Raw genomic sequence first — 284,331 nt, 5'->3', positions numbered from 1 at the left:
GAAATGTTACAGGGCTTGTGACAAAACAAGAAGTTAAACCTCAAACAAAAGAAACAGGCAACTCGCAGTGCTCTGACCGCTGAGGGAAGAATGTTCCAATGTTTTGGCCGTGATTGTAACACACACACACACACACAGGCACGCACACACATTCAGACAGACAGACACACACACACACAGGCCAGAGGCTTTAAGCAGCCTCCTGCTGCGCTGCAACAAGAGATGTATTGTAGACAACACAGCTGCAATAACAAGGCTGGCCCAGTGCTAGAAGGGGCTGTACTGCATGACTCTCAGTCTAGACCAGCAACAACAGCCGCGATACTGTAACATGGTTATGGTCAGGGCGTCTGCACGGTTCAGAAAGCCACATTTCTTAGCCTGTCTGAACCTATTTCAATACTGCAATAGATTTAAAGATGATTTAAAAAACCAAAATAAAGAACAAAGCTTGCAAAACCAGCCTATGTCCCACTGAACATGGTTAATGAATGTTCTGAAACTGTGAGTAAGTGGTGGGCCTGTGCTGAAAAAAGATTTAAAAAAAAAGGCATTAATTATTAATGAAATTTAAGTCCAACTGTGTTTAGTAAGGCAGAAACAATGGGGAAAAAATAAGCATACTGCACTGCTAACTGTGCTCTGCGTTGGAATGCAGAAACCATTACATAATGAAAAAATAAGACCTCATATAGCATTGAATAACATTTAACACTGCTAACATATTTTTATGGCCTTAATTTTAGCTCATTTAACACTTACTGCAGACTTTTTAAGGACATACGGATACTGTGTATGGTGTGGTGTGTATTTGCATGTGAAGGACCAACACGTAGGAGGGAGGCAATATGGTGGAGAGAGAGAGAAAAAAAGAGGTAATTTATTTAAGAATTACAATTGCGCCTTTTGAAAATCTTCAGTGAGTTTTTTCTTATACGTTTAAAGGGTAAATATACCTAGAAAATACTAAATGGACCCAGTGTGTTATCACCAAGACTACAGTATTATAATAAAAAATGTCACATCTAGCATTGTAGTACAGGGGGCATCATTTTTTATTCTGTGTGCTGTAACCCCTGTGAGTCAACACTGCCTCTAATTGCAAGGTTCCTGCTGATTCTCAACAGTGTAACGCAGTAAAATACATATGGTTAAAGGAACAATTGCTCACTAATGCAGAACATGGGAAAAACATGGGAGTCATGATGAGCATACTGTGTCAAACAGATTGGTTATCATTCACACTCACCCACGCACAAAAGCACACACACACACAGAGCACCCACCAAGAGAGAGAGTGAGACAAAGAGGCTGAACAACATACACCAACATCTCTCCTCTCTGCAACCCAGGCACATCAAAGCCTTCTCCTCCCATTTATCTGTGTGTGTGCCTGTAAATCAAAAGGCGTACTTTGCACGCACACACACACACACACACACACAAGCGTGCGCGAGCTCAGACTGCATTTGCTTTGTGAAGCAGCGTCCAGAGCTGGGTAGGGGAGGTAAAGGATTTTGCTGTAGACAGGGGAATTACTCGCTTCAGCTCACTCTGTCAGGGAGGAGAGGGGGATGACTGTTTACCAGCAGTGCTGTGTGTGAGTGAGAGTGAGAGAGAGAGAGAGAGAGAGAGAGAGAGAGAGAGAGAGGGGTGAGAGGTCAGGGCTGTGTCTGAGGCACTGCTTTCTTCTCCGTGTGTCGCCTATCAGTTCACTTTCACCCCTCACTTGCCCCTGTCACCGTCCTCACAAGGTGATACACGCGCGCACAACCATGCGCATGCACACAACACACACACACGCACCTCTGTGTTTAAACGTGGCTGTGCAGCCATTTGGATAAGAACCCACGTCAGTGTAATTAGTTGTAATGGCGTGCTCAGAGCAAAAAAAAAAACACAAACATTCAGAGACCCAGGGAGAGGAAAAAACCTGAGGAATGCACATGCATGTTCGCACACAAACACACACATCCAAGCGTGACCTGTGCATCCCAGTGTGACCATATGGTTTGGCGGGGACTTCCTACCCACCGCAGAGGAAGTGTCTGTGTACAGTGTACAGTTCAGTTGTCCACCATCACATCCTGCCTCCTAGCTCTCAACAGCCATGTGAAGCCTGCTCAGCTCGGCCCAGTCGCTGCTTTGAAGTCCAACCGAGCAGAAAGGCAACACGGAGCACTATAACATTCAATCAGCATCAACATGAGATCTGGTTAGGGCACGCACAACGCGGTGAAACAAAGCAACGAGCGACGGAAAAGAGAGCAACGAGCTCACTGTGAGGAGCTAGTCACATTTGCGCCTGTACTGTTGATAGATTCTTGTTTTCGCCTATTGTGCTGATGTGATTGACAACCACCTGTCCTTGGGTTGGGGCTGATTAGGTTTTCTTCCAGCTGGTCTTTGTAACAGAGTGGATGTGTGTAATAGATTGTGTAGGCTGAGTGATATGATGATGATGGAATGATCCAGCAGACACTGACTAACAGTCTGTGCAACACAACAGGGCGGGGTTATTGATGACTGTCGCCTAAACAACAGGTATCATTGCCATGGCAGCCCATACATTATCATTGCAGGGCCACTCCCCCTCACCGGCACGGACCAATGAGCAAGAGGCTGCCAAGCAAACAATCCCCAGTGGCGGTGGAGGGGTGAGAGAGAGAGGAGAATGCTAAATGTGCCACTTCATCTGGTGATTGACACAAAGCCTCTTGTTTACTGACGCCGTGGAGATTTGCATCTTTTTACCGTTGCCCCTCCCTTTCCCCCTTCTCTCATTCCTCTGTTGTGTTCTGCCCCCCCCCAGCAGCTCTGCATGAAGAGGATATTACCCCACCCTGCTGCTATGATATTGATCAGCCTCCTCCCTCCCTCTCTCCTTCTTTCTCTCTCTTCTCTTCATAGTCCACTGCATTGATTCTACCTCTCCCTCTGAGCCTGCCAGCTAGGAGTGATTACACACACTGCTCACACACAGGGATGCAAGCACACATGTGCGCACGTACACACACAGAGCCTTTTGGTAGAGATGAGGGGATGTGTAGCCTTGCTTTAAAGCCTATGAAGCTCAGCGGCTGCTGCTCCAGCCCTGTGCAAACACTGCTTCTTTTCATTCGGGGCAACCGGTGACTAACCCTGTAAGCTTAGCATGACATATTACCATAATAAACATCATTGCTGTAACATGTTATCATAGCACATCAACAGGCTGACGCCGGGCTGGGTGTGCTCTGGTGGTTTTTCTCAGGCTGGTGCTAAAGATGGCTGTGGCAGGACTTGACAGGTGGGTTGCAGACACCTTGTGATTCTGTGCAGACGCCCAGCGCTGATACACGCTCCATATTTGGGCCTGCGGCGCTGCGCTCTCCGGCAAAGCCTAGTAGCTAGCCGGCTAAAGCCAAACCAGTTAAAATGAAAGGGCAAACAGTGGGTGTCAGAGCTACATAGACAACAGCCTTGAAGACTTTATCAAAGAGCAAAAATCAGCTGTGTGTAGTGGTCGGGATTTGAGGCTGAGAATAAAACAGCTTTCATAGGTGAGCTGCCTCAGTGAATTTCCACACCAAAAACCGAGCGAGCCTCAACCATGTCAGCAACCGGGGCAGACCAGTGGCTCATCTGTATACAGTTGCACATTAATTAGTTAAATATCTACCGTCTCCCATTTGCCAGATAGCATCTCTGCTAACAATAGCTGGCGGGGAGCTAAAGGTTTTGAATGGGGAATCCTGGCTGATGAGCTAACAAGGGCAGTGTGAGCCCCTGGCGCAAGTGCAGCCACTTATCTCTCTGTAACCCCTCTCTGGCCTACTCCAGCGCCAGCAACAATCCAGCAGAGAGTCTACAGCAACAAGCCAGAGAGCCCGCATATTATACACGCCCTTGCTGCCATTTGGCATTTAAATGCCATTTTAGCGTGGCAGCAAACAGTTTGTGCCTAATTATGGCTAGCTGCTGCTGTGTCCTGAGCACTGTCAGAGTCTAAAAAAGCCATCCACACCACAGCGAGGCTGTTTTATCTACTCCCTTAAGGTTAGCCAATACCTCAGCCTTTAGATTTAATGCTGACGTTGATTGGATGTAAGTATTTTCATTCTGAGAGGAAGGGCTCTGTTTCTGTGCCGCGTAAAATGTTAACAGGTAAGGACAGTCCACACAAAGACAAAGATGAGGGGGAGAGCAAGGACAGTGTGAGCGTGATCAATAGTCGTAATCAATTTTCTCCCTCTGTACCTTTTGCTGTCTGAATTAGCTGTTGTGTTGCACTGCAATAAAACCCCCCTTTGTCTGGCTCAAAGTGACTTTATTTGAACTGTGAGATGGGAAACCTAACAAAAATATAACACTAACCGATGTACACCACTCTATCAGCAGCTTTGAAATTAATTGCATCTTTCAGCATTTCATTTAAAAAAATCAATGAAACAAAAAAGACAAAGGGAAAAAAAAAACAATGCGAACATAATGTCTCATTATCACTTGAACTATCAAAGAACCCTCTAATGATCCGGTGAAGCATCTTCAGACATGGTGTTCAGAGCCAAAAACTACTCAGAGAGACATTCAGCCATCTGTTAGCAGCAAGCTCCATCAGTCCCCTACAGGTCCTGTCACAAGACTACAGCTAGAAGTGTGTAAGCACAAGTTCCACTGCAGTGCACACGCCGAAGAAATGAGGTGTGTGTTTTTAAAGTGTGTGTGCATCTGTGTGTGTGTATCTTGGCTCAGCAGGGAGGAGAGGACGAGAAGTCACTGTCTGTACAGGGAGCGCACCTAGACAGACAGGGGTCTCAATCACCCCCCCGCAGCCCCCCTCCCTGCTTGCTGATGGAGAGAGCCTCTCGCACTCATCCGCCAACTCCATTACCTTCTCCGACAGGGCCACACATTAAATCATTCCATTTCACCTGGAGAGGAGGGTGAAGGTAGAGGAGAGGGAGGTGGGAGACAGAGTGGAGAGGCTTTTTTTTTTTTTCCTCCGTCCTCCATCTCTTGCTGGTGTATGAACCGTTTTGGACACTCGTGTCCACGTGCGGGGCCATCATCAATAATGGGCAACCTCAACCCCACCCCCAGGTCCCACAATGCCTTGAGGCACAGATTCATCACAATGACCAGACAGTAGAGGAGAAGAAGAAAGAAGGAGAGGAGAGGCAAAAAAGAAAGAAGGAATTAAGTGAGGAAAGGTGCAAGATATGGAAAGTGCAAAAGATGGGGACCTGTAAAGAGTTATTCACCCTGTGATGTATAAATGGGCTGTTAAGCTCAATAGCCCAAGGTTAGCTTGTCATGGTGCTGCAGTGCTAGTCTACATGGTGGACTGTATTAGTCCTCACAGAAAACAGCCAACAAAGTCCCCTCCGCATCAAAAACCAGTCTTCCAAATGCTCTGATTGTTTCAATTAGCTCCAGAGCAAATAAGGGAGTGGGGGATTAAAACTGCGCGTCAGATGGAGTTCTCAACACAGATTGCCATGCAGGGCAGCAGCGAGCCTTAACAACTGTATAGGGCTAGAGGAGAACGCGCTTGATCAAACACACAGGGATTTGAAACTGGAAAAAGAGGGACTTAGGGGAGTTCTGTATTTTCTTAATCATTCCATTAAGATAGTGCTTAGCATAATTTAACAGTAGGCTTAATAACGTTGAATTTCCTTCCTCTATGCGGTACACAAGTGTTAACTGCCTGCTGGAACAAAGGCAGCTCAGTTCACAAACACAACACTGCCAAACTGTTAAGTACATTCCTATAAAGAGAAGAACAAAAGCCGTTTGAGCGTGGCAGGAGCAGAAATGAATACAGCTACTGAGGGGGATGCACTCGGCCCTTTGATGCTAGGAAATGTCTTTACCATCGCGGATAGGGTTTACGCTGCTTCATGGAGCACTGTTTAAGATCGAGGCAACAATAAAATCGACTGGTAGTAGCATGAAATCTCAGCTGAAATGATGTTGGGGAAAGAAAAAGGCTGAGAGGGAAGGAGAGCAGCAGCAGATGAGCAGAGGATAAAAGAGTGGAGGAAATGCGGAGGCTGAGAATTTAGAGGTTGGGACTGGCTGGTTTATGGCAAGCACAACAGAGGTCTGAGGGTTACACAACCCAGGGATAATGAAGTGCCTGCTTTTGTGTGTGTGTGCGTCCGTGCGCGTGTGTGTGTGTGTTGCAAAATGCACACCTAGGTGCAGAATAAATGAAGTGTGTGCGTGTGTGGTGAAGCGTCTCCGAGCCCTTGCAGCTGTGGTTCCCTCAGTCCGTGTGATCCATTGGCAGTGACAGGCAGGCAAACACAATTTGGGCTTGCCCGTCAACGCACATGCAAAACACAAGTCACAGCGACTGTGAGTGGAGATACAGAAACGCTGAACACAAAACATGCACATGGACTCCTTTTTTCTGTACTCAAGGAAAGGAAAGTCTTAATTGGCGTCTAGCTAAAATCTCCTAAATCCAGAAATAAGAGCAACCGTTACAGCTGCAATAATCAAAACCGCCTAGGGGTCAATTTTAAGTGAGGACTGTTTAGACTCAATCAACAAAACATGTGGAATACGGACACAATTTGACGGCTGAGTCTACATGGTTCTCATCGTCTGCGGACAATTACATGCTCATTCTACATAATTTTCTTTGACGGGCAAGTCTAAATGGTCCTCATTTTCCCCAATTTCAATTAGCTTTAATCTGTGTTTTATTCTCATTTTAAGTTTAATTTTGTTCCGTGTGTTACACTGCAACATCAACGCAACGCCTCCACAGAGAACCAAGGATCAACTGTCAGTGCTGCAGCAGGTGAGGCGAAGCACACAGACAGGGATATGGGTACAATTTTGTGGTTCAGTTAAAACAGCACTACCCAAAATGCTCATTTGAGTGTGAAGCCTGAGCAGGCAGCTCTCCCATTTATTTGTAACGGAGCAGCTCCAGTCGGAAAATCCTGATGACATGACGGATAAGACTCGGTTCCTTTGGTTTCTAGGTTTGGCGACTTCAGAGCTCTTCTTGTTCCCACATACAGATTGGCCAGCCTTGGGCTAGGAGAACAACATATGAATTCTTAAACAGAGTGGTATTCCCCTTTCATGAGCAAGCATGAGCATATGTGTGCATTCGATCAACAAGCGATCAGAGGCCGAGCGCAGATAAGAGTTTACAGCGCGCCGATCTGCAGCACATGTACAGTACAGGATGTCAGGGGGCCTGTGTGAAAGTGCAGTGTTGCTGCAGGGGAGCCACAGGAGCTGGCAGCCCACGGTGATGTTGCTGTTGTTTTAAGGGCTGTGCAAGGCAGCGGGGTCCAAGGTACAAAGTGTAGACATTCCTCAGACCTCACAGCAATCCCTGAAATTTCCTCTTCTCGTCCCCTCTCCTCTCTCTGACCGATGCCCCTGCCCTCCTTCCCTCTTTCCTTCCTCCCTTTCCTCTCTCTGCTGGTTAGAGTTAATTTGCACCATGTGTTCTTTAATGGTGAGAGAGAGAGAGGGAGGAAAAAAAAAAGAAGAGAGGGCTCCGGTGGAAGCGTGTGAACCCGATACCACTGTAAATCTCCACTTCCACAAGCTCCCCCCCACACACCCCTGCCTCCTCTCCCTCTCTCTCCTGTTCTCTCTCATTCTTTTTTTATTGGCATGTCACACTTTGGACAAGCTGGAAATTACACTGCGCTGAGCTGAGAACCAGCGGTGAGGCACGCCAGATACTCACTTAAGCTGAGAGCGGGGAAAGAGGAGGGTGGAAAGGAGAAAAATAGGGGACAAAAGGGAAGAGGCAATGGAAAGTGGGGAATTGAGAGGGGGGAAGAGGAGCAGGAGGAGGAGGAGGGAGGGGGTAAAATTAGCCGTCCATGTCAGAGCAGGGGCCAATCCAATTAAAGCTTGACCAATCCACGCAAATGTGTTTAGTGTCAGGTTGCTCTGATCAGCACTGGGTGGCCTGGCAAAGACAAGAGATTCTCCTCTACATGCAACACTCGTAACCAGTCACAGGATCAGATTTAATTTCCTGAAATACAAATGCCTAGGAAAGAAGGAATGAAAAAAAGGTGGGAATTATCTTTAATGCTGTGGAGCAGAAACTAGCAATGGAAAGCATCTAGTTCCAGTGTTTGTTTGATGCTCTGAACACTAGCCTACTTCAAAGGATCTTTTCACCCTCTAATTTAGTGTTCAACCCCCTCTAGAGAAGTCAGCCATTTTAAGTGAGCCAGGAAGACCTGGTCATTGTAATTAAATAGGCCTTGTCATCATTTCCACATATGACGACTGGGTTGGGCGTGCTGTAAGCTGCGGGTGCGTCAATTCTACCTGCCTTCCTTTGCATCTTTGCTACATTTGTTTTCTCTCTTCCTCATCAAAGCTGATGCCAGAGTATATCACGGAGTCTGTTCGCTCCACTGCTTTAAAGACAAAATGTGGCACTCGATGCAGGAGCACAGTGAGTTTGCCTCAGATGTTAGTGAAGACATCAGAAGAGGCATTTTCACTTGTGATGTGCCAGAAAAGAAAAAGACAGTGGCTCAGGCACCACTGAATATTTCAACAACTCAGCGACACAGGGTGATAGAATTGGGGAGGACCGATGACTCAAGCCATTTAAAATGACTTGACACATTTGCATGCAAGTGTCTGTGTGTGAGATGCAGCCAAGCCAGTGAAAGTAAACTCAATTAATGGAACTCCAAGGGGGAGAACATACAAAAGGGTTCTCTGCTGAATAATTTAGCAGTAGTGGGTCAAAGAGGTGGCTATTGATTGAGCTTTTAAAAAGCCTTATGAAAATGCTATGGCTGCTGGCCTGGCCTCTTCACCCCTACCAGCCCCCTTTCCAGCTGGGAAGGTAATCACCACACACAAAAACATACACAAAACTCCATTTTGATTCTAGCCCGTCTCTATTTCCCTCCCCTTCCTCCTTGTATACTGGAGAAAGATAATCCTATTGGCTGGGCAACTGGTTTCCATAGCAGCATTTTGCTAATGCACAGGGAGGGCAGTGAGGGTGAGACAAAAAAGGTTATCTGTCCAAAAAGATGAAAAGAGAGGGATAAGAGAGAGGAGAGGTGAGGAGCTAAGGAGAGCGTTGAGTAGGTTTTATACCCCCAAGCTGAGCTGAGTACCGCCGCCTCCACTCATCAGGCCTGAACTGTGTTGTTATCTCAGGGTTGCCATTTGTATTGCTTTATTTATTTACCACCATGCTCGTGTGGACAATCAATCCAACCTGCCTCCTCAGAGAGGGACAGGGCTCTGTAATCGTCTGAGAGATGCATGCCCGTCTCCATCCGGTTTGAGAAATGCACTGAGCTGGCAAACTGACACCACAGCGGGACTAGCTCTTTTGTGAGTCTAGCAGATTGTGTCTTTTTGAGAATACGCCTGCATGGAAACAGCAGCTGCTGCAAGCTCAGGAGTAAGCGACCCAACACCTTGGCTAAATGACCTAATGTTATTACAAAGAGCAGCTTTAATACCTCCTTCAATGAAACTTCAAGTGTGCTGCGGGAAAAAGGGAATGAAGGAGGAAGGCAGGGTGGGAAGTAGGAGGGGGTGCGAGCTGCATACCTCATTGAGGAGCATTAATCAAAATGGTCATAATGGAGAGTTGCCTGATACTGCATAAGCAGCAGTAAAAAAGCCTTTGCTCACAAGGGCTAGTCACAACCAACTGCAAAGGGGAGGATTAAAGGGGAGGGGGGTTATTTGTCAAATATAAACACGATAATCTGAGCATAAATTAATTTGCTCAAATTTAAAAAAAATTATTCTACTCCATGCATTAGTCGATCACAGTTAACATGAGTATATTGCAGGCAACAGTTCCTGGCCTTGTATTTTTTAAAAAAATTGTTTGTAGGTAAGTGACAATGAATGGCCATCCAGTGTTTAGTAGGTGCTGCGCTGTGGTTCTATTGCTGGCAGTCAATGGGAACATTACAGGCAGAATGCTTCAATCAAACAGCTTTCAGCCGACTCGGCTGGCCAGCCATGTCTATAGACGCCTAGATGCCCTTGTCAAAGCTGCTTCCTCACAGAGAACACAAAGACAAGCAGACACTTAAGACAGCCACACACACAATTGTGAAAGGCTGCACCTCAACATGTCCATGCCTGTGAAATGTACCAGCTCGCTTACGGCAGCTGAGTGGACCATGGAATGAAAGGGAGAGCTGAGCACACAGCATACACACACACACACACACACACACACACACACACACACACACACTATATTGCCCCTAATGACTGCAGCCCCCCTCTCTGAAGAGATGGCAGCGGCTGCTGCTCCACTCGATAAATATTAACAAGAAGTGCGACTGATGGCGGTGCTCACTGATCCATAATTGCATTTCAAAATGTTCGATGGGGGTGGGTGCAGGTGGGGGGTGGTGGGGGGTCGCGAACGGAGAAATGGGAAGATAAAAAGAGGGAACACAGCCTTCTAAGCAGCAACGACAGACCAATACTGCCTGCCTAGTCAACGTTCTACCAACATCAATGGCTCAACACCAATGAGAGGCATTTTGGTGAAAAACACAAGCTGTAAATTACAGTGTAACACACTCACTTTCATTGACTTGCCACTGCATGCATCACAGGATAGACTGGTGCTCACCTTGGATTTACATAAATGGAGAATTTGAAGTTGGATCAGAGAAATGGCAAGGAACTCCATTTGCCAACGCTAGGCAATGCATTAATGGATGGTTCTGCAAGGTTTTGAATATGCGCAGACAAGCTAGCTGCAGCCTAATTAGCAAGTGGATCTAATTGTCAGGCTAATTCTCGGCACTTTGGATTCCATTAGGGCCATACTCAGGGTCCATAGAAAACCAAATAACTGCCCGTTTTGTGCAAGTGTATTTATGCACATATATTTGCATCTTTATCAAACATTTTTAATTAAGGGCTTTGAATTGAATAGGTGGCATTTTCCAAGGCTGTATGATAAGCACCAGCTAAGACCATTAGGAAAGAGTTCTGTGGGATGGAATTAGCATTTGGCGTGTATGTGTGGGTTTGTATGTATACCAGAGGTGTACACGCTGTTTACATGACAACTGGGGAAAATAACTTTTATGGGAACATAAATATGGAGACAAATACACATGTAACTACACATGAAAATTACATATGTACTGACTGTACACTCAGATCTATGGATGTTCATGAACAATCAATGTTCACACGTTTTTTGTCAGTAATGGCGTCAATCAATTTATCCAATTAAACTGTAATTAGCGTTTTGATGGACATTTAACATTGTAACATTTCCTCAACTAGGTAATATGTTTGTCAGTTTGTCAGTTTGTCAAATCAGAAATGATCTATTGACTATTAGAGTTCCAACAACAATCATGCCAAATGACCATGTAAGAGTAAAAATGGAAATAGAAAAAAAAAGATTTAAGTGAATCTGTAAATCACATAAAAGAAATGGAAAAAAAGAAATGTTGCTAATTGCCGTATTGATTTTTGAATTTCAAGCTGTATGTAAATTAAGAGACACTGCCCTCCCATCAATCAGTTCAAGCAGGGTGGGTCCCAGAACAGAGAGGCAGTAGCACCTTCCAAACAAAAGAGAAGGATCAAATACTTTCAGGCTGTAATGCGGTGTACAAAATCTGGTGTGGCTGGTCTTGGTAACATGTGGCAGCCGTTACCGATGCAATATTATTTGAAGAGGCTTTAGATCTTTTTTAGGGCAGTCAAAAAGACTTTTTGAAAACAGAACAGCGTCTAGTGGATTAGGTTCTAGTAAGATCATTTTAATTCTATTTCAGCTTTATTAAATAAGAGAAACAGAGTAGAGCTGGGAAGCATACCAAAAATTTGCCAAAACCAACACTGTGGCTCTTACATGTCGGTATGTACAGTCAGTGAATGAATCTAGTGCAGTCCAGTGCATGTCTTCCTTTATTTTAAAGCTGTTACTAACAGAATGTGAGTTCCTTAGTGGGAGGGGTGAAATGATAATGACACACTGTTTATTTCCCGAAAGCAGTGTGTAGTCTCTTGCAGTCTTGCTTGACAGCACTGACAACACAGTGACTAATTTGACCCTTCACATTTTTTTTTTGTCTCAAATTAACAAACATTTACAAAGGGCATTTACAAAGACATCCTGTGGTTAATCTGACCAATAAATAAATAGATGCATAGACAGATAAATGGGGCGTGATCTCACTGTTACAGGATAGACCTATAGCAACGTTTATGTAACAGGTATAATTTACATTTCCAATTCTGCAGAGCACTCATTGTCATTGTATTGAGTGATGCCCAGTTGGTCAGTGTTTGCATTACAATGTGTTTGCCATATGGGAAAAAATGTGTGTGGCAAAATGTCTTATATTTTGACAGTGCTAATGACATTAATGTAATACCTGTAAACCAAGGCAAAAAATATTAGGTTAATGTGACAAAGCCCAATCCCAGTTAGAGAGGAAAGATTGGTGAGAGAGAGGTATTTGATGAAAGCCAAAGGTCAGTGTTGCAATCACATGGTACCGTTTGTGGAGAATGAATGACCAGGATGACCTTTTGTAAATGTTTGTTAATGTGAGTGAAAATTATTTCACCATGTGCATCCCTACTGACTGATTAGGCATGCAGAGGTCATGTGAACCCCCATACACAAATCTTAAAGACTAGATGATGCAAGGCCAAACACCAATCAATACAGACTTGGGCTTATAGGCAATTCATTTTCCCCCAGCAGACACACCTATTGTTTCCACACACAACTGGAATTATGTACAACAGATCCCTCAGATAATACATGTGCAAAATGCGCATATGTGAGCGTGTTTACCAGACAGCACTGGAAGCTTGGACAAACACACTCCATCACAACATCTGTGCTTTCATTGGACACACATGCACACCTCATCACAAATTTGCTCGCACATATCTCTCAGTGCAAACAGTGCTCACTCAACCTTAAGATGGCTACAGTCTTACCATGTGTTCTTACAGTGAAGCCAAGACAAGGAGCACGTAATGAAAACCAGTGGCTACATCTTTTTTTTTCAGATACTGGTTATATGACAAAGAGCCCCCCCACCACCATCCTTTTAAGCTGATCAGGCCTGCAACATATGAGCTGGACTCCTGGCAGATAATTACATTGTACATGGCATCTAATTAAATGTCCATAAGCAGAGGGATTGAAGAGAAGAGAGAGGAAAGAGAGATGGAGGGAGAGGGGGAGAGAGAGAGAGAGAGAGAGAGAGAGAGAGAGACTGTGTGTGTTATGTGTGTGCTGGGCTCCACAGTCCCTTCCAGCAGTATGGCCTTGTTCCCGGGGGAAGGAACGCTGCAATCACTCCATTAGAGAGAGAGGGAGGGGAACAGGGATGCTGGGAGAGAGCAAGGAGGGAGGGAGGAGAGAGGAGGAAGCAGGGAGGGAGGAAGAGGGAAGGATGGAACACAGCTGACTTAGCCAATAACAGCAAATGAGGTTAGATACAAGCAGAGAGGGGGGTAGGGGGTCAATGAGCGTCGAGGACATGGACACAATGACTAGAGCACGGGGTAGGGGAGAGAGAGAGAGAAGGGCGGGACAGATGGAGGGAGGGGGAGACGGGAGTGACAGCAGATAAAGAGAAAAGTGAGGGTGAGAGGGGAATGAAGTGAAGAAGCAGATAGGTGAGAGTGGGAGGATGAGGGATAGAGACAGACTGAGGTAGGAACACATGGATTGATTGATAAAGCAAGAAGCCAGTGAGCAGGTATGGATGCAGAATATTTGATGCTCGCTCGCAGCGTCTGCCTCCCACCGACAATCAGCTCACACAGGTGTATGCAAGTGTGTTTTGTGCAGATACACACAAATTGAGCTGCTGAGAATACAAACATGCTAACATCTGTACACATGTACACACACGCACGCAAAACACACAAACATGTCTGCGGCCGGCAGGCAGGCAGGCGCGTTGCATCACTCTCATCAAATATAGATAGTAAACACATTACAAGGTCATGGCACCAGGTGTAAACTGAAACTGGCCCTTGTGGAAAACAGACTGTAAGCATTAGCTACAAGCTTAGTGACTAGAGTGGCTTTTTTCCACGCAGAGAGGGAGGAACTGTGAACAGGAGCCTGTGGCAGTGTGTGAATTGCTGAATTACAGCTAAATTCACGATACAACTCAAGACCGCTCACGTCAGAGGAACACCGCGCAATGTAATGATCGGAGAATTCATTACCTCGTCCGCACTGCACTTTTTTGTTCTGCAGCACCTCTGCCAGTTAAATTGGCGTCCCGCTGGTTACTTCTATATCTGGGCAGACATTTTGGGAGCTAGGCAGGCGACTGAAATCCACATGGCTGGATCAATAAGTCACACAGGTCACAGTGGGCACGGAGGCTGCCACTGTTGAGTAAACAAACTAGGGAAAATGACTGTCCTCCAAGTCCAGAGTGACCCCAATAATGTCGCAGAATGGATTTTCTTTGTGTGATGGCGTGCTGCGGAATGACGGTGCAGTATGTGTACACACAGGGAACGAGGAGGCACACGTGCATGCCACAACGCAACTCTCGGTGTCATTTCAAGGCAGAGCAGTTGACAGCAAAGGGGTGGGAGTGGGTGGGTGGAGGACAGAGAGGAGGGCTTCAATCCTTGTTCTTCCCCTCGCTGGGGAGATTGATGTCTGCATTCAGGATTTCTACACACCACTAATTGGATTCACAGGTCATTAGATAAAGTACACGGGTGAGACTGTTACAGCCTAAAGACTGAGGGAGGAGAAAAGGAGAGACAGTGGGAGAAGGAAAGGGTTGGGCTGGGTAGTGTGTGGTGGGGGGGGTGATATTGATGAGGTTGTTTGGTTGAGGACTGATGCAATTTCCTCTCCCCTCTGCTATGCCTCCATAGCTCTGTTCCCCCACATGCAGAAGGGGGCTGATCAATAAATTGTGCAGCAAGCAAAAGTGAGGGTTGGACACGGAGAGAGGGCGGGAGGGATGTGAAATCAAGAGAACGTTTTGACGTTTAATGATTGACTTGCCTCTATGGCTCTCAACTTGGCTGCTGTCTGTCCTTTTCAAAATGTAGTGGACAAGCGAAGGGGAGTGAGATTATACTGACGATTAGGTCTGACAAAACACTAGAATCAAGGGTGGGCACGTTTGGTTGAATGGACATTTTTCCTCTCCCAAAGGCAGAAATTTAAGCTCCAGTTATGACTGTGGACTGACGGGGGAGGGTCAAGGTTGGCCAGCTACATGGTAGTTTACTCCAGCCAGTGCAATCACAGTCCAAATCAGCTATCATCCTCAAAGAGGATTTTGTGTAGTCTAGTAAACAGAGATTATGAGTTTGCATAGCAGCTAGCTACAATTGCCAACCTTTTGCAATTTGTAGCCCCAAAACAAAGTGAGCTCATTGAAAACGATGTACTTATTTAAAGTGCCAGCAGGGTTTGTTGTTTTAACATAGAAGGACAAGGGTACAGTCTGCTCAAACACACACAGGCATGCAGATGGCTGTTCATTAATTACAGATGGATGGGGGGAGGGAGCAACAGAGAGCGAGAAAGACGAGAGAGAGAGAGAAAGGGAGAGAGAGGGGTCAGCTAATGGAGCCAGTGTTCTCTCTCTCTCTCCCTGGACAATTACCTCTGTTGGCCCCAGACCTCTGCTGGCGCTCTTAATCAAGGTGCAGGTGCATGTGTGTAAGTGTGTGTGTGGTGTGCATGTGTGTGTGTGTGTGTGTGTGTGTGTGTGTGCGCGCGCATGAGATGGGGTTCCTGCCGTCCTCAGCACTCTCTAGCAGCAATCCGATTAAAGCCCTGCTGCTGTGGGGCCTGGCTGCTCTCCCCTCTGCGAGCCAACAGCCCACCTTAAAACCACTTCTACACACAACCACTGCCCTTCCGACACACATACACAAAGATAAGTATGTACAAACACACACGGAACAAAAGTGCACACACCAAACTCAAATTCACACACACATACTTATATACGCACACGCACTATTCCACCTCCCCCCCAGAAGTAGTGCGTGTGGCCTCTGAGCTAACCTCCCATCATCACCCTGGCTGTTGGCAGCCATTACTCGGGCCCCCTGGGGCCTGGCCGGCCCTCACCAAGCCCTCTGCACTCTGCTCAGACAATGGAGCTGTTAAAAGACAGGCAAAACTCACTCCAGCAGACTGAGATGCTGCTTCATTTGACTACTCAGACCCCGAGTTTCATGGATTACTATTTCAGTAGTCCCTGCCCATTAGCCGACACAGACAAAGCTCAGTGAGGAAATGCCGTGTGTATGTGTCTGTAATTTTCTCAGCAACACATTTTTACTGTTCTGCTGTCGAGAAAACAAGTGCCACTTTATTCCTTAAACTGACCAGCCCTGATGAATCAGCCCTTCTCAGCAGCAAATTAAAAAACTGATTTCTTTGTTCGGCGAAAGAGGCAATTTGGCTAATTTAGGTTGTGAAAAATTCCATTTAAAACTGAAATGGTGAAGGCCTCCTTCATTAAATTAATTAAGTGCTTCAACAAACATCTTTATTTCCATTAACGAGCATTAATTTACTGGCACTAGATTGCAAGGTTAGTTGATATGCTAGCCGGATCCTCAAAAGTATTTTTTCCACATGTACCGTAAAAATAAAGCAACTAAATAGATATGAAATAATTTCAGTCCAAAGTGCATTCCACAATAATTTGTGCTCAGTTCTCCTTGCAAGTCAGCATCTTTCTCCGAACACTGGTGCACAGGCTTTACGGCTCTTGTTTCAAGTGGCTTTTGCATGTCACTAGAATAACAGTGGTGGGGTTCTCAGATAAAGACAGAGACGGACGGGTGGGTGGGTACTGAACCACAGGGGCATGCAGGGGACAGAGAGGTAGCAAAAGACTACTCACCAGCTTAAAGTCCTGAATGCTACAAATGAAGTAGGGAGTGTTGGGCCGCCGACTCTCAATATACACACAATCTGGAGGAGAGAGAAAAAAGGAAAACATGGGTTAGAAAGAAGATGTTCACACTTCCCAAGGCTTTCCTGTTTTCATGCAGCACTGCAACGAGATGCCAGAGTCAGTAATATATTATTTTGCGTGGTGTTACCTCTGCTGAAAAGAAAATTTTCTCCTTGAGTCAAATTCAATTGGAATGCGGGTAATAGGATTAAGGACTTTTGGAGCGCTACAAGGTTGCCTTTCCAAAGCAAACATTACGCCCAAGGGGAATTATGTTATTGTTCCACTCCATTTGTACACCAGCGAGCAATACTGACTTGAACAACCCTCCCCCCTTGCCTATCACTGTACCCTCTCGTGAAAAAGACAACTTCTGTCATCTTGCCTAAATATGTCCAGTTAGCATTGTATTGTGGCTAAAAAAACAAACACAATCTTTCCATTCACTCTTTCCTTAAATGTTGCCAAATTACATAACCCTTACAAGTGTACTCAGCGGCCTTTTCACATTGTGTGTGTGTGTGTGTGTGTGTGTGTGTGCGCGTGTGAAAGGGGGGCAGCCTTGGCCGACTGTGCTGTTAAATTGAATGTGACTGGTGGTATGGCCAGGTCGTGAACCCTCATCTCCTTAACAAAAACATTCACGCTGCACAGGACAAAAACACACAGCCACTTCTGCAGAAAAGAGAAGGAGGAGGAGGGAGAGGAGGGGGATGTTGGTGGGTGGGGGTGGGGGGGTGATGAAGTGCACAGGGCCAACGGTTACTGTTTAGCCTGGCACAGCAAAGAGCCAATCATTGGAATTATGCTAATTATACTCTTGTGAATTCAAATCTTTTTTTTTTTTTTCTTTTTAAAACAATGGCCTTAAATTCAACTTTGACTTTGAGTCAGAACACAAAACTAGAAACTAGATCAAACTGAACAAAAAAAGGATTGATCTTGGTTTCTGTAATAGCTGTGCAACATAGTGCTCTTGCTGGCTGAACAAGCAGGTCACTCAAACACACACACACACACACACTTAATTGGTAAAGAATAGATCAAACACACTGAAGGCGGCTGGTCAATTCAAATGCGAACCATGTAATGGGCTGAAACCTATTTGAGAGGTCCAAGCCCAGATGAGTGGAGGGCTGCTTTTGCCTGCCCTTTACCCACCAGCGGCTTCCATGACTGACTGGGCAGCCTCCGGAGCGTGGCGCATTTGCTAACATCAACACATGCACGCACACGGAGGAGGAAGGCTGCTCTGCTCAGACCTCTAACAGCTTCCGTGTAAGCTTCAATTCACAAAAGCCATCAGAGCTCGGATTTACATGGACAATACAGTCTGACCGGGCCAGCGCTCGATTTAGCCAAAGAGGTGTTGAGGGGGTTAGGAAGCCAAGCTCCAGGACTGAGCCGCACTTTCGCCAACAAAAGACGTGTGGCTAGCTTTTCAGATGCTGACAGTGGCATCATCTGTTATTTATTTGTTTGTGACAACAGAGTTATCGATCTGGCTGTGGTTTATCTTCCCGCTTGCAAAAGGGGATGGTGGGAGGGGCATTAAATAGCTTTGACACCCCAGATACCATTTGTAGACGAGCTGAATGTATGTGTGTGTCTGTGTGACATCACAGGCTTTGTTTTTTGAGAAGCTGTGTGTGTGTGTGTGTGTGTGTGTGTGTGTGTAACCCCAGGGTGGGCTTGTTATCTGCTCTGGGCTCAATGAGCTATTCTATGGGGAGGGGGTTTATCGCACTCGCTTGCTCTGGATGACGCATGTATCTCTCTCACTACTGCCCTCCTTCTCCCTCTTTTCTCCTCTCCCTCCCTTCCCTCCCCTCCATTTCTCCCTCCTTTACACCATCCCTGGAAGTCATTTACAAGATAACATGAATGAAAATATCCATCAGTGCTATTGTGTGGCCTGTGAGCGACACAGTGTGTGTGTGTGTGTGTGTGTGTGTGTGTGGAGAGAGAGGGAGAGCGGATGGAAGAGGAGGAGGAGGGAGCAGGAGGGAGTGGGGTGGAGGGAAGGCCGAGAACAAAAGAGACTAATCTGAATGAGATGACATGTTTCGGAGGAGTCAAATCGGGGGAATTAGGGCTTAGTGTCCCTTCACCTCGCAGGCACATTCATTTAGAGAGGCCGGATCCCCTTGTCTACACACCAGAGCACATCAACAGGCACAAAGACCAGACAGCAAGAGAGCGAGAGAAAGAGAGAGAGAGAGAGAGAGAGATAGGTGGGAAAAAAGACAGGGATCTGGTTTAATCATTCACAGACAGCGAGCAAGTCTGTTCTTCGAATGTCAAAAGCACATTCTGAATTCATCCTGGGCGCTAAAAGTGTAGTACCTCAAGGGCATTTTCTGAAACGACTACAACACAGAGCTAAATGAATGTGAAAGTTAAAACTGCACAGCGCTTCAAACTCTTCCTTTGAAACCCAAAAGGAGCATTAGAGCTCGGCAAGACGGAGGGGTGGGTGGGGGTCTCCGGGTGGGCCACACGGTTCCTCCAGGGTCTGCCAGGCTTGTTAAACATTCCAGCCATTTTGTGCATTTGGAAGTGGGTCTCCTCGCTCAAGTGGAGAAGTGGAAAGGGGAGGTGGGTGGGGGGGGGGGGGGGATTTAGCTGTGGCGGCAGTGGTGGGGGTCTGTGTGTGGGGGATGGGCTTTGTTTTTAGGGCTGAAGTGTGTGCTGGCTGGATGGATGTAGCCTGCGCTGTAAGAAGGAGAGTCTTTGTAGCAGAGTGCTCTCTCTCTCTCTCTCTCTCTCTCACTGCGCTGGCCATAAGTTTCACCTCTCTCTCTCTCTCTCAGTACATGCTGTTCTGCCTGCACCCTACGGTCCACCATCGACCACCACACCACCCAGACAGAAAGAGAGCAAGAGAAAGTTCAATACTTCAGCAGAGAAAAATAATCATATAGCCTCCTGGGCAAAGCTCCTCTGACCTTCACTGAAACCTGATCCTCTGATGGTCATTGTTTCTCCAATTACATTGTCACTGCTGAGTTCAAGAGCCTGAATATTCACTGTTACACTCTCCTACCCCCCAAACACACATACACACACACACACACACACACCGTCTCCTCCTCAGCTGTAGCTCATTGTTCAGTCAGCCATTCTCTTACGGCTGCCAAGCGTGTCTAATCTAAAACACACCTAGCCTCTGCAAAAGAACCCTGCTCTTCTCTCTCTCTATATCAAGCAAATAAGTTGCAATTTAATTTGCTGCAGCGTTACAGGGGTGGGGTGGGGAAGCTCTTAGGTAATATCGGCTTGCCTTTCTTTTCATGAGCCAGTAATGATGGAAAAAGTCGCATTCTGAGAGCAGTCATACATGCTGGTGTTTTGTAAACAGTGTGTGTTGGCATGAGCTCAGCATAGCGCAGCAGGAATATGAGCATATTTAGGATGCAGGGCAGTTTTATTAAATCGAGAGGCTCTTGCTTAAGCCATGCTCGCGGGTGTTGAGTGTTCGCAATGAGGCAGGACGCACCTGCATTGTTAAAAGGGGCCCTCAGCCCTCAGCTCACACTCACAACACACACAGGGAGCAGAGCACTGCAGGGCTTTAAGAAAGCTGTCCCCCATGACTTTACTGATCTTAAAATTAAATAGCACAAGGAATGCAATAATGGAACCAGAGGGGTGTGAGGGGACCAGAGCAGCAAGAGACCGACAGAGCTGGGGAGACAGAGGGAAAGACAGAGAGAGGCTGGTGTGTGCTCCAGCAAGGGAGCCACCTAATGACCCAGGCTACCCTCGTGTCATTTGCTACTGGGTTGCTCCTGGTGGAGTGGGGCAGGGAGGAGTGAGGGCCTGGAGGAGCAGGGGCACCTGATTCTTCCCTAACTTCCCCTTCTCCCTCTATTTCCATCACCCGGCCAGCCGTCCCTTCTTCTCACTGAAAAGCAGAGGGAAATACCTGGCAGGCGATACCATCAGCTCTCTACAATAGAGCAGGCCTACAGCTGACTGGACTCCTAGGGGAGAACAGAGGCCCTTTGACAAGTCCCCCCTCTACCACCAACCCCCCCGTCCTTCCTTCTCCACTAGCCCACACTTTCTCATTTAGCAGTCGGCAGGTGGTTGGATTTCACTAAAAAGCCCTTTTCCCAGAGTCTCTAGTGTGGAGGGAGATGGGAGAGCAGAGAGGGCTTTTTAAAAATAGATCTGTTCCGTTAGCGGCGGGCTACAGAGTTGCACCGCTATGCTTCAATATAAAATGACTCCAAAGGGTCGTCCCTCATGTTAGCTTGAGTGGAAACAGCAAACGAATCGAACAAGTATCCTTTGTGACACAGGGGATGAGCTATGTTAATCAGGCTCTAGCCTATGGGGTTTTGGCTCCATATAAAACGATTCAAAACTCATTGAAGCGCATTATACTGGCATCTCAAGATGATCCATGAAGAAAACAGAATTTATACATCAGATGGGTTGTCCATATTAAAGTTGATCAATGGAGCATTCAGCCACTTTGGTGCTAGAGAGAAAAATGGATACCCAAACAACAACAAATACTTATCACCTGGTTTTCAAACACGTAGTGCTAGTAGTCCAGGCAATCTGTATACGATTGTTTTTTCTGCTACTACTCTCTCCATAACCATGTTGACAGAAGAAAGAGACAAATAACTTTGAGAAAGCAAAAAAAAGAAAAAAAAAGAAAAAAGAAATCATTACAATTTAGACTGGAGAAAAGTTGTGGATTAAAGGAGAAATTGTATTAACACTAGACAAGCTTTTGATTGGTGGAGGGACTGAAGCAGGACAAAGCATTTTGTATTGATGCAGAGACTTTATTGACTGACATATTAGTCTCTTAGCTGCTCTAGTTACGGCGCTTGTGTTACAATTATATATTGAGCAGGAAAATGTATTAAATGTGCCAGTGGGTGCAGCAGCTTATATGGTCACTTATAATGTCAGCAACAGGCTGTCAATCAAATGAAGTGGTAATACATTTATTTAACATAGTTAATGGGGTCTAACAACATACTCCATCAGTACAAGTGAAATTATGAACGTAAGCAAATCTATATTTTCCATGGAAAATTCAGCAAATGTTCAACTTTAAGTACATTTTAGTGTCTGAATCAGATAGTCACTATTACATGTGCTTGTACAAATTGATTACCGGGTACAAAATAAAGACAGGCTGTTATACTCTGAAGGATAGTAGGTACTTTAAGTCCTTATCTGACAAAACAATGACACTTAAACAGACTACATGCTCTATAACTTATATATATTGAATGATGCACTGTCTATATCAGATTATAAACAAAAACTATCATCACAAGACTAATGGTTAGGTGTATGGGAGTACCTGGAAACAGTAGTCAGTTATAAAATAGTAAACAAAATGTGTTGTGGCAGTGCTATCTTAAATCACATGAGCAATACAAAATAACGAGGACATGGCATCTTCAATATCCAAATCCTCCAGACTTAATCTTGTTGTTGTCTTACTTTATTTTTGTCTGTTTGCCTGTGCACTAGATGCCCTTCTCTCCCAAATGCAATATATTTTTTTTTAATTTAAGACCACTGATATATAATCTTTAATTATTATAGATCAGTGTTTATAACAGTCAGGATCCTGCTGAATACTGTAAAACTTCAATTAAAAACTGAATCATTTACATCATGACAGTTATGCATCAGACTATCAGACTAACCTATTTTAATTCCTGCTTGCTGACACATTATATCACCTTTTGACTTTTTTTGCAGCACTTTTCTCCTGTAAACAGTATATATTGTTACATCCCTGACAGTCAGTAAGTCAAATACGTCTTTGCCACTTGCTGTTCCAGTACAACAGCCTTAGCTCCACGAGATTCATGTAGCTAGTTCTGGATAGCCAACATGGCTGCACACAGCCAGTGCAAGACGAAGACCAGGCCTCTTGCAAACGGCTGGCAGAGCTAACAGTACTAACAATGACCACAGGACTACTGGTTATCTGCAAGGCCAGTGAGGATTTTGATAGCGTGTGCATGTTAGCAAGAATGCCAAGTTATAATACTTTGAGTGTTACGAAGTTTTTTTTAAAGATTATTTTTTGGCATTTCTGCTTTATTTGGCAGTCACAGTAGAGAGAGAGACAGGCAAGGCAGGGGAGAGAGGGCGGATGACATGTAGCAAATGACCTGCGGTCGAATTCGAACCCAGTGCGCTGCAATCAGGACTGAGCCTTAACATGCGGTACACGCTCTTATCCGGTGAGCCACCAGGCCATCCAAAGTGTTAAGAAGTTTGAAAAAAAAAAAATGAAAGCGTTTGATTGATCGCATTTAACTTGGACAATATCCATACCACAAAAGGTAAAATATATATATATGTTTTGCCCATTTTTAATGATTAAAATGATTAAAGTTAGAGAAAATGCTACTTGTCCAATACATACTATTTTGTAATACCTACCAACACCAAGAATACGATGGCATACGTACATGGCTGTTTCATGCGACTGCCAAGTTGCTGGTTGGGAGTTTGAGGAAGGGAGAGGGGGGTGGCGAGGGAAGTCTGGTTGCCTAGTTCTACATGTGTGTGTCAGACATACTCCTGCTGCATACCTCGCTGTGTGTGTGCATGACATACACACACACACTCACATATTCCCTAGGGTTTTGTGGTGGCTGCGGCAAGAAATGCCAGCTGTCCACCTCAACACCCCCCTACCACACACACAAACATAAGTGTTTATCTGAGCTGGCAATCCCTCTGTATAATACATTGTAGTAAGCAACAGTGCCACTCACTACACAGACCTACCAAGTTAAACCAAATCTTTTCTTTACCGCTTCCACCCAAACATCAGAGTGATGTCCTTCTGTTCTATACCATTAGATCATTAGTGGGTGGGCTGGGGCGGCCATGTTGTGTGAGATAGAGAGGTAGAGGGAGAGAAGGAGGAGGAAAGGAGGGGGGGGGCAGGTGGTTCCCATTAGCTTTCTCCATTTTAAACAGACCAGCCAGCCAGCCAGTCAGTTAGCGGAGAAGCAGACATGCTATGGCAGCCAGCCACCTGCAGAGCCAAGGAGAGCCACACTGCAGTCAAGGGAAGGGATGAGCAACATAGCTGAGTGGGCTACAGCTGGAGAGCTATAGTGCTGTGTGTGTGTGTGTGTGTGTGTGTGTGTGTGTGTGTGTGTGTGTGTGTGTCTTAAACTGAATTTGTCTATTAGAGTTCATGAGTGTGTGTTAACAGGTATGCCTGTTACAAACATGTCTAATATGTTTGTATTACTGTATGCATATTAGCGCATTGTGTTTGCACTGAAACAGCTGGCTGATTAATTGATTAGTCAACTGACAGAAAATTAATCGGTTATCATTTTGATACGTCATTGTATCAGCTGTCAATCATTGTAACAATTTATCAAATAAATGTATTAAACAGTTGCTAGTTGCAGCTTCACAAATGCTGGGGTGTGCTTGCTTTTTTGCATTTGATGTTATTAAGTGAATTTTGGGGTGCTCGGCTGATGGTCAGAAGAAACACTTAAAATATCCCTTTTAGATCTGGTAACTTGTTGTGTCTTATCATTTTATGGATAAAATTGTTAACCGATTAATCACAAAAATAATAGACCTATTAATCGACAATGAAAATGATTGTTAATTGCAGGCCTAGTTTGCGTTCACAAATAGATTATGAGTATAGCATATGTGAGTGTGAGTGAGTGAGTGTGCGTGTGTGTGTGTGTGTGTGCACTGACATGTTTTTTTTGTGTCTCATTGGTTCTAGGGTGTCTCCTATTGATCCCCCCATGGCAGTATGTATAATCTCCTGAGAGAGGATCTATAATCTGGGGTGGGTTGAGGGGGGCTGAGCATGGAGAAAGGGCTGAGCTCTGGAGTTGTCTGGCCTGGGGAAGCGGGGAGAGCTCAGCCACAGGGCACTGATCGATTAGCCAGGTCTGCCTGCACTACTACAGGCTGTCCACCCCAGCAGCCGACTATACAAATGGCCTGGGCCAATCTCCCCTACCCACCCTCACAGACACATGCCCACATCCACTTTAAAACAGCATCTGAGCTAGAGGTACCTATAGGTCCCCCTATTGGCCAGCTGCGCTTCGCCTTCTCCCCTATCCAATCCAATCGATGTGTACTGAGCTGTCTGCTCCCATCTTTCAGGGAGGGAAAGGCTAAGCAGAGAGGTTGGGAGGCAGGACTTCAGAGTGAGTACAAGGGTTCGATATTATCTCTTATTTCTTTTGCATTGGTCTGGGCCTATAGGTTTGCCTGGCCCTCTGTGACAAAAGCAATTAAAAAAGGTGTTTTGGCTCACAGTATTGTTCTCTTTTTCTCTACTGCTCTACATTACCCTCTTCCTGCCGCTCCCCGCGTAGGGGTTGGAGAAAATCCCTCTCCCAGGGTGGTCAGTTTTACATATTGTGTGTCACTAGACGGGTATAAAGGGATTTAACATTTAGCAAAGCATAATCCATTGCAGGCTTTGTGCCTGCCTAAGCCGCACACATCAAATCTGATTGCAAGAAGGCTGCTATCAGTGACCAAGCAGGAGGAAAACACACTGCATGCACACACACATGCAGACACAGAGCTGATCACTTGAACAATAAGCGCAGGAGACAGCAGGAGGTCAGTGGTTGAGGTGGAGGATCTTCCATGTTGACTGTAGGAGGTAAATTACAAGGTAGCGTAGTAGTGCTGGTAGCAGCTGAGAGGTGTGTGTGTGTTTGAGTGGTGGTGGCGGTGGTGGCGGTGGTGGTAGTGGGTGGGTGGGGGGGGGGACGGGGGGGCATATCCCAATCCTAGCCCATCCCTAATCCAAACCAATCTAACAGCTCCAGTCTGCATGGGGGGAGCAGGTAGCGACACTCAGGCCTCTTCAACCCTGTCACAGTAATTGAAACAGAAGACAGGAAACATAAATATTCCCCATCAACCAGCCGCTGGCCCCCCTGTTTGCTCGGATGTGGAAATATAAATATTCGGCAGGGCTAATCCACTGAGACGGTCGACTTTGTTTATATGCCTTTTGAATGTTTCACTGAAGTGACTGACTACTTCGTTTTTTTTCCCCCTCCCCCCTCTCCGCATGGTTGACTGTGAGACAAAGCGGCGGTGCTCTCTCTATTAAACATGAAATGCAGAGCAAAAAAGGCTTCAATTGAGTCCATGTCAGAGAGTGGGAGATAGAAATAGAGAGAAGGAGAACAAGAACAAGGCTTTGGTTTAGTGCGGCTGCTTGCTTGAGGACCTCCACTGATACCGACACAGAGATAATTTAGCCAACAAGATTACACCACTGGAGGGAAAGGGGGGGGTCTGCTGTTTTGCTGCACCTTCTTGAAGGCTTCTCTTTAGCAGTAAAAGAAAAAAGAGGGAGGGGGCGAGTGTTTGTGTAGATGTGTGTAGGAGTGGGTAGTTAGAGAGTAAGATAACCTAACACACTGGCTGTAATTTCCTACATCTTCCCATTAAATACCCAAGCAATGTGGGCCGCCCCCCTACTACTTGACCTTTCACTGGCTGCTAGATAAATGAAAAGACATGGCGGCAATGATTTAGGTGCAGAGGGGATAGTAGTGAGCAGTAACAGAGCAGGAGCAGACATTATTACACACACACACACACACACACATCCCTGGCTAACCTGGCTTCCTTCCGACAGCAAGTGTTGACATTCCCCCCCTCTAGTACAACCAATTTATAAACAGCGGGTGAAAGAAAGGCCATGTTTACAGCTGCGGAAAAGGTTAGTTCTCTTTTTAGTCTCATTTATCCGACATAATAAAGACACTGTACTGCACCTCAAATCTCTCTCCAGGAAACTAGAGTACCTCCTGGCCCCAGTAGGGATAGCATACTTCCAGTGAGTCAGATAGCACTGGGATGAAATCATTATCATGGCTTTCGTCACTACCGCATCATCTAGTGAAGCACCACTTTGCTTTATCGACTTAGGCCAAGACAAAGGACGGAGTGAGTCAACTTGGAATTGATTGTATGATGCATAGGCCTGTAGCCTGAGGGAGTGATTGTGCTGCTGGAGCTCTGCTCCTTCAGAGAATGTGCAAGCCCTCGGCAGCTCTCGGAGCATACTGGATTGGAAATGACTGGTTTTGAACCAGAAAAATTACCATTAAGAGAATTAAAGGAACATTGAGCTTGTTACTTAAAATCAAGCTTGCTGAAAACAAAATTAGATAAAGCCGAATAAATTGTGGTACAGAGCTGTGCGATGTGTACAAAATTAAATATGTGACTGAATACCTCATTATCAATATAGTTATAGCATTGTAGCAATGACTGCTGGTGTTTTGATGGGATATTTAGACACAACGAATAAACTATCATTAATAATGGAGATACAATGACCAAGCAGGTAGAAGCAAGTTAGAACAGCCTAATTACATCTAAATAATTTCTGCAAGAGATATCAAAAGTTATCTCTTTACTCTAATGCAGCCATTAAAACCAGGAAAACACTTAACCCATATCACAAAATTATATCCAAAATCCTAGACAATTAAATCAGTTAATTCAAAGATGTTTTATATTGATGCAAAAACATCTTTATCATAAAACTGAGATTGACTACATGTTATAGCATTATAAAAGCAGCTGGGCACTCCACAGAGTGCATATTCCCAGAAATGCGTACACGAATCACATGATGATGCTCACTAAGATTCCCTTCAGTTAGTAGTTAGTGAAAAGCAAGAAACATATAGACTAATAGTGTAAATCATGACAAGTTAAAAAAAAAAAAAAATTGAGGTTTTATTTTTTGGCCATTATTGCACAGCTCTAGTCTCATATCATATTGTCAACTTAATATCAATATTTAACCATACCCTGATATGAAGTATGATAAAGTGAGCTTGAAATTATTTATAAACTGAATAAATGTACAAATTGCCTGGTGTTCGCTGCAGTTGGCAACCATGCTAATGAGTGTGTCCATACTGCTGATGCTGATGAGATTAGATGGTTGTGACTTACCGCCAGGTCTGTAAACAACATCGTCTTCTGTGATGAAGGAGGTTATTTCTCCGTTCTCTGTGCGCTCGTAGCGTGACTTCTTCTTGGGTGTCTTCTTCTTGCCCTTCTTACCCGCCTCCTCAGCTGTGCCGCTGCCTCCACCTGTGCTGCCATTGTCGTTGTCCTCATCCTCGCTGTGCTCACTCTCAGCGTAGTTTTTGGCCCCACCCTCCAACGTGCAACTGCGCCGAGGCCTGGAGCTTTCGCTCTCCCGGTCACCCCGGTCTCCATCCTGCCGGCGGGATTTCCCGGCTTCCCTCTTGTCCCGGTCCCTGTCTCTGTCTCTGTCTCGCTCTTTCTCCCGCTCCTTCTCTTTGTCGGCCGTCATGATCCGCCACGTGCCTTCCTCAGTCCTCTCACGGCTGGGCCTCCGTGAAAGGTAGACTGTGAGCCTGGGCTTCAGTCTTCTGAATTTACCAGTCAAATCCAGGGAAAATTCGGCCACACCAACAACCCCAGTGTTTCAGAAAAGCTGCGGACAAGAACAAACACAAAGAGGGAGAGGACAGTTAGCACTTGATTGAGTCACTAACCATTACCTTTATTGTACGCTCGGGTACATTTTGTTTGTACAAAGGGTCATTTGGTGGGAGAGGAAACTTTTCTGGATGAGAAAAGTGGAGAGATTAGCTTGTGGAGGTCAGGCAATGAGCTCCGCTTGCTCTCTTTAACATCAGAGTAATTGTTGGTGCTCCCCTCCACAGCTATGTATACTCTGGAGAGCACTGAGTAGCTCTATCAAAAGGAAACAACCTTCAAACTTCTTGCTCAAACCTATTTGCATCATTTCAGAGAGAGACAGTAAAAGGGAATTATAAAGGAGAAGAGAGCAGAAAAACAGGGAGGAAGAGAAAGCAGAAACAGATAGGCATTACATGTACTTCTCACACAATGACCTAAAGGGGATTCCCAGCTGCATAATCACTGCTCAGAAGGGCTGTGCTGCATTTTGGTTGAGGATATGAGGCTCACAGCCAGGAGAATTCCTCAGATATAGTGTGTCCAGAGGCTTGTCGGCAGAAGACACTGCTCTTTTTTGTCTGCAACACCACTAGAGACACACAGCACAAAGCCCAATGACAGTGCTAGCTAGTTTGCTTCTCTGGTGAACAGCTGCAATGACACCAGGCTCAATTTTACTCATCTGTGTGTGCGTGCGGTTGTATGTGTGTGTGTGTGTGTACTCTGGCTGGCTAGACTGCGCTCCACCCCAGCCCTCTGCCCTGGCTGACAGTCACCACTGTGTTAATGTGAAGTGACAGCTCTGGAGGGGAGAACACAGCAATCCACTGGTGGGGAGAGAGGGGAGAGAAGCAGAGCCAGTAATTTGCCATGCCCAGTCCACTGCCATTTTCATCTATAATCATTCACTCAAAAGAAGCCAGCTACCACCTTCTCAGGCCATAATGAAATCCTCCATAAACACACAGAAGTGGCTGAGTTATAGCAGTAAACTGTCTGCACTACACTGCCCCTACACAGGACGCCTACAAAGGAGGCTTCTCACTTACTTGCCAGTATTTGCTCCCCCCCCCCGCCCCACTACAGATTAACTAGAAATAGCTATTACAGCCCCCAGAGGGGCCAGACCTGGCAATCCGCACCCGTGTTACCATGATTGTGATAGCAACCCGGGCAGGGGGGAGAGAGAGGGAAAGAAAAGGAGGGATGGATAGAGATCGAGCCAGGTAAAGCAGAAACCAGCTTCATGTTAAAATTATGCAGCATGTCTGCAAGGAGACATGCATTTATTGAGACAGATAGAAAGGGCGTAAGGTAAAGAATACAGCAAGAGAGGAAGTAAGGTGGAGGAAAGGGTTTTGGCAGGCAGACACACACACACACACACACAAACACACACACGCACACACACACATACAGTGAGGTACGTTTGACAACGGCGCTCCTCAGCAGCAGGGGCTGTCATCTCATGAGCAGACACCAACTGACAGGGCAGCTGCTCTTGTCGTCGGCTTCAACACAAACACCGGGCCTGATTAAACCGCAGCCTCGTCACAGCCCCATTAATCACCTAATGATGAGTTACCACGGCGACCACTGGGCTGCCAGCACATACACACGAGAACACACATGCACGCACACAAACACGCAGGCTCAGGAGAGTTGTAGTATGGAGCACGCACACACACACACACACAAAGTCCCACCTTGTACACACACCTTCTGCAGTGTGCCAAAATACATACTATGCCCCCACCAGTATCCATATCCCGCAGCGTGTCTGGGAGGTGTGAGGGACATGAAAATATTGACGAAGGTATCATTTGATAGCACAGCTCTAATCCTGGTGGCTGCCAGAGTCTGTGTACGAGCTAAGTACCTCTTCTCTACTCTAATCAGTAACATAAGCCTCTTCCACTGAAAGCAACGAGGACTCTGAACTGTTGCAAATGGAGGGCTGGCCCATTCTGCTTTGATGTCGTGGGCTGCTACAAGCCTCTGTGTGAGCACCTTTACAATCTAGGTGCTATTAGCTTGCATCTGGACAGACTTAACACCACCGTGTTGTTCCTAATCCTGTATTTGTAATATGTAATGTTACATAATTGTGCTGTATTTTTATAAATCCTCATGCCATAAAAACTTTTTACCTGGATGTGTCTGTATCCATATTCAGTTGTGTTAAGCCTTGAATGAATTTTAGTAGTTAATTAGCAATACGTTTGAGTGTGTATAGTTAATTTGTTGCACAACAGTAACCGCAGTCTGACGTGGATAAAAGAGCAATTTGAAGTTGAACAAATCGAGGGAATAAAAAGCAGTGAGTCAGTGCGAAGTAGTAATATTGTGGCAATGAAAACTTATAATGTATTGATGGCTGAGAGGGAGAGAGAGGGCGAGAGAGGGAGACATGGAGAGAGGGAGAGAGAGGCTCTCCGCCCACTGCCAGGGAAACAAAGTGCTCTGTGGAAAGCAGTGCTGGCTGCCTAGCCGATGAATAACACTGTGAGGGGGCAGGTGAGGCTTGGAGCTATTACACATCAATCACTGGGCCAGGACCCTTTGAAAGATACCAGCTGTCTTAATGGAAAAGAGAAGGAGGGGGCAGTGGCTGGAGAGGGGGTGGGGGGTCCCAGCCAACAGCACCTAATCCACCATTTACATTACTGCAATAGAGTCAAGGGCTAGCAGCCAGCGGGGCCCCGCTCAAATACATTTCTCTTTCCGTGCCTGTTTAAATGAGACCTCTGGCCTGAAAAACCACACAGTTTGTGGCTCGATTAACACATCATCCCCCACAATGGCCACACAGCAGGTTTGTGTTACTAAACACTGTTTTTTTTTCCGCTCTCTCTCCTTTTACCCAACAGGCTTTTTAAAAGCCATGTTTTATTCATTCCAATCACTCCCACGTTTACCCAAATACATGTTCATCTCTGTAGTTTCGATCAAATCCAGTCCAAGGATAAACATCAAAATGTGTATGGTTTGCTTGATACAGCCAGACAAAGCTATATGGTTCCTTTTTTATCAGTCCAAATTTTACTAATTGATTATCCTGGGTTAAAAATTTCTAAATGCTCGACATTTATCCCTATAGCATATTACAGAACAAATAATAGGGGCCAGATATGTCTACATTTATATGCAAAACAGAACCCAACAACAATAAAACCAGCCCAGTGAGCCACTCAGTTTTGGGGGTGAGACTGAAAAGTCATTCATGGCATATTCAATTGGAGAATTATGAAGTAGCAGAATGTGATTGGCAAGGATTTAGGGCCAGCTTTGCAAAGGGATTGAATGAAATACTCGCATGAATACAGATTAGAGGAGAACAATATTAGCATGAATATACACAGGGTTATTAACAATGAGGGCGACTCAAATTGATCCGAATAAACCAGCCAGATCCTAAGCAGTGCACGGATCCTAGCTGTGGTGATGTTGAGCCGCAGCAGCTTTTCGTCAGCTCCAATCCATTACTCAGTGCGATCTAATCTAAGCTGCCATCCAAGCCCCCTAGAAACAACAGCACAATGAAAGGCTCAGCTGGAGGCAGGGGGTAGGCCACTTCATAAGGGATTCTCTGTGGTCTCTGCCCCCCGCCTGCTTTGTCTTACCTGATGAAATCATAGCATGCTTTATTCTCTGAGGCCCTCTCTGTTTTAGTTCACATTGGCAGGGCAAAGACACTTGTCTGCTCCACTTGTTTCTTCAATTCACTGATGAGTAACCACATCTTTTCCCTCTGCTAAAGCTGTACTCACAAAGGCTCTATTTTTAGCTGGCATCCGGGGTTAGTTTAGTAGGTAAAAGCCGTGCTCAAGAGACGATAGCTTGGGGCTTTCCGATGCGAACATTTAAACCTGCCTAGAGAGTCCTATAGTAAAAAGCAAAGCACAGCTGCACAACAGGAGATTCTCATGCACAATGACACTATGTGTAAAAATGAACCACCACTGTCTAAAAAGATTAGCCAAGAAAACTAAACAAATGTCTCTTGGCAAACAATAGTTTCCAGTATACATATTTTTTTTTTAACAAACTGACAGTCGCTAAGCCAAACCTATTCTCTGTCCAACAGTCACAGGTACTTTCAACCAGACATAAGGATCAGACTGTGCACTCTGCAGGGTCTAAGCTCCAACTCCATCTCGAAAAGAGGGCTAAATCCTCCTCTAGTCCCTGTTTGTGTGCTCTCTGTGAGAGCTCCACATGGCCCTGAGGGGGCTGCTCCACAGCCCAGGATGTCTATTATCTGCAGGGCCTGTGAGCAGGACTTCATTTCACAGCCTAATACCAGCTACATCAAGACACAGTACCTCTCAGTCTGCCACGTTTGTCTGGCTGGAGCAAAGCTGAAGGCCATTTCAGCTCCTCTGACTGCTTCATGAGGCATCGTGTTTTGACATGGCTCCTGAGGGAAATGGCAGGGTTGTCCATTGTCACCCTTCCCCTTTCCCCTAAATGAGGCACGCTTGAGAAATGTAATCACAGACAGTCCAGTGGAGGACTTCTCCCAATGTGTCATTGATAAGAGAAGCAGGAGAATGTGAAGTATGTGGCAGCGGACAGCACTATCATGAATCTGTCTCTTAATTGAGTTTCCCTGTAGAACTGTGATTCGTTTTTTTTTTTCCCCCAGTGTGAATGAAGTGCCTGATTTCAAGGGTTTTCTAGTATCGTTCACCTCTGGAGAGGCACTGACAATTCAATTTTTTGGTGAATTATGCTGTTGTAATGAAATTTATCCAAAGGTAAGGCTGGGGTCAGGCGAGGCATAAATACACACTGGGGACACATTGAAACCTGACTTGAACTGACAAAATCTCTAACCTATACCTCATAACATTTTTATTTCTATAAAATGAAGAATAATTCCAACAGGGAAAGGAAGTATATGTTTGTTTGTTTTTAGCCAGATGCATAAAAAGATTTGCTGTAAAATCAAAATATCAGAACAAGCTTGATTCTGCACCCAATCTTGATTTTGTCTTCTGTTACAATACAAGGAGTCTTGGGATTTAAATATTTGAGCACTCAATCATGTACCACTTCCAGTGATCTTCTGCAATCAAATATCCCCTCTCATCTTCCCCGATGTGCCTATCAGCTTAACGATCCTATCCATCAGTTAAACTCCAACTGGTAGACTAAATGAGTGTGTGAGAGGAGCAAATGTATTCATATGGCTGCCCTACATCCTCCAGCTACTCTAATCACTATGCCATACAGAATGACATGCCAACACAGAGGAAAAACTAACATAAATAGATTAGAGTGACAGATAAGACAGCTCTGAGGTTTCAGACTGACAGCACGGGCCAACAGGGGCATTGAAGGATGTCTTGAGAAGACTTCCCAGCAACAAAGCCATTAGGTCAGTGCACAAAACCATTTTGCCGCCTAAATTATTTAGCTATGTGGTGGCGCACTCCACTCCATCCGTGAGCAGATGGTCATGGTGGGTGGGGGGGTGGGGGCAATCCCTCTATTCAGCGGCATATAACGATCCAGACCAGAAACACCTCCACCTCTAGATACCACAGGATGATATTACCTCTAATTAGGGAGGGCTTTTATTTCAGAAGCAAAGGCCTCTCCTGTAATTGCTAACCACAACCTAAACAGCCACCACAACTAACTGTCCTTAAAAAATAAATAAATACATAAATACATAAGCAACTAAAGGATTGGTTCACTAAGCATAACATCCTCTTTGTTTGTTATCCTCCCTACTAATTTCAGCATTCTCTGAACCAGCGCTATAACTCACGAGTCAGTGTGTAAACAATGCAAATAGACACTGTCGGTGAACATTCTCCTGTTGGAGATTTGTTTGTCCAAGGAAGAGGAGGGTTTAGAAAGCAGTCAGCAGGGGAGGTGACTGGGAGAGTGGAATATTCAGCGTAGCGTTCAGCCTTGTCATCCACCTTCTCAGTGGTGCAGGCCAGTGATCCTAGGCAGAGGGGAAAGCACCCTCTGCAGTGTGCATGAGGAGAATAATATGAATCATGAGTCTGTGAGGCTTCTGTGCAGCTAGCCACACTATTTAAACTATAGCCACAGACAAGGCCATGTTGTAAATATTGCCTGATTCTGGATGTGTTCCCTCTCCCCTCTCCCTCATCAAAAAAAAAAAAAATTGCTGGAGGGGAAGTGGCCAGGAGTGATGAAAACGCTGCTGGAACAAGCAGGATCTGAGCTCAGAGCTCCCATATCCTCTGAGGACAGCTCATAAAACATGCAGTGACTGGGACTGGGCCTCTTACAGCAGCGGCATTTTAGTGCACCCCAGACACTGCCACAAACACACAGGCCACACACACAGGTAGACTACAAATACACATAATTAATTTTGGACAGTTTGAAAGAGGCAGACCTGTGTGGGTCATATTTACCACAAACAAATGCTTACGTCTTCACCTAAAAATACATTTTGGCTACAAAAGGCAGCTGTTTGCTGTAAACATTAGCAACAGGGGCAGGGACAATGGGCTTTTGGACAAGTAGAGAGTAGAGACTGGTTTCTAAGCAGTGTACAGTAGCGATCCACAGATTAACCCTGCCCGTTCATGTGTGAAATGGAGACTTGATCCCTAACTGATAGTGTGCTCTGCCTCCAGCAAACACAACCTGCATATTTTTCATCTTCTCACAACGCCTAACAACTGCAATATATTGGATTACATATTGCATCCTTCACTGTGCAACAACAATGGTGCAGTAAAAATACCTCCCTACTCATAACACAGCCTGGGTTAGGGACAGGCTTGTTGTCTTTTTTTAACCAAAGGTGAACAGAGCTGGCTGCTCGGCTGAGTTGCAGTGAATAAGCCTCAGATATTCCTGGAATGTTAATGTTAAGCTTTGACCATGGAAATCTCACTGAATTCCACTCCTCACTTGTTAGTGGGGTTCCATTAATGACAATGAAAATATTGCTTAGCACTGCTAGGTCATGAATATATTCTTTAAAATGAGGGAAAATTTTAACCTTTATGATTTTTCTCCTTAATATTCAGGGAAGTGATAGCAAAACGAGAAGGATTAATGACAATGAAAATACTGCTTAGCACTTCCAAGCCATGAACACGTTCTTTAAAATGAAGAAAACTTTACCTTCATTATTTTGCTCCTTAAATAGGGCAACAAAAAGCATGTATATATTGCTGGGGTGGAGTTCCCCTAACCCTTTAACACCACTCAATTACCAAAATGTTATACGAGACAATCGTTGACTAATCCCCTGCTTGCATTGTGTTTAAGCACACCATATGCTGCGCTCATGCATAGGAAATCGGTCTCCAGTGTCTCTGCCATCGCAACACAGAGTGGAAATCTAGGAGGGCAGGTTTGTGAAGCTACAGTCTTGTTAAAATAGCTTGCCACTGCATCTGCAAGCTTATAAAAAGCCACTGAGAGCATGTTCGCCACAGTGCTGCATTCATCCGAGTGTATACACATATGTCAATCTAAAATGTGTAGTCCATTGACACACACACAGACATATATATATATATATATATATATATATATATATACATATATATATATATAGAACTGCTGCTCCTGAGCAACTGTATTTGCAGTCCAAGTCAGACTATGTGCTCAGCCAATAAATGGTTGGAGTGTAATGTGCCTTGACCTTCTCCTATCTTTCTTTCAGCAGCTCCTTACATATATTGCTGTCTCTCCTCATATATCACTCGGGCAAATGGCGCCCTTCACCCTGCTCCCTCCTGTCCCCTCCTTAAAAGGCTGAGGGGACATCTTTGGCTGCTGTACTCAATTGACAGCGCTGGCCTCTTCCTCACTAAGCACAAGGGGAGGGGGAACAAGGCTCATCAAGGGGAAATGCTGCAATGAATAATTATGTTTCATAACATGCCCCATCCCCCCTCCTTTATTAGCATCAAACAATAATTAATGGAGAACAAGGGGGCACTGAAGAGTCTGCTTTTCGGTTTCCAGAACAAGAGGGTCAATATGCCCTTCAACCCTTTTCTTTCTGCTCCCCGTCAAAGCAGGAGACACCTCATCCCTCTAAAAACACGCTCTTAGCTTATTTATGATGCCAGTGCTCTGCTGGAGAAAAGGCAGCATTCCTGCTACACTCAGCAAAACAGACCGGATCACTTTACACAGTCAGGAGTTCACCCCTTCCATCTCCACACCTCTTCTCAGTGGGCCAGCCCAACAATTCAATAATGAATATGAAATCCCCCCTAATTGATGTCTATAGGAGTTGGAGTGCCTGAAAATATGGGCTATTGGACATGGGCTTGACTTGATTAAGTTTTTGTTTCACGTCAAAAAAAATAATCTCTGATCAACAGTAGCAAAGCCAGTCCTGATCGAATTAGCTTTGCTTTAAGAGCTCCATTGATCTTGGCACTCATCTGGGCAGATGAGGCCCGGAAAGGCAGCTGGTAATCCAATAGCAGGGATGGGAAGTGCTTCAAGGACTCTGCTGTGTTTACCCACCTATTTCCTACACAGAAAGCCAAGATGTTAGTGCACGCCACTCAGTGGACTGATTGGAAGCCATGGGGCCAAGGGAGCTCCAGTGAAATGAGTAAGAACCGCAGTGAGACCAAAAGCAAGGTACTTGAAAGCAGAAAGTAATTGCTTTTGCCACAGCTATCATGTAATGAGTAAACAGGATGAATCAAGCACAAGTCTAGATCAGTGTTTAAATGAGCTGTGCAATAACACTCAGGCCCTAATATAGGCTTCACTTCATAATCCTAGCCTAGAGACTAAAAGCCAGGCTGCTATTAATTTAAGGATTCTATTTGTTCAAGCGTACAAGCGCACGGTTAGGAGAATCAACCTAGCCACCTGATTAACCTATACTCATTTATATCAGCTACACTATAATAAAATGTTATTGTACAGCTCTAATATTGAGATCTGCCTTTACAGTATTTACAATATGATAACTTCATTGCAGCAGGCATTGATGCATATCTTCACAATCAATTTTGCATGACATAAATGACTAAACAAGAGCCCAGAGAGTAGTAAGCACGTGAAGTGAAATAGAGCAAAACTAAGGTAGCAGAGGGCAAACGTGCAGCTGTTTTGCTTGCAGAAATAGTTGAACTAAGCTGTGCCTGGATAGTATCTCTGTTGTGCATTTACCATAGTGCTCCCACACGGCCCGCACACTCAAGTCTCAGGCATACACATTCACTCACTCACTCACTCTCACATACACATCAAGGATTCATGAGCAAATGCTCAATAACAGACTGAGTGCATTTCTCTCCTTCATATCACTGCAGTGAGGAAGAGTGAGAACTCCTCAGCACACACATACACAAACACACTACTCTCATACCACACTAATAACCTTGGGCTGTCTACCAATGCCATGACTTTATGGAACAGTATGGGCTCTAAATAGAAGCTCCATTTCTCACCAGCAGTCTGTAACAGCTCTATTTCAGCCACCCTGTCATTAAATATTTATCTTAGCAGAGTGGCGGATCATACAGAGGTGATAAGCAGTTAAAAATCCAAATCTGGGGCTTTTTCTGCCCCACACATCCCAACCCCACCACCGCCACAACAAAGACCCATTTATTCAAAAGGATTATCTACAAGTGTTCCTTTAATCAGCGCATGGCAGAACTGTAGAAATCCCTCAACAACAGTCCCAGAGGAATACCTTTCTCTGTGAAGCCTTATCAGGCAGAGGATCTCCTCCGCCAACAGGAGAGTGAGAGAGAGAGAGAGAGAGAGTGAGTGGTGTTTTGAGGATGAAAAGATGTGCTGCTACCTTGCAAGGATGCCCTCACCAACAATCCTTGAACAAAGGCCTCCATTTTGAAGTGGAGTTATGATGGCAGGGTACCCTTAAGGTCCCTTGTTGTTGGTTGTCCTATTGGTTTCCATCCTCTTTGTTAGTCCTGTGTTTGTTATGCTAGCTAGATAAGCCACTGTTGCGGGTGGCTGGGTGTGCTATAGCAACCGGTGTACTGGTGGAGTGCCAAAGCTGACAGTCTGTGGGAGGGATTGTGGGCGTTATAGATCACTAGCAGACAGATGTCCAGTCTTGCCCTGACGCTGACTCAAACACTAACTCTGAAAACCATGTGTTCACAAACTGGACTGCTTCCTGGTGGAACTCAAGTTGGTCTTTATCAGTACAATAGAGTCAGCTCACTTTAACACTGCAATCTTCCTCTTAAGCTGGCATGGGGCTGTGCAGGTTTGTTATTTTTGAAAACGTAAGAGGTAGCAGTCTACTATGCTGCAGCCAGCCAAGCGTTCCAGCCTTCCACCGCACACAAAAGAGCAGCCTGATTCTAAATGTGTGAAAGTGTGTATAAACATTAACTGAATATCGCAAATGTGTTAAATGCCGCTGGAGAACAGATGACTGGCAGTGCATTGGCGAGAGAGGGCATCATTGTTTAGCATGAATAAACTGGGCTTCTCTGCTGCACTAAACAAGTGTCATGCTCCAATAAGCAGAATCAAACACTTTGAGCATCTGTTGTCTTTAACTCTGCCTCCCTTTGTGTTCTGGTGTGCTGCCGCAGTTAATGATTTCCTCAAGATCCCCATTTTCAACATGTGATTTGCATGTTTGAAATGCTTAGTTGAACAGACACAGGTTTGCAAAGCAAGGGTATTGCCAAGTTGAATCTGAAGAATGTTTGGGCACAGCTTTGAGATTTCATTTCAGCGGGTAGGTTGATCAAGAGGAAACAGACAAGGTATCAGCATATTGCCTTTCAGTTTCTCCTTGTTTACATATCTGGATTGTGCAGTCATCCCTTCCAGAGAGAATCACCGCCAGCAAAAACAATTACACCCCCCCCACCCATGCACAGACCCATCACTGACTGCCTCAGCTCCGCTTGACAATCAAGCCCATTAGATCTTTCTGTGAATTAACGCTAGTTAACTTAAAGCACTGACACACATCAAGCATAGTCATTAGCCTGTCTTTTTAGCATAAAAAAATGGAATGATTTGCCGGTTCAGAGAGATCATCTCCCTACATGCTGCCTGGGGCAGCCCTGACAGTCTACCTCATTATTTTTGGAAGAACAAGGCCACTGATGAATCTGGCCAGATTAAATGGAAGGTGCTTTCATTATGACCTGGCATACACATGACAGCAGACTGCTCTGAGCTGGTCTTATTGCACACAAAGGAAAAGGAGTTGCTAGAAAACATCATGGGTAAAGATACAGATAAATTTCTCTCAACAAAGCTGCTAAATCAAAGTGGAATTGTTAGGCTACATCACTCCCACACAGTTGCACCTTCTGTAAAGAGAAAAGGCTGTCAAATGTTGGTGTTTTGTGGAAACTAGCAGAGCTGACAAATGCCAATGATACACCATGAGTGATAAAGACATTCATTCCTGCTTAGAGAGAGGTTTTCCAGATGTGATAGTCTGCAGTGCTCCAGTGCTTCATTACTGGACGGAATGAGACTGTTGCTGTGTTTTCCCATTTACGTTGCCAGGGCAACAAATGAAAAGCAGAATCAGCCGCACGACTAATCAAATGAGTGAGTGACAACAAGTCAATATTTTCTCATTGTGTGGACAAGCCATATATCTGCACAGTAACGGGCTATGCTTCGAGGCTTAGGCAACACTGGACTCACAGTATTACACATATAATGTGTCAATAATCTGGCTCCGCCTGGCTGTTCAGAACAATGCCAATAAAGAAGGGTCATCACAGAAAAACCTTTATCACGTATGGGCTAAATCACTAACACCAGACACAGTCTAGACTCTGGAGTTCAGACAAACATACTCCTGTCCTGAAACGGCAACATGCCAAGAAAAAGACAAAACTGTAATTGGTCATTGATCTGTGGAGGTCTAAAGAAAAACAACTCATCCTAAAAGGCAGCCAAGAAAAGAATAGTATGTAAACACACCAGCCTTACTAAGATGTTACAAAGGGGAATGGCAGAATTTACATCTAGTACTGGTACTGAGTAGCATGTGCTCTGGGAATTCACATGGTAACCCTTTTGCTTTAATTCCTTCGGGCTAACTTGTCCATTTTAATAGACATCTTGATTTTAAAAACAGACAATTAGCTTGCTTTTGATAACAAGCTTGACTAAAAAGCTCCCTAAATGCAAAATGGGTCGAAGACTATCTCTGCACAACTAGTTAAAGACAAGCCAAGATCAATGGGTAAATTTATCAGCAAATATTACCATTCGCTGCCTGGCAAGTAATCATTAAGGAATGGCAGTGATGCATTATTCATTGACTAATGTATAATTCAGACTTAACAGCAGATTCTATGCATAAATAAAGCTGTGATACATTTATACACATTAAATGTTTACTCGCTAAAATAGGATATGAAAGCGCAGCAAGCCTGCATCCTTGCCGCTGTCACTCAATTATTTGTTTCCATTCCTGATGATGCAGAGACATAAGGTGGAATCATGAATATAGAGCCTGACAGCATACAGTTCTCATCATCTGAGCACAGAGCAGTCTAAATGTGCATAGATAACTAAAATACAGCAATACTGAAGGACAGGCGTTATCTAGTTGGGGGGCGGAGGGGGTCTCTCTTTGGGTGTGGTTTGATACTAAAATCCTATAATGCGTCGACACAAGCTAGCAAATCCAATCCCTGTTGCTTTGTTGTAGTAAGAAAATGAAAATTAAAACTGGGCAATAAAACCGCACATTACAGCGTTACAAAGCTCACTTTTATTTTCTGGCACATATTTCACCGTTTATGTACTGTCACTTTATCTCCCTCACACTTCTGGGATACAGATCAGCATCTGTGTTTAAATTTCATAGCAGGATTGTGAAGGCGCTCTTGTCGATGTCCTGCCGCTAGTGTAAAAGCCAGTGTCAGAGGGGCAGTCAAACAGCGAGGACAAGGAGGCAGTGAGGACACACAGGCTCCATCTGACCGTGTTCAGAGCAGGCAACGCAGGCGGCCCTGTGGGGACCGCCATTCCACTTTATGACCATGCACTGAATTAACGAGGCCAGATGTCCCCCACTTAACATGTGTGAAAGTGCCCTCCGATGGGCTCAGCTGCTTTAAGGATGTACAGACAGAGAAGGGGAAAGGAGATAGCGCCTATTTTCAATTATCCCAATTTCTCACTCTCCGCTGGCTCCTGAGGTTTACATTAATTAAAGATATCAGCGTCCTTCCTCTATGCACACAACAAATTAGATGGAATTTTCTATGAAAAAAAAAAAATCAAAGCACTTCTCTGCTCCTTCATCGCCCCTCACTTCAATAGACACCCACCAGAGGGAACTGCTTCCTTGACTGTACTAACACTGTTTCATAAATTCTATGTCAATCTGTGGTTAATGTTTTCTAAATTAATCACTGGTACAAGATTTCCTACAAGGGAAACAGGTCAGGAAGTGACAAGCAAGGTCCTTCCATTTAGAAATGGGAGCCATCTAAACAATCGAAAACAACTGAAGAGATTTATCATTGCTGCTCAAAACCCTGAGTCTGGCTCTGTGTAGGGGGATGAAAATGGTACCAACAATGGTGTGGAAGCCATGACTTCTCATTGATTTTCCGCCTGTCTTTATGACCAGGCAGCTCTCAGATTTCTGTATTGTGGGGGTGAGAGGTGGAAGGGTAACTATGAGCTGTACCTTTGAGGGGTTGGAAAGCTGTGCAGTAAGCCACATGCAGATGGTCAAAAAGCCAGATGGTTTGCCTAAGTTGATGTGATCAGCCACCGAGAAGCATCTTGCAAAAAGTCTTTTTTTTATTTAAAAACAAAAAACAAAAAAACAAAAACAAAAAAAAACACACCTGTTTTTATTCACATAGCTTATTACAATAACAGTTAGATAATTTCTTTGTAACTACAGTGGAATACAGTTGAGTCATTCAGGCTATTACCCACATGGAAAAGATACCTATTCCCCAACAGACTCAGTCATTTGAAAGAAAATGAGAGGCCGCCAACCTCACATCAATTATAACTTGCCTTCCTCTGATTCTTTATGCATTACATCATGCTGTTAAAAAAAACAACAACACACAGAGAACCACTGAATGTTTTTCTGCCAGCCAGGAACTGCCATCATCCCAACACAGAGAGGAAAAGAGGGCCGGGACACAGCATGGTGCAATCCCAGAGAGGGCCATCATGCGAGCAGATTAAATAACGTTTTTCCAATGCCCTGTCAAACATTCAGCTGCCTCTGAGCAGCAAGACAGCCATTACAGCCTCACACTATGAAGCATCTCTCTCTCTCTCTTGCTCTCTCTCTCTGGTCAGAAACAAGTCTCTTTGATCCGGATATCACCCCTCAGATTCCTCAGAGGTGACACTCCTACACGCGCACGCATGTGAGCTGAATGTTTACTAGCATTTTGTACCTTTGTCGGTGGTGAGACTTGTGTTTGCGACAAGAGGTGACTCACATCACTACTAGGCATCCAAGCGTTTACATGAATTGACAACACAGACTGCGGACTAAGACGCAGATCAAATTACACATCATATTTAATTTCCTACAAACATCGGTACGATGGACTGCAAATGGAGATGATGTGCAATGATACAGTGAGCATAATGGCAGCGTATACGTAATTAAGACTTAGACCTCTATATTTTTATCTGCTCGCAGCATTACTGTGAAATGCTCAGCACTCCCGTACAAATCCCTCACAGCAGAAGAAGTCTTGTGTGCAACTCCATTAAGATGACTGACCACTTCCGCTTTCATTCAAACCACAGTAGTGAAACTAAATGGATATCCTACCTCTGGAGAATGGAGAGTCTTGAAATCAAAATGTTTTCTTTCCAAGGAGACAGGCTATTTAAGTTCAGAGAGAGGACGGATTCCACCCTGTGACAGTGTATGTTATTCCTGAAACTTTGATTAGAACTAACCGCAATGATCATGATTGCAGCCACAATTCTGGTTACTGTTTGAGCTATATAGACCTATCACTCATACAGCAGAGCACTTCTCATGTTTCAGTTGCCACCCAACAGCAGTAAAAAAAAAAAAAAAAAAAAAAAAAAAAAAAAGAGCTAACCTGCAGCGAGAAGCAAGGTCAGAGTTTTAACAAACCTCCATGTCACCTGGCAAAAGCCTCAGTGTCACCCACATATGATTTGAGTGCTCAAACTGCACCCTCCCCCCTCAGAGCAGTGAGCAATGCACAAGAGAGCGGTGGGAGGTTCTCCTCAGTAACATCTTTACACTCCATTTGTTAATGTTAACTAAATCAAAGATAAGCAGCTAAGCCAAATGAAACTGGTCTGCATTAACCCCTTTAAGATTAGAGAACCTGAAAAGCATGACATTTTACAGTTCAGAGTTAATCTGGGAGTCACTGTTTTCTGTAACTTGGAACTCAGTGAAAGCACTAACAAAGACTACCATGGTTGAGCTTTCAACTGCGATTGCACTTCAGGCTTTATTTGCATTCCTGAGTAAGATCTACCGAAAGGATCGTGTAAACATTCACACAATTGTGGAGGTTTAAAATTTCCTTTTTTTTTTATTCACCCAGTCATCCATTATCTGCAGTTCTTGTCCTATGCATTGCCCAGGCAGTGTCATCCCACTCAATTGGATTAATCACATCTGAATCATTAAACTAGAGGGCAGTTCTCAGTTAGCATGGGACAGAAAATATGCCAAAGGAAGCTGGGCATGGTGGAGATTAGCTCCTAACAATTAGCGGAGCAACATCTGAGTCTGTGTAGCTCACTGAAAAAAAATAGTAGCAGCAGGGGGAGGATTTCAGGAAGAGATTGTTTTTATATAGGCAAGATTGAAGGAAATCACTGCTTCCCCCTTGCTCGTTTTGAATCTTGTTTCAGGGGCAAAGCTATCTTTGTGCCAAAATACCCTGAGGACTGAACTTCTGACTGGAGTCACATGAAGACTCACTATGACAAATTTTACAGTTATTTAAGTAAACACCACCCCCTTTCTACTGTAACTGGAAAACACTAGATAAGCTGCCTAAGAGACAAATAACTATTCTACTCTCAAAGCCTAAGCCCCCCTCATACATACATACATACATACACACACACCAGTCAGCCAGTCCCCCTCACTCCTTTACAACAGGCACACATCACTCCCCCACAGTGAGAGCTGCATGTGCTGAGGCCAGAGTTCATAGCCTCTGGGGTGCTGGAGAGGGAAGTCAAGTTAATTTGGTGGTCCTTCAACAGTTTGCAACCGGTCCAGCCAGTTTCCCACACAGCCCCCTTACACCTCTTTCAATAGAAGTCAACTACTTTCCATTATAACAGTCCAATAATCAATTTATGACACGCGCTGGGCTGTAAATCCAACAGCCAATTTTTTTATGTGAAACTTGGGGAACTCCCCCCAAAAACATTTTATATGAAACTGACTCATCAAGATCCCATTTCAACATTTTTTTCCCTCAGTCACAACTAACTTTTTCTCAAGGCTGACTGATTACATATGCAAAACAGAGTGTTTTTACAGTGTCACTACAGCGTTCCTATGTGTTTGCAAGCTGGCAGAGTTGTCATTTAAGCCTTATGTTTATTTCATTATGCTAACTTTAAACCATTAGCAGCTGAAACCCTGTTACAAGATGCCCAGGTCATGGGGGTTGCTTGAAGGTCTGCAACACACTCCATTGAGTGAGCGAGAGAGAGAGAGAGAGAGAGAGAGAGAGAGAGAGAGAGAGAGAGAGAGAGAGAGAGAGAGAGAGAGAGAGAGAGAGCTCTCAGTGAACAGCCAAGTTTTACAACAATGCAGCCAACTTTCAGCTCGCTGCAGCACTCAAAAAACATTTGACTTGAGGTCACACAAGCTTCCTATTCGGAGTATCATCAAAAGTGTAACACTTTTGGCTGAGTGTGTAAGTGCAACTCATGCTTTAATCATTACTATTACCCACATTCCGTCTCTTTATCCCCCACACATTGCTCACCCCCTCCCTCCCCTCTCCAATCTTTTTTTGTATTCCACTACTCACCCGCCAGCCTGGTGATTCTGGAGTCCCACAGACTGCTGCAAACAACTTGAAAACGCGATTCTCGCCCGAGATGACCCACGGAACTTACAGTCCTGGGCCAAATCCAAGAGCCGGGACTAAACAATATGAACACGGACACTTTATCCTTTTAAAAGCCGCTGCCCGCACGAAGGGGCTCAGACTCGCACTTGCCTCAACAAAAGACGGTTTCACTTTACTGATATATTCACGTCCGAATCACCAAGGCACTATTCCCCCCGAAAACTGCTGCTATTCCCTTTGGCTGTGTTGTTGCTTCCGATTATAGTGTCCAGATGAAAAGTATACAGTGCTGTAGTTGTTCGAGGGGAAATCAGTGAGTTCGCCGTTTACAGGCTCCGCTTCCTTTTTCCACACACGCGCTCTCTCCCCCCTTCTCTCTCTCTCTTTCCTATGCACACACTCCACGTTCTCCCCTATCACTCAGTCTCTGTAACCCCCCCCTCCCCTTCAGCTGTTCAACAGACGCATCCACATGGCTGACCTAGTCTTTCTTTATCCAGACACTAGTGAAGGAGAATTACCCCCACCACACTCAAAAAACCCCGAGCGAAACAAAAACATGGACTGGATTCAAATTATCGTCGGGACAAAGGAACGCCAATGGGACTGCTGATTGATGGCAGCCTGCAGGGAAATGCTGTGTTTGTAACTGCATCAGCAAGCAAGATGCTCAACAACCTAAAGTGTCCCGAGTATCATCAGCCGATCAGTGGTACGCTTATAGGAATGTGACTGAAACGCTAAAGCGAAGCTATGAAAGCAATTACAGTGCATTTGCAGTAAAGGCTTGACACATTTTTTTTTTTTTTTTTACAGCACATTTGTGAAACCTACAACGCGATGCAGAGATTACCCGTGGTATGAATGAAAAAAATAAAGCGATGCTCTTAAATACTGGTTAATGATTCCCAATTTAAAAGAGAAAACATTAGGAAATGCTTTCTCATGAAAAATACACAAGAGGTAGGCGATTGAATGCTGCTCAGGCTTGCAGAGCTCATTTGCATTTTTAGATAATGAATTAATTAGTCACCCCACCCATTAAAATGGCAGGAACAAGCAGGGACAATAATCTGAATAGTCCATTAGCAATATTTAGCAAGTTGATTTGGGCGGATTTAATGGTTAGCCTGCACGTCATCATCAAACGTGATCCCTGTCTGTTTTTCAAGGTCTCATTACTCTTTTTTGTACTCAGAAAGATACAGCTCCTTTCCTCTCTATCTACATCCGCCCAGTCTTAATGGGAAATCTAACAGGCTCCCCCACCCATATAAGAGGAGTAGGAAAACAAAGATGGACGGCATTAAGTTATAAATTAATAGGATGATTTTCATTTCACTGAGCAAGTAGCTTGACACATTTTCATTGTCTAAAACATGATATTGGATCACTGTCAAAATCCAATTAACTAAAGCAAATAGCCAGCACATTGGGCTCTTTTGCACTAAAGCCAAACACAGGCAGGAAAGACAGGCAGTAAGGATCAATAGAAATTGAGTTGAGGGTGGTGTGTGGGGGTCCTTCATTGTGCTACAAACCATGTTGGCTGTCTTCTTTTCAATAGGAGGGGGGTGGGTTCCCCTGTGCTACAAAGTGCTGGCAAACCTTTTCCAGCTCCTGAGGCGACTGCCCTGAGAACCGCTACTCCCCCTGCACACAGAAACCTGACACCAGAGCAGCCACAACTCCTCCCTTATCACAGTATGTATACATTTCAGAGGGTCAATGTTTATGATATTTACACCCACACACACACACAGTCTGTCCCGTTTGCTTATGCAGACACACATAAAACAGATCAATAATTGATAAGCAGGCGGAAATACAAGACTCCCCAGATCAAGATAAATCTTTGACACACAATGTGGGAGTACAATAAAAGCCTAAAAGAAGCACTGTGGGAAAAAATCCATTTCTTCAACCCCCTTTTTATCAACCATAATAGAGAACTCACACAGTTCAAAAATAAAAAAGGAAGCAGTCAAATGCCATTTCAGTAGGTTTGTGGGGCTTAAGTTGGCCCGAGACAGCAGTGAAGAGTGAGTGCAGTGAATCCTCTCTTCAGGCAGTGCACAGCAAAGCTGGATTGGCTGCCAGGGCAGGCTCCCCTCCCTGGCAGATGAGATCCCATTATCAGGCAGACGAGAACTCCACCTCCAGGATTTCACAGCTCCTCTGTTTATCACATGGCTCTGTCAAGTTGGGCACCATTAACCGATAATGAAAGGAGACAACCGGTGCAGTTACAAGCAAAGCACTCCACATTCTACAGGCCTAAGCATGTATCTGGGAAGCTGACTGTGTCTATTCAATTCTGTTCAGCATTCAAACGGCCCATCACAATACCTTTTCCCCGAGCACCCCTTCTACAGCTACAGTGCCTTCAATCCCCACAGAACAAAAACTGGTTACTTTGTGCCTCTCTCTGAATTCAGAGGAAATGAAATCTTACAGAACCGAGTGCTGTTCAAAAGAGAAAAAAAAAATGACACCTTCTGCAACATCCTATTTCCTAAAGGAAAATATTAAAAGGAGAACAATTTCTTGTAAGAGCTAACAAAACCTGAAACTGTATGGGGAGAATGGGAAAATAAACCAGCTCCAACTGTCATTTAAAAATGTGTTTTCCTCATCCATCGCCAAAGTTTACTATTACAAGTGTTACTAAACAAAAGAGCTTGCAACACTGCAACTGAATCAAAGGCCAAGCCCCCCTCCCCACCCCCCCACTCCCTCTAGCCTGACTATTCCATATAGGGTTTATAGGATTCTGTAGCCACTTACACTCATTAAAAATGAATACTTAACAAAAGCAGGGGCTGACACACACTGTTTGCTTTAGCCTGATTTCTCCTCGCTGGAGAAAAACAAGCTGCTCAGAGGCAGCGAGCACAGGGAGCAAGAGAAAGAGAGAAAGTGCTCCGCAATACAAATAAGTAAGCCAGTAGCTGAAACAACAGAAAAAGGTGACATGGATGAGTGAGCCAAGCTTCTGAGAGACTTGGCAAGCCTCAGAGGCCCTGGCCTCTTAAGCACTCATATCTAGTAACTTCATTTAATACATTCACTAGGGATGAGCAGACAAGTTGAAGGAAAAAAGGGATTGAGAGAAGAAAACAGTCTTGTAAACCAAGAGGAGGCAGGGGGAGGGAGTGTGTGTGGTTGCGGTGGTGGAGGGGGGTGGGGGGTACTTCATAAGACTTTCCTTCAACACATGACTAAATCTCAACAATGTAACAAGTTAACTTCCTTGCTGGCAAGACATTATACAGTGAGCACAAACGGATGTGTTACACTGAACTTTGAGACCATTTTGCTTTTTCTTTTTAAAACTATTCTTGGGCAGGTATTATCCAGTGGAACCGCAGTTTCTGTTCATATTAGAAACTTAAGATTTTTGAAAGAACAGTGCTTTTCCAGATATAAGCCATAGGGCTTTTAAGCAGTGACTCTCTTTACCATGGGTCCTATACCCATAAAGAACAAAGAGTCTGTGTGACTGCTGCTTGAAGTTACTGCTCCTCACACTGACAACAAGTGCTGATAGGCCTCCTTCTCTGTTGGCAGGCAGGCAAAAAGCTGACTTCAAATCATTCATTGCCCTTTTAGTTTTCATGGTATCTTAAGAGAGTGCTTTAAAAGTTGGGGGAATCCAAAGGGAAAATAAGGTCTTACACGACTAATTAAAACATAGACTTCGCCTGGAGGCAGTTGAGAGAAGGGGAAGCAATAAAACAATCCTCTCCTATCTCCCAACAAAGTGATTCAGGGAAATTACTCAACTAAATATGGTTAACTGTACGCTTGTGGATATGAAGGCTTGGATTTCCAAGGACCACCATTTCAGCTAAAAAGCATAGCACTAGACAGAGTAAATCTGCATTAACACAAGAAAGAAAATAGGCTAGCAAAGCAATAAAGGCTACACTTTTCTGTAAGCAACCAAACAGCACTATCAAGGTGACAAAAGCCTAAATGGAAATCAAGACGTCTTTTGGAGACAGCTCAGCCAGACAATAGCAGAGACTAGCCTGTTCAACAGCTACTAATTAGGGTGCTACCTACCAAGCATTTATTTGGGATCATTAACACAGTTGTAAAAAATGTGAGCGAAGCCAATGAATGGTATTTCACTTTAGGCAATCAGTGCAAGGTCTAGCCTGACATAGCTATCTTGTTTACATAGCTATTCACAGTCACATTTGGCAGCTTCACAACACTCTGAAAACCAAGACACTTGTAGGCTACATATGTCTAATCCTTTTGCCAAGCTACACAAGCTACTCAGGAGAATGAAACCTGCAGCAGCAGCCATTTGGTAAAACTATTGTATATATAAAAAATGAACACAGGTAAAGCATTTTCCAGATGGAGGTAGCAGCCACCTGGTAAACAAATTGATCAAATGTAAGTGAGAGGGGAGAGGAAACTAAAACTCTCTTGCTCATTTTCAGACTTTGATGTATATGAGCAATCAACCATAAATACCACATTTGACGGCGGCTCATTCTATTTATGTATTCATAAAAACAGGTCCACATTCTCCTTTAGATCACATTTTGCTGACACAAAGAAAGAAGCACAGCAAATGGCAAAAAGGAAATCTGGGTGTGATATGTGTATGCACACTAAATTAAACAACCAATTGTGCATGGTCTTGAACCCACAGACACGCAAGGTTAAAGGACATACGCACACATGCGTTGAATACCTCAGGTGCTACTTCACCAAGTCCCTGATTTTCCACAGACATTCTTCAAGCACTCACATGGACTGTCTGTGTCTGTCTGATTCTCCAGGCAAACAGGCCCACATTCATCTGAATAAAAGAGCAGTTCAGCCGGCCATGGCTGCACAGAACAGACTCTGAGGAATGAGACTGTACACTTTCCAATAGGGCTACAGACAAGGGGTGCAAGCTGTGGTTCAAAGGAGGAAGTTTACATTTCAGGCAAATCCTTTTGTGAGCAAAGACACAGCGAGATAAATAAACAGTGCATGTGTTTGATACACAGCTCTGGATCCAATTATAAAGACCCCATTCCAATCGGGTGAAACTGTACAGCACACACATTTAAAAGTGATCAGCAGTCAGAGAGGAACAGGCCATGTTTGCCAATGAGTTCTGTGAGCGTGAAGGCAGGACAGAAGAGAGAGTGACGGTTGGGTGTGTGATTCCTGTGTGGTTACCCTCTCCAAGTTAATCTGCTCAGATAGCCAATGTCTGCTCCATTTCACAGAGCACATGGCTGCCTCACCTCCATAGACTGCCACCCCATGGACACTGTGAGGAAGCACAGCCTGACACTGTTGCCGTGCTAAACAAATTTAAAAAACTAAAAAAACACTATATACATAACATGTAAAACACAACATTAAATCTACCAATGACATGTGCATTAAAATGCTAAATTTGGTGGAGTAGTATACAACAGCTGAATCCCCCTTTTTTTTTTTTTTACATCCACTTTCAGTGCTCATTCAGAAATCAATTATTCTCTACTGGTCACACTTGGCTGCTCTCAGTGTGTAAGCTAATGATTCAGCCATCTAGTTTACAGATAGATAGTGATAACTAGAATAAGCACATCTATTATAGGTCAGAGGAACAAGTTCTTGTCGTCATTCAAGATAATTTTGCACATGTCATGGTGTTTTCCTCCTCGTTTTCTGCATTTCTCTCTTACCCAGCTGGTATAAATAACAGGGAGGAATAAATCTCAAAGGCAAATGTACGGTCAACATGTCAGCACTGGGCGCGGTGAGAAAAGGATGTGTTATTCAAAGAGACGGCACACAGACAGGCTATTCAGGCAGTGCGATGAGATTTGACTGTTTTCATGGGAGCGAATGGGTAAAATTGTCTGTGTGCAGTCGGAGCAGACAGTTTGGAGATCAGTGCCGAGGTCAAGAGGAGCCACTTAGCTGTGCTTTGGCCTTCCAACCCCTACAGCTTTCAGAATCAAGCGTTCCACTGTGGGAGTAGATAAAAAGCTTGGCAGCAGCCTTGCATCTGAAGACGGCTACATTTGCTAATGCATGCAAGCTTTATTTATGGCTTTTTAAAGGTACAAAATGGAAATTAATGGGAATAGGTAGGAAGGTGGAAAGCTAGCTCATTAGCCAGTGTATATTAACTTAGCCTCGCTGGTGCAGATCCCCACAGGCATTACATCTAGGGGCTTGGTATAAACAAACAAAGCAATAAAGCACGTATACTCGAAAAGCATACATTTACAACAAAACCATGAAGGTTATTTTTGATTGTTTCTTTTTGTTTTTTTTTTAATATTAGCACGCTACTTTAGAATGTGAATTAATGAGACTTACAGCAGATGCGACACTGACTTTTGTTCCCATTACACATTATTACACCAGCAAGGAGCTGTCCCTTTGATGTCAGCTCTGTCTCCAGTGAAGAGATAACATGCTGAAATCTGAGAATAATATGGTTGATGTCATCTATGATTAGACTGAAGAAACTACTGCATATGCCCTTACTGTCAAGACTCATGAATCGAGTCAGCATGGCAGCGTCTCTCTCTGTCATGCTGTTGTGGATGCATAGAGCATTTCTATTCAGAGGTGGCAGATGGGAAATTCCACAAATGGTTTGTTTGGATGCATGTATACTGCATAATGCATACACCATCTATCTAATAATAGATACGTAAGTGTGGCAGGGTGGCGAGTGTGTGTGTGTGTGTGCGTGCGTGCGTGTGTGTAATGGAGAGCAACAAAGAGGAAGAAAGAAACAGAATGAGAGAGTTTGAGAGCAAGAGAGATACTGTAACGCTGCTGATATTCGATATTGAGCCGAGTGGAAACACATCATGCACTAAACTAACTGTCTTTATGAGCACAGTGGGTAATGGATTGAGGAGGTGTGGTGTAGCACTAGCTCTGAAAGTTAGCTAGTGGCAGAGGGATAGAGGGGAGGAAAGACGAATGGAGAGAAGAATAGAGTGGAGAAAGGGAAGGAAGGATGGAGTGAGGGAAGGAGCGCCAGCCGCAGCTCCTCTGTTCCTGCACACATCAGCAGCAGGAGGGCAGGGATGCGCGGAGGCCACAGCAAGCCAATTACCAAACTCATTAAATAACCTGCTAGTCGGCTTTGAACTGCAGCCCCCTTCATATCGTTACTGGATTCTCCGCCACTGTTGTGGACATTCAGATAGGCGCCGCTCTCACTCTCACACCCCTTTTTAAATGTCTGGAGAGAGGAGCGGAAATGGCAAAACCGTAATCACATTTTCACATGCGTTCATTGGAATTACAAGTGTATGTAGAAATCACAAGTGGAAATGCATTGGGAGGGGAGGGAGAAAAAAAGGTAGGAAGAATGACAGCACGGCATTGCCAAAATGGTGGCTTGACTGTGAAGGAGGGAGCAAGGCCAGTTAGCATAAATAAAATAAAACAGTAAACAATGCACCTGGCAAAATATTGGATTAGGTTAGTATGAGGAGGATGAATGAAGGCTGACAGGCTTGAGCCGTTTTCTCCAGTTTGAAGGCGAGAAGCGGGAGAGATAACCAGGAGGAGGATGACGACGACGAGGAAGACAAGGAGGAGGCATGCTGATGGGTTAGGGGAATATGGAGGAGCGAGGCTGGGAGCACCACGGGCAGGTAGGGAGAATTATCAAGCTCCATTGGGTGGGGCAGGAGCAGCAACAGACTGGGGGAGGGGAGAGGGGTTACAAGAAAGGACGGAAGAAAGTGTTCTGTTAGTCGGTGCTCCAGTGCCACGCAGCATTGTTGACTAACCTTGACTGCATTCACCTCCTAGCTCTCCGCCACACTGCCTCTCAACAAGTATTGACACAACGACACTCTGGAAGGGAAAAACTGAGGGAAACAATAAAAGAGACACACACAGAGGACAGAAAAAAAAACATGAATGATGTGTAAATGGAACAAATGAGGTGATAACAGCTTGACAGCAGAGGTGTACGCATGGTATGAAATAAAGCCAATGAAGAAAGCTGCTGCATTTGGCATCGTGGTGGTGAACACTATGAATGCAGCAGCTGAGAGACATGAACGTGTACAAAAAAAAATAATAATGCCATTCACAGTGCAGTTGACATTTTCTATGGGGAGATTGTGAGCTTTTATTCTAAGCCAGCATTCATTTCCCACTCCCCTATAACTCTCTTCACATACAAACACAGATCTAGGCACTCATACCTGATAGGCTGCACACACACTCTGAAATGCACACACACACACATTCACACAGTCCCCCACCCCAGAACCACCCCCATTATCCCATGAGCACTCTCTTCTCTGCCTCGCTCGACAAGAGCTTGGAAATAAAAACATCACAGCTCTGCCTCGCAGCACCTGTTCAATAACATTGACATTTCACATTCAGCTTCCACACACAGAGAGATTCCCTGCATTTACTCTCTTTAACACCCAGCAACACAAGACACACATGCTATCAATCTTCCAGACTTTCAACATAAGCATTTTAATAATGCACAGTAGGGCTGCACGATATTATCGTTTCAGCATTGACATCGTGATGTGCAATAATCACATCACAGGATGCGCATTGTCAGCTAAAGGCAAATTAACTCACAGTCTTGGAAACTAATGGAATATAATAGCCACTGTTACATAATCAGGATACCAAATTTAACCGTATTCCAATACAGTTATAGAAACAAGACATAATCAGATTACAATATGATTTGTTTTTCAGGATTAAACTTAAAAAATGCGTTTTTGAAATTACATTTCATTAATATTTCAAATTAAAGAACAACTTTCACTGCTTAATGCAGCATGGTGGCAGTAGCACAGAGACTTCTCAACTGCAAGACAGTGCAATGGGTTCTTGTTTTAAGCAGCAAACAGCACCGGGAGTGCACTGTTGCCTGTTTGTACTGTCGTTAAGTTAATTCCACCCCAGGGCCACTCCGACACGATTTGGCTCCCAAGAGTTTTAAAAGCTAGCAGCCTGTCTGTTTTATATTTTTTGTTCTAAACCATGTTTCTCTCGCAGTTTTTTTTTTTTTTTTTAATTATAAAAGTGTAAAAACGGCAAGATTTGAGCATAACTGGAAAGCGGTTCAGCTAGCTTTGGGTAGCTTGATGGTTGCGTTTTTAGACACTGGGTATTATGCCACTTCATCTGGACACTGCTTCCTACAATGTGGATTTCATTACATTTTTGCTGGACTGGACATGGATTCAAACTGTGACACCTGCTGGATTAAGGCATCACTGGTTAGTTGTTTAATTTCCATTATTCGTGATGACAGCCTTTTGCAGTCATATGCTGGCTAGCTGGACTATTTCAGAACATGTGTTTTTAGCAGCCTTGTTGGTTATTCATGCGTGGCATGCCAGTCTCATGGCACGGTTTGGCGTGCACACAAGTTTGTTGTCATGTGTGGGAGTTGATGTGTGGCTTGGTAGTTTTAACAGACTGTGTGACTACATGTGGCTGTATAGGCACCTGATAGGCCGCTGACTAAATATTTAACTCAATTTCTGCTCTCTAACATATCCTTAGTTGCATGCCCCGCAGGTCTAATGTACTTGCCTGATTTATCCTTTATCCGACTGAGGTCTGTGCAGTTTTTTGGCCAAATCCATGCCAACCATGCCAACCGTGTTTCTTAAATATCAGCAGCCTAGTAGGTTTGCTATGACTCTGTTTGCATTTGCATTTTTTTTTCCACCGCTTGTCACAGAAAATGTCGCCTTGATGCTAACAGCAACTGTTCAGTTACACAAGGTGGCTTTTAAATGCGTGTATTCCCCTTTATACCTCTTTATTTTTGCGGTTAAAAGTTAAAAAGTTCCTGTCATGTGGTTGGTCTGTACCATAATGTAAGAAATGCTTAACACACACAAAACTTCCAGTAGCCAGATCTATCTGTGCTTACATCTTGTCTGCATACAGATAAATCTGTGTTGCTAGAGTTAGAGAGTTTTACCATCCTCAGCTGAGGTGGAAGGCCTGTTTATCTTCCACCACGCAGTTTACGCGTACATTTAAGCATCACTAGATATGGTAGATTACATGTAAATAATACAACTGCGACACCTAAGTCCATTTGTAAAGTTTATAATGAAACATATGTTGTTTTTCCCAAATACCTCTCCACCTGTTCTCTCTCCGCTTGTCCATGCTGGTGTCAGAGTCCAAGCTGATTTTTGGATGGGTGGCAGACTGAACCAAATGTGACAGAAGGGGGGGAGGGTTGTTTTGTTAGAAGAGGATAGATTTTGAAAGTATCAAAATGATGAATATTGTGACTGTTAATTATATATCTGTATATGGATTTTTAAAAAAGATATTGCAATGTCAGTTTTTCCCCCCAATATCATGCAGCCCTAATGCACAGACTAGAGATGTGCATGTGTGTATTTCTGTTGGTGCATGCGTGCCTGCAGAGAAATGTGTATGGGGCGTAACTGGCCACACACACAGTTTAGTACACAACTTGATTTTGGGGCCACACGTGAGCATACAGTCAGTTTGGCAGGGAAAAAAAAGCATAAATAATGGCATGCTTATTAGTCCAGAGTCTGAGTAGGAAATTAATTTATTTAGGCCAAAGGCTTTTGTGTTCCCATTTCTGGGGGAGAAATGTTTGACATTACCAAGGCATTTTTACTGCATGAATCATAAACAACCACTCACTGAATAAAAGATAATGAGTTTGAGTTAAAAACAATTATGTCAGTCTATTCATGAAAATTGCAGATTTAGCATTCAATTATTCACGTCAAAACTCATCCATCAATTGTGCTATTCTATTCACCTGAATCAATTCACATCTATTTTTTGTGGTGGTATACAAGCCCTTTAAAAATCCTCTCAAAAAACAAGAAAGGAATGGCAGGGGATCATTTAGGAAATGTAACCATAGCTGTTAAATATAGCCTATGTTCTTATTGCATTTAATTATACACAACTCTGAAAATTGTGAAAATGAGATTATGGGTATTTTCCCAATGTAGTGATTCTGGCTATAGGAGAAGGGAATCTATTCCATTAACAATTATTTATTAGCTTGATTAAGACAAGGCAGCATCCCTAGCTGTTTGAGAGATGCACAAAATTGCACTGTTTGTTATTCATGCCCCGCTTCTGATGCCAAAGACCTCATAAACTCAGCCGGCACTCTGAAGTGAAATGGTCTGTTCAGTTTTGAATTTGAAAATAACACCAGGTGCGCAGTGAACAAAATCAAAGTTTTTCTATCCACATAGCATGAGTGGATAGATATACTCGCACAACACAACGTGCGGTGTATATTTCTTATTCTTGGTGGGGAAAAAAAAACCCACATAAACCCACACTACACAAACCCAGCTAAGCCTATGATAAATATTTCAAACCCCTACATGATCAAGATTTGGTGTTTGCAGTGAGGCCCGGATGTTTGATTCAAACATCTGGTTTGATTTCATTTGGTTTGATTTTTTTTCAGTTGTGCATAACGCTGTAATGCACATTTTGAGTCAATTTGAGATCTGAGGGCAAAACAATGAAATGTGCAGCAGGCAAACTAGAGCCAGAGCTCGGTGGTGTCACCAGGTGCAGCTCAACCTGGCTGGCTGAGCAGGGACATCTGTTTGATGGCATTAGATCCATCAGAGCCCTGCCATAACCACAGATTAAATGGTAGTAAATCTCAGGATTAGATCCATGTATGAATAGCTCACATTGATTTTGCAAGCCCTTCAATAGCAGTGGGATTTTCAGTGACAGGCAATGTGGCCATCAAGCACACACAGGGACTCGTCTGTCTCTCAGTTTTAGAAAACCAGTAGGGCAAGTCTGTGACTAACCTATCTGCATTTTAATCTGTTCATATCTCGGCCTAGAGGCTGTATCCGCACAGCACAAGGCATAAGACATCATCCCTTTAACAAACTGCATGTCCATCCAGTCTCTCCCACTAGTCACAACAGACTAACTAAAACAAGCTCAACAGGCCTAGAAACGTCCATTCCTATATTCTCGTGTGTGTGTGCTCATGTGAGAGCGAGATCAGCTCCATGCTCAGTGAGTTGAGGGATATTAGATGTGAGCACCATGGGGCGATGCGGATGATGACGAACACAAAATGGCCTTTCCTTCTTTAGCTGCCGAATCTAAGTCTTAGTATCTAGTATTCACATGCACACGCACACACACACAAACAAATTCAATCAGTCCCAATGGGGCCATTTTGACACGACAATCCCAAAATCCCTTGCTGAAACCCCAATCCCCTCCGACCACCACAGCTCTGCGAAGCTGGCTGACATCAAAGACAAGTGCTCCGCTTTCATGACTTAGTCCGCCTCTCTGTCTGTCAGTGTCTTTGCCTATCTATCACGTGCGCCACTGAAAAGCCACTACTTTGACACCAGGCTCATGCTAACTGCTTCAAACGCCTCTTCATCCCGCTATTGCTAAACTGAAGCTGTTTTCTCTCTCTTTCTCCCTCTCTCTCCTATTGTTTCCATGCTGAAAAAGGAGAGTGTCAAATGCGCTGGGCTATGTGCCACGGTTCCAAAGGGGGGGCTGATAGAGAGGAGAGAACATAACAAGTCATTTAGTCACTCAATCTAATCCATTACACACTGTGATGTTAGCTAAACTCTCTGGGGTAAACACACCTCAGGAGCAGCAAAAACTGTGCTAACCTTTGCATACAGGATGGGACTCATAAGATGGCACATAAGTAGGGCTGTGACGTTAATTATTTCTTCTTGCCGTGGTTAAAATGCAACATATCGGGTGACTAACAAATTGCAGCACATATCAAAAATTTCACTTATCTCAGATTGCCCATTAAAAATATGGTGGTGGTAGGCAGCACATAAGCAAAGTATTTAAGCGTTGCGGTTATCATCACAGCCCTACACACAACATACGGGCTTCAATGGGTGGAACAATAAATCGCTAATGCAATATATCACGATACTTCCTCTTATGAGGCATTATGAATACACTTGTTTTCAACTCAATTTGCAAAGATAGCCTAACACATTTGAGTTACTATGAGGTGTATTTGCTCCCTGTCTTTACGCATTTTAACTGGAACTCTTCATGTTGCACTAAAAAAAATGATTGATTCCTTCGTTTTAAAAAACTATTTTACCTTTTCAGAGGTATTTTTTCTTTAGTTACAGATATTACGAGATATCATAGCTGATTATCATTATATTGCATATCACAGAATTGCCTCTGTTGTGATACCGTCGTTATCATGAGTAAAATATCCTGATATCTTATTGCGAGTTACCCAGGGATTCCTACCCCTACTGTCTTTGTCTGATGTCTGCACAGAAACTATTCTTGGTAACCAGCAGAAAACTGGCTCCTTCACTCAAAATGGCTGCACTGGTCATCATGGTTGACCTTAGCTGCCTATCAAGCTACAAGAAAGCGATTACTTGGTGATTAGTGTGCGTTATGAGGCAGCTCCATTAACCTTTGAGAAACTGAGAGTGTGGAGGCTGCAGTGTCTAGCCAAGCAGAACACTCTCCTTTTACCACCTCCGAAAGAGACACGGATGAGGTAGGAGAGAGAGGGAGAGTGAGCGAACGAGAGAGAGCAAGAAACTGCAGTGTGTCAGAAGAGCAGCTCCCATTAGGTAAGCACATTGAGCCATCAGGCCAGCACATTCATCAACACACAGAATGCCAGTCAGCAGCAGCAGCAAGCTACCCTGCCTCACTACTAGGCTACTGTTATTATGGCAAGGTGGGGAGGGGAGTGACAGGAAGGCTTTTACAAAGCAGACTTGGACCAGTCTCCCTGCTGTTTGGCTGTGCCAATGTTTCTATGCACGGTTCAGGTGGTTTTTACGAGCATTTCTCTTGCCCTAATAGGTTGGCCGTGGGCTGCTAATGATATCATTATCATACATGCACTGTAATTGGCTGGACCATGCTTGCGCCAAGATCAATGGACAGCTAAATCTGAATCAATTGATTAGCCTACTGCTGTTAAGCCACTAAAACATATTTTGTGTACAGTCAATGTGTTGTTGGATGAGCTGTGAATGAATTGGGCCCTTGCCTGTTTTGGAGTGCAGCAGCCAGACATGGGGTTAGGCATGTGGATCTGAGCCATGTGACAAGTGAGCTGAACTGGCAGGGCCGAAGAGCTCCCTCCAGTCATCTTAATGTCAACCTCATCCACTAACATAGCACTCCTAGCTCCAAATTAGAGCTGAAACAATTATGGGGCATGATCAAAAATGTCCACAAAAGTAAACAGGCTAGTCACGCCTACATCACTTCTTTGTGTTTATATTTGGAAAATGGCTGAAACATGTTACAATTCCATAAGTGACTCAGAAAACAAGCATTCAAAAAAAAAAGAAAAGAAAAGAAAAGAAAAAGAGAGAACCATCAAAGCACAGCATAGTGTGAAAATTTCTGACAATGTAATTTAGACACTGTGCGAGGCAGAATTGACTTTTCATGGCACAGTGTGCACATTTGAGCACCCGAAAAGAGAAAACATCCCAGTACAGAGGATGATAAAGTATTATCATAGTAAGTAAAAATGTTATGGCAGTATTGTGTTAGCACAGCCTTAGCATTGTTGGCCATAGCGTGAGATAATTTTAGATGCTTCTAAAAGAGTGCAGAGCTCTCCACAAGCACTGCCACTGTTATCTGAAGTTGATATTAGGTGAAGTGCAAAAGCAGTTGTAGATAAAGTTGATTTCAGTTTCTGTGTGATGTGATGCCACCGTCTACATTTCTTTGTTCTGGAATATGGGCTAAGATCTCAGCAGCCACGCACCTGATTTTGTGTTGAATTTTTAAGCTGTTTCATGTATCAGTGCAAGTTATTGTTGGCATTTCTGACTGGTAAACCTGTATTTACTTGTTTGAAACTGAGTTAGTTCAGTTTAAATTTAGCTGAAAAAGAGCTTCATAATTACTGTTATATGTAGTGCAAATTTGCAAATTCTACTCAGCCTCTCAAAGCTATGATTTCAAATTGAGCTCTTTGAATGGAAAGCCTTCAGACTGTGGCAACATCTGGGTACTTAGGAAACGCAGCAGCTTCCTATAAACTGGCTGCAGAAGCCTTGAGAGGCAACAGAAAAAAAAAAGAGAAAACAAAAAAGTGTTATTTTCCCCAAACCTCTCCCACTGGCTTTCCCCTCTTGCTCCCATAGTTAAGGAGAACAGGATTGCTGATATGTCTAAATCATAAACTCTCTGTCTTTCCTTGGTCTCAATCATGACTATCATCTGAGAGCAGTCTCATTGTGTTAGGTGTTTGCTAATTGCACTGATGAGCAGAGAGCCACCAAAGAAAAGACAGGGATCCATTTACAGTGAATAAATAATGACATCAACAAAAGCTCAGGTGATATTCAGCTTGTTGCCAAACAGACCGCATCATCTTCCAGAGAATGCCTCTCACCCACTCCAATGCAAAGTGGCCAAAACAAGCGTGCATTAATTCATTTTCAATAGCTTATCTTCAGCCTTGGACCAAGACCTTGCCAATAGTGATACTCCTGTAATGTAGCAGTGCCGTCTAAATTACATTACAGTTAAGCTAATCTATCCAGAGGCCAAACTCTTTCTACAACCATGTCCTGTCAACATCCTCTCCTATTGAAAATAAGCAGCAATGATAAAACTGATTTCTGTATACAAAGGCTAATGCAGGTAAAATGTACCTGGAGGACTTGAATGCTTGACAATGAGCTCCCTGGCATACTAGCTAGCTCGAGTGGGCGAGAAATGAACCTTGTTATGCGTCCTGACACTGGGCCCTGCACCCCAGCAAATAAAAACATGTCTCTCACTTACAGGCTGCCTGCGCCCACAGCCCCATACATCAGCATTATAAAGGAGCAAGGCAGCCTCAAGGTCAGCTCAATTTCCTCCTGCCGTTATGAAGTATCAGAATCACAGCGAGAGGGGGCACCCACACACATGTAAAGAAATGATTTAGGGAGAGAGGGAGGGAGAGAGAGAAAAGAAAAGGGGGGATTTGGAGTGTGAAGGAGAGGCGGAGTGTAATACAATGGGGAACTGTGACAAATCACCAGGAGAGAGCCAGCCTGTTCTACAGTAAGGATGTGTGAGTGCAGGCATTTGTGAGAAAATGTATTGGGGAAGAGAACATTAAGCCTACTTGCTCATTCCGCACACTAAGAAAATATAGTAGTCCACCATGGCCGTGGCAATGGAGCCCATGATGTAAATAATGGGACAGAACAGTTTTTGTTTAAACACGCCGATTCCACTTGTGTACTCGTTCAAGTGTAGTCTGTGAAACTACGGAGCAATTAGGCCTACTAAATTATTGTGTCAGAAAATGCTACAGAATGTGAATACAATGTTTACCATTTACTGTAATTAAATTCCAAGCTGTAACATGGGCATAATAGCGACCTAATGCAAACCTAATGCCTTTCTTTCTTTAGAGATCTGGGCCCATTCATCACATGCCCAAGCAATTTGATAAATTACACAGAAGCATGAAAGCTGATCTTGTGTATGGCACTGAGTGTGTGTGTGTGTGTGTTTGCCTCTGCCTGAGTCGGCAGTCATCCTTGGATGCCTCACTGGCTGGGCTTGACATCTTCAGCTAAGAGCCTGGGGAAATAACAGCAAATTCACTTAATGGCACCACCTCATCTATTCCTCATACAGGGGGAGGAGGGAGAGAGAGAGGGAGAAAGGGAGAGCTTCTTGAGGTGTTACAAAATGGCTGTGTGCTCTCGGCTGTGCCACTGTCTCTCCCATCCGCGGGGTGCAGGTGTGTGGGTAAACAGAGAGTGCATCAAGATCCATCACCGGCCTCAGTCGGCCACCAGCTGTAATTTGCACTCAACTCTGACCTGTTGTGAAACGCCAGCCTGCCTGTATTGCTCCTGCTAAGCTTTGCAGCGACAGTGCAATCTAGTCTGATGTGTGTGTATGTGTGTGGTTTCCTATGTGCATTTATGTGAAAACTTGCTCAAACATGGAAAGCCACACACACACAGTCAAATAAACACATACACATATTCAGGTCTATGCATGCATGTTTGTGCAACCATGCATGTGTGTGTGTGCGTGTGCGTGTGTGCCTGTCTGCAGGGAGGGTGTTACAGAGCCAGAGGTATAATGGCCCCACTCCATCTTTGTGTGAGGCATTGCAGAACAAACTGGAGTAGAGCACAACAGCTGGGAGGGAGCCTGGGCTGGCTGGTGGCTGGATAACATCTCAGGCTAACAGCAGGTATGCTATCAGTGCAGCCCCAATCCCCTTAGGGCTATTTTCAGAGCTCCTGACCTGAGCATGACTGGCTGGATGACCTCTCTCTGCCTGGATACACAGGAAGAGCCAGGCCCGAAAATCACGCTGCAGCTTCCTCTCTTTCTACTCAACGCCTTCATTCCAACATGCCTCAAGCAGCTCTGCCTTTGATCAGCCTTTTTAATCAAAACGACACTTTCTAGCACACACACATTGGCAGCAGCCACTGCTCATTGACGCAGTTGCACTCGTCTAGCTTGCATCAAATGCCGTAGAAAGTAAGAAAGCAACAGGGGAGTAGGCTTATTATGATTTTAAATGCGATCAGGTTCATGCAGCAGACATGCTAACATTAAGAGAAGTGTTACGCCATGAATGAACAGGATTAGGGGGAAGCAGCACTCTGGGAAATCTGCACGCTTCCCAGTGACAAAACCTTTTCTAAATAACAAGCACAGCCAACTACCATTCACAGTGCAAAATAATCTACTCCTGTTGTAGCACTGTAAGACACACTGAACTCCTTGCAGAGATTACTAGCCCGGTCGTGGTGTCTGTTAATAGGCCAGGCAATAATAGCTGGATAATATGTATCAGCAAGTGTAGTGTTGCCGGCTGCCTCCTGTGTGCTTTACCCTTTCATAAAACTCTCTCCTCTCGCATCTGGGTGAAAGGCTTCCCACTACGTGGCTCCCCAGGGTTAGCTTGTCAACCCCCTCTCCATCCCCCTCTCTGCACCTGCACCTGACACTACTACTGTTCTGTCACCCCCTCTTCTCTCACCCCCTGGAGAAAATGTTCTGCCCCGCCCACCTAGCTCCCAGCAGCCCCTGGGGCACAGGACAATTAAAAACGAAGCAGGAGCTCAGCCGAGTGTCATGCTGGGTCTCAGATGGGACTTTGCCATCACTGCGTCACTGCAGAGGTGGGGGTTTTGGTATCGAAGCCAGAAGAACACAATATACCGTGTCTGTTGTATTTGAGATCAACATTCAGTCAAGTGCAAGGTGATGTCAGCACATCCACACAGTCAAACCAATACAGCCCAGCTGGAGCGATACATTTGGCCTTATAGTGTTCAGACACTGCCTAACTGTATGTGTCACGCATACACAAAAAACTCACTGCTCCATTCAGGTGTCAACCAATTACAAGCTTACCCTGACTGCCCTTGATTACCCTCCCTAACCTCCCTCCACTCTCCATGTCAAAACCCACTGCATGGATTTTTTTTCCCTGCTCTCATTCTCCTTTTTTTCTATTTCCTTCCCTGCTCTGAGTATCTGTCCTTGTGGCTCTGAAATATTTAGCAGCCCCATCTCAATACACCTTTAAGCACCGAGTCAGAGCTGTCTCCCTCCCCAGGTAAGAAGTGAAAGGAGAGGAGGAAGGGTTGGTGTAATATCTCATCAACATTATTAAATCATTTCTCCCTACGGCAGTCCCTGGGTGGTCTTGGACTGTGTTATTTCTCAGTCAGGGTTCAGTGGCCTCAGCTCCTAGGGTCGAGCCTGGCCGCTCTGCTAGCCTAGTGCTGTGCTAAGCAGGTGTCAGGGGAGTTTCCCCTCAATTAAGCAAAGGTAAAGTAATGCCTCTCACCGTGGCGGCGCCATGAATACATTAGTCTTGCTGTCACCACAGGCTAGAGTGCCGAGCAGCATGAAGAAGACAGACAGCTGGCTGCCTCAAATGCTGCTGGAGCAGGTCGTGCAAACCAGCATTAGGATTTGTTGTATGTTATACTTGTTATATGTCTAATATGGACCAGCCAACAGGATATGATCTGAAAACCTTTGCTTGCATGGCTAAAAACATCAATATCATCTGCTCAAACACACCCCAAAACTGTAAACAGTGTAATTTCATTTGGTTTTAGAGTTACAGGGAGTTAAGCTAATGAGTTTGTATTAGCCCTCTGAGTGGATGACATTGGAGGACACAGAATCCTTGTTGTGTTAATTAAAGCTCAATGAAATAATGTCGATGAAAAATTAGCATGACCCACAGCCTCGGTGAGGGATACTGCTAGGAAAATAGAGCTCTCTGTTAAGAAGTTGTTTTCAAGGCAAACCTTCGTAGTGCGAATATGCCTTTAGAAATTCAACTTCAAATCATTACAGCCAATTATGCCGAACCAACTAGGTTGTAGTGAAAATATGAAGAATCAATTACATGGAAGACAATGACAAAGAACTTGATGATGTGTCACAAATAAAATTCCGATTTAATGGACAGGTTGATGTTTTTAAAATGCTATGGTGAAGTATGTGGAATAACAAAACGTAAGATCCAGCTTAATTAAGTCATATCAAAAGAAATCTATTTAGCTTCATGATCAAGATTTCTGCATCTTTGACATTTTTAGCTTACACATATCCATTAGCCTATTTCAGTCAACCTCAAACAGCAAACTGAACAAGAGTGTTTATAAAAATATGTCAACAGCAGCAATAATGCTATCCTTTGTCAGTCTTCATGTATGAGTATTACTGTGTGCTGGGCTGGCGCACTGAAAAGGGCTGATTGATGGCTTCACTATAGACTGTCTGTCCACCTCTCTAACTGATGAGACATGTCAATGTAAAGACACATGAATGCAGCAGCCTGTCCTCCATTTTCTCCTCTCCTCCTCCCTTGTCAGAGGCAGGCAGAATGACGCAGTAAATACAGATGCTGTGTGCACAGTAATTCTGGGCCCTACTGCCTTTTATCTGCCATGACAGCTTTTGCTGCTGTTGAAATCAAACGCGCGGGCGCAGGGAAAAAGCTAGTATTCCCTTTAATAAACTGCCAGGGAGAGCAGAGTGAGAGTAGAAAGGGAGGCACTCAGCTCTGCTCTGCCCTGGCCAGGCTTGGCTAAGCAGCAGGTGGGGGGGAAGGCGATATATTAATGGGGAGAGCGCTCCTTCAGGCATTAGATGGTATTATGCCGCTCATGGAGACTCAGGCATCCACTATTATCACACTTACCAAGAGCCGTCAGAGCCAATCGGTCAGTAGGGAGTGCTGGGTATTCTGCCGAGATATGAACACCCAGATGAGGACGAGTGCAGGAGAAAGTGGGCAGCCCAGGCTGTACCCACTCCCTGTCTCCACTACAGCTCCTTCAAGCTGCCAGGGTCAATTAATTACTTCCCCCTCTTAATGTCATCCATTAGGGTAAACAGAGAAATAAATGCAGAGCAGTGTGAGGACAAGGGAGGCTCAGAACTCAGCTTGTTTCCCCTCCACCCACCCCCAAACATGACTGACCAGCTCTTCCTTCTGTCTCTCACTACCTTGCCATTGCAGCTGGGACACACAGGTCCTGTCTCCTCAACTTCTCCCACTGACTCATTGTGTATGTGTATGTCTATGTGTATGTGTGTGTGAGTGTGTTGGCAAGGAAGAGGAGGAGGAGGAGGGAGAGGCTGCTGCTTTGGAAATAGACAGCTTTTTGTTCTGACCCCACAGCTGTCACTAGCATAAAAGAGACAGTCACCGGCAGCTCACATAGCCATCTTACTTATACATGCACGCACACACGCGTGCACTCCCACACACACCCTTGACAGTGCAGCAGGGGAGGGACAAGAGGGTTGTGTTGGAGGGGCCATCAAGGCCGAGACCCCTGAGGATAGTGTTGCTATGCACAGCCACATGACATGAATCACAGGGGGCAGGAGGGGAAAAACACTAAATACCTGGTCAGTGTTGAGACGCCAGCTCCACCACTGTGCCCCTAACACTATTAATGTCCTTCCATTTAATCCAATTATGAGCCATGTGTGTCCACATCAATCAGCCATTTTGATTTGAGCCTGTGGTCTCCTTTATCACTATTAGTGCTGCAGTAATTGAGGCGGCGCTATGGAGAGGCTGCACAGTTTACCTCCATCTGGGAGGTCAAGAGGAATGCACAATTGGTTGACAATGATTACGCTCTGGCTGATTAGGCTATGGGCTACCACTGAATATTTAGCACTGATTAGACTAAGCCCTGTGATGAGCCATGTGGCTCCCTAACAAAGGAAGCAGCCACAGGGCAGAGAGAAAAGGCTAGCAATCAGCAAAGGCTGGTAAAAACAGAATAATCCAACCTTCTTGTGCATTTCTGAACAGCTGTATCAATCACATTTCCATGTTCTGTGATGATGTTATTCAGTGGTTAAAACAAATCTGTGGAGCAAAGTAAGTGTTGTCATTAAAAAAAAAAATAATTAGCTTTAACCGATATCCCATCAAAAGGTAACCCTGTGAAGAAAACTCATTACAGGAAAGAAATTAATTGGCAGGGAGACATTTATCACTAAGGGGAAATGTTATCTCAAAGACTTGGCTGGAGATAACTATGTGGGAGTGAAAACATGCGTCCTGCAGATAGATTTATATGTTTGCCCGCGTGAGGGGAAACAATCCATACCGCTCGCAGGGAGAGAGCGCGAAAAAGAGATAGACACATTAATAAGTGATACACAAAATGGCTCCCCCTAATCTCCTTGTGGAGATGCCAGCACTTTTTCCTCATCAGTGATTGTGATATTTACACAGAAAGTGAAGTGCACTCCTGAGAGAGAGAGAGAGAGAGAGAGGTGGAGAGGGAGGGCGAGGAAATGAGGGAGAGAAGTCAAGGAGAGAGGAGACAGAGGTAAAGAAAGTCAAGCGTGGTGAAAGTGAGAGGAGAGAACAGGGGAGACACGGGCAGAAAAGACGAGGAGACAAGGAGGGAGAATGGAGGAGCACGGAAGACGAGGGAAAAAACTGAGATGGAGGGAGGCGGGGAGACATACACTTATTTGCAGAGGCTTTAACTGTGTTGATCCTCAATAAAAAGGTGAAACTGATTAGGTTTAAATCAAACGACTGTGCGTGACACAGAGCTTGTTGCTGAGAGCACAAATCACAGTCGAGTCAGGTTTTCCTTTTGAAGGAACCGGTTATCCCCTCCCTCCTTCAATCTCACTTGTCTCCTCTCTCTCTCGCTGCTTTATTCAATGCCACAGTCTCCTAAAGTGCCGGCTTGCGAGAGTGACAGATGCAGACATGACTACTGACCTAAATCACTCTTTTCCAGCACATTAACCCACATGTCCCCATGCATGCATACACACCTTTTTACGCAAAACATAAACATAGAGAAACCAACACAATCCCTGCACCACATTGCACAGTGACAATCTGCCCACCCACCCCACCCTGTACTATAATTATCCTCCTTCCTCAATGAAAGCTGTTCTTGAAATGTCTGAAACACCACCGAAACATGAGGTGGGAAAAAAAAAAATCACACAATCAGGCTAAATCACTGTTTTCTGTTCCTCAAGGGACTCTTTCTATGTGACACAGTGACAAAAAAAGACGTGTGAAGAACTGAAGGAAAAAAAAAACTTTTTCCACCTTGGAGCCAACATTGAAAGGATCAATATTACTTTAATTACTGAAAGCCCATGTTTATGAAATGCAATAATCCGTCATTAAAGATGCAGGCAGTGGCAGGTAGGCGGCCGGCCGGGTGTCAGGGCTGCATGAGAGGGCAGAAGAGAGGGGAGGGGAGGACTGGCGTAAATGATTCATGGTTTGATATCTCTCCTGTATAATGGGCTCCTCCAGGGAGCTGCTGGGGCTCCACTGCAGTGACTGGCTGGATGGCTGGATGGCTGCCTGGCTCGCTCCGACTCTGCCCAGACTGCCTCTGCTGCTGCTGTGCCACTGCCTGCTGCCCGAGATGAAAAAGTGGCGGCTCAGTGCAAACAGAGAGCGGGGATATACACATACACACATAAAAGAAAAAGGCTTGATTCAATATCGTCTGACAAACTATCTGAGGGTTTTGGGGGGGATGAGGGAGGGAGTGAGGGAGGGAGGGGAGAGAAGAAAATATCAAAAATCCTTCTAGAGAGAAAACATTGGCGGCAGAGATACTGGGGATACTTGTAACATCTAATGGGAATGTGAGCATTTCTAACCCCCCCACCCCTACTCTTGCTGTCCCCCTTCAGCAGCCCTCCCCTCCCACTCCATACCTTCACTCCACCCATAGAAGGAGAAAAGGGAGAGAAAAAAATGAAGAGATTAAGGTTGTAACGTGTTGGGCTAATCATAACATAGACAGTTTAGTGCCATCTCACATAATTAAATGCTTTGCACTAACCACCTAATGCATACTAATTTGGAACAATCCACTCCTGGAGTTGGCAGACCATGAAGCTTGCTGAAAAGGAGGTGTGCGTTTGTGTGTGTGTGTGTATGAAACACACTCACACACACTGTTTTGCAGGGGAGTAAGGTGCTAAAGGTCAGGCCGTGGACTTGAAGGAAAAGGTCAAGCATTATTACAACATGACTAAATAAACAGGCTGCTCGCAACCCCCAGCCCAGCTGCTGTGGATGCTGCTAGTCGCTCTCTGCTTTCTTGCTGTACTACCTGCCTGTCTGGCTGGCTAGGATTCAGCCTCATCCCTTGTCTTTATCCACACATCCCTCTAGCTCTCAGACAGCTGACATGAGGACTGTCATATCCTGCCTAGATTCTTATCCCCTGCTGGCTTTATTGCTCTCTTCCTCCTGAGTCACACACACACACACACACACACACACAGTGCGAGAGAGAGAGAGAAAGAGAGAGGGAGAGAGAGAGGCGAGGCTGCTGGAGCGTGCTTTAAAGCACATTAATATTAATTGCAGCACTAGCTGGAGTGATAACACAGACAAGATGCCCCTGTGAGGGAGCTGGGCGCAGGCAGCCCCAGCCTTTTGTTAGCAGCACAACTCATCTGTTGGATGGCCATGGTGAGACGGCAGAATGATGAGCATTTCATCTTGGAATCGCTTGTTTTATATTAGAAGGGCCTACCCTCGCTGTAGTGGGGAATTTGTGTTAGTGAGTAGATACTGTTTGTGTGTGTGTGTGAGAGTGTAGGTAGGTGTGTGGGTGTGCATTGAGTGATAAAAACAAGGGAAGATGAATTATCAGGCAAGTGGCTACATCAACAGCAGCAGAAATGTGCCTCAAATAACACCGAGCACTTAAGCGATCGCGCTTTTATCTCTCTAACTACTCCTGGCTTGGCTACCTTTTATGTCCTCCACACAATGAACTCAATATTCTCTGCTGAGCAATGAGCTCTGCTAAAGATGTAAATAATCTGCCATCCTGAGGAGAGAACTGGCTTGGCTCGGTACAGTGGAAGAAAAATACAAATCAGGTTGAAGCCTGGGCGCTGAAGCCCATCTCCACCTCTTAGCCTCTCCCTCCTCCTGGAGGAATAGCAGGCGGCCATAAGCATCAAGATGACAGCTATATCTCTTCAGTACTCCTTTTTTACCTCACCCTTTCTTTTTTTCCTTTGTCAGCTTGTATTGAGGAACCTGACGCCGTCTTTACTGCCGTCTCACAGCAGAGGGTTTTTGCTGTACGGTTTTGTGCTCCTTCGGCCGATTTCCCCCTGGACTCATCAATGCTCCATTACCAAGTCAAATCAGGTGGTGCTGCAGAGAGATTTGCCGAAACCAACACCGCATGCACACACGCACAGACACACACACACACACTGTAGAGGATTCATTCAAAGAGCCTGGGAGGTTTTCCACTAGCGGCTCCACAGGACAGCGAGGAGGGCTAGGAGGTGAACAGAGGAGAAATCACTGTTGGCTAAATGCTAGTGAGTGGTTTATGGCTCAGAGGGGCAGAGAGGGAGACAAAGATGTGGTAATGCATCTCTCTGCTGACACTCCTTTAAGCGGCCAAGAGGTTGTAATCTCCTGGGCCCACTGTTCACACATTATTGTTTCTCATTTCACGTGTCACAAACAATTAAAACACGCCTGTCGATTATTGTGCCACAAGAACACTCCCTCGCTCTCCGCTTCCTTAAACACACAGCTAAAAATCCACTCATATGCAATCCCCTGTGACCCCCCCTCCACCTCCACCTCCTCCTCCTCCTACACACACACACACACACATTCTTCAGCTAAATTCCCAGAGAAGGTCACGCACATTTCTCACTTTCATCGTCTTTATCGCTCGGCGACAGAAAATACAAGGTGGACGAGCCCTATGTAATGTAAGCAGCTGCGTTAACAAGGTGGAGTGATAGAGAGAGAGGCAGAGAGAGAAAGGGGGAGACAAAGACGTCGTGTCCTTTTAGTTTTCTCTGCCTGTTGTCATCCTCTTCATAGCAGCAGCTGCACAGGCAAGATGAAAAAAAAACTCCAGGGAAGAGTCAGGCAGAGGGAAGAGAGGAAATAAAGAAGCATTGTGCATTGTTTTACGTACAAATTTTCACTAGCTTGTCGTTGATTAGAGGAAAAGACTTAGCTGCTAATGCAGAGGTAAAAGAAAGAATGAGAGGAGGGGACTCCAAGGAATGGTCTCTGAGGACTGCTAGAGGTGTGGGTGAATCTGTTCCCTGTGACAAAGCTGTCGCACTGAGGAGTGAAATTTAAACTCCTGCTGTGAGGGGAATTTTTTTGGCTTTCATTACGCCGAGTGTATGTGTCTACGTGCTTGCGTAAGCCTATGCACGGTTGTAAGCGCGCGTGCATTAGTGCGATAGGAAGCCAGACACCACCTTCCTCTACTTAGTACATTTGGTGTTTGGTTGCTTTGTGCCGAGCAGAACGTTTGCTTTGTGCCAAGCATAAAAAAGGAGACTGAAACTCTGACAGCGTTCTCCTCTAGCCGCGCCATCACAAAATTTGTACACAAACAAAACATCCACAACCTTGATGAGAGATTCATCCAATGGCGCGGCACAATCTTGCCTGCCATTTTCGTTGTTCAAAAGCAGCCGAAGCAAATCAAGATGGAATGCTGCCGACTGGATCCATCCAGTTGGAATTATGTGAAATATGACAAGCACTTAATCAAGTCGTCATCAGTGGCACCCACTTATGTATCAGTGAAGAGGCAAAAAAGAGCTTTTGGGTGGTTAGAGTGGAATAAGCTAATCTTTGCGAAGAACCAGGCCTAGGCAATGCCATGCCAAATAGCATTTTCTACATTTGAGAAGGCAGTGGGAATGGGAAGAGGAGGAGGAGGAGGAGGAGGAGGAGGATTTGGCCTCCTAGTGCGCTGCTATGCCCCAGCTCGGTTAAGTGACAGTGAATCCTACAGTGAGTCGATTTGCCGCTTTTGAGTGCCTGGAAACTTGTCTGGCAGAGTGCTCGCAAGGGAGAGCGATAGATGGGAGAAGGGGGGACAAAGACCCCCCCCCCACCCACCCCTTCTTTTCTCCTCTATTTGTCTGTCCATCCCTGGAGGCATTTGGGCTGCTTGGTACAACAAAGGGGAAGAGGCGACAGAGGACAGCTCTGCGGCCATCCACAGACAAAGCAAAAGCAGAAGGGACAAGTTTACAGGTAAATAGTGAGGAGCAGCTGGGCTGGGAACTGAGGCAAGCTCAGGTTTCAAGCAGTCAATCATCTCCCACTCCACCACAACAAAGAACACTACCTATACAGAATGGCATTCAATTCACCGAGCTGCATATTTTATTTGTATTTAAGCTACCTTACAAGCCTGTGATGTCTAAGTGGTTTGCTTAACACAAGAGAAGGAGGTTTCACATAACCGACGTTCCACTATAATTACTGAATGTCATGTTCAAAGACTTGCGGTGTTGCTGCAAAGACTCAAGCACAAACAAATGCAAAGTGTGCAAAGCAAGCTTTAACCTGACTTTCAACTCCACAAAAGATCACACAATGTTGTTTCAGTATGGGCGGCTGATGACAGGAGTAATTTGCCAAACCGCTGATTTGAAAAGAAGCACTTGAAGATGACAGAAAAAGACAGCTTCATTGTCATCTGAAAGAGGATCTATGAAATCAATAGGAGATCAATGCCGTCTCTGTCTTCCTCTCTCACAGTGCTTTACATAAGCAGCAATAACCATCACAGGGGCCATCTTCTAGCTCACCGATTTACTGTGCAGGACTCCCAGACACCTCCAGGCAACAAAGCTTCTCTCACTCCATCACTGGAACGGTCTCATCCACAACTTCACACACAGGGAAGGAAGAGGAGGCGGTGGAGGAGGAGGGGAGCTGAGGGGGAGAAAGCACCTCAGGCAAGCCAGAGCCAAATAGAGTGTGGGGTGGAGGAGTGCAAGGGGGAGAGAGGCGTTGCAGGCGGCTAGCGGAGCGTCTTCATTAGAGTGTAGCAGTTAGCTCCGGCGCTGCCTAGCCAAGCACTGTAGTCAGGGCTGCTCATCCTCTCAGTTAATTAGGATTTCTGCTGCTTCATTTTGGGGCGAGGGACAGGATGTTGTAGGCTTGATTGCCTTTTATTTCCCAGCCTAACGGCTCGGCTGCCTCTGCTGCTTTATTAACAGGAGATCTTGCAGATTTACAGCTCCGCAGCAAACATCAATTTCAATAATTACAAGAAAACTGTTAGCGAGAACACAATGAAACACACTTTTTTCTCTCCTCCATCACAACTCCAATGCCCCTCCCCTCCCTTCACAGATCTAATTTCCATACATGTGCCCTTTTCATGATTGCATATTATAGACACGTTTAAACACACACAGATTTGGCTCAGTCACACTTAGCACTTCAAACACTTTACAACAATCCTTGCCCTGAAGGGCAAAGCAAATATTGTGAATGTCACATTTACATTCCACATTCAAACCTCAGCATTTGTGTTGTGTCACAAAACAAAACAGATGAAAGATGATTGCTCAGTGGAGCACTTGCAACCAGCTAAATATTGTACTTGCACTGATAAGAGGGAACAGCATCTCCCTAAAAAATCATTAGAATTACTAGGATATAATAACTTTTCAGATATGCTGATTTACAATAATAGGCCTTCTTATCAGCTAGATTTTTACAAAATGGTATCATGCCTGAGATTAGATTTTACCATTTGAGAAAGTGCATATGTGAGACACAAATGAATGCTTGTCTGGGACAATGGCTAAGGCTGCAAAAAAAATCATAAAAACATAGTTTAAACCCAACAAAAAACAGAATCAGAGCAGAGAACCGCGGATTTCATTTGAATAAAATCAATAATTGTGTTGACTTGCAGTGTATTGCCTTCCTGTCTTCTCATCTTGCTCGCTAATGTTTCTTTCATGAGCCAGCCCAGTGCTGGTGACATTATAGCTACAGCACTTCCACAAGTCCCCAATGGATCGGTGAAAATGGTTGGCGTAAAACACAATTAGTACGGTCCATATGGCTGCTAGTGGAGGAGGAGGAGGAGAGGTCCCATGTGGTCCCTATAGAGGCCCATTCTTTTGTTACCTTAAAGATCAAACTGTTGTCATAATAATGGGACCATTTCAATTCTGCCCCTGAACGGAAACCTTGGTTTTCAAAGGGCAGTGCTGCTTCAATAGAGCCCTACATCGTGAAATGACTCCTGGCAAATAAATTGACCAGGCTTGGCTGATAGCCTAATCAATAGCTCCTTCATCATGATTAATGGCTGATATCGGATAATGGGGAAATTTAATGTGAGGGGAGCGTTACTTCCTCATTTCAGTGCTCAGCCCTATTGACTTGTTAGAATCCCCCCTCCTTTGAACCAATGGAATGCACTGACAAAAAAAGCAGTATGTTCAACCTATGTAAACCGAAACCTGAGAAAATGATTTACTGTGCTTTAGGTGCGTCTCATTCACTGATAGTTCTGTATGCCCAGCCTGACAAGCATTTTCTTGCCTGAGAAACGCAGACACCTTTTACTGAGTAGAAGTGAACAACAACAGCTTGAGGCAACAGATTTATTACAAATTGATCCATTAGATAGCACTGCTGTGCTTCGCTGTTCTCTCTCTCTCTCTCGCTCACTCGCTCTCTCTCTCTCTGACAGCCTTCCCCTGATGGTAGCTAGAGTGTATCAGAGTGGAAGTGCTACAGTGGCAAATCTAAACCCAATCCTCAGAACTCATTTTCTCTGCGCTGGCTGCTGAAACTGGGGTGCGGAGACAAGATGTCCATCCTTAAACCTAGACAATCCAGCCTTTAGCCCTAGCACCCGAACTGAATGCTCAGCAGGCTCAATAGGTGTGCCTAACCTACAAGGGCGAGCAAGGACACCGTGTACCGTAGGCTACTATGAACGGGGGAGCACAGAAGAGACTGAGCTGTGAAGAGTGCCACAATGCCACCAGGGTCATTTCCTTATGGCCGCATGAAGCCTGAGCTTACCACTGGCTCGCATGCTGTCTCCATTAAAACATCAGTCACCGGTCTGGACTCTGCTGCTCTACAAACACAGTGTGTGCATGTGTACAATCACAACATCAATGCACTGGAGACATTAATCACATAGCTACCTGCCAGACTGGTTTATGACCACGGCCAGCACAGCATAAAAGGATGTGCCAATTGTCTCATTCAAAATGCTGAAGGCTGATGTCTACTACATCCAAAAAAGCATACAGAAAAAAAACAAAAAAAAGCTATTACAGCCAGTTTGAGCTCTGACAAGGACAAAGGACAGCTACTTTTGACCGCTCTCTCTATGAAACACAACAACTTTACATTTCCCTTTCAATCTGACATAACAATAATATACAGCTTAGTCTGATGCAGGTCTATTAGCCTAGATAATGAGGAAAAAGCATTTGGCACTGCTGTGTACAACAAGCCCCATTATTTCAATGGAAACCTCACCTGTCTTGCATCATTCAGTGGCTCACATGCAGGAAAAGAATATGACATTTCCCCTTATGCCTCTCAAAGGTTCTGCTTACAGAGCAAAGGGTTTGACAGATTATGTAGCCTGTTTAACAATGGGACATTTGCACTGAGAAATTCTGCTACCAAGAGTAACAATAGGCTCTGGTAGAAAACGGCACAGACCCCATTGTGCTCTTATCCTTTATTCACCTCCATCTCTCATCTGCACTACAGAAGAAAAGGAGTGCAGTGAAAATGGCTATTGGCTTCTGGATGGAATAAATGTGTGTACCCCTGGAAAAGGGCATCATCTAAAGATGGTGTAATATTCCAGGAGTGTGTATGTCTACATAAACATCTTCACACAGGCAGGCAGGCAGCTGCGGGGGGTGTGCAGTAAAACACTGGTATGCATTGTGTGTCTTTCTGCACCACTAGCGCCATGCCGTGTCATTACATGAGGCAATCTCTTACCTAATCAGCACTGACACTCACAGCAGCAAAGCACTCCTCCTCCTCCTCATCTCTCTCTCCCTCTCTCCTTTCTCCTCAGGGGCCAGCCAGCTGATCCTACACCATTTCATTTTCCTCTTTCACTGAGAGGGCAAATGGCTGACTGTTATTTCTGAACACTTCCAATTCATGCTTTGTGGCTGTGTAATGGACTAAGTGCTATTATTATCTTGCCCAAATAAAACAGGCATCCATCTGCATGTTAGTGTGTGTTCTTTTTACTAATAATTGGTAAGAAACATAATATAATGTGCAAGGCACCCTAATGTTTGTGACAAAAACACAGTCGTTCAGTATCATGACAACCACACAATGCATTCATTGTCCTACCTTTAGTGTAGTTGTTTCACAACAGACTCCTACAAATGTTAGCCTCGCCTCCATTTCCAGTTTCCACACACTCCATTGTACAATCACTTGGGCAGCATAAACCACAAATGACACTGAAATATAGCAAGTTGCATCACTTACCAACCTCAAAACCACACACAAAGTAAACATGTGGCAAATATGCAGACAACTTTTTCCTATACCCAAAATGCAGGATCTGCCAAGAGCCTGGCAACACAAAACAAAATGTCTCTGATTAGTTGAGACGTGAAACCATGCCAAACCAACCAACCAAGACACAGAGAGCATTTGAAGGATGAAACAAGACTACAAGACTTCACCCTGGCTGAGCTCACAGAGAAAACTGATTTGATCACATCTAGTACATCAAATACTACCAGCAGTATGTGGCAAGACAGCTCACAATTGTTAACATGGATAGCTTTCGCCGATACTATCTACTTGCAACAATTGTGGAGCTGCAGAGCTAGGCCTGTATCAAACAAAGATGAGATATGATGTAGCATGCTTGGATCTCCTCTTATGAGAGGTGAAGGGGAGCTGTCAGGGAACACAAAACATCCAGCATCTTGCCTCTGACTTGCTGGGATAAGCCAGGAGGAGGGGGGGCAGCGAGCTTGCCTCATTTCTGCCAGTGTGCCCTGTGTGTGTCAGTCCAATATCTTAAAACAACACATGCAAGGCTCTGCTACAGCCAATTACCCAGCTCTTGGCACGGGAACTGAAAAACATCTTTGGAGAACAATAAAGAGAGCTTGGCTTGTTGTGCGTGCTGTCAGTAAGTGCTGACAGATTGTTATTTTTAATGAATATACAGCACTTGAATGGCCCATCAAGAGGTCTTTGAGCGAACATTGCTCCTTTGTTCAGAGCATTAATTTTCTATGTAACCGCCAGATATCCTCCAATGAAATGGATATCAAGCTTTGGAAAGAAAAAAAAAAGCTAAATCAGTTCATCCACTCTGCTCCTTGTTGTCCGGTGTTTCCTAAGTGTAACAACTCAGTGCAGTCATTAGAAAGCAAATACAACGATGAACACATTTCTTTGATGCAAATCTTGATGTCTCCAGATGACGTTTGATTAAACATAATTTCCTGCCTGGTCCTAGCAAGCAGAGCTTCATTGCTTGTCTTCTTCTGCCGCCAACATAATTTCATATTGCATATGAGATCCCTGAGCAAAACAATCCCTGAACAAAAACAATAAATCAGTCTAATCACCTTGCTTTGAAACACAATAGCCTTGCTGAGTAAAATGCTTCTTTCAAAATACAAGCTAGTCACACCAAGGACAGGCTATATTACCATCTCTTACTGCAACACAATGGCTCAGTATACAGCATGGAGTGACACTGAGACTAGGCCTGGGCTATATAATGGGGAAACATCTTCCATGATAATACGTGTGAAAAGGAAGATCTAGTGAAGGCACACAGGTGAAAAAACGGAAAGACGCCATTCGAGCACAGCATGTAAACAGTGAAATCCCGAGCCGGGGTGTTGACAAATCAGCCAACAAAGAGGTGCCAGAGCCCAGTGGAAAGGGATCCTCCTTTACATTGTCTGGCACTTCATAGGCAATGCCATCCATTTGCCATGTATCACTCACAGGGAGATGCCATTACTCAAATTCACATTAGTCATTAAAGAAAAATATCAAGGTTATTGCTCTTCTCTATCATTTCTCTGGTGCTATTACAGCCACCCAGCTAAATTATCATTCAATGGACGGGGTGTGTCATCGGATATATAAGTTAAAGTCATTTTACCCACTACTGCTCTTGAGATCTCATTCAAATTTAAACACTATCAAATATCCTGACCTCCTCTGACCCCTGAAGCAACCAGATACCATGAATTAAAGGGACTCTGCATGTTTAAACAAAACAGCCACATAATAAGCCTGCAGATAATAGCCTATAAAACAGTGGTGCAATTAAATGAGCCAAAAAAAAAAAGTGAATCATACCAGTATTTCATTTTAAGCCATTCTAAATTACCATCTTGGCTGAATGTAAAGAACTCTCCTTTTTTAGAAAGCATAAACCGCACATTAGGGTCAAGTAGTAATCAGCATATAGCCTGTAATGGCAGACTCCTGTAGCATAACAAGTTTAACGTCTAAGTGGTAATTAAAGAAGAAAATATATATAACCACTAAGCTACTGACAGTAAGAAAACATCAGATGTACATTAGATGTATTGAGCAAATAGGCTGTAGCAAAGGGCCCTCAACCAAACCTGCCTTAATCTAATATAGGGAATAAGTTTTTGGATTATTATTTATATCTTTAAAGAAACAACTTCTATACATATACAAAGAGCTGTTTCAGTTTAGCATCGCCTCGACAATAACCACATCAATGTCAGGAGTAGGAGTAGAAGTACTTGAAATAGTAGGCTGTAAAGGTGAACCATCTATATTTTACAATGCAATGCTGTGAAGTTCTTTTTTTAAGCTCTATTTTAACAATTACCTTGCACCCAGCCTAATATAGTGGTACATATATAAAGCATAATTCAAGACTACTGCTGTCTCCATTGTAAGTGTCATTAGGTGTAAAATCGTTTAGTGCTTATGGTGCAACCAGGTGATTTCTTACACCTTTTATCATTCTGTGGTGCAGACAGGCACATTTTCATTCAGTTATGGCAAGTGTACAACTGTGTATGCAGCCTGTTCATTAAATGCACAGGTGGAAAATGTCATGACTCATGAACAGTAAACGGTCACACTTAAACATCACAAGCAGTCAGGCACTTTCAGGCTCATCTGTCTTTGAAGTAACAGACACAACAAACAATCATGCACAAAAATTATCTTTACAATGTAACCAGAAAGTTAGTCAATGGGAGTTTAATGCATGACTTCTTTTGTGCTGAGTGGGTAACAAACAGTTCACGTTACTTATCCTTAGTGTGCCGTTTGCAAAAGTTAAATTTGGCAATGATCTACCCTCATGACAAAACAGTAAGGAATTTCACTCTAATAAAAAGCTCTCTAACAAAAGCGACTCTTGCAAATGTGACATTCCTGGCACCTTATGTAATCACTGCTGCACAAACGTCAACTATTTTAAACCACAGCCTGTCACAGGTCAAGTGCACCAATTCTGTTGGTTTATTTTGTTGACAGTTTTTTTCCCCCAGTAAAATACAATATACAAGCCTTGCATCTTCGTTTCGAAACGTCAACAGCGGTACCACGACGAGTCAATGCTCAGTGGAAACATGTCAGGGGAAATTCATAGATAGTGGCAAAGTGTAAGCCGGATAACAACGGAATAATTGAGCACAAGTCAACCACACAAAGACACCAAGTTAGCAACCCGGCTAACGTTAGCTAGTGACAATAGCTTCACAGGCTCCAACTACTCCCTGGAAAGGAGACACTGTGCTGGGCATTTCAGGAGAAGAAGCTGCATGTTGTGTGCCTTTGCAACGTTACTCCGCAGGCTGAAATCATCAGCACTCTAACGAAAATTAAAACGTCAATTTCGTTGCATGTGCTCTGTGCTAACCGGTGTCAAAGGAGCTGCTTCTTTCCAGGCATTACACCGCTTCTGGCTAGCATCCCCCAATCAGTGCTAGTCACTATCGTTAGCTGCTAGTTCGTGGTAACCAGCAACAGCAAGTGGCAAACAAATCTATCAAGCTAACGGCTAGCTAATGCTAATGGACAAATTGGCCAGATAGCAGCCAACGGTTGACGTTAGCATTCCAGCGTTAACAAACTATTCCCTTCATATTTTGTCCTCCCTTTCACGTTTATTCATGAACGTCAAAAGGCACGGAAACTGCTGGCTACAGTTCACAACACTTACCTTGAAGAGCTTGATCTACAACATCTGTGATTTGTTTGATGAGAGACTGCAACAACAAACAATAGCAGCAGCAGGGGCAATTAGCTAACGTTAGTTAGCCAAGTATCGCCACTACAGGGGGAGTAGCTAAGCAGCTGCAATGCCACTTGTATGTCTTTCTTGTGTAGCTGTAACGGAACGGACCACGTTTGATGATGCTGTCATAAATAATGGACTTGAGAATAAAGAGGGAGTAATCGTTGCCGGGATGCTCTGACTAGTGTGTGTGAGAGGCACTCAGCATGACAGCATCCTTCTTCATCTTGGGGTGAGAACAGTTGGGGTTCTCAAAGTTCAGCTGGTAAAATATCGTCACCTATTGGCCAAACCCGGGAACATCCACTGAGTGTTGTCAATGTGCCTCGGTGTGCCCCCAGGGTGTCTGCTCTGTAGCAACACATGGCCTGTCTCCATCCTTATAAACACATGACATTAGTGATCTGCTGGAGAAGACAGGAGAACAGAACAGAACAGAGGATATGAATAGAATAGAATAGAATAGAATAGAATAGAATAGAATAGAATAGAATAGAACAGAATGGAACCTCCTTTGGCAATTTAAGAAAATTGCAGCCTGGCCGAATATAACCTATCGAAGATTGCAGATGTTATTTCATCACCTGACAGAGCTGAGCACATCGCAGTGTAGCGGAATAGAGAGGAAAAGACTGCAGACACTAAAGAGCATAAATGTAATTAATATAAATATAAGCAGAGTAATATAACAGAATAAATTCAATGCGTTATTGCCGTATTAGTTGGTATGACTGAGAGAAATTTATTTGTGCAGCTTCAGCCAATAAAACAGTTCATTATTCAATTTTATAGACATTTTCCAGTTTTGCATAAGGTTTGAGCAGCAGTAGTGTTCCAATAAAAAATACAGAGACACTTGTTGTGGAATAGAATAAAATACAACAGAACAGAACAGAACAGAATAGAATAGAATAGAATTAATTTTATTCCTTTGAATATGCCTTGAGGCTTCAGTGTGGCATTTCCGCTTTGAGCAATTAAGGGATAAACTAAAATAGACTGACTGACTTGTTTCTCATTTTTAAGTGTGTGTTGTGTTGCTTCACTGCAGAGGCATGAGCAACCTTCAGACATCACTGTTCATATCAAATACATATTTCCCACTAAATCAAGTCAAATAGCAATTGCATCCACTGGCATTTGAGAAATGCTTGCTTGATTGCACAAACGGACAAATTTTATATATTTGTTCAGCTCAGCCTAACCATCGAGGAATTGTACTGCATATGACTTGCCACTAGATGGCGCTTGTCTCAAAGAAAAGAAATGAGGCATTGATTTTTTTTTCCCCCCAAGAAATGCATTTCTTTTGGTATTCAGCCCGTGCCAACAAATAACCTTAATACTATTTCAGATTTTCAGCTCATGTTGCTTTCGAGTGATGCAAAGACATCATTTTTAAGTCATGATTTTGAAATGAAATAGTTTTGCTGAATGAAATATAGAGAAAGCTGATAGAGTGGCTAGGATTTTGTAATGTGTGATATGTAATGGTCTTTTTATGCCAGTAATTTGTGATAGAGCACGGATAGCTGGAGACAGTTTAACAATGGAGGCAGATCCGCACAAAGCTCTGTAGGGATGAATTGGTGTGGCATGGACCCAGCTGGCAATCCCCTGAGGTATTGTGCCACTGGTGAATAGTCTTGCATTTAGCTCAGCAAGACTCGGTACAAAAAGAGCTCACATGCCCATCAAGGCAGCTCTGGATTCCTTTACCCAGGGGGCAGAGATGGCGTCCCTGTGCACTGAGCTCATGTTTCTGCCTCTCTGTGGGACTCAGATTACATCACACACTTCAGACAGACAGGAGCAGCTCTTATGCAGTGAAGACAGATACTGCAGGTGTAGCTCTTCTCTTTCATCCTCAAGATAGCACTGAATTATATTCAGCTGTGATACTGCTGGTAGTCAGTGCGAGGTGTAGTGAGTGGGGAAATAGTAGCATAAAATCTGAAATTTGAAAACCCTTTTGAGTTTTTTTTCCTTTCTACCTTAAGCTATTCTTTGTCATCCCTCTCTGTTAATCACTACATTGCAGTGCTTTGAACTGATATGGGAATTTCAACAAGTTATAATATTAATGTTCACACACATATTTCCTGTTGCATAATAACTCCTTTCAATATCTCAACACCTGATTGAAAAAACAGCACAAAGAGTTTCAAATTATATTGTTTATTATATATCTCTGCCAACACGTACAGCAACACGAGACCTTTTCAGATGGAACACATTGCACACAGTGGTACTTGCACTGCTCGAGGCAGAACCGTACTAAACTTACAGTAGCTCTTTGCTATAATACTCAGAAGAGGACGAAGAATCACTACAACTCACAAAAAGCTAAACAAAGATCTTTCACACAGTTACACGGATACAAACAGAAGGACCAGTACTATTCAGGAGCTTAAGCGTAGTTGGAGGATAGGCTACACCGTGGTGTGTGAGGACCTATCTCTCCATGCCACACACACCGTAGACTTGGACCTTGGATTTCAATGACATTCCATCTTCTTTCCGTACAGGGCAGGCGACCTAGCGTGGCATATATGTGTGGGGTTTATTTATGCGCAATGAAAACATTAAGGCCCAAGAAGGAAAACCAGCTCAGATGGGGTGCCTGAAGTTCTGGCCAGCAAAACGGGCCTTGTCGCCAAGTTCCTCTTCAATCCTGGGTGAGAGTCAAACACAGATTGTTAAATTGGCTGCATTTAGTCGTAGCTGTTAGTGCACCTGAGTAAAGTCAGAAATTTTGTACAACCAACAAAAAAAAAAAAAAAAAAGAAATGAACAAAACACAAACCATACTGATAATGTAGTTCTATGAAACAAATGTTGAGGTGTTCATGCTTTTGAAGCGATGTTATTAGCCTACAAAAATCTGATTTTGTGTCAATAGATTGTGTGTGTTTTCTGAATTGACTCACCTGAGCAGCTGGTTGTACTTGGCCAAGCGCTCAGATCGGCAAGGTGCACCTGTCTTGATCTGAGAAGGGAATTAAATGACAAACAGGAACAAATCAGTCATCAAAAAACAATACCTAAAGTTGTGTTAGCGTAATAGGCATTCAACATCTATGCTAAACTTAAACCTAGCCTGGGAGCTTCAAATTCAGAATGGAAAATTACTCTGTAGTCATGTGGAAAGGCTTACCTGTCCAGTGCAGAGTCCAACCACAAGATCAGCAATGAAGGTGTCCTCTGTCTCTCCAGAGCGATGGCTGACCATCACACCCCAGCCATTGCTCTGGGCCAACTTGCAGCTAAAAGAAACATATACAAGCCTTGTTAGTCAGCTGATATGTACTGCAGCGGGTTTTGACAATAAGTTGTGTTTGAGCCAAAATGGCGCCCTTGAGGACACTCACGCCTGCAGGGACTCTGTGACAGAGCCGATCTGGTTGACCTTGAGCAGCAGGCAGTTGCAGGACTTTTCGGCGACACCCTTGGCGATGCGCTTTGGGTTGGTGACAGTGAGGTCATCACCCACCACCTGGATGCTGGTGCTGGCTGTGAATTTGGTCCATGCCTCCCAGTCATCCTGGTCAAAGGGATCCTCAATGGATACCACTGTTAAGAGAGGAGGACAGAGAGCAACGTCACAACCATTCAAGCTCGGTTGATTTTATGTAAGTGTGGTTAATCTGGGCTTAAATTAAGGGCTAACTTAGCCAATCTGCAGTAATTATTTTAAGGTAATAACAACATGTTACATTATGCATATTTTTTAAATGAAAAGGATTAATAATGTTTATAAAAATAATCAAACTACACAACTGAACTGAAGAGCACATCACTTCACAAACCCATGTAAGATCTAAAATATAGTTAACAATCCCTTCCTACTTTGTCATGTCTTATTAATACCAAATGAATATTTATACTGTTTAAGTGACAGGACGTTTCTGGACTGTAATGACGATGAGTGTGTGTTTGGAGGCCCACCTGGGTAATCCTTGACAAAGCTTTTGTAGAGGTCAGCGAGCTGGTCAGGAGAGATGTAACGGCTGGGGTCATCAGGAGACTTGAAGTCCAGATCGTACTTGCCGCCCTTGTAGAACTCAGAGGCGGCCACATCCATGCCGATGACGATCTTGTCGGTGTAGCCAGCCTTGGCGATGGCGTTCTTCAGCAGCTCCAGAGCTGAGAACAGACAACAGTTTGTACAAATGTTTGTCAGAGCAATATTTATTTGTGGGTATTTACCATATAGGTATAATAGCTGATATTTATTTCCAAATAAGTTTGGGATTTTGGACATTCACGTATATTAACAATACATCTTAGAGTTATGATTTTGAACAATGCTCTTAAAGTTACTTTAATAATAAAGGAAAAAAAGAGAAATCAGAAAATAAAGAGTATACGGATTGGGTAATGTCTTTTTTTTTTTTTTTTTTTTTTTTCAAATTGTGGAGTTCAATATGTTACCAGTGCTGTTGCTAATTTAAAAAAAAAAAAAAAAAATCAGTACATTAGATTTTCACCCATGAATCATCACTTACGCCTGTGTCACCTTAGGGTATTTGCCCTATCAGCACCTTGATCTGACATTAGAGTCAGTGGCTGGCAGTCAATGCATTATTCAGTACTGAGTTGAGGCCTTAATTTAGAGACCATGTGTTGGCCCAGGAGTGACATTCGTGGTCTCAGAAGCATTGAACTAAGGTCAAAAGGGGGCAGAGTAGTGTAACGATGGGAAGAGACTCTTAACTGAAGCGCTACCCTGGGAGGTCTGGGAATGTATTGCTCTCAGGACACTCCCTCTCAGCTGGCTGAGTAATGTAAATGTGAATATATTAATAACTTTCAATTCTCAAATCAAACCCCCCTCCCCATGGAATCATATTTTAAGAGTCTCCTTAAAACATACCTCTTTGCTGGATTTCAACTCTATTAGCATGGAACAAAACTCTAATTGCTAAGAAATTGATATGGTTTGATGACTTCCTGTTCCCTCTCACCTTCCTTGTTCTCCAGGATGTTGGGTGCAAAGCCTCCCTCATCTCCTACATTGGTGGCATCCTTGCCGTATTTCTCCTTGATGACGTTCTTCAGGTTGTGGTAGACCTCAGCACCGATGCGCATGGCTTCCTTGAAGTTGCTGGCTCCCACAGGCAGGATCATGAACTCCTGCATGGCCAGCTTGTTGCCTGCGTGGGAGCCACCATTGATGACATTGAAAGCCTGTAGGGTATCAGAGAGGATTTGTATTCAGGTACATGTCTGCTGAGGCCACTGCTATTACAAGTCTCTTTTAGCAAAAGCCTGTAGTATACGACCGAGGTGACTGCATTAATGTGCTCACAGGGACGGGGAGAATGACTTCAGGGTTGCCAGCCAGGTCAGCGATGTGGCGGTAGAGGGGCACGCCTTTCTCTGCTGCACCAGCCTTGCACACAGCCAGGGAGACGCCCAGGATGGCATTAGCACCAAACTTAGCTGATGGAGGGAAAATGCAAATATATCAATATATTAGTTGACAGTTGATTTTGTGAGATAAAGATTGGAGCTATGTACTATTGATTAAAAAGCATTAAGATGTATTTTAAATTGGTACTAGCAACTGTAGAGGTCATTTTTTCAAAATGGTGGTCATTTTGGAGAGAAATTCTTCAATTCCACCTATTGTCCCCATGTATTAATATTCATCATATTTTGGGGACAAATTAGAATCCGGGCCAATGAGGCCAAACCCATTACTGTCTGGCACTGTTCGACATCCATTACAGACCAGCCGAGAGCAAGCTTCTGCTTGTGTCTGCATCACGGTAACCACATCTATTGTAATCAATAGTGATGACTACAACATCGGAACATTGTATCACATCATTTTTTGCCCTGCTGCTCATTCAGCATCTGTGACCTGCAGCTCCAATGTCCCTGCACAAGGCCTTACGTTTTTCTGTTTGTTTTGTTTTGTTTTTTAATAGGAATAGTTGACTTGTTGACTCAAATTATTGCCTAAAATTAATATGATTTAGTTTTGAGATTTCTGCATCATATCTGGTATGGGGAGGGGATCAACTGATTTACATCAAAGGAAAAGCTTACACTTGTTCTCTGTGCCATCCATGTCCAACATCAGCTTGTCAATCTTCTCCTGCTCCAAGACATTCACGTTCTGGATTGGACGTAACAGAAGTGTAGGTTAACATAAACATATGTTTCAAACATACATTTGAAAGCAAAGGACAAGTTAGGTAAGTTTTCGATATAATTCAAACTGGTTAGTTCAGAAGACCACATTCATGTTAAAGTAATCACAGCATTGCAGAATGGTATCATTAAAAGGTCTGCTACTACAACAGTATGTTCACTTTAAATGTTTTCTTCATAAATGACATATCCAGAAAACACATGATTGTTATAAAAATGCACAGTTTAAGTCATTTGGATATTGTGCTATTGCTACAAACTATTGCTAATCATTTTATGTGCTCAAATTTTTATTGATTTTTGATGCATAGAGTGAGTTCTTCGCTAAAATAAATTCTGTGCACATTTTTTTAGGTACTTGACAGTCACATTAGTCAAACAATAAATGGTCCTACCTTGCTAACCAGTGCAGGTGCAATAGTTTTATTGATATGCTCAACAGCTTTTGAGACACCTGCAAGGGACAAGCAGACCATCACTGAATCAAGGAGAAGAAGACCATGCAGAGCCAGCGAGACAGATGAACACAGAGCAATTTCTCTACAGTTACACAGAACAAATAACCATTTTGAGTGGTAAATGTGATTATCCAGTAACCACACTGAGGACTGTGATAACTGAGGAGATCTTGCTATGATCTGTGGTTATGCTTATTAGGGTTTTTTGTTGTAAATCTGTGATCATCTGTTAAAACCCGCTGTGGTTAGTTTCCAAAGACAAAATCCACTCTGCATGCTGCTGTACACAGCAATGTGTAAAACAGAGTCGGGTCATCATTCCTGTTAATCCACACTTTTTTATTTACCTGGTTACACAATGCTGGGGCCAAGAACTCATTTACATATTTTACTGCTCTTTTGACCCCTAACAGAGGAGGAAGGCAGAAGGAAGGACAGATGAAAACAGAAATAATGATGCATAGAGGCGCTGACATACATCTGGGACATAAGTAAAGTAAGAGGAAATTAGGATTTAATTCCCCCCTAGTAAAAGTTAACAGGAAAGTAGAGGTAGTTTGGAGGGGCAGGTGGCTCAGGAGTCCTACCTTTGCCCATGTAGCGTGTTTTGTCATTGTCACGGAGCTCAAGGGCCTCATAGATGCCGGTCGAAGCACCGCTGGGGACCGCAGCTCTGAACAGACCTTGAAAACACAGAGGACACTTTGTCATTGTCATTTCCTGAAGTGCGGTGTCATGTTCACATACGACTGCACAAGGCTGACTGCAGTTTGATAATGTGATTGTACTATTTCGGTCATAGACGACCAATCTAGTCTTCTGATTTATAACTACATGATTACAGAGACAATTTTTTGGCAATACAATGCAAAATCTTTGACAAACGTTTGACAAATACAATGCAAAATATGCATACAAAATCGTGTTTGTTTGGGTATTAATTGCAGTAGTGGCTACTTGGTATTTAAGGAGCAACTGCCATACAAACAGCAGCATCTCTACATAACAGCCTTTCTTTCCCCTCCACAGCATTAGATTTCCTCTGTCCATCTGAATAATTGTGGGAGAGAGAGGGGGGAGGAAGAATGAACCGAGCAAGTCACGGTGACTGTGCTGCAGACGACTGTGATGTAACAGGGGGAGACAAGCTGCTAACTGAGCATGTGCAGTACATCTGTGGAAGGGTATGCCAAGCCACACCCCCCATATGGAGGATGGCCATTTTGGATTAAACCATGTGAGGAGAAATTGGTGATGTGCAAAATCTATTGAGTTTGTTCACTGGCCTGGCAGAGGCATGGTGCGGCCAGGGCTCTGAGGAGGATTTAGGGCTTAGCCAGGAGGACACAGGCTTTATCTTGGCCATGAGTTCAGGCTTACCAAATCATCTGCATCAAGGAATTACCTGCCTGCAGCTGTGGGATGCTGGCAGCAACCACTCAGGTTATAATCTGTGATGTAGTGAAATGACAGTGCATTTGCTTTATAAATGTTTTATCTAAATGAACACCATATGAGCAAATATAATCTATAGCTCCACTAGTCGCATTAGACCTTACTGAGATCAGTATTTATTGGCACACACAATGCATCCACCAGTATTCAAATATATATAGTTCAAATACATTTGGTCATTGTGCTACAAACTCCACCATTCAGGAAGAAATACAGTACTAGTGACTGTAGCTGTCATCTCATTAGATTACTAGAGCATCTGAAAATAGACTATACCAACAATGAACACTGGGGGTTTCTGGTACAGCTGAGAGGCAAGCTAGTTATGTAACAAAATGAAACACATTAGGTCTGACTGACAAGCTCTGGGTGCTGTACACTCCCTTTGGTCAGTGCAGTGAAAGGTGCCAAGAATGCCTGGCTGCCTGCAAATGGCTTGAATCTAATTTAAACACACACACACACACACACACACACACACACACACACACACACACACACACACACACACACACACACACACACACACACACACACGAAGGCGCCATTTACAGTCAACTGGAGCACCTAGCAACCATCCTCAACTAGTGACAAGAAGGCAAGGCTACGGAAAAGAGTATTCTTTCTCCATGCAGGATATTCTAGGCCATGTATCTAATGAAGTTTCCTCCTGTCCCAACTCTCTTCCATGTCAGTGGTTATTCAGGATGCTTCATTAACATTCTCTGGACATTTAGCTGGGTTGAACTATTCCTTTGTTTTCAGTCCACAGAGCAGAAGACAACACAAGAGCTGGGCTTCAGCCAAGCCCCGAAACATCGATCACAGTTGGCTCCATTACTTGATTAAACACATCAATCTCAAACCGTAGAAAAATCTATTAAAAACAATGCAGGGCCAAGATGCTGAGAAGTTTTACGCCCCACCCTGACTCATACACATGTACATAAGTAGACCAGCATACACTAAGGGAAGATAAGCATGGATGTCACTTGTGTGGCATACCCAGTCTGTACAAACTATTAAGCATTCAACTCATAAATTTGGTGGTCCTAGCTACTGTATGCGCTATTTGTGCTCCCTGACAGGAATCATTACAGTAACAGAAGGCTGTAAAAGCAGTGTGATATTACAGGTGCTATTTTCACACATACAGCATTTAAAACCTGATCCTCTCTGGGCCTGGATCTGGCACCAGTGTAGGAGAACAGAGTAGACACATTGGCTTGACCATCCTGAGAGGCAACCCACAAGTGAACTGTCTTTTGCTAGCTGTGCCCTATTTGAATAGATAAGTTAGAGAAATTAAGGACATGTTTCTCTCCTCTGGCCACCTAATCATACCCTAGCTCGATGATTCACTCTCTTTCCACCTCAAGCTGATGTGTGGTGAGACCTCTGGTGCAAAATGGCTGCTGTGCATCACCCAGGTGGGTGCTATATATTAGTGGAGGTCGAGGTGAGTTTCCACTCTTCACTGAAGCACTTTGGGTATCAAGGTAAAGGACTGTAAAAATGTAATTCATCATCATCATCATGACTATTAGTTGTAGTATTATTGTGTGGCAAAAGTTGTAATGCAAATTTAGCGTCAAGAGTATGCCATTACCACACTATTACACATACAGTAGAAGAATTACCTTGGTAAAGTTAAAAAATCGAATGTTTAGTGACTTAAGAGGTTCTGCAAGTTTGATTGAGTTTGATTTTTTAGCTCAGAAGGGACAGCTAAACTTTTGCCAAAAGTGTTCTCCAAGACTCCCACACAAGAAAATCCTTAAATCACTTCTAAACCTTTACAATATAGGATATCTCTCACATTCATGAACATCCCTGACCAGTTTAATATGAAATCCACACTCCCCAGCCGAGCTAATCAGTACCTTTCTTGGTGTAGAGATCGACCTCCACAGTGGGGTTGCCACGGGAGTCGAAAATCTCACGTGCATGGATCTTCAGGATGGACATGGTTCTGGATCTGTGGATAAGAAGACAGGCAAGAGATATCACTATTTTGCTGTTCCAGAAACCAAGCAGACAAACACTGGTTAGTCTGAATTTTAAGTAACCTACTACACGGAAGCTTTGAGTCAAAACAATGAGTTGGCAAAAATTGCAATGCTCAAGGACTCACTCAGCACAAAATAAAACCTAATGTTCTACAGATAGAAGCTGTGACTAAGCAATATCCTTTCTCATGAATTCGTATGCAAAACACAGTTGTTACCTGTGCATTCTGACTACACCGACTGAGCCCTGGTCAGGATGGCAGGGACATTAGTCACTTTAAGGCGTGGCTTATGCAGCAAAGAAATCTCTCCTGGGCAATTCAAAGAGTTTACTTAATTTATCAGATTACAAAACAGCATTACAACATGCTTGCAGAACAACGTGGGGGTACTCTAGTTGAGCAAGGAGTCATGCTAACAATGGAGAAAAGTCACAATAAGAGAGTGACTTGGCACAATGCATATTTGGCTCCTCTTTGTCCCAGTATCACTTTACTGATACAGATTAGGCCTGAGCAGTGGTCTAATCTCTGGGAACATACGCTATCTCTCCAGATTCCAGGCACTAATGGAGGTCAGAAGAGGTTTAAAACCAAACAACTGGGCCATGACTCCTACTGTGCTATTGATTTTCATTTGTTTAATCTAACTTGTCCCCCATGCCCTAACTTGCTCATCTACCCCGTCTAAATGCATGAATGAACTTGAGTTCAGCCTCCACAGCTGAAGTGCTGCAGCATGAAGCCCTGCTGAACCAATAGAAAATCCTCTGCCCTTAAATGTCTGTGTGGAAACTTGCCACAGGCTACAAAACTAAGGGGCCAAAGCACCCAAATACACAGAGACCCCTTTCAGCTGTCAAAACACCATCTTCCTCTGTTGATACTTCACAATAACGGTAGCACCAAGAATTGCATAAGCCTACAGCAGCAGTTTGGCTGTGAATGTCACATTGTACAGTAGAGTTTTATTCACTTTTTGCTCATTTTGCTTTGTTTTATGCAGCTGGGTAATGTCAAAGGGTGGAAAGTAAAGAGGAAGACCGTGTAACACAAAATGGCACCCACAGCCAAATAAATAATTAAAGGTGGATACTGGATATGATGACTTCTTTTCAATACATAATGAAATAGATTTATTACTTCAGTATGTTGGTGCACCAACAATCAGTTTGATAAAGCTAATCTAATTTAAAAAGGCATTTAAAGGCAGCAGTAATAAACTTCAAATCCACTACTTGAGGAAAAAAAGAACTTAAATTGAGTAAAATAACTTAAGAAAAGCTGCCCTCTGATAATCTGTAAGGTGGAGAGCTGACTATGGCAGAAACCAATGAGGGGAAAAAAATGAATGCAATGCAACAGTTTGGCTACATAATGATCTTTTATAGACACACCCCCAGATCTGCTGCAAGCAACTGGTAGCACACAGCCTCAGCTAGCATGTGCAGCATCCATTGACATAAAGACAAACCAGAAATGACTGTGACGGCAACATTATTTCCCCACACAAATGAACACTCCATTGAACAGACTAGTTTCTAGTTGGGGTGCAACTTGACACCCTTTGCTCACACACACACATACACATACACACACACACACACATTGCAGCTCTAAATGGAGTTACATCTCGCCAGCTGACGGACTGGTTTAAAAATAGACAGCAGGGCAGGGGGGAACTACTCCATCCTGAGAGCCACAACCATCATGTCATGAATCACAGTCAGAAGCCCCAAACTGGAAAAAGTATTAGCACTGAAGGACAAGACTGGGGATAACCTCAGTCTTGTCGGGGATGAAGAACACCATGTACAATTTTACAGATTGAAAACAATGTTTCAAAGTAACACATGCTGTCTTGGAATTGCTACTTTCATTGTTGAGGGCTGTTACAGTATGAAGCAATATCAAACAATAGGCACAAAATGAGGACTTAGACTTACCTTTCCGGCCTAACTGTGTGCAAGGGTAGTGCTCTCTCTCTCGTGCGGGCAGGCAGAGAAGGCGCTCGTGACGCTGCGGCTCGAAGATAAGTGGGCAGAATGAGGAAGGAACGGGAACTAGCCGTTCTCGCAACGCCATTGGCTGGGAGCACCTCACGAGGCAGCCGAGTGCGAGGAAGACCGCACGTTCGCCACCAGTATTCTGACCTCACATTATAGAGGAAGAGGGATGCGGATTTTTATTATTGCCTCTGCATCACTTGTACATTAAAAAAACAAAAACACAAAAAACAAACATAGTGGCACACATGTACGGTTTATATAGACAAGTGTAATTTATGGTGCGTTATTGATTTCATTCATGCTGCGGAGGAGGGGAGAGCCGCCGTGATGGAGAGAGTGACGCAGCCGCGTACGTGCAGAGGAGCATACAGAAATCTTCGATGCAGCGCTACAGTACCGGTCACATGTCACTTGTGGTCACGTTTTTTGGCAGCGACGCATCTTTTCCCATTCCCGTCCTAAACTTCACGTCCTGCTGGAAAAGAACTACAGCCCATGTTGCTCTCACCATGGCAGGGCGTATAGTTTACAGCTTGTCTTATGGTTTTAAATGTATAAATATTTATGTAGCCCTGTTGGTGCAATGATGACATCAGCTGCTCAGTTCACGTTCTTGCATTGGAGCATTCATAGGTTTTAACTCTCTTGTTATCTTGAGGGCCAATTTGAACCCATTCAGTGTTTAGCGTCTCTAAATACGTGTCAAACATCATTTATTTTTGGCTTTATATTCCATGACTTTTCCTGATTTAATGGAGGTAAGTGGGAAAACAGGAAATTAACATGATGATTTGTTTTCAATGTCTTGTACACATTTGGTACGCATCAGTGTTTCGTTGGGATCTATTTGACTCCAGGCTTTTTTTAAGCTGCATAACACATATAAAAAATATCATCATATGTTTTAGTTGTGTTGGATGCCACTGAGGAACTATAACATACCATTTATGATCGCCAAAATCTTCCCTCTGGTTTAGGGCCCTCACCAAACATAACCATATCTGTGGTAGTGAGAGAACCACCAATAGTTCATATGACATTTGGAAGGGAAAACATGATTCCCCCACATGAACTTGGATGTGTAAGTGAGGTGGGTGGGGTGGTAAAGTTTTATTTAAATGGATGCACAGGTAGTCAACAAGACACACAAAATACCTGACACAAACTTGGGTAACAGTTATTATTATAATTATTTTCTTGGGTTTAAATTCCTGGGGTCAAATTGACCCCAACTTAACAAAAAAAAGTTAATACATTTGAAAATAACAAGTAGGTTAGATTCATGTCCTCAGCATTTTTTTTTAGTTGAAGTCTTCCTCAGTTAAAAAAGCATGCAAGCACCACATGCATAGGTTTGCGTCTGTATGACTAAAAAGGCCACTGTGCTCAAAAGGACAGTGATTGCATGTTGAAATTCTGCAAGGCGGTGGACAGATGACTCAGAAAACGACTGTGAGTGAACTGTGGGTTTCCCCAGACATCTGACGTTTCACTATGAGCGGACGCGGCTCTCACGCAGCTGCGCAGAGGAGGTCGAGCAGCATCCATGGCAGATTAGAGCTTGGCGCAGTGACCTTGAGACTCACTCAGTGCTGGACGCACAGACATCCAACTGCGCCATCTGCTGCCTCCGAACAACATGTCACAGCAGCAGCTCGTCCCAGGAGCGAGGCTGGGTTTTCAGCTCATTATATCAGCATTACATGTAAAACTCACCATAATGACTCTAAACATTTGTACCCTTAAAAACAGTTATAATACCCCATCTGTGTTATGGTGTATTTTATCTATTTTTGTTGTGAGTAATCCTATGATAATTGCTTCATCAACAAGAAACAACAGAAAGATACTGTTAAAATGAGCTTGCTAATGAAGATTGATAAAGTGGCAACCTTGGTTAAAGGAGAGAATATGGCTAGGATTAGAAAACAACACAAGAAATGACTTTCTGTGTTCAGAGGATGACAGCCACGTTTATTCAAAGACAGAATCGCTCTGAAGAAGCATTTTCTCTCAAGCACTGGTGGAAATATTCTCTGTTGATTCACCGGTGTTTGGATCAGACTCTGCTGTTATTTACTTTGGTGACTAGTGTGAACTACATGTTCAATTAATGAAATGTCAGGGTTTTCAGGTGGAGTAAAATTTACCTATAACATTAAATGAATTACCTTCACACATAAAACAAAACAAATAACCATAAAGTAACCATAAAAAAACTTGCTTGCTGATAAGTTTTTTGTACATGTTTATGCTGTTAGCCGCAGAGAGAAGCAGCACCCCTGAGTGAAAAATTCTCAAAAGCCACTAAAAGCTGTAAAGGCTTTAAAAAGCTTTTATAAGGAGGAAAGTATGTGTCTCATAGTCTTGATGGGTCAAACCTTAATCACTTGAACTCAGTGTGAGTGAAATTTACCAGACAGCAGACTCAAGATCCCTGGAAAGGTGGTATCAGCAATGAGCCTATTTCAGAATAAATGTCCCACATTTAAAAAAAAAATCTGAGCAGTTGCATCTAAGAAAATATTATTTTCATGTGTTCTAATCACAGAATCTGTTTAATTTGTTACTTTTAAAAAGCATTTTGACTCATCTTTACCAAGGGTGTCAAAAATTTGGCAGGGCACAATATATTTAGTCTACATGTAAATGGTGTATGTTGGGTCAGAATATACAAGTGTTAAATTACTAGGCTTGCCCTTGGATGGTGCAATTACATCATTTACGTCCCCAAGACTGTAAAAACTATGATTGCCTTCAGAGCAGATATAAACCTAGTGATTTTGTAGGGAAGAAGACAGCTGAGGTTCATTTTGAAGTGCTGGTGTGTGCAAGTTGAAAGCCAGAGGGGATCAAATCCATGCCCTCTTGATGATCTCAGACTTTATGAATTTACAAAACACTCCTCACTTCACCCATATAGGTCAATACTGATTACTCCAACTGGGCTTGTTTAAATTCCCATTAGTTCCATAAGTGGGTGTTGATATCCAAAGACAAAACAACTGGTATCTATCAAGTGTTGGTTGCAGAGACGCAGTAACTCAGTAACTCTGGTCAAGGGAAGCATTACATGAAAGGAACAATGAACATCTTAAATCAAGGTCAGGTCTTTGATCAGTTTGTAACCTAATCAGGTCTTTGTATACACACACACACACAAACACGCACGCACACAGAAGCACGCACACACTTGCCAGAGGTTTATTGTTCTGGCATTTGAGGTTTGTCACTGGACGTGTTGTGACTAGTGTGTTGCAACAGGTGATACCTGCTGTCCCATTATGCATTTCCATTCTTTCTCAGGCTCTTATTCACTGATGTGTTTAATTCACAGTCAGCCATCTGGAGAGGCTCACAATGACTCCCTGCACATACAGGGCAAACTCCCTCTCAGCATTAGTCAGTGTGACAGTGACATGAACATACTTGCATCAGGGTTTCCTGCATGTAAATGGAGATAAATTGTTTGTGTTTCCTGATCACCAGTGAGTCAGCAATTCCTTATAATTATACAAATAAAAGGGCGTGAATTCATGACTTACTAAGAGTATTATAAACAGTGCTAAGCTCATGTTGGATACACAGGAATGAATTTTCTTATGTTACTGTGAATGAAAGACAACTAAAATATATTTATTCATATGTAAGTTTGGATCTATAGCTCCTCTACAGCTTCATACAGAACTTCCCCATTCTCATATTTACTATCACTGTTATTACTATGGCAAAACGCAATCCATAACTCACTATAGGCTAATTAACCTGACCGTGTACACAAAATATGTCCAATGAAAAATAATACATTTAAATCAAGGCTTTGTCCTTAAATAGTGAGACAAATGGTTACTTGGCCAGAAAATGCCACATTACCTGTCCTTGTAGCTTCACAATAAGAGAGTGGAATAACCTATGGAGATGGTGCACTATTTCGTTCTTGAGAGTATTTCAGTACATGCCGTTTTATTCAAGATCATAGCGCCTAATACAATCGATAATAGGTTAGAGCTCCTCTCTTGGCACATCGAGCTGATGGGAAGAGCTTGGGGCGTTTTCATGCTGAAGTTTCAACACCTCCTTTCACTTGCAGTTGTAGTCAGGAGAGGACAGCCTTTGCGGGGTGTGAGTCCTGTCCAAAAGCAAAAGGGATTTCCATCGCAATGGAGCTCTTCTCTCTGTGTGCCCTCATCGCTTTGGTCTATGCTGCCAGTGCTAATATACCGCATGATGGAATCCACTGGACGTACACAGGTAGGTGTTACATTTCAACAGTTGGTAAATTATTTTTTTAGTAAGCTGTAACTGAGAACATTGCTAAAACAAATATCAAAAGGAGAAAAAGCTGTAGTTTAGCCTACATGATGCGTAAAATGTTGCATATTGGGTTTTGGTTCCCTTTTACAAATAATAACAAAGGAAGGAATCGGATTTTAAAAAAATCTGGAAGTGGCAGCCAGCATTTCCACGTGTTTTTTTATGTTCAAAAATTATTTCCAAGTTATTTCACTCATAATACCGCATTCATTCGAGTCTTCGAGCCGTTTTTCCTTCTGGGTTTTCTGAGTGCCAAATGCCAGAACGCTGCGTACACGACAGCTCGGATAACTACCGCCAGAGTTTGGTTAACCTACATCAAGGGGGTGTGAGACACACACACACACACACACACACACACACACACACACACACACACACACACACACACACACACACACACAGAGTGAGAGAGAACAGTAGCCCTATATACAGTAGGAGACTTTTTTTTTTTTTTTAAACCGATGGTTCTTACTTTTGCGAAGACTTTACACAAAATTCAAGTTTCAGTGAGTCATTAAATCTGATGGTTGATTTAAGTGAGAACTTTTAGACTCCACTGCCTAAAAACGTTGGATAAGCACGAAATTTGATGAACCAGGACAATAATGAGAATATAGATTCAACCATCAAATTACACGCTTAATCCGCTTATTGCCAGACAAGATTAAAGGGTCCTCACTTAAATCAGCCCTTAATTTGACATACTGCACCTTTAAGGCTATTCAGTGAAATCAAATAGTGAGATAAGTTCATGTATTTCCAATGCCGCTTGACCTTTTGAGGATTTCTCTGGAGGCAAGACACAATGTTTTGAAAAAAAAAAAAAAGCTTCATAGTATAAGTAAAAATTCACTTGCTTTAAGATTAGCACAGACCAAGTGTTATTTTTTCTGGTAATCATCTTTTTCAGGATGGTATTGTGGTTTTTGTTTCTCTCCACATTGTGTATAGAAGGGGCTTTGGACCAGGCACACTGGCCTACAAAGTATCCTGCATGTGGGGGTAAGAAACAGTCTCCAATTGATATCCAGCGGCGCAGCGTCAGACACAACCCCGACATACTGCAGCTTGAGCTCAGCGGGTATGAACCACAGAAAGGGAACTTCCTCATGTCCAACAATGGGCACTCAGGTAGGCCTGCACAGCCACAACATGGTGAAAATGGTGTAGAAATCCTCCACAATTTTAATATTTCCAATAAACACTTGAATAACTCATCTCCTTGTTCCCATCAGTCCAAATTGACCTGCCTTCCACCATGATGATCACCAAGGGGCTCCCAGGAAAGTACACAGCTGTCCAGATGCATCTACACTGGGGCGGCTGGGACCTGGAGGCCAGTGGCGCCGAGCACACAATAGACGGCATCCGTTACATGGCAGAGGTTGGGCAAAAAACAGTTTGAATTTGAGGAATTGGAAATATTTTCTAGCTTTAGTTCTAGCGAGCACATGTTTTAAATTGGCAGAAAATGTCCAGTCTAGTTTGTTATGCTACACAAACAGTGGGGCACCAGTGCAGTGATGATTAATGGTGAAAACATCTTCTCCATTAAAACTCTGGGAATTTCTCTAGCCCAGTGGCACTTCATCAAATCGTGACAGTAGTTATACACAAATCTGTAAAGTGTAGCCATCAGAGCCTAAAGTGGACATCAATCACAACCAGGCAAGAACACCTCTGCTTGACTACCAAGCTACAGAAACTGAAAAATGAAATCTGTGATAGAATCAAGGTTATCTTTTATACATAGTTTGCAATTAACAAAGAAAGATAACAAAAACATCTTTAACTGCAGAATTTCATAATTTATGCAAATTCATTGCTGTAAAATCAAATTTGGTCTCAGTGTGCTCCTTGTTTGCATCAAGTTTGGAAGTGAATTGAAATGTAATCAATTTTATATTGTTGTTGGATGATTTGCCTATTTCTAAGAAGCCTGACTTGTGAAGAGCAGTGCAGCCGGCAGAAGTTGGCAACTCACTTGTTTTGCGTTGTTTCATCTTGTCTTTCAGCTCCATGTTGTCCATTACAATTCTGATAAGTACAAGAGCTTTACTGAAGCCAGAGACAAGCCAGATGGTTTGGCAGTACTTGCCTTTTTCTATGAGGTGATGTATGCCACAAATACTTTTGTTCCCTGTCTTGCTGTCCTCTGTTTCATCCTCTGCTTGATATTTGGCCACCTGCTAGTTCAACATCTATGGAAAGCCGGGGTCATTTCCGATATACCACATCCTGAAAGCCAATGGCAGTATATAATATGAACTTGTATATGACACAAAACCCTTTGTGGTGAGAACTGGCATGGTGCCAACTGACCTAATGCCCTTCCAGTGTATGATACTGTAATTGTGCTGGTCATCCTGGAGGGTAAAAGGATCTATTGAGAGGAAAACTGCGTCCTGGCATTTTGAATGAGTGTTTGTTTCCAGAGGAACACTCAGGGTCTTGGGCCATCAGTGGCTCTCTGCCATGAGAGGTCATTGCTGTAGCAACACAACTGCAGGCATCCACCATGACAGCAGTGTAGTGTGAGTTGGACCGAGCATTTTTGGCCAACTGATAGTCAAGCAAATGTTTGTTCTCACATTGGATGGTAGTTCAAGCCCAAAAGTTGAGTTCAAGAATCTCTCTCAGCCCCTCTGATTTGACAGAGCCTTTTAGTTTGACAGTCACTGACATAACTTTGGTATATTTTCAGGATGGGCACTTTGAGAACACCTACTACAGTGATTTCATCTCCAACCTGGACAAAATCAAGTATGCAGGTGAGTTATTCCATCACACTGGAAATGACTAATGGAATATCATGAGCTGCATTTCCATTTTGAGTCCAACGTGATTTTTCTGCGTTCCTCACAGGTCAGTCCATGAACGTATCCAGCATCAACGTGCGCTCCATGCTCCCTGAGAATCTCAATCATTTCTTCAGATACCAGGGCTCTCTCACTACTCCACCCTGCTACGAGAGCATCCTCTGGACTGTGTTTGATACGCCCATCACTCTTTCCCATAACCAGGTACGGCAGACATTCACTGCATCAATACCGGTTGTTACATGAAGAGTTTTGATACCCACCGTTTGAAGAAAACACACCAGATCTCATGTGTTGCTTGCAAAACTGTACCATTTTGAAAACAGAATAACAGTTATTTTGTATTGATTGATAAATTTTACAGCATTATTTAGGACACACTTAGCCCAGTACATGTATACCTGAAAGAGCATCCTAACAGGAACTTGTTATTTAATTCTTTGGCCTGTATTGTTGTTGCTCACCTATGGAACACAACTCTTTCCATATGATGGAAGCAGGCCTGTGGTCACGGTGGTGCAATGTCATATGTTTCTCATCTGTTGTGCTCAGATCAGGAAGTTGGAGAGCACGCTGATGGACATCGACAACCAGACCCTGTGGAATGACTACCGCATGGCCCAGCCGCTCAATGATCGTGTGGTGGAGTCTTCTTTCCTGCCACGCCTTGGCAAAGGAAGTATGTGACATGCTGTAGTATCAATACATTGCTTGGAACCAAGCTATTGCAATGAGGCCCGACTCACAAGTACTTGTAAAAAATATTTTTCCGAAGAATAAGTATCTGAGCATTTTCATTCCCTGTGTTTCTCCTCAGCATTTTGTCGGCAAGATGAAATTGAATCTAAGCTCCTGAGGATTGAGGGTTTGATAACATCTCTTGGAAAACACATACATTCGAGTGAGTAGACTGTGAGCTATCTCCATATAACTGAAAAAAAAAAAACTGCTACAGATGGCTGAATGTTAAATGAAATGAAGCCATATGTATGCTGCAGAAATGACTGATCTCTCTCTCTCTTTTCCCATAAGGTGGACTTCGTGACTTTAGGCCTTCCAGAAATGGTGAGTGGTTAGTTTTTATTGGTGTTTCACTTGAGATCAGACCAACATTATTCCATAATGTGTGTGTAGCAGAGTGGAAGGTAGAATTTTTCAATTGTAGTCTAACATTTTCCTGTCCTCCTCAGAGCCCCGTGCTCTCTTTCCCCTAGTGCTCAACTTCCCAGAGAGGAACGCTGGCAGCTACGTCCTGGCCCGCCTTAACCATGCCATGGACCTTCACTCCTTCACTGCCTGCATGCACGTCAAGCCTCAGCCTGGGACCATCCACACCGTCCTCTCCTACTCCAGTGCCGGCAACGACAACGAGCTAATGATCACCATTGGCTATGAGGTTGGCCTCTGGCTTGGCAATGAATATGTGAACCTGCCGCACAACTTCCAGTCACACGATTGGGCAAACTACTGCATCACCTGGTCATCCCACACCGGAGGGACGGAGCTGTGGATCAACGGCATGGTGGGTGAGGAGCGGTACCTGAGAGCCGGCTATACCGTGAACCCCGGCGGTGTCTTCATCCTGGGGAAAGACCAGGATGGCTTCTTGGGCATCTCTAACTCAGATGCCTTCGTGGGTAAGATGACAGATGTCAACGTGTGGGACTATGTGCTGAGCACAGCTGATATCCGGGAGCAGATGTCATGTGAAAGGAACAACACCGCGATGGGCAATGTATTCAGCTGGGGCGTCACCCACCTCAGCCTGTATGGAGGGGTGCAGCTGGATAGTGACTACAGATGTCCCTGAGTGCCCAAAGGCTCCAGTTGCTCTGTCTGTATGAGCTTTAAAATGCCAGTATAATGTATGGTTTAGTTGGAGGTGTGGATTTGAGAAAGCCATTGATTGATCTATACCAAAATATCAGCGGTGATCATGGTCATAAAAATGTGTTTTGTATATCAAATTTCTATGAGAAACCTATCAGTCAATATTTAATGCACAACAGAAGTTAAGCAATATCTTCCACTGCATCAGCCATGTACTGTATTCATATCTTTTTATTGTCAATAAAGGCCCATAAGTAAATGGCTGGTTCTTTTAATGACTTAAGACACCCAACCACACTTGTTTACAATTTCACTGACTATAGTGGGATTTACTACATACAACACAATAGCTCAGTTGCACATTATTTTTACTTCTACATTTTAGTAAAACTCTTTGATGTTTGACAGGAGACACATAAACAATGAAACAAGACTGTGCAGAGATTTGATGTAAAAATAGAGGCTAAATGAAAACATTTCCAGTCCATTACAAGTCCCCCCTAGAGGGGAGACTTCCTTTCCTCTGAATGAGTTCATTTTTCTTCAGAAGGCAGTGACCTTCACCACATCCTCTAGGCTGTCTTTGCTCTCTTTCAGTGGCAGGTCCCCGTCGCCCAGTTTGATCTCCACTTTGTTCCTCTTGGCAAACATCTGGCTAATCTCCAGGAAGGTCTTGTTCTTGGTTTCTGGGACTATCAGCCAGATGTACACCAGTGTGACCAAGCAGACGAGGGAAAAAATGATGAAGCTGTAGGGGCCCAGGCCACTCTGGAGGGAGACAGAAATTAGGTCAGCCTTTTCTTAATATTAAATGTGAGTATTTAGCCAGAAATCATTTGGGGATGTGAACACCAGCCAAGGTGAAGGGAAATTTGATGTTATTGTAATGCTCTTTTGCAACAAGTTGTGGTTTCTGTTCCTCAAACATTGTCATTCACATTATACACAGCCTCCCCTTGTTTGCTTTTTGGGCTACAGATGGCGATTTGATAAAAGAGATAAACATTTGAAAAGCATGACTGTTTATCTCTAAGATTACCCCATTCTTGATCTCTATTGACTAAAAAGCCCACAATGACAAACCTAGGCCATGATATGCCTATTAACCCAGGCCATAATGTTGCTTGTTCTCTATGGTAAGAGTACAAGGAAGGGAATAGTGGATGAAATACAATGTGATCATGAAAATGGCAAATGATCACACAAACAAACCTGTTGGTTTGCTCTGAAAGCTTGATTGCAAAACTGTTATTTCACCCAACTTGCGAAATGACGTTTAACTTCCTCTTTCTCTGGAGATCATTTGAAACTTCATCTTGCATTAAGTAGTTTGAGTAATTCAAAGAGCTACATTTCTGATTGCCTTTCTAAACAGGCAATTTGTAACCAATTTTGAAATAATGGCCTTTCCCAGCAGCTGTGACTGACCTCTAGGAACGGGAAAACCAGACCCACAGTGAAGTTGGACAGCCAGTGGACAGACCCTGCCACCATGAAGGCAGCTGGCCTGGATGACTGCCTGAACATCTCAGTGGTCACCACGTAAGGAATAGGACCTGCAACACAGATGTGGTCAACCACAACCCAAACACTGCAGATGCATCATCATTTCAGGTTACACCAGAGAAGGTCATACCTCACACAACTGAGCTCAAGATTTCGACATATATCATTACATGTCTAGTCACATCCAAACAACACTTCAGCTAATGGAGCACCCTGTTGTAATCAGTGTGTGTGTAAACAGCCTTACTGGGTCCTATGGCATGTCCTATGACGTAGATGATGACACAGGCTATGCTGACATAGGGCATCCAAGACACACTCGCCTGTCAATACACAACAACAGCTGCTTTTATTATCAACCAGTTGAGGCATTTGACATTCAAACAGTGACAAACATGAAACATAATCTGCTTTGCATAGGTGTGTTACTGAGTGGAGAATTACATTTATATTTTTAAATTACTTGTAATGCCCTGTACAAGTTAGATTCACCATACAGTTCAGAATTACAATGGCCTTATACTCCTACATGGCCCTTCAGGTCTTCTGACCAGCACCTATTGAGAATCCCAAGATCCAGGCAGAAATCAACAAATTGCAAATGTTCAGTGGTCATACTACAAAAAACATCTTCATATTAAGAACTCATATTCAGTATTAAAATTTAAAAGTGGGTAAATATGTCAATTGGATAAGATAAATCCACTGGTTCCCAAAGGTAATTAACTTTTTGCCAGAATACTGAATCTATATAAATCCTAAATCCATATAAATGCTATCGCTGTGTGGATAAGGTATTTGCTCTATGCCAATTGGTTCTTTGTTTTGCTGTGGCCATTTTAAACTATGTTTTGCGTATTGCTTTGATTTTCTAATTGATTGATTTTTTTTTTTTAACAAAATAAAATAAAATATAACTATGTAGTCCTGTATAACAGTCAACTCACCCACTCACCTTGGATATTTTTACTATTAAATCACAATTGTTAAATTATCCTTCTCAACAAGTCATTTAATTTCATTATCAATTTTCAATTTTGAACATAGAAGTAATTCAGGGAAATTCTGGGAACAAGAAGATTACCTTTGGAAACAAGTGGGATTATCTCATCCCACTGGCAGACTTTTCGCGTGTTTTAGGAAAAACTAGATTTTAAGTCTGCATACGACACTCACTGATGGTGTTACGGTGCACGTTTTTTGCAGTGACGTGATAGGCCAATGCCACTAGAGGGTAGAAGAGTCACACGTGCAGGCTGTAGGGTTACACTGCAGCTCATACCTGCAGGTTGAGAGCGATGGTGAGCAGCACACAGGATCCACAGCAGATCCCAAAGCCACAGAGAAGGAGCAGCCACCGTCCTGTGGCCTCCACGATGAAGACCTGCACACCAACAATCAATACAAACCCACTGTTAGGACAGAGGAGCAGATTTCAGATCTTTCCCTCTTTCTTTCTCAGAGGTTTAATTCTTAACTCTTTTGATGCTGGTGTGTGTCCTGTCTAACTGGGTACCTACAGCAGCTATGGTCATGAAGACGTTCACGGCCCCTGTTCCCACCGTGACGTACTGGATGTCGTTGTACTTGACTCCTGCAGAGGCATAGATGCTGTCTGCATAGTAGTAAATCTGAGGAGGCAGGGAGAGACACAGTGTAGCTATTGAAGGATCTGAGAGAAGAATATGTAAATTAGGAATAGATCATAAGCTTCAATATTTCTTCTTTTCCATATCATTGTAATTGGTTATTTGGGCCACTATGGCAATAAAGAGCAAACAAAGAAAAAAAAAACTTTTCAATGCAATTGGTGGGATATTTATTAATGTGGAAATTTGATATGCATTAATTCAAATCAAATGCAGTATATTTGAGAAGTTATTTTATTAATCATATATTCATTAAAGAGTAACTAAACCCCAGACCAAAGTCTAATCTCAATGGTGAAAGATAGTGTGCCTGGCCTGTGGTGGCAGGAGATGTGTACCAAAGACCAAACAACCTACTTTTCACCATAAACGCTTAGGCTTCACAGAGATATGGGTTTAGTTACTCTTCAAAATGTTGTTTTGTATCATTTTATTAAAAAAAAAAAAAAAAAAAAAAAAAGATGTTTTTCCATTTACTGCAATTAACGATTGGTAGAAGCTATTGGCTATTGGCTCAACCAGTTTCTTAATAATCAGTGTTTGTATATCAACCCTGAAAAGTCTTTACCGGTCGACAAACAAATGCTATTGAAATAGTTAGATCTATCATCAGGCCTCACTGTTGTACGTGACAACCAGCAAGGACTGAGGTAATTGTATATCACACTGCACAGTCTAGGAAATAGAATGAAGCCAAAGAAAATAGTGGAAATAGTTCCTGTTTAGTATCCTGACACTTTGTCCACAGTGATATAAGATAAATGGATGTGCTGTTAGAGAGAATAAGTTGATGTTAAAACACTGCTGTCTTATCTGGTGCTGTGGTTGAAACACAGGCGGTGGGGGTCAGGGACATGGACAAGGACAGCTGGACTGGTGTGTCTCACCGCGTTGACCCCCGACAGCTGCTGGCCCATGTTCAGGATGATGATAGAGATCAGCTGCCAGCGAAGGGAACGCTGGGACAGCAGGGTGACGACTGACAGGTGTCCCTCAGCCCTCTCCGACTGATCCTCCAGACGCATCTCTGCCAGCTCCCCATCCACGTCCTCCCAGCCGCGCAGACGCTGGAGTGCTAAGGGGGTCAGCAAACGTGTCAAATCAGAATATCATAATCTCACATTGTTCCTATACCATCCTCTCACTCTTTCTCCATCTCTGTCCAGCAGCCATATGAGGCCTGTTTTGTGTTCTCACCTTGCCTCGCAGTCTTCTCATCTCCTTTCTGGATGAGCATGTACCTGGGGCTCTCGGGGAAGAAGGGCAGCAGCAGCAGCTCTATCAGGGCAGGGATGCCAGTCAGACCCAGCATGAGGGTCCAGCCTGGATAGAGGGAATAGTGACATCTCTTTTGACCAGTGGACCCACCCAAAACCTCTCCTAGACCTCCTAAAACACCTGTTAGAAGTGCTTCCCCTCCCCCCAGTGGCTCACTTGGTCATATTCAGTGTTAAAAGCTTGTTTTTCTCTGGATAAGTTAAAAAAAAATGCTAAGGGGATTAGACAATCTCAGCTGTTTGCAACACTAATCAACTTGTTTCCAGAATTTTCTTGAATCACTATCAGTTCCTTGGTTGAACATATTTATACTTGTTCCCATAAATAAAACTGTATTGTAAACACCTGGGATTATCTCATCCCCCTTTTTTCTTTTTTTTACTTGTGTTGAGAAAAACAGTTCTTTTATTTATTGGTAAGATGCTGCAAGGCATCTAACCAATAAACAAAAAATGATCAAACTTTTACAAGAATCCAATATGCCAGTTTTACCTGTGCTATTGCCTAGTATATTTCTTATACCCAGCACCTGGGCACTGAGGATACCAATGGTGATGAAGAGCTGGGGTATGATGCCAATTGCTCCCCTCAGGTTCTTTGGAGAGAGTTCGCCCAAATACATTGGCACCACATTGGATGACAGACCTGAGGATGCAATAAGACAACTTTACAAACTTTATTTCAACTTCCACTTGTTCATACTTGTAGACCGGCTGCACATATCAGTTCCTCTGACCTGCACAGATTCCCACTATAACCCTCGCCACAATGATGATCTCATAGGATCTGGCCATCTCGCTCACTCCCATCATCACAGCAGGAACGATGGAGAAGATGTTGTTAAAGAGGAGGGTGCCCTTCCTGTCCAGCAGGTGATTCATATCAGGTCGTTTCAGAAAAAAGCACATCATACAAACCTTTTACTGAGCATATCAAATGTAATGGGATACAGTGCAGGATTACCTCCCCAGTCTGTTGACGAGAGGGGCCACCATCAGAGAGCCAAAGAAGCCTCCGAGAGGGTACATGGACACAGACAGAGACCACAGCAGAGTCAGGAAGGTCCCCTCCATTGGTGTGCCATAACGCTCCAGGTAGGTGGCGTTGTAGAACTGCTGCATTAACTAGATTGAATGATTGAAATATGGTCTGTGTCACTCTATGTTCTGTGTATTTATGATATAAAGCCATAATACAATACTGTGTAGCTTTTGTTATGAGATGAATTCAGGGTTACCGGTGCCGGTGAGTTGATCACTGCCACATTGTAACCATATTGGAAGGATGAACCAAAAGCAGATATAAGTGTTGCCAGTGCCAGGACAGCAGTTAATCTCTGTCAGGGACAACAGTGCACTTTTTACAATCTTTTCTTGTAACATAAGCATTATCCAGCAGGATTACACTGTCTGCGCACAGAATATACCAATTAACAACGCAGCCAGATAGATCTTGTTTGATCTGGTTTCTAACTCACCCCTCTCCTCTCCTGAGCTTCTCCACAGTCCTCATTCTCCGCCATGGCTGTGTTGGAACCTGCTGTCACTTTCAGCAATAATAACAGCACTCTCTGTTATTACTGCACCACTGGACTTGATCTGCCCTTTGGACATGAGATCACAGAGCGCAGCACTATCTTACTGTTTGGATTTTTTTTTTTTTTTTTTTTTTTTTTTTTTTTTGTCGTGTTGTTGACTATGTTGTTAAAGTTCGGGAAGTTTGGTATGCCATGCACTTTAGATATTATTTGCTGCCATGAGTGCCGATATTTGACACACCACCCCTTCAGGTAAATGGGTGGACTCAGGCGATGTTATCAACATTTTGCCGGAAAGACTCGAATGATTAATCTACAGAATCTATAGGGAGATAAGTATCTTCATTACTTAGCCACCTGAGGGCTTGAATGCTTAACAGGTTTTTATTACAAAATGTTAACGCAAGAAGGGGCTTGAATGTTGATCCTCGAGGAATCTGAGGAATCACGACTCTTCTCACATTGTAGTCAACAGGGTAATATTCTTGAGAAATACCACAGCTGTGAACTGCTCTTTTTTGGTTTGTTTACATTGTGTTGTTTTTGTCATGTGCTGCATTGCCTTGTTTCTCAAATGCCGTGCCTGCCTGTCAGTGTGATGGCCCCGAGGCTGTTTGCTCTAAAAAGCAGGATGTGATTTGCTTCAGGGGCACCCCACTGCAAAAAGAGGGAACTACTAATCTGCGGATCTGATAGTAGATACTGCTGGTGGGCACAGTGAATAATTGCACTTCAGAACAAGGCTCAGAGAAAAACATCACATGATGACACATAAAGAAAAATGTTATATACTACAGAGCACATGAACGAACTGTTACCCGTGATGTAGCAGAAGATAAAAAGGAGGGTAAACACTCAATATTTAGTAACAGACAAGTAAACATTGTAATAAAATATTTTAGGGAAAATATAATAGGATCGAGGGAAAAAGTTCAACCTCTTTTTGAAACCCATTTGTTTTAATTCTTCCAATTAAAAAAAAGTAGTTCTTTGATCTTTAAGACTTTCTTTGTGTGGCTAAATAATGTGTATATAGACTTAAATATAGTCCTGCTGCTAGAAAGGAAACAAGCTTTCCAACTTTAAGATTACCATTACTGAAAATACTGGCCAACTTTGCACCCAGTGTTTACAAATGACACATCTATCATCAAACTATCTCTGAAATGAAATACATTTTTAGTGGTCTCATGAAACATATGCTGTCATATTTTTTAAGTTGTTTATCTCACACATCCTCTTAACTCTTCAAAAGCTGGAGGTTGAAAAAATGTCTTTATTCCACTGGAGTGAACATAAATAAAGCCAGTTCAAGATTCAAGATTCTTGGAACCCAAGTGCAACCGGTTTTTGGAGTCACTGCATCATCGATGGCAGGCGTGCACAACTGGAGTAAACACTCCGGCAGCGCATGACCACGGTGTTGTGGTGAATTATAAACTCTAAATTCTTTCGTTTGTTTGTTTGCTTGTTTTTTTTTATATTATGTTTTTGTTTGCAGATGGGTTTGCAAGTGTGAGGGAATGTCTGTTCAGTGTTGGCAAAAACATTTTTAACCACAGTTTTTAACCAGACCTCGAAGTCGTCTTGATAGCTGTCTCCATCTTTTCTTGTGGAATAATATATGCCCTTGCAGTTCCCACTGGTTCTTTATTGGTGGAAAAGTAGTATGAGAGGATGTGATGAAGTTAAATCCAGAAGATGGAGCCAAGTAGCTTACAGATCCTGTATGTAGGCTTACTACAGAGAGAGCACATGAGGGCTTGCTTCCATGTGAGCTTTGTCAAAGCGGGCTGTAATGGCAAAGTGAGTGATCACATACTGAATAACTCAAAAGTTCAAAGAGTAACCACCCTCTGGATGTGTATACTGCTTTTTTCTGCGTTGTTTTTTTTTTTTTTTTTTCTTTCCCAAAGGTTAGATGTTATTCTATGCATAAACATTGCTGAATCGCTGCCCCCACTACTAATTGAATGTCGTGTTGCATGTTCTTACCTTTGGTGTTTAACATGTTTTGGCTTTGGTTCCAAGAGCCATCAACACAGCTAAATGAACAGGCTATTGCTGCCAGCAGAGGATTTCTATTAACATGTCTGGTGAATGGTCACCCCATGCAGTGTGCACCTCCCATTCTTTTAAGTTAATGAATTAAATGGGCTGGGAGCCAGCAGAAGAAGAGAGAGCTGAAACCCCAATCCTTAAGTGTTTCCACGGCCTCAAGTTGCCTCAATGTCAGCCAAACCTCCACACCAATACAGTGGATTAACTCATGCAGGAAATACAGTATATGTCATCCCTTCATACAGGTTCTGCTGTCCTCAAGGACACAAAACTGTTGACTGGTCTTTTTGGAACGTCATCAGCATAAACAGCCTTCTCATTCTCCATTTTCCCAGCGCCAGTGTCCAGTGTTGTCAGTGTTACTGATGGTCCCGGGGGACAGGACCTCTGCACTGTATCCCACTACTTTGGACCCCAGATATAATTAGATTGAAGGAAAACTCTTAATCTTACAGAAAACTGAGACTTGTTCTGACCTTTAGTATTTTCAGTCTGAGCAGATATTTCATTGACTTCATAAATTCCCAAATTCTGGAAATGTACCAGGGCTGTCGCATTCAGCTAACTGCCCTCGTACAATACAGTGTGGCTACAGTATTATGAAGAAGCCTGCGATTAGCCAAATGTTGTTGTGAAATCTGAAGCGTAGTGTTCTGCTGACCTGAAGAGAGGGTTATTTCAACACTGTCATACAAACATGCTGTGCACTGTCTAAATCATTAAAAACAGAGCCCATCAGCTATACATAAAATCGCTTACCATGCCTTCAAAGAGGGACTTTTTGAAATGAGTGCTTGGCCTCTGAGAAAGTCAAGTAAACAGTAATCAGTCGTGAATAAAGGAAAATTGACCCTGCCAAGCAGCAAAGTGGGATTTCTCCCTTCTGTCCATTCCCAGCCACCATGGTAATGAATCTTATTGATTGTTGCTCATCCTAAGACAGGCCTCAGACAGATTCATCGGATCTCAAAGATTTTAATGAGTTGAGTGAATATTTAAAGACCATTTGCTGGCATTGTGACACAAGTGATGTCCCAGGACCCCATGGTCCGAGGGGGGTTGGTGGGTTCACACTGCTCATTGGAATGCATAGTGCCCGCTCTGTGGCTTGTAGCTAAGGCAGGTGAGTGGGAGCCAACAGGGTCAGGTTTCAAGGAGGAAGGACTCGTGTACATGTGACACTTTGTCACACATCCTGACAACAGTGACAGTAGCTAAATAATTTTGGTGTCAACATGAAAGCTGATGGGGTTGTGCAACTAATGCATGAAAGAACTTGAAACTCTCCAGTTACATGAGAATCAGTAGGTTTCCAGAGAAATCTTGGGACAATTTTAAGGAAATCAGTAGTTAATGACTCATGGGATGACTAAATCCCATGTTTTCAGTCAAAGTATTTATTCAAGTAAACTGAACACTGTTACAGTAATCTGTAGAGCTGCAAACCATGCACAGAGGTACCCGAACCTTCATTTCATTTACCATATGTAAAGAGATCTGTGTGCTCTTGTAGAAAAGTTTCTTGAACACACATTTGCATCCAGCCAAATCCAACCTCCAACAAGTAACAAAATACAGAAAGGAACATTATCTTGATGTCAAATCCTGCATATTATAGTCATTTCCTCCAACTTTCTATGATATGTAAAAAAACTCAAATTTATATCATTACCCAAGCTAAGAACATTATAGTTTTCATTTTCTTTCAAACAATAATATAAATATAACATATATCATCAACAGACAACTGACCAGGAGAAAAAAATATTAAATACCCACTTCACAATAATCACTTCAGAATGTAATTGTATACATACAGTACATGATGAATCTAGTTTTTTTTCAACAACACAAACATAAAAAAAAAAAAATTAAAAGTGCCAAAGCACTTTAAAGCTGTTTCTCTTACATCTATGAAAAAAACAAACACAAAATATGCATGTACCACACATTCAGTGTGCAACACTTTCACCAAATTCTGGTGAATGGTCAAGCAGTGAGTGCTCAGTAAATCTCATCACACAAAGTAAACGTACGTGGGTTGTCCTGTCAGGCAGATGTGCACCTGCAGCATCTCCACCCCTCTTTGCAGGCACTTGCTGTAATGCAGCTGGTGTGAAGGGGATGTTGACCTTTTCATGTGTCTATTTTTTCATCACCTGTATCAAGGATCATCTGTCGGCCCGGGCTCAGCTAGTGTTGTCTTCTCTCTGGGCGGGGGTGTCCCCTCCTAACAGGGGCCTGTGAGATGGGTCATATGGATGCTGCGCCTCTGCATGGCCCTTGTGGCAACAGCAGCAGAGTGCAGCGGAGAGCCGAGCGCGGAGCGGCTGAGTGAACAGCACAAACATGATGCAGTTGGCTGCTCCCTGTGATGTGTTACCAATACCCTGGTGGTTAGGAAGAAAAGCACACATTGTTTGCTTTGGGTGAGTTTAACACTCATAATTAAGAGGGAAGTCGCAGCTGATAAAATAATAAATCACATTAAGTAACAGCATCTAAAAATGTGATTAATGTCCCTGCAAAGGCATCGAAAATGTTACTAACTTGAGTTAATGTAATTAATTGCTGGATGCAGTGATAAAAATCACATTATAGCATCAGCTAGCAATTTTTACTTTGTTAGACAGATTAAACAGTTTCAACTGATGATGTAATAACAATATTCAATAATATGATTTTACTTATGCCATAATTATTATGAGTTATCACAAATATGGCACACTCCTGGAGTATAATTGCTGGTTGAAGATGTGATGTTATTACATTATGTAACAAAGTATTATATTGCTTGGTTTAATTAAGTGCATTTAACTACATTTTGACAGCTTCATATATCATCTGTCAAGTATTACATTATCAATTGCTACGATTACAGGATACAATCAGACACAAACAAATTCCACTGTGCGTGCGCACACACACACACACACACACACACACACACACACACACACACACACACACACACACACACACACACATATGACAAGGCTGTATTTACATGTGAAGTAAATTGTGGATTACAGGAGATTAGTGCACATCCTCTATATTGGACATCCTGGATAAGGAGTGTGCTGCTAAACTCACATGTAGAGCGACCAGCACTGGGTTCTGCCTCGCTGGGGAGTCGACTAGCAGCAGCAGGAAGCGCACTGTGCTCCAAATTCGCAGGACGATGAAGATGATGGGAATGAGGGTTAGCTTCCTATCAGCCATGGAAGTGAAAGAGTGGGACAGCGGGCTGCTGGCCAAGATGGGCCGGTACTCAGACAGGGCTGCATGCTGCGGCAAACAGATAACATGCTTTAAGACTCAAAACAGACTGGAAAAGGTCATTTCAAAGCATTGTCAGGGATTTTAAAATATAACAAATTTAAACTGAAGTCCATAAAATTCTGCATCTTTTTAAAAAGATATTTTCTTAAATCAAAGTGAAAAATGGCTGATTCTCCCACTGATGCCTTATACTGTATGGTTTTGCAATGGCTGTCCTAAGCACTAGTATTATAATATTCACTCAGCACATTAAAAACATGTTGCTAGCAGATTAAAAGAGGGTTTAATGCTCACCGCTCTGTGGATGTGCCTCTTGATCAGGATGTACAGGACAGGCAGGGTGAGGTAAGCCAGGAACTCCCAGATCTTGCCGGTAAGCAGCATCCACAGCACACGGTCAGGCGCCTGGATCCTGACCCAGCACCAGCCCACCGACACCTCCGAGGCGTCATAGCCAATCTTATTCAGGCACAGAGCTGCTACAGTAATGGCTAAGGGAACGCACCAGCTAGGCCACAAAACAGAAGATTGAAAGTATTAGCAAACAACATTTTGCCCACTAACTTCCCCAAAAGTCATCTACTTATCACAAGGCCACCATGTTCAGTAGGTTCAGCATGCACATGTGTTGCAAGGGCTATCATGTGATGTTAATCTTGAGCTTGCACCTTGTGAGTTACATAATTCACTCTTCAAGTTCATATCAGCTGTATTTGCTTTAGTTCTGCACATCATAACAGAAAGATCAGCACTTTGGGAAAAACATATATTGCTTATGTTGCCCTTTAAACCATTACATCTCCTCTGAAAACAGCCATTTAACTTCTTATGGCCAATCATTACAAACACCATCAAGCCCAAGTCCTACTTGGGTGGTATGTATACAAGCCTCAATGAATGGCTCTGTTGTGTGAGCTGTTGAATTCAGTAGGCCACTGGAGAATTCACCAAAACAAAATAAGAATGGCAACCACAGACACTGTAGTGAGGCATTACCCGATGGGAAAAATGTTCTTGTATCCAAAAATAAAGCAATTAAAAGCACTAACACACAGTAAGACAACTTCCCCATAACCTTTTCATAATCAACATGGACAGCTCATTTATATACAGCATGCAAACTGGGACAAAGAGAAGTGAAACACATGGTGAGTCAGAGCATTCAAAGTGAAGTCTATAGCCCACAATAAGTGGATCCAAACCTTTTGAATGCCACCCACCCAGCCACCCCATCCTAGAAAGACACTTATTAGACCATGAAGCCCTTTTAGTGGGTCTCTGTCCCAATGAAGTTCATCTGAGAACACTTAATAATATAGTTTTTCTTAATAATATAAGTAGGTGACTGTATTATGATACATGACATTTGTGATTTAAAAAAAAAAAGTCACTCTTGCATATTCTGACATACAAACTTCTGGAGAGTGAAATGTGTGTTAAAATTTAGCTGGTGAAAGAAAGAGAACGAAAAGTTAACAGCATTGAACCTTGTGTGGTACAAGAGGTCAGTTATAGCTATGTGTGTTTTTACTGATTTATTGATTTATTATCATAATCTTAGTTTGGCATCTGTGTGATTTTGGATAGTTATTGCACACTACAGCCTATTTTATGTAACGCAGGCACTATTGGAAAAGAGAGATTTGATTTTAATTGGCCGTTTCTGGTCTGAATAAATAAAGACCAACTAACTAACTAAAGGGCTCTTTTATAAATATGGATGGATTAGACAGCAGGTAAATATCCCAGGCTGCTTTGGGCTCCGACAGGCACCTTTGCTACACCCTTGAGTGTTAACAAATGAAGTGGTTAGGCCACATTCTTTGGTTATTAGCTCTATCAGGAGTGACTTCTCGTCTTCCCTTGAACTCCCCTCTTTATGGCTCTTATTATTTATAGGAGCAGCGTTGCGAAATAAGGAAACATGCAGCGCAGGCATTTACCTGACAAGGTGGAAAAACAACACCAAGCTGTCAGCAAGTCTTTGGTTGGACCTCACGATGAAAACATACAGGTAAATGGCGATGGCCACGGTCCAGAAAAAAGAGCTTGTGTTGGCGAAAGTGGATATTGCTCCTTGAGCGACGCAATCCACCGAGTCCGAGTCAAAAACCCTCCAAACTCCATATGCGTAAGAGAGCGCAGAGAGCCAGTCGGCCAGCGAGAGGTAGACGAGGAGTTTCCGTGGAGTTGTCCTCAAGTCCGGCCAGATGATGTAGGTGCAGATGATCAGCGAGGAACCCAGAAACGACAGAGTGCATGAAATTAAAACGGCAACCTGTTCAGAAATGTGCACTACTGTCTGATTACCGCTTGACATTATTAACCTGATTAGATCCTGCGCGTTAACTGGGCTCACTGTTCGGCCACTAAACTTTCTTACAGTCAACGAAGTATCCAAACACTCCTCGGGACGCGCAGACTGCTCTGTTGAAACCTCTTATTTTGGACATAAACTTCTCCCCGCATCATTCTCCTCTCACTTTGGGCAACATTAAAAACAAACAATGTCGTGTCGAGCCACAAGACTTGACAAAGTTGGTGCCCAGTTGCTGGCAGAGGAGTGGGAAGCCAAACTTTCCCCCGGAGTTTAACCCCTCCCTGCCTGTCCCCGCTGAGCCAACCGGAACCCAAAGCAGAACTCGGTCAGCTGGTGCAGCAGACACACGCTGCTGCCTATTTTTGGCCCTACTGATCTTTACTAGTTTGAGCCCCTATAAGAGGTTTATGACTCTATAGTGAGAGTATAGCAGAGTGACCCACACACAAGCAGATGACACCTAAGGATTAAATTATTTGTCCCGGACTTGATTATACAGCTCTGATCGTGTTATACAACTTACTCCCTATTAAAACTACACAGCATATGAGTCACAAAGCGCTTAATATGATCATGCAACATCGGAGCGTGATGATTCTTGGTCCCAAGATGAGATCATGCCCCAGTGTCATAAAAGCTATTGTTTTAACAGAGTAACATGCCCTAACATGTCTTTATTAGCAACTTGAACACCAGGTGTGAGATTATGTTTCTCTTAACCAGTGGAAAATCTGTGCAGGTCGAACACATTTAAATTCTAAAAGTCTGATTAGAATAACATAATCCATTGTCCATCCCACAGTAAACAGTGAACCTGTCAATTCACAGAGAGAATCTGAGTGTAAATTAAAATATTAAACACATTTTAGTTAAATTTGCTGCTGCTGCCTACACTTTTCCCTCAAAGGTAAAGTGATGTGGGTATTGTCAAACAGTTCAAGAGGCTTGCTTGCCCTGCATTAGAAAATATACTTTTGTGACATTTCCAAGTCATCAATAATATCTGGTATGCGTGGTGCTGAGCAGTCATTTATTTTTTTGTGGCCTTGTCATTGCGATTTGCTGAAAAGAGCCTCAGGACCAGACAGATTTAAACCCGCGTGTTAAACCATTGACCTTGTGTGAGAGCAGGATTTTACTGCTCTCGTGCTGCTGCACCCTAGTAAAACGGCGACCCCTTTTTGTGTTTGCAGCAATGCAGTGGCACAGTGCCTTACAGAGGACTGCAGTGTTTCATTTTCTTTCACCCTGCAGCACACACATCTGCATCATCATCATCATCCAAGACCCAAACCACTGTTACAATACAGATGAGTTTCTATACAGCGTCAAAAGCTGCTTTTGGAGCCTTGGATCATTAGGCCTATCTTGTATCAAATGTGTAACTGAGCCAGTGTGCTTTGTGTGCTTGTGAAAACCTTAAAATCTAATTTTATGCACGCTGGCATGCACACCTGCACTAATAAGACCTACTGCTAAAGCATGGCAAGGCAGGTTTTTCAAAGATTTCAGCTGATTTTACACAACAGAATTCATACACATCATTAAGAATAGATGTGGGAATGAACAGAATAAATAAATAAATGCTTGTCAGTGACTTTTATTTACGTCTCCGTTCGCAAGTAAAATGTTTGACATGAATAGATTATGAATGCAGAAACACAGCGGGAGATAAATTATTGACCTAAAAGTGGAAGAACACATGGCCAGTTTTATCACATTAGCAAATGGAAAACTTCCTAGAACTCATAACACAAAAAAATAAGTTTGCATTAACAGAAATTACAGTTTTCATTATGCACATTTTTATGTAACTGATAAATAAATTATCCTAAGTCACACTGAAAAGGCTATTCTTGGCAAACCATATTTCCGAATGAGGGAATGAGTCTGTTTTGAAATTACCATAATAGTTACACTAATTGCTGCAGCATTAGATGCACAACAGCATGCCTGCAGATTTGATTTTAGCCACAAGATGGCAGCAGAGGATTATAAAAGTATCACCTTGCACAAGTTCGAGCCAACTGTACATGTCGTTAAATCTGTAAACAAAAAGCCTCTGTCAAAGCATCTCCACTTGATTTTCCCTTATTAACCTGATCAGCGTTTATATCTACTGTGCCAGGACTCGTAAAAACAATGTAGGTTTCCCGTGTTTGCTACAACACTAAAGTGCATTTATGTCCTCGGTCTCCTTCTGGTCCACCTTCTGTCACTGTTTTTTCTTCATCTGATGCTTGTGATCCCAGGGCCTCTTTAGTGCGAAGAGTTTCTGCGGCAGTATACTTGCTGATTGCTTCGTTCTCACTCCTCACAACAACCAGCTAAGACACTGCCAGAGAAACACCCACAGCAGGCACGTCCAGCAGGCTGCCTCCACCTGCCTCTCTGCGGCCGGATCCTTCACTAGTGTCTGTCCCATGTGCTTCCACCTGTGAGTCTGGCACTGTGGATGTTCACACTTTCACGCCCAGCCTTGTGGTTGTTTGCTGGAAGGCCGCGGCCGCTCACTAAAAGCCTCGGGAGGTGGCGTGGTCCTGGGCAAACGGCCGGAAGGTCTAAAAGAGAAATGGGACATAATGGTTTATTACAGGTAATTGACTGAAAGCGGTTAATGGAATAAATCTCACATGGTTAGATAATTTTCCATATGGCAATTATATTACAATGAGACACTTTCAAGATGGATTCGCCTTCTGAGTCTTCTCTTTTAGAGTCTCGAATTCGGAATTAATTACCATCCTTCCGTGCCTACTGTTTCTGTGCCTGTGGTGCATTGATGAGTCTGTGATCTGCCGTTCAAACTGACCCAAAGCTTGCTCCCAAACAGATTGTTGGTGCTCCAGCCTCTTGTGCAGCATCACTTTAAGTGCACACAACTTGGGCAAAACACAAACACCCCCGAACTAAGAATAGAATTGCCATGACTCATGATTTTGCAACAAAAAGCGCAGTTTGATTTAGCTTTCATTTATTTGTGGTTTTGTCTGTGTGTGTGTGTTTGTGCGCCTTTTCACAGGACTGCCATATATGCAAGTGTCTGCATGTGTGTGTGTGTGTGTGTGTATGAAGGACAAAAGCTGAATCCCGTTGCTATCAGTTGCTCTCTCCCTCACTGCAGTGCTATTTTGGGCTGGCTGACCATTCCATACTGTCCTCTCCCTGTGGACTATGCTTTGCTGACAGGACAACATGGATACTAGAGAGCATTCTGCAGTCACTAGCCAGTGAGAGAAGAATTATGAAGGAGATCGGGGCGTACTGAGCCATCCAGGTCGCCCGGTTGTATACTGAAGTGTCGAGCCCCGGAGAGATGTGTAGAAACTGTGATGAATGTGTGCTATCGAGCAACTCGCTGCCGTTCAAAGCCACAGCTAGGCCATGCACATTAGTTGTCCATGTCTGTTTTTGATGACTGGTGTTTTTTATGATGCATGTTAGTTTTCTAGCTGGGGATGCTGTCATTTCCCTTGCAGGGGGAACGGTGGGTGGGGCACATTGACCTCATTTGAAGTCAAGGAAACAATTTAGATTCTCTTTAGGAAAACATGAGAGCATCCATCTTCTTTGAAATAGCATCACAGCACATACACTTGCTATTAACAGACAATGCCTCTGTCTACCCCCTCTCTTACACAGATACACACACACACGCAAAAGTGATGTCCACACACAAACACAGCGGCACCTCGTGACCTGCTTTCTGCAGCAGTTGCTAAATGGCTGCGTCCGTGTCCCTATGTCTTTGTGGTGAGCCAGACGCTGGCTGCAACAAGCACATGATGACAGGAATTCCTTCCTGCTCAGGGCCTGATGTAATCCCTAATACAGGATTGAAGAATGCCGGTGAAAACAACACCCTGCTTGCTAACTGAATGACTGACTGCATGACTGCTTTACACAGCAGCACACACACAGCAGTAGCAGCAGTAGCAGCAGCAGCAGCAGCAATGAGCCTCCACTCACAAATCTGTGGCAGTAAAATATCTCAGGCCAGAGATTGAGTTCGAGTGGTCTCTGTGATGGATTTTTAACTACATTTTTTCCCCACCTTTGGCTGGGCAAACACGGATTGTGGTGATATTGTTTACAGATATTAGTATGGGAGCTGAATGAATATTGCATGAATTCTTTTAGTTGGGAGCAGAGCAGAATGTTTGGAATAACTGGAAGGTACTGCAGAAATGTTTTTAGGGTTGGCATGAAAAATCGCATGCTTGATACAACTTAGATTGGGATATTTCCTAATGGTGGTAGATATGATATCAGTACTGGCTTAGGTTATCTCATAGGCAGCAAAATGGAAAATGGAGAGTGCTATATATTATTATTATTATTATTATTATTATATGCGTTTTACAAGTCTTCAAGTCTTTACATGTGCAGAGATGATGCAAATGCCGCTGGCTAGCACTCATCAGACTGTTTGAATGGGCCGTTGTTGTGCAGGATAAAGGCCCAAATATGGATTCAAAGCTGCAGAGATAGTCCACTGACACATTTTGAAGGTTTTAGTTTATTCTGTGAGTGCGGGTTTGCTGTTCTTAACCGGATTTTGAAGTATGGATCTGCTGCATTAAACCAGATTTGGCTCATTAAAAATCATGCGCAAAGTGCAACCCTTACTCACACAGAATGACCACCTTTAACACTCACGCTATCCAACTTAGCACACACTGCACATATTTTTGCACAGTGATTTCTCCAGGACTGCCTTTTGTTTGAGTAACCAGGGGACTGTGCTGTAACACTCCCTAACAAGCTCGCTGTTTATGACAAGTTCAACCTATAGGCAACAGTTGTCCTCGGCAACATGGCAGATTTGACAGCACATCACACAAGCACAGACTGAGGCACACACACACGCACACTCCAATCTCCAGCCCACCTCAACTCTCTGCTGGTCCCAGTGCTTTCAGGCCCCTGGATGCATGCTAAAAACACACCCAATTAACTCAGATGAGCCAATCCTGTGCACTTCACTTCACTTCAGACCTCCTCCCCCCTCTTTCCGCTGTGTATTTCTTGGTTGTTCCTGTGTCAGCTAACGACACTCAAACAGTCATGCTTTCCTGCTCCGGTCCCATTCCACAGCCCTAATCATCTTATGGTTAACAATGACATCTAGTATTTACTGTAGAGCCATGTTGCTGAGCAGTGCTACACATGACATGCTCACTGACGGCGTGCTTGGCGAGCTTAGCTCCTCATGAGATTTTTCGAACACAAGCAGTGACGCTGATTTCCCCCTTCCGTGCGCGCGCGCACACACACACACACACACACGTTTCTTTTTTATTTACAGATGTTTAAATTTCAAATGGCCACTTCGAAAATGTATGTATACAATTTAAAAAACAGAAAATGAGTAGAGGTTGTAAAACAAAGCCTGACTGTCATATTTATTCTGTACTGTTACGTGAGAAGGCCCTTCCGTGTTTACTTCTGGATTTTATTTCTATGTCAAATTCTCAAAAAGCTTGTTTTTTTGGTGTGAGTTGTTCACATCGGTCCTCAGCTATCCGTGTTGTATGTCAAACTGCAATGTGTTAATAATTCAAGGGTTTTGCATCAGTCTTTTACACACAGTGCACACTACCCCTGGTTACCAGAAAACAGAGTTGCCCCAGTAACTATCTGCATGGCTGACAGCGGGCAGGTAAAATACACAGATCATAGTACATGGGATGCTAAATGATCTTTACCTGAGTTGAGTGAATAGTGTATTTGAGTTTTGACAGGCAGATATGACAAGTGAGTTTCACTGCACAGCTAATGAGTAACACCCCGTGTTGAGATTACATGTGACGTCATGGGCAGTCACAGTTAAGGGAGTCTTTATCTGTTTTTATGTATAGACTTGTGACGCTTCCTCTCCATGAGCAAAAAAAAACAAACAAACGCTGATGTCATCTCTCCTCCGCTTCTCTTGTGAAAATGAGGCCTATTTGAATCTAACTTCACACTGTGAGTCATGATTGACTGTCGCTTTGTGAGCAGAAACTGAAATCAGTGCCCTCTCCTTCCTGCATTTCAACAGATACAAATCAGCTATGAGAAAGGAGGAACTCTGAACTCTTACCTACTGTTTCTTTGGTCTCAGTCAGCTTGTCAGAGAGGAGAGAAGGCCTGCTGGGCGTACTAATGGAAACCGTCTTTCAGCGCTGAACAGAAAGAGAAAACAATAATAAAAATAGCTGTTGTTCATCAATAAGCTCAAACTGTGGTCAGGCAATGATCACCGAGACGCCGGGGACTTGTGCTGCTCAGCCTGGAGGTTACTGTGCCACTGTGCACTGTGCAGAGCATGTGTTTGGGTGTACCACAGTTGTGCATTTGGTAACCTTTTGTATAGTTACCATGGCATCATCGTAGCATCAAGACACAGCTTGGTTACTTTCACAATGCTGCAAACTGTACCATTTGAAGTGACGCTTTCTCATTTCTGCATCAATCGACATGCAAGTATTGTTAAGCTTATCTGGTGGCAAATTAGACAGCAGACTTCAGCAGAGCTCAATTTTGCGTCTTTTGATTTAGCCACACTAATGAGTGTTTCTGAAGTTGTATTCAAAGTAGAGGCGTCTCATAATCTCATAGTAACAATTAACCTAGACAAAGTCACTTAAAATTCACAGTTATAATATTATGGACATAAATGACAGAGGCTCTTCCTTAAGCAAAACAGTGACACTCACCACGCAGTGAGGCAGCAGTGGAGCTCCTCTGTTGTCTCCCATCCACACACGTCTCCATGAGTGCACTCTGGTGTTGACACCAACTCCAGTCTGTCCACTGGTGCTGGTCTCTCTCCGTGTACAGGTCACTTCATACACTGACATGGTGAAACTGTAGACCACAAGCCTCTTCTCTCTCTCTCTCCCTCTCTCAGGCAGTACAAGTCAAGGCATGTTCCAACACGCCACCAACAGCCGGCTGGGTGTATGAGCCTGCTCCTAGACCAGAGGGGGAGGAGCAGAGAATCAGAGAGGGGGGAAACCCAGAAAAGACCCAGCATGACTCAGCCTGCATCACTCAGTTAGCATACATAGCCTACACAGTAAACACTTTTGCACCCAAGTTAGTTTCTAGATTGAGGGCAAACTGGTTTTGATGCTCTGTAAGGACACGGCTATCTAGATTTCTTTGTGAAAGCAGACATTATGAAATGCTGTGATGGAGCATGACAAGTGACCGCAGAAGTGTTGAGGAAAAAGAGCATTTCTGGGTTGGAATCCACATCTGAAAGGAGCACCCACTCAGACGTGTCAGAGAATCTTTGGAATATCATAGATCAAAAAGCGTTAGTCCGGTTTGCCTGCAGGCGATGACTAGTTTCTCTCATTAGCCCTTTGGCCTAGTGGGTGAGAGTAGTGTACACAGTTTTTAACTCTAGGCCTCTTCTGCTCTCTGCTGTTGCCAATTCTTCATTCACAGCTGTTAAAACCTGAACTGACTGAAACAAAATTAATATTTTAAATTCAGGTACCAGGCTTTTTTTTTTTTTTTTTTTTTTTTTTTTGCTGTATTGCTAATAAGCAGTGATATGCACTCATTCTGTTAATAGCAAGCATTTTTACTTTATTTTTAACCCAGCGGAGTGAATAGTTGATAGGAAAAGGCTAACTGAGCACTAGCACAGCATACTAATAACACTGCTGATTCATCAAATCATCTCATAACCCCAGCAGGTCACATCAATTACACATGAAGCGCATTCACATGAATGATGTGACTGCTGAAATCCAAGGGAAATCATGCGCAAAGATACAGAGCACTTGTAAAATATTAATGTTTTCCCAGCATAATGATGTTTAATGTTAAATTTGAATTTTAAAGCAGTTTATCCGTACAACAGAGAAGGAAATCTTCACAGAAAATCATACTAATGCACATTGCAAGCCAGTACATTTAGCTACTGACTCATAAAACAACGCCATGCTTTTCAAAGCGTGCAGATTCATCACCGTCTATAAGAGCTAATTATGCAGCGCTGCTCTGATGCTAGATGGAGGTTTTTTACTAGAGGAGGGGTGACGCGAGTTCATCACTGCTGTAGTGGAAGTTGATCACTAGGCAGATTCTGGGTGCAGCAGCAGGAACCAGCTCAGCAAAACTCACCTAATACAATATGGTCCCAGTCTGAGCTGTCTGAGCACCTGTAAAGTACTGTACATCACCACTGGTGCTGCTCTCCATTGCAGCCCCTCAATATGCCCACGCTGCCACAGCTGATGACCTTATCAATGAAAGAGCAAAGTCACTATGATGTTACACTCAGAAAGAATTCAAAGCACTTTTCGCTCTCTGTGGACATTTGTGTTTCCCAGCTGATGGAAACTGAAAAAGCAGAGCAACTTTATAAAAAGGGCAGAAGAGGCGTTTTGCCTACAGATAGTTTCTCTAATTTATTGGAAGTGTGGCTGCGGCACTGCACTGCACTGGCTGCTGCTGAGACAGTGCCAGCCAAGTTTCATGCAGTAGTTTCACCAACTGAATGTGTCCAAGCACCACAGACGAGTTGGAGTTTCAAAATCCGCCCGAAGTTATTACCTTAATTCACACCGACATTAACTGTCTGTTTGTTCAAGAGTGAAATATGGAGATTCATAGAGTTAGCCCACTGTATGGGAATTATTTCCTCACCGTAATAACTGTAATCATCACCCAAAACCATAATAGATTTATTCATCTTCCCACCCAGGTAATAGATTGCAGCTCAGACCTCATACTTGCATCTCTGAGGCTAATATGTCAGTGTGGGGGGAGAAGGAATCCCTAGCCAAGCAAGTTCAAAGCTTGCTGCATTGATTACATCATCGGAACTGGAGTGCTGGAATGGGACAATGCACCATTAGAAGTGGGGGGGGACAACCGGCTAATCTCGCCGTTGCCTCCCTCTGGAGCTCCCTTTGCTAGTAGTGAGGGCAGAGTGTGTGTCTCTCTCTGTGTTCTCTCCCTAAACTCAGCTTAGTCCGGTCCAGAGAGAGACGGCCTCCTCTCACTCACTCTCACCACTGCACCACGTGACTGTGGCACTGTGTGTGTCTCTGAGAGAGAGAAGGAAAAGGATAGAATAAGTCTTGATGTTAAAGTGTGTGCTCATGTGCATCTCTGCATATTAGTGTGTCTTCCTCTGTGTTTGTATGTGTCGGAGTGTGTGCACTTGTCTATGAGTGTGTGCATGTGTGCTATGCTAGACCGGCACTGCAGGAACTCAGCTGCTGCAGGACACTGCAGGATTGCTGTTCTGCTGCTGGCTCACCGGCTCTCTCTCTCTCCTCTCCCTCTTTTTCTTTTTTTTCCCTCTCTCTCCTCTTCTCCTCTCTCTATTCACTCAGGCAAATTGCTCAAGGAGGATGGTGAGAGCATGTGCTGCATACTTTTTCAGCAGGGGAGAGGGGGGTGAGTGGAGGAGAGGGGGGAGGGGTGGGGGGCAGAATTACAGAGGTGCAAAGCATGCCGGTGAGGCACTGTGCTGGGCAACTGTACCTCTGAGAGAGAGAGAGAGAGAGAGGGAGAGAGAGAGAGGGAGAAAGGCTACAGTAGAGAAATTGGAGAGGAGGAAGGGAGGAGGGAAGAGGAAGAGAGGGGGTGGGAGTTGGAGGGGGGGCAGAACTGAGGTGCAAGGAACATCAGGTGAGTGCGGCAATTTCCTTGCTGGCAGTGCAACACCCCCCCTTAGTGAAAGTGTGAGCCGGAGAACTGCAGATGTTCCTAGATGATGTCAGGCTCCGGATCTGGTGCGGACCTTTGGTTCAGTTTGCTATCACGCTGTTCCCTCTCTGTGCCACTGCTGTATCTGCAGTGGTAGAAATCCTAGAGGCCAAAGAGATGCTCAGCGCCTCTGCCTCACAAAGAGGCAGATGACGGCGCGAGGCCGCCTTTTTCAAGGTCTTAGCACAGTAACCTGAGGTGAACTCAAGACTGACCTAGCCTGCTAACAGGCAAAGTGACCTGCGTGGACACAGCATCCAGACATCCTAGACACATGCCACAGCACATTTTGAATACCTACGCACTTTTACATCAAGTTTTTTCCCCATAACGTATTTTTACACGGCGTGGAGTTGTGCAATGGCATAAAAGACACATTTGTAACATACCCTTGCAAAAGGTTAGAGAGTTGCTGAGATGTTGCTTTTGCTGTAGAGATATTTCTAGAAAAAGTGTTTTTCAGCATTGACATCCTCCCTGTCTTATCGCTTTCTTTCTCTGAGCAACATATGAAAACTTATCAAAATGCACTTAGAAACAGCTGCATGCGCTTAGAAACAGCTGCATCTCTCTCTCTCTCTCACCCCCCCTCCAAAAAAAAAAAAAAAAAAAAAAAAAAATCAAGAGCTGCACTCTGTCCCATCACCACTTTCGGGATGGCAGCAAAGTCCCAGTGGCTAGAGCACAACTTCATGACTGCACCACAGCACCCCTGTCCCATGCAGGCCACTGTAGCCTCATTCTCATTTCCCCATTTCAGTACACTGACAGCCCTCACCTTAGAGGATCACTGATACTTCTTAGCAGTTTCCAACATCCTCTATTATTAAATATCCACATAATATGACACATGCTAGTAAATATAGCCACTAATCTAAAAAAAAAAAAAAAGTAGAGAGCTGGGACTATCAGCACTCCCCTAAAAGCTAAGTCAGCAAAGGTAAAAGTCTCTTCTAGTGGAGGAAACTCTCAACATCCTGACCATTTTTTCTGTCATTGTGTCAAATGGCCAGTCCTCTCCACCAGCCGCTATCTGACACGCCGGCTGCTATTTCCAGCCTGTACCATGTGTTAAACATGGATGAGAGAGCAGTGGAGCTCGACTGCTAACTGACGGACTGGCTGTCTGGCTGTCTGCTGGCTGGTTATTACTGGTGCAGAGGAAGCTGAAACTGATGAGACAGAAGCAGGCAGGAGCTCCCACACTGCAGGCGTGCACACAGACATGCATATATCAACTACACTGAGGCTAATTTAAGAAATATACCACAGCATCCTTTACAGAGAGCTAGGCATGAAAGATTAGAGCATAAAAGGTGAATAAGACCAGATAAGAAAGAGATGCATACCTACGGATGAGTCTCGAAATGCATCACACACAGGGAGGAGAGGAGAAAAACTTCTATGCACTCTCTCTGAGCCTCTTGGTTGTTGGTGATGTGCTTTCATGGCGCGGCAAAGTTGACTGCAGCATTGCCTCCTGAACAGAATGACATTGTTTGCACTCTCTCTCTCCCTCTCCCTCTCTCTCTCTCTCACTCCTCCTCCTCCTCCTCCTCTATGCTCTCGCTCCCCCTCCTCTTCTTTGCACGCTTGCTGGCAGCATAAACTGCACAGCTCAGCAGTGTTCCCCCACTGCCGCAGCAGATCCTGCATGAGCTCTGCGTATCTGAGTGGGATGGGACTTTTAAAGGGGAACGCAACCTCCAGGGTCAGTGTGTGTGCACATCCTTAGTCCACCCATCTCTCCTCCCCATACTCCTCCCACCCTCCTCAGCACCCCTCCTTGCTCTCCTACCACCCTCAAGAACCATCAGGGTAAAGGACTCCACACAGGAGAGACACCCACCCCCCTCCATCCTCAACAATCCACCCCCTTTTATTCATTTTCTCTGTACAGCAAAAGCTGTCTTGAGATGTGAGTGTGCTGATCTCAATGAGTAACACTTTTCCCCACAGAGATGCCATCTCAGGTTGTCTGATTTGAAATCTGTGTCATAATATTTCTGAAATCTAGTTTCATCTGAAAGTTTCTGGGGGGATATCTTGACATACTACTTACAAACACATACATTTGAGGCAATATAAGCTAAACAGATACATATAACACCAAAAATTATAACACTATAGTGAACTAAATGAGGTGTCTCTCAATCACTACTTTCAAGTCAAAATATTGTTTTTTCATTAATCACCCAGTGAGAAAGGGGGAAAAATTACTTAACTAGTTCGCCAGGAAATTGTTTTTGCATCATATTTCTACCAGATAACAACCAACATGGCACAAAATGCAAGGTGCGCCACAGAATTACTGCACATAATGTCACCATACACCATGTCTTACTTCACTGAGCAAAATGTTACATAAATTATACAATTATTCAGTGAAAATCACTATCTAAGAACTGACATATCATAACTCAAAGTTCCATAACTCTCAAAGGTACAAATCTCCCTGAGTAAAGTGAAATGTCTTCAATCTGCAATCCCAATCACCACAGTACCTTTCATTACTCACCATGCACCACTGTACTAGCACTATTCTGCAGTGCGCTAAAATATAGAAATATCTTGACCAACCAAATTTCTCTTTTGCACGTTGCACAACTCTGTGAGAGTGAGACCATCCATCATTTAGTCAGTCAATAAGGTTATACTTCTCCTTCTGCAAAGTCTTTGCTTCACAAAAACATGCTTGGCGGTACACAATTATTTCAAGTATTCTTTTCAGCTTCAAATAATATGATCTGCAGTCCACTGCATGGATTCTGTACAGATAATGGTGGCTCCATTAAAATTCCTATGTATTTGAGCCAACAGTGTCTTGGCTGTTTTCTGCAGCAGTGCAGCGCTCTCTGCTTCCCGCTGCAGAAGTGAGGCTTTTTTTCATGACTTTGTTCTCCTGGGCCCCCAGTTGAACCCTGTGAACCTCCCCGCTGGCGTCCTATTAGGAGCTGCATGCATCTCACATTAACCCCACAGTTATCAATGCAAGGTGTATGCTTACCTGTGATAGCATATTAGCACTGGTGTGTCATGTGAAGGCTGTGCTCTATAATTAACCGGTGTCAGTTGTACCTGCACTTATGAGTCAAACCCATGCTGCTGAATCAGCAACATGTACATAGTGGCTGTGTATTGAGGGTCATTGACTACTGGAGGTCAACTAGGTCCACTGTGTGTGATGGGCATGCGTCAAAGAAAACCTATAGGCCTGATCAGCATCAGCTGAACCAACAACACATATGGGACTTTAGCGTGCATTCCCCGTTTGTCCGATCTGCATGCAGTAGTGTCACTGCATCAGTCTCCCTAACCTCCCAGCATCTGTCCTCTCCTCTGTACTCGGTGTGACACCAGGGAAAATGCCCCCACCAGCAGATCCCTCACACCGCCAACACCATTCTCAGTAATGGCATCCCCTGTGATGAATAAGCCATGAGGAGGGGCCCTTTTACATGTCCTATTAGATTACGTCCCTATGGTTTACCTGACTACTGTCACCATATCGCCTCTGGCTTTCTGCTCTTCTTAATATTCTCCCTTGTTGGCAAAGGCAAGGGCATAATGTGTAAATGTGTGTGAAGGCTCACAGTTTGTCGAAGCATAGAGATTTGAAGTATAAGTCATCTATGCAGTTCAGTGACTGTGTGCAAATACTGTGTGGCTCTCACTCATGTTTATGGTCGGTTTTAAACTGAAGAAATGGAAAACAGCTTAAGCATGGATGTTATTGCCATCGAGAGGATATGAGGATATGGCCCAATTGGTGCTTGTTGTTTTGGCCTTGCATCACAGGCCATCATCTTCAACTGCCTTATCAAGCATGTGCCGGAACAAAACTGAGGTAATGCTCATCTGCGGAAAACAGGTTATCTGTCAAGTATGGACAGTCTTGACACATTCAGATAATGGGGCTGAGTCTAACCAGCAGCTGGTGAATCCTTGTGTGCTTTTTTGCCGTTCCCAGCCCATTGCTTGGCTCCATTGATCTGTCCAGAAAAGATAATAGACACATTGATTCACAAGCTCAGCAGCTTGCTTGGTTTACACATCAACCTAGACTAATTCTCAATGGTTCTCAGTCATGAAGGTGAATTGCTTTAACTGAATGGGTCCTGTTGAAACTGTAAATTTAGATGAAATGCTGTGAATTTTTTTTTTCATATGCATGATATGAATTTACAGCAGAGCAAAATTTATTGCTGAAAATCCGTCAAGACTAAAGGAAGAGGATTTCGGTGAGCATAAGTGAGTAGGTGGTTGTAAAGACATTCTCCTCTGGGGAAACCTGACATTCATAATGAAATATAGAGGCAGTGAGCAGTTAATTGAGGCTAGCTGGCAATAAATGAACTTCACAAAAATCTTTTTCGCTGCTCAGTACGATCAAGCTTGTGTGGAGATGGACTGAATGATGGGATCCTGACTTAGTAGGGAAAGGTGCGAGCAGTGTTTCACTGCGCCAATGCTTCTTTGCTGACCTCATTTGCAAAGCTGAGCGTATTTCTCCCAAGGCCAAGCGGAGTGAAAAAGAGATACTGTCAAAGACAAATATAGTCAAATGAGGTTGTACAGGAATTACAGTTCTGAATGACTGTAAGCACACAAGAGTAAACATTTTAACATTTTGACATGTGAATCCACAACAGGGTTAGTTCACATATTAGCATTTTTTTTTTCACTTACAGGCAAATGCTGTCACTAGATGCCTGCAGAAAACTATTACTGACGAATGCATGCCCCTGTTTTAGATACAAATGTAAAGCATGAAAAAAAGTATCAAATTCAATTTTAACTTATTAATTTTAACAAGAAAAAAATGGATGACATGACTCACCATGATATTATGCATCCTCCTTTGAAAGGCAGAGCTCAATATGGGACACATATGCAGTGAGAGCAGATCAGTTTCTCGCTCAGCATTAGAGAGACCGGAGTAAAAGGTCTATGATGGATTGACATTATGGTGAGTGGGTGAACTTCTGACAGCTGGCTGCTCTATAGTGGTGAATGAGCACCAAGTCTGTCAACTGTCAGTGTCAGCAGCAGTCACTCTGCTCATTACAGTGTGGCAAAGCATAATGTACAGATCAGCTATAACCGAGGGAGACAGCAACGGGGAAATCTTCACTGGACATACACAGAGCAGACCTAAATGTTTCTATGCAGTACATAAAGATATGTAAAATATCTTGTTTTCGTCCAGTATCAGGGTTTTTAAATCCTGACTTTGCTTCAGCATTTTATGTGCCATTGAATATATACAGTCCAAGGTAAGTAAATTTGATATTTCCTCCCATGAATCAGTACTTTGGACTTGGTCTTTATCTTATCTATGGCAGTACTTTGTAGATGCCCATTAGGCTGTGAATCAGCTAAACAATGCCTCTAAATATTAACTTGCCTTTCCACACCCAAATGCAATACATAACAAAATTCAATGCAGTGGACAGTTGAGAACTTGTAACTCCACAAAATGGTCATCCTGAAAGCATTCAAGACTTCACCTTGTTGAAAAATATCCTTTACAGGGAACTCCCACAATCCATCAGTGTAATTCTGTTGTATTTTACATATATTATTTCTTTTTCAAAAAATACTGTTTAAATGTTTATTTAGTAGAAACAGCATTATTGGTGTGATTTTACCTAAACCTTTTACACACACCTTTGATTTTGTTTAATAGACAATCTATAATGAAAGAAGAAGATTCAGAAAAGAAGACTTTTATGCTTTATATAGTTTGAGTTTTATTTCTGGGCCATTTTCAGCTGCAAAAATGGCAAGCAGCTTGTTATTTTAGTGTCTTCTGTTTCCCCGCTGCATTGTCCTCTGTGCTCCAGGTTCTTGGAGGTGTGTTGCATATCCTCCACAACAACTGCTGTCATCTGGAGATGTGTGTTGACTCCTGGCCTACATTCAGTGCTGCCATTTGTTACAGTCAAAAACAGGTATAGCACACAGAGACAAAGATGACTTATGGTCTCTTTCAGATTGGACGTTGATATCTATATCTGCTTTTGAAGCATTTCAGCAGCAGCACCGAGGTGATTTCTGACATATGTGCCGTCTTCACCAAGAGCCCAGAAACTCTGAAAAGGCTGCTGCTTAATGAGCGTGTTGTAAATTGGAGAAACGGACTGAGATTCAGAGGTTGTGTGCTGAAGAAAATAATCAAAGCGTTAAGGTTTTCTTGTCATTATAACTGGTTGTAAGAGTTAGAATATTTGACTTTAAGGACTGTGTTTTAACATGGATATGTGATTGTGACTGGAAAGGGAAATTAGAGCAAATGGCCATTGTGCTTTATTGTCTCTGAAAGGTATACCACGCTCATACAGTCATCTCATCAAAGAAACTGCCTCGCTAAATAGACTCTACATCACAGAATTTTGGGGATTTTAATACCTTCATCCACTGTGGCTCAGAGAGTATGGACTGGCAGGAGTGAGTTTCTGAAATGTATTAATGACCTCAATTTGAGGCAACCCAATTATTTTTCCACTGCTGAGTCCGATTAGAATGTACACTCTGCGTTTAATCGATTCATATATATCACTCCTCCACACATTAAATTGCCTGTTTCTACACTGACCAGGAAGCTTTTGCCACTGCCAATTTCCATTTTACATGAGTCCCATGCGGAACTAGTGGACAGACATTTACCCTATGGAGGGAGCCAGGAGAACCTTGAGCATGTGAGGGCCTGTATTCGCCACCTGCCGAACCTCTGTGTGACAGATGACAAAGGACAGCCTGTGTCCTGGATCCTGTCTGACGAACTGTGTGAGCTGAGGATGGCCTACACTTTGCCTGAGTACCGACGGGCTGGCCACCTGACGGCCCTGTCCCAGGCCCTGATCCGAAGGATGAGCTCCCTGGGTCTGCCCGTGTATTGCCACATCCACCAGCAGAACCAGGGCACTATTAACGCTGTGAACGCATTGGGGTCTCTCCACTTTCCCACTAAGGAGAGGATCTCAGTGCTGCTCATATGCAGGGACAGAGTGTGAGTGAACCAAACATATGACAATAAAGAATGCCGGATGATTGAAACCATACTGGAAATGTGGAGTTTTGCTTAAAAATTGGTATTGTTATAATTGCTCCCCTCATTCTATCATTTTTTTGCAGCTCTATAACACTCAGGGGATGCAATGCAAAAAACAGCTTAGTCCACCTCTGACAGCATATTGGAAGTAGAACAAACTCAAAAATAACATTTTTCCGTGGCATGAGGGTGTATTTGATAAATCTGCCAGACACACTATTTCTTTTTATTCTCACTAACAAGGCAAAAAGCTCTACTGCACACAAAAATGTCTCTGGATATGAAATTATTCCAGATGCACAGCACAAATCTGTCTGCATGTCGACCCTCTGATACGTGATGAGAGGATTTGCTTGAACAAAAGACCCCTCATCTGCAGGTCACCCAAGGAGACTATCATCCACCTGGGACCCCTCCCCGGAGGTGTGCTGTTTCAAAGCTGATTGCCTCTCTGTGTTTTAGCAGCAATGCACCATTCAAGTCTGCAGGCAACTTGACAAATGAGCAGCGATCCGAGCAGAGGGGATGCTTGTACTGCACCACCCATCCTATCCCATCCCCAGTCGTCTGTCCCGCAGTGGTGCACCTCTCTTAACTGACTCCCTTTCCTTCCTTACTCAATCCCGCACATACATTAACACACACACACACACACACACACACACACACACACACACACAATCACAGAGGTGGACCTGCACCGGCAAGCATACTTCACAAAGTCATCCAAGTACACGTTAAATACATGCCTGCTGACACATGCATGCACAAAGACGTACATGGGAGTACATAAGTAAACACACAAACCCACGCTCTGGTAAAAATCTGGGTACCACGATTCTCATCACATTCATTCCAAGTTGCAATCCCTTCATGTAAAACTTTAGAGCTAAAACGTATTAAATGTTTTGGGTCCTAGTCTGAATATTTCATAGATTAACACAACAATGACCAACTTCTAAATTACGTTAAGGCCCATGCAACTTAAGACTATTATGTATTTACAAATAGGACGACTAATAATCAATTAAAAGCAACGTGTAAAGTGTTTTTTTTAACTGGGTCCTTTGAACTGTATAATTCTATAATGTTGTAAAGAAATAACCAGAGTTTTAGCCTTTTCTTAACCCCGTTGTCCATTTATACTACTCCAATAACTGGTAAAGATTATTTTCATTATTGTTTAAAGTGTTCTGCAATAGCATGCTGGTCTGTGCTAGTTTTATATTGCAAGCCACCTACTGAAATATGAGATGTCTTCTCACGTACAGCAGGAATCTATTTGAGTACTCAACCTCCATTGCAGTCAAAGAAGTGTAGGACGACTCAAAAAGCTATGTGGAGGGTTTTTATGTAAGCTGCTTCGGATGCAGATCTTTACGAATCTCTACATGTTTGTGAGTCAGCGGTGAACCATGGGAAAACATCTCTGGTTCTTGTCTGTCTGTGCACTTGCAGCTGAGAAACATAAAGTACCTGATTGCTACACCAGTGCTGTAGCTTCATCTGCTAGTTGCCCTGCAAAAGTAACCACCACTTGGGGACAGCATCCACCCACTGGTCCTCTTCAGAAACTGCATCTCGGAGCAAGTAAGGAGCCGGGTGTCTGACGCAGCATGCGATCATTCACCTTGGCTGCGTGTGCTGCTGCTTTGACTTGTCTAGGTGCTGCTGTCCACACATGCTCCCCCCAACAGAGGCAGAGCACTCTGCCAGCCGTGGAGTGGGACGTACTATCGATCCTGCTGAAATGATGGTTTCTAAAAGGCAGGCAGTAAGAATGCCTGTGCTCCCCTCCTCCACTGTAGAGGGGCCCAGAGATATCACCAGGCTCAGCACATTGCACCATCACCGCACGGGAAAATGGGATTTTCACAGGGAGACGAGCTGAGGGGAAGGTAATTCAAGTCGCCAAGCTATGTTCCCCGCCAGGGATGTAAAACGAGCCATATTACCTTCAGACGCCTCACTCACTGGACAAATAAGGTCATTTTAAATGTCCTTTTAATTCCTGTCTTTGCCACAGAAAAATGAAATGCCAAATAGCAAAATATGCAATCAGCATTCCAGTTGTATAGAGAATGGGGATGTTGCATGACCAACAGCTGGTGAGAATGAAGCACTGACCTTTATTATCAGAACTCATTCACACAGTTTTGGTACTTATTCTGACTGTGAATGAATATGTGTTGAATGTCTTTTCTGATATTTCTGAATCAGTGCAGAATGAATGAAATATAATTCCATGCAAAGTCAGTAACCTCCAGTAAAGGTCTACATCAGACTAAGGTCTGAACCAGAAGCAGGAGGAGGGTTCATCAGAGAAGCCACTAGATGGCAATACTGCATTGATATTTCTCGATGGGCTGCCACACATTCTGGTGGAATTTGGTGCAAGTGTGTGCTGTCATCCACATAGTGCTGCAGATTTGGATCATTTCTGAGCAGCCTTTTACAGTATTCAGTGGCTGGCAGAAAAAATAAAGCAACACGCGAGCTGGATGTCATTTATTGAGGTCACTATTGGAAAATCATACACAGTCTGTTTCCATTCCTTATGTGAATGGACCCTGTTCTTGTTTGGCAGCATTTAAAGGAGGACAAGGGCCTCCCGTTATTTCACAGAGACATCTGTTTGAAAGATCTGATGTGACTGCAACTGTTGTCCAGCACATGAAGGTCATGTGCAGGGTGCATCATCCTTGTCAGTCCAAATTGCCCGTCAGTCACCATACATGACATTCCCCAGGGGTCAGGACATCCACCATATATGATTCTGATCCTCTGAACAATAAAGGCTGATGCTGAGTATCTTCACAGAACATTACTGCCTGCATTTGAAAACATGCCAACAAGACAGTCCATAGTTTGAAGGTCACGTTGAACAACTGAGTACCAGTGTTTCGAGAGTGTGTGTCAAACCACGGTTTCTTGGCACTATTAATATGTCACACTGGTATTAATGCTGGCCATGTATGTATAACTTCAGGAACAGACATGCATGCCCATATGAAATATGCTTGTATAGTAAATATTAGAGATAGGGCACTAACATCACAGCAAAATTATAAGATGGTGACACAATGCTATTTGTATATTAGATTATTGCTTATTGATATTGTATCATATAAATATAAAATGTCATTAAACACTCAATTTCAGTTTAAACTCACTATTGTATAGCCTTCCGCAGACAGACTGCCTTCTCTCTACAGCATTTTAGCCCCGTTTAGCCTGCAGGTTATACAGGGTTTCTATGCTGAGTGTCGCACTGTGGCGAAGTTAGCTTTGTATTGGAAAGTGGGTCTCACATGAATAGCCATTTTTTCCCCCTTTCCTCAGCACCTTTAATGCAAATGTCTAACTAAGTGGATAAATATATTTGCAGTTACTGGAAGATGCTGAACCATGTAAACCCACTGAACTGTATAACTGAATTAGCTAAATTTGGTGTAGGCCTACACACACTCTCGGATATCAATAGTTTATTTTCCATATGAACCACAGAGGCTTTACACCAGTTCATTTACATTTTTGATATCCTACCACTGGTTTACTTAATTTCCTAAATTCCCTCAACAACTTGAAAATACAATGATCAGTTTATTGTGACAACTTAAAATCCCTCGTAGCACTTTTTCTACGGCTAAAGGTTTCATACAAAAACAAACAAACAAAAAATTAACAATAAATAAATAAATAAATCCGGTAAATTAGGCAGACAAGGTCAACAGTGAGACTACATTTCGTTTCAAAGACACCAGTGAAATTTTACTATGTTGATTCTTGATACACACTTGCAATTGTGTGCAAGGATATTTTCAGTGTATATAAAAAAGACTGTAAAAGAGGATGGAGTCTCAACGCAGTGCTACTTTAGTGAAACAACTAGTCTTGGGTCAGTTCACACATTAATTGTTAACTTAATTAAACTTTATGGGATGATATACCAGTTATTTTCAATATGACCTCCTAATATTTTCTCATAGACAGCTGGTTATAAAGCTTTTCTTCTGCATTTCATGACAAATATGGGACACTGATCATGCTTCTTTGACCAGATATCAAGATGGGGAAAAAAAAAGAAAAGAAATCCACTTAGTACCTAGTTTCCAACATGAAACGTGCTTCAGTCCGGCTGAGGCCCGGCAGTGGGGAGGTCCTAATCCAGCACAGCAGCTGGGAGCTATTTTACCACGTGACGCGGGAGATGTTAGCGCAGCCATCATTTCACCTAATTCATGTCCAGCCTAAAATGGTATGAGTGCAGGCTACAAGGAGACGGACAACTGCGATGGAGTAGGTCAATATTTTGAAGCCTCACCTGTTCTCATCCGCCCTGCTCGTTTACCGCGTTACAAGTCAACAAGGTGTGTGTGATGTTTGCTTTGTATCCCCTTCTTCTCCTCTGTGTTTCGGTCCTCATGGTAGCCTCGGCGTTTGTTTCGGCTCTGCAACATTTCTCGTTACATTACATTATGTATATTTCATGTCGCTGCAAAGGAAAAACAAGAAGGCTCGTCCCTGGCCAGCCTTCGAGTTGGCAGCAGTTTGAACAATAAACGAGTTTCTTTGTGGCCGTGCCTGCATGTTGGCAAACGCTTTTGTGATTGTTGTGTAACAAACTAGTCAAACACGACCAGGCTTCAGAGCAACACAGAAACAATGTTGCGAACCAGTCTGCTGGCTTGGCGCGCGCTGGATCGGTCGCGTGAGGACCCCAGAGCACATGCATGCACGGCCCACTAACACCTCGTTTAGAGATTAGGCTGATCTTCCAGTAGTTAGCATAACGAGCTAAAAGGTTTCAGTATCAAGAAGGCCTAGGGGGCTCACAACTGCAACAGTCCGTGGAGGAACAGGCAACTGAATAAAACAAGTCATAAACCAAAACATTAGACGCCAAATATTTGAAAAATAATAATTCCTGCCTGACCAGTAGCCGCTACATGAGCTCTTTTACAGTGTTTAATTTTAATTTCCCAATAGAAGGGTCCATAACTTAGTAATAACACAGATTATGTTCAACAATCCCGTTTCTATACATGCAGGCTTTTGTATGTGTGTGTGTGTGAGCTTTATGAACTCAGGGTCCCACAACAGGCTGGAGCTCGAGTTAAGGTGGGCCCAGTCTAATTTGGGCCATACAAAACGGACAAGTGTTTCCTTGGCTCAGCAAATCCAGGGAGCCACCTTCTGCATTTTAATCAGCTCCAAGACAGGGCCCCAGGAACCCTGGCCAGTCTAGGCTGTGTTCCCAGCCCAAATATATCCCCCCACAAGCCATTCACCACCTCTTACACTAGCCTGCTAATGGAGACATTTGTTGTGAAGCTCAAGGTAAATGTGGGAAGACCTTAATTGCTCTGTTATTGTTGATTTACTTCTACATGTTCTGTGTGTCACAAAGTGGCCCTTGGCCATGGGGGAGAAGGAAGGGTAAACTTGGAGCACAAAAGGTGTGCAAATTAACATTTTTCACTTTCCCTGAAGGCTGGACAGGCATTGAAAAAGAGATTGTTTACATTTAGATGCTGGCCACCCGCTGCTTGCTTTTTCTTCCCCCCTGTTTCCCTATCACTGAAGAGACATGACCCATTTAAATGCTTGTTTACTTGCGTTAGAAAGAGCCAAAGCACTTCTCAATGAACTCTTGTCTACAATTCAATTAGAGTGGCCATCCCAGCAGCCCAGTTTTCCATGTAATACAATGCACCCTATGGCCTAGCTGCAACAGGGGCGAAAACACTAAGAGCAAAAAGCAACAAGTAGTCACACCTGTGCTCCAAATATCACAGTGTGTCTGTGGGATAATCATCCTTAATTCTGTATTAGAATCAGAGCAAAGAATGCTTTCATTATAAAATAAATGGAGTGCTTGGCTGTTGACTTAAATAGGCCCATAGGCTTGTAGGTATGACTAATTTTTCAAATGAAACGGAGAAGATAGAGAATGGCTATCTGCTGTTACATAACAGTCATATTAATGGAGCCATGGAAAGCAGGTTTCCCCGTAATGAAACTATAAGTGCTCTCTCATGGTCCTAGCTTTCATCTGAATGTAAAAGCAGGCCGTTGTAATGAAGGCCGTAAAGTGGAGTGCACCGAGTGTTCATCTGTCTCCACATTCCTGAGCTCTGGCTGCTAGAAAAGAGCTGTGGTCCAGCAGTGTCTCCCTCAAACAAGACAGCACAATGTTTTTTATATTTTTAAGCCAGACGTTTTATTACTGCTTTTCCTGTTACCCTCCGACTAGACAACCATATAATAGGAAATGGCTGGAGTTTTTCCCCTCTTATTTCCTATTTTTGGACATTGTGGGCATATTTCAGTTTTGGAATAGCAGTGTGAAGGGAGTGAAGTGTCAGCCTGTTGAAGGCCTGAGATCTGCTTTTTTGCTGTGCTGCCGTGACACCGGTTTTCCCATTCGGTGGATTTATGTGAAACCGCAGCTATTAGACAATTAGCATGCAGATGTGTTGGCCTGTGATGTACAGTGGAAGCTTTTTATGTGCGAATAATAAGTTAACGCAAGCATATCTCATGGCGGTGTAATCGTATCCTTCTCCCTAAACTCTTCCCTCGTTTTTCATTTGAGCAATGTATTTTCCTGTGATAATTGTGACTAAATACTGATTCTGTTCCACCCTTTCAGACAAAATGCACTTATATTTATGATTTATGTTTTAGAGATAGAGGTAGTGAAAATTGCAAGCCCTCTCTCTCCAAGGATGCAATTTGCTTTCTGCTGCAAATGTATGAAATATGACCAAAATTGCAATATCATGCCAGAGAGTGCTTCATCAAGAAAAGATGGAGCAGTAGTAATGCATGGATTTGAGGACAAGTAGCAAATCAAATAAGACTTGAGCCCTTTAACACAGCAGAAATGTGCCATAATCCCAAATGAGGCACTTATCAAAAGGAGCACATAACATAATTCCTAGAGTGTTTACGTGTTAAGCATGGAGAACTTCATAAGCCTCATGCATTTAAGTACTTCAGAGGCTGTGGAGGAATTGACGGGAACATGGGGATCAAGAAGGCATGCACTGTTCTTCGCTCAGCTACTGTATGGCTATTTATGGATGTAGATATACTGTACTCCAATTCCTACATTTAGGCTTAGTCACACTTACAGGAATGGGGAATTTTATGGCCAAAAACATCACTGTCAGTCGTGATTTATGCTGTTTAGTAATTCAAATTGTTTCATACATTATGGTGTTGGCTTCACAGCTATTTTCCAGCTATTCTTATGGACCATGTCCAGTCTCTGCAACTGAGTGTGTTTTAAAATGTAATGATTATTAAGTTGAATGACCTGCACAATTATTGTATAGCACCACCAGATTGCATACAGTGTTGTTAACTTTTAGGCATAGTTGGGTAGTTTTTTCGAAGCAGGTCCAAGAAAATTGTATAATGACTAATATGTTTAATCTGTAACATCAGGTAGTCCAACCTTTTATAGTATGCAATTAATATATATGCATGTAATATAACCTGCTAGCCACAAATAATGGTACAGGTAGTTGTTACATGCATGCAGCTGCAAAGGTAGGGCTCAACAAATGTGATTTGCAGTGCTGTTTATTTATGCAAGAAGTGGATTGAGGCAAGCTTTTTCAGAATTTTGCCAGTCCACATGTTGGTAGGGCTAAAGATTTGATGTAGCGTAATAACATATCAGATGAAATTTTATTCAAGTTGGGCATTCATTGTGGACACAGCACTGTAAAATTGGCCATATGGACAGTAAGACTATTACAGTTACTTTAGATCTTACAGCTGTAGCCTTTGGGTGGGCCATTTTAACTTGACTTGAACAAATGTGTTTCAGTTACAGAAACTTGTTTATCTTGTCTTTCTTGGTTGCTTGACATTAACCTTTTGAAACCCGGATTGACATCAGATTTCTTGTGGTGAAATGCTTGTGATAGGCGTGTAAATGCCTTTCATGTGCATTTAACCCTTTGAAGCCATGCAGATTGACTTGATTTCTTTCAAAAACATGGAAGAAAGTCAATGAGCACATGAGCAATCAACAAGAAATGGCCCAAACATTAGCAAGAAATTATTCAAAAGTTACAAGAGAATTACCCTGAAAATTACAAATGAGAGAAATATAATTACAAGAGAAATAGATTTTAGAATTTTTCTTCTAATTTTTAGGTCATTTCCTTTTCCTTTTTTAGTCTGACTTTCATGTCATTTACTTGTAACTTTTTACTAATTTCTTGCTAATTTTTTGGTCATTTCATGCTAAGTTGCTCACTGCCTTTGCTTTGTCATGTTTTTTGAAAGAAGTGTTTCTGCTCAGGTTTCAAAGTGCAACGGTGAAATTACAGGTCGAGAAAAAGGCTTTCTGCTGCCTTGATCTGCTGTATGACTGCTCCAGACTTGGCAAATGTGTCACATTAAGAGTACATCTTAAGATGGTCTTTATCATGCACAAAGTGCTAAGAAGGCTCTGGGAAATGAGGCCATGGCCAGCAGATGCATGCATTAGCTGCTGTTATGTAAGGATGCATAGGCATTTAGCGTTTGAATTCTCATTAGGCCATGAGACACTGCGTCCTTTAGGGTTTGCCGTAATTTATTTAATATTTAACAATCATTGTCATTTTGGAACAAAACACAGGCCAACATTAGATGAATACTAAGCCACTGTTTTTTTGAGGCCCTATGAGGGCCTACAGCTAATATGAGATGTATATTGATTAGCAAATAAATCAGGTTAAACCTTGGACAGAACCACTTATGAAATGTAAACAAGTGCTGTAACTTTTCTAATGAATGCAGCATGACATGATTACAACAGACATACCATTTTTCTTCTGTCAGTGGCAATGATAAAGACTGGCTTTGCTGAACCGTACTGCTTACAGTGAGCCGGATATTTAACTCTTTGACCTTTGTATGATCTAATGCAAATTTTTTTCTTTGTCTCAAACAGAGGGATACCTAATTTGATTTGGTGTAATCATTAACATGCTTGTCTCTTCCTCTTTCATCTTCTCTAATCTCTCCAGGTGAGCTTTAACCAGCATCTGGTTTTCTCATCAGCAGCTAGTCACACAGAAGCTAGTGCTGCTCTTTGCAGTATCATCGTGGAGAAGAGGGTCTGAGGCTGATTTGCTCCCCCCAGTTTTCTTTGAATTGAGGAGGGGGGAGGAGGAGGAGGGGGTGGAGGAGGAGAGGGAGGGGACTGTATTAAAACTCAGAGCATGGGGCAGAAAGTCCCAGGTGGCATAAAAACCATTGACATGCGGGACCCGGCATTCAGTCCCTTGAAACTGGAGCTACAGGCCCTAAATCACACAAAGCCGTCCCGGCTGGATCTGCTACTTGACATGCCACCTGTCAGCCTGGACGTCCAGGTGCAGCACTCGTGGAACAACGATGACCGCTCCCTCAACATCTTCGTCAAGGATGACAACAAGCTAGTGTTTCACAGGCATCCTGTAGCGCAGAGCACAGACGCCATCCGGGGCCGTGTCGGCTACACTCGGGGACTGCATGTCTGGGAGATCAGCTGGGCTATGCGCCAGAGGGGTACTCACGCTGTGGTTGGCGTGGCTACAGGTGATGCCCCACTACATTCAGTGGGATACACAGCATTGGTAGGGAACAACACAGAGTCCTGGGGTTGGGACCTGTGCAGGAGTAAACTGTACCACGATGGCAAGAACCACCCAGGAAAAACCTACCCGGCCTTCCTGGAGCCTGACGACACCTTTATAATACCAGACTCCCTATTAGTGGTCTTGGACATGGATGAGGGCACTCTGGGTTACATAGTGGATGGACATTATCTAGGTGTAGCATTCAGAGGACTTAAAGGCAGGAAGCTGTACCCTGTGGTGAGCGCCGTGTGGGGACACTGTGAAATACGAATCCGATACATAAATGGACTTGATCGTAAGTACAAGGCAAACTTTTCATTTGTTCCCCCAATCTCAACAGTATCTGTCTGTCAGCGGTGCAGTCAAGTATAACAATTACAGACCTAGTTCCAGTGTTTATTGATGCAATGAACAAAAGTGTAACGGTCAAGGGTTGGACCAGTCAGAGCCAGACGCATTACTGCAGAGGCAGACAGGGTTACTGCAGAGCACTTCTGTGGCTTTCTGACTAGACTTGGATCAGTCAGCACACTTGCCTAGCTATTATGTAAAACAGTCTGACACATCGATAACATGACATTGTTTGTCTCTTTGCCATGTAACCCAGACTGTTGGGCGTTAATTATTAAACTTTTTACCTTAATTGCCTCTTTTATAAGGGCCTGATGCCACGGTGCTCTTTTTTTGCTATTTTTATGAGGAGTTAAAGAAAGATACGCTCTGCTCGCTGTAAAGTGCTTTCATTGTTGTATGCAATAACTAGGCCTTAAGCCATCCAAAAGAGAAGTCGTCTTTAGAGCTCTGAAGCATGCAGCAGTCCTTTCTGGATGTGCACAAAACAAGCTGCTTGTTTATTCCGCCTCCAGACAAGTGTAAAATGACTCCAGTTACCCTCAGTGACTCCTTAGTGAAAGGGTCATGAGCTTTCAGTGACAAAATAGGTCTTTATCAAAACATGTTGTACCCTGAACTCATTAGATGGTTATGTTCAATGTACTGAAATTTCTTGACCCTGTTTAGGCCTCTTTGAAAAATAGCACACATACATAATTGACAGTGTCAATATGCAGAAAGCCAGCTCTATTTTTTTTTTTTTTTTGACTCCCTGTCTTCATAAATGAATAACAATGTAACGATAATGCCTTTTCCCCCCCTAACAAAACATTCTTGTTTTTGGTAGTTTTTTTTTTTCTTTTCTTTTTTCTTTTTTTGGTTTAGCCAGAGATGATGTGGGCAGTTTAACCTAACAGTAGGCCACAAATCTCTTTGTGGCTGACAGTGTGGATCCATTCAACAATGAGACACAGACTAAAATATTTTTATTGCTGCTGGGACGCTAATTATCGGAAGAGTAACCATACTGGTTGCTGTATAATCAATGGGATAAACATTGTGAAAGCATAAAACATGCTCTTCCTTACCCCTCTCTCTGTCTTGTCTCCTACCAGCTGAGCCCCTCCCCCTGATGGACCTGTGCAGGCGTTCAGTGAGGGTGGCTCTAGGAAGGGACCGCCTGAGTGAAATCCATGCACTGCCCCTCCCGGCCTCTCTCAAGAACTACCTGCTCTACCAATGATGGGGTGGATAATCACACCACACAGAGCACACCGTCCTCTCTGTCTCATATTTCTCTGGGATCCTACTTGGGTTGAACCTGTTTGGCAACATTGCTCAAGCCTCCAGGACTGACTCGATCTCATGAAGGATGCTTCAACAAACCTCAGTCGACAGCAATTTTCTTTGTTGTTGGAAGTATGCTTCTGTGTCAGTGGCTGGACTGCATTTGGTTTTCTAATCCTGTTTTTATGACTTTTCTCAGTTGTAATCTGTAACTTCTTAAATCAGGAATCACTGAACACTATGCACATGCTGGTCCAGACGATGCCCTGACAGTTGCCATTTTGGTGCACCTCCTCCAGTTTGTACGCTGATGTGGGATAAGTGGTCAGTACCTCTGCTCTGACCTCAAGACTTTGTAATAGCGATTATCAATTTCTCGCTCTCTTAGCATTTTAAATTAAACTGTCACGTGTTGTCAAACAGATTAACTAAAGGAAATCAAAATATTAACTCTGAGTTAGGGAAATACAGTTGTGCACTTTTAGTGTGTGACCACATGGTGGCAGCATACACATCTCAACATGTACGATCGATATTTCAAGATGAGATCCTAGTTGCTTTTAGAAATAAATCATGAGTTTTAAATGGACCATAAACTAAAGCTGCTGCTCACACAGCACAGGAGGGAGATGCTGACCACTCCACTGTGAGTTTATAGTGCAGTGGTGATGAATGCACTGTGAAGTAGCAGAAGAGCAGCTGCAGCCACTCACTGCACTATCAGGTTTCTTTGCAATATGGAAGTGCCTGTTTGTTTACCATCAGGGCATCAGATAGGAACATCATTACTAGAATTTTTTTATGGAAGAGTAATGTCACTGTGATTACTTGTAGCATGCATCTGCAGGAGAATTTTCTCAATAAGTCACAATATCCCTTATTTATCTTTTCATCACTCCCTGCTTTTTGTAGTGCCAGTTGTTTTCAGCTACATACCCTCAAATCCCATTAATAGGCAGGTTTTCATTCCAATCAAACACTACAAAAGCTGAATTCACTGGTTGGCACACGTTCAGCCAAAGATTGGGAAGCAACCAGTGAAATAATGTGATTTAGTAATTGCTGGGATGGAACTGTGCGTGTTCTTGGGCCTTGCTGGCATACAGCTGAGAACCACTGTTGTAGTGTTTGTGTTTTAGGACTCATTAAGGGGGATAGAAGGGCTTGAGAGCCACAATATGAAAGTAAATGGTGTGGTGCCTTTTTAAATCAGTAACCTTTTAGATTTAAGGCATGATAATGACACAAGACAATCCACAAAGTGCTGTAAAAGTGTGATGCAAAGAGGGTCAAATTGCCAATACATTGTCAAATGCCATATCATAGTCATGTTCACTCTAGTATTTTTAAATGTGCAGATGTGGTCCTTGTTTAGTACTCTGTTGAATGTGGACACACTGTGCCACATCTTACTTCTCCTTATTGCTTGCAGCTGTCATTTGTATTCCTCATTGTAGATTTGTTTGTAAGTATCTATTAAAGTTTATTTCAAATTATGATGAATGGTAAATGGACTACAATTCCTGTCTACCAACAACTCAAAGTGGTTTATAATGTCTCACATTCACACATTAATAGCAGAAGCTACCATACAAGGTGCCAACCTGCAGATCAGGAGTGGTTAGGGGTTCAGTCTCTTGCTCAAGGCTTGCTCACACTACACCCAAATTACCTATTGTGTCATGTGCATTCTTGAGGGAATACTGCTGTGAAAAGGTAGTTTACCAAATTGAGTTAGTTCACAATGAAGTAAAGTACATATTTACACTCAAATAGTAATGTGCCTTACTAAACTAACAGTACCTCAAGAGTCAGGGTGACTGTATGGAAGACAAATTGGGGCCTACCGTGTTGCTAATATTGATGGATTATGAAATTGACTCCAGTGATTATGTCAGTGAAAAGAAATGTTGCCACTTCAGACATACAGACAAGTGACAAAAGGGAAAAACAGCATCAAGTGTCTAAGTATGGTCTTAGGCCACTGCAAGACTCCAGAACAGCTTTAATTCTCCTTGGCGTAAATCCTCAAAGACTCTACTGGAGGGATGGAGCACCAGACAATGCTGGCGGAAAATGCCCCTCAAAGCATTACAGAGCCAGTGAAACCCGTCACTAGGGGTCAAGCATTCAGGCCTGTAGTGTTCTGTTGGTGCACAAGGGATGAAATTCAAACACGTCAGGTTGATGCAGAAGAAATTTGGAAGTCAGATGGCAACCAAATTCAGTGAACTTGGAAATCATTTAACTACACTGTGGCAGACCCAGAATTTTTCACTGAAACTCAAAAATAGTGAGGACAGCAGCAGTGGATATGGTAAGGGATGGTGTGATTGGAAGCTCCAGTATTCCCACTGTGTCACTTCCCAGCTCCTGTGGTTTCACTTACACAGAAACTAATGCAAATTCCAATTTACAGTTTACGTGAGACAGAATTTGTCTAGTTAATTTGTATGCAAACTCACACAAACAAGAAAAAAAAAAACAAAGCTTATGAAAACATTGAACCTCAAAAGAACAAAAACAAACAAACACACAAACAAACAAACAAAAAAAAAAAAAACAACAACTAAGGTGACAAATGAAATAGGCACTAGAGGCCAAACAAGGTAGGAAACTCAGTTAGCAGAATAAAAAAAAAAAAAAAAAAAATCCACACTTTCACTCAGCTGTCAGGCAGAGCTAAAGCTGTCCTCCAGCTCACTGTTGCTGAATCTGCATGTTACATCTTTGGTCACCTGGTGGTAGCATTTCCACCCGCATATGTTTGTGGGTGAGAATTAAAAACTACATCTCCTGAAACAGTCCCACAGTTGCACACAGCACCAGTCCTTATTTGAAAGATGATAGCTGAGTAACTTAATCTTCTGTTGTAAAATTTTAACTTGTCTCACTTTGGGGGTCACGTCATAAACAGAAACTACAGTTACGCAACAGCTTGTTTACGAAACTGTCACAAACAATATTTTAAAAGCACATGCTGACATTTATGAATATACAATATGAAGAATATCTAATAAAAGAACTAACCTGATGAAAAGGTAAAATCTCAAATATAAACTGTTCACTTCATTTCTAAAATTAATTGTGAAAAATGTATAACAATGCCATAAACGTGGCAATCACCTGAATTCATAACTTTGCTGAAGAGCAAAAAATTCAGTCTCAGGGTCAGTGTTTACAAATTAATCATTAAGTGAATGTACCCTGTCAGTACAGAGGAATAATAACTTTGTTCTGATTTAAAAAAGAACGAGGGCAGCCAGGTTGACTGGTGTTTTCACACAAAAGGGCTGTTGTTGTACAGGTGCACGGAAAAACAATGCTAAAAAGATGACTGAATAACCCTGTTATCTTTCAGTAGATTCAGAAACTAGATTACCTCAGGGCAACTCAGAGTATATCATTTACATTCCAGCTCTGCTCTTACACACCTCCGTCTCCCATTGGTCACCAGCACATACCTTCACATATACGCTCATGGGCTGTGTTCAGCTGCCATTGTGTAATCATGGTGTCATATTTGTCCCCCAATTAAAATCAAGGACTTGGCTGTTGTTCTGTACAAGACAATACCATGAGGGAGATGAGGTTGTTTTTCTCACTTTTTATCACGCCTCCTCTGTGCCTATCTTATCAGACTAGTTATAAACATAATAAAAAAAAAAAAAAAAGAGAAAGTAATAATGCTATCATTAATATTTTCTAATACCTATGCTCTGATTATTACATAATCTGAGTGCATAATTCACATGCATCCATTTCATAATTGAACAACACGTGTATATCCACACAACAGAGAACTGTTCGAATGTATATTTCATTAAAATAATTAGAGAAATATCATAGTCATCATATCAAAATGAAAGTCTTTGGTATCTATGAAAAAGAACAATAATGTCACCATAAAATCACTACTGACACTTTTATTTAGGATAACTCCTTATACTAATATTATTTGACTATAACAGGAATACTATCATTACTGTGATCGTATTATCAGTGCTATCATTTTTTGATAGTAGCTGCGTTTGCTAATTACGTTTTTGCGGCTGCTTTTCATTTGAAATGGTAACTCAAGCTTTGCAGAAAAGCAAGCGTTTGCTTGTCAGTACATATTCTGGTCTAGCTATTCCAGTTTGGCTAAATGCATCCTAATTCATTTTGTAAACATGTTAGAATGTTTACAAATGTAAATGAATGTATTCCATTCTTATTCATCCTGCTTTACTAGTGAATTGTCAGTTAAGGAATGAGGGACGGTCAAAATAAAAGTCTTTGCAGGCTGGACTTTGAATTGGACGCACACTTGACCTTTGTGTTTCTTGAACTCATAAAAGTACACAATAAGGTATGTATGAAAAAAGAGGAGTAAGATCACCATAAACTCACTAGTGACACTCCATAATTCCCTAGACTAATATTATCTGATTACAACATTAAGCAAATCTTTTTGATTACACTTTTTTTTTTTTTTTTTTTTTTTTACAATGACGATAACATCTGTGAATGCAGCAAGCAAGATTATAGTTTTCTACAAATAGTTAAATGAGAGGAGGAACAAAAACATGCAGGGTGTTGTGTTTTTTTTCATGTTTTTGAAGCTTTGTTGTCGGCAATGGAGCAATTATTTAAACGAGGTCAAGGAGGCGTGTTGATCGCCGCGCTCCGACGTCATGGACAACACCCCCGGCCGGCCCCCTGACGTAAATGCCAGCTCCCCGGGTCACCCTGCCGCACTGACAGGCTCCCCTGAAAGCCGGCCGGATGAACGTTAGCACGCTATTTAGCCTCAGCAGGAGCAAACTGTTGCCCCTCTACCTTTGATATAAACGAGAATTTACCAGGAACATAAGAAGATTATGGTGGCCGTTTGAAAAAAACAATGGCGCAGAAAGACACGCTATTACATCTCTTCGCTGGGGGGTAAGTCACATTGAAATTGTTTTTCCACCGAGTGAATTAATAACGTTTCACTAGCTCAGAGCCACGGCTAACATGAATGTGTTATCTCTGTAATGCTACCCACTTTGTTTGCTCGATGGCGAAAATTGCCGTTGTTTTCGCCATTAAACGTATTGGATAACCTATAATAAGGAACCCAGAATACATTAAAAGGCAACTAGTCACGCAGTAGTCATTTCAGCCCGAAGTTCAGAGAAAGGAGAAGTCCTTTAGCTAGCTCGCTAACGGTAGCTGATAATGCTATAGTGGAAGCTATGGCTAATGGTAGCATTGCGTGATAGCCATATTTCCACGTTCATAAAGATCCGTTCATGTTTTAAAGGGACACGCCGCCACGTTGGGCTCACCTTACACAATATGTTTAAGGGTCGCTCAAAATGTGGCTAACTTTGATTGTATTTGCGATAATTTATCCGTAACGATAAATTGTCAACGTCTATTTTGTCCGGAAAACAGTTATCCCGTGTCGAAAGTTATTCAACGTTATCTGTAACGGAGCCGTGCTTATTTGGCTGGGTTCCTTGTTAGCTCGTAGGAAGTGCGACAACGTTACAGTTTTTATACATTTTTTTTTTTTTTTTAATAAATTTTCCGTATCTTCAGCATTACAATATTTTAGTGTTTTTGGGTAACGACTGGTGGTGTCAAGGCTTAAACTGAGAGTAAAATGTCGCGGCGCAGTCATGGCTGAAGTGGCGCAGTCATGAGACTGACCTTTCCATATCGTCCTTTGGTATAGCTATTACATAACATCTAACGTTAACCTACAGTTTGCTGCTAACGCAACGGAGCCACAACAAAGGACGGCAACCATTAGCCATGAGTGTTAGCGGGCGGATCACCCTTACTTATATGCAATGTATGATGTGTCAAGGTTACTTATAGTTATAACTAAATAAAAAAATGTTTCAATTCATATGTATATGAAAATTGTTTGTTCATACGGACGCCATTTTTAACCTTGAAATGTTCCGGCTTACTCTTAGTTTAAGCTATTTTCTTATTTATTTGGCAATAATACGACAATTTAAAATGTGAAATGAATGAGAAATATTTTACTTATTTATACAACAAATGGTGAACACTTAGCTTTAGTTGTACGGCAGGTTTTACGGTATTGCAGAACCTGTTGAAACAAATTAATGCTGACCTCTCTGGTCAATGCTGAAGCGTTTGTCAGAAATTCAGTTGTTTGGTCTGTTTGGACAGTTTTTGTGGTTTTCTCCGAAAATTTCAACAGTATGCTTGTCACTTTGACATGACATATACCACTGTAAAGAAGAATGCTGTTGCATGCATGTTGAACCTGTTGCAGACAAATATTGCTGACCTCTCAGGTTAATGCTGAACCATGTGTCAGAAATCCAGTTGAGCCTGTGTGACTGGCTGGTTTTTGTAGTTTTTGGAAAACAGCACAATTTCAGACGTATGCTTGCCATTTCCTCAGGATCCATACTATTGTAAACAAGAATGCTGTGGCATGCTGTTGCCTAGTTTTATAGGGGAATAAGTGCAATATCATTATCACAGTTGCAACAATTTCTCCACGCCACATCATTTCAACACTGTTACAAGTCATTTATGTGGGAAATTAGGTTATGCAATGGCAGTTCCACCCAGAATATGTTCTTTATGAGCAACTATTTATAGCAAATAGAGGATTGGGAGATATGACTAGGGATCTGTGAATGATCAGGGGTTATTATTCATCAGATGTTTGACTCTGTCCTTCAGACATGATGCAGCACAGAGGCTCAGTCTAATCTGTCACGTTTAAGCTTATTAGTGACAAGGTTGTAGACAGTTTATTTAGGATGTACCAGTGAGAGCTTTGAAGATGAATGGATGGGTTGAGTTGAAACTGGGACAGTTGTGTCTAATAACGAGCTGTCCTTGTTCCCCAACAACTCCTGACAGGTCCAATTAGAGCCTGTCTGAGCTAACAACCTTTTGCACCAAATGTGCTTGGTTAACTTGAACCAATTTTCAGAGCAGAACAAGAACTTAGTCTTTGACCATAATTGTTCATAAGACATAGCCTACAGCTGGACTGTTTGTTTGGGGAAAAAAGAAATTTCCTTGCGCAGAGCTGATATCAGTTGCCTCGCAAATCCAAGGAACACACTGTTCTAAGCAGGTTAGCCCTTGTTGTAATGGTAAACATCACATGCAGTTATTGACCCTTGGGACAAGGCCTACTGTGTATGCAGGAGATTGTACAGTAGACATGTTTTCAACATGACAAAGGCTAATCCGTATGTTTGTGAAATTGATCCGGTGTGTCCAGATGTAGTGGCACAGTAGGAGCCATCATGACCTGCCCCCTGGAGGTGCTGAAGACTCGGTTACAGTCCTCTGGCCTTTCCCTCCGGCCCGTCTTCCAGGTCCAGCTGGGCACCCTGAGCGGTACTGGAGTCATCAGACAAGGGACTGTTACACCGGGGCTGCTGCAGGTGCTACGGTAAGTTTGTTTTTTATGTTTGTCTCTGGAGTACTGCTGCATGATGTGTGTCCCGTCCCTTGAGGTGCTCATGACAAAGGCTTCCCTCCTCACAGCTGCTGCCCTTTGCTCTGCTTAAGACATCATAGCGTGACTGGCATAACTGTTTTGTGGTGCCGTTGTAGCATCCCATTGAGCGTGTTGCCTGGGGAATACTACCGTGTTTTCTCTGTGATGGCACATCAAAACTGACATAACAACATGTTTTTCTAAATGTCTGTACAAACTCCTATGCAGTACTGTTTCAGTCCAGGCTGGAGCTTTTGGGAGCCTGTCCCCTGTTTCCCATCACAGTCTTAAATTGAGTGCCATTAATCCTGCTTTATATAAAGATGGATTAAGTACACAGTATCCTGCTTTTATCTAGCGTGCAGGATATGTTCCACTACCAGGCCTCATGATAGACATCATTATGCAACAGGTCTGTGGCATCAAAGGAACTGGCACTTGTGTAAGACCATTTTTGGGGTGGGAAGCCAAGAGGCAGCCCCAGTGAGCGAGGAGGACGTGCCGCAGAGTGCAGGAAGTTCTGTGGAGGGAGCTGCCTCAGTGTTATATTACAGTGAGGGCTGGGCGCCCTCGCACGCAACTAGTCTGGACTGGAGTCTGCTGACTCTTGGCTGTAGCTGCAGGCTATTGAACTTTGTGTAGTTGCTTTTCATTTGCTGAAAATGGTAATGCTAGTTTTGCAGAAAAGCATACGCTATTGTTCTAGTTTTTCCAGTTTGGCTAAATTCATTCAGATTCGTCCTGTAAACATGTTACAATGTACTCCTCGCAATTATTTAATTTTGTTTTCATCCTTTATTATTTATTAGTGAAACTGATAGTCAGTTAAGAAATGAATGATAGTCATCAAAACGAAAATCTTTGCCAGGTATTGAGAGTTGGACTTTGAACTGCACACATGCTTTTGTGTTTCTTGAAAAAGGATTACTTACAAAAAAAAAGGCAGTCGAACCCTGCTCCAGAGACAAGATTTGCCTTTCAGAGCTTAATGCAACGTTTAGCTTTAGCCTCCCTCTTTACTCGGCCCCAGCCATTCACCCTGTCTTCTAGGAGAGTGAAGGTCACTGTCTGGCTACAGTCCAAAAGATTATGCAGGGATGTCACTGGCTATGACAAGCCAAGTGTGCCAGATCAGACCGGGTTCATGGTGCATTACATGGGTCAAAGGGAACAGTGTAGAAACTTGTCCAGAACCAGCCTGGGTAAACAGGATTGGTGGTGGATTGTAGCGCTTGTGGCAGTTTCAGGAGTGAGCGGTCATTTTTGGTCATCCACTGAGCCTGTGTTAATGTCATTCACACCTACCTTCCAAGTGTGTTCTAAACTTTTTATTTATTTATTTATTTTTATTTCAGGTCAATTCTAGAAAAAGAGGGACCAAGATCACTGTTCCGTGGCCTAGGACCGAACCTTGTTGGTGTGGCCCCCTCAAGGTACACTAAAATCAGTGTTTGCACTCAATAAAATTCAATTGATTTTTAAAGAAGGCAATTTAGGTGCCAGAAAAGTAGTCAATGCCCCCCATGTCTTGCACACTACCCATCACATCTTTGTCCCTATAAGTTTAGAGTGATATATGACAAAATCCAAAAGCTTTGTGGCAACCATGTTCGTGACATCAATACAGTGGTGTATAGATGTAATATCAGTAGAGCTGAGCGGTAAGGTGGTTTGGGAAATTTTACTCCAGATAATAAAACCTCAGTCTAAACTCAGTTTAATCTCAAAGTCTTTAACCTTTGTTCTTTTTCTTTGTAAAGCATGAACAAGTGGTCAATATTTTGCTATATTTCCTCATAGATCATATCTGAGAAGTTGAAACAAGCATGAAATTGGTTTTAATATACAACAGTAATATACATGCACCAATACATTTACCAAAGAGCTTAGTTGGACTTTTAGACTCTGTTAACTGAAGAGGGTGATGTGTTACGTATAAATATTTTCCCCATGGTTAATGAATAGCCACAGCATGCTCCTTTACAAACTGATTTCCCCATTCCTGCACTCCATTTGACAACTTGGACAGACCTACATTCAGAATAGCTCCAGGGGCATCTCTGGTGCCCAGTGCTTATTCAGCCCATTCTGGTGCTGTGACGGGCTGTTCCAGAAGCAAAGCAGAGAGAGCAGCACTGGGGAACAGACTGCTCTGGATACACCCTGTCAAAGGCTTACAAGAGCCCACATGTGATCATTCCATAAATGCACGGCAGCTATAAAAGAACATTCACACATTAAAAGTGCCATGGGTGTTGTGGGTTGGGTGTCTTGACAGTGACTTTATATCAAGTTCTCTCTGTTTTTGTTCCTTTATATTTCAGAGCCATTTACTTTGCTGCATACTCAAAGTCTAAAGAAGTCTTCAATGGCTTGTTCGTTCCCAATAGTGGAGTAGTGCACATGTCGTCTGCTGGCTTTGCAGGTGAGCAGTCAGCATGCAACCTTTTCTTTAGTACATATCTCCCCTAAATGTGTCTAAGTGCAGTTAAACAAAAAAAAAAAGATCAAATTTTTCTATTCATGTACTTGTATTACTGTACACTTTTGAATCACAGTATTGGGATGAAAATATTAGGTTACACTGCATTGCAAAAATAAAAAAAAATCCCCTTGTTTTCTTTTGTCCTCAGCCTTTGTTACTAACTCTCTGATGAACCCCATCTGGATGGTCAAGACAAGGATGCAGCTGGAGAGAAAGTGTGTATGCGCTTAATTGCAGCTGGATTATGCATGCTTACAGTATTAGACTTCAGGCAGATTCCAGCGTTCAGTGTTAGATCTCTTTAATGTAGTGATTTATTTGAAGGTCTTTACAGTTCTGATGGTACCACATGTAATATAACCTTTAACTAAGAGTGCCTTTATGAGTGCCCTTGGGTAATGCAGTACGTGAGACTGAGCATGTGACCTGTGTCCATAAATACGCTTGCTGACGCACGTTGGTGTGTTCAGAAGAAGAGTCTATATTTACATTGCCAAGCACAGGGCAGTAGTATCATGTGAGGTCACAGGAATGAGACCTTGTTTTAAAATACCAAACACCTGCCCTGCAGTCAAAAATTGAAGCCTTTCATGTTTTTTGTCTCGGTAGAACTAAATCATTCAAAATTTTAATGAAGTTAATGCTAGCTGACAGGAGTTGCCAGTAGATGTGACCTTGTTTAGAGTCTCATGTCTCTGTCTTGTTTCACCTTTCAGAGCCAGAGGAGAGAAGAAAATGAACGCACTGCAGTGTGCCCGCTATGTTTACAGAACAGAGGGGATCCGGGGCTTTTACCGAGGCCTGACCGCGTCCTACGCTGGCATCTCGGAGACAATGATTTGCTTCCTTATCTACGAGACATTGAAGAAACACCTTGCTGAACGCCGCCTCACATCCCCAAATAGTAACACGGAAAAAGGAGCATCAGACTTTTTAAGCCTGATGGTTGCAGCTGCTTTTTCAAAGGGTTGTGCGTCCTGCATAGCCTACCCACATGGTAAATACTTGTTATCCAAATTGTCTTTTGAAAAAACAGTACCAGGAATAACATGACTATTATTGATTATCTCTAATTTATTTTCTTTTACTTTGTGTGTCCCCGCAGAGGTCATTCGGACGAGACTGCGGGAGGAGGGCAGCAAGTACAAGTACTTCTTCCAGACAGGGAGGTTGATAGCAGTGGAGGAAGGATATGCAGCTTTTTATAGAGGACTCATTCCACAGCTAATTAGACAAATCCCTAACACAGCCATTGTTCTCTCCACCTATGAACTCATCGTCCACCTGCTGGGAGAGTCAAAGTGAAGACACGTTTGAAAGCAGGGTTTCCATATCAAATGCTGGAAGCCACACGATACCCAAAGCACACTTGGCAAGAGACAGTTGGAAGACGCAGCACTCACGTTTTTTTTAATGTGGTGCTATAGAGACTTTTTTGGTGGAATTTGAAGCAGGTTGTACTGTTATCCAAAGACCTAAATGTATTTTTATTTTATTGAAAGCATGTCATTAGAAGTTTATCAGAATAACTCAGCAGTTGCAGTACTTATGAAAACTCCATACCTATGAAAAAGGTCATCTGCTTAGAGGAGTAGTGTTAAGTTAACTAAATTATTTTGTGTATTATTTTTATTGTTATGACAGTGTTTGTCCGTTTCCTTATTCTTATCAGTGGTGAATGTAGCAATATCCATCATTGGCAGGCTGATTCATTATAGTTAATGAAGGGAAGAAGTTAGGAAAAATGGTACTATTAATAGTGCTGTTCTTTGCTATTTGATGACCACAAAGACCATTGTGAGATTTCTGTTTAATCTTTCAGTTATACACTGTGGTGATTTTGAAGTTTGAATTACATCAGAGAAATTTATCATATTTTTCATTATTATATACAGGTTTATCTGTATAATTTCTTTGTGAAAAAGGACAGTCACCTTTTACAATAATAGAACTTGAATGCTTATTTGACCAGTGGCTCAATAAACTGCATCAAGAGATTCGATAAGTTGGTGGGTGACTCTGACATTGAGGTCATTATTGTCAGCTGTTACATGCTTTTGCCTTTATTAGAGCTGGGCTAGAGCAGCTTTCTGAGCCTCAATTGTGTGAAGATGACCAAGCAAAGATGACTCGATAGCTGTGAAACTGGGTTAGAAATTACTGCAAAATGAACATTTTTGGCATGACTAAATTATTAAAAACCTAAGGACATTCAAATCAGAAATTCAAATACAATCATAAAAAAATAAAAGGACATGTTCAGGCTTTAGCTGACTGGTTCTGTTTATTCAGCCCTGATGTTTTCATAGTTTTATGTCTCAGTGATAAACACAACAATGAAAACACAAGTGACATTAGTAGGAAGAAATAACATGATGAATTTGCTCAGTAGGAAGCTACATTATCTTGTCATGTAGCTGTGGCTAAAAACTTGGATGTAAGTTAAGAGAAACTCATTAACATAAAGGTGTTTTAACATAAGTTGGTACTCTTACTCTTTAGTTAGACCTGTATTTTGCTGCTCACAATGTATACTTAGCGAGGCTTTCAAATTTATTCTAGTACTGCAATCACTCTAAACTGGTAGGTGTAAGAGTCAGTTAAATGCCTGAAATATAAATGCTCTCCTCTGTATCTACTAGACTAAAGGTACTGTATTTATAGACTATAGGCTACTATAGGCTATGTGTTGAGCAAAGTTCAGCAGCCAGTTGAACTGTCAAACACTTTTCAAATTTAAAATTACCGTACATTACTCTATGATTCAAATATGGTACAGTACAGTATAGAAAGGATAGCTTTCTATACTGATAACACTCCCAAAGCCTTTCGTCATGACCTGTTTCTTGTTCTCCCTGACTTTTACTTTATTACACACATTGTACTGGTGTTCAGGAACATAAGGCTCATGAGTCATTCCTGGCTCTTTGCCAGAGATCATATGGCTTTCAACAAATGCTTTTCAGGAAGAGCTGAAATTAAAATAGAAAAATTCAAGATGGCTCCTACAACAGGTCTCTCTCTCTCTGACACAATGGTGAAGATTAGGAAAATAGCCCGCTGACTATGTTTCACCTGTCATTTTTACAGTCGTGCAGCATAAGGCTATGTAACATTTTAACTGCTGCCCTGACACTTTTTACCAAGTTGTTTTTTTTCAGTGTATGCTCTGGTGTGTTTACTCTCTTCCCTACAAACACAGTATGTTCCTGCAATCACAACCGTGACGTTCATTCAGTTATGACGTGACGATGTTTTGCAACATTACACTTAATACATTACCATCAGATACGTTGTGGTGAAGGTCCTCCAGCGACTCTGTCAGTATTGCCAGTGACATCCCGGTGATATGAGGTGAAGTTGTCACATCTCCAAAAAGAGGAGACATTGTGATACCGTACCAGTGACATTTGAAATGCCATGCCGACGATGACACTCTGCAATTTAACTTGTGTGTACGCTCGCCCAAAATCAACTAAAAATAAAATACCAGCCCTGGAAGAGAGATTGAGAGAGAGAGAGAGAGAGAGAGAGAGAGAGAGAGAGAGAGAGAGAGAATGAAGGAAGAAAGAGAGAAGAAGTAGCAAAAACATGTTTTTCAAAGGTTTTGAATCACTGCAATTATGAGAGTTTCTTCATCATGCAGGCATAAGTGTGCACAAATTTTTTTAGGATGATATCCCAAGTAGTTTGCAAGATTAGCTGCAGACAGACATGTACACACACACACCCACACACACACACACATACACACACAACATCCAAACACATGACCTCTCCCATGCTGGCGGAGATAATTATTTAGTCATGCTGCTGTCTGAGAACAAGACAATTATTTGTTCTCCCTTGCATGCATTTGCTTATCAAAGATGGCAAATTCAAACCAAATCTTTTACATATACAGGACAACTTGAGAACATGACTGGGGTGTTGATATTTGTATTTAATGCAAACATAAGTGCAACTCATCCAGAAAAAAGCTCACTGACCTTTGATGAGAAGAGGGCTGTAACTTGCACCAGCCCGTACTGAAGACAGAGGAAGTGGCCACTGTGCAAAAAGATTTAACAACTTACACATGAATCACAGTGAATAATTTACCTGCTGTGCTAGAGGAGGATTTGACATTGTCCTCTCCCTGTGGCGGGACCAGGCGACTGGCCAAGGCATTTAAAGTAGCAGCATGGAGTGAAGCGGGCATTGCCAGGTTTGAGCATGTGATAGACACCGTGACATGGTCTGACTGCCATGGTTGGTGTTGGATTCTCAGCTCACGAGGATGGCTTGCATGGTTGTGTGGTTGTTTTGGTTGTGCTTCCTTTAGTGAAGGCGGTCCAGGCCACATAACTGTTGATCACATTAGCACGTTTCAACTAAAACATGAAGAGAATTCTTTTTAAAACACTGAAATTTACAATAATCATGTATTTTTTCTATGGCAAAGTGTCTTATATGTTATTTGTAGCAGATGTGTTTCTTGGTGGTCAGTGCTGGCATCCCCTCATCTATGGCAGCAGAGGAGCTCAACCATCCACAACTAAAAAACAAATGTAGTGAAGGTCTCATTTCCAGTTTTTCCAGTACCTGTCTGTGTTATTTACTGTGTCGCTTTGACATCAGGATTGTCTAGTTCTCACAATCTTACGCGTAGTGTCAGAGCTTATGACTTTGACACCTCTCTGGTGAGTTGAGCAAAAAACAGGCGACATCTATCACTTTCATGCTAATGGTCTAATCATTATAATTGGTCTAATCATTATAATTGGTCTAATCATATGGTCTAATCATTACAATTTTTGCTGGGCATGCATGCATTAGACTCTAATGCATGCATGCCCAGCAAAAATTGTAAACCCTCAACTGGAGGATGAGGAACAAATTATCAGCTGCTCATGCTGTTTAGTTTGAATGAAAACCTGTCTAGTTTTCTTTGGCACAAGGCAGTAGGCCTACAGTATTTGCTCAGACATACAGCATGGGTGTGAGTAAACAATAAAAAGTGACTTGTCTTCCCTGTCAGAGCAGAATGACAAGGAGTTCAGACTGTCAGAGTGAGCGCTGTCTTTAAAAACACTGATTAAGACCTATTTCTTCAGACCTGCTTTTACACAGTTAGGTATATCTCTTCCACTATGTCTCACTTTTTATTCTATGCCCCCCTTTGTTCATACATATTTTGTTTGTCACAATTGCCAAGACTTTAAATGCATGGAGTTTTACACAAAGATATAATAATGATAGAGCAATAGTTTTCACAAATGCTTGTTTTAATGCAAAATATTTACATGGAAGAAAAACTAACCGTGCAACACTCCTGCAACCTACATGTCTGCACCTGACAGTTAGACATGTTTGTCAGCAAAATTAATATTGCACCTAAGACCCTTGAGTCAAAAAAAAGAAAGAAAAAAAAAAGAAAGAAAGCACAGGAAACTGCACCACAGTGAGCTTTTAGAAGAATTCAGACGTGCAGTGTTTACTACAGAGACCCAACAAATCCCATACTTTCAGACGGAATTTGGCACCTGTCATCTTTACACTGCAAAAAATGTTCATCTTGCGTTATTTGTCACATGCCACTGTGCTGTAAATGGGGTCCTCAGTTAAACATGTTGACAATGGGATGAGACAGTAACTTGTTTCCAATGCAGTCTCAAATCTATCTGAAACAGGGCTCTCCAAACCTAACCCTAACCCCAAAATGGATGCACATCAAGGACCTCGCTGATATAATGATTTAAAGTGTGCAAATAATAGATATGGAGGTAAAAACATGAAGTGGTAAAATTATAGTCATTTCAACCCCTATAAAAGCTAAACCCAGTTTTCATGGGAACCTCTTGGCCCTCTGAAGGAGCCTTAATGGCCCCAGGACCCAACTTTGGGAACCTCTGGTGTGTGTTGTCATCTTAAACACGGCAGAATAAATGGGCAGATCACAAGAAGGAGAAGAGAAATCAATTTAAAGAATGCAGAAAAGGGATTTTGAATTGTAAATAACTTTCATATCACAATTTTAAGAAAATAATAGTCTACAATAACTAGACTAAACAGCCTCTTTTTAATGGCGCCTTGGCTGGTTTTGTCACACATTTTTTCCACACGTGTCTGGATTTATTTCTTTTCTTTTCTCTTCTTTTTTACTTTGCGTGTCTCCTCCCTCTGAGCCGATGGCTTCGAGGTGTTAAACACCGGATATCAGTGGCTATTCCTGGTTGAGTGACGCCTTGTCATAAACCGGTTTAATGCATTGCAGGGGCTGGTGCTGACCTCTGCCTGCGGCGGGGAGAACGACCCGTCCCGGGCCAGCGCGCTCTGTCCCGGGCTGACGTGGGTACGACGCCCCGACTGACGGCATGCAGCTCGACACTTTCACGGCGGTATTTCTCTGACAGCTGGGTGCTTGTCTCCGCGGGGGTGTATTGCTTTGTGAAGGTGCTAGTGTGGCGTCCAGTTCCTGACGATGTCTCTAACTAAAGCCGGACCGTCTGGATAGGGAAGTCCACTCGTTTGTTTAGCTAGCTGTTAGCTGCGTTAGCCCCGCGGTTCAAGCTAGCACACAGGCTAATGTTTTGTGCAGCGCCCCGCATTGCACGGCTGTCAGCATCGCCAGCAGCGCCAGAGGCATCCTTCCCCTCCTGCGGTCTGATGGAAGGGTGAAACATGCTGAGGATCCTCCGTATACTTTTTCTAACAGGCAAGGCAGCTAAGCTAATGATGGTGGTTAGCTAAGCTTGTTAGCCAGCCAGCTAGCTAGGTAGCTTATGCTCTCTGTGATTATGCAAGGAGATAACCAGCTGCCTCTGGTGCGTTTGGTTAACATCACACGCAAAGGAAATGAGATGTGACATGCATTGGGGATGCGGGGATATGGTGATTGTCACAGCAAACTGTAGTGTCCCCCTGCAGTAACTTACTCTGTGATAACTCTGTAATTAAGAGATATAGCCACTGCAATGTAAGTGCTTGTCTTTTTTTTAGTCTTTGGTGCTTGCCCGGTAACAATGCAATCTGTCTAATTTTCTACCAGGCTGGTTTTTTGTTCCATGGGATGGAGTTGCTGCTTTTGGTAAGCCTCTAAGTGATAATATCCTGATGCATTTAGCCAAATCCAGTGCAGTGTCCACATTTGTTCCCGAATTTACTGATTGTGAGTTCTCTCTAATCTGCAGATGGGCAGCAGATCAGACTGGTGAATGGGGAGAACAAGTGCTCCGGGAGAGTTGAGGTACTTCACCATAACCAGTGGGGAACGGTGTGTGACCATGGCTGGGACCTTAGGGAGGCGGATGTGGTGTGCCTGGAGCTGGGCTGTGGCTTAGCTGAGTCTGCCATCCCCACAGCAGCGTTTGGTAAAGGTACAGGACCCATCTGGCTGCAGCATGTCCAGTGCTCTGGACATGAGGCCAGTCTGATGCGCTGTGCCACTGTCCTCAACAGTGACCCTCCCTGCACCCATGAGAAAGATGCAGGGGTGAATTGCTCTGGTGAGAAGCCCTGCTGGCTGTTTTTCACAGTGACAGTTGATGACATAGTGACACGACTTAGAGTATTAATTTGTAAATCTACTCTCAAACAGAGATGCACACAAATCCTTAAGCACAAGAGAGACATGAAAGACTGCTGTTACTTGTGATAACCATAGAGAGCCTACCGACATGCTTCATGAGATCATTCCCACATTTTGTGTTTACCTCCAGGTACTCTTTTGATGCCCACCCTGTCTCTGCTGTCACCTAATGCTGTGTTCTCCATCGGGGAGGCTGTTCGTTTCAGCTGTGCTGCCCTGCTGGGTCACCATCTTAATGACTTCCACTTGTACAAGCATGGTGTGTCCACGCCGCTGGTGACCCAGAGGGTAGACCAGAGCCAGACCAGAGTGGAGCTGACTCTGTCTGACTTGGAGACGTCCCACCAGGGCAGCTACAGCTGTGTGTACAGGATCAAGGGCAGCTCGCCCTCCCAGCTGCTCAGCTCCCCACCCAGCAACTCCATCAACATCACTGTGGGTGAGTCATACCTGCACTGTCCTAAGCCTGGATCATTCTTTTCAACATTAACTCTATTTCATTTGATTCAACAGTCTTACTTGAAAATATGAATTCTGATTTTACATAGAATTCCCATAAACCTGTTGCTTTTCTGCATAACCTTTTTAATGACCTTTCTTACTCCTACAATGTTTGCTGATCACAGTGGAGCTCCTAACTCCCCAGCACTGGTACAACACGTCCATTGAAGCTCCAACAGGCTCGGTCATCAAGGGCCACAGTTTCAACATCACCTGCTCCACCCAGCAGCAATATCCTGGAGGCTCCTTCCAGCTGCGCCTCATCCGCTCCAACGGCACCGTGCGCCAATCCCTGCCTGCCCTCACACCCTCCGTCACATTCACTTTTCCTAATGCCCAGAGCTCCAATGAGGGCTACTATTACTGCCTATATCGGGTCCAGCTGGGCGGACGCACCTTTGTCTCCAGAGAGAGCCAGCCCCTGCCTATATCCATCAGAGGTGAGGTGGATTAGATTATAGAGTGTTTTGTGTACAGTGAAATGTGTAAACTGTAGCTTTGGGGTGTGTCAAAAATGGCGTGTCTGGATATGATAACCTTCTTCTTGTTTTTGTGCTTTCCTTCTGCTTATGTAATGCAATGTCTGTACTGTAAGTAAATTATATTGCTGCATCAGTGAGCCCATGTTTAGGCCTATTAGACTGTTCCTCAGTGTGCAGCTCTTTTGTTCCTTCTTGTTATACAACTGTGATTGAATTATACTGAAGCAAGCACTTTGCTTTTTTTTTTTTTTTTTTTTTTTTTTTAAACTCAGACATATGGGATATGATTCAGTGGATTTGATGCTGCCACAAACCTCTGTTGTATCTGGAAAAACATCTTAGCCATGTGATAAAACCATGACAATGACTCAATTTGATTAAAAACTGCAGAGCTAAACTAGGTCACATTGTGTTTTGTAAGTAGCTTCATTTAAAAAAAAAAAAAAAAAAACAGCAGTTCAGTTCTTTCATAATACAACGTCTGAGCAGCAGCTTCCGCCAGCTGTTTTATTACAGCCCAGTGAAGCAGAACAAGTTTTGCGGAACAAGCAGCAGCAGTATTTGGTTAGGACAAACAGGATACCAGATATTCCAATAATATGTATTTGCTGTTTACTATATGGACACCATATATCTGTTTTCGTGGTTCAAAAAAATAGCATTTTACTGTTGATTTGCTCTTTAAAGGTGCCACTTGCTGATAAAATCACCATCACTACCACTTAAGTCCTCTTTGATTGCGCTTATTATTAGAAATGGTGCGTTCTACTCTAATATCTGGTTTACAGACATTACATTGCTTTGAATCACAAGCATGCAGCTTGTTGAGGCAGCTGTTTGTGTTATCAGTAATTATCCTACAGCTAAAGAAAATTCTACATTCCTATATATCAAAACAGTGCATTTTTGAACATCTTTGACTATCAAGGAAGTTTTTTTCTTTTTAATTAAGATCAATAATGGAATCCAAATTCCATTTACGTAAACAAAAAAAGTCGATTTCAGTTTTTTTTTTGTTTAACAATTTTTATTGATTCTTCATTCAAATTAAAATATACAGAAACATAGGACAGCTGCATTGTTTAAGTGATTACAGGATTGAAAGGTACAGTTGATTTCAGTTTAATGTCTTTATTCTGTTCTCGCCTTCAGACCCTGATCCAGTATTGAGTCCCATGGTGATCAGCTGGCTGGTGTCTGGCCTGACATTTCTCGTAGCCGTTGTCATTATCATCATTGTGGCCAAAGTGCTGTGCAAAAAGGAGAAGAAGCCCTCTGAGCTGGAGAGAGAGACCAGAACCTGTAAGTCCTCCTGTGTCAACCTCCCTCCTTATTTTAATATAAGCATTTAACATCAAGATAGTTTTTTTTAGTAACTGTCCAGACAGCGTTCCCTGACTTACAGATGTGCTTCCATCTGCAGGTGTAGACAACACTTATGTTGCCTTAGCAATTAACAAGATATGATGGGTGTGTGCACACAACTTTGGTGATAAATAAAGGTATGAAATCTTTTTAGTACCCATGAATAAGCATTAATATTTGACGAGGCTGTCAAAGAGCGCAAGTTTTTAATCTGTGCAAAGCTAGTTAATTGCACTGCGGTCTTGTGTGCATTTAAACCTCAGAGCCGTGGTGCCACTTGGGAGGATCGTCAGGAACTCTACAGATGGCTCATCCTTATCCTCCTCCATGGATTCACAAGGCAGGAGACGTTACCAAGTTCTTAAGAACCACACACCTTGCTCGGTCACCCACCGAGCCTTTGGAGATGGCAACAGTGCAAGTTGGAGCGTGGACCTGCACAACACTCCAGACGAGGCACAAGTTTTTGATGAACACTAACCAAGATTCCACTATTTTAAGACTATAAAACACTAAACTTTTGCCTTTTCAAACCAGATTTCAGGCACGTGTCACCTACTGCTGGGAAATGCTGGATGTGATTGGCTAAGTAAGCACTGTATTATGTTGAGAACTAAGCATTAGATAATTGCTATACGAGACTGATGATGGACAGCAACCGTTTCACAATTTAAGTCATTATTGGGCTCATGCTAGACTAAGATTCACTCAGGATTGGCTACTACTATGATCTCAGATTAAATGAGTAAAACAGTGGTACAAGAAGCTTGACTGTGAAACTGTGAAATGCGTTCATCGGGTCTCCATGTATAGGCTGTATGAACCTTGTTTTGTTGTTTCATTATTTTTATTTATTTCCAGATATCACTAATGACAAGCTCCACTAAGCATATTATGTACTTTGCCTCTACAGATCAATTGTCCTTAAAGGATTAGAGGATTTTTTTGTATTTTTAGTCACCCTACTATGCATCTTTTCTGTCATTTGCAATGTATACTTTAAGAAAAGTGTGCAAAAAGAAGCTGTCATGGATTAAAATGCTCTAAGCATCGGAGCCTCTGGGTTCAACGGGTTTTGTATTTCACCTGGGTTTGACGGTTCACACGTATTGCTGTACATAAGTTTGATTTAGGCACCAGATCAAACTTGAGAATAAAAGGGAAAAGCTTCATACCTTTGCAGAATATGGCTTCTTTATCCTAAAGCCCCCAACTCCTTTTCTTTTACCATTCAAAAGTTTATTGACATTTTCAAACCATAACATACATGATTTATATACAAAAGTCATTTAAAAATTTGAAGGGAAGTGTTAAAATTATGTGACAAAAACACTATCACTGAGAAAATGCTGATTATGAAAGTAACTGGTAATACAACATAAACATGCCATACATGTTATATAGCTTCATCTAGGATAAAATGTTTCATCAACTACTACTGGTCTAGCACCTTAGAATAAACAGATTGACAGACAAATAATACCGTTCCTACACAAACGCTAAGGCACTTGTACTACTGCTTGTCTTAAACCTTATTTTATTCAGTCTTTTAAAACTCAGAAGTTCTGCTGCTAGATTGTAGAAAAACACTGGTGACAAGTGATACATTAATCACAATTTGTGGACAAGGCAAAAGTGTCCAGATCCACAAACAAGGATCTCAACTTTTCTTAACTGTTATTGTGCCACTGACACTGAGTTACTGTACATACTGATTTAATACATCAGCGACAGTACCCTGTGTGATGTTACAGCGATACTGGAACATACTGTCTTTAACAACCATTAGTGCCACAATTAAATTTGGAGGTAATACCACAACAACAAAAAAAAAAAGCACCTGATGATGTCAGATATTTGATTATTGGTTAGTCTTTGGAAGAGATGCATTCACACTAAGAAATGTTGCTGGAACATTAAATGAACACAAGGAGCTCTACATCTATATGAGAGGAGCAGCTATATGGTGTAGCAGCATGGAAACTACATGCTTTTAGTCATAAGCAAGTCGGTGCACAGTGGTCACACTGTAGAAAATACAATCATTTCAGCAATGGCTACAATAAAAATCCAAAATACAATTTTTTAAATTAAAAAGTTCAAAGTAAAGTATTACAACATGCCTGGAAACGTCACACACCATCACACAAAAATCATTCTATCTTTTTGAAAGGGTCGCTGTGTGTTGTCTCCATGTTGGAGAAAACAAAGTAGAGAAAACCTGCCACAGCCAGGAAGAACAGGACCTGAACCCAGGGCGGGATTAGGTGAGAGGACTCTGCCTTCTTTGGAGTGTCTCCGCCAGGTTTCACAGGTGTTGATTTCAAATAAGAGGGGTTTCTGAAAGAGGACGGCGTGTCATAGACGTGCGGCCTGAAAAAAGAAGAGCGTGCTTTTGTTAGAAACATTTATTTATGAATCAGCAGTAAATATATTGACTCCCACAAATGATGACATTGACATTGACATTGGGCCAATCACTAATAAGAAAACAAAAGCTACAATTACACAATTCACATAATGGAATGCATTTGCAGACTACATGATTGGTTGATAACATCTGTTGTCCATTAGTCAACTCTGTATTTTTTTTAAATTATGACACTTACTCATGAACATAATCCCTTCCTCTGTATTCCAGATTTGGCCTCGAGTAGGTCCTCCTGCAGAGGGTGACATAATACACAGTGACCAACACCTACAGCCAAATACTGCGTGATCAAAACAAAACAAAACAAAACAAAACAAAACAAAACAAAACAAAACAAAACAAAACAAAACAAAACAAAACAAAACCCATACGCTGCTTTTGCACAGCGATAACTTACTCGTCTTCATATTCCCTCTCGGTGTACTCTGGCCTTGACCGCATGTACGGCTTCCTGAATGGACAGGAAAAACAAACAAAGTAACTAAATCTAAATCTCTCCTGTTTACAATTTGTGATCCAAAAAAAAAAAAAAAAAAAGTGTGATTGAGCGTAAATGTTTGAACCAAATGTAATTAAGAGGAATGGAACTGACGAGTCTCCCGCGCCTTCAGTCCCCATCTGCAAAATCAGAGAAAGAGATGATGTTGATGTAGAGGACACTGATTTTATTGATTTATTTATGTAGAGCAGAAGCACAGGGAGGAGGTATAGTCCAGTAATTTTAGGCCAAAATTGGGGTCAGCCTAGGACAAATTGCAAGAGAAGCAAACTCAACTGATTTTGTATCCTCAGTTTGTCCTGAGTGAGGGGAAAAAAGTCCCAAGAAATCCTATTGGTGGAAAGTTTTGAAAATCACCTATTTATGACCATATAATACCAAAAAACACTGTTTTAACACACAGGGGAAAGGGGTTCAAAATTTTACTTTCAGATATCACTGTAAAAATTCACAAGTTGATTACACACATAAAGACAAGAAAAAAAGTCAATTACCAGTTCTTTGAATTATTCTGTTTACACATGCATATCACACATTATCAGATTTGATATGCGCTAATCAAGAATATAAGGAATAAATGCCAGAAGAGACATTTAAACAGTGAATTAAAAGGTTAGTATATATATAGTAACCTTTTTATTCACTGTTTAAATGTCTCTTCTGGCATTTATTCCTTATATTCCTTATTAGAGCATATCCAATCACCCCTTTCCCCTGTGTGTTAAAACAGTGTTTTTTGGTAATATGTGGTCATAAATAGGTGATTTTCAAAACTTTCCACCAATGGGATTTCTTGGGACTTTTTTTTCCCTCACTCAGGACGTATTGAGGATACAAAATCAGTTGAGTTTGCTTCTCTTGCAATTTGTCCTAGGTTTTTTCATAAAATGACTGGACTAGTAGGGTGAGGTTACTTACTGGTGGCCTGTAGGTGTGATAGACAACTTCCTCTTCTGAAATAATAAAAAAAAAACAGAAAAATGAGCTGCCATAAAGCCAACCCTATTTCCTTATATGTCCACACGAGGCGGGCAGGTGTCCTCCTCATCTTCCTCACCTTCCTCTCTGTAGTAGGTCTTGTCTGGGGAAGGTTTGGCCCTCTTCCCTCTGGCCATGGCCTCTCTCAGCTTCTTCTCATACAGAGCTCTGGTGGAATCTGAATTCAATGTAACACAGCAGTAATTACACAACCAAACCATTTCGCCAAACAGCACCGGTTAGCTGGCATAGCTTACACAGGTTCACTCGGTTATGTTACACCTACCTCGCTGGTATAAGCTTAATTTTGTAATAAGCGCATAGTAAAACCTAAGAATAATAGAATAAATCACTCACCGACCACGGGTCCGTGTTTTATCCCGTATTCATCGAGCAGTTCGCTTATTTCCTGGGCAGACTTACTGCTCAGCGACATTGTTGTGGTTTGATCCTCTCTGGTGGACTTTAAAACTGTCCAAACTCTAATATTTCAGTTTGCTATAGTTTCATTTACGAAAACACAACAACAGTTTTGAAGCCGCCTACTGACAAAGATTGGGTGCGTTCGTTTGTCCATACAGACAGCCGGACCCTTCTTCTCTGGAGTAGCGGTGTAATGAGAGGAGACCGGACTCCGCCCACCTTTCTTTACGAAAGTAAACAAATCGTTCGCACCCGTAGTCAGTTCGGTGCGTCATTTCCGCTTCCGTTTGCCTTTGCCCTCTGTTTGCAGACACGCAGCAGCGCCACCCGCAGGCTGGTGAGAGTCATAGCGTTTAAATGTGCACGTTACTCTGGAAACTAACTGAAACTGAAATGGAGTTGAAACAAAAATAAAACTGAAATGAAAAACACGAAACTATAAGAGATATTAGTATCTCTGCTAAGAACTACACTGAACTGAAAGCAGGATTTAAGTACAAAACTGAACTGACCGGCAAACTGGACACACCTGGAGAAGGGGAGGGAGCAGAGGATCGGCGAAAGAGGGTGAGGCAGAGCAAACAGGAGCAACACAGAGGAGGTGTGGAGGTGCAAACACAGAGAGACACACATGGGAGAGGAAACCAGAGGAGGCAGGACTAGCAGACAGGTGAAAACCCTAAACCACCCAGGACTGCAGGGCGACAGGCAACATGAGGAACGCAGACAGAAATCCCACAGCGCAGGTGAATCCACCAGAAAAACCCAAACGCAAAAAGTCCCTAACAGAGTCCAAGGGAAAACACACACGCCCATAAACCACAGAACCATGACCATAACAAGAAGAATAACAATAACTGTTTTTTTTTTTTTTTTTTTTTTTTTTTTTCCAAAAGAGAAAAATCTTAAATTATTTTTGTTGAGTTTTAGATGTGCAAAGTTGATTGGACCAAAAATGTTAGTGTGGGATTATCAAAATACCATGGCAACCAAACACACTACAATGAAAGAGGGCATTGGGATTAGTTTTCAGAGTGTTTAAAAGACCATCTCTGTCCTGAAGTGGAAGACTTATCTTGTTTTATCTTTTTGTTTTATCGTACATTTAGTTGCAGATGGCAAATTAAACTTTTGCTTTTGCCCTGTCACTGAACCCATATTGAACATCCCAAATGATGATGCCGGCCTTAATTCATTTCATTCCTGCAGCCATCACTGTGCACAAAAGACTGACACTGTTTATCTGCAGCTTAAACAAAATAAAGCAGCATCACTTTAACCAAGAGCAGAGCTTTTATTATGCACAAAGCCATATTTTACAGACACAAGTCTTTGCGGAGTTACACAGTTTTACAAATCTTTTCATTTATAAAGTGAAATCATCTCACAAATCAGTCATTTTTTAATTTTTTCATCAACTACAAGCATCAAAGCAAACTTTAATTAGCACAAGAGTTTATTTTTTTTCCCCTAGCTTTAAAAGAAAGCACATTGTCCAAGCCAGTCCAGTTGGTCTGTGGCCCACAAGAACATCAGCAGTCCCATCAGTATGACCAGACCCAGCTTTAGCATCAACATGAACATCCCAAGACACTGCAGAGACAATCACAGAGAGGTATAAACAGCGTTTGATATCTGAAACATGGCAAACAGATTTATGTGCATTGTGCAATAAGGGCCAGTAAGTCCAGGCGCTGCACAATATTTCATTTCAGCATCGACATCATGTGGTGCAATAGTCAGATTGTAGGATGTGTCATGTCAAGTAAGGCCAATTAACTCATACAGGTCATCCGACAACAGACGTAAGACGAAAACTCAAAAAGTTCTTAAGCAAGTGTGACATGACATCATTTTATCGGTAGTGAGGTTTCCCCCATGAGTACACACCTTGTGCTCTCTGGCATGTGGCTGTGTGTGGCTGACATCTGGCACGTTCTCAACAGGCAGCGGGTCGTATTGGGTTTGAGGAGCAGGGTCCATATCCAGGGTCTCTGGCTCGATCAGCTCCTGAATGAGGCAACACAATTAAACCATACTTTGTGTACGTGTGTATGCGTGTGTTTCCATGTTCCCATTCTTGAGTACATCCCCACTCAAGTGACCACATCCTTACTTTCGATGACTCTGTAGAGCTCAGATCCTCTCCCTCGTCTGTGGAACTGAGCGAGTCTCTGTCGCTGCTGAGAGAGAAATACACACTCTCAGTTTCTGATTGGATTGCTGGTTTGTCATAGCAGCGATTGCAGTTATTTTGGAAAATGATGGATGGTTTCCCACATACTGGAACTTCCACTTACCTGTCAGTGTCATAGTGAATGACCTGTGATAATGGGTTGGTGCAAAACTGAACCTTTATCTCTCTTTCTGTAAAAAAAAAAAAAAAAAAAAAAGCACAGTAGCAAGAAAAATATCAATTAGATGCTCTGGGAGCTTTCAGAAATTATGAAATAGCTTTAAAAGTTGGAAAATATAGCCATTTTCACACTTGTATTCCTTAGCCTCGGCTCACACCTGTAGTTATTATCCCAGGCCCTCCACTAAGATCTGGGGTAAGGATTTGCACTTGAAAATCAAAGCCCAAGTTAATGTCTTTAGAGGGCCGGTTTTGATCAGGAAACAAACATTGTATTGTTTCTCAAAAGCATGCTATTGCTTTGGTTTTAACGTTGACTCTAATCTTACTTTCACCATGACTTTTTGGGACATATCCTGAAAAAAATCACAGATACCCTGCTGTGGAGTGAGGTTTAGTAAACCCTAGGCTATGTGTGGGGAAAGGTACAAGTGTGAAACGACTGTTAGTCCAGGACAAATGAGGTCATGTCCACAGTAAGCCAGGTAAATATATAAAAAAACATATATATATTTTCTCTGTTTTAGCCTTCCATCCACATCAAGTTGGTGTTTTCCATACAGGAAAATGGTGCCTTTCAAAAATGGTGTGTAAATCTGAAAACGCCTGCCTTGTGTTTTCATGTGGACGGAGAAAACTGAGCTTTCTGAAAACGATGATGTTAGATCATCATGTGATCTAGCGAATGCCTCTGCCTTCCACGTTGTAGAGTGGAAGTTGTGCATAAGGCGACTTTTACATGGTCAAGTGTTTCACCTGGTGTCGTTTTTCTTGGAATGAAATCTTGCAGACTCTCGATCCTCTACCCAACTTAGTGTGGACATGTCAAGTTAGCCTATCGTTACTCCATCATGACCCCTTCTCCTCTACTATACTCACCTTCTTTGCCATCCTCCTCTTCGCTGTCATTGTAAAATTTGTAGAAAGCATTGATTCTCTCCTGCTCTTGCTCCCAGTTCCTCTCCTCTTCATACTCGTCATCTCCAAACTCTCCTGGCTCGGTGCTTCTCAGGCCTTCGTAATCAGTGTTGAAAAAGAAGCTGTCATCCACAGATCCTTGATTGGACGTGTGCACGGCGGTGACGTCCCCGTGCTGCACGACTGAATGGATGTCTATAGACGCCCCTTGTGCAGTGATCAGACTCACATCTGAAGGCAGTGTTTCGTCTTTGTCTGTGTCTTCTGTGTTTAATAGCAGATGTTCGGACAGAAAGGCCCCAAGTTTCGACTCGTCTGTATCCCAAGAGATGCTGAAAGCTACTGGATCGGCTCTGCTGCTGTAGTTTGAGATAGCCTGCTCATCAGAAATGTTTGGCCTGGAAAATACTTGAGCATCCTGCAGTGGGTTTTCAGGATCCTGCTGATACACATCTGTGTATTCCCCACCTCTCCCTCTCATATGGATGTCATCATCACTGGAGCTGTAGGAGTCACTGTCAAACTGAGGCTGTCTCAAGCAAGTGTCCCCCTCACTTGTGTATTTGTATTGAGAAAAACTGGACATCGATTTTTTCGCCTCATTTTGTTCTTCATCTTCCACAGCACTGGGATGATCATTAGCTTCTAGGCACATGGGTTCAGCAGTTTCATCTCCGTCATCACACCTTCTAACAGCTGCATGTGTGTCTATCTCTGTTTGTCTCCCATTATCTCTTTCTCCAGCTGCCAAATTCAGATCCATCATCTTCATATCAGCATCTCTTCCTGTCCATCCAGTATCCAGAACTTGGTCTTCCCTCTCATCACTATCTGTACCATCTCTCATCCACGTAATGTCTGCCACACCTCTGTCCAGGTAGGTACTCTGCTTTGTGGCTGAATCACTGTCTGAGATGCAAGGCAAGGCGTTCAATTCGGATTTACTCTGAAGATTTTTTCCTCCATCTTCCATGAATTCACCCGAAGAAAAGTCTGAGGGATAATCTGCAAAGCTCTCACCTGCCTCTTGGTGCTCATCCCCTGAGAAATCCTTCATTTTGTCTACGAGGTCCTCACCATCATCATCATCAGCAATAAGATCCTGCAGATTTCGCACTGATATTTCAGGAAGCTCGAAGATGCCTGTCACAGCTTCATCTCTGTGGGGATCTTCATTCTCCAAGGATAAACGCTGGGTGAATAAATCCCCTTCTTTTCCTCCATCCTTTTCAATTTTCATGCCCTCACAATCTGTATCAGATGATTCCTCTACTCTTTCTTCATCTCCCCATTGCTCTCCCTTTTCAGTCCCATCACCTTGTAGTATCGTACCACTGCCACGTTCAGGGAATCTCCCAAAATAGGACACATCCTCATCACTCTCACTCTCACCTTGCTCCTCGTTTCTAACTTGAGGCTTTTCAGTACTCTCTGGGGCCAGAGGTTGTCCCTGAGCAAAGATCCTGTCCTCTTTATTACCTTCCCAGAACTCCTCGCCACAGCGAACAGACATCAGCCAATCCTGTGTTTTTTCTCCTGTTTCCATATCGTCCTCCTCCTCCTCAACCTCTTCATCATCTGCAGAGACTGAGCTTTCCTGTTCAGAACCTCCATCTGAGCTTTCACTGTGCTCCTCTGGTGTTTTCTCCATGTTCATGACACTGTCCATTGTACTGGTGAAATCCTCTTTATCGCTTGTAGAATCAGTATCCTGCTTATCATCATTTTCAGTCATGTTTGTATCACTAGTGTCCAGGCCAGACAAAACTTGAGTTTGATCTGTTGCTTCCTGATGCAGAGCCTCATCTTCCCCTGTTGACATTAAGTTTTCATGAGAGCAGCCTGTCTTGTCCTCAAACTTTTCACCAGAACACAAACTCTCAAAGTCCAGCTCGTCGTTAGAGAAAGATGGAAAAGATGTTTCTGTACCAACATAATTTGCAAGTTAGCCATACATAATGTGAACATCAGTGAATGGTGAGAAAAAAAAAATCAAATATAACAAAATTTTAGCATAATGTGAAAATACAAGCTTCTTACCTGAAAATGCATCAGTAAGTAGGTCAGCAAAACTTTGCTCCATTTTTGCGAGTTAAACCAAATAGGCAAAGTGATACTTTGTAGCAAGTAAGATTTTTATGAGGAGAAGCATTCATGCATTGCCAAAGAAACCGTGCATCATTTGAAAAACCTCTTCAGATGTTCTGCTCGGTTGCTAGAGAGGAAGAGAGAGACAAAGTCTCATATGTTGTTCCTGCAAGTGACTTCCTGTCAAAAAGAAGCTGCATGAAGCACACACTGAATGTAATATAATTAGTTAAAGAGAAATATGAAACATCTATATTATGTAGGCCGACTGAAAAACAGCAGATACTGTTAAATGTTTTAAAAAGTCTCTCTTAAAAAGTGAAATTCCAATTTTTTTTGTGTTTACATTGCTACTGGAACATACCTCCAATAGAACCATGAAATGATGTCAGCTTTGATGTGGTTTTGGTTTCAGATGCACAACACAAACCCCTGCAGTCAGACACGCACTTCCTTTAAGCTGAAACAACTGATGTTTATTGGTGCATAAAATGGTAGAGACGGCTGCAGTGTTGTCATGGCGACATATCAAAGAAATATATATTATGTGAATAAATATCCATCAAATATCTGTTTGAAAAGAGCTAAAAATCCAGTCAAACTACAGTTAAAATGGTGATGGTTTGTCGATGCCTGGCTGTCCTGAGGGGTCTACAGCTCGTGGCGGAGGAGGTAGCGGTGGCTGGGTTTCAGGTCAACTTCAACTGGGAAATGATCACTCACCTCTAGAGCCTAAAAAGGCCACATAATAGATGCAAGGTTAATATTTGTGTTCCTGTTTACGTCCACGCTTATGTCAGCGAAACATCAAACTGAGCTCAAAGCAGAGGCATACTCAGCATGCTCACCTCCTCCTCAGTCAGGTGGAACTCCTCTTTAAAGTTGAAGGGTTGAGCTGAACCTGGAACTATACTGGAGATGATCTCACGTCCATGGACAACTATCCTGTTTTGGGATGAATATGAGGAGGACATACAGTATGATATCTGTGGAAAGCTGCAGTAATATTCATCATTAACCCTATAAAGCCATTTGTATCATATATGATACACCTTATCAATTCGGCTTTCCATTTTCAGTTTAATCAATACTTGACCAAAATACTGTTGTATACCTTTGAACACTTCCCCTGTTCACCTTGGACCATACCATTGGCACTTCAAGTACATATCATATATCATACAACAGAAAGATCGTGTAATAACACATTTTTTTATTTATTTATTTATTTTTATTTTATTTTATTTTTTTAGATTTTGTTATAGGACTAAATAAAGGGTTCAATTAAAAAAAAAAATGGAATTTTATGCCAATTCTTTAATAGTTCAGGCTTTATAGGGTTAAATGTATGCAATGTACTACAAAAGTATCTGTGTTAATGAAATATATCAGGGATCATTTTGATAGTTAATTACTGGTATATAATCTGATACCATGAAAAAATCCTATTTAACCTATACTCTTTGAACTGTATAATAACATTAAAAAAGTACACAGTAATGTAATCTATTTCCAGTATTTGGGCAGCATTAGAATAACTTACAAGTACAACATTGGCCTGCAGCCTTCAAGTGGAAAAGCTAAGCAGCCTAACAAAATGCTGCTGAGGTTCAGTGTGAAACGTCCTGCTGTCACAACAAACACCGAGTTACAGGGTGAGGGATCAAGTTGTGTTGATGTTACCGATACTAAAAACACGAATATTGGTATCTCTTTCGAAATGTTGGTATTTACTTGGTACCTAAGCACTGATTTTTGTCACATCATTGCTCTGCATCTGTGAAAGTATTTTGACTGCACAGGAGTACATGGTCGGATGACGTGAGTTTTGCAGAAGATGGCAGCAGTCTCTTACCTATCGTAAGGGCAGTGGGTTTTCACTCGCACAGTCGTGTCCTGGTCATCTCCGATCAGCCAGCGGAACTTGGGGTCACTCCTGAGGCGGACGGCTCTCCAGCCCTTGATGGTGATGTAGCTGCAGCCGGCGTTCAAGTCCCCTAAGATCACCACGTTCTGGGGCGAGCGAAAGGAAGTAAAAAGGGAAGTGGAACAGATCAAACTTAGTGCTAGATATTATCACATGTAGAAGAAGAAAGAGGCAAGGCCCAGGAACACTGATTGATGATAAGCCTTGGTCAAAATTTTAAAAAAAAAGAAGTGTTAATTCTGTTGAGGTTCCACCCACATCAGTCTTCCACTTCTTGTAAATTCCTTTGAAGACGGTGTACAGTTCATCAATCTCCTTCATGGCAGTTTTGGGACAGGTGTGCTGGCCAATCAGGACAAAATCCTTCACCACTGCAAAAGAAGACATTAATTTTGACACCAATTGAATGATAGTGTCATTTCCCCCCCCCAAAATCCCTAAAAAATCCCTATGAATTTCACTCATTTCTTCTTACTGGTAGTGGGGGAGTGAAAGCGGACGATGAAAGGCTCCCTGGAGAAAACATCTGTTTCATTCGTCCCTTCTCCCTCCAGTTTGGGATACTCATAGTGCTCTTTGACCTGCAGTACATTGTCTCTGGAGATGATGGGACGGGAAAAGAGGAAATCAGTAAAAGTCATGCTGAGCTGACCATTTACAGCAGTCACCCACCTTTGATTTGAGTTACCTGTAAATGTAGACGTATTGCTCCTTGTAGCTCTTCTTCCCTAGCCTCTTGCTCTCCACATAGGCATATGAGTTGGATTTGTCAAATCTGGTGAGAACAACAAAAAAAGTTGAAGGTTTTGATGTAACACTACTCTCACTACACTATTTTTTTTAAAACCTTGGCTCCAAATGGCACGCAAAAGCTTGCACCTGTTGAGATCCCTAACCAGAGTTTGTATGGCTTCCCCTTTAGAGTCTCGGACCTCCTGAATAAGACTCAAGTCACACCGAGAGAGGATCTTGGGAATTAAAAAGAAGAAATGACCTGTTAATGATCTGCTGTTTTCTGCACATGTTGTCACAGGTTCCATCTAAAAATGAAATCATCCCGTACACACTGTAGTACCTTGAGTAGGATCCCCATAACCTTCTTGTTGTTTGCCTTGGCTTCCCCAAAGCTTTGAACATTGAACGCACATATTTTCAGAGCGAGTGCAATGTTCAGCACACACAGCCCCACGAAACACAGCAGGAGAACCGGAGGCCTCATCGTGAAGAGGATTAGGACTCTGTAAGTAAAAGAAAGAGATAAGATTTGACGCGATCCCCTGTTTTTGTCACCTTGTGAACTGTGTTACAAAAGCCTTATCACCCTCCTGCACAAACACAAGCAATTTAGCACTAGAGGGATATCTATAAGATGTTCATCACTACATCTGGCCTCTTACCTTCAGCGTTTGTTTCCCAGGGAGACTGAACTCAGCCCGGTGAAGATCCATCTCTTGAATGTCCTGTGATCTATTTGGGGAACATACAGGTAAAGCTCGGTGAAAGACAGGGGTCATGGATGTGTGTGTTGGATGTGCTGTGTCAGTGCTCATTGAGAATGGAGCTTTATCTGGAACGGTTAAAACCACTGAATACAATGAACAATGGGCTCTGTCCCACGCAGAAAGACTGGGTTTTGTCATGTTTGAGTGTGATCGAACAATAGATGGTGCTGTGTGTCACATCCATGTCAGTTTCATGAACTTTTGTGTAGAATTTACCACATATCACTCAGCTAGGCTACCACAGACCGGAGCAGCTAGTAGCTACCACATCCTGGCAGTGCATCACTCAGCTGTGTGTGTCAAGGACTGACAGAGGCCTTGTGCGAGAGGGAAACGTCCTCTCACTCTGAGGGATTTAGCAAAAATCATCATCTTTTTCAAAATAATATATAGTTTCAGCTATGACCAGGATAAATTATTTCAGGGTAATATTTTACTTCTTCAAATCACCACATTCGCTCTTTCCTCTAGGAAATCATTGTGTGGACATACATTACATAACATAAGTCACAGAGCGCTGAAATGCTGACATTGTCAAGGTTTTTGCCGCGGGGCATTTTTATCTGTCAGTGGTGTATTTCAAATGTATTATGTCTGTGAACAAAAGGGCTTTTTGGTTTTTGCTGATAAAGCAATAATCACATATCACAGAGAGAGAGAGAGGAAACTGTGAAAAATCACCTTTTTTGCATTTTTTGCATCAAATATTGATGGTTTCTCATGTATATTTTAGTGTTATCCTGCTGCATATCAGAGTTGTCCTTCTGCAGTCAATCTTCCTATGCAAGAGTTGCCAGTTTATTGTAATTTTTAATATAGCCTAGTTTAGTTTAGTTTAGTACAATACTGACTCTCCCATAGCAAAGTCTGGTCATAAATATATTGAAACTGTAACTTTGAATCAGTGAATTCCAGATAATATCCATATGTAACCATGTTAATGTTATTTTAGCATATTAAACTTTATGTTAAGTATATTACATTATATAAACTGCACATACCTTTTCTGGATTTTTAAGTAGAACTGAGGGAGGATCTGACCATAAAGACAATTATGGATAACCTAATTATCACATGTGTTCTTCTGGCATAATGAATAGGATACTGACTCCCTTCCACTGCAGTAAGCATCTACACACAGACAGGTATACAGTGTGAACATTTTACTCACTGATTATGAAAAGGTCTCTTAAAAGGGCAACAGACATTTGTGAATGGACAAAGAATTTGCTTCTTCACTGTGATCCATCAAGATGTGAGAGCCAGAGCCATCTTGAAGGTCAGGCCGCAAATGTCGTCTTTGGAGAGCAATGTGTTGGCGTATGCAGGATCGTAGATGTGACATACAGTTGGATCCCTGCTGGCAAGCGCCTCTTTTGTTCGATGTCCAACTAATATATGCTGTGAGAAATATATGAATCAGCAGGAAATAAAAGACACTGCACAGGGTGAATTTTGTGTGTGTGGATCTTCGCCAGATCTTAGGCCAATCGACCAAGTTGGATCAACCCTGCTCCTCTGCTCCAGAGTTAATTCAGATATGTGTCTCGCACCAAACATGTAACTTCATTAGGATTAAAAATCAATTTTTGAGATAACTGGCCTTGTAGTATCATTTTTTTTTTTTTTTTACTGTATATAATCTTTATTGTATATATTTTTGCATTTATTCTATTTACTGTATCTGCTTTATATTGTACAATGAGCTTTTTTATCTTTCCATTGATGCTGCTGTAACATAATAATTTCCCAGTTTGGGATCAATAAAGCAAATCAATCTATCTATATCTATTTACTGATGAAAATATTTTTTATCACTAATAAAATGAAAGAAATGAAAGAAAGTACCATGAGAATGATATACAGAATAACTTTGTGTTTATCACATCATGTTTATTGTGTCTTTTATTTTGAGCAATACCTTTTCTGAATCAAAAACAGCACCAGTGCTGCTTCCAGCACCACTATGTCACAAAGTTTCACAAAGTGCCACTGTTCACAAACCAACCTGCGAGTTAACGGTGCCTTCTGCATGTTTCCATTTGCTCTATTACAAACAGCATTTTTGTCACTGGATCCATCGTATTTGAACTTACACCGCAGACGTGTACAGTACAGCTTACATATGTAAACACAATAAAATCTTACATACCACACACACTTTATTCAGTTCCAATTCAAAACAAACTCTTACTCAGAAATGCATATAATGGTTTTCAAACATACAAATAAATAATCTTCACCCCTGAAAAAATTACTTTCACAATAACAGCAAAACTTGGCTATGGAAAGCTAACATCCCTGAACAGTGATGTTGTCACATTGGTCTGAAACAGCCCGAGTGTTGAGGAGAAGCCATTTGCATGAGATAGTCTTCGATGCGCATCTCTATGTCCGAGTACACGTCTTCGACTTGCTCCCTGAAAGGAGGGTGCCACAGCCACAACATGGCAACCCCTGATACAGCCAGGAATAGGAGAAGGAAGACACACACCCTCCACCAGGAGCTGCACAGCCGCTACACAGAGAAGGCAAAAAATACCTGAGTTATATACAAGCAGGGCGCCGATCTTCCCTGCTCGGGTTGCTTTGTATGCTGCTCTAGCCTTCATTGCAGCAGAGTTAGGTTGGGATGTTGACGTAAGGGCAAGAAAACACATTTCAGCATGAAGAAGGACATTAAGGGACTCTGTCACACACACACACACACACACACACTCACACACACACACAAACACACTCACCCTGCTGCTGCGGCGATGGCTGAGTTGCCGGAGCTCGTCCCTGCACTGCGTCAGCCGGGCCTGGCTGGACTGACACTCCTGCTCCATGGCATCCAAATCTTTCTGCAGCTCTTCACACTGTGCAGATACACACACACACACACACACACACAGACATCAGTTTCAGCATGACTCTGTGCGTGCCACTTGCAAATGGGACCACATATGCTGTTCATTTGGGACATTATTTCTGCCTCACCTAGTGTGTGAGCAGATGAATATTAGATTCATGAAGTGCTGGAGTTGTGAATATGCTCCAGGATACTGCACTGCATTCAGCAGAGGGGGTTGAAATCTCACCCTCACCTCTTTCTCCTTCAGCTTGAGTCTGTTCTGAGTGTGATGGAGCTGCTCCCCCACATCAGACTCTCTCTTCACATACTGCTCTGCTTCCTCTGATGGCAAACACACCTGCACCGTGACGCCCTCATTCTCAGTGCCGCCATCTGTGAATTAGGACAAGTGGGGCTCTTATGATGCACAAACCAACTACCACTATGAGGACCTAAAACATCCATATGCTCTCTTGTAAAGGCCTGAGTGCACTTTAAAAGCTCTATGGTACTGAAGAGCACTCAGAGTTAAGTCTTATTGTATTTTGCTTTGGAGATTGATCAAGGACTTGTGTTTAATGTCCCCCTTCCCTTAATCTTGGGCCTTTATGGGGTGATTTAAAAATGTTTCACAAATAGAGCATGCACATTCAATTTGGCAGACAGGTGCAAGACAGGCAAAAAGTCACAAAAAAGGTAGAGTCTGCACACTGTCAAAAATATCATGTGATTTAAAAATGACTATGACTCCTTGGTCCACGTCTTTCACCTCTAAGGTACTGGATTTCTTCTCTCAGAGTCTGGTTGTCCTCCTCCAGCAAGGAAATGTTGTACTGTAGCTCCTCCTTCTCTTGCTGCACTGACACCAGCTCCTCCCGCAGCTCTGCCTCTCGGGCCTGGGACAGCTGCACAGGACACACACAAGTTTTCATATCTATTTAGAGAGAACTATGTGAACATAGACTCGCTGTATATGCTGTTGTTGTACAGTACCTGCAGTTGGCTGTGCAGCTGTTGCAGCTGTCCATCGCTGAGGTCTCGGCTCTCCTTCAGTTGGCTGGAGCTAAGCTTCAGCTCCTCATAAAGGCTCTGCCACCTTAGTGACTCTGCCTTTGCTGTGAGTAGCGCCTCCTAGTGGCAAAAATATTAAATGTCTTATGAAGAATTGTGATTAAGCTGCATTGTGCACATCTATTTAACTCTGTATTAGACAGGCCTTTTTGATCTGGGAATGGAAAACAAATCACAAGGAAAGCCAAGAAAATCCTCAATCTGAACTTGATGTTGAGTGTTTTCACTTTGTAAGATATCAAGTTTATGCTTGTTACTGGGAACATATTACAGCTCTGAGCATGAGGGTTTAAAATGAATCTAAAAATACAAGACGTGGGTTAAAAGCTAGATGTTTAACCTGGAGGGTTTCAGCCTTGCTCAGAGCCTCAGTCTTCTCTTGTGTGGCTTTCTGCAGGGCAGCCAAAGCCTTCTCCTCATACACCAGCTTCTGTTCCTCCATCTGTAGCACCAGTTTCTTCACTCCATTCTTGGGAAACTTCTGAAAAGTCCCAACACCACCCTGATTAAAACTATTTAAGCTCTAGGTCCTGATGCAACCCACACCAACCTTTTACAGCCTTGCATGGTTGGTTGTTTTAAGATGGACTAATGTGAGGGTTGCAAACAATAAAAGCACCATAATTAAGAACTGAAAAAAACACTCCAACAAAATAACTAAAAAGCATTCACTTCTTGCTTCAGTGACAACAATATCAGCTAAAAGAAAAAAAAAGATCTCTTGATGGGCTGATAGCTGCAGACTGCTGCTTTCTCACCTGCAGGCAGACTTGCAGCTGCGCCTCCAGAGCCTTGATCTTGTTTTTCAGCAGGTCCTCACTGCAGCGAGCCTGTGTGGGTTAGAGAGGAAATGACTGGCTGTCACACTATAATCTGCCGAGTGGAATGTAATGGCTGATAGACCACAGTCTGTGTCGGTGTCTCCACCAGCTGCACCCACCGGTGCACAAAGAGAAGTTACAGCATCAGTAAGTTGAAAGTAAGACGATGATGTCAGTACATGCTGTAATACCACACTGTTACAAACTCTGCAGGGCAAAACATGGCCAGTAACATATAAGATGACCAATGATAACATACCTGGATGGGAAACAACAAGAATTTAAAGTGAATAAACCTCTAGCTCTCCTGCTGTTCAAATCTAGTCTCGTGCAGAAAGGGAAACACTTTAATCCTCCACCGCCATTCATCACACAGTCAAAAGTGACCCAGAGAGAAACTAACTAGATGTATAGCACCTATAATACCTAACTGTCTGACACGCCCTTCCTCTATGAGAGAGACAGCTTGCACTCTTCCTATGAAGTATAGAGAGGAAGCAGGAAGTTTCAAACCACAGGCCTCATATGCCTTCTTGAGGCAGAAACAGACATAGACCACAGCTGAATGTGATACAATACTTTTCAATCTAGTGTCACAACTGAAACAGTTTCTGGCATCTGGCAACTCATGCAAAACTAAAGGTGGGGATTTGATTGAAACAGAGAGCTAGAGAAGGACAAAGAAGGAGGCTTACTGTCCATATTTTGTTAGAGGAGTGCAGGAGGGTAGAGGCAGTGTCTTGGAGGGAAATCAGCTTCTTCTTCACTACCTCCTCTCTCCACAGAGCTTCCTGCCAGAAACAGGGTAACAGAGGAGAGGAGGTTTCAAAATACAGACACTAAAATAAAGCTTACCACACAATCTATCATTTCATGCATTCGGTGAGACAATGCTCTATTTAATGTTAAGTGCCACCTATGTGCTATAAAGTGACTGGCCCACCTGCAAATAGCCAGCCAGCAGTTGAATGTCCTGTTATTTGAGAGATGAGAGACAATAAAACACATTTTATGAGTCGAGTCTTGTTATCTTTCTATTCTGCAATGAAAAATAGCTCAGCCTCATCAATATGCCTCATTTAGATCAACACCGACAATGAATGAAACTTACTGACTCCTTGACGGTGACAAAGCCAGACCTGTAAGGAAGGAAACATTTAATTACAGCAAGATTTTGCAACACAGACACCGAATGCATCTTCTTCTAATGTGAAATTCAACATGTAACAACAGCTAAAGTTGCAGGGAAATTGAAGTCAAACTCACTCGGTCTGTACACCGGCCTCTCGCAGTATCTTTTTCTGGTGAACCCTCTCAGTTTGGAGGGACAGTTTTTCAGTTTGATGAATCTTTTCAGTTCGTGTGATGGTTTTGGTGCTTGTCTTTTTACCTTTGAGAGAGAGAGCAAACAGAGAAAAATAACAGTATTGTTACAAATAAAAGAGAATTCCCCTGCCAAAATCCTATGCAACCTGTGGGACTTTTACCATTTATACTGTTCTCTCTTTTATCGAGGTTGCTTTTCACCCTCTGCTGGGTTGCTCCCTTTATCACCGGTGTGGAGGTAGATGCATGTGCTGCTTGCTTCTTTGTATGGCTTTGTGCCACTGGTTCTGCCCATAATGAAACCTGAGGATATAAGAGGAAATATAAGTTGCCAATCCTGTGCAATGTTAACAATATTATTCCTTTTAGAGCATAAATGACGGAATTATATTATTTTTTTACCCATGTATTGGTGATTTGGTCATCACTTTTTACACTTTTGCCTGGAGTGGGTATCATCATTGGGTGTCCAGTAGGGGTAGGGCTCATGTGGATATTTGTATGCATTGTGTCTGGCTCGGTGATCGGGCCCTGATGTTTCACTGAACGTGTCTTTGCAGAGCGTTTTTTCTTTGAAGGACGGTATCCAGCCTTCACAGACTGCACGCAGCTTTTTTCTGGGCTTACTGATCTCCTCCTCAGAAACTCCAGGTGTCTCTTTTCCTGCAGCACGTTCTTCACCAGTTTTGTGTCAAATTCTCTCGTTGGACTGCGGCACGAAGTCACATTGTTGCGTCCTCGCAGATGCTCGTGTTTCTCTGCTCTTTGCTGCAGTAGCTGTTCAAAGTCTTTCACCAGAAATGGCTGGAGCGTGTTGACATCCAGGGAGTCCATGGTGGCGCTTTTGGCTGTTATGGGGCCTCAAGCCTACAGTGGTGATTTTTACATGCAGTTACCATGATGCAAAACATGTAAACAAATGAGGTGGAAACATACAATTTACCAGTGCGATCAAATTAAATATCATAGGTAGAAGAAAAAGAGGATTTTTAAGTGTTGCAGGTTCAGCATATTGGGCCCTAAGGGACATCTGAGAGTAAAATAATGTATATAAAACATGTGTAAAATATTCATAATTTTGTATGTCTCTCAAAGTCTTGGTTACTTAACTTTCAAACTATTACTGAGAAATTATTAACTGTAAACAATGTACAGTAAGTGTTTAAAACATACCTAAAAAGACACATATAAAAAAATATGAGGACATTTCTGTATGCCTTCATATTTGTTTGGCATATGTTTGTATTTCTCAAACACGTCATATAATCAAAGTAAGATTTTACAAACAGTGATAATAAAAGAAAATGGGGGAAAAGTTAAAAGTTTTAGATCTAAGATGCTCTATTTAGCTCAACAATGCATTTGCTTTTCTATCAGTGTGGGTTCAGTGCAGTAGTAGCAGCTGAAGCAGTTTTAGCTCAAATACAAATAAATTGTGGCTGTACTAGTACTATAGTAGTAGTATTACTTGTAGTAGTAGCAGAGTTAGTGTAGTGATAGCTGTTGCACTTGGCTGAAAACTCCTTTAATGCTGAACACCACAGAAGCAATTTTCACACAGACAGAGCAGGCCTGGTGACTGTGATCTGCTAGTTGTGGCTGTGGGAAGAAAATGTGCAAGATTATGCAAGAAGTAAATGGAGTTAAATAAGTATTAAGATGTAACACCTACCTGCTAAGCCATTTCATTCATTGGGTAAAGGTCCTAGGAGTGGTCGGGAAGCCAACCATTTGCTTTCTCCTCTGGCAGCTTTGTGTTTCACATGTAGCTGTTTCTGTTAAGCATATTTTACAGGAAGTAAAGAGCACACCACGTCGTCATATGTTCCTCTATCTCAGCAGCCACTCGCATTAAACTGATGCCATGCACGGGTGGGCCTCAAGATTAGAGACAGACCCGGTCAATTCCCTCTGTAATTTGGGATAAAGCTTATCACTTGGGAAGGAAAGTTATACAGTATTAGCTGTCTGATGGGAGCTCAATTCTTTATTTTAGCATTCTCATTTCTCATTTAAATGTGATAATGACTTAGATCTTAGTACAGTACAATCATTTTACTCAGCATGAACAGCCTTACTGTTTGTTTTTGTTGGATTTTGGTGTGTGCGTGTGTGTTTGTGTGTGTGTGTTTCTGTGTCTTATTTGCAGACTGTTAGGCTTACTGACTACAACACACATTTTACATAATAATAATCTTCAACAAAATTCATATGTGGTAATACTGATAAAATTAAGTCACCCAAAACAATGAATTTTAAAAAATCATGTAATAAATCCATAAGTCAATTGGTCCTATTTAAATAAATTAATAATAAAAAAAAAAAAATAAAAAAAATAAAAAAAAACTCAGCCACAGTCAGTTAACACTGAACGTTTGCGAACAGCGACATCTAGTGGAACTTTCGTTTAAAACGCCAATAAGAAATCTCGCGTTATTTCAAAAGAACTTCCCGTGACGCCGCCATCCTTGTGGTTCTTTGCAGAAGGGCACGAAGAGGCCGAGACAAGGGTGCCCGGCGGAGCAACGACTTGGCACTTCATCCCGCAAACATGCTGTCCAGGCTCGTTTTTGTTACAGGTGGGCACTAAGTCAGTTTTTCAGACGCTAAAGAGACAAATCAGTTGCGGCGTAACGCGGCTGTCAGCCCGCAGGACAGAAGTTTAAAGTGAATGTGAAGCTGAAGGGTAAAGTGAAGGCCGCGCATTGAATGAGCGACATGCTAACGCTAGCTGCTGGTAGCTAATGCAGTGGCATGCTAGCTAGGTTTTTACCATGAAAGCTGTATGTGGAGGATAAAGTCGACAAACAGCTGCTTAGTCGGTGGTTATTTTGTAATTTTGCCAGTAATACAAGCAGACATCACCGCTACCTGGCTAAAGCCGTGAAGCATTAGCTAGCCTTAGCAAACCTAAGCTAGGTTAGCCGAAAGCTATCACTGCACGCCTGCAAATGTCACCTCTCTGACAGGTGGCTGTTCATCGGACATCGCACATGTCTTGACCCTTTATTAATTGCACAACGTAAATACAGCTCAAATGTGTTTTTAGTGGTGTGCTTAATTGCTCATTTGAAGCTTGCAGAAAATGTACCAATGAATGCTGTGCTAACGTTACCAGATCTGCCTGTGGTTTTGTTGACATTGCCATTCAAAGTGTCATCTTTATCTTTATCTTTATCCTTATCTTTATCTCTTAACATTGCTGTTCTCTTTATTTTCAGCCAGTGGTCTGAAAAGCAGTGGCCCCCTCGGAGCAGGGTATGTCTCACCGATTGCTGTTTATTTATGATACAATTATGAAATAAGTAAAGCCAGTATCATTATTTTTATCAGGCTTGTATCTTTTAAAGCAATAACATGTCCATTGTTTGTGGTGTGTGCAGCCTGGTCCACGCATCCCGTTCCCTCCACACATCGTCCCAGAGTCTGGCCCCAGTTCCCCCTCTGCCAGAGAAGGGAGGCAAAGTCCGTCATGGCATCTTCCCAGAGGAGCTGTTCCAGCTCTTGTACCCCAAAACTGGGGTCACCGGTCAGTAGACGTGAATATCAGTTATTTTGACAACTTATAATTGTTGTTTTTAAACTTCTGCGAAAGCCTGAATTAACATAATTTCATGCACAACAAATAAAACATTTGTATCTTATTAAACAGAATTATCCACCCAACCATATAACTATTCACAAAGTTATTTTCTCTCATCTCAAAAACAAATGTTTGAACTGAGCAGAATTGGTAAGCGTACCTCACCCATGCCAAGCATTTCCTATCATTACATTTCAAGAGTCCTGTTTGTTATGACTTGTCTGTTTGCAGTCCTGATGTGCTTAATAATGGATTTTAGGAGGAAAAACTACAAGCATTTAACAATTTTCACAAGACTGAATCTCCAAAATGAGAGTTTTTTTTTCCAGATTCCACTATAACCCACAAGGTACAAGAAAGGAGACAGCGCCACTTGTGTGTTCCTGCTGTTTAGAATAACTTCTCACAAGATTTGTCATTCCTGTGTTTCCCCTCTTTCATCTTGCTCTTGACTTTCCAACTGTCTGTGGGGAAAAAATACACTACTGCATGATTTTATCACTTCATTATAACATTTTTGAAATGATTTGGGCTAAATCTCACTCTCGTCCCTGCCATCACTAGGACCCTACATGCTGGGCACTGGTCTTCTCGTCTACTTGCTCTCCAAGGAGATCTACGTTATCAACCATGAGACCTTCACTGCTGCCGCTATAGGCGCTGTCCTCATCTACGGTGTCAAGAAATTTGGCCCTAGTGTTGCCGCTTTTGCTGACAAACTGAATGAGGTAGGCCAGTAACTATGTAGATTAGATTTTTTTTTGTGCGATCCTGTATGTTATCCCTGTTTGGTGCAGCAGAGGGAGATTGTAGTTCCTGGGCTTAAACGGATGATCCTGTATCGGATACTGTGATCATTCCTAAGGATTTCAGTCAGAAAAGAGTAATAGTCCCCCTTCCTATGAATATCCTTTGCACACACTCCTGTAGTCCCTCTCTTACCATGTATGTTTCTGTGTGTGTCTTTGTAGGAGAAAGTGGCTAAGGCTCAGGAGGTGAAGGACGTCGCCATGACCAACCTGACTCAGGCCATCGAGAATGAGAAGAAGGAACAGTGGAGAGTAGAGGGAAGAGGGATGCTCTTCGATGCCAAGAGGGTAAGCAGCTGTGAGCCTTGCATCTGTGTTTTCACCTGAGAATCCGTTGTTTTCCAATAATGCACTGCTTCACATTTATATAATAACATAACACCTGGCAGCTGTGATACGATTTTACTTAAAGACACTGAACACCTCCATCAGAGGAGTTTGGAGTTAAAAGGTCATTAATTACTTAATCTGTGACTTTTATCGGCCGCTTTAAGGGCAGCCAGCAGGAAATGTAACGTTGATAGAAGTAACGTCTTTAAACATGAATCTTGGGCATGGAAATACCCTCCGTGATGATCTGACCACCATATTTAAAAATCCCAGTTGAAATTACCAACTGTAGTTTGACTTGATTCTGATGCTGTGGATTCATTTTAATCCCACCCAGTTTGACATCTGGTATTTCAATAACAGGCTAACTTACCAGTTATCTGGATCACAATAGCTATATATTTTACTGGCTGGGAGGAGCAGCTGGATTCTTGAGATTAGATTAGATTAGATTAGATTAGATGAGGTGGTTGGTGATATGGCAAAATTGAGTCATTGCAGCAGTGATGGTAGGATTCAGCAAAGATAATGACAATTCAAATTTAGGCCTTAGTACACCAATGGGATAGCTAAAAAAAGGTGGGAAAGAGTTCAGCAGCTGCAGCATTGGAGTTAAAATAGTATAGAGCCTCTTGAAATGAGATTAGCCATTTTTGCTGCACTGTGGCCCAAAAAGCACCCAGGCAAAATCAGATTACCTGGTAATACTGCCATCCAGAGAAGACTATAATGGTGCTTCCTTTTTTCTGTTTTGTCATAAAAGGTAAAAGTAAACAGAAATTTGCCACAGGCTCTGTTTAGATCATGATTTGAATATCCAGCTTGGCTTCCTCAAGTCCCCCGTAAAAGCCCATGTGGCTTCTGTTGTTCTTTGTCAAATCAAATTACAAGTAGCAGAATTAGTGTGAGTTTTCTATGAATTATATCTTCAAAAAGTTCTGTGAAGATGCAAAAAACAGGAAGGTGGTCAATTATATCATTAAGAATCAGTCCACGTACTACTCTGCTCCCAGTTTAATTTGTAAAAATGGCGTCTATTAATGCAACACTGTCACTTGTTGTTCTTCTTGGTGTCAAGTCAGGATCCTGGTTTTCTGTATACACAGTTTAAGATTACATTCTATACATTAATTTCTACAGTAACACATTCTGCCATATTGTCTGTAGTTGTTGATAATGCTTTCTATTTATTGCTCCTGTAAAGGCTTTTAAGTCACTGAAAAAAATGCTAAACTGAGACTCGATGTGAATATGAAGAGACTTAGATCAAGTCCTCTGTCCCTCTCAGAACAACGTGGCCATGCTGCTGGAGACCAACTACAGGGAGAGGCTACAGATGGTGACCAATGAGGTGAAGAAGCGCTTGGACTATCAGGTCGCCCTGCAGAACCTCCACCGGCAGATGGAGAAGGAGCACATGGTCAACTGGGTGGAGAAGAGCGTCGTCAGCAGCATCACCCCCCAGCAGGTCAGTCCACGGACCATTCATGATTGTCTCAGCTTGTTTTCCTCAATGATGTGATTTTTTTTTTTTTTACCTCCACATTGTTGCTTGGCAGAGTATTTAAATCCATTATTCCGAGTTGATTCCAAGGCTGTTATTTCACTAAATGTGTGGATTAGTGCCACTGCCATTCATCTATCCACTAGAGGGAGCCATTGAGCCAAAGACAACCCCTCTGTAAAATTTGACTCTTCAGTTTGGTATACTGCATTTTCCTCACATTCAGTTTGTCTATCTGAGATATGTTTTAGTATTTACTATAAAGTTTTAGTCCAAAAGGAGATATACCTTTTAAAAAAAAAAAAAAAAACTGAGGCAAAGTCTTACAAAATGATTTCTGTGCTAAAGGCTGTCATTTTTTGTAACTATTAAGATATTTCTGTCGCAGGAAAAGAGCAGGGTCGCTCAGTGAATCTATCTTGGATAAATAAAGGTTTAAAAAAAAATGTAAAAAATAGCTACATCCATAGTGAGAAAATCATTTCAAGATCAAGAGTTTTTTCTAAGTGGTGGTCTATGTGAATAGCATTTGATTATTATTATGACTATTATTATTCCTTTTTCTATGGATAGATCTCCACAGGTGTACTTCTTAGGGCTCATGTTTGTGTCTGTGTCACTTCTCAGGAGAAAGAGAGCATCGCCAAGTGCATCGCAGACCTGAAGGCTCTGGCCAAGACCACGCAGGCCAAGGCTGCAGTGTGAACTGTCGGGTCTTCAGAGAAGGCTACTCTAAACCCCAACTCACTGTCCTGACTCCAGACAGCCACTTTTCTTTACAGAATCAACTATTTCCTCTCAAAACATTGTCTCTGTCAATGTTATGGTGTGTATATACACGTCGGCTGATAATAAAGTAAATGGTTTGCTTATTCACTAACTGGCTGTTGTCTTGTGTTTTCTTTTTATTTTATCGCACAGGAGTATATTCCACAAACCAGGATTAGAAAGTTAGCCAGATAATTGTGGAATAGTCAGTGCTGTATCCTGATGATAGTGACTTGAATCTGTGCAACAAAGGTTGAATGGTAGATTTAGGATAACGCTACACTTGCTAATTCTGCTTCATGAAATACCCCTCAGTTTGACTAAAGCTGAAACAGTTGAGTGTTGTATATGTATCACTGTATAACCACATTAGATTATTGTGGGCTAGATAACTGCAAAAGAGCATTTTCTGCAGAGCACATAAGATCCCAAGACCTTTGATCATCTGGAGGTTGATATGGCTCAGCGCTTCTCACCCTTTGGACTCATAAGAACCCAGCTTTCCATCGTTCTCTAAACACCTGGGTGGAGGGAACGCACTGAGCCAAGCCCTCCTACTCCGTCACTCTGCTGCACTTTGATCCTGGCTCTTCCAAGCAGGAAGTAAAAAATATTACCTCTCAAGCTGTGAAAGGGATAGTCGGTTTCTGCCACGAATTTTTCTTGATTATAACCTCAAAGAATGGAGCAGTGAAACCAGGGCAAAGCAGACACTGACAGGTAATGAACAACCTGATGAATGAAGCATTTGATGGTAGATTATGATTGAATAACGTTAATAAATTCTGAATGATGGTGACCTTTTTCCCCTTGCGGAGAAATTCAATAAATTACTGCTGCACATGGTGGACAATTGTAGAATCAAAAGTCATCCATTAACTTTAATTTAATCTAAAAGGTATGTGGCAGTTTGAAGTTTAACCTTGACTGAAAAACTGAAGGCTTTGTGTGTTTCTTTCTCTGACATGTTGTCACCAGGTTGCCATGCTAGAAATTGTAGGATTTCCAGTGTGTGCTCAAACCTTTTTGAAGCACGATCCATTAGCCGATCGTACTTCATTTCATAAGATTCCAGCTCTGAGTTAGTATGTTAAGTTTCTATACACATATTAAGCACGGCTGTTTTTTTTTTCTTTTTTTAATTTAGACTTTGACAGTGAAATCTAAGTATTTTGCTGCAGTTTTGACAGTCTCCTTATGTGTTCTTTATTGTTCTTTAAATGTAGACTAATCACTTTGATTACTTGTATTTGCATTTAAATCTGATTTACAGCTGTCAAAATGAACAGCGTCCACTAAGACATTCTTACAACCTGGGGAAACCACTTCTTTTTAAGCATTATATTGATAATTCCACTTTGCACAGGTTTTGTGCCAGGTCAGTGTCACCATAGTAAAGTATATCTTTCTCTTAAGGTTTGTGTGGGATGTCTGCTTGGTGATTCCTCTCCATCCAATGATCCATTTGTCTCCTAGTCAACACTGATAGTGATCATTTTTTCCTCTACAGATCACAGACATTACAGCGTGAACATGTACGGAAACCCAGGACCGTTCACCTATTCCCCAGGGTTGGTATAAGTGTCCATGTCATTTTCAGTCTCGGTCAGCAACACTGATCTGGGCACAAATTATAAATCAACGCTATGCACTGATCTGCCACACCACAGCTTTCACAATACAAACATTGCACTGGTGATGATTTGAGGTAAATCTATCCAAACTGCTATGTTTTATCTTGTGCTTATATTGACAAGAAAGGTGCCCTAGTTGGCAAGAGCCCATGAGCAGACCTCACATATGGTGTACCAAATTTTTTATATTGCAGGGGCTTCTCACAGGACGACTTCCTCCAGCAGAGGCGTGGATTCCAACAAGATGATTTTAAGAGCTCGCCGCTGCAGAGAAGCAACACATTTAGACCCAATGGCAAATCCATATACAGTATGTTCACAGATTAAAAGCTAAAACCACAACCTTCTCATTCTGTGTTTTTTTTATTATTATTATTATTTTTATTATTTTTTGATGAGTCCAAAATGCATTTGTCACTTTTGTAACTGGTAAATGTTGTGTTGCCTCAGTGCAGAGAAAGGAGTACTCTGACACACTGAACAAACAAGCTGACAACTTCCACCACAGAGTGGAGGTAAGCGTAAACTGCCTCTTACACTGTGTGATCAACATAAAATGGACATGTGGATTACAGAAGCACAGCCTCTGGGTTTCTAAATGTTCCAGGACTTTTCACTTTGTGTCCGTAGCACCTGTTCACCTGTGAGCTGGACGGCCAGGAGGTGAGGAACCTGGACGATTGTGTGGCCAAGCTGAAGAGGCTGGATGCCAAAGGCCGTCTCTGGGCACAGGAGATGATCATGGAGGTTCAGGGAGGACATCTGCAGCTCAGTGACATCGAGACCAAGGTTAGTTTTGGCGCTCAGCTGAAAACAAGGATAAGCATAAGCTACGCCCAGCAGTCAGAGAGTCAAGAGAGCCTAGAATCAAGATCATTACAACCTTTCATTTCATTTTCATTTTTTTATTATACAGGAGAGGAATTAAAAGCAACAAAACTGGCCTGATTCAGTAAAAACTGTTTTATAGCAGAAACAAAACAACAAACAAAGCACAACACGACACAGACAGTTGAGGAGAGGACACAGTGTGTAAGATGTTTTATGTGAGCTGACTCCAGTGGCTGCAGGTGTGTCCTTCCATCAGATAATGTTTATAGGCCTGTTTGAATTGTGTAATAGAGGTTATTGATCTTATGAAGCATGGGATAGCATTGCAGATCTTAGTGTATGTGTGAAAAAAATTATCTCTGACCATAGTTGTTTATGTAAGCCAGTGCTGGGATAAGTGCATGTGAAACTGATCTTGTTCCTGTCTTGTTGGCAAGGCAGTGAGTGGGGAGTAAGAGGGGAGTTATTATTTTGGATCTGAAAGTAGAATTACTGTTGGTTCATTGATTTCCTTTGCAGTGGGGGATATTGTTGGAAAAAATGGCTGCATGTTTCTGAGACAGTGTTGGTGAGCTGTGGTCTGATCATGTTATGAACATACAATATCTGGTTGAGCTTCTTTTTTATTTTTTTAAATTATGAATATGTTTTTTATAGGTGAGGTGTGAACCGAGAAATACTTGAAGATGTTTGTAGGTTTCTGTGACAGCTAGTGTTTGATTTGCAAAATTGAATGGGGTCAGACATGGATTTGGATTTGAAGATAAAAAATTAACCATGACTTTACTGTAACGTTACTATGAGCAAACAACACATTTCACCTGCTGCATAAAGACCTTTAAAACCTATCAGATGCAGTGTAAACACAGCAATTCAAAAATACAATGACTTCAAACGTACTATGATTGACAACATGCCTGACCTCATTCCATAACTCTGAATAACCAATAATTTTCATAAATCCATTTTCAGATACAATGAAGGCATGAGGTTAATCTTTAAAAATATTGAGCACCAAGTTGTGCACACATTCTGAATTTATTTAACCTTTCAGTGTGTTGCATTGTGTAAAATTACACCAGAATTTGAATATTCACAGGAATCAAACTTCAGATGAGTAGCCTTTAAAGAGATTTAAAGAGATTCAAGAGATTCAATAGATTTATTGCCATGTCAACAAGTTGATAGGAATTTGTCCTGGTAGACTCTCTGACATAAATATCATAACAAGGACAGAACAGCAGCACATCACGTACAAAAAGATGAGCATAAACACAAACAAACAGTAAACAATAAGCAATATGCAATACCCAGCGGCACTGGAAGTGCATGCAGTTTTGTTAAAGTGCTACTTACAATGTAACCTGTATATACATAACCAATAAAGTCAGTGCAAGTTCAGTTGTCTAATAGCTAAAGGGTATGTACTATCTCTGAAGCGGGATGTTGAGCACCTAATGCTTCTATCTCTCCTGCCTGATGGGAGGAGATTGAAGAGGGAGTGTGCTGGGTGAGAGTGGTCAGCTATGATTTTTTTAGCCCTCCTAATTATTCTTGTGGAAAACAGCGATGAAAGTGAAGGGAGGCTAAAAAGATTGCTCATTTACATTTAAAACTTACACATAAGATTCTTCATCAACAATGGAAAACTGTGTGTCTTGTTGTATGTGCTGTCATGAACCGTGGTTGTAACCAACTTCCTGTCCACCGTGGCTCTACAGGCTGACCTGGAGTCTCTGCCGTTGAGTTGCATTCTGGAAACCAAAGCTGTGCTGGACAGCTGCGCGTACAACTCTCTGCTGACGATCACTGTGCAGGATCGCAAAAAACGCCTCCCTCAGGTCTTCATGTTCCAGTGCGAGGAGCTCGGGGTGAGTCACTGGAAGCAGCACTGACCTCCTGACCTGCAGAACTTCTCTAAAAAAACTCCAGAGAGACATAATGTGCTTAGTCATCCCTTTTTCTGAAACCAGGCTGATCCTCTGAAACCATTGTCGGTATTTCATAACCTCATGGATGTTTTGCTGGTTTTAGTTGGTGTTACATGGGATTTTGACCCAAAACAACCTTGTTTCACCAGGCAGAGCATGTCAAGAGTGATCTAGACCACATAGTCCAGAACAGAGGAGCTGATGAAGAGCCCCGCAGAGGCCAATCTCACATCAGGTACAATGTCACAACACATGAATCATGATACCAGACCTGTGGGAGCTGATATCAGTAATAACTTTGAAAGTATAAACATTAACATTAAAAATTCATTTGTGCCCAACTCAGTCAGCATCCTACAGCAGCGGTGGTCATGATAAGCATAAATTGTAGGTAGAAGTGTGAAATACTATAGAGATGTGCAATAAGTGGAATGTGAAGGATGTGTGTTAGGATGTGTGCAACATGCAGCCCAACAAAATAATCATTAGACAAACTACATGAAATGCTTATTCTGATTTACAGTCCAACACTGAGTTACCGGGTGAGGGATCAAAACATATACAAGACAAAATTGTGGTAATACATGACATGAATGAGATGCTGTATGTCTGTATTGTTATCAGGAATGATCTTGAAAACATCATCGGGCTGAAACGTCTGGGAAGTTTCCAGCAGCCTTGGCCTCGTCCTGTGCAGCGAGAACTGACTCCCCCTCCACCAGATCCTCAGCCGCCACAGTGGAACATGAGAGAGTCAGGTATGAGAAAACAGAAAGTATCAAAAAAAAAAAAAAAAAAAAAAAAATACAGTGTAGTTGATGAATTTCACCATAATCTCTCAGTGGGAGAGAAACTCTGCAGAAGTAACTGGTACATTTTTTGAAATGATTATAATCTCTAAAAGCTGTTTACGGCTGGTTTTCTCCACTGGCAACATCAACCTCAGTCTGTGAGCCGATGAATGAACTCCCTTTGGTGCACAGCTTGTGCAGTCATCACTTTCCTGAGGTTAAAACTAACACCAAACAATTTTTTTTCGGTGCCAATTAGAGAACATGCCTCCTCCACGGGGCTACACTCCACCAGAAGAAACATATCAACATACTGAATTTAACGGACCGCGGAACAGCCAAGAAGTTTCTCCACCACCTGAATATGCAGAGATTCAGAGGAACACGGTCAGGACTTTCACTAACACCATTTACATGTAGGATAGGCAGTGGATTGTATTAGCAATAAAGGATCATAGGTGATATCTGATTGCTTGTTATCACAGATTACTTTAGTTCCTGTTTAGATAGAATTCCTACATACTGCTCTGAATGCTTTCACTTGTGTTTCATCATTTTCATGCAGCCCTGTGCTTATATTCCTTCTCACAGGACATTTTAAACCATATTTTGACTGATATGGAGATCTTCATGGACAAAGTGTCTGCTGCAGCGAATGCAGCCGCACCCAAAGAGGAGAAAAACAAGAAGAAGAAGAAGAAGAAGAAAAGCCAACAGAAAAATGGTAATATATCTTAAGCAAGTACCTACTTTTATATTAAACCCACAAATGGACTGAAAAACTTCTAGCATATATGTATGAGTCTGTCTTTGTTGTTATAGTAAACAGTTGACTTTTTTTTTTCTTATCACAGCAGCACCACTTATCAATCTGCCACCTTGGGAAGAATATGTTTCCTGTCTTCAGAAAATCAAATACGGGTTCAATCTGCTGGTATGTACTGTACTCCTCCAGTTTTGAAAATTAAATGTTCTGCCTGCATTGCAAGTTTACCAAAAGTGAACTGCAGTGGTTTTTGCTGGTTTCATTTTAGTGGTTTTGGGAGATCTTAGTATGTTGACTGGAATGTGAGATAGTGTTCGCAGCAGAGTGCAGTGAAGTGTGACAGAAAACCTCTGTGCTTGCTTTTTTTCTGTTACAGGGCCAACTAGATGGAGCACTGGAAAACCCCAGCGCTCCAGACTTTGTCCACATCTTCTTCTCTAGTTTAGGCATGGTGAGTGTCTTTGAGTGTCATTTCCAGAAAATCTCTGTTGTGCTGAATCCGGGTCAAGTCTTCAGCCACTCCCAGTCATTAACAGATCCCTATGTTAAAAGTGTCCATACCTATCTTAAATACTTTATTTCACAGACTCAAACAACAGAAAAAAAATCCATTTTCCATTCCATTATTACTACTATACATACTAATAATATATAATATACACTATTACTTTGATCTTTAAACTCTTATAGTTTTTACAATTACGGTGACGCAATGACAATTACAGTGACAATGCATTACTGTATATTATACCATGCCATTATGAGAGGTAGTATCATGAAGGGGAGATACGTTCCCTCCCTGTGGCTGCAACAAGGACTGCAACCCATCATGGCCTCCAGTAATAAAAAACTACAAAACCCATAGTGAGCAGGGCAGTGAGAACAATGGCTGCTGCCCCGCTGAACCAAATAAGCTGAATGCACTTGTGAGGAGGGAGTGTGAAGGGAAACAGTGTGAGAGAAGGAGGAGAAAAAAGAGAAGTCGAGTCTTTGTTATGTTACAGTAAAACAGAGAACTGGAGGTTTTGATTTAAATACCTGCTTGGTTTGTTTTTTTTCCCTGTCTGCAAGAGTTAAGTTGATTTGTCATGACAGAGATGTGAATACAATGAATTTAAGCTGAAAAAGAACATCTTGCTGTATTTATTTCCTCTAAAGCTCCAAGAGGAAAGCTCCCGGCCTCTCAAGACATCACAAAACATTGTATTTAAATTCCATAATTATTCACAATTCACTGTTTTATGATGTCCCTTCTTTTTTTTAATCTGCTTCATATCTCTTCTGTTATCATGCCAACCATAGCTATTCTTTTATCATGTTTACATTCAGGTGTGCACAGCACCTGTGGGTGGGCAGGTGTGTCACATATGGTGACACACCCACCTTTATAGTTATTTATCTTTTTTAAATAGTTTTGTTATGTTGCATTGTTTTTTCTAGCACTTTGGTCTGTGAGGAATGAGTTTTGGTTCAGCTGTATACTTTGCATGTGGATGAATGGCAACAAAGTTGACTTGACTTGACTTGATTTTAATTGCTCCATTGTCCTCCACAGATGGTGCCTCTGTACCCGGCAGACTTGCCCCCCTCGGTGCTCGCCCCCCTGCTGACAGAGCCGGCCGTGCTGCTGCTCAGTAACGTCATCAATCCGCAGGAGGACCAGCTCTGGAGGTCCCTGGGAGACAGCTGGAACATCCCCAGGTAGGGAGGCCTCAGTGACTCAGTGATGTGTCACTTTACACCGCTTGTTACTCCCTGTGCTGGGAGGTGCCCGCTTGATAACCCCGGTGACACACCCGTACTCGAGGCTGTGGCTGGTGATTTGTGCTCCCTCGGAGATGATCCTATAGATTTATGACACTGCAGCCTGATGTCATCCGTAGTTACTGTTTGTCTGCTGGGACAAAGTTCTTTTGACATTTGAGTTGGATTTCTGTAGGAATGTTCACTTTGGATTATAGCAAAATGAATTGCTACGTCAAGTCTTTTATGTTGGTAAAAGGTCAAAGTTAATGCCATCATGTTATATGGAAAAGATGGCAGATAGGAACTTGGCACAGCTCTACTCATTTCCTGAGTTCTAACATCACCAACAAGTAAATGAGCAATTTTTATTACACGTTTTACTCAATTAACACGTTGTTTTTACAGTTCTTAAAAAGTGATGCCGGTGCAAAACTTTCTGCAGGTTTTTTGTGCAGTAAAATATGGACTCAAATGTAGCATGGTTTTTGTTTTCTGTGGAAGAGCTCATCAGTAGCAGCCAAGACCAACAAAACACTTAAATCTTGGCGGCACCATGGCACCATGAGTATTTGAACTTTAAGGCAAGGCAAAAGCAAATTTATTTGTATAGCACATTTCATGCACAATGCAATTCAAAGTGCTTTACATAAGAGTGGAAGAAGCATTAAAACAGAAATTAAAAACACAAAATGTAAAAACAACACAACACATTAAAACAATATGTAAAAATAATGCAAACAAATGGAATAGATAAAACAAGAGAATAAAAGTTGCAGTGCAGTATAAGATATTGATCCAAGCCTTAAATGTGATTTAATAAAAGGCAGTAGCGAATAGAAAAGTCTTCAGTCTTGATTTAAAAGAGCTGAGAGTTGGAGCAGATCTGCAGTTTTTTAAGTCATGTTGAACCCTTAAACTGTATTACATCACTGCAGTTTGACGCAGGCCCTTTTAACTTTTTATTTGACTGATATCTTCCCGCTGTCCTGCCTGGCCAAAGGTCTAGATGGCCGGATGACAATATCCCGCCTTACATCCCAGACTTCTATGATGGCTGGCAGCTGCCTCCCATACCCGCCCGGCCCCGTCACCAGAACGGTCCAATCAGCAGGAGCAACAGCCAGCACTTCCCACCTGGTGGTCCACATGGACAAATGAATGAAAACCAGAACTACTCACCCAGAGAGATGCAGTGGCAGCCTGAAGAGGTACAACCACAGTGACACAACTACAGTGGAGCACCTTTAACTGGGATTTTAATCAGCAAAAGTAATAGTGTTGATGAATCAACCAGTGACTCTCATTTAGTTACCCAGCAGCCTTTGCTGTAGCATTTGCTTTTCATTTTTGTGACTGTACATGCAGAGTTACAGCAATAACAGCAGAGTGTTTTTTATGGGGATGGGAATATTGATGTTAATTGCTTATTTAGATTTTGTATAACGTTGATGTGTATGCTGATGACGCAGCCCCTTTTTTTCAACACATCAACTGTTAATAACTACATGAATAACTTTTAAAGGAAAATTCTCATGCAAGTGATTATTGGATGTACATGCCAACATGAAACTAAAAGGTTCTTTCCATGTAGAGAGAGACCTATCAGTTGATTTCTATCAAGTCACATAAGTTGCAGGGATTCAAAGCTACATCCACTGCAAAGCATTACTGTAGAAAATGCAACCCCTTACAGCACTATTTATTAATTAATTAATTTTGGGAACTCTGAAATCTTGGGGTGTGACCAAAATGCACTCAAGAATAACACTAAAGAAGAAAATTCACGTTTTTAACTGGGTTTACTATCCCCTTGTTATAGCCAGCATTCTACCTGAGAAGTAGTTTGTGTCTCTTATTTTCAAATACTACGTTTGCACTGCTTTTCATTATTCTGCTGTAGATTATAGCCTCATAAAGCAAATCATATAAACATTCAGTTTCATATATTAACTCTGATGCCTTTTACAGCCTGTGGTCAACGGAGCATGGGCTTCCCCACCACCAACACGGTATGCAAATATGGATTTATGTATATCTGTAGCAACCTTTTTTTTTTTTTTAGCACTCTACATATGGTGTGCTTTTTTCCAATATAATTTTCAATCAACATGTGCCTGCATGTTTTCACTTCAGCCCCAGTGAGTCGAAGGTGTACATGCGCGTCATTTACGACTTCATGGCCCGGAACAGCCAGGAGCTGAGCATTATGAAAGGGGATGTGGTGCAGGTAAGAAAACAAACACACCACAATACAAACAAAGTATGAATCCCTTATAAAATTGTATCATCATCCTGACCAAAAAACATCCTGATAAACAGCCATTATCTCAGTTTTGATACAAGACTTTGCTTAGGTTTCTAGTGGTGATGAAATAAAATCACAGTCAAATTAATTAATTGCATTTACAGTGTAAAAACACATTTGCCTGGTGCAATCAAAGCATGTTTGAAGCAGTTTCTGTGCCTGAGTCTTTGTAAACGGCGATGCAGTTCACTGGAAGGAGGAATGTCTGGAGCTGGTCATACTTGGAAACCTATTATAGTAAAATGAACCAACACAAGCCACAAACCACAGTATGCACAATCATACATTCATATGAAGCTATTTCTTCACACACTCTTAAAGTGATTGATTTTTACACACATAGTGGTACCTGTTGGTCTATATGAATGCAGTAGATCACAAGAACAAGAGCTTCAGTGGGAGTGTGCTGCTTTGAAATGATTGAATGTAGACAGAGACTGGAAAACACAAAACTGAAAAACTGGTTTCACTTTCAGCACTCTTTTCTGTCCCCCAGTGCCCAAAATCTTGGAACTATTTTACAACAGGAAATAGTTGTGTAAAAATCTGAACATCACTTTAACTCAGAGATATCAAAGATGCGGCCTCAGGGCCAAATACGGTTTGTGAGTGTGTCTCATCCCGCCAATGTGTTTTGGAGGGAAAGGGGAAAAAAAAAACAAACAAACGCTCTGTTAGTTTTGCAAACATGCTGTCAAAAAAGCGAAAGGTTGACATGGATTGCAAATCTTTCAAGAAAGATGGAAAGAGCAGTTATTTTCCTCTAGGAGGTAAATGACAAACCTTTATGTTGTATATTTGTTGCCTTCTCACTTCTGCTTTATGTAATTCTACATTGTGTTATTCTCATGATCCAACATGGTCATTGATTGGTTGGCTGCAAACTGATTGATTTAAAACAGTAAATCAGAAAATAGACTAAAACATCCAGGTGTCGACTCGGGTCATATCAGTGTGAGCAAAAATTAATCGGGCCCCTGTGAGGTCTCATTTGAGTCAGTGTGAGTCTGACACCCCTGCTTTAGCTGATATGGCAACCAAGAAAAAGGAAAAGGAAAAGAATGCAGACAGGTCTGTCATGCTCAGCTAAAGGTGAGATCACAAATTACATTTTGCACTGTTGTATTTGATTTATTTAGGTTCACACTCCTAAAATAACAAGTGAACCAGGGCTTGTAAATCACAGCGAGCATCTTATCACTCTATTGATTTTTTTTTTTTTTTTTTTTTTTTTACATTTTATTACTGTGGTTACAGCCACAGCAACCACAGTCATTCCTGTCAGTATTTTTACCTCAGTGTATAGCGAAACTGATTTAAACAGAGAATCACACTAATACTCACCTGCTTAAGATGTTTGTCATTTTGGTGTTTGTGTATTCTCACAGGTGTTAAAAAAAAACAAGCAGTGGTGGCTCATTCGCAACAACCGTGAGGAGGAAGGTCACGTCCCTCAAAATGTTCTGGAGCCCATGGACAGAGCCGAGTCCGTGGGAGATCCCCAAGTGAGTTAAGTGTAGTAAGAAGGGATATACCGACAGATAACAGATTGACACACAGTTGGTATCAGCCGATATTAGATTTCAAAAGTGATGTCAGAATTGGTCCAGTATTTTTACTACTGATGTTAGGCTGGTGGTGGAATTGGCACTTTTTTTACCTTTCTTTCCTTGTAATGTCATATATTACAATGTCACATTAGCAACAGTGATAAAACAAAAGTGTTTGGTTTAAAAAAGTTATCTTAAGATCAAACTGTCTGTTGCATGTTGCCATGGGCTGTTATGGGTGCGAAGATATTAGATACCAATATCAGCCTACAAAAAAAAAAAAAAAAAAAAAAAGTTGCATCCCAGGTAGTGAGCTGCTTCTGTGGATTTCTCATGATGTCTTTCCTCACTCCACCTCATGGCAGGAGACACAAAACGCACCACCTCTCAGTATGATGTCCACACCTGCAGATGTGAAAGCCTGGCTGGAGTACAAAGGTTTCTCAAAAATGTAAGGCAAATAATCCTGGGGTTAGAGGACTGGGGACTACGAGGAGTGTTCATCCTGTACACACAGCTTGTGACGCGGTGTGTGTAACGGTGCTGGGTGTGTTTCGGTTGGTACAGAACGGTGCGCAGCCTGGGCGTGCTCAACGGCAAGCTGCTGCTTGGGATGACCAGGGACGAGATGAGGACTGTGTGTCCAGAGGAAGGAAGCAAGGTCTTCTTCCAGCTTCAGGCCATCAAATCAGCCATCGCAGTGAGTAATGCACCATAATTGAACAAATGTGATGCACACAAACACACACACACATTAGTAATACTAATGTTCCCGTCTTGCTCCCTGCAGCTCGCCAGTGAATCAGCATACGGCCCTTACAACAACCGCTACTGACGACCTAACGCAGGATATTCCTCAGCTCATTTTTGATTTTTCGTCTTGTTAAACAATGTTATAATGAAGCCAAATATGGGAAACTTGGTGGCTAATTCACCCTTTTTTCTGTCATTATATTATAAGGATTACTTAATTCAGCATTATGGAAATTACCAACAAATACTGTTATCTTGAGTGTCATAAGCGATGTGGCTATAGTTGCAGCTATAATTTTGAGTTAATCAATTCATATGTAACTTTGAGATTGTGCAATATCTATTTAAGCTCACTTGTTCTGATAAAACACAATCTATGCATGTAAATGTTTAATGCAACAAGATTTTCTGCTTTTAATTGTGCCTGTCCATGTTTTGTGCAATGCTTAGACTAACAGGAGATACGTATGAAATAAAAGTAAATCCTTTTGACACATTATTTATTCAAAACCTCAATTTTGTTTTTAACTTACTGTCTAACCTGTTTCACTGTGGTGTTGTCTCTATGAGCTCCTTTCATTTATTTTTCCCCTCTGCTTCTCCTGTGTTTAAGTCCTGGAGGGAGTGATATTGTGAAGAGATTATTTCCAACATTGCAAAACTGCAATAAACAAATCGGGATGATGTGATTCATCGATGATGAAATCTAGCTTGGTAACATTTTCCATGTCTTTATTCAAACAAAATCAATTCAAAGACACGCTGTTCTGTGCCAGAATGTCTCAAAAATATAAAGATTAAGTAAATCAAGTGCTTTAAGTCAAACAAAAACCCTAGACTTATTTGACAATCTCAGTACAAACCCAGCTTTGTATAAAATTCTGATTCAAATCATTTAATTAAAAAAAAAAAAAAATAGGTTTTAGAGTTGGCACCGACTGTCTGAGCTACACAGAGAAGGGAACATCATTTATAACAAGACACTAACGGGACAGACCGCCTCCTCTTTCTGAATTTTCATGATGATGAAACTACTGAACGTTGTTAACGCTGAACCTCTGCGGTGTGAACGGTGCTTTACTCTTTCTTGTTTCCCCATTTGGCCATCTTGTTATTGACCGGGCTCTTCATGAATCGGTTTGACTTCATGTATGCAGCAATCTTCTCCTGGGCCTGGTTGAGAAAGCAAATTGTAGTTAAGACTTAATTTTCACAAATCGCAGAAGAAAATTTGCTTGATTGATTAATGAACCATATGGGTAGAATTTCAGACATATGGTACATATTTCTATTTAAAAAATGCCCCAGAGTATGCACAACTTTTAGATACTGCACGTAGAAGTTCAGAAAAATAATGCAAATAAGGCATTTTATATCACTGGTGCAATCAAGCTAAATGTGTTTGTTAGCTCATCGGGGTCGATGGCATATCAAGAAATAACTGGATGTCACTGCTAAATCCAGACAAAATATCCCAATTTGTTGTTCAGGATGGCTCAAAAACACTCGCAGTCTTTATTACTGACTTGTAGAAATCTGAGATAAGCAATTATAATCTGTGCTGTGCAGCAGTTTGATTAATTAACCGGTTCAGTTGTTTATATTATTGCACTGTGTAATATGCAACATATACCCAGCTCCATGCAGTTACATGTGCCTATACTGACATGCAAACACATTTTTACAATGGTGCTTTGTTGAGATGCCATTCACTGGCCATCCATGAGTAATGCTATACTGTAAAAGTAAACATCAGTTGGGTATACATACAGGTGAGGAAAAGGGCTAGGTGAGTCACGGTAGAAAACCAGCACAACAGCCATTCATACACATTTTAGATTTTACTATGCAGGATTCGTCATATTCTGCAACTTTGAGCGCTTGCCAAACTGTGGATGAGCAAATTCCTGCTTTCTTCCCAAAGGCACGCAGATGTGTGGTGTGTATCCGAGACAATAATCAAGTGAGCGCCCTGACCTCAAAGCGGTCCAGCAGATCTCGGAGGTTCTTGAAGTCGTCCAGGCACTTGGGCTCAAACATCCTGTGTTGGTCCAACAGCTCGTACATGATGAAGTCCACAAATGTGATCTGAGATAGAGCACGTTCAAATTAACGTGTTTACAGCAAGCAAAAAAAGGCTCAATTCAAGATTTTAAATTTAGAAAAGAGATTACATACCTTATCACCAGCAAACCACTTTCTGTCTCCCAAGAATTCTGAGAACTGCTTCAGCGTGCCTGGCAGACGCTCCAGGTAGCCCGGCTTCATCTTGTCCTGAAATCAAGGAAATATGCAGAGACAATTCGTGAAGTTTCAGAGCTTGGAAAGGACACATTCAGTGGTAATAACGATGGGGTTTGGTATTGGCAAGGACTTGGGATGCAGGATATTGGATTTTTTTGCCAATATTTTCCAGGACTTTTGGCTGATTTCTGATGTTGATATATGCACATGTTTTTGTTCCACCTGACTGCAGAAAACATCAGGCCTCTCCTGTAGTGGAGCTAACATATTATTACACCTGCTCTTATTGTGATGGCCCACTGGCAGACGCAGACATAACACACGATGCTGTTGTACATATTCACTCGGAATAATAAGAGAACTGCTTCAGCTTAGGTTATGTAAAACACGGCATATTTAATTTTACATAACATTCATTTCAAACAAAACTAAGATTCATCCTACTTAAACAGGTTTGGATGAAGCTCTCCCTGAGACATTGCTGACAGCAGCCACAACCACCTGTTTCACCTGACCTTGACCTATTTCACATATTGGCACATCACATCAGCAGATATTTTCAGTTTCAGGACAATACCGATATTTCTTTTTAAAGCCAGTATCAGTCAATGCCGAAGACGTGCCAATATCATTGTGTCTCCCTCGCAAAGACCTCACCATACAATATGAATAATGTATCACAAACTGTATCATAATATATTGAAATACTCAACAGAACTGAGTGAAACTGTAATTTAAATAATACAGCTTAAAAATATTATATACTTTAAGTCTGTACAGGATAAATTAAATGACAGTGTGGCTCAAAAAACAATTTGTTCAAATTGACACTTTATTCAAACTGAATTAGCACAATGCACTAAAATGTAGATTTCATAACATAATGTGATGATATGTTCTTGCAGTTCTCAGCTGCATCATTTCTTTTGCACAGCTACAGTGAACGCAGCTTTACGTTTGTTACTCACAAAGTCAGTGTAGCACAGCATCACGAACCCATTTCGGAAATCCATCGCCTGGTTCTCCAAGACGTCGACCCGCACCTTCTCATCCTCCGTCTCCCCACCTGGAGTCAGAGGAGTCAGAGGAGAAATATTCAAGGAATGAGAACTGAAATATTAGCAAAAGCCACAACTTTTTTTTTTTTTTTTTTTTTTTTTTTTAAACCACAATTGTGTTCACTTAAAAATGAGAATATAAGAGTCTGAAACCCTGAAATCTGCAGGAATACATTACTGCATATTTCAGACCACAATATACACAAACAGAACTGCTTTCTCCTTTTATGCACGTTGGGCCTGGAACGAGCTGCACAATATGGAAGTGCTCCCTTCTTTGAATATCTTTAAAGGTCTCTCACAAACTGCTGTGAAGGAAACAAGTTGCTGCGAAACTGCTTTTTATGTGAAACTAACTGTGCTGCCCTGGGACTTTTCCTGGCTAAATAAAGGATAAGTAAATTAAATTATAATAAATGCTGTGGAGTACACAGAGTACTTACAGAGGTTGTGCTTGCGAGCGATGTATCTCAAGATGGCATTGCTCTGCACGATCTTTCTGTCTCCATCCTCCAGATAGGGCAGCTGTAGTGAAATACCATTAATATCATCAGTATAACCTTTTTTTTTTTTTTTTTTTTGCTGTTTCTCTTGCTTTTTTACATCTTTTACCATCTTAACATCCCTCTGTTTTCTCTCTACTGTGTTTTGTATCTTCTGTTTTCCTGTTTTAACATTATTTTACTTCACCATAATTCTGTATTGCCCATGTTTGGCAATACAGAAGCACTTCGTAAACTTTTTAAAGGTGCTATATAAATAAAGCTTACTATTATGGCTATTATGTAATTAACCTAATGCAATAACCATTAGATTCCATTATAATTAACATTAGGTAAACTTACATTGGGAAAATCCATCCCAAGTTTGTGTTTCTCATCAAACCAGCAGCTCTTGTCGTAGTTGGGAGCTGTGTGGGAGATAAGTGGGTTGCATAACAGAGTAGGATCATGTGTGACACAGCGGCAGTTCATCTTGTGAACTTGTGATCATGCTTTCATTAAAATATAACTGTAGTGAGCTACCTTCACCGCAGACGTAGAACTTGTCTTCATATTTGCTGCCGGTGTACTCCAGCAGCAGGCGGACTGGCTGGGCAAGCTGCACGGAGGAGGAATGGAAAAAGAAAAGCTTCAAAAGGAGAATTCTTGATTTTAGTTTGACACAGTTCATTCGAGAAGTGGCTTTCAGTGGAGGCTCTATTTTCTCTCTCTCAAACACACGCACACTTGCTAAAACAATGTATTAAAACACCCTGTGTGTCTCGCCTTCCACACTGAATCGAGTTAACACATTTTGCGCACAAATCCTGTCACGCTGCTGCACGTCAAGCGCACCCCGCTACAGGCTCAGTGCTGGATCAGAGAACAAAAACCTTTTGAGTCCATTTGAAACCCCGGCTCTCTGCTCATTGACCGCACGTGCACACGGCGGCACATATTCCACTGTTACATAAACACGGAGCGCGAGGATGACTGCGCGACGTGCGGCTACACTTTTCACAATGCAACGCGCGACACACTGAAACAAATGACGTCCGGCGGAATGAAACATGAAAGTCTCCGCCGAGAGGCGACACGGCTGGCGGCGGCTCCTGGAAGAGAAAAGTGTCCGACCGACCGACCGCGATGGGCATCCAGCAGCAGCTGCAGCGGCGGTAGCCATGGCGCTGCAACATGACAACAATGTTATTTTAGTGGGAATTTATGTTTGCTTACCCCGCGGATATCCCAGTATGCCAGTTTCATGGTCATGTTGAATCACTTTCTGTGGCCGAGTGAAGTGAAGCGACTACACCAGCAGCTGCAGCGAGAGAGAGGGAGAAAGGTTGGTTCTTGCCAGGGTTGCCAGGTCTGTGAGACAAAAGCAGCCAAACAGCAAATTCAAAACCACCCCAAAACCCGCCCAACCTGGTATAAAAAGGGCCCAAAAATCAGCCCAATACCAGAACTCAAAATATGCCCATAAAAATCCACATATGTTGCTTTTAAAGTCCAACAGCATTGCAGCAAATGCACTATAATATCTATAAAAAACACCATAAACATTAAAGGCAACAGTTCTTTCACCTATTTAATTTACAGTATATCAGAACTTAAAATATAATATGGGATACCTTACTTCAGCTGACAGGCACTGGGCACGAGTGGTGCTGATGATATGATTAGACGTGCTGAGTGGCCTCACACAGCCTTGGCATATTATTTGTCTGTGGAGCATGTGACATATGTGGATAGTTTATATGCTGATCTGGCCCGGAGTCAGTTTGACAGGATTTGCGTATAAACATTAGTCATTCAAAATATGAATCTTTATTCATGTCTGCCCAAGCCCAACCCGCGGACAAAATTTGTTACCCGCGGCTACTCTTAAAAAGTAGCCCAATTTGGCGGAAAAAACGCGGACTTGGCAACCCTGGTTCTTGCAGCCTGTGAGGGAGGGGAGGAGGTGGGCGGGTGAGCAATAACTTTTTTTTTTTTTTTTTTTTTTTTTTTTTTAATATATTTAATATAAATATTAAACTAGCTCGCAGTGCAAATACAGAAACTCGTACTCGGCGCTAAAGGAGCTAGTTGTCACACTTCAAACATGTTCCCGGTGTGTTTCCTGGTGAATGACAACCAGCACCGTGCAGGTGTTGTCTGAATTCTAGTGACTTCCATGAGTGTAGGGGAAAGGTCACGTTTCTTTTCTTGCTCACCTGTTGTTGTGGCCTGACCAGAGTGAACCTGAGAATGAGAAATAGTCAGAGGTTCTGTAAATCCTGATAAATCATACAGCGTCACAACTCGTCTATGGACCCCGCTGACCCTTAAGGAAAAAAAAAAAAATCCCATGCTGTGAAATTTATTGATTTGGTGTATTATAAAGTAATGCAAATTATGTTTAGAGGTAAAACAAAGTCACTGCCACACCTTGCACAAAATTGTATTTTTTTTTATACAGGAGTACAAATCTGATTTGAGAGATGTTGGTAAACTTACTGTACAAAAAGATGTATTTCTGTTGTTGGGGTTTAATTATGGAATAATGATAGTACAAATGGAAGAATGTGTAAGTCGCCTTTGGTTTTTAACATTTTTGAGGGTTACAAGTGTGACTGATTTTACTTATTTTTTCATTTCTGGAAGATAGCTTAAATTGAAAATGTAGGACAGGGATATGTAAGCATTACGCCATTGTTTTTTCAGTCATTACTTAACTTTCTCTTAAATAGTTTGTTGACAGTATACTGATTAGACTGTTGTACTTATTGTATAATAGGTTGTATATTGTATGTACTGTTTATACTTATTGTATTGTGTGTGATGACTGAAGAAAAATACCACTACCATATATACTCCCATTACTACTACTACTAAATATTGTACTAATACTAATATTGTAGTAATGTAAAGGATACCACAAAAATATATAGAAAATATCAAATGAGATGTTTAAAAAAGTGCCATTAATTGGACAAGGTGACTATAAAGTCACTGTACTGGAAATTGTTTAACTGCAAACTATACTAAAAGGTCATGAGTTAAACATAATCCTGTGATTTAGGCTCATTATATACGACAGATTTTTGTGTGAGCTACAAGCGTATTATTCTCTGAATTAGTTTGCGCAGCCAGAGTTTTGTCCTTTTATTCTGTGGAATATGATGAAAGGTTGTACTCAGTGTTGCTGCCTGCTCGCTCTGACCCACCGAGAGCTGGAGGGCAACGGCCTTAATACGGAGACACCAGACAATGTATTCTCTGTTCATGTTCACTCACACACACACACACACACACACACACACACACACACACACACACACACACACATGCATACACAGCTGCTGTAAAAGGAAGATGAAGGGAAAGCACCAGTGTGTCTGGTCCAATTTCCCAAAGGATCCCTACTAATTTACTTTATTATGACAATTCTTCAGTGGTGAGCTCATTTATCACTATTCGCTCTCATTAGGAATGTAAACAGCTGCATTATTGACCAATTACTCTTTTGATTTAACACATTTACAGAAACCCAGAAAATCAGTTGCAAGTGCTGCAAGGTGAAGGAGACATTTTTATTTTTCTCAGACACAATTATGTCATGGAATAATATATCACAAACAGCACATAAAAGTCAGTGGGGGGACACAATGCTTTGGAGAGGCAACAAGTAATGATATTCAGGACTGGAAACCAAAGGCATGAGTTTGCAGGGAAGGAAACAAAAGGGTTTTGTAAGTTCGCTGACCCTCACCTCCATTATGCAAGTTCTCGAAAAAGGTCAGCTGTTCAAATCGTCAGGTTTTTGGCACTGGTTGAACTTTATGGAGTGAAATATGGAGGAACTGACCATGCACCATTCACTGTAGTATGACTCAGAAATGTTCGCAATGACAGCCATACATTTAAAACTGTATCCACGGGATCGATATCACACATGGGTTAGTTCAAAGTAACCATGTCACAAGATGAGAGTCACTATAATCAGATACTACAAATGAGTCAGAGCCAAATGTTACCGGAGCGGCAGTGTTACACCAGAAATAAACACGGTGACGTGCCTTCATGCAACCCCATTGAAACCACTGTAGAGACTGAAAAATAGCAAGAATATAGATACACGCAAGGAGCAGCTTGTGCAAAGGATGGTAATAAAAACTGACACCAGCAGCAACAATAATGAAGTAGCAGATATGTTAGGAGAAATGCTTTTTTTCTCTCTCTCTCCCAGACATACAGTATGAGGTACATCTATTGTCCTGTGGTTGGTTTCAGAGGAGGCTCTTGCCAGAAACAAAAATATGTGTGGTTTTAATTTGAGAATTAAATGTAGGCTTGATTCTCGCACATTATTGGGCTCACAAGTCCAACAACTTTCAGCGAAAAGGCCAGCGATTTGGTGCAGAGTTAGAGGCTCTTATGCTACAAATTTCTTGGACATGTTATTCAGATATTTTCTCCTGTCACTCCATTAGTCAGTGTGTGATGTCCCATGCATCATTTTCATCAGAATGTCAAGATGGTGAGCGCTGAAATAAGGATATGTTATTGTCCATGACTGCCTATAGAAAACACATATCAAACTTTGTACATAAACACTGACAGAATGTGGCCACATACAATGAAAATAATCACTTTCAAATAAATAGATTAACAACCATAATGAAATCACCGTGACAAATTCATCTGTAACAAAGAGTAAATCAATAAAACAAAGTAAAAACAAAACAAAATAAACACTTGGGTACACAGATTGTAGGTCTTCTCTCACATTGCCACACTCGACTCTCACAGTCTTTTTGTAACAAAGTTTTTTTCTTTTCAAAGGCGAGATATGTTCCCAAATCCATATAAAGTCCCAGTGTGAAAATAGGGGATATAATTTGAATTTCTCCTGTGTTGCGCCGCGCCCTCACTTCTCTCCCTGCACAGATCCCATGCACAGGCTGCCCTCCTCCTCGATGGTCTCCAGCTCATCTGTGCGGATGGCCTGCGTGATTAAATTCAACTCCTCACACAAGGTCTCGTAGCGGTACGCCACGCGGATGTCAGGGACGTTGGTGCGCCTGATGTCGTTGACTTCCTGTCCCTCCTTGTTGTAGTGTGGGCCAAGCCAGTAGCTCTTTACCTGGGGGAGAAGAGGGGTCTATGTGACAAATTAAATTGTCTGCAGAGCAATAGATTCAGCACGATGATCAGGGTACATGTATAATTGTAGGCAGTTATGTTATAAAAATGTGTAAAATGGGTTTAGGGTTAGGGTTAGGGTAAAATAGTGAGTGAGTGATACCTTATCTTAAAGGAATACTCCAATGTTTTGGACTAAATACCCTTTTATCGACTTACCCCAACTGAGACAAGATGTTCGATACCATTTTCACCTCTGTACAGCTTCAAAGTTGCACTAAGGTTTATTTTTTCACTTTGAAGGAGCTAGGCTAATGACTCCCATAGACCTCAAATCTTTATGCTAAGCTAAAACAAAATGCTACCCCTAGGAACAAAACCACTGGACGCACAGAGAAGAAAATTGTATCAAGCATCTTGTTTCAGTCTGGGTAAGTTGGAAAAACGGTATTTTACCCAAAACATTTGAACACTTCTTTGAATGTCTTGTTATTAACAAACAGAAAATTGAACACCACAATATAGAACAAACTTTTTTTTCTCACTTATTTATCTATTGTACCCTCATACCTATCCATATAACTCGTCCATAAAAAATAGAAAGGCAGTAATTACCTACAAATGTAGCTATAATAAGGTATAAGGAGGGAAGGGAAATATGGGATACCTTATGAGAGAATCCGCTCATCAGCACGCTGTTCCTGGCCAGCTCACACATGTCGCAGGAGCTCAGCTTCCACACCTGGGCTGCAATGCTGTACTCCTCCATCAGGGGCTCCTGAAAAGAAGGATTAACATGAAATCAAATATTTTACACCCACAAAGAAAGCGGCAGGATCCTTATCACCTCCAGCTGAGGAAACCAACCTTGGTGAAGTGGAACTGCAGGGGATCGTCTGTGGACAGAGAGACCATGAGGCCTCTGGACAGGTACTCCGGCAGAGGGTTGCGATGGTAGCTGAGGAACAGGCTGTTGTTACTGAGGGGCGACATGGCGATGCCAATCTGGGCCAAGTAGTACAGATACTGCAGAACGGGAGCCTGGACGGGGAGGGAGATGAAGCAATATCAAAGTGCTGTGGATCGTAATAACACAGGCCCCTTTTTTTTTCTAGGAAGCACTTAATGAGGTAGCATCATGGTTAAAAGAAAATGCCACTGAACAAACCCAAGAAGATCTAAATGAGCTCATCCCTGAGCCAATTTTTCTTCAATGCATCATTTCAGCCCAGTATCACAGGGAGAAAATGTCTCCTTTGTGTGTGAGATGAAGCAGGTGTTGAGATATTGAGGTCATACCTTCCTGAGTAGCAGCCCATGGGAGATGTTCTCTGACAGCATGAAACCAGACACGAGGTGATGGATTGGTCCTGCCTCACCACAATGGGGACGTAGTACAAGTGTGTGAAACCCCCGCTGCCTGGAATTAACGGTCGCAGAGATACTTGAGGGTGAATTCAAGAATTTAGAGGGAGATAATATGAATTTCAGCTTTGCGATATGTTACTGCCACCAGTAAAACAAAGTATAGTCTGAATTATTTGAAGAACAGCAGTATTTCTACACTCAGGAGCCTTTAGGTGGCCCGTACGGTGGAGTAATATGTGAGCAGAGTCTAGTGCATAGGAATACTGCTGTTATTCAACAATCAAAACACTTATCATATCATACAGTATCACTATTTGTCAGAAACTCATATACACTTATGTAAAAAACTCTGAACAATCCCTTCAATAGATACCACAAAATATAAAGGTTCAAAAACATAATGTGTGACAGTGACGATGCAAAAGATGATTTTCAGAGGATGAGGGTGCATTTTCTGCTGAGGAACCTTCACTTTTATTCCTAATCTCACTCCGGCTCTGGTTTACTGTATTACTGACATCGAGTATTGGAGGTAACAGAAGCTCAGTGTGGGAGCCAGGTAAACTGAGATGTGGCTGCGTACCTGCGCAGGTGATTCAGCACGGTCATGTTAGCATACATATAGTAGAGGTAGTAAGAATACGGAGGGTTGTCCTCTTCGGTCCAGTTGACCGGCAGAGGACTGTCCAGGTTGAAAATGTGGTGCTCTGGTTTCGACTCGTCATCCACACTGTCAAAACCCACGACCTGCATGAGGGGACAGTGACAGCTACATCAATCCCCTCTGAAAGCTGCTTATATGTGAATGTAATTTTTTTTCATAACACAAACAGCAAAGAGTTCGTACATGCTGAAGGAAGAGGTGCAGCTCAGGATGACTGCCCGGGTTGATTGTAACCTCAATCAAAGGTATGAAGATATTCTCCAACATCTGCTGGAAGTTGGACAGCTGTTTCTTTGTGTGGTAGACGTCACTTTGAAGAGACAGTAAAGACATCAGGAAGTCAGCTGTGAAATAATTATATGCTGTATTGAAGAAATGTCCACACATTCACACTGTAGGTCTTTTTTTAAATGATTAGTTGGTGGGTAAACAGCTGAATGATGAGGTTTTCTCACAAGAGTCGTGGCACTTGGACAAGCCAGCGCACGTTGTCTGAGTAGACCCGATGCTTGACGGCCCACTTGGCCAGTTTGTCCCACTCATCTCTGGCGCGCCCGTAGATGGACAGCCTGAGCTCCACGTTCTGGTACTTGCTCTCCTCCAGGTCAGCCATAACCTCCTGAAACACAGTGACAAACACCGTCAGCAGAGGGCGCCACCACCCCACAAACTCCTTATCCAGCTATTAACAGCAATTTCAGAGTTAAAGTGAAGAGTTAAAGTTAAGATTTTTTTGTTGTGGGTTGAGTATGCATTCAGAGCGCACCTTGATAATGTGACCAAAGTATTTCCCCTCAACATAGTTGTCAGTTTTGATGAAGATCTCTCTCAGGATTGACTCGCCAATGGGGTTGTATTTGGCATTGAACTTGTCAAAGCGATGAAAAGTGTTGCGGTCCTGCACAGAAAAATTGGGACACCGTGTCACTGCAAGTCACTCAATCTCTCATTTATTGATCCTCCTGCCAAGTCAAACCGCTATCTGTTATTTCAACAGGCCAGGGAAGTTTTAACTGAGCAGCTCTTGTAAACCGATCGGCCCTTCATCTATTCTTCATGGGCATTACTCACAGCGTGCATGTCCAGGGTATCCACGCTCAGGTCAAAAGCTGTTAGGTTCATACTCTCAAACACCTCCATCAGCGTCTGACCCTTTCCTTTTTCCACATGAACGATCTCTGTGGGATATTTCTTCATGGCTCTTTTGATAAAACGAAGAAGGTGCTTCTGATTCATACAGGACGATGCGTGGATATGTGTGTCCACCTGTAAAACAATTCAGATGAATAGAAAACAGCTTTCTATAGTTAGTATTCTGGGGCCAAATCCAAGACAACATCCTCAGGAAACAATATGTGTAGCGATATTTTTTTCTTAAATTGTCTTCAGAAATTAAAAAAATAAATTAAAATAATACATTCTCCAAAAAAGTTAAATCCTTACAGAGAAAAAAAGGTAAACCCCTAATTTCATAGATTAAACCTTTTTTTAGACAAGTTATAGTTTCAAGTCTACTTAATGGACGAAAGCCTGATGTTGATTAACTATAATTAATTATTTTAATAAGTTCATAAATAAGTTCTTATAATGTCATTTCTTAAGATCTGGCTCAAGGACACGTTGATGAATCAGGCCCTTGGTCCTGATTTTCCAAAGATCCAAATGTGTTCATATTAGGCTCAGTGGGAACAGTTTTGGATCTACCTTACGGATGTTGTAGAAGTCTCGATGCGGGACTTTCTTCTGTGCCGCCAGCTCCTTCATCTCATTGAGCAGGATGTGCATCTGGAACTTGGAGCTCAGGTATTGCAGACGACGGTAGCAAAAGGACTTTCTGTGGCGGTGCAGAACAAAAGCAAACAGAAAAAAAAAAAAACAGCTGTCAAATATCATAATTTAATAGCAAATCTAATGCTCAACTCAAACTAATGATCGACTCGGAAGAGAATCGGATCAACATAGGAGAGTTTATTTACAGCTTAAGCAAATACTGCTGAATGCACTTTTGGTATTCCTCCTCAAGCAAAATGCAGTTGCTGGTGTCCATTTTTCCTCAAGCTCACACCATGAATGCTGCAGGTCAGAAATTCTAGTTCCTGGCTGAAATGAATGGAAGCATAAAATGTACAGTACTCATGCTTCAGGGTACTTACACTGGTCCGTTGATGATTAGAGCCATCATGACGTTCATGTCAGCAATGTATTCCTGCAGATCTGGATAGGGCAGGTCCAGCTCTGTGCTCCTATTAGCAACATTAACACTTAAGCAGACGGCCATTTGGTAGCAAGTAAATGTGTGAAATGAACCCAAACGTCCTCCAATCAAGGCCTAGGAAATAAAGCATGCACCAAGTGACTCATTCCAAATCTTTTAAAATGTGCTGCATCTCACATGTCCATTACGCTCCTTGTTGTGTACACATGCACAACACCGTTCACCATCTTGCAGCCATAACCCATGTCAGGGGGCATGCTGGCGGGGTCCTGGGTCTCATAGGGGTGTGTTTCAGAGACAGGTGGGTGCACTGTGGCATCTGAGAGGAGACAGATTGTCACAGTGTGTGACAGCTTTAAATAAAGTGAGTGTGCACATGCAGCTAAACACCAAACAAGTCTAATTTTCACAGCCGCTTGTTCACGGGTGTGTAACAGATGGGTTGTGAAATCATTTGGTGTACCCTGATATGTCTTAATGTGAGAACACCACATATGACACCGGACATGATTTATCGCCCTGTTAACATCAGATTACATATTTATTTTGGCTAAGGAGTATTTATTGACTATGCATGCTTAAATATTTTTTGATAGTGTGCAATGAGGTCCGAGTGTGTTCCTGTAGGGTAGGAGCATGTGTGTGTGTACGTGTGTGTGTTCATACCAGCAGTGACCGTGGTCTCTGGGATCTCCTCCTCGTAGACGCCTATGTCCAGAGGCCTCTCGCTCAGCTCCTGCAGGTAACGGGCGGTGGTCCTGCAGAAGCTCTGCAACGACAGACTCATGTACTTCTCTCGAATGAAGAGAGCCTTCACCACACACTTGGCAGCGTCCAGCAGATCTGTGAAGGGAACCTGAGAGAAAGATGAAAGAGATTGAAAGGGGCCTATGCTTTTTATTTGAATTTTTGGGACCATCCTCTCTACATTAGAGGAGAAAAATAAACATGTTGCTCTTCATCGCCAAGGCATTGTCGGGTAAACTACCTGCTTATATCTCAAGCCTTTATCCTTTCATACAAGCAATTATAGCACTTGATCTTCTAATCGGATCCTTTTAAATGTCCCCAGGGTGCACTCAGAGCTTGGTAAAACTGCTTTCTCCTTTCTGGCTATAAAAAGGATTAATAGATAAATAAATATTTTTTGCTCAAGAATAAGGCTTTATTTTACAATCGCCAGAACAGAAAATCAAAGAAAAGCATTTCTACTCAAATTACTACTAATAAATACTTCTATCTGAACTTCTGCTGCTTTTATTTGGATTACTTCTGTGACAACTGTGGCTTACCCCACATTTCTCCTCTCCAGAGATGGTGACTCGCTGGTACTCTTTCTCTGAAGTCAGCTCCCTCTCCTGCAGATCAGGAGCCTGGTTTTGCTCTTTCATGTATCTAATGATGGATAAATCATAAATGTAATTAAAAAAAAAAGACTCTACTCAAGATAGAAAATCAAGAGAGGTTGGTAAATCACTGCTGGAAAGCCACTGGTTGCACTCACTCAAGATCTGTGGCGCTGTCTGTTTTCATGAACTCCTGTTTGGCTCGTAATAGGATGTCAGGTTCAAACCTGCAGACAGAAAGGTGGATTTCGCTTTGCAATGATAAGTCTCAACATTAGGATGATGCTTGAGAACGCAGTCTGGGTTTAAACGGAGTCATGTGGCTCATGTCCACGTGACTGCTTTTCATGTGGGTTTCATTCTCTCTCCCCACTCACTTACTTGACATCTTGGCTGATCTGTCGCTCCAGGCGGTGCCGTCTCTCCTCCAGCTGTTCGATGGGACTGTCCTCAGGGAATTCATAGGGGGCGCTGCGCATCTCACTCTCTGCCAAGCTGCGCGAGAACAGCTCCTGCGTACAGACACATACACTGCGTTATAAACGTCAATAAATTTTGCTTCATCTGAGTTTGATAAAAGAGACAATAAAAAAAATGTATAAAACAAAGAGTTCATTCAGTTGAGAGTTGAGCGCAACGGTTGAACACTGACCTCGGCGATCTCCTTGTACTTCCCGTCCATGGATGTGCGCAGGTCAATGGACTGTTTCAGGGCCACAGGGATCCCAGGCAAGGAATGTTGGGAAGTGAGGAGGTGGCGGCGTCCACGGAGATCTAGATGAGATTGAGGGAAGGCGAAAGAAAGAAAGAAGAGAGGGAGAAAATGACCACTTTTTGTAATTACTGAAGGTGTCTTTCTCTTATGACACATCTAAACCTTATTTTGAATATATTTTGGACAACATCACAACATCCCAAAAACAAATCATTCCTAACTCATCATGTCTTCCTTTCAGCACCTTCAAAAGAAATGTGATTCTGCAACATTTTACAAGTTGCATAGCGTGATAAATTACTTTTGTTTGATATTAATGTGCCCTATGAACTGTAAATGGGTTGATCAATATTGGAAAAAAACAACAACTGCCTTTTCATTTTAGTTAGTTTAGGTTGTTTAGTTTTAACTGAGCAAAAGGAATCATAGAAAGACAGCGCTACACATGAATCAGCAAAACTATCTCAATTATCTATGACTGAATGAATGCATTTTCCAGTTAGATTTCTTGCCCTTCCAGCAAATTATACGCTCTCCATAGTGGCCAAAATGGAGCCAGTAGATGCTTGTTGTTCCTCTCTCAGGCCTTTACACAACAGTGGAGGTCTGAGCTCAGCGGCTGTTTGTGCCTCAAGACACAATGGACCATTTAGGTGGAGAGCCCATCAGCACATACACCGGCTAATACCCTCCATTGTTGCCTCTGCAAGAGTCAAGTTTTACATAATCCCAGTTCTCATGGAAAAGAGAGGAAGGAAAACAGAGTATGGGTTTTTGAAAAAAGGATGGCTGTCGGTGGGCACTTCGAAGGAAAAGCTAAGGCTAAAGGTAACACGAACACGGAGAGGTCAGTCATTTGTCAGCCAAACCCAGAGATAAAGTCTTCATCTCTCTGCTCCCCTGGGAGTACATTTGCTGATCTGTGTACAACTATATTAATCTTTCCCTTGAAACTACGCACCTGCCACTGAAATATTCATCATCCTGCTGAATATTTCATCTTCTGTGTACTAGAATGTCTGTGGTGCCTGCTGCCCACCAGTGTTTACATACCATACACACACACACACACACACAGTGTAAAGAGGGCAGTGTAATAGTAAAACACGGTGTTGTGCATCTGTTATTGTGCTTCACCTAAGTGTGTTTAGGTTAATTAAGAGTCTGATCTAAGCCAGGGTGTCTGGATTTCCTCTGAGGAGACGGCAAAAGAGACCAGGGGAGACCAATTATCTCAGCTGACTACGACTAGACAGAAAGCCTCATTAAAGTCCTGAGGAGATTCCTGTGGCAAATCAGACAGACAGAAACATGAGGTGAGAAGAGGTGATGGTGTAATGTGTGGCCAAACCGCGACCCAAAACATGTTTATCACCCTCTGCCTAACACTGCCTAATCAACACATCCTACTCAACATGCTGAACATGTTCCAGCCAAAACATACAGTAACTGCTGACGAGAAGAGATGCAATAATCATTCAAAGAATGACAAGTTGAGACACACACTTCCATTGTGTGTTAGTGCTCGTGTTAGCTGCAAAAACAATCTCAATTTTAAGTAATTTAGTGTCAGCCTTAAAATCTTGCCTTTCTTCAAATAAGTTTTTTTTAAAAAATCTGCCGAGTGGGATGAGATAATCCCTCTTTTATCCAATGCAGTTTCTCTTACTCCAGGAATTTTATCTGGGAACATGTAAATATGTTGAAACAAGGCCGAAGAAGGCAGATTAGCCCACTGGTATTAAGATTACACTTGATTTTAGAAAACTGTGCAAACAAGTCGATTAGCATTGGAAACAAGTGGGATTATCTCATCCCACTGGCAGACTTTACCACTTGTTTCAAGAGAAACAAGATATTAAGACTGTATAAGCCAATGAAATGAGGAGAGCCGCCGTGGATAGACAAACACATATTATTGTCCAACAGCTAAACTATGTGTTCACATCCCAGCCACAAAGCCCACCAAGGTCAAGCCACATATAAATAACCATTCCAGTCTATTAGTGATATCAAGAAGCGTGTTTGTGCAATGTAAATTATTGTCATGCAGTGGTCAGCTAGATGTTATCAGTGCTGTTCGGTGGGGGCATGTCAATATATCCTGAGATCAGTGGACGCTGGTGAGGAGGGCAGGATGCGACCAGCGGGAAAGACACCCAGGCTCGGCCACAGCCTACCAGGCCCGTAGCTAATCCCCTAATGGCTGCTATATTTGGATCGGTTGCATCTACGATTATATAACCACTCATTCCCCGCAGTTGGAGAGTTTAAAGTCAGGAATGATTTGCTTGGACATATGTGTAAGATAGTAGCTTCAGCCTACAATTTATCTCTTAGTGATCTAACGGGACGGGCAGGAGAGCGGCATGATGCTATGACAAAGGATGAGCATTGCTGAATGGATGCTGCAAAATTGAGATTTCAAATCTGCACCAACAATGAAAAAAATGTAGCCGAAGACGATAAACACTATTTGCAAAATTCATCAAGGGTGTATGACACCTATCAGAGCTAAGCCTTCAATACTGTGCTGTTGCTGAGCTCCAAAAGCAGGTCAAACGGTATCATCTTGCCAAGTGACTTCCGCTGCATGCATATTTCAGCAGCAATACAGAGTGTGGAGTCTTAGTCCTCTCACTCCACCCTCCTCAGACTGGATGGTGTGGTGTAAAAGCTCCCCGGGGAGAGCAGCGAGAACAAACGGAAGGTCATCCAACACCCATCAGGCAAAGGTCAGAGGTCAAGAGACATCCTGTGGAATCAACTTCATCCACTGTAGTTGCTCCTTTTTTTTTTTTTTTTTGCCCCGCTCAACAATCTTGTCATGGTCACATCAAGTCACTGAGAGCTACTAGTGTTTGTGAGGATTTTACTCTAATGTGCCGTCGCTGATGAAGTTACCATAAAGCATGCATTTAGTTTAAGTGGAAGTCAACAATCTGATTTGCAGCTTCTGCCTCTACAACAAAAAGTACAAAACACAGGAGCGAAATATAGCATCTACCGTGGGACAGTCAGAAAACAGCTTCAGCATGTGGATGATGATGCCTAAATAACAACAGCCCCCTTCTTTTCTTTAATTTCTCTCTCTGTCTTTCAATGATAATGCATGTCAAGCATCATAAAGCACTGTGCAGGTGTTTCCATTAGATGCAGAATTAGTGTCACACTCACAAGAGACATGGAAAGCCATATGTGCTCACATCTTACATCCTAAATGTTTCTGTGCTGCTAAGAAAGTGAACTCTGGGGAAGGGAAAACATAAGCAATTACCACATGCTGTGCTGTTGATGCATTTCAATAAGTTTCCCTGTGAGAATACATGCTGTGCAGAGCATTTTGGCTTCTACAACGTATAACTGTATGGATCATGAAAATTGACACAGAGTCACCGTCGGAGGTGATATACAATCTCAGCCCCTTTCGCTCCTGTCCTTCATGAGACAGCGCTCCTGACGTAGTGCACAGCCTGGCTGCTGACTACAGAGAGGGCAGTGAATTCAGCAGGGACCCAGCTTGTCCAAAAGACACACAGACGTTGCACTGACAACGCAGCAGCAACAGCTAATAATCTACCCCATGTGCTCCACTAAAGGTATGCTTACACCCCCAGCATCCCACTCAGGCTCTGCATCAAACAACTTACGTCTCTCAAGATGTTTAATCAAAGTGTGCCCAGAAATGCTATTGTGGTTGTAGCTGTATGCACCTCTGCAGGCCAATGTTGGTATCCTGATACAAACTTCCTTCCTGTGCTTCCTTTATCCCTCTCACCCCTCTTACTGCCTCCATATAGACAAAAATACATTAAAAATATTAAGGCAGAATGCTCACTATCCTTGAAAACAGCTCTCTCACTTTCTGTCTTTCACTCAGATCCCACAGCTGCTGGTGTTATCGATCTACTTTGCCTCTTTGTGCACATTTGCACCTTCATGCCACCCTCAAAGACACAAGAACGCTAGTCTGAGGGGCAATCAATTGTACATTCTCCTCACCACAATAAAGGCAGCATTGCTTGGGGCTATTACACAAAGCAATGAAGGGACGAGCAGAGGAGAGTGGGAGTGAGTGAGAGAGAGGGAAGCAAAGGGGTGGTGGTGGTGGTGGGGTGTTGGGGGGGGGGGGGGGGGGGGGGGGGGGGTTAGTGGGGGAGAGACAACGTTATTTTGTTTTGCACGGGATGAGGGTAGTGGAGGGTAGTGGAGCGTACCTCTCTCCTCAAAGCCTGCGTTACCCAGCAGCTAGCAGGGCTGGAAGAGAGAGAGTGTCTGCCCTGCCAGGGAGATGGAGCATGCCAAACAGCAAATGGCCCAGGATGGCGTCTGCTGTCCTTTCAAGATGGGTTAACATGATGGGAGGGATGGATGGAGAGAGGAAGAGAGAAGGAAGTGAGAGCAACACTACATACACTCAGTTAAATTGCAACACTTGGGAAAACATACACACACACTCATACATCCACACTCCACACAGTCAAACAGTCCATCTCCACTATCCCCTTAATCTGTCCCTGTCATACATACACAGAGCTGGTCCAGTAGATCCATGCACTCCCCCTCACATCCCAGTGTGTGACCCCCCCTCTGTCTGCCTCCTGGTTCAGGCCAGCTGTCGCTGCACTAGCTGCCTCTGCAGCTGATCCTCCTTATTTAAATGCCTCTGACATCTATCTGGAATGTACCATGAAGGACAGAGGGGTAGGGGGGAAACAATGTAGGGTACAAGTGGATATGGATCCTGCACAGCGTAGCGTGCTGTGTGTTTTCCTCATGGCACCCCTCATCTCTACTTTTCTTAATTCTTGCTATGTTTTGATAAGGGGACCATGTGTTCAGGATGTTTGTATGTTTGTGTGTCATCATGTGTATATATATGTGTGTATGTGTCTGTGTGTGTGTGTGTGTGTGTGTGTGGGTAGGTGGATGTGAGAAAAATGGTGCTGTCTCAGGGGTAAAGTTTGAGATGTCATGGTTTTTCTGCCTGAGAGACAGTAGTCTGAGGGAGATGATTGTCTGCTAAATGAGACCTTCCCTCCATCTCCTCTCACATGAATGAAATTAAAGGGCCAGCACGCTGTCCCCATTATTGGTGCAGCACTTCTCTGGAGCATGCTATAAACATAGAAGTCTATGCAACACAGAATAATTAATTTTGAGATGTCGCTCCAAACATTTGACACAGAGTGTAATATATGATTAAATTTTTGTAACACAGAAAAATGCCTGTTTGTGAAATCCTAACCTGTATCTGCTTACAGATTGCATTGTGCAGTGTGTACAACAGTTGCTCTGTGGCCACATCTCTGACCACACTGTTGCCATTAATGTAAATTTTCTCCAGCTAAGAGCATTAGTTAACAGGGTAGCTGGTCTGCATGTTGCCTCCGATTTAGGTCAGAATGGTCTAAATGAGATCGATTAAGGCCTAGAGAAAGTCTTCAAGTCATGCCAGGTCAAGAGGATGAGGGACTGTCCTCTAAACAAGGCCTATTTTCTGACCTTTGATAAAGTCAAGGGAGATTTCAGTCCAGCAAGCCCATCACCAGGAGTCCAAAGGGCATTTTTCAATAAGAATGTTACAGGTTGTTAATGTGAACATCATATTTAACAAAATCTCTTTTATTATTGCTCAAAGAGAAGATCAATTTTCCTTAATTGCCCATCCATTGGGTAAAAAAGGCTATTTACCTCAGTCACCATGAGAACAGACAATGTGTATTTACACTGCCTATCTTGTCTTCCTCAAAACAAGATAAATTAAAAACTGAGATTAAATACTGTCTCAGAGGTCAACACATGCTGCCTTAACTCACAACCCAAAATGGAGTTATAAATATCGGAGTGACTCTCTCTCTTTTTTTCACCAATGCCAGGATTTGCCAAGACTAGGTTTCAGCTTTGAGTGGGTGCCTGAATCAAAAAATATCTCCGAGGTTACTCTGTTCTGCGATCACAACTAATATATCATTTCAGGAACTTGAGAAGCGGATGCCTGAATTTTCATTAATTTTTAACATACAGTAATGTGAAGCCTGGGTACAGAATGCACTCCAAACCAACATGTAAAAACATTTAAATAGTCCACAAAGATAAAACATTGTGTATAGGTGATACAGATTTCCCCTGCGTCATGTTAGGCTCTTGGGAGGGAGCCGCTGTTAAACCGCAGCAAACCAGTTTCATGAGCACTGCTGACAAGGTGGCCAGAAAACCCTGGAGCACTAGAGAGGGAATAAAATTAAACCTGACTACAAAGCAAATTACCTCTCCACCTCGCAAGGGCAAATTATTGTGCTTTTTCCTGACTCTCAAAGCCAATTTGCACAAAATGACAATCCATGAGGACGCAACATCTATCAAGTGGGCTCATCAAATTGTCAGGGACAAAACAAGATTTCTGTTGATGGGTTTGTCTAACAGATTCATGCGTCCAGCTGCATTTGCTTAGACCAGGCTCCCTCTCATGGTCACATGTTGGATTACACACAGGGTTTTATTCACTCGGCAAAAGCCCAAGAATACTACACACACCGCATCTGAACAAATAAATAAATGAACAAATAAAATGTTAACAACATTTCAACCACAAGATAATTAGTTTTAATTTCTGAACAGGTTGCACTGTACCTTTAGTCTTTTCCTTTCTGAACTGGACACTTGTGAACAAGGCCCTGGCTGTCCACTGGTTGCTGTGCTGTAAATGTCTGAAACAGCAACTGAGGCCACTGCTGTAGTGTCAGGGACCTCTATATCTACTGCATATCTCCCGCCTCACCCCTCTATCAACTATAAGACACAGGCGGACAAGAGAAGGCCCCACCCACTGGGAGAAGTCCACACGAGCATTAAGAGGCCAGGCGCCACTTCACATGAGTAATGCAGGACGGAGAGATAGACCATACCCCAGTGTAAAGATGCACATGAGGAGCAGCCGACTGAGCGATATCAGTCATTTATGCAGGTATGTTAGCCAACTGATGGGTGGGGATCCCAAGCCTCCATCAATCATTAATCACAATTCCAGTTATTACTTGCAAAGACTGCATTTGCCCAGGGGAGTGAAAGGCATTAGGAGTTAAACAACAGGCTTTCTGCCCTGTCAATTCTATATCTGATCATGTCACACACACCCGACATGTGTGCGTGAAACAGTGATAAGGCATGACACAACCAAACTAGGTGTAAACTCATTGTGAAAAGTGCAAAGTGCAAAGTGTTCAAAGGTCCACCGGCCTAATGACTATATTGGAAAAGGAAACGGGCAGGTCGTAGGATGTAGGTTGTCGCTGTTACTGTGTTGTAGTATTACTTTCTCGTCAATGGGAGCACCCATGTTACAAGGTCCTGTATTTCATAACAAGCACTGAGCTGCTCAAGGACATACAACCTATCAGATATTTCCCAAGTACAGACGTACTTATAGGTACAGTGCTAGGCATTCCCATTTGCACTGATCTCAGCGCTTCAACATGTACAAAACAGTGTGAGCCTTGTTCTCGGCAAAGTGATGAGTGGGTGGCACACTAATCTCAGAACTACCTTTTTCACTGCAGGAGAACAGATTCACCCACCGCCTCTCCTGACTACTCCAATCTACCGCAATAAGTTGATAAATAGGAGCAATCCTGAGCCTGAGCAATGGGACACAAAAATGCTGTGTGACAGATGCAGAAGAGCTCACTATGTCTGACATGCCCAGCACACAGGGTTATTATAACCTGCAGAGAAAGGGACACTGTAAGTGATTCAAGCCCATTCAACTACGAATGGACACTGCACACCAAGAGACATTTCACAAATTATCCACTCTCTGCTCTGCTGAATGATTAGCAGAGAGATCTTTTTGAATGGGTATTGGATGTTCAGGACTCCTGCTGAAAACAATCTAATAGGCTGAAGCTCTTGCAGCCTGCTGACTGTCAACTTGGACAGTCATTAAGCTGTCTAATGAAATGGAAGTGTGAGCTGATCCATAATTAATCATCCTGTTATGACTGGCTCCAGCAGATACAAGAATAGCTGTTACTTTGTTAAAAATTCATTGGGGATTTTAAACATGGCACTGGCCTTTATACAGATGCTCCTTCAAAAACAATCAAGTCATTATTTCATATTATTAGATGTATTTAAATTGATTTTTCAGAGTGCCCTGCACTAGATTAGTGTCCTTTTTTGAGATAAAACCAGATGAGTTGCATAAACATCATCTGTTCTTACTCAGATGGCTCCTTCGATACTTTAACAAACATAAAATGTGAATCTTATCTTAATGTGCCTCTGCAGTGCCTCTCAGTGTATATCTCTTATATCTAGATCCTGTTGGCAGTAGACCAAATCTGAAGACAGTCTGCTTTTCTTCTAAGTCAAAAAAAAAACTAAACATTTATCTGCCAAAGATTAAAGCTAAGATTGGCTCTCCCAGTTTGAGACTCAAAACCAATTTTTGTAATAGCGACTGTCTGCTAGGAGCAGTCAGGGTGTAATCAGATAAAGAGAGAACATCCTGATTGGAAGGGAGGGTGTGTGAGTCACTCAGATGTTCAGCAGCTCTGTTTATTACAGGGGTTACAAATCAAAGGGAGATGTTTGTGGTAGCGCTGTTTTCCAGTCATCTGAATTAAACAGTATTTCACCATGGGGTATCAGTGTACCTCTCCCCACTGACAGATTTTTTTTAAGGTAAATATGTATTTTTAATTATGTGTATGCATTATGTAACTGTAATATGGCCAGTATGTTTAAAGTTTTCATAGATTATATGGTGTAAATTTGTCCTAATTACACATTGAGCCGTGTGTTGGGGCTGCAGCCCCATGACAACCTTTTCATGAAATACTAATGGATCTGTGCTGCTGTATGAAAATGCCACCATTTGCATAAAATTACAACACAAGTCATGAACTCGTTTTATCTGAAAAACGCATTCAGAGTGAGACATGGGTGAATGATTGGAGGGAGATGAGCCTAAATGATTGGTGGTTCATTATATTGCCACTGTAGGCCCTGCTCTCTGTCATTTGGATGAAGGGCTGATGAGTGTGTGTGTGCACATCAGAGTGGGGGGCTAATCCTCTCATTCAGCAGGGATCAAATGCTCAGGCAATCACTGAATGTAGTCACGAGCTACTAACGTAAATATTTCTCTCCAGGCCAGATACTAGCATCAGGTTCACAGAGGAACATCGGCATCAAATCTGAGCGATTGACACATTGCTGTTGACAGGCGAAAAAAAAACTTGTATCTCCAAAATGTCAAGTTTTCAAGACTATAAAAAGAATCGTGTTTTTTTAACTTGAAAGCCTTGCATTTTTCAGTCAATCCTATGGGTTTTGGAAAGGACTCACAAGCCAGAGCGGTTGTCAAAATTTCTCAACCCATGTCATCTGTGAATTTAAGTTAACTGCATCAATGAAAGTTGCATGTTTTTCACCTGACAATGATGATGTGCAACATTTCAGCAACACAAAATGTACAGAGATAATAGATACCACTGTCAACAACATTTGTGGATCTAGCCGATGCTATAAAATGTATGTCAGTGAGTATTCTTTTTGATGAATATATGATGTGGGAGATTAAAGGGAAAGCCAGAAGCCAGCATATAGCTTGAGGCTGCAGGGAACATGCAGAGGGTTCAGCATGAATCCTAAACCCTCCGCTAAGAGCCTCCTCTGCTGTTCCTCCCCAATCAACAGGTTTGCATTTCCCCAAACTATTCACAGCCAAAAAAAGTCCTCACACTGTCTTCTTTTCATTATTCTCCAATCTTACTGATTTCTCTTTCCCCTTTGAATGTTTGCATATACTGCTAGTAACAGATACAATAACCTATTTTAAAATTTGAAATTCATACACACATGCACAGTTCATTGCCACGGCACCTCGGGCTCAGTTTGCATGAGATGCACTCTTCCTGTTCGTTGCAGGACCAACATACTCACCCCTCCCTCGTGTCCCAAACATCCTCCTTCTCTCCAGCCCCGGGGACCCACCACTTACCTGGGCTGGCTGTGTACTGCAGGCTGCCCCGCTTCCTGAAGGGGGAGTGGGGCTTGTTTTTGGCCCCAGCTCCAGCCGCTGTCCCGGGGGGAAGGTTGGAGGACATATTCCCAGCTTGTGCTTCAGCTTGGCGTGGACAAGGAAAAGAAAAGCTACGTGAGTCAGAACTGCAGAGACCGGAGCGTCAGGCGGCTATAGAGTGAGAGAGGAGGAGGAGAAGGAGGAGGATGAGGAGGAGAGGACAGAGAGAGGAGGAGAAGAAATGTAGCGGATAGACAGAGGAGGAACAGAGAGAGAGGGGAGGAGAGGAGATGCAGCACAGATGCTGAGAGCTTCAGGGGGTTTTGATTGCAGTGGGGGAGTTGTACGTGCATGTGTGTATATATGGGTGGGTGGGTATTAATGTGGTACGTGTCTGTGAGGAGGGATTTCCAAACTGGTTGGTCCAGCGTGGGGCTGCGGAGCATCCCACTGCTCTCATGCTGCAGTGTAACAGGCTCCGCCCCCGAAAGACTCCCATCCCTGAGCTGCAGTGTTGACGGAGGCCGGGGGCGTGATGAAGAGGCTCGGCTTCCCCCCTGTCATGCACAAACACACACACACACACACACACACACATAGTGGCACAGAGCTCTAGCCTGCCCTGTTGCCATGACAACCACAAACCCATGTGTGAGAAAACACAGTAGGGAGAAAAGTAGTGGTCACAGTGGGAAATGAAATAACAAAAAACATCAAGAGCATGCAGTGTCATTCCTCAGGGACCTGCAGCTGAATATTAAAAAAATAAAAAAATGAAAATAAAAAAATAAAACCAAACACAAACACGGAGAGACAGACGCCTGGGAGTGACAGTGTGATGAAGACAGTAGTGACAGAGCAGCCTGTGCTGAGAGCCAAGGTATTCTTGGAAAACAAGCCACTGGGTTGCAAATTCTCCAAGGGGAAATAAAGAAGGACTAGAGAAGGAGGGAAAGTGGCTGACTAGACTGAGAATTGCTTTTCGTCATCACACAAGGGACACGACGCTTATAATCAAATGAAAGAACAGTGAAACCAAACATCACAAAAAAATGTCATATACTGTAAAAATCAGCAGAAATTAATCCATATATTGACTATATTGACTTATCCAGTGACATTACTATGTGGTTATGGTTTAGAGACAAGCAGGAAAAGCAAAGGGACCCTCTGTGCTGTAAATAACATCAACATGAAAATTAACATGAGCCCTTATGGGTAACAACAAAAAAACAGCTTTTCGTGAGAGGTTTATGTAATGTAGGAGCCAGTTTTGGGCGATCATCCCAGAGAGCCGGTCCAGAAATGCAGATGACAGCACATATGGAAACCCTCCAACAGCCCCCCCACATCCCTCTCTCTCTCCGTCTCTCTATGTCTCTCTCTCTGTGTCTCTCCCTCTCTCTGTCTCTGTCTCTTATCTACAGGCTCACTGGGTTTTTACATAACAATAGCTTTCTAAATACAGCCTGGACGCTCGCTGAAAAACATGATGGAGACCGTGGCTGTTCAGTGCTGACAAGAGGGTCAGCCAGACTCATTTACATGGAGCTATAGTATGTAGCACCGTCAGAGTCAGACCTGGTGGCTAAAATTGCTGAGCACAGAGACCGCGATCATTGCAAATTCTCCAGGACAATTTAATGAGATTCTTTATCATTGCTTTAAATAAATTATCTCATCAAAAACAAAACAAAACAAATGGAAGCTGTGCAATCAATGTGAAAACAGTATGAAAAATGTAAACCTGTCTTCTTGGTGCAAACTGCTTAACTGAGGATTATTGATGAACTATGTGATTGGTATTTAATGAGAGCACTTCTCAGTCAGCAGAAGTGTGTGGAACCAGCGCCCTCTTGTGGTAACAATGAAGAAGGAGCGAGAGGCTGTAATCAGCAGCATCATTTCAATGGTAAGAAAGAGCTCACAGAATTAAAAATGAATAGCAAGCCTATTTCAATTTGTGCTATAAAGTTCTTATTAGCCCCATATCTCTATCTATCTGTCTATCTATCTATCTATCTATCTATCTATCTATCTATATAATACATACACACACACACACACACACACACACACACACACACACACATATATTATACATATAATTCAATGAATGAACTACTGTATATTGAATAATACATGACTTATGACTTACCAACATAATTATGTAGGAATGTGCCTAATGCACAAAATAGGTTCATTCCAGAGACATGGAAAACTTTACCTTTCACCAGTAGAATAATATTGCTCTTATTTTGCTTTTTTTTTTTTTTTTTTTTTACTTTTTTCATATGATTTTTCAGTGTTTTCCCTTTAATTTCTGTATTTCTCAGGGTTGTAAAGCCCCTGAAAAAGCATACATCATGTGACCAAATGCTCCTCCAATACACAAACCTTACAACGAAAGTGGGTTAGCAGCTGTGCAATGAGATCCACCATACTTATTCAATAGCATGGGGATACATTACTGCCTTATAAAAATTCACTCACAATAAATAAATAAAAAGATGAACTATTAATTGAATGAATGAAAATGCAAAGAAAACTGCAGGTCTTACAATTTTTACAGTCCATTAAATCACAAGTGGATGGAAAGGGAGGGATAGCTGATATTTAACAAAAGACCAATATCACCCTGATTATTTTGGCACACACATGTGCCTGTAGTAAAAATAATAAGCATGGTCTTAATTGGTGGCAGAAATTAAGTTAATAAACATTTCTATGATGACAGAGGATGAGGAGTCCAGACACTTTGCTCCACACTGTCAAGATGAAGCTGCTTAGGTGACGGTGTTTTTAGATTTCCAGCTCCCGGAGGAAGGATTCAGGAACAGATGGCTGTGTGGGTGACATGGCCGGTGCTCTTGACTTCACCTTAGTTTCATGCAGCGCGTTAATGAGAGGCTTCTGACAGCCATCGACCTGCTAAGCAGCACAGACAACTGAGCTGCAACCTGACTTTAACACGAGGAGGCGGCACTGTGTCAGACTGTAAATGGAGACGTGAACTGTTAATGAGAGACTAATTACAGTATCATCAAACCGGGGAAGTTAATGAACTCCCTGTATTAAGCCAATGGTGGGTGGGTGGGTGGAGATTCCTATCCCAGCATGCATTGGACAGGGCAGGGAAACACCACGGACAAATTGCAGAGCTACCACACAGATACACACATGCTCACAGTCACCGGTTTCCCTGACTTTTATGTGTGTTGGCATATAGGAGAGGGACCCTGAGCACCCAAGGGAAACCTGCCCAACACGGGAAACACATCTGAACCCAGAACTTTCTTGCTGTGCAAACCACAGAGGCACAGTGCTGCCATGTTTGCTCAATTCACAACTTGTATTCTACGAAAAACTGAACATGAGACAAAACAAAAACAAACAAAAAAAAAAAAAAAATGCACAGAAACAAAGAATACCTGTCACTGTATATTGGCTATTCAGCACCATTCAGAACTGAGTGTTAGGTAAAGATCAAAGCTAAATTTCCCATAAATGGGTAAAAAAAAAAAAAAAAAAAAAAAAAAAAAAGAAGGCATTTTCACCTAATATACTGTATATATTTTTTGCCCCAAAGGAGGCATTAAAGCTATGGTTTCCACATAATACTCTACTCCCATCTCATTACTTGCATATTTCATTAATCGGTCATACTCTACATTATACTACTCAGTAATTACCTCTTTTTCTCATTCCCATTCTCCCTCTAGTCACTGAAATCAGATGTCCTAAATTTGGCTGAGAAGTTTTAAGAAATTCAACTTTAAACAAATTGGGCTGATGTAAATGTAAATAATTTAAGGTAAATACCTCTTGAAGTATTTATTAGGCTACAAAAACATTTAGTGACATTTTTCTTACAAAATGGATGATGCATCGTACAACTGAAAATAAATCACATAGTAAAATAAGACTCGAGGAAAAGTGTTGGTTTATTTGTTTTACCATGTGTAAAATTAAAAATGTACTTGACATGAATGTACTGAAATATCCGTAATTGTATTTGTATTTTCGGCCTGTAAGAAAGGAAACATGACCCATAATTTACAAAACGCTCCATAAATTCTGGGGTTCATGATGAACTCACGATGGGCGCGCAAGATGTTTTCCATAAGAGGCTGGGAGTATCACAACGTCTTGTGTGTAAATACTGTGGTATCACCATGGTTTCCCATGCGTCATCAGTGGGAGTAAACCTAATTATGGTGCTTGCATACTAAAGCACACAAGCTCATCAGTGGGTGTGAACCACTGATCAGCTGTTGTGGTGGAGCTGGCGAGGGATTTAGACCGTATCTATCTGCACCTATGTGCACCATACATCACACTCTGAACCAAGAGCAGAGGTCATCAGAAAAGAAAAGAGCATTCACCGGTCTCTTTCAAACACAATTTAGTTTTCATTTCAGTGCGCTCCAACGGCTCCTGTTGTAGAAACAGCCAAATTCGACAGAGTGACAGAGATTGCTGCTCTACTGCTGAGGGTGTGTCTCAACCATAGCAATTTTTACTGTTAACAAAGGAGAAAATATACACTTAATATCCTATTATACATTATTACTGCACAGAATGCCTACCTATGTATCTATTTGTAGGACTGGGCATTGGCAAAGACATACAGCATTACAATATATGGGTCACATCTGTATCACATTACACTGCAACAGTCTACAGGACTGAGTGAAAATGTATGAAAAGAGCAAAAAAATACAAGCTACTGCATTACACCTGGGTGACTAATACAATATACAACATAGTAAATAATACATATATATTATATTATATATATAATAAACTGGGTGGCAAAAGCATTTAATTCATATACTCCAGTTCCAATTTGTGAAAATAGAATTGGCACAATGCACTTATTTAACGCTGCCTGGCAGATGTCATTACATATGACAGCGACATAGTGAATATTGAATCGAGAGGCTTGCGAATCAATGCGGTGTTCCAAAAAAAAAAAAAAGAAAAAAATTGCAATACTCAGCTGTATGTTGTTGCTGCTGTTTTTTTTCACAGCTATACCTATTTGGTGTGTTTGTGTATTTGTTGGGGGTTTGCATTCCTGCTTTTCTCTCTGAAGGCAATTTAAATGTAATATATGCCCCATGTTTGATCAGCATGCATGCTTATATTCACCACCATAATACAAGGTGTTCAAGAATTAAAGGCAGACTATGCACCTTGAAGTGGGAGGGTCCACCACTCTGTTAATCAATGGTGAGGATGAGGCTGAGGAAGGATAAAACCCATCAGGTTCATGTCAAGACTGATAACCCATAGAATTAACGTCACACTTTTAAATGTCCGTCTTGAATCTCATGTTTTAATGTCAAATGTATATATAACGGGGTTAAAAAACTCTTTCTAAGTTATATTCTTTTGAGAATTGAGTGGCCTTCAGCATTCTTCACCACATCATAACAAGGCAGGGTGCCCTCCCCTTTGAAACGGCATAATCTGCCTTCAAGGCTCAGCGTGATCAAAAACAAGCCTGTCTCAGTGTGGCGTGATTGTAGGTCAGTGACATAGCTGGCAGCTCTCGCAGCTTGGCCATATGGATGTGGAGGAAAGGGCTGCACCCTTATTCATCACTTCCCTCAGATGCAGCATATTGCTAAACAGTTTCCCCCCGACATGTCAGGCTGTCCTCCCTGCTCGCCCACCGCTCTGCACAGCACCCACAGCCCGCAGAGGGCCACCATGATGTGCTAAGCCCCTGCCTCTCGGGGTTGATCTGAGGCTCTGTGGGTAATCTCGTCAACAGATCAGAGACGCTGGGACTGAGCACAAGGCCGGGCTACACAACCTAGAGCCTAATGGGATTGGCTGCCATCACTAGAGGGGCTGCCATGATTAGCCTGCTTGGAAGCGTTTGGGGGATTTAGATCCCAAGCAACCTGCCCCGGGCAATTAGGACTACGTGCTTAGCAAGAGTGACGTGAGCGTAACACTCAATACCTCAGGACAAAGGGTGCTGAGGCAGTTTGAAATGGAAAGTGCCACTTGACTTTTGACTTGTCTACTACGCATATAGTACGCTCTCCTAATAAGCAAAGTTAAAGATTTGAGGCTTTTTTTTCTTAAATAAAGTGTGCAAAGACTGTTAAGAATTTTCTGTGTATTATGTAGCATAGCTGTGTGTTTTTGCCAGAACTGAATGCTTCTAAACCCAAACTTTCTCAAGAGAACAATATTTTAAGAATTAAAACATAGAAAATAAAAAAAAAAAAACTTAAACTGGATGGATTTTAACAGCAGAAAAGGTTAACATGGTTTGCATGTGAGCTAAAATTCCCCTGTAGTCATTTTCACTGTATTTACTGTCTTTCATGTGTCATGTGGTGATGTGCGGCCACTCATTTTCAAAGGTCCCTGCCTGTCAATCCCTCAGATACCCTCTGAGCCTCTTTGACCCTGACGTCATTCAACTCAGATCTTGGACTGTCTGGCTGACTGAAGGACAGACCCAAGCTCTCTTAAACCTGCAATAAACATATAGACATGAAATAGACATGAAAGTGGTTACCAACATATGGAATCAATACATGGGAGTTGTACAAAAACTTTTTAAAAATCCAGTTATCTCCACATGATTTAGGCTGCACAGTCCAGGTTTGTCTGTACAATCAGAGTGTTTTAATTTTATATATATATATAAATATATATATATATATATATATATATATATATATATATATACATATAGAAAAAAGAAAGCTTAATGAGGTGATTGAGGAGGCTGAATGAACTTTCTCACAGCCTCTGGGTGTGGCTCCAGAACTGAAGCACGATTAACACTCAGTACTCTCCTGCTGATGTCCAGTATTACCAGTGAATGGCAGCCAAACACACCCATAACTGCTTGATTAAATGAGGGCCACTCAATATCTTGCAAAAATCACCCTGATACAGTACCATAATGATGTAATCAATTAGGCAAATTAATGCATTTATTTCTGCATCACCATACTTGTCTTCATATGACACATAGGATGTGTAAGAATATCAGTTTTCCTTCATTTATATGCAAATTTGTGCGACAATGTGTTCCAAATGTCTCCACACACAGACAGATGTCACCATGGCGGCATAATGTCCTGCAAACCAGGTGTTAAAATGGCAGGACATAAAAAGGAGTCGTAATCAGAGAAAATCTGCAATATTTCATCTGCCTCAAGTCTAATTAACCCCAGGATATGCAAGCTTAAACATTTCCCCAATACTTCATTTTCATTCTTTAACACAATCATGCCTTACAAAAAGGTGGAAAATGCACATTTTCTGACAACAGGGAGTTGAAACCTTCTTCAAAATCCACAATATACCAGCACCCAGCCACATGTCACAGGCAAACAAATGCACCACTTGCCCTTGAAATAGGTTTTACTTGATCTGACTATATTGTCAAAAATATAAAGCTGCAACAACACTTTGAACAAGACAACCCAAGTCATATGAAAGCATGATACAAAATCCCAGACAAGCAGATCCACTCTCCAGAGCTGAAAGAATACTGAACGATCCTTCTTTGTGCCCCGTGGTTCAAGACTCCTCTTTAATTTTGGTTGGACGACTGAACCATGAAGGGCTTCCTGGCTGCAGCTCAGGAAGCCTCTGAAGTGGATGGACACATGGTGAAAACTGGTTTGGTGGGAACACTGCTATCAGTGGTGTCTGCTAAAGGCCAAGTGTCTGAATGAATGACAACCCCTACATTACATGACTAAATTCAGTGGTGATAGGAATGCCAAAACTAGACATGCAACTTCTCTGCTCTATCAATCCGTCATGTATCTTCAGCCTCAGAAAACAAATATCAGCTGAGAGATGTTATTCATGTTTCATCTTGATTCTACTGTCTATTTTCAAAGTTAAGATGGGTCACGCTTAATGCACATGGAATATTCAGCAAACCTGAATACACTCATGCAACATTATATGCATGCATAAATAAATATATGTATGCATAAATGTAAGGATCCTGTCTTATTTTTAGACAGTTAACATAATTGCAAACTGAAATCCAGCTGAAAATTGATGATTCAAATATAACACAGGCAAATCTTTTTCTTTTTCCCCACTGGGACACGAGTGATTCTACAGTCAAGTACACTAAACAAAGCTGTGTAAACAGTGTGTATGCATGTGACTTGTTAGTCAAAGTATATCAGTCTTTCTTCTGATTGAGTCTGGAAGCTAAAATATCTCATTATGTTGCATTAATTGATAGATCAAGCTGTCATGCAGGCAGGAACGTAACAGTCCTGAATACAAGGCCCACTGACCCCCATCCTTAACTCTACAAGACCGATCTGTTCAGATCAACTGATCCAATCCTGCCACAACACACTTACGTAACTTCAGAGATACAATACTGAGAACTGCTGCTCCTGCAGTAACAATACCTCAATGTTTTTAGTATTGTTTTGAGTATGGTAAAGATTATTGAGGCTGATATCTATGAAATACCTTGGCAGCCATGTTTAGGTCATGATAATGTTCACTGAACATCACTAAACATCGTGGTGTAGTGACAGTTGCTTTATTTAGCAGGCACCACACCACCTGGGATTTAAACGTCTTAACTATAAGAAGTTTACGGGACTTTAATGCCTTGCTCCCTGGGATGTCCATGTGACTTCCACTTAGAACAAAAGGGGAGAATACACTAGGACTGAGGTGTTTCTGGCTGAAATATAAGTTGTTGTTTTTTTTTTTTTCAACTGCATCTACACCATAGCTGTGTAACACAACCAAAGACACATGCATATAAATATATAAATATATACATATGCACAAAGCTAATCAATCATTTCTAGATGTGAGAAAAAAAATCTTAACATTTTGTACACCCAAAGGACTTGAAAATATATAGTGTGCTCAAATACAAAGAGTCAAAGCATTTCATTCTCCCTTTCCCCTACATCATTCACTGTTGCCCTTGTTTTACTAATTGGATTGATTGACCAATCAGGAAGAGGCACCTCCTAAGACAGAGGTTAAAGGAGAGGGAATTAAAAAGTGGATTCTGGGGCTGGACAGAGCTGCTGGATTGATTTGACCCTAGAGGAGTGCCTATCTGATCATCTAATCGAAAAGGGCCTAAGAAGCCAGGAAGGCTCAAGCACCTCCCTCCCAATCCCCTTCCGCTCGGAAATCGCCTTTCAGCACGATTAGTGCTGTGACCAGATTCTCTGTAGCTGCTCGCGGAGAACTGTCAAAATTACCAGTCTCGAGGATCTTGATTTTGAGGAGGACGACAGCATGGGTGCAGGAGCAAGCGCTGAAGATAAAAAGTCCAAGGAGTTGGAAAAACAACTCCAGGAAGATGCTGATAAGGATTCTAAAACAGTCAAGCTATTACTGCTTGGTAAGTGCACTGAAAAATAAAGTCTTGTGGAGTCAGGAGGCATGTGGACCTTTAGTCCCAGACCGCAGAGATGCCGAGGTGTTCAGTTTCATAGACTTTAGCTTCACATGAGTTCATTTTACAGATTTAACTTTGTAACTTTGCAAAACATTTTTTAATGGAGGTAAAGGTCTGCAGAGTCAGGTGCCAGGCATAAATGCACAGGTAACAAACATCCAAGTTGGATGTTTGTTACCTGTGCCAGCTTTCATTAAGCCTTGTGAGCCAAACCACTTATTGCATAGTTAAAAAAGAGAGAGAACTGATTTCCAATTAACATTTATGATGACAAGTTTCAAAATGAAAAAAAAAGGTGTATTACTGCTCTCTCTGGTAAATGCTGGATGTTTCCCTCAGGACGTTTTGAGCTCATTTAACTGGGTAGTTCTTGATTCTCAGACACGAGACATCTGAAGGTGTAAAACTGCACTGGCACATCTGCTCAGTGCTTAGTTAGATATGAAATATACTCAGGGGGGATTTAGAAGCCTTGCAGATTATTTGTTTTCCGGGTAAGACTCTTCCATTAGTTTATTAGAGAATGAGAGATGAGAAGACAGTCTAAGCTTGTGCAGCAAAATTGAAAAGGCTTTAGATGGAGTGAGAGCGGGAGCGAAAGGGTTACAGGCTGATCTTTTAACATAGCGATTAGAGATCAAGCTCAGATTACAAGATGTCCTTTCTACGGCTAAACAAAACAGCAGAACAGTTCTCAATTTATCTGTCCTGAAAGAAAAAAAAATCACTGGATATTATCAATAGACCTGTTTAAGCCCAACATAGATATGCCAAATTTAGACCCGTGCTGTGCAAGTACACAGTTTTGCCACTGTGGAGATCTACTTTTAAGAACAAAAACGTTGAAAAAGGAAAGCTAGTCCACTCAAATGTTGAACCTTAATTCAAAAAAAAAAAAAAAAAAGGATTTAGTCATTTTTTACAGATCAGACAAATACAATAACGATTAAATTTCAAACTGCGGCGGCAAACACACCGATTACCACATTTTACCGACGATACACCTGCAATCTGTCAAAATAGAGAATGCCTTTTCACTTCTAATGGAAGGACATTGGTACTTAAAAGATCATAGCCTTTGGTCTAAATGAATCACCGCACAGCAGTGATGATATGTCAATCCGATTAGCTAACCGGTTTAGCCCAGATCCACTTGGCAGGTCTGCTCGGTCTCTACACTCATCCATAACGCACAGTAAGGTATAAAGCCTGATTCATCATCATCACGTCCAAATCATCATGGCCATTAACAGCAGCGTGCATCATCAGTGGGTGCTTCCATGTAACGCGGTGAGACAGAAGGAAAGCTGCTTGATTTGATCTCATTACAAATGCGCTGCTCTGCATTGCCAACCTTGCATCTGTTATGAGCAAGTGAATTTTGAGGCACAGCATACTCAAAAATGACCAAAACAGATAAATATACACAAGGCTGAGGGGAATTTAATACAGGCTTTGTATTACAGTATAATTAAGCAATCACTGTGTAGGATAAAATAGTTTCATACATGTCCCGAGAGTGACTTTAGTATCTGCGCTGCATGTTTTTAACGGCACTGGTGGTGCATGTTCAAGTATTTAATCTATAAATGCATTTAACAGCTACCATTAAAACTGACTCTCAGTTGACCAGTTCACCTAAAACAGAGCCTGATGAATTCTCACTGCCTTAACAATGCATTTTTTTCTTTTAAAATCCTCATCTGTAAGAAAAGTGTCAAACACTCCTAAAGACCAAACAGACTCATCCATTAGATCTGTGCAGGAATTGCAAGCAAGCTGCAGCCAGTAACTGTATCAGAGGTAAGTCAGTTAGACCTGGATCTGAAAAGCTAGAAAGAGCGCCATCTTGTGGACAAGGACAGACAGCTGTGGATGGATTGCATCAGAGCAGTGTTTTGACATACATGAGTAAGCTTGTTTTTACTCAAATCAAACCGGACACCAGCTGATTTCACTGGGCATAGGGAACTAGGCTAACACGTGAAATCAGCAGCGATGAAAACCGGCAGACTGTTGGGCCTCAGTTGTTCATGATTGAAAACCATCAAACTTATTAGGTAGTCGCAAAAAAACTGCCTCGCTCTCCAGCAATACACTAAAAGTGTATATACCAAAGAGGACTGAATGGGGCTGTTGAAATGGATGTTTCACTAAAAGTGTGACTCACCAAAAGTAGACACAGTAGACAGACAAATGCCATAATTTCCTATCCTCAAACTGCATCTCCTGAAGTGGTTAAAAAATGTGGGTCACTGTGTCATTTTTCCATACTGACCATTATAAATATGACAGAAAAACATGTCGATGCCAAATATGTGAGCATGTCTATCCACTTTCCTGACTTTTAGAAATTCAAGCTGATTGCATTACAGGATTGCTTTATCCTAGATCTTAACAAGTTGATGACTTAAACACTCAAATTCATCCTCTAAAAATTAAGAACATCTATTTTTGCAGAATAACAGCCTGAATGTCAATTTCAGCACAGTTGCCTATTAAAAAGTGAGGCTTTCAATGCCACAGACACATTCAAAAAATTAGCACAGGATGGAAGAATGACTCACAGGGACAAAATAAAGGCAATCTAAAAGTCATCACAGCTGATAGAGAACAAACCAGACACTATCACATTTCCGCCTTATCACAAATGAGCAAAATAAACTTGTTGCAGAATGTGAGCGGAGAGTAACCCATAATAGTTTCTAGGCAATCCTGAGCCAATAACAGAAAGCCACAGGAGTGACATGGTGAAGGCTCAAGCAATTAGTGTGCAGCCAGAGCCGAGGGTGCCTGTGGCGAGTGCAGGACGTTAGTTTTAGTCTTTGGTTGTGCTATAAAGTGTCAGCTCACAGCCAGGGACGCCCACTGCAGAGCACAATGCCTTTACTCTGGCTGTCAATACAGGCATTAAAGCCCGGTGCTTCCTGTGGGGTCAGCTAAATTGTAATCATGTTATACAGCCATGCTCATGTTAGGCCACCGTGTGTACACTTGCTTTGGGGAGTGTTTTATTTGAACTGATGAAGTTATTTGACCATACTCACTATACTGCCTGCTGGTGTGGAGGAGAGTCAGAGTGGATGTGTCAGTGCTAACCTTTGTCTTCTCTTCCAGGTGCTGGTGAGTCAGGGAAAAGCACCATTGTAAAACAAATGAAGTAAGTAAAATGAGCAGGCGTTGACAAATATTGATTGGTAAAACTCAAATGTTAAAGTAATGAGTACACTGTGTCCTGTACACCATGTCAGTGATGATGAGGAATCACAAAGCTGAGAGTTGAAAATCCCTCTAAGCTCACCAGTAGGGGACACGGTCAGACAGGAGGCTGAAAGTCCCCTGCATCTCTGGCCGTTTCACTTGCAGTGAAGCCAATTGCAAAGGTCAACAGGGCAAACATCCGCTTACACTGATTTGTCAGCACTTGCCTTTGTCCAGTTAGTTTCACTCTGGCAGAGAGAGATACATGAACTTGTGAACCCACCACAGGGTGGCACTGTGAGATGACTATGTAGCTCCAGTAGACATTAACATAGCTTGTATAGGTATGACATTAGCTCTTCTTCAGCAATGCATCCGACCATAGTGTGAACTCTACTTGATGTTGATCTTTTTTTTTTTAGAAATTGAGATTTACTTATTTACAGAGGACTCTGCATTTCTATGAGTAGCCATATGACATATCCACCAACATACTAATTATAATAAAGCTTTGTGCTTGACTGATACACTCTTTCCTCAACTCGTCTTCCTCTGTAAAGGATTCTGCATCAAGGTGGTTATACAAAAGAGGAACAAATGGAGTTCAGAGCAATCATCTATGGCAACATCTTGCAGTCTGCGCTGGCTATCATTAGAGGCATGGAGATGCTGGGCATTGACTTTGGAGCACCCTCTGCACAGGTCTCATTACACTAAAAACTTTCATGTGCATACAGTATAATACACATCATGAATGTTTGAATGCCTTTTTGGCATAAGATTATATAAGTTTTGCGGTGGAAATACTGTGTTTTGATGGTGAGCTTTTTGCTCTCAACTACAGGAGGATGCACAGAAGCTGCAGAACTTGTCAGACTCCATCGAGGAAGGCACAATGCCTCCTGAGCTGGCTGATGTCATCAAGAAGCTGTGGAAAGACTCTGGTGTGCAGGCCTCCTTTGAGAGAGCTGCTGAGTACCAACTCAACGACTCTGCTGGCTAGTGAGTAAACCACACAGCCTCATACTTTTCTGCTGGGATTCATAGAGGGGTCACAAATGACGAACATTACGTGGCTCCACTCCCACTTAAAAGCTGACTCAAGAGAAGGGCTGCATCATGCTGTATAAAAACTGGATTTCATGCTGTGTCTGAAGTCTGAATGCTGTGCCATCTACTTTGAAACCCACAGCTACCTCGCTGAAATGGACAGAATCTGCAAGCCTGACTATCTCCCCACTGAGCAGGACGTGCTGCGATCTCGAGTCAAGACAACTGGTATCATTGAAGAACAGTTCTCCTGCAAAGAGTTGCACTTCAGGTGAGTCACCAGCAAGTCTACCTCAAGGCCCTGACACCAGGTAACCCTCCGAAACCTAAACATTATCACCAGCACACAAAGCTACAAGAGTCTGCACTTTGTGACAAAAGGAATTACATCTTTGCAGGCAAAAGCAGCACGTTTTAAATATTTTTGAAAGACATTAAGGGAATTTCATTTAGGTTTCAGAGGGTTCACAATGATTCGGCCCACCGGCAACAGCTGACTGAATTTAGAGATATTGATGTTTTTTGACTCTTCCTTGAACAGGATGTTTGATGTGGGTGGCCAGAGGTCAGAGAGGAAGAAGTGGATCCATTGTTTCGAGGGTGTGACTTGCATCATCTTTTGCGGAGCACTCAGCGCATATGACATGGTGCTTGTAGAGGACGATGAAGTGGTGAGTCGGGACCCCATTACCCATATCGTGAAGCATATTTAAAGAAAGAAAGGCCAGTCACTCACCTACCCTGCTCTTCTCTGACCTCTACAGAACCGCATGCACGAGTCCCTCCATCTATTCAACAGTATCTGCAACCATAGATTCTTTGCAACAACCTCCATTGTGCTTTTCCTCAACAAGAAGGATCTCTTTCTAGAGAAGATCAAGAAAGTCCATCTGAGTATCTGCTTCCCAGACTATGACGGTAAGGCCGGCTGTCACTGCAAAGCTAAGAGCATTTCAGCTGTATCGAGCCTGAGTGCCTGTCAGGACAAATTCTGGAGAGCTTTAATGGTTCATGAATCATACCTGCTGAGGACAGTCACAGTTCTGCAGTCGCTAACTCTTTTGTAAGTCATGTAGTGTAAGTCATGTAGTGAGTGATGGTCACAGTCAGATGATGCCGAATTGTGTTTGGGCCTTCAGATCAGTTCAGCAACAAGAAATTCAAAAAGAAGAATTCAAAGACTAGACTGAAGCAACTAACTTGAAGCAAAATATGTGAGCATTAAGTCCAGTGATTCCTTTTTTCGTCTAACCACTGTTCTGCAAACAAGTGTAGAAGGTCAGCACCCCCTCCATGTGATCCTGTCCTGTGCAAATTGTTCTGACAAGATGAAAGACACATGAAATTAATTAAAAGACTCGGGATTTCAGTTCAGACAATGACAGCCTTAGAGATTTTCCTTCAATCAAATTGCATTATGCAAGCTGTGACATTTAATTTTTATGTCAGATGATTGACATCCACTGATGCACATGCAGACGTGTCAGTGTAAAAGACATCTTTTTTTTTTCAAACTAAACTTTTGAACCCTGTCAATAAAGACGCTCTCCTGACTCCTCGTAGGTCCTAACACATACGAGGATGCCAGCAACTACATCAAGACGCAGTTCGAGGACCTGAACATGAAGAAGGGTGTGAAAGAAATCTACTCCCACATGACCTGTGCCACAGACACAAAGAACGTCGAGATTGTGTTCAACGCTGTGACAGACATCATCATCAAAGAAAACCTTAAAGACTGCGGTCTTTTCTAAGCAGCTCCAGAGCGAAAAAAGGTGCGAAGTGACCACATCAATCCCGTGGACTTTGTTGATACCGAGTAATAAGGTCCAGATGTGGCCAGTCATTTGGAGGCAGACCCCTGGCAATTCAATTTAAACATCATACAGCACAACATATCTGCCGACCCTGTGTTGCCAAGCAACGATTTCTGGCTATAATACGAGCTAATACAAACTCATACCACACAGACAATTTAGACCCTTTGGGGGTGCAGAGGATGAGGCAGATAATGAGAAGCATTGAGCATTCCCTGTAGTGCTTTCTGATGAAATGTCTCAGTCAGCGCCTCTTGAGGCTACACATCTACTTATCTCTTCATTTTTTAAGTCTGAAACATATTGAACCAAACAGCCTGTGGGTAACGTGTGCCTGACACCATGAGTGAAGCAAAATAGTTAAAGAGTATGGCAAGGCATTTTACCTATGAAGAGTGCTGGATATCTTGAGGCTCTGAGCTTGTTTCATGACTAGATAGCAAAAACAAGTTTGGGAAGCAATGGAACATTTCTGAAATGTAATTTTTAATTTTGTTCTCCTTTGCAGAGGTTCCTCTCCTACCTTAACCCTTCACCTGACATATTGGCATTAACTGAGGAGTGTACAGATAGAGCACAGCGGATCCTTAGTTTTTCCAGTTGCTGTGTTAATGTCATCACTTCCCGTCCCCGTCCTTGACTGATCCTAGCACATCACTGTCATGACAGTACGACCCTGCAGCACAGTGCACATCCAGCTGGGCTGAAACAACTATCAAGTCACCATGTCCTTGTGGATACGCGGCTTTCTGCAAGAAAAAGTTGAGATCGGTGCTCACTTGACCATCACTGCTTCCTAAGATGTGACTTTTGACTACTGTATTGTGGGTTAAATTTACTATTGAAACCAAACCCTATCAAATGAATAAAATAAAATAACCAGGGGAAATTATTAATGTATTGAATAGCAAAACTGCAACTTTGTTTTTTTTTTTTTTGTTTTAAGTTCAGTAGTCTCTGTGGTCTCGATATTTTAACTGTAAAAAGTTGCTGAGCAGGTATCACAGATATTCCCAGTGCTTACAGTATATCCAGATTACAAACCAAATTGTACATGTATCTACTAAATATAGAGCTAATGTATTTCAATTCATTTACATTTTAATGTGATGATTAAATTAAAGAGGGTCCAACATGGTAGAGAAACTTTGTACATAAGAGTAGATTAATAATTATATTTTGAAAGACTCAAATCTATGAAATATATGAAAGAGAGAGAGGGGGAAACTCTAGAGGGACAATGTTTTATTGTGAAAAGGGATTGTAAATGTATTGAGTTTGTCCTTTCTTATGAAATGTAGAGGCATGAAATAAAGATGCATTAACTTCATTCGCGTCTCTGCGCCTTTGCTACAGAATCACAGCGCCACTCGGAGAAAAATGTGCATTGAAATCTGAAAACAATGTTGTCAGAGCGCCTGAGGTTGTCAGTTGTTTTTTTCTTGGTGGCGTTGCTGCCGTTATCAGAGTTCCTGCTCAAGTCAGAGGGGACGTGGCGGTGTTACAGAGGCAATTCGCGAGAGGAGACAATAAAGCCAGACATTATTGGAGAGCTGCTGTGCTTGGAGCAGCTGCTGGGACGAGACGGGCCCTCGGCAGGAGCACAACAGTGCGTCACAGAGCTCTACAATATTGTTTCTACTCCACACACAACCTCCTTCCCTGCTCTATTTGGAGAGAGGAGACCGGGCCTCTTCCTCTTCCTCAGACTAAAGAGCTGACAGTGGCTGTAACCGATTGGCACGGGCCGTGGTGACATTTTGGTGTTGCGTTTAACAGAACACAGGAAGGACGAGGACAGCTTTGTGCCATCATTTAATGGTGTTAACATGAACAATACAACTGCAGAAATTCAAGGTGAACTAGACATGTAACTTCTGCCTACAATTTAGGAACGGTGACTACTTAAGTTGTCTGCGGAGGAAGAGACTGAGCTAATCCAAACCGTGCTTAATTATACTGACGACAGGCTACAAAATGACAGTATTACGCCATGGCTAGGACCCATAGAACAATAATACAGCATCCGATTAAATCAAACTACTATCTGACATGTTATGTTTTGGTGTGTTTTCTATTTCTTCATCCATCTCCAGCGGATTAAGAAATGACATGGGATAAAAATTAGCCTCTAAGTTGATTTTCATGCAGTTAATATTATCTGTCACTCTCAAAGTCCCATGTAGCGACCACAGAACAATCACGGTTCTCCCTTAACACAATGCAAATTGTTGCTGCAGTGATGTGTCTTAAGTATAAAAATATTGTTCAATACAAAGTGGTCCAGTTCAAATAAAAATAACTAGGTACACAGCTATGTTGCACCCCTATGTTTAAACAAGAAAACCTACTGAATTTATGAGACTTACTAATCTCAGACACAACTGGTTAGAGTATATACATCAAAATAGTTCACTCAAAATCCTTTCCCATACATTAAGTTATGGCATTCACACATCTCAATAGATGGAAATTCTATGTAAGTGCAACCCAAAATTGAAATAAAATATAACAAATGCAAAACAAAGGAGAAAATACTCAGTAAAAGGAATGTGATACAGACTTACAGCTAAGATAATAAGCATAAAAAGAAGTGAATAAAATCGACATGTCAGCTGTGAAACTTCAAGATGCAGAATTGGATTTCATACAGGCCGTTTGTTTTGGTCCTTGTGCATAGCACTGTGACGATCTAAAGATGTGACAGCTAGATCTGAGAGAAGACAGAGAGGATAATCTACCTGCTGGCCCTTTGACTCAAAGGTTTTAAAAGACGACAGGACTCCGGATGAACTCACAGTGATTGTTTCACAAGCCTTCCCCGCTATTCACTTCCTCTCAGTACGCTCTGCTCTGACTACGGTAAAATCTATTAAGAAGAGAGTGATCATAGTAACAAGTCCCCAAACTGTAGAATTGAGCTCCTGCATGCAGCACGGCCACCGTCTCAGTCCTTAGCAACACCTACTTTTCCAATTCACCCACTGCAGAGAAGACATACCGGCCCCCGAGTCCCGAGTCTCCGCCTGACACCTGGAAGGCAGGAAAACAGAAACCGGCATTAAAACAGGGGCTAAAACCAAATATCATAACATCTTTGACCTAATACCTTGATGTCAATATTGTGATGATATTATAGGGATGACTACTAGTGCTTCATAAGACATTTTTTGATGAACAATCATTAGTTTGGTTAATTGAATGTAATGAACAAGCACAAAGGCAACACAGAGCAGCAGAAAAAACATACAACTTCAATTTAAAAAAAAAAGAGTCCCAATTAAACGCAGAGTTTCTTTTATTGGCTGGGTGTGGCTGCATGTTTTGACAAATAGACGGTTCCTATTAGAGGCTGGATTGCGTCAAATATTCACATCAAATCTCAACACTGCTGTGGTGCGTCAGGCTGTGTAACCACCGCTTGTTGACAGCTTCTCCTGCTGGGGAAAATTTGGACTTTCTAATTCTTAAAGCCAACCCAATCCAGCTCAAATTATGTAATTACTGTGACGGGTGGCAGAGTGTTTATTTGATTTGTGTAATAAAGTGAAGTAGATACAAAGGAACATAACAAGAAAAGGAAAAAGCTAGACTTGGAAAGCTGTGTGAGATATTTTTTCTAAATCCTTCATTTTAAGGTATCTTTTAATTATGTTTTCCAGTTTTTTCTGAGCAAGAATTTTACATAAAAGGAAATAAATAGAAGTCCGGGCTAATATTTTATTATTTACTGCGTTATTATTCCAGACAATATCTATCCTTATATCATGATATCAATACAACATCCATGTACTGCCTGGCTCTAATTAAAACCTGTGAACACTCATTAAGTATCACCATGAATAAATGCCTCTTAAAATATAATTTAAAATAATCAACATGCATGCAAAAATGATATCACTTTACAGATGACCACAGTGTGACAACATGAAATGCAGATATTTCATATTTTTCATTCATCATAAAAATGACAAAAAAACATGTATCAGAAAGTTAAATTCATTTAGTATTGACTCTTGAAGAAATGAGATGATTCCACTTGTTTCCAAATCGACTTGTTTTAAGAACTGCAACAAACAATGAGCTACATGCTACTAAAAATTACAAGGAAGACATGAGTCATGTTCCCTGGAGCGGAGCAGCAAGCCGACTCCAACACAGCTGCAGTGCAGTTCTGCTGGAGATGAGCGCGCTAACCTGCAGGGCCTGGAGCTTCAGTACAGCCCACACTCCTTCAGATTGATCTTGATGATGACATCGGTGACAGCGTCGAAGACAAACTGCACATTCTTGGTGTCTGTGGCGCAGGTGAAGTGGGTGTAGATCTCCTTGGTGTCCTTTCGTCTGTTTAAGTCCTCAAACTGACACTGGATGTACGCCGCTGCCTCCTCATACGTGCTGGCACCTACAGTCAGAGGAGTCACTTGTTTAAAAAAAAACATCAGAAAAACAAGTGAAAACAGCATGGATACAGAGTGAGAAAATTAACAAGAGAATAAGTTGCAAATATGACAAAATCCTTGGAGCATCTCTGGACTGAAAGGGCCCATATTGAAGCGTGGAGGTCAAACTAGGCAAAGCAAACCAAAGATGCCAGAAAAAAAATCTGCAAAAATGGACGTTTTCAGAGTTTCAAAGTGCTGCTTTTACTACTGTCAGGGAATTAAATCAGCTTCATTTTCCAGAGGGAGTTTTTTTTCGTTCTGTGATCTTATTTTTTTTTAATGGAGTATTTTGATCCTTTTAAGGGGCAATTTTATTGACCTATGAAATAATTCATTTGCATTGCATCTGGGCTATTAAACAGTATCTGTAGCCTGAAGCTCGTTACAGCTAGCTAGACACCTACAGCAGGCCTAACCAGTCCATTTTGTACCCTCATTTATTACGTTTTTCTTTTTCTTTCATTTTTTTTTTTTTTTTTTTTTTTACAATGCTGGATATTTTCTGTTGAAGCTCTGATTTGTGTGATGTCGGCATTTTCTTCTCCAGCTGTCTGACTTTTGCTTGAGGCTGCATACTCTGTTGTTTTCTGATTAAAACCCACTGAGAAGAATTTCCCAGTCACAGGCCACCATGAATCACCTACAGTGACCCACAGGGGACGGCAGCACCACTCACACATCGCACATTTTCACCAAAACTGACAGCTCCATAAAAAAAAAAGACAAAAACATGTGAAGATGATGAAATACAAAAAGGCTACTGTGACTTTTTCGCCCCCTCAATATTATTGTTATGGGAATTTTGTGAACTGTAAAGGTCATTTTTGCCCTGGATCACTGATAAAAATTTCTGACCCGGACTGTTGCACAGAAACACCTTCAGTGAGGCAAAGTAACAAGTTAAGGAAGGTGAATTACGGCACAATCCCCTCTGTTTCAGGTCTAAAAATAGGTGGAACTGTCAAAATCCATCATGAACATTAGAGAGGGATGGGGTACCAACGCTGACAACCAACCCAAAAAAAAAAAAAAAAAAGATTCAGAGGCAAAACGGTTATCCACAAACTTTAAATAAATGTGCATTAGACTGCACCTGGTTTGCTGTTATAAATAAAATGCTATAAATAACACAAGAACTATTCAGGACAGTCCATAAATTCAACATATGATAAATATCTCAGTCAGATGAAAGACCTTCTGTGGATAGTAACAATATCCCTATTTTAAAGTATGCACATAATAAAGACATTTTGTACTTCATGGAGAGAAGGAATTTCATATTTTAAGCTTATTTTTCATAAACCACAAGTACAAAAGTTGCTTTGTGCTGTTGAGGGACAAAAACCTACAGTATCTGATAACTAGTTAATTTAATTTTTCAATCGAGTGGAATGCATCTAGAACAGTGAGTGTGTATTTACGAGAAACAAATGCCCAAAATACAGTAAAATGGGGCCAAATATTTATTTCGATCAATATCACATAAAACAAATGAATTGAATTCGTGCTGGACGGGCTGGGTGGTGTCAGTCAAGCGTCTGTCTCACCTGAATACTCGGGGTAGCAGATGGTGAGCGGACTCCTGCTGATCTTCTCCTCAAACAGGTCCTTCTTGTTGAGGAAGAGGATGATGGAGGTGTCGGTGAACCACTTGTTGTTGCAGATGGAGTCAAACAGCTTCATGCTCTCATGCATTCGGTTCTGAGGAGAGAGCAGTCTCACTTACCCAACTTCAAAAATGATTGTTAGGGATGACAAGGCAAGGTTATTTTATATTGCACATTTCGTGCAGAAGGGCAAAGAGCTTTAAACAGAAAAAAGATTAAATTTTAGTATTGAAAGTGCATAAGTCAGTTATTTAAAAAAAAAACATAAATGAACAAAATTAATATCTAACGCTATAATTATTACCCACATAAGGAATCAAACTGAAAATGTTGAAAGAGACAACACGACATCCACCACCATCAAACCTCCATCCCGTACCATCTCCTCATCCTCGGCCAGGACGAGGTCGTAGTCGCTGAGTGCCACGCAGAAAATGATAGCAGTGACGCCCTCGAAACAGTGAATCCACTTCTTCCTCTCTGAGCGCTGGCCCCCCACGTCAAACATCCTGCAAACACAGACGCGCATACACACACACACTGTTAGTGCACGAATGCACAGTGAACGTCGTCATTTTAAAGCAACGGGGATGAGGGTCCTGCGAAATGCGATTCGCCGAGCCACACGCAGAAAGCCAGAGACCTCGCTCTGTTTTCATTAGCTCTGTGGCGTCAGGCCTGTCCCAGCTGCCTCTCACTACACCTGGGGCCCCTCGGAGTCAAACTGAACCTATACTGAGCTATTTAACCGAGACAGAGTTGAAACGATGCTATGTGCTCCTACATCAGTTCAGCAACAACACATTTCCAGGACCCAGCCCTTGTAGGAGGAGGTTTATCAGCAGAGGAGATCATTAAAGTTAATGTTAGACCGAGGCAGCGTCTGTGGCTATTGCGCTCCTTTATTAATAAATCATCACCTGCAAAACAATTAGAAACATTTCTGAACTGACACCTAATGACTATCAAAAGAAACCACAAGTGCAGTGTTACCAACATCAGCTTTCACAGACTGAAGACCTGTGCGACGTCAGTTTTGTCAGTAATGAGGATTATCTAACTGGTGTGCAATAAACCAGCCTGGGCAGGCGCCTAGGAAAACCTGATAAGTTATTTTACAACTGAAACACAACATGACCAGCGGCACCGGGCCAACCAGCAGCCAGGACCAGCCAGCACAGGGTAGAGTATGGGCTGAAAGGTTAAAAACTTTTAAAAAATATAATGCAGTTATTTTGACATACAGTGTGACTGTGATGATTTGCAGTTTTTAGTGGGAATGACCATTTTTGCATCATAATTTTCATTTCCAGTAACATCTTTTGTTTCCACAAAAGATACCCATATTAAAATCTTGCTTTCCAAAAACAAGTGTAAGAATTTGCCAGTGGGATGATAATCCCCTGTTTCCAATGCAGTTTCAGGAATGTTTCTGGGAACAAGTATAAATCTGTTGAAACAAGGCCGAAAAATTAGCATAGGCAGTAAGTGGGATTATCTCATCCCACTAAGATGGGGATTTCTGCAGTGTTTTATGATATGATTTATGCTGCAGTCTGAACCAAACAAACATGTCTTCTTGCACCTGGAGGATATCTTTTGTAGGTCATTGCATCTCTGCATCACCGCAATATTTCATCTATAACGGCATTTTGTCACATATTTCATCTTCATCAGAAACTTGCAGCTCCTGCAGTTTGGATATCACACTTGGCCATGTTTTGATCAGCTGTTCAGCCCTGATGGGGGTGTGAGAGGAGCGCAGCACACTAACTTGAAGTAGAGCTCTTTGAAGGTGAAGTGGGTTTCTACGATGCCAGTGGTCTTGACACGAGTGCGCAGCACATCCTGCTGAGTGGGGACGTAGCTTTGCTGAGAGATCCTCTCCAAGTCGTTCAGGTAGCTGAAGGCACACAGAGACACACACAGATATCTGAGGATGATCCAAGTACCGACGCACACACACAGCACAATGCAACGTGTGTTTACACTCGTAAAATCACAGATGGCCCAAAATAGAACCTACAGGCTGCTCTCGAAATGTCCTGCGCAAGGACAGATGTGCCCATTGTTAGAACAAAAAGTGTCCTTTTTGTCTTTTTTTTTTTTTTTATTAAACACCACATGGTAACATGTTAGGAGGAAAAACTGAGTAATTAAATAAGCAAACAAGTGTACATGCACAAAAGACAGAATAGTACCAAGCAGTGTTCTCCAGACAATCGAGTCAGGTGAGCTGGACGGCGTGTCCTGCAGACAGACAGCAGAAGACTCTGCACAATGATACTAAATATGGGTTCATATTTTGATGGATGATAAGCTCTGGCTGCTTGTGAGTTGAGTGAAAACAGAGTAAGCCCAGACTAATTTCACTGGTGCCTGTTAATCTGGAAGTGTGAACAAAATGCACCTACAGCCATGACACATCTGCTGTTTGCAAAACAAAGAGCACGTCCTTCACACCGAGCTACTCTCTTTCAGGGCATGTGTGATACAAAACACTGCAGGACGCAAAACCAGGAGCTTTACTCAGGTCCAGCGGGAAACAGATACTGGACTAAATAAGGCAGATTTCAGTTCATGCTTTGGGAACGTTTTCACTTAACTTTATTTGATATCTTATGCTTTGGTTGATTGTAATCTGAAACAAAAATCAGTCTCAAATGACCTGATACTTTGACAGCTGAAAACAGACAGAAACCTAATCATTTTCCAACTGTCAGTTTCATCTTTACCTCTCATTTCTTTCAGGAATGCCATAAGCTGCTCCGCTATGGCATTCAAAAACAAGCTGACACACGAACCTGATGTGCAAGACCTATCTTGTCTGCCTCCTGTCTCTGTATCGAAGGAAAACTACTCTTAAGACTCGCACAGTGAAAACTGCCGCCCTGCCTCTCACAAAGAAAAGAGCAAAACACATCTCTGAGGCCAATTTAAGAGCAAGAGCGTGAACAGAGAGGATGCAAGGTTTAACTTCAACTGCAAATATGCATCTTATCAAGCCACTCGGTACCACATTCAGACTCACGGCCCTAATTTCATGGGTGTGCAAAGGATCAATTGGTATTTTGGTGGGAGGGTGGCCGAGTGAAACTATAGGTTTAGTTAAATGAGGAAGCACAAAGCAAGATGTGTTATTCGAGTAATTGCGATAAGAGCACTGGACCATGTCTAATCTCAGTGTCAATTCTGCCATCCCTGCGGCCTTCCAGGGCGCCACAGCTCGGGCGGCTATTAGGAGATCTCTAATGCAAGTGGCTTATTACGTCAGATTTTACTCCAACAATTCAGCAGCAGCATAGGTTCAGCAAATGTGATGTCGAAGGTGAGGCGCGTAGTGAACATTTGGCATGCTAAAAAATGAGTGTTAGATGTCAGGCGGCAAATTACAATACAGAGCGCAGAAAGTCAGTGTGTTCTTCGTGTGATGCTGTGTTTTGTTAAATATGGTGCATACAACGTTAGGCCTTTATATATCATGCAGCATGCCAACGTGACTTTTCAAAGGAAACATTACACAGAGTAAGGCAGAGAGAGGCTGATGTCAATGTGGTGATGGTACGTTGATGCACAATGCACAGCAGAAGAGGGAGCAGCCGGCGGAGGGTTTGTACTTATAGATTGCATTTTCTTTATTACATTAGTTACATTTGTTAATTTAACAAAAAAATCGAATCAATAACGTCTGCTTGATTTTTTTCTCCTCGGACTTAATGAATTCCGTGAAGCTGGTAGTTAATCTCCAAACCCCTCTAATACCCAGCCCCCCTTTGCACACAGGGGCAAAGGCTGGGCTCAGATGAATGAAATACCACAAGTTGTGATACTTCATCACTGTCCGTGCGCTAGGACGCAGTGCTTAGTGGTGCTGGTTGCAATTGCTGAATTAAAAAAGTCTAAAATCAAGTATCAATCTGTTGAAACCAAGCAGAATAATTAACTCTCAGCTCACGATATTTCTTAAAACAAGTTGACATCAGTTGAAATGAATTCACTTAACTGGCTGATTTTTCACTTATTTTAGGAAAACGTTTTTGTGTGACTGACTTGAAAATGTTTTCAATGTTTTTTTTTTGTTTTTTTTGTGAATAAAATCAACTTTGAACCGAACATGTGGTCACACCGCGGTTGTCTGTGAATTGATTCATTTAGCGCGCCTGTTGGATGGCACGCCCGTGATGAGAGGAGGGAACAGAGTGCTTACTATGAGGCAGAGTCATTGAGCTGGTACTCTCGGGATCGAATGAAGCAGGTCTGAACTCCTTCATCCATCCACAGCCTCCATATCACTCCGGCCAGCTCTGCCGACATCACCCCCTCCTCTGTCGAGCTCGCCAGGGCGAAGAGCTGCCGGGCATCGTCCTGACAACAGAGACAATACCTGCTGTCACTGTAAACTTTCTCTTACGTCGGTGCATTTGGTGACGCTGTGTAAAGTAAGCAAACTGAGCTTATTGAGAACTTGGCTGTATGAATGCCAGCGTACCGCCCGGGCAGCATCCCCGAAATCTATCTTTAACCGGCCCATTGCCCTGATGATGGCGATGATGGACTGGATGGTGTTGCTGTACACCACCACTTTGTACTGCTTGCATTCCTCTTCCGAGTAGCCGTCTTCATGAATGATTCTGAAGCAAACACAAGACAAAAGAGTCCACATTGACTTTTAGAGTCAGGACAAATATGCGATTGTGTAACACAATGCCTCTTAATAAATGTGGAACAAATTATAGATTTGAAAATTTTTAGGCTGTTATTAGTGCTGGAATTTGCGCTCCAGTGAGTATGCAGCATGCCTAATGTGGGAATCCGGGGGAGTCTATTCAGGTCCTGCCAGGCTACCGCTGGCCTCTGTGGCCATTGTTCAGCATGTTATGTAAAAGGGTGCTTCCTCCACTGCCTGAGCGGAGCGAAATGAGGCTCCTGCTCTGCTTTCACAGCATTTCCACAAAGATGAAGCCTGTTTGTAATCACAATTCTTCCTGCACCATTAACCTCTGACAAGAGGGTTGCAGTTGGAACAGAGTGGATATGTTTTTTTGCAAGTGTATCACAAAAATAGCGTCAGAGTTTCCAGCGGCATGTAGGAGTTTGATCGAATGCCATTTGGACCGCTGCAAGGATTAGTGTGACTAGTTGGAACTTACTTCATCTGCTTTACTATTGTACTTTTCCCAGACTCCCCAGCACCTGAAAAAAACGAAAGAAGCACAAGAGTTACGATGAGGGAGCGATAACAGGAATGACAAAAAGCCTCTCAGTTGATCTCACGTGGATCTTCATTCTCCATTCCTTCATTCTTCATTCTCATGGTCCTACTGGTAACAGCCTTTAACCTTTAGTGGAGACATATGTAAAGTAAAGCTTCATAGCAGGTGAACTTATTCTGAACTCATGTCATGACGCTGAATGTTTGCATATGTTTGCACTGAGACACCAGGATAAAGCAGCATTGTGATGTACTGCAAGAGCAAACATATACATGGAGCCGAAGTGAGTGAGCTCCCGTCGTCAAATCCTCTTTCACTTGCAGCAGCACTTCAACTATTTGACGCACCAGTCTTAGGTTTGGGTGTATGAGCGAGTAAATTCTGCCTCAAGAATCAAAACTCTCCCATTGGCTTGTATTTATAGCACAGCTTGAGTGGGCCATAGGAAGACGCATGAACACCAGTATCATGTGGAAGACTCTGCAGCCGGGGAGCTAACCCCTTGTTCACCAGAGCCTGGAGCTAAAGAGATGCTGAGGCACAGCTGCAAGGCAACATGGGACGTCTGAAACAGTGAAGTGGAATGCCCCTTTAGGAAATGCGCGCTATCAAACTCATAATGACATTACACAGATTGTATCTGTGATGATGATACACTGACAACTACAGAAAGTGATGTTGATGCTAGGTTATTTTAAGTGTGTGTGGGGGTCTGTGTTTGTGTGTGTGTATGTGTGTGTTTGGGGGGGTGAATGATGTCAACATTTGAAACCTTCATTACCAAAACAATCAGCCAAACAGGAAACAGTTGTCACGCTGCTGGCTGAGCCAATATTTTTCCACTGCCCTTGGAGAGACAATCCCAAAAAAAAAAAAAAAAAAAAAAAAAAAATCATGCTGTTCTGGGCAGGACGGATCACAGGGGGCACAAAAACATCACGTATGATTCATAATGTCTGTTAGCTATCTAAGATAACACACACACACACACACACACACACACACATACATACACACACACACACACACACACACACATCCCAAATGGCTCTCCCACCCAAAACCGCAATAGAGGAGAGAGCTGGTTTGCCTACCTGGAGTCTAATTTAAGAAGTATGGAAGCTGCATGAGCATGAGGCATATGTTAAACTGACATGAATAATAAGATTAATTTCCCAGAACATCTGGGGTGAGTTTACACTGGCACTGGAGCCACCTTTTGCTTAATACAACCACAGGAATCATCAGCAACCACAGGACGGGGGAAGTTTTCAGGCACTGGAATTTGAAACACGGACGGCTGCTCTGTTTTATTAAAACGGCGAGGAATGAGTCTCTAAAGAAGCATATATTCAAATTGAGCAAATACACTGTCTGCATGTTGTTTTTCTTCCCAAAAATGGCAAAACATTTGACACTCGCGCTGCCAGTTGGGAATGCTCAGCAGATGATTCTCGTCACGGTGGAATAATATGTTCAGATCGCTGCTCGACAAGAATTAAATCCAGTTATCAAAGATCAAGATTTATGCCCAGTCACAGGCTGGAGAGGACACATTGCGGTGAGACCTCTGTAAAACTTTCTCAGTCACCAATTCTCTCATTCAGGGCATTTTTGGCCGAGCATCAACCGTGGCCTCCTGCCAGTTCAGAAACCAACTTTACACAGGCATTCACAGAGTCATCCAAACCCATCGAAGGGGGACGTCACAGAGTCCGACTCCAAACCGAGCCTCATTCAACAACAATTTTGAATGGAGTTTCTATATGATTCACTATTCGTGGTCGGACGCGAGGCCATTTTCATTGGAAGCGTGCTCTGGCTCTGCAGCGCTGTGGTTTTGTATTAAGAACAGCAGCAGAAGTCCTCTTTGTTTTTCCCCATAACTCTCTCGTTCCAACACAGACAAGAGAGGAGGGCAGTGCCTGGAAAAATTGCTTTCCCCTCAGCTTTGTGGTCAGACCTTGAAAATGACTGTTTCCACTTCCCCACAATGAGATTTTAGCCTGCATTGTGCTGTTGCAGTATCACTCTTATCGCCCTCCACCTAATCCACAGAGATCAGTTAGCTGGGGGGTTCATTCACGTGGGATCCAGCCTTGCCCTCGCCGAACTCTTCCAATGGCAACCACAGCTACGGCGGTTCATGTCGAATCTATTTCAGGTTTCACACCTTTTGTTCCACTCGGGACTCACCTGCCTCAAATAGCTTGTCTCCCACACAACACGTCAAAACGGTACTTATGCAATGATGCGGCATTCATGTTGTGTCACATCAGTCTAGCAACAGAATAAAGGAAACACTCTGACGAAAGTCTTCCTGCACTAAAAGGCTCTTTCTAGTGGTTCAGTAATGGTAGGAAGCAGATTTCCTGGCATGGTTTTGTTCAAGCGTATCTTCTACATCAAGGTGCATGAAAACCACAACTAATACATGGTAAACGACTCCCTTCATCTCTGCTGGGAAAGCTGCCTTGCAAAGCTACAATGCACCTTTGACTAATGCAGGAAAAGCAGGAAAACAGTATTCAGTGCAACCACAGTTGTAAATCCAGCACAAAGAACTGGTAACAAAAAAAAAAACTGAAGAGTAACCCACATATACACAAATAATATACCTGTCCCATACTACAGGTGTGCAAAAAGTCATTTTGCAGGTTCAACTTGTCAGTGCATCTCAAGAAAAGCCTGTATTGTGGGTAGAGTTGAGAATGAGTTTCTTGGCCACGCTCTTAATAAATGTATTCTCATTCTTTCCTTAAATTAACATAAAGGGAAAAGAGAAATGAATAAGTTATCGCATTGAATTATATGAATATGAATAGGGGTGGAAGGCGGGGCAATAAGGCGTCCAATAAGTGGCTGCTGACCAGTAAGTCTGACCTATCTGTAATAACTATACAATCATTTGCAAATCATGAATAATGCATTAAACATATTTCTTGGTAATCTTAAATTAACGTATCCCAGCCCAACTGAATGTTATATTCAGAATTTGAATGGTGCAATTTGACTGGGATTCATCTGGAGGAGTAATGATGAATCTCAAGAGTGGAAATTTTTGACATGTCACATGACTTACAGCAGACTGAAGACCTTGAGGCAATGTGTCCAGGTGTAACAGCTCCTTTTTGCATTCCTACCATGTGGCAATGCCGGCCTTAGGGGCCTACGTGACAGGAACACCTACATTTGTCCCCATTCACACATCAGCCTGAATATATAAAATGTACATGTTACAGGCAACACAGAAACACTCCACATGGTCCATTTTTGTCTTCCTATCTCTTAAACCTCAATAGGAACAGCAGCCAACATTGTCCTCGTCCTATCAGGATTTATTTCTTAATGCGAGAGTTATGTAGGACGACTGTGTCGCAACCAAAAGGCCACGAGCAGCATGGCATCTGGCTGTCATAAAGTATAATGAGACCAAGCAGGCCGATATTGGACTTTTGGACCCATGGAGCAATCATTTAGCTTCAGTATGACACACTTGAATTACACAGCACCAAGTGGTTTGGGGGAGATTTGACAGTCATTTTGTGCTTTTTTGGAGCTGTAAAAAGACAATTAACTCCAATAGCTGGGGAGAAGGGCTGAGAACTGAAGGAGCTCGCTGTGTGTTGGATGCTATTACGACCGTCAGTGGAGTTTCGACTGATATTGGAGTGAGTAGATAACCACTTCACTTCCATTGTGAAGCGAATTTTTCCTTTAAAGTACCAAATGTGCAGGTTTATTTGTAAAGTGGCACACCTCGAGCAGGTAGCCAGATGATATGGGACACAGAGCATCACCACGGCTCAGATAATGGTCACTTTGCATGCAAAGGGTGACTCAGATTGATGTGGCACATCAGCACATCCCACACAAAACTGTTGTTTCTTCAGATGCTGAAATATGGACACTTTGCTACGGCTGGCACCAAGGAACGGGTTGTGACATCAAACCAGGAGACCACCATCTTTATGAGCCTGGTTCATGTGTTGTTGCTGCCATAAAAGTGCAAAATTTAAGCACACAAATTTACTGTCTAAAATAAATATGGATAAAAGCATTTCCCTCTTTTATGAACTGCTACACCTTTTAAACTCTTGATAAAAGATAAACATGCTGTATGTTCTTGTTCTTTGAAGCTGTAAAAGTTTTGCTTAGGCTGCAGACAGTGGAGTTACAATGCAATGAGGAGACTGAGTGCTCTCATGTGCAAGTATGCGCTGCTCCACACATAATTGATACTAGTAAGGCAGCACTAATGGGCTGCGGTGCTGAAGGACTTGGAGTTTCCTTCTCACCACTAATGGCTTATCGCTCCTACTTGTGCAAGGCGGCTCAGATCAGAAATGATGATCCAGAGCTGCCTCAAACCAACAGGAGCAGGAGGAGGAGTGTGTCGTGTAGGGAAGTGAAAACAGCACACACACACACACACAAAAAAAAAACAAAAAACTCATAACCACAAATGGAAAATTTGATTTCGTGCATTAAAATTATGTCATGGTGAATTGCTCGAGGAAGCGGTGCCTGTGCTCTTACCAAGTAAAAGCAGTTTCACCTCTCTGGATGCCTTTTCTCCATCTTCCCGCAGATTTTTATCAATCATTTTACTCCTCTCCACGGCAGCTTTGTCCTCGGCGCTGATCGTGCAGCCCATGTTTGCTTTCAGATGAACTTCTTCTCGCAGCTGGTCGTTTCAGCAGAACTGCTCATTAAGTTGGTGAAATAAGCGGCTTTGCTCGGTGTGTGAACTTCGCCAGCCAGGCACCGGGAAGGGAAAAGGCGTTGGCACTGGACGCTCGTCTCGCCAACTAGACCCACATGGGACTTGATGGTGATCTCACGCAGCTTCACTAGTTACAGCACTGCCTGCACTGTTGATTTATATTTCTTTGCGGCGTAAAAAACCTTCCCTAATATGGTAAATGTTGAATTGTTGCATCCAACTTATCCGTAGTTGAGGACTCACAGACAGCCATCAAAAACCTTCGCAAAAACGCCGCACAGTGCTTTCAGTAGAAACAGAGAAAAGTCCGGCGCGGCTGCTAATTTATAATCAGTGTTTACAAAGAAAATGCGCAGCAAAAAGAATGGCCAGGTTTTCCCCGCTATCAGCCAGGCTGCTGTTGCGCAGCCGCGCGTTATGTACAGATGATCCAGATGCAACAGAAGAAAACGGCATTGAAAAGGAAAATTGACGTTTCCGAGGCCAGATGGGAAATGTAGTCTCCTCTTAAGAAAAAGGCAAGGCTAATTATGCCCACAGTCGAGTCCGCGAACAAATAGTAACCCTATTAAGGTTGACGTAATTAAATATTCCTCTCAAACTTTTAATTATAAGTCTAAACATCAGTGACTTTAACGAACCTGTTGAAATATCTGCAAGTTTTCACTGTAGTCCACCTTCATCTGCAAGCTGAGGAGTGTTTGCACGAGTTTTGTGTGGTGTGACAGCGCCCCCAGTGGAAGACACGCGCCACTGCAGGTGTTGAGACTAGTGCAGCATCGCGGTTGATGTGACGTGACAACAGGTGAAGACAGACGACTGCATGTGTCACTTTGGTGCGTTTATATCGCTCTGGATCCCGGCGGAGGTTATAAGCCTGTATATCTGATTTATTGGTATTGGGGGAAACCGTGTAACGTCCTCTCAGTGATCTATAACGCAGGCTCCCAGCAATATGCACAAAAATCAGATATATTTTGAGAAAAGCAAGCTACTTGCTGCCTTCTTGGCCAGGCCTTGCTCGTAAAAGAGATTTTTTTTTTTTTTTTATCTCAAGCAATTCTTGCCTGGTAAAATAAAGGTCTAAATAAAAAAATAAATAAATAAATTTATGTTTTGTCACCTCTAAGGACCATAGTAACTTGCAGCTTACATTAGTTTCATTGCGCTTAATACAGTGAACTCAGTGATGCTGCCTCACACTCTTTACTGTGATAATAATAATGTCTCACCCAAAACAACAAAAGAGGGCTCATGTGACTATTTTAGCTGAAAAAAAAAAAACTTGTCAAACTCTATTATTTCCACACGTAACTGCTTTAACATTATTATAATGTCCTGATATGTGCATTGATTTTTTTATTCCCTCTGCACCAGCTGATCTTTAATGTTCATTCACTTCATAAAATCACTTTTATGTGGAACCCTTTTCCACAAAAATATAGAGTACATGTCCATATGCCAAAATTTTGTACCTGGGGTCATATTATTATTATTTATTTATATTTAGATGTAGATATAGATTTTATAGTAGATTACATACATTTGTATAGAAAAATGTAGCCCTAGAGAGAGTAAAATCTAGAAATACATATTAATGCATACATATTTGGATATTTTCTTTCTTTTTGTCAACATTAAAATGACATTTAACTGCTCTACATTTTGCTGAGTACCCAAGAACCCGAGGATATCCCAGCCACATTCTAGGACCCACAGTAACCATAACTAATCTATAACTTTGCTCTTTTTGCCTGAACAGATCCAACCTTCGGCTCCTCCTACCTTACCCCCTCAGAAATGTCATCAGCGAACGTTACCAAGGCAACAGCTGATCTCAGAGAAGTCGAGACTTGGAAGTAAGTGAGAAATTCATGTGAGTGAGTTCAGCCCGGTTCCACTGGGGGAGGCTTCACAGTGCAGCCTACAGTCGGATAGCCACTTTCTCTTGCCTTACTGCACCACAGGCACCACTTCATCCTTTCTGCGTCATCTTGAATCTATTTTCCTCTTTTTTTGAGTTTTTTTTTTAAGGTTTAAGGAATGATGCAGATTAATAGCCCACCCAGCTGTTGAATGTTTTGTGCACCCAGTGGCCCTCTGGAGTAAATCAGTGGTATCTGTCCTTTCATTGGGGGTGTTGTGGCCCGTCAGAAAGGTCAGGCTGTTTGAACTGTGTCACTAAACTCCGGGAGGCTCCCTCCACGACTTAACATTAAAGCCATGAGTCACCCCATCTGCTGGGCAGCAGCAAAGGAGAGGGGAAGAAAATTAGGATATGGAGGATAGAGAAAGAGGATGAGCCTTAGATGAGATGGTGTTTTTCTGTGGTGGAAGGGATTTATATATAGACAAAGGGCTTGGCGATATTGACAAAATAAAATATCATGTTGTCATATTGATACTGTGATAATATTGTTGGGATGAGTATTGGTGCTTTCATACACACATGAGATTTTTGATAAACACTCTTTTGTGATGTGATGACCAAGCAGGTAGAGGCAAATTAACAAATTAATTTAACTTTAAAATGGGGAAAAGATAACATTTATTTATCATGATATTAAAATATCCAAAATCCCAGATGATATTTAGTCTCATATCATGATATTAATGTAATGCTGATATTATCCAGTCCAATTAGACATTGTTCCTGTTGATGAAACATGGAAGATTATCTCACATAATAAAATCTACACCCCAAAACTGAATATTGCTGCCAACAAATCCTGTTCCCTTTTACATTATTTCAGATGTGTGCAACACGCAGATGTACAAAATATCAGGGATGTGTTGCTGAATCCACATGTAAGTTCCCTCAGGATGTAAAACCCACTCACTAGAGATGTTAATAAAGGAAATCAATAGGGGATATTGTCCTCTACTAAGACTCTCCTCATCATCGTGCTTTAGGGGAGCTTGTGATTGCATTATGTGAAACCTCAAGTCTTGGTTAAAGAACCAAACCAGAATTTTTGAATGTTTGGCCCATTTACATGTTACTCACATTTTGCATTGCAACAACATATGATCAAAATCCCTCGATTTTAAAATTTGAATATTTGACCATATGATGTTCTGCTTCTGTGGCTAAAGACGTCATCATAATTTGCTGTGTAAGCAAATGTTTCCCAGGAGAATATTTTTCAGTGGAGAGACTCCTTCTCTCAAAACACAACAGTGCTGCTGCTTTTAGGAAAACTAATGTGGACGACTTTGTTAAGGTGATGAGAAACTGGTGTGAAGAAAGTTGGAAGTCTTTGGAATTCATTGTCATATCGTAGGGGGATGAGTGGAAACCAGAGGCTTGGTAAAAGGTAGGAAAAATGATACTGGAGTTTTGAAATATGACTGCTTGCATTGGGAAAAGATCAGCAGCAACGTGAAGTATATACATTGTGTAGTGTACATGCAAAATCACTGGTATGGTCCTTTAAGGTGTGCAGGTCAGTGCTGGTGGGTGTCAGTGGTGTTATCGAGCGCTGCAGTGTTGCTCACAACATCCCCCACCGCCAGCCCATTGATGAGCCCATACATGCTGCCTTCCTTTTAAATGTCACCCCTCTTTTATCCTGTTCCCAGTGCTTTGTTTCACCTCGGTGACCCAGCAGCCCTCTGCCTGCACCATACACACACACACACACGCATTGACAAGTATGTAAGAACACACACACACGATTAGACACCAAAAAGCTAGAGAGGGCATGACTGATAATCTTATAGATAAAGGTATTCATTTAAAATGCCTGGACCATAAGCATATACCAGCAAAACAACAAGGCCATTTGGCATGAAAACAGCTCCCACACTGATGTGAATCTTGTTGCTCTTTCTTTAATCATTACATCTGATGGATAACCAATACAGGGAAAATCTTAACGCAGAAAAAAAAATGAAGAATCCAAACAGTCTTTTCAGCTCAGGTACAAAAGAGATACAGAGGGAAAATGAACATCCTGTACTAATGATTCATGTGAAAAAACCCAAGTACTGCAGTTAAAAATATCCCAAATACTCCTTAAGGAGGGAATATTTAGGAATGTCTACCATTCATCCTCAAAACAGGTTATGTCTCCTTCCTCGTAATCAGCAGATGGGAACAGAAACAAACCTTTTACCATTAATCTGATTTGTCAGGGCAATTTTGTGGCTATAGGGTAAACAAAGTACAGCTGACTGAACAATGGATTGATCTACACTCAACATGATGGGCCCTGTAAAGACCCCGGATTGTACAGTGTGACTTAACCCAGTACACAATATCATCGCATGTATGAAAACATGAGGAGATGCCCGTTACATTACAGCTGATCGGTATGCAGACAGTACATTAGCTCTGTCAAGGATGGAAATATCAAGTGATTATCTAGCTCAAGCTCACACCTCTTTTTCTTATGATCCCTGTTAGCTGGTGTGATAAATCAAGGCAGTTTGAAATTGTCTTGCTACCATACTTGTGTAGTAATATTTCTTAGAGTAAAATATGTTGTAGGTTTGAAATAAGCCACCAACGGGCATTATTTGTCTTCAGAAAGGTAGACAGTGACAGCACTGGTGCAACAGAGCTACTGTAATGGCAGAAAAAAAAAGTTATAACTTTGAGGATTGTGCTAATGGTCATGGCAGTGATTTGATCTACTGTAGTGCTCCGTGTTGCACTTGATTTTTATCGCTATAACTCAATTTCAGCTCATTTGGGCTTCGCCTTACCATCCCATCTCTTGACGCAAGAGGAGCATCTTTTTACATTTTAACAAGATGATATGACTAGCCCAATTGAAAAACAGTCTGCAGCGAAGTCATCTCTCAAGAAAATTAAGAACGTTATGTCTTCCTTTGACAAAGAGGTCTTTTTGCTCCGACTCCCAACAAAATATAAACCTTCCCTGTGTGCCTTGTGTTGAGTGTCTTGTGATCATGCCAACAGACTGTGTCCGGTATGAGGCAATCTAAAATAGATGAAGAAGGGCAGCAGGGAAAAAAAAGAAGCAGAAAAACAGACAAAAAAATGTGTGAGGAGATATTTTTTGCCTCATAAATTCTTTGCAATATTTGTCTTTGCTATATGTGCGACTTGTGCAAATTGTTTGTATTCCACCTGAGATCAGAGAAAGTATCACCAGTGTCTTCCATTTGTTGCTAAATGAGGCCAAAGGGAAACCTTGCCATGTGTAAGCATTGTCACACCTGTGTGCTGTGTAGCCACAACAAGCCTGGTTGTTTATAGCTAAACATAACAACACTCATATTGTTCTTGTGTGCAGCATTGGCCAAAGTTTACCTGTAAACAGCACTGACATCAGTGGCTAATGGGGATTGGTCACAATGTTCAAATCTATCCTTATGGACCCTTATTTCTACACCCTGTTTAAACTGAAATTTTGTAATATGCTGTAGCTGACATTTTAACAACAAACCCTAATCCCTCAAGCTTTCATCGTCGGTGAAACCAGACGTTATGTTTTCTTTGAATAGTTGGGGTAGGGGGTTGTCTGTAAGGAGGTGAAGATCACGAGTCTAACAATGTGAGATGATTTCAGCGAGGAGGTGATGCTCACAAGCCTAAAAACAGATAACCATGATAACAGTGTTCCCAGAATAAGGTTAAAAATACACTGATGTGTGAGCTTGTTTACAATAAATACCATTAGCAGCACCAGCTGTGAAATGATCCTGTTTAACACAATGAATATTTTAATGAAGAGACATTTAAAAAAAGATGGCTGTGAATATTCTCACATGTCATCCGAGGAAAACAACAGCATTTTTTTTTTTTTTTTTTTTTCTTTTTTTGAAGGGGGGTTGCAACAGGAGGTGTGTGAATGGAGTAAACACATTTATTTTTGTGACTGCAGATCCATTGCTTATCATCTCACAAATTGGCAATGGCAACTACAGTGACTGCAACCACCTTTTCTTTTACCTTTTACATATTTGCTGTTTGATTTTTTATTTTTCTGAACTTGTGCTTGCAACAGGCAGTGAAATAAAACCCGTGGGATTATGTGCTGATGTCTCAATAGAGGGATAGTGAGATGTTTTGGGATGTTCAAATATTAAAACAGTATTCACATATTTAAATGGCCATAGAGAACCTACAGCATCATTGATTCAAATTGAAGAACTGATTGTCAAGGGGCTTCTTCAAGTCTTGAAAACCAAAATGAAGGAACTCCGTACACTAGAGCTAAGATTATCCAGGGCCAAGTGTGTTTGGTATTTCCCCTCTAGCTAAATTAAAGGAGCAAAAGATGATTTTGCATCAAAAGACAAAGAGAGAAGACTTGAATGGAAGCCTGTTTGTTGTATTGGTATATCATGGCTCTATCATACAGTGACTGTGCCATCATCATTTTATGTCCAGTGAGGAACTGCTGTTTCAATGGCAAACAAATTCATTTCAAGCTCAAAGGGGCGTTTCACTGGCAATATATATCAGTACTGTTTTATCTGTGTGATATTTTCTTTTGATAGCTCTTTTCTTAGTTTTCTGTATAGCTTGAACTCTTTTTTCTCTCTGAAAGCTTCAGGGGATCCTTGGCTCTTTATCCACTGAACATCACTTCACTGAGCTGTGATTAACACAACAAGGTTCAGCTTTCATCAGCTGAGATCGCACAGAAAACAACTTGACAGTCTATGACTGTCACTAACTCTCAAACCAAACAACATTACAGTGTCTTGACTGTTTGGAAGGTGTTTGAGATGATATACATGAAACATCAGCTTTTTCTTTCTGTGAAAAGCTACATAATTTAAATTCTTCAAAGAAGATACTGTGTTCTGCAGTTCACTGGATTTTCAGCTTGAACAAGTGACATGTTCATTCAACAAATTTTAGAAAATATGAATAAAACCAAGCGTATCAATTGGATTACTAGACAGCAAAATAGATTATCTACAGTACATGAGAGGCAGTTACAGCTCAGGTACAGTCTTGCAGCAGTTCTCTGATACATTTAGCTCATTGTTCAGTTGCTGCCGCTGTATGAACTCTGAGGTCTCCTCGAGGATCTGCCCGGGGATGTGGAAGTCAGCTGGCATGTTCTCTTGAACAGCCGGGGTCTGAGGGCCTTCAGTTTCTGGCTCCTCTGGGCTGGCCCTGCTGTGAGAGTTGCAGGGCTCCAGATTGCACCCAGTGCCCTGAAGGAATTGCAGAAAGTTCTCCTCAATGGAGGCCTCCCGGCTGGGCAGCTGCTCCCCTTCACTGGGCCCAGCCCGCTTGAAGAGGCAAGCCAGGTGACGCCCCAGCTCCTCACGAATCTGCCGGTTCAGGCAACCATAGAAGAAGGGGTTGGAGGTGAAGCAAAAATAGCCAATCCACGTGACCACATCCTCTAGCTGGGCCAGCGAGGCAGGAGAGGTAGACACCACAGCCGAGTAGAGATGGAAGGAGAAATAGGGCAGCCAGCAGCAGAGGAACTGGCCCCCCACTGCCACCAGGACCACCGCAGCTTTTCCTCCACTGAATGTCCTCTGAGGAGTGGTGCGGGCCCCGGCTCCGCCCAGGCTGGCTGCCATGGTGGAGTGGCTGCTGAGGGACTCGGATCGTTGTCGCGGCGTGTCCATCCAAGTGGGCAGGGGGCCGTGCTGCATGGCTGCCACTCGGGCCACCTTGAACATGTTGCAGTATACCACCAGAATTATCAGCATGGGGCACAGGAAATAGATGAAGGTGAAGAAGACCATGAAGAGCAGGCGTGTGGTCCTGCCCCCCGCCCAGTGCAAGGAGCAATGTCTCTGTCCAGGAAGTAAAACTGGAGGAGTCCCCAAACCCTGGTTGCCCTGGAATAGCCAACCCAAGAGAGGTAGGGCTGACATGACGACAGCCTTGATCCAGATCCCCACCAGCACCATCACCACCACCCCTACTGTCATCTTCACCTCATGGCGCATGGGGTGAACGATGTAGTAGTACCGCTCCACGTTGATTGCAGAAATAGTGAGGATGGCAGCGCTCACAAGACACACACTCAAGCAGAGGTAGCTCCGACACAGCGCTTCATCCACCAGCACACGGTCTGACAGCATCCCCAGGGGCATCAACACCAGGGCTGCCAACAGGTCCACCAGGCACAGGTGGAACACGAAGGCAAACTTGCGCAGCTGCGGTGTTTTGGTGATGACAGTCATCACAGCCAAGTTCCCAACTACTGCCAACACGTCCATGATGAGCATGGCACACAGAGCCAGGGACTGGGTCAGATCCACCCCACCTCTGCTGCTTGTGACGGGCTGGGTCACGTTGGAGGCATTAGGATGCAGTGAGGCTCGAAACCAGGGGAGGCCAGAGAGTGAGGTGTTCCAGAGGGGGCTTGGTGTGGCAGGACGCTCCATGAGAGGATGGGATAGAAAGGAGAGAGGCCGCTGACAATCACAGGCCCATCACCCATCCTCCCCTGCTGTAGGGTGTCACTGAAGAGCTCAGGCAGTGGTGTCTGTCATGGCAGCTGGAGTCACAGAGACCCTGACCTCAGTAGAAATCTGTTGATTGGATGAACCTCAGCCCCCGGCTTTACAGAATATCACAGGAGGCTTCGCTTGATTCCTTGAAGATGCAGCAGCTTTTATCTCTCTAATCCAACTGAAGGCATCCCTCTCTCTTCAGTGTAACCTTCAATGGGAGAGGTGATCTGAAACAAAAGAGATATTCCCGTTCAAAAATAGACATCAGTGAAGATGCACACGGTGAAAACAGCTCCAATGAAGAGCTTTGTGCACTGAAAGGAAGCGTGTGTTTTGGTTGTCACAGTATTCTCACAATGTGTTTGAGTTCATTTGATGAAACACTGTGTTTTTCAAAGCTCAGCTCGAGACCCAATGAGGGCTGTTTTGACATATAAAATAGGTCACCAAATAATACTGAGAAATCATGTTACTTATAGAATATTGTACTAGAGAAACCCTCACAGGTCCCTGCAATGTAAAGTAGGTTGAATAAAACACAATAAGCTAGGAGGCTATAGTCTAGAAACATGAAAATTATATATATGTATATATATATATATATATAAAATATAAAAAATATAAAAAATGGAAAGTTTGAAACCCATGCAGTGTTTGATGCAAATGCATCACACACTGATACACTTGTTTTGACTCGATCTATGCAGCCAAATCAAATCAGACTTACAATTTATGTAAAACTGGCGGTCTGCAAGCAGTTCCCCATTTCTTGCTTATAATTAAAAAATGCAGAAAACCTCTTTAAAATGTAGTCCTTTGTTTAACACGGCATTATTTCAATTACAGTGATCCTTATCTGACGTATGCAAACCACGTCATATCACCCTTGTGATAACCATAAAGCCACAGACTTCATGTAGTCTCCATTCACTTGTAGCTTGGGTCATAATTTAATACATATTTGACATCTGCATCTTCAGATGCGTGTTTTCAGGACAGTCAGTGCCCCAGGGACAAGCTAAAAGCACAAAGTGGACCATATGTCCCCCTTAACAGAGTCAGAAAGCTAACTGGATGAGAAAATAAACTGTGAAACTCAGCATTACAGAGCTCCCTGTATGGAGTGATCAAACACTTACTATTTCCATCATTTCACGAAATGTCATGTGTCTTGTGATTTTGCGACTCATGTCTAGTAATGGTCAGTTTGAACATGACTAACTGATGTTGCAGACATTGCACTTTGCTCTTCTAATCCCCTAGCATCTTTCGATATACTGTACTGCTCGTTATCATAAGACTGTTTTTACTCTTCTGAATACAATCTGTTTTATCTGGGCCATCAAACAGCTGAAACTGGGAGAAGAAAAGAGGTAATAGCTATGCGAGGTTATGATCTGAAGTTAGGGGTAATGGTGGCACCGAGCACAGTTCTGCTATGACCAGTGTAGTAATCAAGACGCCCTGTGCCATGTTTACTGTCACAACCTCACCTGGATACAACCCCACACACTGTCAAAGCCATGGAACAAGCACTAAGCCTTTGGTACATTTCCATATGCTACACACCTGCATGTGCAAGTTTTCCATTTCACAAGTGTGACAGGATTCATCGCTGCTAGGCGCCTGTTCTTTTCCCTCCCCTCATGCACATGAAGCATGGCAATCAGGCTTAAGCCAGTGGCCATTGTGAAATAGGTCAAAAGGTTATGGTCACCTTCAGCTCAATTAAATAAAGTATAAACAATGCCTCGGCTATTATGTCTCCACAATTGTGGAACAGCCCTCTGGAGATGCTTGGTCCAATCAGCATTGATGGGCTTATTGCTTTCTGGTGTCTTGGGTTTCCCAATCAGATTGAGAGGGACTATTATGCTGGAGTCACCTACTCCAAGGACCACCAGAATTGACATTCTTGCTGCAAAAGAAAGCAGCATTATGATGATCAACATTACACACAGTCTCCTGAGGAAAGTGGTTTGTTCTCTCAAAGGACCTTTTATTTTACACCCTTAAATTAAAGCACATAAAAATTTGCAATAAAAAAAAAAAATCAGCAACCAGAATGGGGAAAAAAAATGTCTGTCAGTCCATCCCTATTTCCCATTTCCAAACACTCAAAGAAAACAGTTAAAATAATGTGAGAAGGAGACTATGAAAGTGCTGTGTGGCTTGCATGTAACAGAGCCTCCCCACTTAACATGTTCAAAGTAATGAAAGGGAGTTAAATTTTAAAAGTAGTCTGATTCGACCCGCTGTGCTGCAGGAGCTCCGAATTCACACGAAGCAAGAATATAAGGCCACGGTAGAGCCTCGCTGGCTGCCAATTGGAAACCATATGACCCTATCATACGCACATGACTCAGTGTTTACTGCAAGGAGAAAACTAGCCTGTTGTTCAACTGTCCCTTTCATTATGGTGCACCTTCACTGTTCGTTCCGCAGCCAATGAATAGAACAGGTCACACTTAACAACATACAGTGAGCTGCAAATAAAGCAATCCAAAAAACTGTACAATGAGAGGAGATTGCACTGACATAAGTGAAATGAGGCAAGTTATGCAGTTCCTTGGCATGGATAAACATGATATGATATGATATGATATGATATGATATGATATGATATGATATGATATGATATATAAAAGACTGTCCTTAATCTCATCCTCTTCAGTCTGATTGCACCCCTCTCTGTCCAGGCTGCATGTGCCCCTCACTGTCCCACCTCCCCAGCATCCTAACTTGCAGCTCCCCACAGGCTGGCATCTCCTGATTTTTAGAGCAGGTGGTGATAATAAGGCAGTGACATACCTCAGTCTGGAGAGGGCTGCTTTCTCCTGTCCAGGTTCACAGTCTGCTGAAGGAAGAGGACCTGTTTCGCTCTCTCCCACACACAACAAACACACACTGACACACCACATACACCACGTCAGAGAGAGAGAGGGAGAGGTGGGAGAGAGGAGAGGGGCGCTCCTGTGTCTCCTCCTCACCTGGCCCTTTCATCTCGTCATCACCCCCCACCCCCCCCTCCTGTTCCCAAGCTGACCGCCCCCCATCCCCACAAATACACAGAACACACGCACGCTCACACACACCACACCACACACACACACACACACACACACACACACACGCACACCTCCCTCTCACTTCTCCTTTTAGCCAGGTCTTCGATCCAGGTGGCAGAGCAGAAGCAGAATGCAGAGACGGAACAAAAAGGAGGAGAGGGCTCCTGTCTTCCAGCCTCTGATGCACAAAGGGCGTACACACACACTCTTCCCCTCACACACACTCATACACACACACGTGTACTGGCTCCGGCACGCGCCCAGGGCAACTGCAGAGCAGTGCAGAGCAGACAGGCAGGCGGCGGGTGGGCAGGCAGCACCGAGCCTCCTTGCTCTCCACTGGGTCTTAGTGCCTCACTTCCCCTGGGCTCCTGGTAGAAGGATGGCTGATGGACCTGGATCTGGATCTCACTCCCTCACTTCTCTCTCTCACCTTGCTCCACCAACCTCAGTGCAGGTCACATCAGGTCCCCCCAGCAGGCGCAAAAATACCCAACAACTGGGGGAGAAAATCACCTTTACTCTGGGGTTCAACATTTTCTAATTCTCTCTCTATCTCCTTACACTGGGTTTGCCTAGATCTCCCTCGATGCACAATCCTGCGAAAGCCTTCTCACGAGGCTGGATTATTGATTTGCAGAGAGGAAAAGAACCCCAGTGGTTAATGTTAATGAGCAGAGAGATTAACATTTACAAAAAAACTCAGCCCACAGAGCATGCGTATTATATTGAGCTATTACCTTCCTGAAGAATGAGTTTGTTTACCACCAGAGTGGAATCCAGCAGATTCTGCAGTGAAAGAGTTAATAACCAGAATGTCATGAATTTGTCTGGGGATATTTACAAAATATTGAAAATCCAGTCTGTAAAAGTGTCATTATTTTGTGAACTTACACTGTAACTCAGCTACTTTGCTTAAAAAGCAAAGCCCTGGAATTTTGTTTTGTAAGATAGGTGTCTGTTTTTTTTTATTGTTATTTTAATGGATATCTCAGTAGAGTGCATTTCTCATGAAGTTTGTCAGATGTAAACAAGTTAGCACACTGTCCCATGACTGATCGTCCAATTCATCTGTATATGACATCTTTCTTTTGTGCTCGAAGCTCATACTGTATTTCCTAAGGGATCCATTCATCACTGGAGGCTCAGCTCTCCAGCCTGAGACCTACGACAACGCAATCACAAACTCTGATTAGGTCATGATTCATGGCCTCTTTTTGCTGATAAATCAATTGGCAAATCAAGCACATGATCAGTTATTGATCAGATCACCATATCACTATTCATATCAGCATCACACGGTAGCTGTTACATCCTCCACACTGTTGTTTGTAGGCATTTTGCAGCAGGAACAGTCAGGTGTCTATTGTGTGTGCCTGTCCCAGAAAGCTTGTGCTCACTTATCTGCTTTACAGGTACAAAGAGAAGGCCAAAGAAATTCAATTTTCTTCGAAATGTATTTCAGGACCTAATTGTGTTAAGGAGACTTAAGGTACAAAATTATCTATAATGTGACTTGCATGTATAGAGCTTAACTGTATCAGGGATACTTTTTTTAAAGGTAAAAAACAGACTATAGAAGAGCCTTTGTTAGTGTGTGTGCAAGCTGTATTCTTAAAATTATCTCTGTTTTTCCCCCAACACACACACACACACACACACACACATACACACACACACACCACCTCCCCCATATGTGTGTGTTGTACTGTGTGTCCTGTGACTGTGCTCGTGTCTGAGGTGTTGAATAATGACAGAAATAGCAGATACTTGCTCACTCCAGCAGCACCAATCACAAGGGAGGAAAATACAATGGTTTCCATGGCAACCCTGACTTCAGCCTCCCTGCTTGCCTGGGTACCACCCTCCTCACCCTGCACCCCCTCACCCCTCCTTTCCACCCACAGGAGATAACAAAGTGCATCAACCTCAGTGGCTGAGAGGCACACCAACACCACACACACACACACACACACACACACACACACACACACACATCAGTCACTAGGAGTAGTGTGGTTCTGTACATGCTGTACAGTCTCAAAGTGTGTCCATGTGTGAACATTTTCAAAACAATGCTGCCTGTTGTTGTTGTTGTTGTTTGGCCATGTGCTCTCAGTAATTTTGGAGATGATGCAGAAGCTTCAGGGACACTAAATTCTTTTAGTACAGTTTATAGAGAAAACTGCATGATCTTTTGTTTTGGTTTTATTGTTTTTTTTGCTCACGATTCCTCCCCCCAAACTTAACCCTGATGGGCTGAATCATGTCCTGTTACACACTGCTGATTTAATACAGCTTTCCACACTGTGATCGCCGATACGAACAGTAGGGGGAGCTCTAAGATTGGCAAGTATCCTCAACACTCTTAAGGATGAGAAATAACAAAGAATGAATGAAATGAAATCAGCACTTATAAAGCCCATTGATTCATGGTGATGGCTGAGCTTAACGTGGGTTAGGGCCAGAGCCTTTAATAACGTCGAGATATTTTAAGTAGTCTAAGAGCAATGCAGAAATGCCAACTTTGTTAATCACAGCGCCATTATCAAGGTAGTTTCATGGTCATGACATTATTATATTTCACTGTGAGATTTACAGCTTTCAGCCACACAAATGTACTGTAGAAAAAGGTGTGATGCATTTTAAAGCACAAGTATATAAAAAATGAAAGAATAGCACAAAGGGATTTTTTATATACTTGTCTTTTTGTCCATTCTTTGGTATGCAATCTGCATTTCAGTTTAGTATTTTGGCATAGGTTGCAGCATACACATGCAAACAACGATGTATTTATATGATGTACATGTGCTGTCTCTTTGCACATAGATAATCATACACATGCACACAAAAACGCATGCTCACTGCAGCACTGTCATCATTATCACAAGCAGGGCAGATATTTGAGTTGGAACCCCTAAGGAATGCTTAATTATTCAACATCTAAACCAACCTCTCATATTATTCTGCACAGAGCTTAACTGCGCTGCTCTGCCATTTTGGAAGTGGTTCTTGTTAGAGTCGCATTCTCATGTTTATTCAGTACATGAAAAATTAACCAAGAATGATTTACCAGTAGAGTAAGAGTAAGTATATTATCATTAGCAGCAAATTAATGGGTAAACTGATGAAAATGACTTATTCAGAGTTTTTATTTTCCTCTGCGATACATAGTAGTCAGTACACTCACAAAGCATGTGGGCAGTCAGCATCTTACCAGCGCTACATCAGCATTACTCCAGCTTTATCCTCCCACAGCACCCTGGAAAACATCTACCTGGAAGGTCATACCAGACTGATTACTAGCCCATCATGCACCTCACCAGACGGGGGAGGTTTCACACTTAGCTGATAAAGGCCCCCGAAGCACCGTTGTGCATCCTCAAACATTTCAGCTACTGTTATCACAAATTATCATAATTGTTATTTAAATAAGTCTAGCCGCAAGGACTTTGGAAAAGAGCAGTGGCCTAAAATAGACTTCTCAGGGTATCACTCTCCCTCTGCTCAAATCCAGAGGGAGAGAGAGAAGGAGGGAGGGGGGGAGAGGGAGAGGAGAGAGAGAGAGGAACAGAAAGTCAAGCAGTCACCAAATGTTAACAGAAAAGCTGCAGTATAGCTGCTTGAGAGGGAACATATTTTACAAGAGACTCTGTGTTCTTTCCTGCCTAACTCTGAACAAGTTATTTCACTTGTGCTACATTTGATGCAACACCTGAGCATTTCAGTCCCGCTAAAAATGCAATGACAAGGAGTTGATCATTATGTTTCTCATGCAATGCACAGTTAAACCATTGCTTTATCATGCTGCTTACATTAAAAGATTGCATCCTATAATGGATATACATACAGCACAATTATGTCCTTCATTTATTGAGCCTCATGAGTTTACACAATGTTTTATATCCATTGTTTTTTTTTTTTTTATATTTTTACCATAGGGTTTATTAGCACAATTAAGGATACATGGTATAGGTGTACTGTAACTGGTTGACTATAAATAGATACAGCACCAGGAGATATAATGCACAATGTGAGACACCTACTGAGCCCGGGCAGCTGTATGAGGTATGCTCTCTGCCATTCAATCCGGTCTTGTGCCATGTGATTTCCCAAAGTCATGCCTTGAAGCCTAAATAGGCACAATTAGTACTCTCTGTTGGCACCAGGTTGGCACTGTCATCTTCAATGCACACACAGCCACTGGATGCTGATTCCCCTTTGGCCACTGTCTGTCAAGGGATGCACAACCACCAGGGAGCCTGTTAATTTGGCATTCTCAAAAACAGGAGGGAAGACAGTGTGGGAAAATACATCCATCATTGTCTACATGTGTCCAACTCCTGGCTCATGTTAAAGAAAAGGCTTGTATTTGTTTGTAGAATCCATGTATGCCCTTTTGTAAACATTTCATATGAACTTCTTGCTGTTGTCTCCAGGGCTCCATGTGTAAAACTTCTCTATGTAATGTGATCAAGAGTTTATTTAGCTCAGTGGTGTTTAAGCTCCTTGATTCTCTGGGAAATCGTGTCTGATGAGCACAATGATGTGTATTAGTTCCTATAGCTCTTGTACAATATGTTGTCATTTTTTTTTGTAACACTGTCAGATCATTGATAGTGATTTTAAAGCCAAGTCTTTGTATCATCAAATAATGGGACTGAAAAAAAAAAAAAAAACAAGGCATCATCAGCTCCAGCCCACAGATGCTTGATGACTCTTTTGAATGACACATTTTATTGTGAGAACATCATGACTTTCCCTGGAGCAATTGTTTTTTTGTTTTTTTTTTTTCACTTATAGACCGCAAATAATGTAGTTTCATTAGGCTCACTCATTCATTAGTCATTCATTAGAAGTATTGTAAAAACACTCCAATGAAATCCCACACTGAGGGGGTCTTGAATACAAATGATATGATGTATTCCAGCCTGTTTTGTCACTGTGGATGCCACCCTACAAATAAAATAAAGTAAAATCTAATGTCCTTAAACACCTCCCTGCAAAATGTAAGTGTCAGCGCTGACTTTCCAGAGGTGGCAGCTCATGTGAAGAACGCTCACTTGCCTTCGAGTGTGAGTTTGGTGAGAGGTGTGAGACGCCCTTGGTTGGATCACAACTGGCCTTCTGGGGCCTGTGAAGCACTGCGGCATGGGACGACCTTCATCTGCTTGGAGGACACACCGCTCCCAACATCACAAACACCTGGACCAGAAATATGCGCTGCATATTACAGTGAAACACACACATGGACATGTGCAGCAGTAAAAACTCCCCATCCTCCTTGTTTACACCCAGAGCCAAAAGACCAGATGGGATTCATTTGGTATCAGCATTCAGAGGTCAAAGGGGCCCTGATGAATTCACCTCTATTCATAAACTGTATGTATACATTCAAAGATGTTCAAAGAAGGGAAAGCATTGCTAAAATGTGATTTGTTGATTTAAGTAAGTAAATTTGTGGATTTGTGCTTTTTTCCACAAATCCATCCTTTGTGGGCGGTGGGGCGGACAACTCTAATGATACATTCAAGACCACTGGGACGTCTGAATCTTCCTTGTCAGACAAGAAAAGTCCATTTGGATGGCCCTCCAACTTGTAACCCTTTGTCAAAACTGTAGGGCTCCATATTCCCAACATGCAGTTCTGTGAACATCAAGCAATATTGTGGCATACGATTATTTATTGTGCAATATTGTGGCATTCTTTCTTAAGATAATTTTTTGGCATTTCTGCTTTATTTGACAGTCACAGCAGAGAGAGACACAAGGGGAAGGGGAGAGAGAGGGGATAACATGCAGCAAAGGGCTTGAGGTTGGATTCAAACCCAGGACGCTGCAACGCGCCCTAATCCAGTGAGCCACCAGTGTATAACAACTGTATTTAAATGGTTTTTAAATGGTTTTTCAAGTCTCTGCTTGTTCATGGCACATACAATATTTTAAAATGATGTATGTGCTTTTTCTTCATTTCGTGTGCTTTTTCAAGAGATGAATAACAGCCGACAGAGTAAAAAGGAAAAAAGGGACACAAGGGTCATGCCCCCTCCAGTACTGAAGAGGGCTGAAAAAATAAACATGAAGATTTGACAGCATGAATCATCATAGAGGCCGTTGACTCTCAATGGGACCATTATTGTGAAATGTTAAATTCAGCCATTAGGTAGGAAGGTAAAAACACGCCATGCCTCCCTAGTATACCACACCCATGTGTCCAGTTGTACTTTACTCCTACTAGCATGGTTTAACTTGGACATAGGATAATGAGCACAGCCAACACCATGGAAAACCAGAGAGAAGAGGAGTGTTTTAGAAAAAGTCCAGAAAACCAGAGTAGGCTGAATGTATGAAGCTGAACTCTAGCTATAAACAGTAGTCACTAAACACTGAGTGGGACTCAAATGAGTGCCACTGCTTGACCATCTGTGTTGTCCATCTCTCTTCACACTTTAGCAGTAACATTACCTTACAGTGACTAGCCACCTCACCCACATATGCAGGATAAATATGTCAAAGTACTAGCTCTCTTGTTAATGACTCTGTTATACTCTGTATTGTTCATATTAGCCATACAACTGGCTTCTTTTTTTCTTTTTTTTTTTCTTTTTTTTTTACCCCCATGGTCATAAGACAATAAGAATCCGTCCTTCTCTGTCCTAACACAGGACAGAGAAAGACTCATTCATCCCAGTGAAACCAGGGAAATGGGAGGCAGAATGCATCTAAAACAGTGGTGTCCAGTTTCCAGGCATTAGTTGTTAAATATTAATTATCTTAACATCCATACTGTTCCCATCTTGACCACTTGAAGGCTTTGAGGTGGGAAGAAGGAAAGTGGAAAGTTTCCCAGCTCCTAGTTGTCTTGATCGTATCTTTGCCAAACACAACTGACTGATTGGCTCTCCTCATTAAATGTTTGTTAACATCCTTTCAATCAAGCAAGTGCTGCAACATTTGAACTGAAAATTATTTGATATGTGAAGCTTCCACTCAGCAGTTGCAGTTTAATTCAAATCAAAATAAGAATACTGAACAGTATCGCAGCTTTAAAGCATTTTATGTATGCTATAAACATTCATGCACTGAAAGAGATTTTCAAAGCATTTCAACATAAGAAATGACACTTCGTATAGCGATAAATACGTGAGTGCTGGTATTTCATCCCCCTGCTGTAAAAACACCCGCAGGAAGGTAGCAAGGCTAGCACATAATTTAGAAAAGAGAGGGCAGATTCGAAGGATGTACTACAGCCTCAGTATCAATCTTGCGGGACCTTGGCCTGTGAAGTCATCGGCTGATTAATGGAGGGATCATCAGGCAAACCCAAGGCCATCGATACCAGCAGAGTCGGCCTGTGCATCACATCCCCTCCCTGGGCTCCCACACAAGGCCTTCCTACTCATTTCAGCTTACTTTCTCACAAAGACCATACATTGCCATTTATATTTATTTTTGTTAGATTTTATATTGATATTTTATACTCTATGCGCTCTATTTCCCCCCATCTTCCACATGCTGAGTCGACATGCTTCATCTCATCACAATTAGATGTAAAGTCAACGTCCGTCATGTCTCACATTTGATGGAGCAGTGCCGTGCCTTTTAGTGAGCATCTAGAACAAACAACTGTTTTGTCTGGCTGGATTTGCAGCCTACCTTTAAATTGTTGGCTCAACCATTTTAATTTTAGAGAAATTGGTGTAATCTGTAACTTTGTTCAGAAAGAGGATTATTGTCTATTTATCTCTTGCTCGTTCTCTCTCTCTCTCTCTCTCTCTCTCTCAGAGAAAATGGGTAGGCAGTTACATAACAAATGTGCTCATTCCTTCACAATGTTTCTGTCATTTGATTTGTATCAAATTTTATTATTCATATGTCACTAGAGAACGGACAGACAGTGGTAGTCAACACAACAAGATTAAATGCATTTTGTGTGTGCCTGTGCATTCAGTGTCATGCTTGAAGAGAGAACTGTGACTCCAGGGATTGTCACTCCAGGAATGTACAAGCGAAAGCTTTTACTGAGACAAAGCAAGTGACAGAATGATGGGATTAAATACTAAACTTTTAGCTACACTGAATAAAAGCAAAGGACAAAGGTCACAAAGTATTATATTTCCCTGTTGGCAGTGTGCTATTTTATCTAAGCCCTTGCGACTGAATGGATAATGCAAATGAACTTGCTTTAATAATTTTCTTGAGTGTTATTTTCTCAGTATTAATGGATTGATCTGCCTCTTTCTGCATTATTTCTGTCAGATGGCATTGGAAACAGCTGTAATTATCTGACCCCACTGGCACATTTTGTCAGTAGTGTTAGAACAAGTGCACTTGTAATAAGAAAAATATGATTTTATGATGTTATATGAAACTCAACGCCATGTCACGATTGATTTTTGTGTGTGTGTGTGTGTGTGTGTGTGTGTGTGTTGTATCTTTTTATTCAAGGCTGTGAAAGCGAAGTTAGTCGTACTTTCAGCATCAGAACAGCTGAAAAACTTTGGAGTTACTGCTGAAATGAATAAAAGTTATTGTATGTTAATACTTCACACTTGCTCACATTGCGTAAAACATTCTCTCTCTGGTTTTTGACAGCCGATGAATAAACATTAGTCACAGTAACTGTCCAAATGAACTTTAGAAAACAGAAATAGTCATAAGATACATATTCATGAGAACATCGCAAATGCAAGAAGTTTGCAAAAAAAGTGAAACACTGACGCAGCCACCTGCCACGTCTCTGGCACAATTTGTGATCTTTTTACACCATCTAGAAAATGTGGACATATTTTAATGGAGATCAAGTAAATATAATGAGTCAAATGCACAGTATGACAGCACTGTCTGATCCCACCAAGTAGTCAAATGAATTCATCAGGTCGAGATCAGTCTCTATTAAATGGCTTAAATCAAAAGCAGCTCTATTCAGTACAGCACAGTGGAGGAACCGCCGCACTGTATTTCAGAGGCTGTTTGCACTCAGCCTTCGTCTTCGCCGTCTGTCTTCACTGTAATCTTGTTGATGCCCTCAAGTCCTGGGGCGGGGAGGGAGGTGGGGTGGGGCTGGTGGTGTGTGTGTGTGTGTGTGTTGGCGGGAGGGGGGGGGGTCGTGATGCTGTTAAATCCAGACAGATGCTGCATGGTTAATAATGCAAGCCAGATGTCAGCATTCAGAAGAGTGGGATTCTAAAAGTCAGCCAACGAGCCATGAAGCCCGTTTTTACCGCTCAAACATAAAGATCCAACAAAGTGAGAGACATGTGCACTCATGCCACAGCACATCCCAGAGCTTTTCATGTCGTTCACTTAGAAATGTCAAAGTATAGCCAAAACAATGTTGAGGTCGGCAATCTTTAAATGCAAAATCCCCCCTAAGGTTAAAGGCCAGCAACAATTATAGACTATAAAGTAAAAATCATTCCAATGAAGGATAGAAACACAGATGATCAGATCTAATCCTGTTGTCTCTGATAATAATTTACATGCTCTTGTTTTTTGCAAATCAACAATTCCCCCAACATATTAAGGGCCTAACGTGGAACTGGTGAACATACATCAGCTGTGTATGACTGAATGAATGATTGAATGAATGAATGAATGAAGTTTATTTTTGTGTCTTGAGATTGTAAAGAAAACACAATTAATCTATGAATTATTATAATCACTTCCAGTGACTGATAACTGCCAGGTAAATACAGTTTACACATTAAAAAAAAAAAAAAGAATAGAAAACGTTAAATGTGTAAATGCATCCGCCCAGGTGTTGGCTTTACTCAGGTTTAGTGCACATGCCTAATTAAAAAAAAAAAGAACTATGAGCTAAACATAATGCATGAAGTTATTTTTGAAGAAACCTGTTTTTTTTTTTTGGTTATGCAGGGATGTTTTGCTTTCTTTTTGATTAGCAGGTGCTCTCCCTCAGTGATCTATGTGTGTGCCTTTCCCTTTCCTTGAAATGCTAAAAAAAAAAATCTAAATTAAGTTTTTTTTTTATATATATATAAAACGCTATTTCAAGCTATGCACAGCTCAGAAAACAATATCACAGTAATTCAGGATACATGCACTAGAAAAAAAAATAAAGTGTGTGTGTGTGTGTGTGTGTATGTGTGTGTGTGTGTGTGTGTGTGTGTGTATGTGTGTAGCGCCGTGTTGCCTAGGGGAAAGCGCACATATTCAGTTTTAAAGAATGTCTATTTTCGACACCATTAGTATGTGCTGTGGGTTCTCTCTCTCCTGTAAAAATAAACATGGAAATTACAAATCCATGAAAGGGGGGAAGAGAGAGGGCGGCTAGGTGTGTGCATGTGAGCGTTGTGAGGATTGTGGCAGAAATAGGATGGAATCACGATAATGACTCTGCAGTATGTTCAGAAACCATAAGCTCCTGCTTCTTAGAAATTGTCCACACACTACCAAAAGGGGTCGGGGGAGGGCGGGGGTGGGGGAGGGCTGGCGTGATTAATAGAGGAAACAGCAAGAGAAGAGGAGCTTTTTAAATCTTTTAAACCTCACCACAAGGCCATTCCCCCAGCAGAAGATTATTACAGGCGGACACAGGATTTATTTAACACTACAAAACAAATCTACTTAATTTACAGTAGCGCTCTCCCATCCATGATCCCCAGAAGGCCGGGGTTTTTCTCTTGAATTGATTGTGATTGTTTTGGTTGCAGTGTGCAGGATGTCCCTGGATTCTGGATAGCCATTACCATGACATGGATTTTAGGCATTTGCTGAATATGATGATAACAGGATTGCAGTGCCGTTGTAGCTTTTCCGAATGAGTCACCAAATGCCCCTGGAAGATGAAGTTTGTATTTAATCAGCGGGGAAAACTCAAAAAGATTATGACAAATGCCGCTGGCACCTAAATACATTCTTGCCACGCAACTCATGCAGTTGTCAAGGATTTTGTTTGCTTGCATGTTCTTGGTCCTTGACTGACTGTGTGAGACTAACTGGCTTATATAACCTCTGTCCTTGGTCATCCACAGCTTTCCCTCACCACTGCAGTGTTTCCTTTATCTGTTGCAGCATTTCTGCTCCAAAGCGAACACACAGGATGAGCCAGGCCAGGGTCTGCATCTTTCTTAGTCTGGGAAGAATTTACATACGCGGACAGAGGGAGTACAGGTTATGAAGACTCTAAAAATATCACACTACTTGTGCAATCGCATGAGGAAAATTGCATATAAACATTTCATGAACACAGTCTCAGACATCTAATTGCCATCCCTGGGAGAATTAAAGCAGAATATAAATTTCAGTGTTCAGAAATCCTAAAATTTCTCTCTAGCCAAATAAGTTTTAGCTCTTTTACAAAGCCAAATGTTTAAAAGTTTTTTTTCCCCCCTTAATCTGTGAAAGATAAATGGGTAAATGACAAAATAAATGAAGAGGGTCAATACAAAGAATATAAGAACAAAGAAAAACCTTTGCATACCCCATTCTAAAAAATAGAATATACTAAAATATATCTATAGAATATCTATAGACCTTTCACCTTTGAACCTCTGCATAGACTATATCAATAATGCAAAGGTTCAAAGGTGAAAAGATATTCTATAGTAACAGTGGGAACAGGTTTTTTATTTCATATGGGTGAAGGTAGGTAAGGGTATCTTATGTGATTTGTAACACATCACTATTATAGTATAGCTGGGAGTAAAAATCTGAAAGAAGTTGTCTGAACCCAGGAAGTCAGTCAAGCAGCTGCAGAATTTACATTTAATACTGTGACTTTGAGTCTTTCTAGTTTCAAGATTATGCCTGTTTGTGGGAATAACGGGGGATTTCCAGTACAACAGTATACCTGAGGTGACACACTGCACCATCGCAGCGGTTCACCTGTGACGTCCGTCTGTATCCCAGCAGCCAACCTGCTGAGTGAGCCTCTTGTCCTGATTGGAGGCAGCCAGGACAGGAAGTAATGGGCACACGGGACAGCACCTGAGGGTGGCCCAGACGTGAATAATAGATATCTCCAGCAGCTCACATGCTCACTCACTCACTCCGTCATCATACACTGCCATGGGCATCAGCAGCCATTATGTAACAACTGCAAAGGCCAGTTCCAGCTTAACACAGGGCTCAGTGAGTGTGTGTCTGTGTGTCTGTGTGTCCCTGGAGCTGGCAGTCCCAGGACTGCCTTTTTGGGCTGACTTCCTCCTGACTCCTTTAAGTGTTTTTGCATTGCGGACAAATTAAATAGACCATGAGACAACAGGATAACGCTGAAAAAAAGAGAAAGGATAGATTAGATATAGGAGAATTTGCAATCTGTTTCCAAAATCCTCTCATTGAGATTGGACTCACTCCAGTGTGTTCATGCGGGAGCCATGTGTCTTATGCAATCAGGCCAGTCAGGTTTTGTTTTGGCTGGCACCAGGAAGGCCAGAGTTCACAGCTGCAAGAAAAAGAGATGCTTAGGGGGATGACCTAATCTCAGTATCCACAGTCGCTCCCTTAAACAGCAAATGATGGGAATTGAGAAGGTGTGCTTGAACGCTTTGAGAATGAGGGTAATTTTAGAAGCAGTAGAGAGCATTGATGTGTCCATTAATCGAAGAGCTGTATGCTCAATTACAAGCAAACACGCAGACAAGCTGTCTGGCACGCACACAAAGTGGAGCACGCGTGTATGGACACACACATACACACACATACGCACAAAGTGAGAATTGATTCCCCTCAGCTGGCTGTATCCTCACCTTCACAGACAAGGAACCTCCTCGCTGTGCTCCATTATTCACGGCCCAGGGCTGAATAAATAAAGGCACACAGTAAACACCCCTGATCCAGTGATGCAATGGGACACTCGCCTCAGAAAAGGACATTCTGTCCAACTCCTCTTCTTTTGCCTCTCTGCCTCTCTGCCACCCTCCCTCCTCCACACACCAGTCTCCTCTTTCAACCCCCTGTCTCCTTTCCCCTCCCTTCCTCTCCTCCCTTCTCTCCTCCTCCATGACCTGCCTGCTTTTTCTGGACCATTACCCCCCCATCCCTCCTCCTGCCGCCCCCCTCCACCCCTCCTGAAATCCAGCTCGATTCTTTATATCCTGAGCTGCAGAGTGTGAGATCATTATATCAGTATTTCACAGGAAGCTGCAGCTGAGTTATATTTCCAGGCTTCTTAATTTGCTCTGGGTAATAACCTGAGAGTTATAAGGTGCCGTCGCCATTCCTTTATGTATTAAGCGTCTCGATTACACTTGCTTCCTGTATTGTGTTGCATCAGCCCCATTACGGTGTAATGCTTCCATATTTAGCTCTTTGCCTTCTTTAGAGAAAATGATATTATATTTAGTTAGATATAATTGATCTAGAAAGCACAGCAGGGAAAAGTACATTATGGAACTGTATGGAGCTAGGAACCATTTAACATACATTCATTTAGTTATTAGTTAGTTATATTATTGCATTATAGCATCGTACCACATAGTTACTGATAATTGCTTTCCTTCTTGTGTGTTAAATAAGGTAAAATGTTGGATGGCTGAGAGCAAATAAAAATAAATCACTGCTCCATAATTCCATGGTAGCAAAACTGAGAGACAAATCCTGCTGCCTGCTTCTTCCACACATCTTTTCTCTCCATCCTTCCCCCCCAAAACACTACACTCCAAATCGCAGCTGCAATTTTGTGTCTCCCCTGGAGCATAAGCGCTGCCATCTGACTGGAGAGCTGTAGACAAGACCTCTTCATCCGGGCTTGATGTGCCTCTAGTGAAAACAGACACGGTGTTGAGAGCTGGGAAGTGAGTTTTTAAAAAATGACCAGTGCTCGGTAAACAAGCCCTGCGGGTCAGCTGTTTAACCTGTCCACTCCGGCATGTGGATGGCCCTTTAGCGCAGATAACAAGAGGAACTCTGGGCGGTAAACACTCTCAGTCATTTGCGAGGGAGGGGGAACTCCTCTGCCAAGTGATGAGCTCTGTGTTGACTGCTGCTGCCTTGCCTGCTGGACCTTGCTGACACTCTCCCAAAATGGCTCCATAGCAGACTTACAGCTCAGTCAAAAAATGAACTTGTGGAGAGATTTAAAAAAAAAAAAAACAGTATTGCTGTAAGTACTAAACAGTACTATATCATTTCTTACATTCACATTTGAATTGAGGTCTGACATTTGCATGACACTGCACATATCTACAAGCAGATCCTGTCTAGTTAAAGAGAGGCTTAATGTTTCATTTCCTCACATTTCTAACAAAAGGGTATAACTCCAGCAATGTGTAATTTCTGTTCTTTAAATGGAAATGTAATCATGACATGTCATTTGAAAAATCATTTGAAATATGTGGAGACTATTATCAAGCAGGAATGCTTAAAAAAACATCCGTCTTACATTATAGATGGCATCTTCTGCACATTAGCTGCTCTGGAAAAATTGCTGTGAATCTCAAACAGGGAGGCAACATGTGAGTCACAGGCTATTTAGAGCTTTTCCCTTTGCCTTCTCTAGTGGACCTCGTCTTATTGGCAGGGTGCGGGAGTTTGACTCTTATTCCCAAAGACAGAGGATTATCAATGTTTTCCCACCTAGTTAATTAGTGGAGAATCATTTGTGTACTTTGGGAAATGCCAGAGGCAGCATAAATCAACTCCTTTATCTTTGCCCTGAGGACTGGATTAACAGGTATTAGTGATATAGACTAGGAAATGCCCTGTCCGCCCATTACTCTCTCTGTTGCTCTCTCTCTCTCTTTCTTTCTCTGTCTGTCAATCTTCACAAAAGTAACCTCCCCATAATTACATGATCTGTTTTGTCCATCTCTACAGAACATTTGATAGGTGGGTTTAACATTTACCAGCGACAGCTTTAAATAGATTTGAAACAGGTCCTTGGCCTGACAGTTTCACCTGACAAAGGTAATTACCCACACTTATTACAGCACAGCTTGTAATTGCATTAGTGACAGGTTTGATTAGTGAGTGAAAACAAT

The 284,331-nt window shown here is 42.4% G+C and overlaps 19 protein-coding genes and 2 long non-coding RNA genes across 29 annotated transcripts in view; 8 read left to right on the top strand and 13 right to left on the bottom strand.

Moving 5' to 3' along the window:
• Positions 1–80,310, bottom strand: part of rerea (arginine-glutamic acid dipeptide (RE) repeats a) — a 130,158-nt gene extending 49,848 nt beyond the window's left edge. Inside the window, exons 1-4 of one of the 4 annotated variants that reach the window (XM_030055026.1) lie at positions 80,017–80,310; positions 53,227–53,307; positions 27,930–28,440; positions 16,884–16,954 (exon numbers count right to left, since the gene is read on the bottom strand). In XM_030055026.1, the coding sequence (XP_029910886.1) occupies positions 16,884–16,954; positions 27,930–28,296 (438 nt within the window). In that variant the 5' untranslated portion in view covers positions 28,297–28,440; positions 53,227–53,307; positions 80,017–80,310. Of the gene's footprint in view, positions 1–16,883; positions 16,955–27,929; positions 28,441–45,412; positions 45,933–53,226; positions 53,308–80,016 lie in introns of those variants that run through there. The other 3 variants (XM_030055027.1, XM_030055028.1, XM_030055025.1) reach the window with 3 other exon arrangements.
• A 1,943-nt stretch (positions 80,311–82,253) lies between these two features.
• Positions 82,254–92,272, bottom strand: eno1a (enolase 1a, (alpha)). Its single transcript, XM_030055872.1, has 12 exons — positions 92,121–92,272; positions 90,050–90,144; positions 87,299–87,394; positions 86,649–86,707; positions 86,149–86,218; positions 85,403–85,536; positions 85,059–85,281; positions 84,040–84,237; positions 83,463–83,664; positions 83,249–83,357; positions 83,022–83,080; positions 82,254–82,765 (listed from the first exon to the last, which is right to left on the bottom strand). The coding sequence occupies exons 2-12, from the start codon at positions 90,132–90,134 to the stop codon at positions 82,702–82,704; spliced, it is 1,299 nt and encodes a 432-aa protein (XP_029911732.1). The 5' UTR covers positions 90,135–90,144; positions 92,121–92,272; the 3' UTR covers positions 82,254–82,701.
• A 4,001-nt stretch (positions 92,273–96,273) lies between these two features.
• On the top strand, positions 96,274–101,394 carry ca6 (carbonic anhydrase VI). Its single transcript, XM_030055843.1, has 10 exons — positions 96,274–96,434; positions 97,452–97,631; positions 97,736–97,884; positions 98,516–98,611; positions 99,205–99,271; positions 99,366–99,523; positions 99,872–99,998; positions 100,137–100,220; positions 100,352–100,384; positions 100,510–101,394. The coding sequence occupies exons 1-10, from the start codon at positions 96,344–96,346 to the stop codon at positions 101,127–101,129; spliced, it is 1,605 nt and encodes a 534-aa protein (XP_029911703.1). The 5' UTR covers positions 96,274–96,343; the 3' UTR covers positions 101,130–101,394.
• A 170-nt stretch (positions 101,395–101,564) lies between these two features.
• Positions 101,565–109,130, bottom strand: slc2a5 (solute carrier family 2 member 5). The gene is made up of 13 exons (XM_030056503.1): positions 109,115–109,130; positions 107,060–107,127; positions 106,820–106,918; positions 106,546–106,706; positions 106,319–106,443; positions 106,075–106,227; positions 105,502–105,627; positions 105,192–105,379; positions 104,176–104,286; positions 103,938–104,039; positions 102,903–102,978; positions 102,578–102,705; positions 101,565–101,917 (listed from the first exon to the last, which is right to left on the bottom strand). Exons 1-13 carry the CDS (start codon positions 109,128–109,130, stop codon positions 101,693–101,695), a joined length of 1,578 nt encoding a protein of 525 aa, XP_029912363.1. The 3' UTR covers positions 101,565–101,692.
• A 1,405-nt stretch (positions 109,131–110,535) lies between these two features.
• Positions 110,536–115,067, bottom strand: gpr157 (G protein-coupled receptor 157). Its single transcript, XM_030054864.1, has 4 exons — positions 114,406–115,067; positions 112,757–112,970; positions 112,274–112,468; positions 110,536–111,570 (listed from the first exon to the last, which is right to left on the bottom strand). The coding sequence occupies exons 1-4, from the start codon at positions 114,780–114,782 to the stop codon at positions 111,370–111,372; spliced, it is 987 nt and encodes a 328-aa protein (XP_029910724.1). The 5' UTR covers positions 114,783–115,067; the 3' UTR covers positions 110,536–111,369.
• Positions 115,068–116,377: 1,310 nt separating this feature from the next.
• LOC115362295 (uncharacterized) lies at positions 116,378–121,612 on the bottom strand. Its single transcript, XR_003928487.1, has 3 exons — positions 121,484–121,612; positions 120,868–120,949; positions 116,378–117,343 (listed from the first exon to the last, which is right to left on the bottom strand). It is a non-coding gene; the product is annotated as an uncharacterized LOC115362295 (long non-coding RNA).
• Positions 121,613–135,750: 14,138 nt separating this feature from the next.
• spsb1 (splA/ryanodine receptor domain and SOCS box containing 1) lies at positions 135,751–144,304 on the top strand. Its single transcript, XM_030056209.1, has 3 exons — positions 135,751–135,926; positions 140,592–141,480; positions 142,634–144,304. Exons 2-3 carry the CDS (start codon positions 140,787–140,789, stop codon positions 142,759–142,761), a joined length of 822 nt encoding a protein of 273 aa, XP_029912069.1. The 5' UTR covers positions 135,751–135,926; positions 140,592–140,786; the 3' UTR covers positions 142,762–144,304.
• A 3,215-nt stretch (positions 144,305–147,519) lies between these two features.
• slc25a33 (solute carrier family 25 member 33) lies at positions 147,520–154,950 on the top strand. The gene is made up of 7 exons (XM_030056143.1): positions 147,520–147,731; positions 150,058–150,231; positions 151,635–151,712; positions 152,604–152,704; positions 152,913–152,979; positions 153,481–153,761; positions 153,870–154,950. The coding sequence occupies exons 1-7, from the start codon at positions 147,691–147,693 to the stop codon at positions 154,067–154,069; spliced, it is 942 nt and encodes a 313-aa protein (XP_029912003.1). The 5' UTR covers positions 147,520–147,690; the 3' UTR covers positions 154,070–154,950.
• Positions 154,951–159,016: 4,066 nt separating this feature from the next.
• LOC115362075 (uncharacterized) lies at positions 159,017–163,854 on the top strand. Its single transcript, XM_030055858.1, has 8 exons — positions 159,017–159,098; positions 159,795–159,833; positions 159,937–160,251; positions 160,465–160,773; positions 160,961–161,275; positions 162,470–162,619; positions 162,741–162,819; positions 162,946–163,854. The coding sequence occupies exons 3-7, from the start codon at positions 160,179–160,181 to the stop codon at positions 162,782–162,784; spliced, it is 891 nt and encodes a 296-aa protein (XP_029911718.1). The 5' UTR covers positions 159,017–159,098; positions 159,795–159,833; positions 159,937–160,178; the 3' UTR covers positions 162,785–162,819; positions 162,946–163,854.
• A 54-nt stretch (positions 163,855–163,908) lies between these two features.
• LOC115362077 (emerin) lies at positions 163,909–167,213 on the bottom strand. The gene is made up of 7 exons (XM_030055859.1): positions 166,948–167,213; positions 166,670–166,768; positions 166,531–166,565; positions 165,706–165,731; positions 165,511–165,564; positions 165,292–165,345; positions 163,909–165,055 (listed from the first exon to the last, which is right to left on the bottom strand). The coding sequence occupies exons 1-7, from the start codon at positions 167,024–167,026 to the stop codon at positions 164,836–164,838; spliced, it is 567 nt and encodes a 188-aa protein (XP_029911719.1). The 5' UTR covers positions 167,027–167,213; the 3' UTR covers positions 163,909–164,835.
• A 335-nt stretch (positions 167,214–167,548) lies between these two features.
• On the top strand, positions 167,549–176,006 carry LOC115362506 (uncharacterized). The gene is made up of 3 exons (XR_003928495.1): positions 167,549–167,759; positions 175,225–175,542; positions 175,720–176,006. It is a non-coding gene; the product is annotated as an uncharacterized LOC115362506 (long non-coding RNA).
• Positions 168,312–172,882, bottom strand: LOC115362502 (dentin sialophosphoprotein). Of its 2 annotated transcripts, none has more exons than XM_030056456.1 (7): positions 172,740–172,882; positions 172,328–172,502; positions 170,249–172,210; positions 169,314–169,380; positions 169,130–169,196; positions 168,904–169,023; positions 168,312–168,606 (listed from the first exon to the last, which is right to left on the bottom strand). In XM_030056456.1, exons 2-7 carry the CDS (start codon positions 172,368–172,370, stop codon positions 168,490–168,492), a joined length of 2,376 nt encoding a protein of 791 aa, XP_029912316.1. In that variant the 5' UTR covers positions 172,371–172,502; positions 172,740–172,882; the 3' UTR covers positions 168,312–168,489. The 2 variants fall into 2 exon arrangements, with proteins under 2 accessions (XP_029912316.1, XP_029912317.1); XM_030056457.1 differs by having other exon boundaries at positions 170,249–172,099.
• On the bottom strand, positions 172,955–175,521 carry dnase1l1l (deoxyribonuclease I-like 1-like). The gene is made up of 8 exons (XM_030056460.1): positions 175,378–175,521; positions 175,182–175,270; positions 174,991–175,077; positions 174,778–174,899; positions 174,561–174,673; positions 174,231–174,388; positions 173,224–173,320; positions 172,955–173,107 (listed from the first exon to the last, which is right to left on the bottom strand). Exons 1-8 carry the CDS (start codon positions 175,519–175,521, stop codon positions 173,027–173,029), a joined length of 891 nt encoding a protein of 296 aa, XP_029912320.1. The 3' UTR covers positions 172,955–173,026.
• On the bottom strand, positions 175,580–183,634 carry traf3ip3 (TRAF3 interacting protein 3). 2 transcript variants are annotated; one of them, XM_030056459.1, is made up of 15 exons: positions 183,531–183,634; positions 182,261–182,725; positions 182,020–182,161; positions 181,799–181,922; positions 181,644–181,671; positions 181,476–181,505; positions 181,228–181,323; positions 180,470–180,541; positions 180,052–180,192; positions 179,634–179,771; positions 179,410–179,545; positions 178,894–179,033; positions 178,549–178,665; positions 178,126–178,322; positions 175,580–175,592 (listed from the first exon to the last, which is right to left on the bottom strand). In XM_030056459.1, the coding sequence occupies exons 2-15, from the start codon at positions 182,690–182,692 to the stop codon at positions 175,589–175,591; spliced, it is 1,797 nt and encodes a 598-aa protein (XP_029912319.1). In that variant the 5' UTR covers positions 182,693–182,725; positions 183,531–183,634; the 3' UTR covers positions 175,580–175,588. The 2 variants fall into 2 exon arrangements, with proteins under 2 accessions (XP_029912319.1, XP_029912318.1); XM_030056458.1 differs by lacking the exon at positions 175,580–175,592 and having other exon boundaries at positions 177,713–178,322.
• A 660-nt stretch (positions 183,635–184,294) lies between these two features.
• Positions 184,295–188,964, top strand: atp5pb (ATP synthase peripheral stalk-membrane subunit b). Its single transcript, XM_030056455.1, has 7 exons — positions 184,295–184,437; positions 185,080–185,116; positions 185,242–185,387; positions 186,006–186,169; positions 186,413–186,538; positions 187,869–188,048; positions 188,712–188,964. The coding sequence occupies exons 1-7, from the start codon at positions 184,410–184,412 to the stop codon at positions 188,787–188,789; spliced, it is 759 nt and encodes a 252-aa protein (XP_029912315.1). The 5' UTR covers positions 184,295–184,409; the 3' UTR covers positions 188,790–188,964.
• Positions 188,965–190,385: 1,421 nt separating this feature from the next.
• Positions 190,386–201,643, top strand: eps8l3b (EPS8 signaling adaptor L3b). Its single transcript, XM_030056496.1, has 19 exons — positions 190,386–190,423; positions 190,681–190,796; positions 190,937–191,001; positions 191,117–191,275; positions 193,039–193,188; positions 193,398–193,483; positions 193,873–194,006; positions 194,299–194,426; positions 194,631–194,763; positions 194,894–194,973; positions 195,182–195,256; positions 196,361–196,506; positions 197,552–197,759; positions 198,520–198,560; positions 198,685–198,778; positions 200,245–200,361; positions 200,772–200,857; positions 200,974–201,106; positions 201,197–201,643. The coding sequence occupies exons 1-19, from the start codon at positions 190,386–190,388 to the stop codon at positions 201,239–201,241; spliced, it is 2,034 nt and encodes a 677-aa protein (XP_029912356.1). The 3' UTR covers positions 201,242–201,643.
• Positions 201,644–201,864: 221 nt separating this feature from the next.
• On the bottom strand, positions 201,865–206,318 carry LOC115362131 (glutathione S-transferase Mu 3-like). The gene is made up of 8 exons (XM_030055947.1): positions 206,180–206,318; positions 205,487–205,562; positions 205,307–205,371; positions 204,905–204,986; positions 204,372–204,469; positions 203,338–203,433; positions 203,137–203,247; positions 201,865–202,332 (listed from the first exon to the last, which is right to left on the bottom strand). Exons 1-8 carry the CDS (start codon positions 206,213–206,215, stop codon positions 202,237–202,239), a joined length of 660 nt encoding a protein of 219 aa, XP_029911807.1. The 5' UTR covers positions 206,216–206,318; the 3' UTR covers positions 201,865–202,236.
• Positions 206,319–208,500: 2,182 nt separating this feature from the next.
• ampd2b (adenosine monophosphate deaminase 2b) lies at positions 208,501–226,526 on the bottom strand. Of its 4 annotated transcripts, XM_030055945.1 has the most exons (19): positions 220,912–220,999; positions 220,599–220,713; positions 216,319–216,440; positions 216,048–216,178; positions 215,825–215,893; positions 215,613–215,715; positions 214,987–215,176; positions 214,498–214,639; positions 214,259–214,348; positions 213,810–213,939; positions 213,177–213,371; positions 212,872–213,003; positions 212,561–212,724; positions 212,289–212,415; positions 212,025–212,188; positions 211,373–211,493; positions 210,941–211,114; positions 210,741–210,851; positions 208,501–210,092 (listed from the first exon to the last, which is right to left on the bottom strand). In XM_030055945.1, the coding sequence occupies exons 3-19, from the start codon at positions 216,346–216,348 to the stop codon at positions 209,859–209,861; spliced, it is 2,307 nt and encodes a 768-aa protein (XP_029911805.1). In that variant the 5' UTR covers positions 216,349–216,440; positions 220,599–220,713; positions 220,912–220,999; the 3' UTR covers positions 208,501–209,858. The 4 variants fall into 4 exon arrangements, with proteins under 4 accessions (XP_029911805.1, XP_029911803.1, XP_029911804.1 ...); XM_030055943.1 differs by lacking the exons at positions 220,599–220,713; positions 220,912–220,999 and adding an exon at positions 226,388–226,526; XM_030055944.1 differs by lacking the exons at positions 220,599–220,713; positions 220,912–220,999 and adding an exon at positions 226,388–226,526 and having other exon boundaries at positions 208,501–210,074.
• Positions 226,527–235,471: 8,945 nt separating this feature from the next.
• Positions 235,472–243,251, top strand: gnat2 (guanine nucleotide binding protein (G protein), alpha transducing activity polypeptide 2). The gene is made up of 9 exons (XM_030055747.1): positions 235,472–235,796; positions 238,971–239,013; positions 239,615–239,756; positions 239,899–240,056; positions 240,247–240,375; positions 240,646–240,775; positions 240,869–241,022; positions 241,668–241,879; positions 242,430–243,251. Exons 1-8 carry the CDS (start codon positions 235,691–235,693, stop codon positions 241,856–241,858), a joined length of 1,053 nt encoding a protein of 350 aa, XP_029911607.1. The 5' UTR covers positions 235,472–235,690; the 3' UTR covers positions 241,859–241,879; positions 242,430–243,251.
• A 468-nt stretch (positions 243,252–243,719) lies between these two features.
• Positions 243,720–258,580, bottom strand: gnai3 (guanine nucleotide binding protein (G protein), alpha inhibiting activity polypeptide 3). Its single transcript, XM_030055505.1, has 9 exons — positions 257,726–258,580; positions 253,124–253,166; positions 252,463–252,604; positions 252,181–252,338; positions 249,748–249,876; positions 248,353–248,482; positions 247,914–248,067; positions 246,119–246,326; positions 243,720–244,954 (listed from the first exon to the last, which is right to left on the bottom strand). The coding sequence occupies exons 1-8, from the start codon at positions 257,841–257,843 to the stop codon at positions 246,136–246,138; spliced, it is 1,065 nt and encodes a 354-aa protein (XP_029911365.1). The 5' UTR covers positions 257,844–258,580; the 3' UTR covers positions 243,720–244,954; positions 246,119–246,135.
• A 3,734-nt stretch (positions 258,581–262,314) lies between these two features.
• On the bottom strand, positions 262,315–269,307 carry gpr61 (G protein-coupled receptor 61). Its single transcript, XM_030056758.1, has 2 exons — positions 269,130–269,307; positions 262,315–266,545 (listed from the first exon to the last, which is right to left on the bottom strand). Exon 2 carries the CDS (start codon positions 266,247–266,249, stop codon positions 264,831–264,833), a length of 1,419 nt encoding a protein of 472 aa, XP_029912618.1. The 5' UTR covers positions 266,250–266,545; positions 269,130–269,307; the 3' UTR covers positions 262,315–264,830.
• Between the last annotated feature and the right edge of the window lie 15,024 nt (positions 269,308–284,331).

This window comes from Myripristis murdjan, chromosome 7 (genome assembly GCF_902150065.1).
Source record: "Myripristis murdjan chromosome 7, fMyrMur1.1, whole genome shotgun sequence".
NCBI classification, from domain to species: domain Eukaryota; kingdom Metazoa; phylum Chordata; class Actinopteri; order Holocentriformes; family Holocentridae; genus Myripristis; species Myripristis murdjan.
Note: the sequence above shows the minus strand (reverse complement) of the source record. Positions and strands in the feature narration are given on the sequence as shown.

What these genes read in the sequence shown, in the direction of transcription:
- eno1a (XM_030055872.1), bottom strand. Translation starts at nt 90,134, where the DNA reads ATGTCCATCCTGAAGATCCATGCACGTGAGATTTTCGACTCCCGTGGC. An exon ending in AAGTCATTCTCCCCGTCCCT is followed by an intron (nt 85,282 to 85,402) that starts GTGAGCACATTA and finishes GATACCCTACAG; the next exon opens with GCTTTCAATGTCATCAATGG. An exon ending in CTTTGTCAAGGATTACCCAG is followed by an intron (nt 83,665 to 84,039) that starts GTGGGCCTCCAA and finishes CTCTCTTAACAG; the next exon opens with TGGTATCCATTGAGGATCCC.
- ca6 (XM_030055843.1), top strand. Translation starts at nt 96,344, where the DNA reads ATGGAGCTCTTCTCTCTGTGTGCCCTCATCGCTTTGGTCTATGCTGCC. An exon ending in AATCCACTGGACGTACACAG is followed by an intron (nt 96,435 to 97,451) that starts GTAGGTGTTACA and finishes CATTGTGTATAG; the next exon opens with AAGGGGCTTTGGACCAGGCA. An exon ending in TGGAAAACACATACATTCGA is followed by an intron (nt 100,221 to 100,351) that starts GTGAGTAGACTG and finishes TTTTCCCATAAG; the next exon opens with GTGGACTTCGTGACTTTAGG.
- slc2a5 (XM_030056503.1), bottom strand. An exon ending in TGATCAACTCACCGGCACCG is followed by an intron (nt 106,707 to 106,819) that starts GTAACCCTGAAT and finishes CATTCAATCTAG; the next exon opens with TTAATGCAGCAGTTCTACAA. An exon ending in TGAGAAGACTGCGAGGCAAG is followed by an intron (nt 105,380 to 105,501) that starts GTGAGAACACAA and finishes TGACCCCCTTAG; the next exon opens with CACTCCAGCGTCTGCGCGGC.
- gpr157 (XM_030054864.1), bottom strand. Translation starts at nt 114,782, where the DNA reads ATGTCAAGCGGTAATCAGACAGTAGTGCACATTTCTGAACAGGTTGCC. An exon ending in TTGTTTTTCCACCTTGTCAG is followed by an intron (nt 112,971 to 114,405) that starts GTAAATGCCTGC and finishes TTTGTGGCCTAG; the next exon opens with CTGGTGCGTTCCCTTAGCCA. An exon ending in AGAGGCACATCCACAGAGCG is followed by an intron (nt 112,469 to 112,756) that starts GTGAGCATTAAA and finishes TGTTTGCCGCAG; the next exon opens with CATGCAGCCCTGTCTGAGTA.
- spsb1 (XM_030056209.1), top strand. Translation starts at nt 140,787, where the DNA reads ATGGGGCAGAAAGTCCCAGGTGGCATAAAAACCATTGACATGCGGGAC. An exon ending in ATACATAAATGGACTTGATC is followed by an intron (nt 141,481 to 142,633) that starts GTAAGTACAAGG and finishes GTCTCCTACCAG; the next exon opens with CTGAGCCCCTCCCCCTGATG.
- slc25a33 (XM_030056143.1), top strand. Translation starts at nt 147,691, where the DNA reads ATGGCGCAGAAAGACACGCTATTACATCTCTTCGCTGGGGG. An exon ending in TTACATCTCTTCGCTGGGGG is followed by an intron (nt 147,732 to 150,057) that starts GTAAGTCACATT and finishes CGGTGTGTCCAG; the next exon opens with ATGTAGTGGCACAGTAGGAG. An exon ending in CTGCATAGCCTACCCACATG is followed by an intron (nt 153,762 to 153,869) that starts GTAAATACTTGT and finishes GTGTCCCCGCAG; the next exon opens with AGGTCATTCGGACGAGACTG.
- LOC115362075 (XM_030055858.1), top strand. Translation starts at nt 160,179, where the DNA reads ATGCGCTGTGCCACTGTCCTCAACAGTGACCCTCCCTGCACCCATGAG. An exon ending in TGCAGGGGTGAATTGCTCTG is followed by an intron (nt 160,252 to 160,464) that starts GTGAGAAGCCCT and finishes GTTTACCTCCAG; the next exon opens with GTACTCTTTTGATGCCCACC. An exon ending in CTCCATCAACATCACTGTGG is followed by an intron (nt 160,774 to 160,960) that starts GTGAGTCATACC and finishes TGCTGATCACAG; the next exon opens with TGGAGCTCCTAACTCCCCAG.
- LOC115362077 (XM_030055859.1), bottom strand. Translation starts at nt 167,026, where the DNA reads ATGTCGCTGAGCAGTAAGTCTGCCCAGGAAATAAGCGAACTGCTCGAT. An exon ending in ACTGAAGGCGCGGGAGACTC is followed by an intron (nt 165,565 to 165,705) that starts GTCAGTTCCATT and finishes CTGTCCATTCAG; the next exon opens with GAAGCCGTACATGCGGTCAA. An exon ending in GGAAGGGATTATGTTCATGA is followed by an intron (nt 165,056 to 165,291) that starts GTAAGTGTCATA and finishes TTCTTTTTTCAG; the next exon opens with GCCGCACGTCTATGACACGC.
- LOC115362502 (XM_030056456.1), bottom strand. Translation starts at nt 172,370, where the DNA reads ATGGAGCAAAGTTTTGCTGACCTACTTACTGATGCATTTTCAG. An exon ending in GCTCTACAGAGTCATCGAAA is followed by an intron (nt 169,024 to 169,129) that starts GTAAGGATGTGG and finishes TGCCTCATTCAG; the next exon opens with GAGCTGATCGAGCCAGAGAC. An exon ending in CACATGCCAGAGAGCACAAG is followed by an intron (nt 168,607 to 168,903) that starts GTGTGTACTCAT and finishes TTGTCTCTGCAG; the next exon opens with TGTCTTGGGATGTTCATGTT.
- dnase1l1l (XM_030056460.1), bottom strand. Translation starts at nt 175,521, where the DNA reads ATGAGGCCTCCGGTTCTCCTGCTGTGTTTCGTGGGGCTGTGTGTGCTG. An exon ending in TTATGGGGATCCTACTCAAG is followed by an intron (nt 175,271 to 175,377) that starts GTACTACAGTGT and finishes TTAATTCCCAAG; the next exon opens with ATCCTCTCTCGGTGTGACTT. An exon ending in CTTTCACTCCCCCACTACCA is followed by an intron (nt 174,674 to 174,777) that starts GTAAGAAGAAAT and finishes CTTCTTTTGCAG; the next exon opens with TGGTGAAGGATTTTGTCCTG.
- traf3ip3 (XM_030056459.1), bottom strand. Translation starts at nt 182,692, where the DNA reads ATGGACTCCCTGGATGTCAACACGCTCCAGCCATTTCTGGTGAAAGAC. An exon ending in TGCTGGCTGGCTATTTGCAG is followed by an intron (nt 181,324 to 181,475) that starts GTGGGCCAGTCA and finishes TGTTTCTGGCAG; the next exon opens with GAAGCTCTGTGGAGAGAGGA. An exon ending in AGCTGCACAGCCAACTGCAG is followed by an intron (nt 179,546 to 179,633) that starts GTACTGTACAAC and finishes TGTCCTGTGCAG; the next exon opens with CTGTCCCAGGCCCGAGAGGC.
- atp5pb (XM_030056455.1), top strand. Translation starts at nt 184,410, where the DNA reads ATGCTGTCCAGGCTCGTTTTTGTTACAG. An exon ending in AGTGGCCCCCTCGGAGCAGG is followed by an intron (nt 185,117 to 185,241) that starts GTATGTCTCACC and finishes TGGTGTGTGCAG; the next exon opens with CCTGGTCCACGCATCCCGTT. An exon ending in TGCTCTTCGATGCCAAGAGG is followed by an intron (nt 186,539 to 187,868) that starts GTAAGCAGCTGT and finishes TGTCCCTCTCAG; the next exon opens with AACAACGTGGCCATGCTGCT.
- eps8l3b (XM_030056496.1), top strand. Translation starts at nt 190,386, where the DNA reads ATGTACGGAAACCCAGGACCGTTCACCTATTCCCCAGG. An exon ending in TCTTCTCTAGTTTAGGCATG is followed by an intron (nt 195,257 to 196,360) that starts GTGAGTGTCTTT and finishes TGTCCTCCACAG; the next exon opens with ATGGTGCCTCTGTACCCGGC. An exon ending in GACAGCTGGAACATCCCCAG is followed by an intron (nt 196,507 to 197,551) that starts GTAGGGAGGCCT and finishes GCCTGGCCAAAG; the next exon opens with GTCTAGATGGCCGGATGACA.
- LOC115362131 (XM_030055947.1), bottom strand. Translation starts at nt 206,215, where the DNA reads ATGACCATGAAACTGGCATACTGGGATATCCGCGGG. An exon ending in CGCTCGCAAGCACAACCTCT is followed by an intron (nt 204,470 to 204,904) that starts GTAAGTACTCTG and finishes CTCTGACTCCAG; the next exon opens with GTGGGGAGACGGAGGATGAG. An exon ending in ATCTGCTGGACCGCTTTGAG is followed by an intron (nt 202,333 to 203,136) that starts GTCAGGGCGCTC and finishes TTTCTCAACCAG; the next exon opens with GCCCAGGAGAAGATTGCTGC.
- ampd2b (XM_030055943.1), bottom strand. Translation starts at nt 226,493, where the DNA reads ATGTCCTCCAACCTTCCCCCCGGGACAGCGGCTGGAGCTGGGGCCAAA. An exon ending in ACAAGGAGCGTAATGGACAT is followed by an intron (nt 214,349 to 214,497) that starts GTGAGATGCAGC and finishes TGTTGCTAATAG; the next exon opens with GAGCACAGAGCTGGACCTGC. An exon ending in ACTTTGGTCACATTATCAAG is followed by an intron (nt 212,725 to 212,871) that starts GTGCGCTCTGAA and finishes ACTGTGTTTCAG; the next exon opens with GAGGTTATGGCTGACCTGGA.
- gnat2 (XM_030055747.1), top strand. Translation starts at nt 235,691, where the DNA reads ATGGGTGCAGGAGCAAGCGCTGAAGATAAAAAGTCCAAGGAGTTGGAA. An exon ending in ACCATTGTAAAACAAATGAA is followed by an intron (nt 239,014 to 239,614) that starts GTAAGTAAAATG and finishes TCCTCTGTAAAG; the next exon opens with GATTCTGCATCAAGGTGGTT. An exon ending in TTGTAGAGGACGATGAAGTG is followed by an intron (nt 240,776 to 240,868) that starts GTGAGTCGGGAC and finishes TGACCTCTACAG; the next exon opens with AACCGCATGCACGAGTCCCT.
- gnai3 (XM_030055505.1), bottom strand. Translation starts at nt 257,843, where the DNA reads ATGGGCTGCACGATCAGCGCCGAGGACAAAGCTGCCGTGGAGAGGAGT. An exon ending in GGTGAAACTGCTTTTACTTG is followed by an intron (nt 253,167 to 257,725) that starts GTAAGAGCACAG and finishes CGTTTTTTTCAG; the next exon opens with GTGCTGGGGAGTCTGGGAAA. An exon ending in TTCAAAGAGCTCTACTTCAA is followed by an intron (nt 248,483 to 249,747) that starts GTTAGTGTGCTG and finishes CTGTGTTTGCAG; the next exon opens with GATGTTTGACGTGGGGGGCC.
- gpr61 (XM_030056758.1), bottom strand. Translation starts at nt 266,249, where the DNA reads ATGGAGCGTCCTGCCACACCAAGCCCCCTCTGGAACACCTCACTCTCT.